The sequence below is a fragment of the Salmo trutta genome, chromosome 30 (genome assembly GCF_901001165.1).
Source record: "Salmo trutta chromosome 30, fSalTru1.1, whole genome shotgun sequence".
NCBI classification, from domain to species: domain Eukaryota; kingdom Metazoa; phylum Chordata; class Actinopteri; order Salmoniformes; family Salmonidae; genus Salmo; species Salmo trutta.
In genome coordinates this window covers 16,529,033-16,778,751 of record NC_042986.1, presented here as the reverse complement: position 1 = coordinate 16,778,751, position 249,719 = coordinate 16,529,033, and the positions used below count along the sequence as shown (strand labels likewise).

At 43.0% G+C, this 249,719-nt stretch overlaps 10 protein-coding genes, 1 non-coding gene and 1 pseudogene across 33 annotated transcripts; 7 read left to right on the top strand and 5 right to left on the bottom strand.

Moving 5' to 3' along the window:
* Nucleotides 1-24,576: 24,576 nt before the first annotated feature.
* Nucleotides 24,577-26,354, top strand: LOC115168871 (immunoglobulin-like and fibronectin type III domain-containing protein 1; annotated as a pseudogene).
* A 3,442-nt stretch (nucleotides 26,355-29,796) lies between these two features.
* On the top strand, nucleotides 29,797-38,489 carry LOC115168130 (protein Ycf2). The gene is made up of 5 exons (XM_029723095.1): nucleotides 29,797-30,409; nucleotides 35,472-35,959; nucleotides 36,157-36,319; nucleotides 36,861-37,296; nucleotides 37,680-38,489. The coding sequence occupies exons 1-5, from the start codon at nucleotides 30,131-30,133 to the stop codon at nucleotides 37,682-37,684; spliced, it is 1,371 nt and encodes a 456-aa protein (XP_029578955.1). The 5' UTR covers nucleotides 29,797-30,130; the 3' UTR covers nucleotides 37,685-38,489.
* Nucleotides 38,490-46,490: 8,001 nt separating this feature from the next.
* On the top strand, nucleotides 46,491-92,104 carry LOC115168129 (protein phosphatase 1 regulatory subunit 12B). Of its 7 annotated transcripts, XM_029723090.1 has the most exons (12): nucleotides 46,493-46,699; nucleotides 48,163-48,253; nucleotides 55,629-55,847; nucleotides 56,033-56,171; nucleotides 56,779-56,903; nucleotides 79,641-79,657; nucleotides 83,274-83,403; nucleotides 83,810-83,914; nucleotides 84,194-84,244; nucleotides 87,473-87,523; nucleotides 87,962-88,024; nucleotides 90,974-91,051. In XM_029723090.1, the coding sequence occupies exons 1-11, from the start codon at nucleotides 46,680-46,682 to the stop codon at nucleotides 88,004-88,006; spliced, it is 993 nt and encodes a 330-aa protein (XP_029578950.1). In that variant the 5' UTR covers nucleotides 46,493-46,679; the 3' UTR covers nucleotides 88,007-88,024; nucleotides 90,974-91,051. The 7 variants fall into 7 exon arrangements, with proteins under 7 accessions (XP_029578952.1, XP_029578950.1, XP_029578949.1 ...); XM_029723089.1 differs by lacking the exon at nucleotides 90,974-91,051 and having other exon boundaries at nucleotides 87,962-90,378; XM_029723087.1 differs by lacking the exon at nucleotides 87,962-88,024 and having other exon boundaries at nucleotides 46,496-46,699; nucleotides 90,974-92,104.
* trnaa-ugc (transfer RNA alanine (anticodon UGC)) lies at nucleotides 84,759-84,833 on the bottom strand. Its single transcript has one exon. It is a non-coding gene; the product is annotated as a tRNA-Ala (tRNA).
* Nucleotides 92,105-92,260: 156 nt separating the features above from the next.
* On the bottom strand, nucleotides 92,261-171,749 carry LOC115168128 (synaptotagmin-2). 6 transcript variants are annotated; one of them, XM_029723084.1, is made up of 11 exons: nucleotides 149,958-150,023; nucleotides 149,577-149,603; nucleotides 149,405-149,481; nucleotides 109,869-110,085; nucleotides 109,329-109,489; nucleotides 105,310-105,447; nucleotides 104,503-104,670; nucleotides 102,117-102,284; nucleotides 101,776-101,893; nucleotides 101,030-101,163; nucleotides 92,261-98,866 (listed from the first exon to the last, which is right to left on the bottom strand). In XM_029723084.1, exons 4-11 carry the CDS (start codon nucleotides 110,056-110,058, stop codon nucleotides 98,651-98,653), a joined length of 1,293 nt encoding a protein of 430 aa, XP_029578944.1. In that variant the 5' UTR covers nucleotides 110,059-110,085; nucleotides 149,405-149,481; nucleotides 149,577-149,603; nucleotides 149,958-150,023; the 3' UTR covers nucleotides 92,261-98,650. The 6 variants fall into 6 exon arrangements, with proteins under 6 accessions (XP_029578944.1, XP_029578942.1, XP_029578941.1 ...); XM_029723082.1 differs by lacking the exons at nucleotides 149,405-149,481; nucleotides 149,577-149,603; nucleotides 149,958-150,023 and adding exons at nucleotides 171,326-171,381; nucleotides 171,577-171,749; XM_029723081.1 differs by lacking the exons at nucleotides 149,405-149,481; nucleotides 149,577-149,603; nucleotides 149,958-150,023 and adding exons at nucleotides 137,101-137,161; nucleotides 171,326-171,550.
* Nucleotides 171,750-172,947: 1,198 nt separating this feature from the next.
* oard1 (O-acyl-ADP-ribose deacylase 1) lies at nucleotides 172,948-175,351 on the bottom strand. The gene is made up of 6 exons (XM_029723079.1): nucleotides 175,219-175,351; nucleotides 174,966-175,039; nucleotides 174,188-174,353; nucleotides 173,974-174,032; nucleotides 173,775-173,887; nucleotides 172,948-173,658 (listed from the first exon to the last, which is right to left on the bottom strand). Exons 2-6 carry the CDS (start codon nucleotides 175,011-175,013, stop codon nucleotides 173,523-173,525), a joined length of 522 nt encoding a protein of 173 aa, XP_029578939.1. The 5' UTR covers nucleotides 175,014-175,039; nucleotides 175,219-175,351; the 3' UTR covers nucleotides 172,948-173,522.
* Nucleotides 175,352-176,927: 1,576 nt separating this feature from the next.
* Nucleotides 176,928-182,624, bottom strand: LOC115168126 (guanylyl cyclase-activating protein 2). 3 transcript variants are annotated; one of them, XM_029723077.1, is made up of 5 exons: nucleotides 182,600-182,624; nucleotides 178,928-179,665; nucleotides 178,603-178,752; nucleotides 178,367-178,481; nucleotides 176,928-178,073 (listed from the first exon to the last, which is right to left on the bottom strand). In XM_029723077.1, the coding sequence occupies exons 2-5, from the start codon at nucleotides 179,129-179,131 to the stop codon at nucleotides 177,922-177,924; spliced, it is 621 nt and encodes a 206-aa protein (XP_029578937.1). In that variant the 5' UTR covers nucleotides 179,132-179,665; nucleotides 182,600-182,624; the 3' UTR covers nucleotides 176,928-177,921. The 3 variants fall into 3 exon arrangements, with proteins under 3 accessions (XP_029578937.1, XP_029578936.1, XP_029578938.1); XM_029723076.1 differs by lacking the exon at nucleotides 182,600-182,624 and adding an exon at nucleotides 181,817-182,052; XM_029723078.1 differs by lacking the exon at nucleotides 182,600-182,624 and having other exon boundaries at nucleotides 178,928-179,273; nucleotides 179,522-180,421.
* A 4,403-nt stretch (nucleotides 182,625-187,027) lies between these two features.
* LOC115168124 (serine/threonine-protein phosphatase 4 regulatory subunit 2-A) lies at nucleotides 187,028-196,130 on the bottom strand. The gene is made up of 9 exons (XM_029723073.1): nucleotides 195,939-196,130; nucleotides 195,269-195,350; nucleotides 193,296-193,466; nucleotides 193,065-193,158; nucleotides 191,468-191,505; nucleotides 191,245-191,319; nucleotides 189,417-189,554; nucleotides 189,053-189,315; nucleotides 187,028-188,732 (listed from the first exon to the last, which is right to left on the bottom strand). The coding sequence occupies exons 1-9, from the start codon at nucleotides 195,970-195,972 to the stop codon at nucleotides 188,389-188,391; spliced, it is 1,239 nt and encodes a 412-aa protein (XP_029578933.1). The 5' UTR covers nucleotides 195,973-196,130; the 3' UTR covers nucleotides 187,028-188,388.
* A 116-nt stretch (nucleotides 196,131-196,246) lies between these two features.
* Nucleotides 196,247-204,682, top strand: LOC115168125 (eukaryotic translation initiation factor 4E type 3). Its single transcript, XM_029723075.1, has 9 exons — nucleotides 196,247-196,468; nucleotides 196,628-196,741; nucleotides 196,823-196,989; nucleotides 200,830-200,902; nucleotides 201,067-201,161; nucleotides 201,278-201,338; nucleotides 201,449-201,515; nucleotides 202,964-203,119; nucleotides 203,294-204,682. The coding sequence occupies exons 3-9, from the start codon at nucleotides 196,826-196,828 to the stop codon at nucleotides 203,338-203,340; spliced, it is 663 nt and encodes a 220-aa protein (XP_029578935.1). The 5' UTR covers nucleotides 196,247-196,468; nucleotides 196,628-196,741; nucleotides 196,823-196,825; the 3' UTR covers nucleotides 203,341-204,682.
* Nucleotides 204,683-204,770: 88 nt separating this feature from the next.
* LOC115168123 (forkhead box protein P1-B) lies at nucleotides 204,771-227,184 on the top strand. Of its 10 annotated transcripts, none has more exons than XM_029723068.1 (16): nucleotides 204,771-204,911; nucleotides 221,073-221,233; nucleotides 223,008-223,133; nucleotides 223,353-223,442; nucleotides 223,951-224,074; nucleotides 224,258-224,393; nucleotides 224,483-224,590; nucleotides 224,836-224,923; nucleotides 225,018-225,101; nucleotides 225,267-225,471; nucleotides 225,595-225,671; nucleotides 225,814-225,915; nucleotides 226,271-226,398; nucleotides 226,600-226,657; nucleotides 226,754-226,923; nucleotides 227,020-227,184. In XM_029723068.1, exons 2-16 carry the CDS (start codon nucleotides 221,087-221,089, stop codon nucleotides 227,180-227,182), a joined length of 1,806 nt encoding a protein of 601 aa, XP_029578928.1. In that variant the 5' UTR covers nucleotides 204,771-204,911; nucleotides 221,073-221,086; the 3' UTR covers nucleotides 227,183-227,184. The 10 variants fall into 10 exon arrangements, with proteins under 10 accessions (XP_029578928.1, XP_029578926.1, XP_029578927.1 ...); XM_029723066.1 differs by having other exon boundaries at nucleotides 224,252-224,393; XM_029723067.1 differs by having other exon boundaries at nucleotides 223,948-224,074.
* Nucleotides 227,185-229,679: 2,495 nt separating this feature from the next.
* LOC115168122 (myoD family inhibitor domain-containing protein 2-like) lies at nucleotides 229,680-232,945 on the top strand. The gene is made up of 4 exons (XM_029723061.1): nucleotides 229,680-229,744; nucleotides 229,892-229,970; nucleotides 231,447-231,692; nucleotides 232,376-232,945. Exons 2-4 carry the CDS (start codon nucleotides 229,892-229,894, stop codon nucleotides 232,633-232,635), a joined length of 585 nt encoding a protein of 194 aa, XP_029578921.1. The 5' UTR covers nucleotides 229,680-229,744; the 3' UTR covers nucleotides 232,636-232,945.
* Nucleotides 232,946-233,058: 113 nt separating this feature from the next.
* On the top strand, nucleotides 233,059-245,318 carry LOC115168121 (2-epi-5-epi-valiolone synthase). The gene is made up of 5 exons (XM_029723060.1): nucleotides 233,059-233,295; nucleotides 243,049-243,682; nucleotides 244,147-244,389; nucleotides 244,585-244,837; nucleotides 244,989-245,318. Exons 1-5 carry the CDS (start codon nucleotides 233,120-233,122, stop codon nucleotides 245,063-245,065), a joined length of 1,383 nt encoding a protein of 460 aa, XP_029578920.1. The 5' UTR covers nucleotides 233,059-233,119; the 3' UTR covers nucleotides 245,066-245,318.
* The last annotated feature ends 4,401 nt before the right edge of the window (nucleotides 245,319-249,719 follow it).

The following is a 249,719-nucleotide window of genomic DNA, read 5'->3' as shown; positions in this document are numbered from 1 at the left end:
GTGTACAGTACTCTATATATTTTGTACCAATTGAGAACTTTGGTCTAATTCCCTGAGATCTGGATCTTCTCTGGAAAATCATTATTTTAGTCTTTTTGGGGTTTACTGCCAGGGCCCAGGTCTGGCAGTACTGCTCTAGCAGGTCCAGGCTCTGCTGTAGGCCAGGTGCTGTGGGTGACAGCAGGCATAGGTCATCTGCGAAGAGTAGGCATTTAACTTCTGAATTGTGGAGACTAACACCAGGGGCTGAGGATTTTTCTAGAATAGTGGCCAATTCGTTAATGTAAATATTGTAAATATCTCTCTCTCTCTCTGTGTCTGTCTCTCTCTCTCTCTCTCTGTGTGTCTGTCTCTCTCTCTCTCTCTCTCTCGTGTCTGTCTCTCTCTCTCTCTCTCTCTCTCTGTGTCTGTCTATCTCTCTCTCTCTCTCTCTCTCTCTCTCTCTCTCTCTGTGTCTGTCTCTCTCTCTCTCTCTCGCTCTCTCTCTCTCCTCTCTGTGTCTCTCCTCTCTTCTCTCTCTCGCTCTCCTCTCTCTCTCTCTCTCTCTATATGTGCTGTCTCTGTGCTCTATCCTCTCTCTCTCTACTCTGTCTCTCTTCTCCTCTCCTCCGTGTCTGTGTCTGCTCCTCCTCTCTCTCATCTCTCGTCTCATCTGTGTATGTCTCTCTCTCTCTCTATCTGTTCTCTGTGTCTGGTCGTCTCTCTCCTCTCTCTCTCTCTCTATCGTCTCTGCTCTCTCCTCTCTTGCTCTCTTCTCTCTCTGTATGGTCCTGTCTCTCTCTCTCTCTCTCTCTCTCTGTGTCTGTCTCTCTCTCTCTCTCTCTCTCTCTGTGTGTCTGTCTCTCTCTCTCTCTCCTCTCTCTCCTGCTGTCTGTCTCTCTCTCTCTCTCTCTGTGTCTGTCTCTCTCTCTCTCTCTCTCTCTCTGTGTCTGTCTCTACCTCTCTCTATCATACGCTCTGTGTTCTGTCTCTCCTCTCTCTCTTCCTCTCTGTCTCTGTGTCTGTCTCTCTCTCTCTCTCTCTCTCTCTCTGTGTCTGTCTCTCTCTCTCTCTCTCTCTCTCTCTCTGTGTCTGTCTCTCTCTCTCTCTCTCTGTCTCTGTGTCTGTCTCTCTGTGTCTGTCTCTCTCTCTCTCTCTCTCTGTGTCTGTCTCTCTCTCTCTCTCTCTCTCTGTGTCTGTCTCTCTCTCTCTCTCTCTCTGTCTCTGTGTCTGTGTCTCTCTCTCTCTCTCTCTCTCTGTCTCTGTGTCTCTCTCTCTCTCTCTGTCTGTCTGTCTCTCTCTCTCTCTCTCTCTGTGTGTCTGTCTCTCTCTCTCTCTCTCTCTCTGTGTGTCTGTCTCTCTCTCTCTCTCTCTCTCTCTCTGTGTCTGTCTCTCTCTCTCTCTCTCTGTGTGTCTGTCTCTCTCTCTCTGTGTCTGTCTCTCTCTCTCTCTCTCTGTCTGTCTGTCTGTCTGTCTGTCTGTCTGTCTGTCTGTCTGTCTGTCTGTCTGTCTGTCTGTCTGTCTGTCTGTCTGTCTGTCTGTCTGTCTGTCTGTCTGTCTCTCTCTGTGTGTGGTTGGAGACAGGTGTGCTGGAGTCAGAGCAGATCCCTACCAACTGCAAATCGTTCCATAAATCAAGACCTCTACATATACTCATTCCTGCCACTTCCACTCTGCCAGATCGTAATCTCTGGTCATTACCGCTCTGGCTCCTGTTCCACATCTCACCACCCAACCACCTTGCTCTGGATATCACTCACCACCACTACCTTGGATTCCCCTCAGGACCTGTTCACCCTGTTCAACTCCAACCTCACTCTACACTTGTTTTTTTCTGCAACTCATCTGAGCTACTCCGGTTCTGCACTCCCATATTTCTCTGTCTACAATAAACATTTTGGTTCATTCATCCCTGCTTCCTCTTCTGAGTCCGCTCTTGGGTTCCCCCGTTTCGCTCCGCGTAACAGAATTAGCAGAGAGCTGGAAATGTTCCAAACAATGTCATAAAATGAACAAAATAAAAAAGGGTAGTTTTGACATACTAATATTAATATCAGAATCAAGACATACTCTATATTTTAGAGCCCACTATAAGGAGGATAATGACACCAAGATGTTGTCTCGACCATGTACCGTTCACAGATCCTAGTGTCTTACAGTATGTATGTATGTATGTATGTATGTATGTATGTATGTATGTATGTATGTATGTATGTATGTATGTATGTATGTATGTATGTATGTATGTATGTATGTATGTATGTATGTATGTATAGGTCTAAAAAGGTCCTAAAATGGCCACTCATTTTAACGGAGGATTGCCAGGACAATCTGAGATACCAAAAATATTTCCCACTCCCGCTGACGTGGAATGGCCTTTCTGTTAAACAAGAGGTCACGGCTAATTGTTTGAATGTGCGTTGACTAAGTCATAATGATATATGATTTATTGAAGTGTCATACGCCTACCGGTGCCCAGCCCTCATGGGCTTACAAGACACTACAGAACAAAATAACATTTTACACACATACAATAATCATGGTAAGTAAAGCTACCATCTAGCCACACTACACAAAAAGTACATGTATCCTTCTCCAGTCATTGTGAACAAACTGAGCAATCTCAAACAATTGGACAAAAGATGCCCTTAATTGGACAAAAGATGAGAATTGAGCTGCCTGTGTAAATACAACTTAAGTGCATTTAATTAATGGGCATTTAAAGCCATCTAGATATGCCTTAAATAAGTAGATATGTGTTTGTATACTTATGTCAAAAACCGTTGTTGACCTTGACCTTGCTATTTCTTACTGCTTACCCATTCAAGTATAACCCCTCCATTCATTTGCATAATGTCGGTGACAGCATGGTCATAGTTGTATTAGGTATGTGCCCTATCACACGCACAAGGTTAGTCTTGGCTGTTAAATGAAGTGCAATCATTTTTTAAATCCCATGTAATTAAATTGTTTTCTGACAGTTCTTAAATGAGCACACCACCAAAAATAAGATGAAAGACAATGCACTGTATGCTGTTTCTTTACCAGACTATGAGAAACACAGCAATCATACACAATCATTTGCATCCCATAAATGATGAAATGTCAGCAAACAACAAGGATGTTTTCATCTCTTAGATTAAATATAGTGTACAGTACTGTGCACCCTGAGCATGTGTCATTGTCACTGTTATGAGCAGTGGTCACAATTAGTCACACAGGAGAAGGGCATGAGACTGACGTTCTCACCCAACCTTCATCCATCACAATCCACATTTAGTGGCTACCTTTAGAAACGGCTTCACAATAGATAATCAATCAATTGATGTTTACATAATGTTTTCACTTGCAGAGATCACCCTGACTGAGCTTTTGGATCACACACATCTGCCAAGATGTTGAAGAATTCCCAGGTCACAGACCAGACAGCCACTGGCCGAGGAGGTACTGTATACATGTGTATTCCTTTCTGTCCTTCCTAATTCAGGCACAGAACAGACTGTGGGAAGATCTCAATTGCATACTCCTCGCGTCCTCTCTCCTTCTCATTTTCTCAAAACCTGTTGGATGAGAAAGCTAGAGGTCCCACCCCTCTGACCTTCTCCTTCAATAGGTTTTGATGAGGCAGGGAGAGAAGATGCAAGGCACATGCAATTGAGATTCTCCCTAAGACAGAGAAGACATAAAAAATGAAGCTTTATATTCACAAGGCCCCTTATGATTGCCAGAGAGAATGAGGATGGGAAGCCCTTGTGGTTCACTGTGGTATTGCAGGAGCCTACAGTATATTGGCAGGATACTTACTGTATGTTGCCAGAAAGCCTGCTTTGAACATTGCTAAGTATACTGGCCAAGTAAAATAATATTTGCTAATAGCTGGGTTACAAAAAATGCTTTAATCATGCCAATTATTTCCCCATCGTACACAGGAAAATATGTTTTACTTTTTTCATATTGCGAAAAGGCTGTCCTTATGTAGATAAGAACCCAATGTAAGAAAAAAATGTACTTTGGTTATTTCTTAATGCAGTGTGGCTAGTGGGCCCTTGTGGGATAGATTAGTAGTATCTTATGAAATGACATTAAAGGAACTGATTACACAAATATTTTTGCTTTGTGGTAATGAGTAAGAACTTACTACTGAGGACCACAGAATGGCAATATCAGAGCTCCTGCCAACTTGTAATCCTCAGGCTCTATGGATGTACCAAGGTGCCTGATCAGTCTATTATGAGATGAACAACCCCAAGACAAACCAAAACACAAGGAATCGACTACAACACGTTTTTGTCATCAAAATAAGAACATATTGTTTCAAGTGATCAGCAGTTTTAGAAGAGATTACTGCAAGACCTAAAACAATGAACATTCAAATGAATGTTCAGTCTCATTGAATATTGACCTATGCAGATGAGCCGGAGTCTCAAGAGGAGGGCTGTCTCTTTTATACACACAGGCAGCTCTCTGAAATATAGCCATTCAATCAGAGGTGACCATCAACACAAGAACATTGGAATTGCCCTGAGGATGGGGAGGACGACTAAATGGACAGCTCTAGGGTCTAGTCCCATGTCACACAGAAGAGAAGGAACATCTCTACAACAATAAATTGTCTGAGATTGAACCACATCTGCAAGAAATGAATGAACTTGTATTTCTCTACTAACCTGGTCCTCTTCATTATGTTAGTCCATAAAGGGTATGTCTTTAACAATGTACAAAACATCATTCTTAATGTGAATAAATGCCTTTGTACCTGTATTTGTCTTTCACCCCATCTATTGAATTGTTCACACTTTAAACCAACTGGTATTATCCTTTATGGTGTTGTATTATAAGGTTTATAGTACTTTACGTCTCAGTATATTCAGAACGTGCGACTTTAAGTCAAACGTTACCATATTATTCTATGTCTCCATGTTGGAATCTATCCTGTCTTTACCATATGTATCCTAATGTCTCTGTACCAGGTACTAGGTCTCAGCCATGTCTTTGCCAGAAAGGTGCTTCTCCTCTCCCTTTCCCCAAGTCGTTACCAGGAGGAATGTCTCTTGTCCCATCTGCTTCCGTGTCATCCCTTTGTCTTTGCATGCCCAGGCCCTTCACATGCTGAACATGAAGAAGATTTTTTTTTTAAAGAAAAAAAAAGAAAAGTAGGACAGTGATCAAACACAAGTTTCGCTATTTCACTCACCAGTATATTGTTTTTCAAATTCCACACAATGAGGTAAATTGATTTTGATTGTGTCCTGAGGTTAGAAATATTCTGGACAACCAATCAAATCGGTTTAGGTCATGCTGCCTTTAAGGCAGATCTGAATATGAAAAACACAAACAATCAAAATGTTCAAGTTATTATGGATGAAATAAACAGAGGTATGGTATCTCTATTGTATACATATTTCTAGAAGAATGTGAAGTATGCATGCACATTCTTCTGGGATGCATTTTCTTTTATATATATACAATCGATCTTATCAAGACACAACACTTCCTAAAACTACAGGCCATTCTCCTGTGTGAATATGTAAAATGCTATTCAGATTCAAGGACAAGAATAATAAAAAATGTGTTACAGGCTGCACAGTGCACTTTGGATTATTATTGTCCTGTGATGTGTAGACTTTGAAACCATTTCTAGTACCTCACTTGGGGAAAGGCATGCCATGACTGACATCTGCTGGTAGGAATATATTTGTCATACAAAATACAGAACCGCTTCATTTCAGGGCCAGATATGCAGCAGGTGCATAGTATGTGGTCCAGTGTGGCTCAATTGGTAAAGCATTGCGCTTGCCATGCCAGGGTTGTGGGTTTGATTCCCGCGGGGGACCAGTATGAAAAAGCAGGAAAATATATGCACTCACTACTGTAAGTTGCTCTGGATAAGGGTTTCTGCTAAAAGCATGTGTAACTAGCTACTGTAGCCTAGGCCTACTGCTTGCTAAGATAACAGGATGCCTATACTAATTACTTGTAACTTAATGAATATACCATTACTTAATACATTTCCCCCACGATGAAATTGGGGAGGGACTATGGATCTCCCTCCATCTGTTCGTACTTTAATTACATGCGATAGCTGACACATCACTGGCCCGATTTTGACAAAACTTGGGTGAATGATGCATCTACACTGATCGAAGTGGATTTATCAAGGGATCATAGCTTTCACCTGGACTCACCTGGTAATGGAATCAGTAGGTGTTCCAAATGTTTTGTGCACTCAGTGTATATTGATACATTGGCTGGATCTATGTTTATGTTTCACATTTTTTGGTGCTTTATCTGACTTCTTTTCTTTTTGCGTCTCATCTTTTCTCCTGCTGGCATCAAGAAGAGGTCAAAGGTTCCTGGGGTCATGATCACGCATTTTATAGAGGGGCTCCTGAGTGGCCCAGCGGTCTAAGGCATGGCATCTCAATGCTAGAGGTGTCACTATAGACTCTGGTTCAATTCCAGGCTGTATCATAACTGGCCGTGATTGGGATTCCCATACGGCGGTGCACAATTGGCCAGCGTCATCCGGGGTAGGCCGTCATTGTAAATAAGAAGTTGATCTTAACTGACTTGCCTAGTTAAATAAGTAAAAAGAGGAGTTACCAGAGGGAACGAGCACCCCTGACTTCCCATCACTCTAACCATTCAAGAGGGTGAGCCCCTTAGATGTTTTAGGAGATCTGTATCAGACCTATGCCCTCTCAGTATTGGTCTATGTGCGATAGCTTTTCGAGTGTAATTCACATTGGGATTGAGGTATTTTATCATTAATCCATGTTTTTGCACATCCAACAGGTGAATTAGCCTTTTTCAAAGCCCATGTGTGTGGGGATCCCAAGCTCGTAGTGACGTGGGGAAGATCCAAGGGGATGTGTCAGACACAGAGAAATTTCTAAACAAATAGGAAGAAGCTACTGGTGAATACACTTTAGAAGTGAGTCTAACATTGTGCAATAGCGTGCGTATAACCCATGAATCCAGTCAGTTGTCCTTATATAGTTGATTTATTTCACCAGATTCCCAGAGTGTCTGGAGAGGAGGTAGACACTTACAAATGCTATTCTACAAATGAATATGGCAAGGCTATTTGCACTGCAGCATTGAATGTGATTGAGGGTGAGAATGCCTGGTATTACATGTTTTCTTACACTTCAGTTAACTTTGCATGAAGAGTTGAGTCTTTGTATTTTGGTGCTAATCCTTAACATCTCTCATTAGTTGGATTCAAGAAAAAGAAGGCCACGGAGCAGCTGGAAAACGTAGGTAGGTCTTTTCATTCATCTATCCATGACAATGCTGATTTCATAACCAAATGGAAAGGTGGTATTTACCACAAACGACTTGGAAAAATCCACTTGAACGCCCCTCCAACTGGTACTAGTGGGAAACTCATCTATCATCCCTGAGCTCCGACTTCTCCCACATGCTGACCTCTGATGTGACCGACTAAGGAAATTACCTCTAACAGCATTGTCGGCAGTTAAATGTAAGTCAAACATCTTTTATTAAAAACGATCTATTAATATGGTTTTTGAACATCATTTGTTTACAAGCATGACATATGTACTTTCAGTTGATGCAGTTTGATGGCCATTAGCCAAATAGCGTTTCTCAACAAGTTCAAAGGACATGAATGCATCCAACTGGTAATTACCACCTTCCCACTTGGTTATGAACACAGCATAAGCTTAAGAAACCTACAACAACAACAAAGGAGGAGTATTTGAAGTCATGGAGTTGTCAGTCCGTAAGCATTGCTTATGGAAACCATTGATTGATTGTGAAAGCACATTAATAATTTCATTTAAACTGAGTGTACAAAACATTAAGAACACCTTCCTAACATCGAGTTGTACAAATCTTAAATCTTTTGTATTGCCTATTCACCCTGTGAATGGCACACATACACAATCCATGTATCAATTGTCTCAAGGCTTAGAAATCCTCCTTTAACCTGTCTCCTCCCCATTATATACACTGATTGAAGTGGATTTAACAAGTGACATCAATAAGGGATCATAGCTTTCACCTGGATTCACCTGGCCAGTCTCTCACGTAAAGAGCAGGTGTTCTTAATGTTTTGCACACTCAGCGTATATGTTTGTTTATGATGTCATCCGGTAACGTTGATCAATACATAATCGTATACTCCGATTCTCTGATATTATGAGTGTATCAAATATAGTGATTGGCCAGGATCACCAATACTCTCAGAAGAACCAATGAGGTATACCCCTCACCTCCTTATAAGAAGCCACTCTCCTTCCCTCTGGTCATTCTCAAGCATGCTTCTCTTCCTCACGCTCTTGCAGGCAGGGAAATGCGGTCATACATCGCACGAAAGTAACCTCAAGTTCTCTTTCAAATACTTGTTTTGATGCATCACATATGGAGAGCCCTGCCTTGCTGTCTGATAGGTGTGTGAATTGGACCATTTTTCTGTCCTGCTAAGCATTCAAAATATAATGAGTACTTTTGTGTGTCAGGGAAAATATAGTAAAAAAGTAAAAAGTACATTATTTTCTTTAGGAATGTAGTAAAGTAAAAGTTGTCAAATATAAATAGTAAAGTAAAGTACAGATACCCTAAAAACGACTTAAGTAGTACTTTAAAGTATTTTTTATTAAGTACTGTACTGCACCACTGCCTGCCTTATATTTGACTATGTTGAAGCACTTTTGACACCCTGGTATGATCTTAGTCAGACTGTACTACTCAGCAGAGCATGCGCAAATGTCTCAGCTTCAAAACGTTAGTGATCAATTTAGTGACAAATAAACTCTGCCAGTACCCTAGTTATTGATGAAAAAACAAGCCCTGCTCGTGCAATAACAGTTAGAGGGAAAAAAGGCCATAGGCAAGGGGAAAAGGGCTACAGTGGATGGCGAAAGACATCCTGCTCCATGTGTCTTGAGACCGGAAGGAGAGCTGACATGCAGACTTCTGCCCCTGGCTAAAACACTGGAGGGAGAGCCTGAGTCAGGGCATCTCCTCCATTTTCTCATGTGAGCACGGTCACTAAGAGAGCTGCTACACAGAGAATAGGGTTTTTGTCCTAATGCTGCCTTGCCTTCCCACTGCTGCGAAATGCGGAGAGGGGAAGGAGTGGCAAGAGTTAAACCCGAAGAGAGAGGGTAGGGAGGCGTAGGCTTTGCGCTCTATCCTCCTTAGCTTACCTCCCTCAGGAGGGTTAGAAGGGCGGAACCCTGCTGCAGCATACCATAGGACTGCTTACCTACAGGTTTGGCCTGGTTCAGGGATCTAGCCTGAGTCTTGTCAAACTGCTCCGTTGCGAGGGACCTCAGTCCCCCAAGGCCAGCTTGTTGCCCCCTACCATCTGTGAGATGCAGGAATCAACGGGCTGCCACGGTGCTCTGGTCTGAGGGACAAGCAGAAGTTGAAGGCTTCACCTTCTTTCTTGTGCATGGTACGACCACAGTCTTGAATGGCACTACAGGAGGTACAGAGGTTTAGATCTGTAACAATACAAATCTCCTCCCAAGCATCTGGATCTAGGGTGGCCAAATCCAGTTGCTTCCCCACCTCCTCCAGTAGCTCAACCTGATAAGCCAACAATAAAGAGGTCACATTGAGAGCTCTGACTAAATGGGCTAAGGCTTTGTACGTCTTCTGAAAATGGAGGAAATAAAGAGCTCCCTCTTTCTAGGGAGTGAGGTGCCGGTGTTGATAGTAACACGGCACGAGGTGTTGAGGTGGTTAGCCAGTGACGGCTCCACCGTGGGAGGGTTGCCAAACCCGGATTCCTCCATATTGTGCATGTACAGGCTCGGGGTGCACCAAGCAACCTCCCTCAGGAGGGGTTTGCTCCACAAGCTCTTTCTTTTTGTACCTACACTCGGCGGAGATATCCTTCACGGTTTGCTTGTGAGCAGTTAAGCAGGAAACAGGGATCCAGTCATGCTGAGGAGAGCTAGGGAGTAATGCTATTCGTGAGGAAGAGAAGCGAGAATGACCAGAGGGCGGGAGAGTGACTCCTTCCAAGATGGCGTAGCAGTCAGACGTCTTTTGTCCTCGTCTTGTCGTGTCCCGTGTTTATAGCTTTTTATATATTTTTCTTCGCATATCTTTTTATATTTTTTCTAAAACTCAACTTCAAAACACTCTCCTGCAACCCGCCTCACCCAATGTGGTGCGGATCTGTTTTTTTCTGAAGTATTATTCACTTCGAATCTGAAATCCCCCAACAGAAGCTAGCCAGCTCACTAGCTACTAGCTAGTAATCAGCTAACCACTGCTAGCGGTCATCAGCTAACCTTTAGCTCGGAAAGCTCTCGCCAGTTTGTACAACGCGACTCAAACCAGAGCATACCGGAGCTATTTTCTCTCCATATCCCTGGATTCCTACCGCAAGCTCGGGACATTTTCACCTGGATCTTCGCAGCTTGCTAGCTGCTATCCGAGTACTGGCTAACGTCAGTCCGTCCTGTAGCAAGCACCAATTAGCCTGAAGCTAGCCCATGCTAGGCCCTTTCTCCCGGTTAGCTAAAGAGGCCCATCAGCCACTCCTGGGCTACAATACCTGGACACTTTCTACTGCCGGTACGGGGCATGGAACCCCGCCGATCCTTCACGACTGGACTACAAAGTAATCTGCTCGAGGGGGTACTCAACTGTTCTCTACATCGCGACCACCCCTGAATGCCTGCTAGCCGCGGCCCGGTGGCTGCTAGCTGTCTAGAGCATATTGGACTGTTGGCTGTAAAGGTCCATTGGCCAATTTCTTGGGCCACTATACCTATTTTGCCAATTGGACTTGGACCCCTCTGCTACTCAGAACCCTGCTAATCCATCATGACTGGTCTATCGATGTCACTGCACGCGGAGGCCAAAACAGACTTTCCTCCGTCGAGACAACCCTCTAAGGCCCTTCTGCTAGCTTGCTAGACCCGGTCTGCTAGCTTGCTAGACCCGGTCTGCTAGCTTGCTAGACCCGGCCTGCTAGTTGTCTGAATCGTCGTGTCTCCAGCCAGCCCAACCACTCACTGGACCCCTATTGATCACCCAGCTATGCATGCCTCTCCCTAATATCAATATGCCTTGTCCATTACTTTCCTGGTTAGTGATTATTGTCTTATTTCACTATAGAGCCTCTAGCCCTGCTCAGTATGCCTTAACCTACCATTTAGTTCCACCTCCCACATATGCTGTGACATCACCTGGTTTAAACGTCTCTAGAGACAATATCTCTTTCATCATTACTCAATGCCTAGGTTTACCTCCAAGTTACTCACCATACATCTGTCTGTACCTTGAATCTATTCTCTCACGCCCAGAAACCTGCTCCTTTTACTCTCTGCTCTGAACGCACTAAACGACCAGTCCTGGTACTCTTTAGCCGTACCCTCATCCTACTCCTCCTCTGTTCCTCTGGTGATGTAGAGGTTAATTACACAAATATTTTTGCTTTGTGGTAATGAGTAAGAACTTACTTACTGAGGACCACAGAATGGCAATATCAGAGCTCCTGCCAACTTGTAATCCTCAGGCTCTACGGATGTACCAAGGTGCCTGATCAGTCTATTATGAGATGAACAACCCCAAGACAAACCAAAACACAAGGAATCGACTACAACACGTTTTTGTCATCAAAATAAGAACATATTGTTTCAAGTGATCAGCAGTTTTAGAAGAGATTACTGCAAGACCTAAAACAATGAACATTCAAATGAATGTTCAGTCTCATTGAATATTGACCTATGCAGATGAGCCGGAGTCTCAAGAGGAGGGCTGTCTCTTTTATACACACAGGCAGCTCTCTGAAATATAGCCATTCAATCAGAGGTGACCATCAACACAAGAACATTGGAATTGCCCTGAGGATGGGGAGGACGACTAAATGGACAGCTCTAGGGTCTAGTCCCATGTCACACAGAAGAGAAGGAACATCTCTACAACAATAAATTGTCTGAGATTGAACCACATCTGCAAGAAATAAATGAACTTGTATTTCTCTACTAACCTGGTCCTATTCATTATGTTAGTCCATAAAGGGTATGTCTTTAACAATGTACAAAACAGCATTCTTAATGTGAATAAATGCCTTTGTACCTGTATTTGTCTTTCAGCTCCACTCCTACTCCCCAGGTGCTCTCATTTGTTGACTCCTGTAACCGTAAAAGCCTTGGTTTCATGTATGTTAACATTAGAAGCCTTCTCCCTAAGTTTGTTTTATTCACTGCTTTAGCACACTCTGCCAACCCAGATGTCCTAGCCGTGTCTGAATCCTGGCTTAGGAAGTCCACCAAAAACCCTGCCATTTCCATCCCTAACTATAACATTTTCCGACAAGATAGAACTGCCAAAGGGGGCAGTGTTGCAATCTACTGCAGAGATAGAACTCTGCAGGCTGTTTTACTATCCAGGTCTGTACCCAAACAATTCGAACTTGTACTTTTAAAATCTTTCCAGAAACAAGTCTCTCACTGTTGCCACTTGCTATAGACCACCTTCTGCCCCCAGCTCTGCCCTGGACACTATATGTGAATTGATTTCCCCCTATCTATCTTCAGAGCTCGTCCTGCTAGGTGACCTAAACTGTGACGTACTTAACACCCCAGCCATCCTACAATCTAAGCTTGATGCCCTCAATCTCACACAAATTATCAATGAACCCACCAGGTACAACCTCTAATCCCTAAACACGGGCACCCTCATAGATATCACCCAAACCAACTTGCCCTCCAAATACACCTTTGCTGTTTTCAACCAAGATCTCAGTGATCACTGCCTCATTGCCTGCATCCATAATGGGTCAGCGGTCAAACGACCACCCCTCACCACTGTCAAACGCTCCCTAAAACACTTCAGCAAGCAGGCCTTTCTAATCGACCTGACCTGGGTATCCTGGAAGAATATTGACCTCATCCCGTCAGTAGAGGATGCTTGGTTATTCTTTAAAAGTGCATTCCTCACCATCTTAAATAAGCATGCCCCTTTCAAAAAATGTAGAACCAGGAACAGATATAGCCCTTGGTTCTCTCCAGACCTGACTGCCCTTGACCAGCACAAAAACATCCTGTGGCATTCTGCATTAGAATCGAACAGCCCCCGTGATGCGCAACTTTTCAGGGAAGTTAGGGACAAATATACAAGGCAGTTAGGAAAGCTAAGGCTAGCTTTTTCAAGCAGAAATTTGCATCCTGTAGCACAAACTCCAAAAAGTTCTGGGACACTAAAATCCATGGAGAATAAGAGCGCCTCCTCCCAGCTGCCCACTGCACTGAGGCTAGGAAACACTGTTACCACCGATAAATCCACTATAATTGGGAATTTCAATAAGCATTTTTCTACGGCTGGTCATGCTTTCCACCTGGCTACCCCTACCCCGGGCAACAGCCCTGCGCTCCCCACAGCAATTCGCCCAAACCTCCCCTACTTCTCCTTCACCCAAATCCAGATAGCTGCTGTTCCGAAAGAGCTGCAAAATCTGGACCCCTACAAATCAACCGGGCTAGACAATCTGGACCCTCTCTTTCTAAAATGATCTGCCGAAATTGTTGCAACCCCTATTACTAGCCTGTTCAACCTCTCTTTCGTATTGTCTGAGATTCCCATAGATTGGAAAGCTGCCATGGTCATCCCCCTCTTCAAATGGGGAGACACTCTAGACCCAAACTGCTACAGACCTATATCTTTTCTACCCTGCCTTTGTAAGGTCTTCGAAAGCCAAGTTAACAAACAGATTACCGACCATCTAGAATCCCACTGTACCTTCTCCGCTATGCAATCTGGTTTTTGACTCTGTCAATCACAACATTCTATTTGGCAGACTCAACAGCCTTGATCTCAAATAATTGCCTCGCCTTGGTTCACCAACTACTCCTCTGATGGAGTTCAGTATATCAAATCGGAGGGCCTGTTGTCCGGACCTCTGGCAGTCTCCATGGGGGTGCCACAAGGTTCAATTCTCGGGCTGACTCTTTTCTCTGTATACATCAATGATGCCACTCTTGCTGCTGGTGATTCTTTGATCCACCTCTACGCAGACAACACCATTCTGTATACCTCTGGCCCTTCTTTGGACACTGTGTTAACTAACCTCCAGATGAGCTTCAATGCCATAACTCTCCTCCCGTGGCCTCCAACTGCCCTTAAATGCTAGTAAAACTATATGCATGCTCTTCAACCGATCGCTGCCCGCACCTGCCCGCCCGTCCAGCATCACTACTCTGGACGGTTCTGACTTAGAATATGTGGACAACTACAAATACCTTGGTGTCTGGTTAGACTGTAAACTCTCCTTCCAGACTCACATTAAACATCTCCAATCCAAAATCAAATCTAGAATCGGTTTCCTGTTTCACAACAAAGCATCCTTCACTCATGCTGCCAAACATACCCTCGTAAAACTGACCATCCTACCGATCCTTGACTTCGGCGATGTCATTTACAAAATAGCCTCCAACACTCTTCTCAACCATTTGGATGCAGTCTACCACAGTGCCATCCGTTTTGTCACCAAAGCCCCATATACTACCCACCACTTCGACCTGTACGCTCTCGTTGGCTGGCCCTCTCTTCATACTCGTCGCCAAACCCACTGGCTCCAGGTCATCTACAAGTCTCTGCTAGGTAAAGCCCCACCTTATCTCAGCTCACTGGCCACCATAGCAGCACCCACCCGTAGCACGCGCTCCAGCAGATATATCTCACTGGTCACCCCCAAAGCCAATTCTTCCTTCGGCCACCTCTCCTTCCAGTTCTCTGCTGCCAATGACTGGAACGAACTGCAAAAATCACTGAAGCGGGAGACTCTTACCTCCCTCACTAGCTTTAAGCACCAGCTGTCATAGCAGCTCCCAGATCACTTCACCTTTACATAGCTCATTTGTAAATAGCCCATCCAATCTATCTCATCCCCATACTGTATTTATTTATTTATTTATCTTGCTCCTTTGCACCCCAGTATCTCCACTTGCACATTCATCTTCTGCACATTCTACCATTCCAGTGTTTAATTGCTATATTGTAATTACTTCGCAACCATGGCCTATTTATTGCCTTACCTCTTTTATCCTACCTCATTTGCACATGCTGTATATAGATTTTTCTACTGTATTATTGATTATATGTATGCTTATTCCATGTGTAACTCTGTGTTGTATGTGTCAAACTGCTTTGCTTAATCTTGGCCAGGTCGCAGTTGCAAATGGGAACTTGTTCTCAACTGGCCTACCTAGTTAAGTAAAGGTGAAATAAAAAAATGAAAAAATAAGGAGGTGAGGGGCTCAACTCATTCGCCATTCTACCTGTCTGTCTCTAACAGGTGCTTTTGATTGGGCCCCCGCTATTTCTATGATAAGTAATGGTTAGAACTTACCTTTGATTCCTCATAATTTAAGAGTTGAAATGTTTGTTCCTTTTTTTGTGCTCAGGAAGGGAGCATGTCGACCAGAACTGCATTCGTCCTTGAGTTCGTCCATCCTTTGTGTTGGGTAATGTCAAATTGGCTAAATCAAGGTCCTTATGGGAAACTTGTTTCTGATGAGGAGATGTATATCTGTACACAATTACATGACTGTAGCTCAAATGGGGCAGGAGATATGCTTGTTCAAAGTTTAGTGCAGAACAAAAAGTATAATTTGCAGAAAATCAAATAGATGTAGCTTATAGGTCCTTATGGGAAACTTGTTGCTTAGGGGCTGAAATAAATGTCTCGTTTGAGCTATGACTGTAGCTCAAACGGGACTGGAGATACGCTTGTTTAAAGTTCCGAATTTCAGTTGATTACTATAGCGCCCCCCTTGGCACAATCAGTGTAATTTTATAAATACTTGACCTCTATGGCAAGACGCAAGTTTCGTCAAAATTGGGCCAGTGGTACCTAAGATATTGCATGACTAACTGATGAATGGATGGAGACATATCCCTCTCGAAATTCATTTTTGGGGACAACAGATGCAAACTGTCATTTTTGTTGTAGCCAAACAGAGGACGCGTTGCTACATGGCAATTATCTGGCATTATTGAGGCCTGGCTTAATTCTGCCTTCATAACCAAGTGGGAAGGTGGTATTTACCACATACGACTAGGAAAAACCCGCTTGAATGCCCCTCAAACTCGTAATTACTAGTGGGAAACTTGTTTATCATTCCTGAGCTCCGAATTCTCCAACATGCTGACCTCTGACGTCAACTAGAAGGAAATTGCCTAGATAACAGTACTGTCAGCAGTTAAATGTAACATCGAAACATTATTTATAAAAAGCAATCTTTAATATAGCTGTGAGCAGCAATGAACGGGGTTCACAGGATGACAGAAAGGACACAAGATCAGTTGGATAACAAATCAAGCACTATCATGTAGGAGCTTTCTTCCTTTATGTGCACTCAGTGAAAGAATTACCATGTTGATTTTACCCTCAGTTGGTACACTCAACATTAGCGTTCCAAAATACTCTAATACACTCTCACAGCTGTAATACGCTGATACACAAGCGGCAAGCCTTCCGGTTTCTACATTTACAGAATGAAATATCCAATTTTCACTACATTCAGACCACATAATAGGGCAAGAATATGTGATTATACAACTATACTAATCAGGATATTTCATATTGTTTGTCTGCATAATTAAAATCTAACATTCATTTGCATGAGACAAAGTCCACTTAGTTATTGCTCTAGTATCCTATGGTGCCACTGGTACCAATGACATCTATAGTGCTACCAACTGGTCTGATGCAACCATCTAAGGCTGCAGTGACTTTATATTCACAAAGCTTCTAAGGACATATACATAAGGCTTACATACCAAATGTCATTACCCCATGTCCATCGGCTCAGTTCTAGTAGCCAGTTGTTTTTGTCCATGATGAAATCATCTTATCCTCTGTTTCCTGAAGCCCCCATGTGCTCCCAATTCTAGACGCAGTCTAGCCAATATGTTAGCTAGCTAGCATCGCAAATTAGCATTTTGCTAGCTAGCTGAGCTGTTTTACAAGAAAACTGCTGAGGTGACTCAAACACTGTAGCTAGCTAGCAAGCCCTACTCGGCAACAATGTTATTGGAGCGCGTGAATGTTAGATTATATATTATTATTTTTAAAGTTAACTGTCATTGAAGTTGGTGGTTACTTCTGGTTTCAAATCCGAGGCAAGAAACTGTCAGCCATGTTTTGTGTTTTGATAATGCCGCGTTCACATCATGTTGGAAACTCTGAAATTTCCGACTTGGGAAGTATCAGAATCAACCAATAGGAAGCTCTAAGCAAATAACCTATGTTAATTGTAACTCAGAAGTTCCGAGTTTCCGACATGACGTGAATGCGGCATAAGGGTTCGGCGTGACGTCACGCACCCAAGAAGCCTCAACCAATCACCCAACGGACAATAATGACTTTGCCTCTAGGTATCCTAAGAAAGGAACATTTGCGAGAGGCTATGCGATAACCCAGCATTTCCCAAAAACAGATGTCCCACCCAAGTAATTTTAGCATATTTTAGCATATATGACCCGATTCAGGAAACTAGGCGTATGTCGCAAGTCACGACTTCACGGGAAAGCAGTTTGTACGTAAAAAATATGTTTTTAACAAAATGCGTTTTATCAATAGATGCATATTAGCACATATTGTATGCTAATATGTGACTCACCACCTGGATTTGGTCAAAATTTGAATTTCTGTTTTTATATTGGATAAAAGTAGAGACTCAGGGTAACAAAATGGTATATCATATACTGCATTTGAGGAACAATGGGAAAGTAATTCTGCTTTGAAAGTTGATAAACTTTCTAGACTCACTTTTGAGAAAATGGCATTTAAGTGTTTCGGTGAAAGAGCTGTTCTTTGTCTACACCCATTCAGCATCGTTCCCACCCTCTTAAGCTTAAGCACCACCCATCTCCTTGCGTTCAGTGGGCACACAACGCTCTGGCTGATGATCGTTTACCTCTGGATAACATGAAAACAGCCTAACCAGCTCTGCTTGCAACAATTTCATTATGCCTTTTTGCCGACATTTACTGACACCGGCCATATTCAACGGGACATGTAGCTAGCTAATATACCTAGGTAAACAATTAACCTAGCTAGGTAAACAACATGTAAGATCACACACATGTCACGTTAGCTAACGAGCCAGCCAGCTAGCGCTAGCTAACAGTACACTTTAGCTTGAAATGAAACTACTTTCTGTCAAAATTAGAACGTGTAATATTTGAAAATGTAGCTAGCTAGACTATCTTACCCGTGTACATCATCATGCGTGATGGACGCGTCTCCCTGTCACGGATCCATGCCACAAATGCCCTTAGTTCGAAGACATAATCCGGAAACAGATGTTTATCCATCTCTTTAGTTATCATACTCTAATTCCACTGATTTCAAAACTGGATCCTCCAGAAAGTGGAGAGCAACACAAATGCAGCTACATAAACAAAAAATCCACGTTCGACAGGATTACCAACACAGACCGATCAGCTCAAATAGACAAAAGCCTTCTATATGGCAGACTAATCCGATCTCATCTCTCAGCATGTCCAGCCCACTCCTTATCTAGTGGCTAGTGGGAAGGTTGCTGGCTTTTTATGTGGAACTTCTTCAGGATCAGTGTCCCGTCCATGAGACAGTTGAGCTAATGTAGGCTAATGTGATTAGCATGAGGTTGTAAGTAACAAGAACATTTCTCAGGACATAGACATATCTGATACTGGCAAAAAGCTTAAATTCGTGTTAATCTAACTGCTCTGTCCAATTTACAGTAGCTATTACAGTGAAAGAATACCATGCTATTGTTTGAGGAGAGTGCACAGTTTTGAATATGAAAAGTTATTAATAAAGAAATTAGGCACATTTGGGCAGTCTTGATACAACATTTTGAACCGAAATGCAATGGTTCATTGGATCAGTTTAAAACTTTGCCCATACACTGCTGCCATCTAGTGTCCAAAATCAAAATGTCATCTGGGCTGCAATAATACATTTCTCTTGCATTTCAAAGATGATGGTACAAAAAAATACAAAAGAACAGTTTTTTTTCTTTGTATTATCTTTTGCCAGATCTAATGTGTTATATTCTTCTACATTAATTTCACATTTCCACAAACTTCAAAGTGTTTCCTTTCAAATGGTATCAAGAATATGCATATCCTTGCTTCAGGTCCTGAGCTACAGGCAGTTAGATTTGGGTATGTCATTTTAGGCGAAAATTGAAAAAAAGTGTCCGATCCTTTTAAGAGGTTTTCTTTGTCTTCTTCAACCTCATGTTGCATTTGGGGTCTGCAGCACTGGTCATCATAGTCTGGTATGTTCATTCTTAATTCACATGCTTCTTACCCTCAGGTAAAAAAAGGGCATTTCCGTCTTTATGACACACTCTCGGGGTTCCCTGGGGCGTAGCTAGTTACGAGGCAAGGTATTAGAATTTAGTATGATCACGTTTAGACAACTAAAATCACAGTATTAACATCACAAAAACATTCTCTTTAATCTGGATATTTTCTACACAACGTGAAGTATGTAAACATCATATACACATAAACTCTTCAAGTTACAATGTTTTCGTAATAACATCTTCATTTAACTTTTAATAGCATCATAAAATAGACATTTATTTTCATATTCTAGCCATCATTATTCCCACCCATTCGGATGATGAAATATATTGTCCAAGAGTCCATTTATTTGACATTGTAGTTTTGGGCAGTAGACTCTCCCTAAGGCAAAAAAACATTCCAGACAACCAAACTAGGTGTCATATATCCCTCACATTCATCCCTCTTCCCCTCTGTGGGAGGGAGAGATATCTGTAGAGCTGATCCACCGTAACCTGATCCTTTGGCCCTCCCAGGAAAGTCATGACAATGGTTTCCAGTTTGCATAAAGTCCAGTGAAGTTCCTTGAGGGCCGTCGTGGTATCAGCTTGAGGGGGGATATACAAGGCCGTAACTATAACAGAAGATAATTATCTTGGGAGATAATACGGTCGGCATTTGATTGTGAGGTATTCTAGGTTGGGTGAACAAAAAGACTTCAGTTCCTGTATGTTATCATAATTACACCATGAGTCACTTATCATGAAACATACACCCCCACACTTCTTCTTCCCGGAGAGATGTTTATTCCTGTCAGTGCGATGAACTGAGAACCCAGATGGCTGGACCGACTCAGACAGTAGCCATGTTTCCATTAAACAGAGTATGTTACAATCAGTGATGTCTCTCTGGAAAGAAACCCTTGCCCTGAGCTCGTCAACTTTATTATCCAGGGACTGAACATTAGCGAGTAATATACTTGGAAGCGGTGGGTGGTGTGCGCGCCTCCTAAGTCGGACTAGAAGACCGCTCCGAGTACCTCTCCTTCGCCGGCATTGTTTTGGGTTTGGGGCCTCTAGAATCAGTTCAATTGCCCTGGGAGGTGCAAACAAAGGATCCGCTTTGGAAAAGTCGCATTCCTGGTCATAATGCTGGTAGTGCTGGTGAGTTACCGTCGCTCTGATATCCAATAGTTCTTCCCGGCTGTATGTAATAACAAATAACATTTTCTGGGCTAACAATGTAAGAAATAATACATTAAAAAAACAAAATACTGCAAAGTTTCCTAAGAACTAGAAGCGAGGCAACCCTCTCTGTCGGCGCCATCTTTTGACATGAAAGAACCTGGAGAAATCGATGAAAGGTCCTGGGAAATCATCATGAGTGCAGGCTGGAAGGACTATGAATGCAGCTACGCTGAGTTTGGTGTCAAAGACTTCCGTGTAATGCTGAAGAAACTCGGTGAGAAGAAAAAGGAGCGAGAGGAGGAACAGGCAAAGATTTGAGACTTGGGACCATTCAGTATGTTCCAAACATTTTCTGTGTGTACTGTTTCTGGCCATATAGCTCATGGATTGTGTGAAAACCTACATGACCACTATAAACCTCAGGGCTCATAATGTCTAAAAGGTGGCCCTGATTCATTTGAGTGTAACCAGACAAACACATTTGAGTCATTATGGCAATAGCCTTTACTCACCATTTGACTATTCCTCCTACCATTTCATCCTCATTATTTTAACTTCTATTTCTCTCCACTCCCCTCCCTCTCATCCATTCTTTTCTCTCCACATGTGTTCTCTCTCTTCCCTGTGAAAGTCAATGTGCATATTGCCTAGACCAAATTCGGGAGATCTCTAGAGACGTAGTGTCACGACTTCCGCCGAAGTCGGTCCCTCTCCTTGTTCGGTGCGGTTTTCGGTGGTCGACGTCACCGGCCTTCTAGCCATCGCCGATCCACTTTTCATTTTCCATTTGTTTTGTCTTTGTCTTACACACCTGGTTTCAATTCCCCAATTACTTGTTCATTATTTAACCCTCTGTTCCCCCATGTTTGTTTGTGAGTAATTGTTTGTATGCAATACGGTCCTTTATGTGGGCTCGCTTTATTGTATTATATTTGTCTATACTTGAGTAAATTACATTTAGTACCACCTCAGGGCACTGAGTACCTCGTCATGCTATAAGGGTTGATGAATGCTCCATCGGTCTTCCAGGCCATTGTTGACGAGATTTTCCGGGACCTGCACGGGCAGGGATGTAGTGGTGTATATCGACGACATTCTGATATACTCCACTACACGTGCCGAGCATGTGTCCCTGGTGCGCAGGGTGGTTGGTCGACTGTTGGAGCATGACCTGTACGTCAAGGCTGAGAAATGTCTGTTCTTCCAACAGTCCGTCTCCTTCCTAGGGTACCGCATTTCCACTTCAGGGGTGGAGATGGAGAGTAACCACATTTCAGCCGTGCGTAATTGGCTGACTCCCACCACGGTAAAGGAAGTGCAGCAGTTTCTAGGGTTTTCCAACTACTACCGGAGGTTTATCCGGGGTTTTGGTCAGGTAGCAGCTCCCATTACCTCACTGCTGAAGGAGGGACCGGTGCGGCTGCAGTGGTCGGCTGAGGCGGACAGGGCTTTTGGTCACCTGAAGGCTCTGTTTACCTCGACTCCCGTGCTGGCTCATCCGGATCCCTCTTTGGCGTTCATAGTGGAGGTGGACGCGTCCGAGGCTGAGATAGGAGCCATGCTCTCTCAGCACTTGGGCACGCCACCAAAGCTCTGCCCCTGTGCTTTCTTTTCGAAGAAGCTCAGCCCGGCGGAGCAAAACTATGATGTGGGGGACCGGGAGCTGTTGGCTGTTGTCAAGGCTCTGAAGGCGTGGAGACATTGGCTTGAGGGGGCTAAACACCCTTTTCTAATCTGGACTGACCACCGTAATCTGGAGTACATCTGGGCGGCGAGGAGACTGAACCCTCGCCAGGCAATGTGGGCCATGTTCTTTACCCGTTTTGTTTTCACTCTGTCCTACAGACCAGGTTCCCAGAATGCTAAGGCAGACGCACTGTCCCGGATGTATGACACAGAGGAGCGGTCCATGGATCACACTCCCATACCTCCGGCCTCTTGCCTAGTGGCACCGGTGGTGTGGGAGCTGGACGCGGACATCGAGCGGGTGTTACGCACAGAGCCCACTCCCCCCAGTGTCCAGCTGGGCGCCTGTACGTTCCGTCTGCTGTCCGCAACCGTTTGATCTATTGGGCCCACATGTCACCCTCCACTGGTCATCCTGGCATCGGTCGGATGGTGCGTTGCCTTAGTGGGAAGTACTGGTGGTCCACCTTGGCCAAGGACGTGAGGGTTTATGTTTCCTCCTGCTCGGTGTGCGCCCAGTGCAAGGCTCCCAGGGACCTGCCCAGAGGGAAGTTACAACCCCTACCTGTTCCACAACGGCCATGGTCGTACCTGTCGGTGGACTTCCTGACGGATCTTCCTCCCTCAACGGGCAACACCACGATCCTGGTCGTTGTGGATCGGTTTTCTAAGTCCTGCACCTCCTCCCTTTGCCTGGTCTCCCTACGGCCCTACAGACTGCGGAGGCCCTGTTCACTCACGATTTCTGGCACTACAGGGAGCCTGAGAACATAGTCTCTGATCGGGGTCCCCAGTTCACGTCCAGGGTCCGGAGAGCGTTCATGGAACGTCTGGGGGTCTCGGTCAGCCTTACCTCAGGTTTTCACCCCGAGAGTAATGGGCAGGTGGAGAGAGTAAACCAGAATGTGGGTAGGTTTCTGCGGTCATATTGCCAGGACCAGCCGGGGGAGTGGGCGGCGTTCATCCCCAGGGCAGAGATGGCCCAAAACTCACTCTGCCACTCCTCCACTAACCTCTCTCCCTTCCAGTGCGTACTGGGGTATCAGCCGGTTCTGGCACCTTGGCATCAGAGCCAGATCGAAGCTTCTGCGGTGGATGAATGGTTTAAGCGTTCGGAGGAGACCTGGGACGCCGCCCACGTGCACCTGCAATGGGCCGTGAGGTGGCAGATGGCGAGCACCGACCGCCACCGCAGTGAGGCCCCGGTGTTCGCACTGGGTCTAGCCCTCGACCCGAAACCTGCCCCTCCGCCTGCCCTGCCGGAAGATGGGTCCGCGGTTTGTGGGGCCATTCAAAGTCCTGAGGAGACTGAACGAGGTATACTACAGGATGTCTTGGAGGACGTCTTGGACCCTTCGTTGCTGCGGGAGTTCCACCGTCTCCATCCGAATCGCCCTGCGCCTCATCCTCCGGGTCGTCCCCGAGGTCGGTGTCGGCACGCTGCTGGAGCCTCACGTCAAGGTGGGGGTACTGTCACGACTTCCGCCGAAGTTGGTCCCTCTCCTTGTTCGGGTGGCGTTCCATTTGTTTTGTCTTTGTCTTACACACCTGATTTCAATTCCCCAATTACTTGTTCATTATTTAACCCTCTGTTCCCCCATTTTTGTTTGTGAGTAATTGTTTGTATGTAATACAGTCCTTTATGTGGGCTCTCTTTATTGTATTATATTTGTCTATTTTTGAGTAAATTACGTTTATTTACTCATATCTGCTGTCCTGCACCTGACTCCTCTACACAAGCTACACACAGACCACATTACACGTAGAGAAAATTGGCAATGCTAAAAGAATTATGTGAATTCTATCTTTTGGCAGGTCAAGGGGGCACTTGTGCAGTCATTGGCGATGAATGCTGTACTTTTGTCCCAGATCACTCTTCTAATATGACTGATCTTTCCAAATACATTGCTACTGTTGCTAAGAATAATTCCCCACAACCAGAGCGTGTGCCTGCAACTTGGTTGGAATCCCTGTTTGGAAGTTGGGGATCCCAAGTTCCCAAATAGGCTGCAGCACATGTTTTTTTTCATAGTTTTCCTAATTGTGTTATTTAACATGTTGTATGATTTATTATAATGATGTATCTTGATATAGAAGCTAAAATCTATTTGCTTACATTAAAATGTAATGATTATTATCACACAATTTTTATGTTTGTGCTTTTCTATTTAGCAATTTCTGTGTTCTATTCAGGTGCTTTTCTAATAACCAATTTATGTGTTCATGCAAGTGACTGATTGAACAAATCTTCACTTTCAGTATCTGCAGTACGCCCAGACCTTGTTTTGAAAAAAGTATATCTCAGTTTCAAGGCCTCAGCTTAGAGAGAAGAAGCCTCGTGAGGTATTGGTCTGTCACAGGAAGGAAGCAAACGTTAATGATTAATTAATTATGAATGATGAATAAGCTAAATCATGCAAATATAACTTGTCTGTATATAAGAGTATTAATGGGACTGCCCCGGGTGGAGCTCCTGATCGACATTGGTTGGAACCTCTCCAGCGCCCTGGTAATAAAGAATGATTCATTTAAGATTGACTTTGAGTGTCCCTGTGTAAGAATTTCCATGACACATTATTCACCAATAATAAGATGAAAAGTTTCATGGTGGTGAGAGCAGGAAATTCTGTCAGGATCCTCTTAAACGTTGAGGATTAGAGGTAAAACTGGTAACTCATCTTTCTCTAAACACTATTATCCCCAGATTGCATTGGTAGGTCTTTCCGGTAGTTTCCTGGAATTGGCTTATGCTTGGTGTTTTCAATCCTGATAATGTTCTAATCATCTTGTTATTAACAGGCCTCCCCATGGCCAGAAGTCACATGGCTGAAGGATGATGTTCCTGTGCTGAAGCGGGTCAGTATCTCCAACTCTGAATTGTCATCTCAGCTACTGATCACTTCATCTGAGTGCTCTGATTCAGGGATCCACACCATAGGGGTCAAAAACCGGGTGGGCCAGGAAAGCTTCAGCGTGGAGGTCAGGCTTACAGGTACAGTAACATACAATGAAGCTCTCCCAGTCTATTTCAGACTGAGAAGGGATTGGAACTTAGCCTCACAAGATACCTGATCTCCTACGTTAATGGTTTGCTAAATGTAAGCTTGCAAGATCAGGCGGCTTGCGAGGCTAATTGGAACTTGCACAACATGAAAAAGATGGCAAGGGTCAGCACTCACAAATAAAGTATTTTAAATATCAGCAGTCACAATGAACGTCGGCCATGATTGATGCAACGATTCTCACAATGAGAGAATTTCCTCCCAAAGTGTTAGTTACATCCTACGGACTCTCATGTCTCTGACTCTGGCACTAGATGATCCCAAGCCCCCAGGACCAGCAGAACTTGAGGAGAACGGCCCAGGCACTATGACAGTGATCTGGGAACCATCCCCTGATGAGAAGTGTGACGATCACCTCCACTACTCTGTGTCTAAATGAGACTCCATCAAAGGCTCATGGAGCACAGTGGCCGACAGGCTCTTCAACAACAAGTTCACCACTTCCGTGTCTACGCTAAAAAGGACATGGGCATGTCTGCCCCATCTGAGTCGCCCACCTGGGGAAGTAAGAGGAAGAACGCTATTACTAGCCAAGTAAAGAGATCCTTTGCCAAGTCATATAACCAGCTCATATGGATAGACTGGCAATAATAACAGTATAATCAATAACAGCTAAGTCATTAAGCTCAACATTAAGTACTAATGTGTTATTCCTGTTTATTATTATTATATTTATTTATTATTATATGTATTTATATTATATTTATTTATGTATCTATTTATTACAAACAATCTATTAACCCTTTATAAAATGCTGCCATTTTAACATATGCATTACATGACATGTGAGATGAGCATTCGACCTCTCTGACCTGTCTCTTCTCTAGGAACATTTGTGGTGAACATGCCAGCCTACAAGACCTGTGATTTGCAGACTGCTCCATCCTTCCTTGTGCCACTGAGACAGCACACAGCTTCCAAAGGTTACAAATGCTATATGTGCCATAAAGGGAAATCCCAAGCCTAGCGTCACCTGGTACCACAACAACATCAGCCAAACACCAAATACTTAATCACCATCTGTGGTGTCTGCTCCTTGCTGATAGTCCGCGTGACCCCCAAAGACTGGGGCGAGTACACCATCCAAATAGAAAGTGCCCTGGGGAGGGCCGAGTGCTCCACCAAACTCACAGTCAAAGATGAGAACTCAACTGACCTGCTCTGACAAATGTGTTTAGTACCTCGGTGTGAGTCGGAATAGAATTGAATGTAATGTCATTGAATGTTGCATAAAATAGAGTTATATCGTTTCTCTTTCTCTCTCTCGCTCACAGAATGAGAAACATTGTGTTTTTACAGTGCTTCAGCATGTAGAGACATTATAATGTATCAAGGTGGAAAATGTAAAGTTTGTTATATGGTAGAATTAAGTTATTTCCCAAAATGCATGGCTGTACTGCTTGTAGACATGCACTGCGGTTGTTGGGGATAGTAAGTACAAATCCAAGAGTTATCATTTTTTGTCACATCCTGACCAGTAAAAGGGGTTGTTTGTTATTGTAGTTTGGTCAGGGCGTGGCAGGGGGTGTTTGTTTAGTATGTTTCGGGGTTTTTTGGGCAATGTTCTATGTTAGTATATTTCTATGTCTGTGTCTATTTCTATGTTCAGGGTTTTTGGTTTGTCCTTCAATTAGAAGCAGCTGTTCTTCGTTGCTTTTAATTGGAGGCCATATTTAAGTAAGGGGTTTTTGTCACTGTGTTTGTGGGTAGTTGTTCCATGTACAGCGTGTTGCCTTACAGGACTGACTTCGTCGGTGTTTGTTATTTTGTTCAGTGTTCACGTTCCTGCTCAATAAAAGATGAGTATACACATTCCCGCTGCGTTTTGGTCTACTCCATAAGACGAACGTGACAGTTTTTTATAATTATGTTTAATGTGGATACTCCACAACCTAAAAGGATATGAATCAAGATGGCATTGACCCAACCTGGGAGACAGGCAGGAGCAACGCTGAAAATGTGAGGAAATACAAATTTATCAACATTTTAACAAACATTGTGATCTGTTCCATCAGCCTTATGAATTGATACAGCTTATAACTACAGTGCTTTGATACACATTGTCAGGCCCAGCGTTATGGGCAGGCCATAGTGGGCCTGACCCACCCTACCGTACCTCCTTGCCCGACCAAAGAAAATATTGAAAGAATGTATTTTACCGAGATGTGCGTCGACAAATGTATCGATCTCAGATAACGCATCAGAGTGAGCGAAACAGCGGCCCTCTGTCACCGTATGTGTAAATCATGTGTCTGGAGGAAAATGGCATGTCATACTTTTTCTGCCCAGACAGCATCAGATACATGGGCTACACATTTTAGACAGAGGAGCGCTGTTTCGCTCGCTAGTTTCAGCAGAGAGGAAGAGGTGAAGCGAAGCGAGAGCTAACTCGACAAAATATGTCCTGAATAAGCCCAATGCGTTTCCATGGACATAATATTCAGACCTAAACTTGTTGCCTGCATTTCCGCCTTTGGGACAACGACTCGCATTGTCAGGGCGGCGACATGAGCATCTCCTCATTATGGTTTCAGCCACTTGCGAAATAGAAAGGAAAGTTGGCGGATGCACAGTGCACTGTTCGGATAGTGGCTTCCCCTGAAGTAAATTGATGTTTTGCCAAATTATATAATTACTCATGTCTAAAATAAGCTAACGATCCAAACTCTCTTGTAAAGTATTTTGAGTGAATTTATTTAAAGGGTTTTGACGTGGATTGTTTCAAATCACAACTACATAGGATTATGTCTGTTTGGGAAGCCAACTATTGGAGCTGCGCGCGAGGCAATAGGTCGAGCTGATTATTGAGTTGCGGATGTCAGTGAAAAGCATCTAAAATGTATTGAGTTTAATTTAAAAATGTTGACACAAGAAGAAGGGATGAGGTGTGTGGCGAAGATATGCGTCTCTCTCCAGAATGCCTGCACGCGATAAACCAATGCCGCAGTAGACCTATAACTTCCATTGTCAACGAAGTGAAATATATAGGCCTAAAGCCTACAAATAAAAACAGTACAAAATATCCTGATTAATGCGATTGAAAGAAGCCGAATTTCTCTCTACTCCGCCTGTCTCCCTCCCTTTTTATCTGTCTTGACTTGAGCTATTGCTAGTGAAGCGCAACATTGTTTCAACTCAGCAGGTTGGCTTGCTCAGGCACAGCGTGCTCCCTCAACGTTACCAGAACAGAGAAACAACACACATGGTCATTGCTCACATGGAGCACTCCAAACAAAAGACTGAAAAAATGGACTAAACTCCTATATGATTATGAAACGAACCAAAACGTGTTTCTCAAAAGTGTAGCAGGTTGTGAACTCTGTAAACGTTTCCACTCCAAGAGTGAGAATGGTAAATTATTGTACATGCATTAACGTAAATGAATGTAACCAAATTATGGGGATTAACAGTACATTTACTAGAGGCTATCTCTGAGTTCCATGCGCTAATTTATTTACCCGCAATATATCAATATGTCCATATGGCAAAGGCTGGTGCTCTTATCATTTGAATTACGATGTTTATGATTAACCATGTGACAATTTTGAGAAACAAAAACGGTTATTGAAATGAAACTGTTCCACGAAAATGCACGTATAAAAATAATCATAACTGGCACACAGATTGGTAGGATAATTGGAAGCTTCCCCAAACTTGAAACTCACGAGCTGCCTGTGGTCTTTATTAACTGGGTGGTTCGAGCCCTGAATGCTGATTGGCTGACACCCGTGTGTATGACAACATTTATTTTTACTGCTCTAATTAAGTTGGTAACTAGTTTATAATAGCAATAAGGCACTTTGGGGGTTTGTGTTATATGGCCAACATACCACGGCTAAGGGCTGTATCCTGGCACTCCACGTTGCGTTGTGCGTAAGAACAGCCCCTAGCCATGTTATATTGGCCATATACCATCCCCCTATCAAATGCCCATTCAATTGATTCGTTCTGGCGCCGGCCCTGCGCATGGTGGGTATTATGAAGTGAGTATACCCAAAGCCCACTGAAAAGTAAGTGGGTATATGGGATATACCTGCGTATACCCTGCAGGTGTCACAGGGGAAATTGTGATGTGCAAGAAACACATTTCCATTACAGACTTGTGTGTAACCGAACAAATAATATAACCCTCCAAATTATTGTTATTATTATAAATAATTTACATTCATTTTAACTCGGAGGTCCTGAGTTTCCGACAACGTGAACGAGGCATTCGAGCTGCACACATGGTACAGGGAACGCCCACTCACTCATGCTTCTCTTCCTGGAGCGGGTACCATCATAGAGATGGGTAGGAGGACTCTAGTGCCAGAAGCTCATTTTAGCATGGGTAGCGCCATTGATGACATTCTCAATTTTGAAGCAGTCAACTGGGTGGGACCTCCTATAGTTTAAGGAAGGTTCACATAATTCCACCGATGTCACCAGGAGTGATCAGCCAATCTATTATACTTGTGAGGAAACATTCCTTAACTGCAGGTGGCAGTAAATCACCAACATTGGCTTTATACCTGTTCAAACAACACACTCTCTAGGCGGCAGTGTGCACCCTTTGAGTTTGTTTGCCAACTCAAATATGTAGTGGAAGAATTTACTACTTTACGATGGAGATGGACTCAATTGCGCTACCTTTGCGCTCATAGACGCCATAGTTGGACAGATATAATAATGCGATGTCTATCTACATCTATGGGTACCACATACACGCCTCTATCTTTTCTCGTCTGCAGCCCAACCCACCACTTCACCGAGAACTTGCTTTTTTCGTCACTTTGTTGAGCGATTTTGAATGAGGACCAAATTGCATTGTGTAATATCAATTATGGAATAAAAGACCGACGCTTCTGGAAAAGTCACCGCAGCACCCGAGCAAATATCTTTCGAAAACCGTTCTTACACCATCTCTGGCCTTTATATTAACTACTACGCTACTGTGTTAAAATGACCGCAAAGCACCGAGGGAAAAAGAACAAACACAATCACGAAGACTTTAACAATTTTAATCATGAATCTTCGGAACCGGAGGCGCGAGGTGGAAACCAGTATACGCTTTTGTTCATTTTATTCCTTCTGATTGTGGTCGGAGGTGCAACGGCTGCATGGTTCTGTTTCCAGCAACACCAAAGTATAACCTACTTAGCAGACAACCTCATGGGCATGCAGATGAAGATGGTGAAGCTTCAGTCCTTCCAGGAAGAAATTCTAGAGACAAATGAAAAGGTAATTCGCCTAGTTAACCATGCGTAATAACAACATGGGCAAACATAATAGGCGCGTCAAAGGCTGTTGCCATGCCTCAACAAAAATATCAAAGGAACATTTTGTACAAAGTAATTTGTGGTCAAGTCCTGTGTTGATCCATTGAAATACTGTTCTGACCTTCCTCATTTATTCTGCACATTTATTTATTCTGGGACATATATATTTACTATTTTCCCTATGGTTAGCCAGAGCCCTAAAGGCCCCCAAATGTGAGCTTCACATTTTAATTAAATGGAAAACTCTAACAGACGGTATTTATAGGACTTCCCTACAAGTTTATGATAGTTGTGAAATCATATCAAATGTCATACTGCATAGACATTGAACTGATGTGAGTCGAAATTATTCTGTTTATAACCCCGTCAAGGTGGGCGTCACGCAGCTGTTGGTGTTTGTAATGGCATATGACCTACAATTTGGGAACATGAACTGCACCAATAGTTTGTTAGGGTCAGCCACTGAATGTCCCTACAATATAGGCATATTAAAATTAGATTCACAAACATTTTGAAATAAACACACTTGACAAATATTCCACTTCCAATTAATTTTTACAGCAGTTGACCCTGCTTGTAACCATGCTCTTGCCACAGTCATGGTGCTGATTTCAGTGTGCACTGTGCAGTTGCTTTAAAAAAAAAAAAGCCAGTTGTCTACATGGGAATAAAAATAGCCTGCTACCACGCTCTATAATGACCATAGTTGTTGTGAGTCCCTGTAACAAGTTCTCCTATTTTGCTAGCTTCCCCAACTGGTCTTTAATCGTACATGCAGTGCATTCAGGAAGTATTCTGGCCCCTTGACTTTTTCCACAATCTACACACTACCCCATAATGACAAAGCGAAAACAGATTTTTTTCAAATGTGTATATATTTTTAAACAGAAATACCTTATTTACATAAGTATTCAGACCCTTTGCTATGAGACTCAACTGAGCTCAGATGCATCCTGTTTCCATTGATCATCCTTGAAATGTTTCTACCACTTGATTGGAGTCCACCTGTGATAAATATAATTTATTGGACATGATTTGGAAAGTCACACATCTGTCTATATAAGTTCTGTCAGTTGACAGTGCATGTCAGAGCAAAAACCAAGCCAAAAACCAAGGTCGAAGGAATTGTCCGTAGAGCTCCGATACAGGATTGAGTTGAGGCACAGACCCGGGGAAGGGTAACAAAACATTTCTGTAGCATTGAATGTCCCTAAGAACATGGTGGCCTCCATCATTCTTAAATGGTAGAAGTTTGGAACCACCGAGGCTCTTCTTATAGCTGGCTGCATGGCCAAACTGAGAAATTGGGGAGAAGGTATTTGGTCAGGGATGTGACCAAGAACCCAATGGTCACTCTGACAGAGCTCTGGAGTTCCTCTGTGCAGATGGGAGAACCTTCCAGAAGGACAAACATCTCTGCAGCACTCCACCAATCAGGCCTTTATGGTAGAGTGGCCAGGCGGAAGCCACTCCTCAGTATAAGGCACATGACAGCCCGCTTGGAGTTTGCCAACAGGCAATACAGCTGCCATTTATTTTTATTTCACCTTTATTTAGCCAGGTAGGCAAGTTGAGAACAAGTCATCAAGGCAAAGGGTGGCTACTTTGAAGAATCTCAAATATTAGATATATTTAGATTTTTTTTTAACACCTTTTTGGTTATTACATGATTCCATATGTGTTATTTCATAGTTTTGATGGCTTCACTATTATTCTACAATGTAGAAAATATTAAAAATGAAGAAAAACCCTGGAATGAGTAGGTGTCAACTTTTGACTGGTACTAGTGTAACCGATGTGAAATGGCTAGTTAGTTAGCGGTGGTGCGCGCTAATAGCGTTTCAATCGGTGACGTCACTCTCTCTGAGACTTGAAGTAGGGTTTCCCCTTGCGTTGCAAGGGCCATGGCTCTTGTGGCGCGATGGGTAACGTTGCTTCGGTGGGTGTCAGTTGTTGATGTGTGCAAGGGTCCCTGGTTCGAGCCCGGGTTGGGGCGAAGAGAGGGACGGAACCTACACTGTTACATTGATGCTGTTGACCCGGATCATTGGTTGCTGCGGAAAAGGAGGAGGTCAAAGGGGGGGTGAGTGTAACCGATGTGAAATGGTTAGTTAGCGGTGGTGCGCGCTAATAGCGTTTCAATCGGTGACGTCACTCTCTCTGAGACTCGAAGTAGGGTTTCCCCTTGTGTTGCAAGGGCCGTGGCTTTTGTGGCGCGATGGGTAACGATGCTTCGGTGGGTGTCAGTTGTTGATGTGTGCAAGGGTTCGAGCCCGGGTTGGGGCGAAGAGAGGAACCTACACGGTTACACTAATATATACATACATACAGTTGAATTCGGAAGTTTACATACACCTTAGCCAAATGCATTTAAATTCAGTTTTGCACAATTCCTGACATTTAATCGTAGTAAAAAGTCCCTGTCTTAGGTCAGTTAGGGTCACCACTTTATTTTAAGAATGTGAAATATCAGAATAATAGTAGAGTGATTTATTTCAGCTTTTATTTCTTTCATCACATTCCCAGTGGGTCAGAAGTTTACATGCGCTCAATTAGTGTTTGGTAGCATTGCCTTTAAATTGTTTACCTTGGGTCAAACGTTTCGGGTAGCGTTCCACAAGCTTCCCACAATAAGTTGGGTGAATTTTGGCCCGTTCCTCCTGACAGAGCTGGTGTAACTGAGTCAGGTTTGTAGGCCTCCTTGCTCACATTCGCTTTTTCAGTTCTGTCCACAAATTGTCTATAGGATTGAGGTCTGGGCTGTGTGATGGCCACTCCAATACCTTGACTTTGTTGTCCTTAAGCCATTTTGCCACAACTTTGGAAGTATGCTTGGGGTCATTGTCCATCTGGAAGACCCATTTGCGACCAAGCTTTAACTTCCTGACTGATGTCTTGATATGTTGCTTCAATATATCCACATATTTTCCTTTTTAATATGCTATCTATTTTGTGAAGTGCCCCAGTCCCTCCTGCAGCAAAGCACACCCACATGATGCTGCCACCCCCGTGCTTCATGGTTGGGATGGTGTTCTTCGGCTTGCAAGCCTCCTTCTTTTTCCTCCAAATATATGTCCAAACAATTCTATTTTTGTTTCATCAGACCAGAGGACATTTCTCCAAAAAGTACGATCTTTGTCCCCATGTGCAGTTGCAAACCGTAGTCTGGTTTTTCTATGCCGGTTTTGGAGCAGTGGCTTCTTCTTTGCTGTGAGCGGCCTTTCAGGTTATGTCGATATAGGACTCGTTTTACTGTGGACATGGATACCTTTGTACCTATTTCCTCTATCTTAAAAAGGTCTTTTGCTGTTGTTCTGGGGTTGATTTGCACTTTTCGCACCAAAGTACGTTCATCTCTAGGAGACTGAATATGTCTCCTTCCTGAGCGGTATGATGGCTGTGTGGTCCCATGCTGTTTATGCTTGCGTACTATTGTTTGTACAGATGAACGTGGTACCTTCAGGAATTTGAAAATTGTTCCCAAGGATGAACCAGACTTGTGGATGTGTTTCCCATGATGTCAAGCAAAGAGGCACTGTGTTTGAAGGTAGGCCTTGAAATACATCCACAGGTACACATCCAATTGACTCGAATTATGTAAATTGGCCAAATAGCTTCTAAAGCCATGACATAATTTTCTGGAATTTCCCAAGCTGTTTAAAGGCACAGTCAACTTAGTGTATGTAAACTTCCGACCCACTGGAATTGTGATACAGTGAAATAATCTGTCTGTAAACAATTGTTGGAAAAATTACTTGTCATGATCAAATTAGATGTCGTAACCGACTTGCCAAAACTATAGTTTGTTAACAAGAAATTTGTGGAATGGTTGAAAAATTTGTTTTAATGACTCCAACCAGAGTCAACTTCCATCTTCAACTATATATAATGAAACTCTTTGAAGAGGTAGGGATTCAGAAGATTGGATGGGACTCTGCTGACACCCCCAGCTTCAGGGGGAAGCTGGTTCCACCATTAGGATGCCAGGACAGAGAAGAGCTTGGACTGGGCTGAGCGGGAGCTGGGAGGGTCAAGGAACCACCAGAGGTGGCAGAACGGAGTGCTCGGGTTGGTGTAGGGTTTGATCATAGCCTGGATGTAGGGAGGGGCAGTTCCTCTTGCTGCTCCGTAGGCAAGCACCATGGTCTTGTAGTGGATGCGAGGTTCGACTGGAAGCCAGTGGAGTGTGTTGGGTAACATGGGAGAACTTTGGAAGGTTGAAAACCAGGCAGGCTGCAGCATTCTGGATAAGTTGCAGGGGTTTGATGGCACAAGCGGGGAGCTCAGCCAACAGTGAGTAGTCCAGATGGGAGATGACAAGTGCCTTCAGCGGGCAGGCCTTCCCCTGGAGGAAGAGCAGCTCTGTCTTGTTGAGTTTGAGGTGGTGGGCCGGCATCCAAATTGAGATATCTGCCAGGCACGCAGAGATGCATGCCGCCACATGGGTGTTAGAAGGGGGGAAGGAGAAAAGTAGTTGTGTCATCCTCAAAGCAATGATAGGATAGACCATGTGAGGATATATTACAGAGGGCCCCCGTGACATAGAGGAGCAGTCTCGGTTGAGTGACCCATCATGAAGCCTGACTGGTTAGGGTCAAGAAGATCTCCAACTTTTGACCGTAATTTATGAGGTTAGCCTTCACACAGAGGGACTTCAACACTGATGGGGTCAGGATGGGGATTCACTGAACTGTTGACAGAATTAAATTGTCCTACTTAAATCATAGGATTATCCTACAGCAATTGCCGTATGTTCTCATTTCTTTACACCCACTTACTGGAACTGTCTTCACCAATAGATAGTTCCCTCCCAAGGATGAATAGCATGAGTGGTAAAATACTTTATAAATAGTGTGTTTCTGACTGCTCACTTACAGTACATTGTGCAGCCATAAGAAAGTATGATGGTTTGCCATAATTGTCTATTCATCATGAAAGAAGCTGCCCTTTGTTTGGAGACCAGTGTCTGGGAAGATGTTTTCAAGATGTTATTTTGATCTTAATCTAGTTTTATTTCCTTGCAGCTGCTCAGTACCGATGGCTTTGAGAATCGCCTCAACACCCTGGAAGAGTCATACGAACTGGCCCAGAAGCAGGTAAGCATGGCCCTGGCCATAGCTGAACAACTGAAGACCTCAGACCTGCCCACCCAGGTCCTCTCCCTTCACACAGAGATGAAGGCCCGGCTGGCAGAGATGCAGCAGGCCGCCGTGTCCGCGGATCAGCTGACCCAGCTGCAGGCAATGCTGAAGGGGAAGAGCAAAGAGTTTGAGGCTGTCCGGCTGCAGGTGGAGGGCCTGGCAAGGGTGAGCACGGAGATGGCCCAGAGCGTCGAGGGCCTGACAAGGAGCCTGGCGGAGGCTGAGTCCAAGCTGGAGGGGAGGGAAGGGCTGGTGGGCACACTGAGCGCCACGTTGGCGGACCAGACATCAGAGCTCCTAGAACTTAAGGAACAGCTGGCTGCCAACCAGGCTCAACTTGAGGCCAGTACAGTGGAGATCGCAAGTGTCAAGTATGTAGTGTATTTGGTGTTGGTCAATTCCTGAAACCTTCCCAAAGTTCACTTAATAAAATAAAAATGATCCCAGAAGCAGGAGGATACCTGGGTTCTTTGGGGAAACATTCTGCAACCTTAAGTATATTGGTTTATAATTCTGTATTGGTTGGTTTCACTCTGCGTCTCTCTGTGTGTGCATACCTGTGTTTCAGGGAGCTGATGGAGACGGGGCAGTCTCAGAGGGCCCAGCAGGCCAGTGTGGAGGAGCAGCTGGTTACAGTAGAACAGAGTCCACAGAAGCAGAACTCAGCGGCCCACAGTCTGCACTCTGAGCTCCACGCTCAGCTGGAGGCTGGGCAGAAACAGGTCGCCCAGGTAACGCCTACAGGAAGTCTCACACAGGGTTTAGAATATCAGATTGGTAGTGGACTGGGTCACCCTCAAATATAGCCAAAATAGTTTGTTTTACATTTTTCTAATAGTACTTACTACTTTTTATGAATAGTGAAATATTTCTAATAGTCTTTTCTTCTTTTAATGAATAGTCGGATGTACAGGTACATCAGGACCGGTCTCAGGTTATTACTTAAAAAAATATATATTTTCTCATCTCAGTATTGGTGTTCGTAACGGCAAAAAATGTTGCCGTATTTTGTCCAGAGGAGCATACACATTCTCGTAACTATTTTTGCCCAGCATGTGTCCATGGGGAACTTTTATGAGATTGCTACTAAACCATTAGTATGTAGAGGCTAATTGCCTGCTGTGGATTCTCTGATGAATTTGGGGTAAATGTTGTATTCCCATTCATATACTGCAATGTAGGCCAAATACATTACACCAATGGGATTACAAAGTCACCATAGGCCCTGTAGTTCCCCTAAGTACTAACTCATTATAATTCTGTCTGTTCCAGCTGGAAGTAGGGGTTCAAACAGATGAGCCCTCGGAGGTGGAGGAGGAGACTGCTCTGGCTGTTGCTGAGGAGGTGGAAGAGGCTGCTGATGCTGTTGCTGAGGAGGTGGAAGAGGCTGCTGATGCTGTTGCTGAGGAGGTGGAAGAGTCTACTCCTGCGGAAGAGGAGCAGGCTGCTGCTGAGGAGGAGGTGGTGGAGAAGGAGGCAGCTCACTTGAATGGGGAGCCTGCTGAACAGGAGGACTCTGCTCTCACAGAGGAACAGACTGCTCCTGCAGAGGAGGAGATGGTTGAGGAGCAGGAGGACTTGGCAGAGGCAGCACCGGAGGAGTGGTTGGCAGAAGAGAATGTAGAAGAGGAGGATTCTGAAGCAGAGGAGCAAGGGGAGGAAGAAGAGGAAAAACCAGAAGAAGATGAGGCCTCTCCTGAGGAGGAATGTAAGTCTGTCTTAAAATGCATTTCAAAGTCAAATTTCTTCGTCAGCCCGATTTTATGTAATGAGTGTATCCATCTTTATTTCAAAGATTTTACAATTACTCTGTTACCTCTTTTGGCCTGAAATTGTTTCAAGTGAGGAACACTAATGTGTTAATGCAATGTTACTAGTCTAATTACAGTGTAATTACACAGATATAAGAAACTTAATGTGTTACCGACGCCAATATCTTCTCTCGTTGGTTGAGCAGTGTTCCTCACTAAAGGTTATTGTGGGCAATAGTGTATGAAATGTTTTTCTGATTTGCTTGGTCAGCTCCAGGGCCTTTAGTAAAAAAACATTACCATTGATCTCTCTGATAACAAATGTTATTCTATTTTACAGTGTGAATGTAAGCAGCAAGGAAAGTCTTCTACAGCCACTAAACTCCCAGAGGATAATGGACACGTTCAGTCTGCATCATGACAAATGGGAAGGCATTGCCGATGTTGAGGTTCAATAAACAAACCTTTTCTCCCCAAGGGGAAAAATCAGGTCAATAGGATTCACACAACTCTCTAGAATCAGTATTGTTACATCAATGAACGTGTGTATGAGAGGGCTAACTGGTCAGGCAATGGTTAATAATATTCAGGACTCACCTGCCAATACCAACCTCAAAGCCTTAATCTATTTTAACACAGCTCTTTCTATAGATTATTTTATGTACACCAAAATGTCACTTTTCTGCAAGCTCAGTTGAAACAATCTGAGTTCAAAGTGACAAGGACTAACTAAACAGCCAATAGAAAAACATTAATTCACTCACACAATCAAACAAAGCCATAAAATATGCCCATCTTGTTGATATGAAATTGGCTTTCTTTTTGTCATTGTCTGAAATGTTTTGTTGGGATTTTCATTAGAAGAATATATACAGAACAAGAGTCCTATTTGTTTACACAGGAATGAACAGCCTACTAAAGGAATAGCATGGGGGTAGCAAGGGCCATATCTGTGAAATGCTAACATTTACGTACAGTTTTACTGAAGATTGTTAGTCTAGTTGTTTTTGACTTTTTGTCTGTACAGAAAGTGCGTTGTTACTGCCCAGGCATTGGGTTCTTCTCTCAACGTACCGTTCGTCTCAGATCTCTGTGATGTATCTTTTATAAAATAAACCCTGGTTTATCCTCTGTCATTTTTTTACACCAAGTTCAGTCTTCTTGTTTATTTTTTTCTACTATTGATTGAATAGTAGCTCGTATGAACTGAAGTGAACATCTTTGTTACGGTCTCGTCAGTTTACAGTTGCAGAAAATGCCTTCATTTCTGTTCATGGATTAATATGGTGTCTTTGTGTCCCATTTCAGGGAGTAAAAAAATGTGGTGACAGTGACACACTTATTTGCCCTGTACTGCTCCTGAGTCACCTTCACCAAGGTCAAACTAATGTGTTGCCATTTTTACATTTTCTAATGATGTACTGCTGTGAAGTAGTCCCACTTAGTGCTAAACTGCAGCATAGATATATTGTGGAAGGGTGAGTGTCTGTAATCATTTTATTCCACATGTCCGTGCATGCCATGTGAGGAATGACTCATGATGAAATGCTGAAAAACACTGTGTGTGTGGTAGCACACACCTTTGTGCATTTCTGTGTGGAATCTTTCCTCTGGTTAAGAATAATGACTTGAACTCTGGTTTGGTACTGCCACTATGGTTTACTATTATACCTGTTAAGCTGAGTTGAAATACTACTGTCACGGCCGTCATAGTGATTGGACCAAAATGCAGCGGGTACGTGAATGCTCATTTTCTTCTTTATTAAATAAATGAACACTGAACAAAAAGAACGACGAAAACAGTCCTGTCAGGCACACAGCTAAACAAGAAACATAACCCAACAAACCCCGAAACACTAAACAAACACACCCCTGCCACGTCCTGACCAAACTACAATAACAAATAACCCCTTATACTGGTCAGGACGTGACAGTACCCCCCCCCCCCCCCCAAAAAAAATAATCCCAAACTAAAGGGAGGGTGGCCACCGTCATCGACGGTTCTTGTGCTACACCCCCTTCCCAACCTCCTACTATGGAGGAGGTGGCTCAGGCTCTGGCCTTACTCCCTAACCTGTCCACCCCGCTAACTGGTTATTATATATTACCCCTCCCGAAGTCTCTAGTCGATGGCGCATTGCTGAAGACCTCGGGCTGATGCGCGTCGCCAGAGACCTCGGGCTGATGCGCGTCGCCGGAGACCTCGGGCTGATGCGCATCGCAGGAGTCCTCGGGCTGATGCGCATCGCTGGAGTCCTCGGGCTGATGTGTGTCGCTGGAGACCTCGGGCTGATGCGCGTCGCTGGAGACCTCGGGCTGATGCGCGTCGCTGGAGACCTCGGACTGGAGGGCGACTCTGGGAGCTCCGGACTGGAGGGCGACTCTGGGACCTACGGACTGGAGGGCGACTCTGGGAGCTCCGGACTGGAGGGCGACTCTGGGAGCTCCGGACTGGAGGGCGACCCTGGCTGCGCCGGTTCCGGACTGGAGGGGGACCCTGGCTGCGCCGGTTCCGGACTGGAGGGCGCCTCTGGCTGCGCCGGTTCCGGACTGGAGGGCCGTCTCTGTCGGTTCCGGACTGTGGGCCGTCTCTGTCGGTTCCGGACTGTGGGCCGTCTCTGTCGGTTCCGGACTGTGGGCCGTCTCTGTCGGTTCCGGACTGTGGGCCGTCTCTGTCGGTTCCGGACTGTGGGCCGTCTCTAGACGGGGCACTATCGCCGGAAGCTCTGGACGGGGAACTGTCGCCGGACGCTCTGGACGGGGCACTGTTGCCGGACACTCTGGACAGGGCACTTCGCACTGAAGGCCTGATGCGTGGGGCTGGCTTAGGAGAAGCCAGACTATTTACACGCACCACAGGGCTAGTGCGAGGAGCAGGAGCAGGACGTACTGGACTGGGCTGACGTACTGCTGGCCTGGTGCGTGGGGCTGGTACTGGAGGTACCAGACTGGGGACACGCACCCCAAGGCTAGTGCGAGGAGCGGGAACAGGACGTACTGGACTGGGCTGACGCACTGGAGGCCTGGTGCGTGGTGCTGGCTTTGGAGGCGCCAGACTGGAAACACGCACCTCAAGGCCAGTGCGAGGAGCGGGAACAGGACGTACTGGACCATGAGTAGGCACCGGCGGTCTGGAGCGCACCGCCTGCACAACCCGTCCTGGCTGGATGGTAACAGTAGCCCTGCACGAGCGGAGTGCTGGCACAGGGCGAACTGGGCTGTGCAGAGGCCTGATGGCTGCCGTGCGTAGAGCAGGCGTAGGGTAGCCTGGGCCTAGGAGGCGCACTGGTGGCCAGATGTGCTGTGCAGGCATACTCCTACCCGACTGGATGCCCACTCTAGCACGGCACTTGCGTGGAGCTGGGATCGCTCGCACTGGACTGTGCGTGCGCATGGGCGAGATCGTGCGCACTTCCGCATACACCGGTGCTCTCACTGCCAAACGCTCCCCATAATAAACACGGGAAGTTGGCTTAGGGCTTACCCTAGGCCCAGCCAAACTACCCGTGTGCGCCCCCAAAAAATATTTGGGGGGCTGCCTCTCGCACTTGCCTCTCGGTGCGTATAATGCCTCATAATAGCGCCGCTCCACCTTGGCTGCCTCCAGCTCCTCCTTAGGGCGCCAGTACTCCCGAGCCTGGTGCCAAGGTCCTGCCCCATCCAGAATCTCTTCCCATGTCCATGACTCCACAGAGCTCTGCTGCTGCTCCTTCCTCCGCTGCTTGGTCCGTTTGTGGTGGGTAGTTCTGTCACGGCCGTCGTAGTGATTGGACCAAAATGCAGCGGGTACGTGAATGCTCATTTTCTTATTTATTAAGTAAATCAACACTGAACAAAAAGAACGACAAAAACAGTCCTGTCAGGCCCACAGCTAAACAAGAAACATAACCCAACAAACCCTGAAACACTCTAAACAAACACCCCTCTTAAAACAGAACATAGCCCAACAAACCCCGAAACACTGTAAACAAACACACCCCTGCCACGTCCTGACCAAACTACAATAACAAATAACCCCTTATACTGGTCAGGACGTGACAATACTGCATACCTGGAAATCATTCAATGATCAGAAATATTGCCAAGCTTGTTCACACCCAACAATTTATGATGTACACTAAACAAAAATATAAATGCAAAAATTGCTAAGATTTTACTGAGTTACAGTTCCTATAAGGAAATCAGTCAATTGAAATTAATGAATTAGGCCCTAATCTATGGATTTCACTTGACTGGGAATGCAGATATGCATCTGTTGGTCACAGCTACCTTAAAAAAAGAATAGGAGTGTGGATCAGAAAACCAGTCAGTATCTGGAGTGATCACCATTTTCTTCATGCAGCGCGACACATCGCCTTCGCCTAGAGTTGAACAGGCTGATTGTGGCCTGTAGAATGTTGTCCCACTCCTATTTGATGGCTGTGTGAAGTTGCTGGATGTTGGCGGGAGCTGGAACGCGCTGTTGCACAGGTTGATCCAGAGCATCCCAAACATGTTAAATTGGTGACATGTCTGGTGAGTATGCAGGCCATGGAAGAACTTGGGACATTTTCAGCTTCCAGGAATTGTGTACAGATCCTTGGGCCATGCGTTATCATGCTGAAATGTGAGCTGATGGCGATGGATGAATGGCACAACAATGGACGTCAGGATCTCGTCACGGTATCTCTGTGCATTCAAATTGTGTTCGTTATCTGTAGCTTATGCCTGCCTGCCCATACCATAACCCCCACCGCCACCATGGGGCACTCTGTTCACAACATTGACATCAGAAAACCGCTTGCCCAGACAACACCATGTACAGTTGAAGTCGGAAGTTTACATACACCTTAGCCGAATACATTTAAACTCAGTTTTGCACAATTCCTGACATTTAATCCTAGTAAAAAGTCCCTGTCTTAGGTCAGTTAGGATAACCACTTTATTTTAAGAATGTGAAATGTCAGAATAATAGTAGAGAGAATGATTTATTTCAGCTTTTATTTCTATCATCACATTCCCAGTGGGTCAGAAGTTTACATACACTCAATTAGTGTTTGGTAGCATTGCCTTACAATTGTTTAACTTGGGTCAAATGTTTCGGGTAGCCTTCCACAAGCTTCCCACAATAAGTTGGGTGAATTTTGACCCATTCCTCCTGACAGAGCTGGTGTAACTGAGTCAGGTTTGTTGGCCTCCTTGCTCGCACATGCTTTTTCAGTTCTGCCCACAAATTTTCTATAGGATTGAGGTCTGGGCTTTGTGATGGCCACTCCAATACCTTGACTTTGTTGTCCATAAGCCATTTTGCCACAACTTTGGAAGTATGCTTGGGGTCATTGTCCATTTGCGACCAAGCTTTAACTTCCAGACTGATGTCTTGAGATGGTTCTTCAATATATCCACATAATTTTCCTGCCTCATGATGCCATCTATTTTGTGAAGTACACCAGTCCCTCCTGCAGCAAAGCACCCCCACAACATGATGCTGCCACCCCCGTGCTTCACGGTTGGGATGGTGTTCTTAGGCTTGCAAGCCTCCCCTTTTTTTCCTCCAAACATAATGATGGTCATTATGGTCAAACAGTTATATTTTTGTTTCATCAGACTGGAGGACATTTCTCCAAAAAGTACAATCTTTGTCCCCATGTGCAGTTGCAAACCGTAGTCTGGCTTTTTATGGCGGTTTTGGAGCAGTGGCTTCTTCCTTGCTGAGCGGCCTTTCAGGTTATGTCGATTATAGGACTCGTTTTACTGTGGATGTAGATACTTTTGTACCTGTTTTCCTCCATCTTCACAAGGTCCTTTGCTGTTGTTCTGGGATTGATTTGCACTTTTTTGCACCAAAGTACGTTCATCTCTAGGAGACAGAATGCCTCTCCTTCCTGAGCGGTATGATGGCTGCGTGGTCCCATGGTGTTTATACTTGCGTACCATTGTTTGTACAGATGAACGTGGTACCTTCAGGCATTTGGAAATTGCTCCCAAGGATGAACCAGACTTGTGGAGGTCCATCATTTTCTTCTGGGGTGTTGGTTGATTTCTTTTGATTTTCCCATGATGTCAAGCAAAGAGGCACTGAGTTTGAAGGTAGGCCTTGAAATATTGTGTGCCACTGGCCATCAAAGGTGAGCATTTGCCAACTGAAGTCTGTTATGACGCCAAACTAAAGTCAGGTCAAGACCCTGGTGAGGATGACGAGCACGCTCCCTGAGATGGTTTCTGACAGTTTGTGCAGAAACCCACAGTTTCATCAGCTGACCAGGTGGCTGGTCTCAGACAATCCTGCAGGTGAAGAAGCTGGTTGTAGGGGTCCTGTGGTTGCGCGGTTACATGTGGTCTGTGGTTGTGTGGCCGGTTGGACGAACTGCCAAATTCTCTAAAACGATGTTGAAGGTGCCTTATGGTAGAGAGCTGAACATTAAATTCTAAGACAACAGCTTTGGTGGACATTCCTGCAGTCAGCATGCCAATTGCATGCTCCTTCAACATTTGTGGCATTGTGTTATGTGACAAAACTGCACATTTTAGTGGCCTTTTATTGTACCCAGCACAAGGTGCACCTGTGTAATGATCACACTGTTTAATCAGATTATTGATATACTACACATGTCAGGTGCATGGATTATCTTGGCAAATGAGAAATTCTCACTAATGGGTGTAAACAAATTTGTGCACAAAATTTGGGAGAAGGATCTTTGATTTCAGCTCAAGAAACATGGGACCAACACTTTACGTGTTGCATTTATATTTTTGTTCAGTGTATTATTACATTTTTACATGGGAAAGGATAAGGTCACAGGAAGTTTTATTTTACTTTACCTTTATTTGAACAGGAAGTCACCATTTAGACCAGGGTCTCTTTCACAAGGGAGCCCTGCAAATACACTGAGTGCACAAAACATTAGGAACACCTTCCTAATATTCAGTTGCAACCCCTTTACCCTCAGAACAGTCTCAACTCGTTGGAGAATGGGACTATACAAGGTGTCGAAAGCTTTCCACAGGGATGCTGGCCCTTGTTGACTCCAATGCTTGACACGGTTGTGTCAAGTTGGCTGGATGTCCTTTGGATGGTGGACTATTCTTGATACACAGGGGAAGCTGTTGAGTGTGAAAAACCCAGCAGCGTTGTTGTTCCTGACACACTCAATCCGGTTTGCCTGGCACCTACTACCATACCCCGTTCAAAGGCACTTAAATCTTTTGTCTTGCCCATTCACCCTCTGAATGGCACACATACACAATCCATGTCTTAACTTAAATGGGCTAGGTGGGACGTTTGCGTGGAATCGCGTGGCGCGAAATACAAATACCTCAAATGCTATAACTTCAATTTCTCAAACATATGACTATTTTACACCATTTTAAAGACAAGACTCTCGTTAATCTAACCACATTGTCCGATTTCAAAAAGGCTTTACAGCGAAAGCAAAACATTAGATTATGTCAGGAGAGTACCCTGCCAAAAATAATCACACAGCCATTTTCAAAGCAAGCATATATGTCACAAAAACCAAAACCACAGCTAAATGCAGCACTAACCTTTGATGCTCTTCATCAGATGACACTCCTAAGACATTATGTTATACAATATGTTTTGTTCAATCAAGTTCATATATCAAAAAACAGCTTTTTACATTAGCATGTGATGTTCAGAACTAGCATACCCACCGAAAACTTCCGGTGAATTTACTAAATTACTCATGATAAACGTTGACAAAATACATAATTATTTTAAGAATTATAGATACAGAACTCCTTTATGCAAACGCTATGTAAGATTTTAAAATAGCTTTTCGGCGAAAGCACATTTTGCAATATTCTGAGTACATAGCTCGGCCATCACGGCTAGCTATTTTGACACCCACCAAGTTTGCGGCTCACTAAACTCAGAATTACTATTAGAAAAATTGGATTACCTTTGCTGTTCTTCGTCAGAATGCACTCCCAGGACTTCTACTTCAACAACAAATGTTGTTTTGGTTCCAAATAATCCATATTTATATCCAAATACCTCCGTTTTGTTCATGCATTCAGGTCACTATCCGAAGGGTAACGCGTGAGCGCATTTCGTGACAAAAAAATTAAAAATATTCCATTACCGTACTTAGAAGCATGTCAAACGCTGTTTAAAATCAATTTTTATGCGATTTTTTGCGGAAAATAGCGATAATATTCCAGCTGGGCAACGTTGTATTCATTCAAAGGCTGAAAGAAAAAAAAATGGAGAAGTCTTGTGAACGCGCATCTCAGTCTCACTGTCCCCAGGCTGACCACTTACAAACTCTGCTGCTGTTCTTTGCCCAAAGATAGCAGACACCCCATTCCACTTTCTGGTGCCCTTTGAGAGCCAATGGAAGCCTTAGAAAGTGTCACGTTACAGCACAGATGCTGTATTTTCGATAGAGATGCAACAGAAGGACAACAAATTGTCAGACAGGGCACTTCCTGTATGGAATCTTCTCAGGTTTTGGCCTGCCATATGAGTTCTGTTATACTCACAGACACCATTCAAACAGTTTTAGAAACTTTAGAGTGTTTTCTATCCCTATCCATATCTACTAATTATATGCATATTCTCGTTTCTGGGCAAGAGTAGTAACCAGTTTAAATCGAGTACGTTTTTTATCCGGTCGTGAGAATACTGCCCCCTATCCCAAACAGGTTGTCTCAAAGCTTTAAAAATAGTCTTTAACCTGTCATCTACAATGATTGAAGTGGATTTAACAAGTGATATCAATAAGGGATCATATCTTTTACCTGGTCAGTCTGTCATGGAAAGAGCACGTGTTCCTAATATTTTGTAACCTCAGTGTACAATTCATAAGACAAAATTGAGTCAATATCAGATGCAATGTAAAACAAACAAAAATACAGCACAACACAAACATGACATTGCTTTGCAACAATGCACAATGGATTAGTATCGTTATACAATTATTTCTAAATTTGTGAAGACTACAACCATTGTGTATCTGCACCGAATCACTGATCTACAAATCATCTTGCACCCTCGTAATGTGATCAAGTTTAGCGAATCGGCGCAGCAGCTTGCTCAGGCCAATCCCCTTGCACGCTTGTGTAGTGTGTAAACTGCAGCTCTTGCATCAGGCTCTTGGAGACACAATTGGCTCAGATTGCTTCGCGTCCCGCCTACTGTATGAGTCTGTGTATTGACTGCGCTGTGCCTCGCCTTGCCTAGCTGATGGAGAGGAAACAGTCTCTCTCTCTCCTTTTCCTTCTTTCCCCCTCCCCGTTATCACTCCTCTCTCTCCCTCTCCCAGAATCTTATCCGGCCTCTCCCACTGCAGTCTCTCTCCACCGGCCTCAGTCTCTGACCTTCAGCTAGCCTGGGACCATGCAAGCCTGTCTGCCCAGGTATGGAACTCACCCCGACCCTTATCCTATCCCCTTATCTGCATGACTTCCCTGTGTTTTTACATGCAGAATGAAAAAGCTAGCTACTTCTTTTACTTTGATCCGAGATGGTGGTGTGGCCCCCTCACTGGTGTTTGGTATTGGAAGGTATTCCCTTCCCTGGAATTTGTATTGTACTGTGTGGGAAGTTGGTGCCCCTGGGTTGTGTGTGTTGGCGCACAACCCAGGAGTGAAAGTGTGTATAGCTAAAGTGCTGTACATATTTAGTACACTCAATGGAAGGAAATAAGTGTTTCTTCACATACCCCATTTAGGGTCATTACATTTTGTTGGTCAGGTTCAATAATACGGTCATTATAAATGGAATAGTAGATTCTGGTGCATTGGAACTAAAATACCTCCCACCAGCATGTTTAAATTACAACCCCAAAAAATGCATCCTATATAAATAATTGGTATCAAATTAGACATGCTTAAATCAAGTGTTTTTGAAACGTAAGCAAAAGTATGTTATCTCCTATATCACGTTTGCCTAAAGTCTTTTTTATGATTGTGAATCTGCTACTGTGTAGAAATATGACTGTAATGTTGCTACAGAATCCCAGCTGCTGGTAATGTAACAATCCACAGCCCTTTAATCAGTGTTAAATAATGCAGTAGACTGAGGTCCTGACAGACAGCCTACTTAGGCTTTCTCTCAGGATGGAGGGTGTGGAAGTTGCCTCCCTGGCAGAGCAGAGGCTGATCAAGCGATACTCAGTACAGTAAAAGGGAGGGAGAGCAGCCTGCAGCCGGTACTAGTGGGAACAACATTAGCCATTACCCTGAATGCTGCTTACTCGACTTTTCCTCTCTCTGTCTATGGAGCCCAATGCCTGCTTACGTGGCTGTCACTCAGGGTTCATTGATTGGCTACTGAGACATGAAACATAATCATGAAAGGAATACCACACAGTCCTAAGAGAATTGTACTATTGATTATAGCGCTAAGCATTGAGGAGGTGATGCAGTCCTTTGGTTATTATTGTGAACTTATTGTGTACTTTGTGTAGTCCATAGTTGTTTTGTGATTTGCATAATAAGTATATGGTCTTTCATTAAGTATATCATGATATGAATAACGAATTAAGTTGTTTAGGTTGTTGAGCGATGGAATGAAGAGCCACTTCAACATAATGAGGACGTAATTACATGTAACCTGCTCTGAATATCTGTTTTGGTAGTACCTTTCAGAGCGATCACTTCCCATGAAGATTATGGATGTGATTGATTGCACTGCTACCCTCTTATCCTGAAAGGTTGTGATGATAATTTGAGCCTAATGTCAACTCACCCTGATATGTTGTTACCTCGTGCTGTGCTCGAGTACTAGGTGACAGTGTGGCCAGAGTTCATTGAAACTATTTATAGGGCATGACAGCTATGTCCTCCAAAGTGCAGCTGTCCTGTTTCCAACCCTGCAGGTCATATCTAACCCCGGTGAGAGATGAGGAGGCAGAGTCTCAGAGGAAGGCCAGGTCTCGCCAGGCCAGGCAAACCCGCAGATCCACACAGGTACAACACAAGGGCCAATTTCCCAGACACAGATTAAGTCTAGTCCTGGAGTGAAAATGCATGGTCAATGGAAATTCTCCATTAGGAATCCAAGACAAGGCTTAGTCTGTGTCAGGGAACCCAACCCCAAGATATGCTTTACTATTCATGTGATTTTATTGGACTATTTATCTATAGCAAGTATTTCCAAACTGGGGTGCGCGAAATGTCGTCGGGGTACGCCAAATTAAAAAAAAAACATTTTTCTTCACATTTTCAAACAGTATATTTATATTTTTCAACAGGGCTATAGATTTTGTCCGGACCTCTGGCACTCTCTTTGGGGGTGCCACATGGTTCAATCCTCAGGCTGACTCTTTTCTCTGTATACATCAATGATGTCGCTCTTGCTGTTGGTGATTCTCTGATCCACCTCTACGCAGACGACACCATTCTGTATACTTCTGACCCTTCTTTGGACACTGTGTTAACTAACCTCCAGACAAGCTTCAATGCCATACAACCCTCCTTCCGTGGCCTCCAACTGCTCTTAAATGCAAGTAAAACTAAATGCATGCTCTTCAACCGATCGCTGTTCACACCTGCCCGCCCGTCCAGCATCACTACTCTGGACGGTTCTGACTTAGAATATGTGGACAACTACAAATACCTTGGTGTCTGGTTAGACTATAAACTCTCCTTCCAGACTCACATTAAGCATCTCCAATCCAAAATTAAATCTAGAATCGGCTTCCTATTTCGCAACAAAGCATCCTTCACTCATGCTGCCAAACATACCCTCGTAAATCTGACTATCCTACCGATCCTTGACTTCGGCGATGTCATTTACAAAATAGCCTCCAACACTCTACTCAGCAAATTGGATGCAGTATATCACAGTGCCATCCGTTTTGTCACCAAAGCCCCATATACTACCCACCACTGCGACCTGTATGCTCTAGTTGGCTGGCCCTCGCTTCATATTCGTCGCCAAACCCACTGGCTCCAGGTCATCTATAGGTCTTTGCTAGGTAAAGCCCCGCCTTATCTCAGCTCACTGGTCACCATAGCAGCACCCACCCGTAGCACGCGCTCCAGCAGGTATATTTCACTGGTCACCCCCAAAGCCAATTTCTCCTTTGGCCACCTTTCCTTCCAGTTCTCTGCTGCCAATGACTGGAACAAATTGCAAAAATCACTGAAGCTGGAGACTCATATCTCCCTCACTAACTTTAAGCACCAGCTGTCAGAGCAGCTCACAAATCACTGCACCTGTACATAGCCCATCTGTAAATAGCCCATCCAACTACCTCATCCCCATACTGTTATTTATTTTATCTATTTTGCTCCTTTGCACCCCAGTATCTCTACTTGCACACTCATCTTCTGCACATCTATCACTCCAGTGTTTAATTGCTATATTGTAATTATTTCGCCACTATGGCCTATTTATTGCCTTACCTCCCTTATCCTACCTCATTTGCACACACTGTATATATACTTTTTCTATTTTATTATTCACTGTATGTTTATTTATTCCATGTGTAACTCTGTGTTGTTGTTTGTGTTGCACTGCTTTGCTTTATCTTGGCCAGGTCGCAGTTGTAAATGAGAACTTGTTCTCAACTGGCCTACCTGGTTAAATAAAGGTGAAATAAAAACATTTAAAACATTTTTTGACTGAAGTTTGTTTCTCAGCTGAGTAGCCTCGTTTCACTGCCTAAAATAAAATTAAACCATCTAGTGTTCAGCGAAATAACAACACAATGTCAAATACAGGTAGCCTAGTCAAATAATTAACATCCAATCACATTAACCGTTAATCTCTCGCGGGAAATCTTCACTCTTTCGCAGATATTTAGAAACGAAACATGACAATTTGAGAAATTAGCCACAGGAGTTTTTTGACTTTCCAGTAGTAAGACATGTATAAAAGCAACATATACCATTAATAAGAAGGGGCAAGAAGCGTCTTATATGGTAAGCTGGGACAATTCTGTGGGAAAAGACCAAAAAAACTATACAGACAATGTCTTCATCAAACAACACTGTTTCACAACACATCAGTGACACAGCAGGAGTTGTTTTGAAACAATTACTGCTTCGCATACAAGCCAGTGAATTATATGTGTTACAGATGGATGAGTCAACAGATGTGGCGGGCCTGGCACAGCTCCTGTTATATGTCCGTTACGTTTATGGGGGGTCAATTAATGAAGACATCCTCTTCAGCAAACCACTGGAAACCAGGACAACATGATAGGATGTTTTTAAAGTACTGGACAGCTTTGTGACATCAAATTGACTTTGGTGTCTGTACTGATGGCGCAAAAGCCATCACAGGGAGACATAGTGGAGTGGTAACGCGCGTGCAAGCAGTTGCTCCCGACGCCACTTGGGTACACTGCAGCATCCACCGAGAGGCTCTTGCTGCCAAGGGAATGCCTGACAGCTTGAAAGACGTTTTGGACACTACAGTGAAAATGCGCCCCTGAACATTTTCTGCATTATGCAATGATATGGGCAGCGACCATGTAACGCTTTTACAACATACAGAAGTGGGCTGGTTATCAAGGGGCAAAGTATTGACACATTTTTTGGAATTGAGAGAAGAGCTTAAAGTTTTCTTTACTGACCATAATTTACACTTGTCTGAGCGCTTGGACAAAATTGAGGCTATGATTAAGAAGTTGTAGCTCTTTTCTGTCTGCATTAACAAGGACAGCACACAGGTCTTTCCATCATTGTATGATTTTTTATGTGCAAATGAACTCAAGCTTATGGACAATGTCAAATGTGATATAGCGAAGCACCTTAGTGAGCTGGTTGTGCAATTCCGCATGTACTTTCCTGAAATGGACAACACAAACAACAGGATTTGTTATCCCTTTCATGCCCTACCTCCAGTCCACTTAGTGATATCTGAACAAGAGAGCCTCATCGAAATTGCAACAAGCGGATCTGTGAAAATTTTATTTAATCAGAAGCCACTGCCAGATTTCTGGATAGGGCTGCGCTCAGAGTTTCTTGCCTTGGCAAATCACGCTGTTAAGACACTGACTGTCACGTCCTGACCAGCAGAGGGAGTAGTTGTAGTATTTGGTCAGGACGTGGCAGAAGTTGTGTGTTGTATGTAGTTTCTAGTTGTTCTGTTTCTGTGTTAGTCTGTGTGACTCCCGATCAGGAACAGCTGGATATCGTTGTTCCTGATTGGGAGTCATATATTAGGTGTGTGTTTTTCTCCTGGAGTTGTGGGTTGTTTATTTTACACTGCTAAAGTATCTGTATAGCCTGTAAAACTGTTACTAGTCGTTCTTGTTTATTGTTTTCCCGTGTTCACTTTATTCAAATATAATTAAAGATGAGCATACATATCCCAGCTGCGTTTTGGTCTATTCAACACGGCTACATTCGTGACAGAACAACTCACCATAAAGAGACCAAGCAGCGGAGAAAGGAGCAGCAGGTGGAGTATATGGACTATAGAGAGAGATGGACTTGGGAACAGATTCTGGCCGGAGAGGGCTCGTGGAAGAAGGCTGGGGAGGACCGGGAACGCTACCGGGGAACACGACTGGCGAGGAAGCCGGAGAGGCACCCCCAATAATTTTTTTTGGAAGGGCACACGGGTAGTTTGGCTAGGCCAAGGAAGAGCCATAAGCCAGCTACCTGTGATTATATGGAGGAGCGTATGGAGTGGAGGGCGCCGTGTTTTGCTGAGGTGCGCACAATCTCGCCCATACGCACGCACAGTTCGGTGCGAGCTATTCCAGCCCCTCGCAGATGCCGTGCAAGAGTGGGCATCCAGCCTGGTAGGAGGATGCCTGCGCAGCGCGTCTGGTCGCCGGTACGCCTCCTAGGACCAGGCTACCCTACACCCGCTCTACGCATGGTAACCATCAAGCCCCTGCACAGCCCAATTCACCCTGTACTAGCACCCCGCTCGTACAGGGCTGCTAGTTCCACCCAGCCAGGACGGGTTGTGCAGGAGGTGCGAGCAAGACCACCTGTGCGCCTCCATGGCCCAGTCTGTCCAGTTCCCGCCTCTCGTGCTGACCTGGAAGTGCGTACCTCCAGTCTGGCACGACCAGTACCAGCACCACGGATCAAGCTTCCAATGAGTCAGCCTAGTCCTATTCAGCCTGTTCCCGCTCCTTGCACTAGCCATGGGGTGCGTGGTTTCAAACTGGCAGTTCCAGTACCATCACCACGCATCAGGCTTATAGTGCGTAATAGTAGTTCCTCTCGGCCGGTTCCTGCTTCCCGCACTAGCCCTAGGGTGCGTGTCTCCAGCCTGGTAACTCCTCTACCAGCCCCACGCATCAGGCTTCCAGTGCGTCAGCCCAGCCTCGAGAGTTCGGAGACAGTGCCCCGTTGAGAGTATCCAACAACAGTGTCCAGTCCAGATTATCCGGCAACAGTGTGCAGTCCAGAGTATCCGGCAACAGTGTGCAGTCCAGAGTATCCGGCAACAGTGTGCAGTCCAGAGTATCCGGCAACAGTGTGCAGTCCAGAGTATCCGGCAACAGTGTGCAGTCCAGAGTATCCGGCAACATTGTGCAGTCCAGAGTATGGTCTGCCTGCGACCCGGAACCAAGGGAGTCTACCTGCAACCCGGAACCGAGGGAGTCTGCCTGCGACCCGGAACCGAGGGAGTCTGCCTGCGACCCGGAACCGAGGGAGTCTGCCTGCGACCCGGAACCGAGGGAGTCTGCCTGCGACCCGGAACCGGGTGAGTCTGCCTGTGGTCCGGAACAGTGTGAGATGGAAATTAACTGTGAACTGAATGAGTCTGCCTACAGTTGTGAACTGAATGAGTCTGCCTACGATCTGGAACTGAGTGAGTTGGCCTACGACCCAGAACTGAGTGAGTCTGCGCTTTGGTCCCCTTCTTCTAACGACAGCCGTTACAGAACTACCCACCACCAAAGGACCAAGCAGCGTGGTCAGGATGAATGGACCTGGGAGGAAATCCTAGACGGGAAAGGACCCTGGAGGCAGGACGGGGAGTATCGCCGTCCAAAGGAGGAAATAGAGGCAGCGAGAGCAGAACGGCGATGCTATGAGGAACTAGCACGGCAACAACGGAAGCCCGAGAGGCAGCTCCCAAAAAAATTTGAGGGGGGCACACGGGGAGATTGGCGAAGTCAGGGTTGAGACCTGAGCCAACTCCCCGTGCTTACCGTGGGGAGCATGTGAACAGTCAGTCACCATGTAATGCGGTGATGCGCACCGTATCTCCGGTGCGCATTCACAGCCCGGTGCGCTCTGTGCCTGCGCCCCGCAGTTGCCGTGCTAGAGTTGGCATCCAGCCAGGAAGGATTGTGCCAGCTCAGCGCTCCTGATCTCCAGTACGCCTTCTAGGTCCAGGATATCCTGCGCCGGCACTACGCACTGTGTTGCCAGTGCACCTGCACAGCCCAGTTCGTCCTGTGCCCGCGCCCTGCACTTGCCGGGCTAAAGCAAGTATCCAGCCAGGGCGGGTTGTGCCAGCCATAAGCTCCAGACCACCAGTGCACCTCCACGGCCCGGTATATCCTGCGCCAGTTCTACGCACTGTGTTGCTAGTGCGCCTGCACAGCCCAGTTCGTCCTGTGCCAGCGACTCACCCTTGCTGGACTAAAGGAAGTATCCAGCCAGGACGGGTTGTGCCAGTCATAAGCTCCAGACCTCCAGTGCGCCTCCAAGGCCCAGTATACCCTGTGCCTGCTCTGCGCACCCGGCCTCCAGCAACGTTCCCTAGTCCAGAACTCTCAGCGACGTTCCCCAGTCCGGAGCCTCCAGCGACGTTCCCTAGTCCGGTGAGACCTATTCCGGCTCCACGTATGAAGCCTCAAGTGATGATCCATGGAAAGAAGCCTGTAGGGATGATCCATGGCCCGGAGCCTGTAGGGATGACCCATGGCACAAAGCCTCCAGTGATAATCCATGGCACGAAGCCTCCAGTGACGATCCATAGCCCGGAGCCTCCAGTGATGATCCATGGCAAGAAGCCTCCAGTGATGATCCATGGCACGGAACCTGTAGTGATGATCCATGGCACGGAGCCTCCTGAGACGGTCTACAGTCCAGGACCTCCTGAGACGGTCCACAGTCCGGAACCTCCTGAGACGGTCCACAGTCCGGAAGCTCCTGAGACGGTCCACAGTCCGGAAGCTCTTGAGACGCTCCACAGTCCGGAAGCTCCTGAGATGGTCCACAGTCCGGAAGCTCCTGAGACGGTCCACAGTCCGGAAGCTCCTGAGACGGCCCACAGTCCGGAACCACCTGAGACGGCCCACAGTCCAGAACCTCCAGCGACGTTCCCCAGTCCAGTCTTCAACGACGGTCTGCAGCCCAGAGTCTCCAGCGGCGGTCTGCAGCCCGGAGTCTCCAGTGGCAGTCTGCAGTCCAGAGTCTCCAGCTGCAGTCTGCAGTCCAGAGTCGCTGATCCACGGTCCGGTTCCTCCGACAACGATCCACGATCCGGCTATACAAAAGCGGAGGGATCAGCGGGCGGAGTTGGGGCTATGCCCCGAACCGGAGCCGCCACCAAGGGTAGATGCCCACCCGGACCCTCCCCTATAGGTTCAGGTTTGCGGCCAGGAGTCCGCACCTTTGGGGGGGGGGGGGTACTGTCACGCCCTAACCTGAGAGAGCTGTTTTTCTCTGTTTAGTTAGGTCAGGGTGTGATATGGGGTGGGCATTCTATGTATTGTATTTCTTTGTTTTGGCCGAGTATGGTTCCTAATCAGAGGCAGCTGTCTATCGTTGTCTCTGATTAGGAATCATACTTAGGCAGCCTTTTCCCATCTGTGTTTGTGGGTAGTTGTTTTCTGTTTTGTTATCTGTTACCTGACAGAACTGTTGGCTTTTCGTTGTTGTTATTTTTAGTTTAATGTTCTCAGTATTAAATAATTATGAACACTTACCACGCTGCGCTTTGGTCCCCTTCTTCTAACGACACTCTCTCCAATACAACCCAACATTGCAGAGTTATGTGCATCCTTTCAAGCATACACTTCTCATTAACCTGTGATGAGTTATTCACAATTTTCAATGAACAAATAAGGTTTTATATGTAAGATGGTTAAATAAAGAGCAAAATTATTGATTATTATTATATTTTTATTTGTGCCCTTGTCCTATAAGAGGTCTTTGTCACTTACCACGAGCCGGGTTGTGACAAAAACTCACACTCATTCTTATGTTTGATAAATGTATCGCATATTGTGTGTGTGGCAGGCTTACAATGATGGCAAAAAACAACATTTGATAGTGCGCTGACCCTAATGCTAGAGGGGGTACACAGCTGGAGGTTGAATGTTTGAAGGTGTACGGGACTATAAAAAGTTTGGGAACCACTGATCTATAGTATCTTGTTGATCTTAGGATGTACTGTCTGCATCTTCGTCAGGGTGTGACCCTGGCTGAACTGAAGGAGGCTCAGAGGACCTACAGCCTGTCTCCTCTGGACAGAGACAGACAGACAGAGGATGGATGTAGCAGACTGACTGACAGGTCCTGTCTGCGGGGGAGAGGGTCTACAGAGGACAGAGGAGAGGCCAGGTCCAGCCTGGCCCAGTATATGGAGACAGAGGATCACAGTCCTACATGGAGCAGGGAGATAGACGAGGTGGGGATAAAACTTCAATCATTTAGCATTAACCTTTCACCTCAGGATCTTATTATTGTCATTGGTTATTGTTTATAGATAATCTATGAATGGAATTTTGTGAGAAGTCATCTTGTACTATAGTAGCTGTGTAGTTCAAGGTTCAGATGAGCCAAGTATTGAAGCGCTGTTTTTACCATTTTAAGCTTGGAAATCATAGATCAAGGCTGGGGACCATGGAGGCAGAGTATTCCACTGCAGGACCAGGCCTCACATCTCTCTCTGCCAGTGGGCTCTATACCCTGCCTTTCTCCTCCAGCCTAGCCAACCGCACATTCTCCAGAGGTCAGCAACCACACATTGTACACAGTCACACAGAAACGACTGAATCCGGATGTTTATATTTTACTCAAGCATGTTTTAAGGAAGTTGCTTTGCTACAGAAATGTTACTGTATCGATATATCCTTGTCATGTGATATACAGTATGTACCATAGGAATAAATTGTTATTGTCACGTCCTGACCATTGTAAGAGGTAATTTGCCATAGTGGATTGGTTTCCAATCAGAGGCAGGTGTCTTTCGTTGTCTCTGATTGGAAGCCATACTTAGGCAGCCTGTTTTCTTTTGGGGTTTGTGGGTAGTTGTTTCCGTTTAGTCTAGTGGACCTGACGGGACTGTTGTTGGTCGTTTTGTTGTTAAAATGTATTCATTAAAGACAAAGAATGAGCACTATACACGCTGTGCCGTGGTCTCCATTCAACGACCCCTATGACAGTTATACCTGACACCCTTCGTCCTATGATTATGTAAGACTGTCTGCTGTCAGTCCATCAGTTTTTATTTGTTTTATTTTTATTTTTTACTGTAAGAACTCTATAGGATAAAGAACTTGGCATGGTTAGGTGCAGTAACTGTTTAGTGATTGTCTCTTATCATGTGAATACTATAGAAGTTGAATGGAAAGATGAAAACCAGAACCCCATTGAGGATCCCTCCAAAGATGGCCTCGCCACAAGAGAGAAACAGCTTTGGTTCTGTGACCAAGAGGCAGATGAAACCTACCAGACTTTTAAGGTATGTGGGTTTGATCAAATTCACTACCAACGTTAAAGCTATGATCTTATAGATTTTACATTTTTCAGAATTGAACAACACAAAAAATATAAACTCCGTCTGTGACATTTTCAGCTACCACTAGGTGGTGACAAAAGAAAGTATTATTTCAGTACAGTGCCATTCTCCTCCCAGATGATGGGCCATTTGTTGAGCAACATTAGTTGCATTTGCGACGGGGAATTGTAATATATTCTATTACACACTTCACTGATTATATTGTCAGAATAATAGCATGGGATTTCTATGATTCTTGAAATACACTACATTCTCATTCATTCTAGTCATTTAGCAGACACTCTTATACAGAGCGGCTTAAAGTAGTGAGTGCAAATATTTTCATATTTGTTCGTACTGGTCCCTTGTGGGAATCAAACCCACAACCATGGCGTTGCAAGTGCCATGCTCTACCAACTGAGCCACACGGGACCAAAAGTATGTGGACACCTGCTCGTCAAACATCTCATTCCAAAATCATGGGCATTTTATAGGGAGTTGATCCCCCCTTTGTTGCTAGAACAGCCTCCACTCTTCTGGGAAGGCTTTCTACTAGATGTTGGAACATTGCTGCGGGGACTTGCTTCCATTCAGCCATGAGCATTAGTGAGGTGATTAGGCCTGGCTGGCAGTCGGCGTGCCAATTCATCCCAAAGGCCTTCGATGGGGTTGAGGTCAGGGCCCTGTGCAGACCAATCAAGTTCTTCCACACCGATCTTGAGAAGCCATTTCTGTATGGACCTAGCGGTGTGAACGGAGACATTGTCATGATGAAACAGGAAAGGACCTTCCCCAAACTATTGCCACAAAGTTGGAAGTACAGAATCGTCTAGAATGTCATTGTATACGGTAGCGTTAAGATTTCCCTTCACTGGAACTAAAGGGCCTAGCCCGAACCATGAAAAGCAGCCCCTAACCATTATTCTTCCTCACCAAACTTTGAAGTTGGCAGTATGCATTCGGGCAGGTAGCTTTCTCCTGGCATCCACCAAACCCATATTTGTCAGACTGCCAGATGATGAAGCGTGATAACACATTTCCACTGCTCCAGTTCAATGGCAGCAAGCTTTACACCATGCAAGCCAACACTTGGCATTGCCCATGGTGGTCTTAGGCTTGTGTGCAGTTGCATGGCAATGGAAACCCATTTCATGAAGCTCCCGACAAGCAGTTCTTGTGCTGATGTTGCTTCCAGAGGCAGTTTGGAACTCAGCAGTGAGTGTTTACATTTACATTTTTAGTCGTTTAGCAGACGCTCTTATCCAGAGCGACTTACAGTAGTGAATGCATACATGTCATACATTTCATCTATTTTTTTCTCCGTACTGGTCCCCTGTGGGAATCAAACCCACAACCCTGGCGTTGCAAACACCATGCTCTACCAACTGAGCCACACGGGACTACACTACTACTACTAGTGTTGCAACCGAGGACAAACGATTTTTATGTGCTTCGGCGGTCCCGTTCTGTGAGCTTGTGTGGCCTACCACCTCGCGGCTGAGCTGTTGTTGCTCCTAGACGTTTCCAATTAGCAATAACAGCCCTTACAGCCCTTACAATTTGATGCACAGACTTGTTGGAAAGGTGGCATCCTATGACAGTGCCATGTTGAAAGTCACTGATCTCTTCAGTACGGGCCATTCTACTTCCAATGTTTGTCTATGAAGATTGCATGGCTGTGTGCCCGATTTTATTCACCTGTCAGTAACGGGTATGGCTGAAATAGCCAAATCCACTAATTTGAAGGGGTGTCCACATAGTGTATTATATTCTATTGCAATTACTGATACGTGTACAGTGCCTTCAGACCGTATTCAGACCCCTTGACTTTTTCCAAATCTTACATTACAGCCTCAGCAATCTACACACAATAGCCCATAATGACAAAGCGAAAACAGGTTTTTAGAAATGTTTGCAAATGTATACAACATTTAAAACAGAAATAGCTTATTTACATAAGTATTCAGACCCAGACTTGAAATTGAGCTCAGGGGCATCCTGTTTCCACTAATCGTCCTTGAGATGGATCTACAACTTGATTGGAGTCCAACTGTGGTACATTCAATTTATTGGACATGATTTGGAAAGGCACACACCTGTCTATAAAAGGTCTCACAGTTGACAGTGCATGTCAGAGCAAAAATCAAGTCATGAGATCAAAGGAAATGTCTGTAGAGCTCCGAGACAGGATTGTGTCGAGGCACAGATCTGGGGAAGGGTACCAAAACATTTCTGCTGCATTGAAGGTCCCCAAGAACAAAGTGGCCTCCATCATTCTTAAATGGAAGAAGTTTAGAACCACCAAGACTCTTCCTAGAGCTGGCCGCCGGGCCAAACTGAGCAATCGGGGGAGAAGGGCTATGGTCAGGGAGGTGACCAAGAACCCGATGGTCACTCTGACAGAGCTCTAGAGTTCCTCTGTGGAGATGGGAGAACCTTCCAGAAGGACAACCATCTCCGCTGCACTCCACCAATCAGGCCTTTATGGTAGAGTGGCCAGACAGAAGCCATTCCTCAGTAAAAGGCACATGACAGCCCGCATCTCTACAAGATTCTCTGATCTGATGAAACCAATATTGAACTATTTGGCCTGAATGCCAAGCATCATGTCTGGAGGAAAACTGGCACCATCCCTACAGTGAAGCAAAGATGAAAAGAAAAGTACAGAGAAATCCTTGATGAAAACCTGCTCCAGAGCTCTCAGGACCTCAGACTGGAGCAAAGGTGTACCTTCCAACAGGACAACGACCCTAAGCACACAGCCCAGACAACGCAGGATTGGCTTCAGGACAAGTCTCTGAATGTCCTTCATTTGCCCAGCCAGAGCTCGGACTTAAACCTGATTGAACATCTCTGGAGAGACCTGAAAATAGCTGTGCAGCAACACTCCCCATCCAACCTGACAGAGCTTGAGAGGATCTGCAGAGAAGAATGGGAGAAACTTCCCAAATACAGGTGTGCCAAGCTTGTACCGTCATACTCACGAAGACTCGAGGTTGTAATCGCTGCCAAAGGTGCTTCAACAAAGTACTGAGTAAAGGGTCTGAATACTTATGTAAATGTAATACTTCAAAAAATCAGTTTTTGCTTTGTCATTATGGGGTATTGTGTGTAGATTGATGAAAAAAAATAAACATACATTTTGGAATAACCTAACAAAATGTGGAAAAAGTCAATGAATACTTTCCGAAGGCACTGAATGTGTGTGCGTGTGTGTTTAAATGTGCTTGCTTTTCTTTGATACAAAGAATTGACTAACATCTGATCAGTGGTGTTGCATACAGAGGCCTGAAAGTGTTGTGTATTGCCAGAGGAGCTGTACTGCAATGTTAATGTAGTTTGAACGTTTGTGATAGAGCTGTTGTGTCACACTGGAAGAGAGTCCAGGGCAGGGAGCAACACCCACACACCCCCTTTTTATTTTATTTCACCTTTATTTAACCAGGTAGGCCAGTTGAGAACAAGTTCTCATTTACAACTGCGACCCTCTCCTTCCCTTTCCTTCTCCAACCACATCACATGCTCCAGGTATCTTGACATTCCATACCATATTGGGCAAAACGGGGAGCTTCTCTCCTGCGTCTTAGCCTTGAATTCTGCAGCCAGACGCAAGCGTCCCACCTTGCCCAGACAGGATATTAGATATAAAATGACAAAATCTTCTCCCGCCCCATGGCAAAATGTATAGAATTGCAGGAAATTAACTCTAAAACGTAAAAATGCTCTCTCTGCTGTCTAGAGGAGGGCCGCTAAAATGTTTTGCTCACAATAAAATCTCACTTGGGGCCCCATAAAAGGCTTATGTGGGTATGATTGTGGGTACGCAGACACGCAAGCCACTCATGATGAGTTCAGATTTTTGGTGGCCCCCACCTACATCGAAGTTGCCTATCCCTGTGTTAGAGGTTTTATGATGCTTGTATCTAAACCAAAGCAGATACTTTTAAGATTGTTCTATACTGTCACGTCCTGACCAGTAGACGGGTTATTTGTTATTATAGTTTGGTCAGGACGTGGCAGGGGGTATTTGTTTTATATGGTTTTGAGTGTGTGTTTATGTAGAGGGGCGTTTTATTTATGTTTCCGGGGTTTTTGGTTTAGTTCTATGTTGTACAGTTCTATGTCTGTTTCTAGGGTGTTTATTTCTATGTTTAGTATTTGGGATTGGGGCCTTCAATTGGAGGCAGCTGGTTATCGTTGCCTCTGATTGAAGGTCCTATAATTAGGAGTTTGTTTGTTTTGGGGATTGTGGGAGATTGTTCTTTGTACTGCTGTGTGAGCCTAAAAGGCTGTTTGTCGTCCGCTCATCGTTTTCTTGTTTGTTTTTCATGTTAAATAAAATGAGCATTCACATACCTGCTGCGCCTTGGTCCATCCATTACAACGACCGTGACATATACATCAGTTGGGGTCTCTAGAAGCTTCAATATGAGGTCCTAAACCTAGCATGAAAGTGCATCCTTGTATGGGCTTATATAGTCAAAATGTTTGCTTTGGGGTAAGTTGAGCCAATGGCACGTTGAGAAAATTGAAGTGTTTTCGTCCCAGGCGTAATGCAAGGCATTATGGCTGGGATGTGAGGTAACAACCTGGCCTGGCCTATGTTAAAAGTGTTCAAAAAGTACAATGTATTTGTTAGATGTGTTAAAATAAATAATATTAAAAGGAAAAAAGCTTTTGCATTGTGTTGAATTGTGTTTGGGAAATGAAGATAGGCATGGTTGAAAAAGGTAGCGGTCATATTTAATTCAGTACAGAAATCTGTAGGTGGCTTAACTTACCCTGTCCCGAGGCTCATCTTTGCCAAGAGACCACCTTTTTGGACAATCTATGGTATGTTTTAAAAACTGGAATCTGGAATGTATACATGAATTCTGATTATTTCCAGGGATACACAACATCCTGAAATATATGTAAATATCTTTGTTAGAAATAATACTATATTTCCCTTGATGGAGAAATGCTGAATGTAAAACATTTCTCAACTTACCCCACTCTCCCCTACAGTGAAATGGAGATTCCCAGAAATAGATACTAACGGGGGAAAAGAGAGAGAGAGGGAGTGGACTGAGGCGATTTGGGGGATGCCGGTGCAGTGGAGGGGAGTCCCAGAGAAGAATGTAGATTCACTTGGGGATGGTGTACTGTAGTGTGAGAGGGTAGTGATTGCTTTTTGAGCTCACTCTCTCTATTGCAGTCCGGCTGTCCCATGGTGGAATCCCAGACATAGACAGTTCGTAACATGAGCGTTCCTCAGCTTTTAAACACAGGCCTAAATCTGACTGTGATAATCGCCCCCCTAACCAGACAGCAAGGTTTTATCTGGAAAGGATGGAAAGGTGACCGCATTACCAACAATGAACTGTGCTTGCCTCTATGTCTATAATGATCTTAGCAGAACCCAGACCAGAGACAGGTGCAGTAGATCTCAGCTGGAGACCTCTCCCGTCTTTCACTTCTCTGAAATGGGATAATTAACGTGGAAGCTGAGGGAACGAGAGAAAGAGAGAGAGAAAAAAAACTGAGAGAAAGACTTTGCTCCTAGGCATAAATTCTACTTTCTTCAGCTCCTGATGTTGAGATTATGTTATCAGAGAGCTTCCTGTTCCCTCTCCTTTCCTCATTTCCCAACTGTATTATTCCATTATTCAGAATTCATTGACAGCTCTGAGAGATAAACACAGGAGTGTTTGATAGACCTACTCTCAATGTAAGGAGAGCTAGTTCTGTATAGCCCATCACGGCAAGGAGCTTAGCTGTGTGTGCTACAGAGATTCACCAGTTCTGTTGTTGCAGAGAGCAGGTTGGCTTAGGAGGGTTGAGAGTAGTATTAGAACTCCAGAGTATCTGTAAACTCTGAGGTTCTCAAAACTCATCATCTCTCAGCTGTGACTTAGGCCAAGGTACAGCTCATCCCCCGTAAAGATGCTAAAGATCTTGACAGACCAGCAAAGGCAAGAAAACAGATGGCGAGAGAGTCTGACTGTCTAAATGTATCTGTGTGTGTTATTATGTGTGTGTCTGTCTCCCCGTGACTGTTCGGGGTTTGGCCTCTCTAAGACTTGTAGAATGACCCCACACCAGGGATCTGTCTCTGCCAGTAACACTTAAAGGGACATTTAAAAAAATCTACTTCATATTCATCATATCCAGCAACACCCCAACATCAACATATTTGAAAATGGCGCGTTTCTATGTTTTGCAGGTAAAAATATAGAGGAGGATAAGTGTTTCCAATGACATCATCAAGCAATAAGTAGGCAATGCCCACACATCTGTTTAAAATCACATGATGCATACTGATGATGTCATTGGAAACACTGATCTTCTTCTATCGTTTTTACTACAAAATATAGAAAAGCGCCACTTTCACATATGTTGATGTTGGGGTGGTGCTGGAAATGATGAATATGAAGTTGGAAAATTGTGAATTTTCCCTTTAAACTAGTCAAGCAGCCACTATCCACTCCTTGAAAAGTATTTAGTATTTATTTAGTATTTATTGTACATCTGCCAGAGTAACATATGACTACACTGATAACATTAACCTGATTACTTCAAAGTAAGTGTTTAAGGACCAGAGTTATTCTGAGTCGGAGGGGGAGAGAGGAAAGGAGAGGAGGAGACCATAGCCAAGTGATGTATGAGAATGTTCCATATGGAAAGTCATGAAGGAAGGAGTCAGTCTACTCAACCTAAGCCCCAGATCCAGTGTGTGGAACTCCAGCTGAAATCAACTCTTTATATAGGTCTCAGCAGGCCTATCTCCACAGCCAGAACCAGTGCAGTTCACTGCCACAGAGAAGCTATTGGACTTCCTGTGTAGAAATGCAGACTGTCCAGCACCCTATTCCCTATATAGTGTATTACTTATGACCAAGGCCCATAGTGCTTTGGCCAAAAGTAGTGCATGTTGTAGGGAATAGGGTTCCATTTGGGATACAAACAGACTCTCCAGCACACAGATGGCCATTGAGGCATGCTGGGTAGAAAATGAACTGGAACAATTCATACGGACAGATTGGAATCTCATATTTGATATATGTGAAACTTCTATGGTTCTTATCTATGGGCCATAAAGCACAGATAATGTATCATTGAGATGACATGGCACAAGTCAAAAACTCCAGGTTTTAAATCACACTAAGGTTTTAAATCACATAGGTATAATGTGCAAAACCAATGTGCATAAGACATTGGTCAAAGTTCAGACTTTAAAAAGAAAAATATCAAACTTTGAAAATGTGCTCACATCTCAGTTAGAAGATTTACTTTCTCTGATTTTGTCTCGTTGCCTTGCTGCAGTTGAATGGCTGCATTTGCCCTGTGCAAAGAGACGGACATCAGTCCTCAGTATGACTCAGATGTTGGGAAGGGGGCACCAGGCCAAGGCTCAAAACAAGACCGCCAGGCCAGCATTCATTCTCTCTCTCTCTCTCTCTCTCTCTCTCTTTTTTTTCAGTAGATGAGTGAGGAAGATAAAAGAGTTAAGGAACAGCCACAGTCCTGCAAAACTCTATAAAAGGAAGGTAACAGTGAGCCTATGGCCTGTGTGTGCAGACTGAGAGGAAGGGATGGGGGATGAGGGGATTGAGGAGTTGTGTAAGATAGAGAAATCCCGCAGCGACTTAATATTTCTTTGTTCTAGAACCCCTCGCAGTTGCCACAGATTGAGTCATTGTTGCCTTTGTGTGTGCTAACTGACAACACAGGAAGAAATCAAGTGTAAAATTAGCCCATGAGCTCAGCTCACTGTCATGGTTTTTACAGCAGCATGGCAAGTACCATGAAACAGATTGTGAAAAACAGAGAGGGCTCGGACACAGTGGCCCTACATCCAAATGTCAACACTCATACTAACATCACTTCTCCCTGAAGCGTCATAGGAGGACAGGGTTACTTGACCGGTCACTGTTGATCTCGACTCCCCCCTACTTCTGTCTGTCTACTCCCCCCTCTCCTTATCCTCATCCACATCAATGGACAGCTTTAGCCCAGAGCCTGTACACAACAGAGCCTCTGGCAGCCTGCCAGAGAGTACTGCCAGAGCTGGAGTGAGCAGGGAGAGAGGGGAGTGAGTGGAGGGTGAGGGAGTCAGTTGGGACTGGAGAGATGGGAGGGAGATGGAGAGAGTGAATATTTAGAGAAACATGGGAAGCGAGATCATCTGGAACAAACATTTCACTGTGGTTAGGTTTGTCTTTGGGTGCGAGGACTTAGTGCGTTCTGTCGACTTTGATGTACAACAGGGAATCGGAGTGCTGACGCTGTGGTCTAACAATCCTCAACTAAGTTGATTAGTCTACTTCTTGAGTAAAACAGAGGTGCGTGTGTTTGTAGGAGTTGTACGAGTTAAGAGGAGAAAGTTATTTTGGCTGTTTTCATTCTTGTCTGATGATTGTTTTGCTGTCTACACTTTGGGGAGGAAGAGAGGGGGACTTCATATCAGCAGAAATAATTCCAGAGTTAGCAGCGTTCTCTCTCTCCAGCCCTCTGGACTGTGGATCGGGATTCCTCATACACGTACACACCTGTTGGTCAGGATCCCGGTGAGGCGAAGTGCAGCAGCAGCCCCAGCCACAGTCTGTGGATCTGTGCCTCTGTTCTGGATTGGAAGCCTCTGTCTGTGGACGGTATTGTAGAGGCTTGACCGGACCTGCGTCTGTGTCCTGGGTAGAGTGTGGAGATGTCATCTATGTACCCGCGCACCAAGGAGCTGTCCAGGACTAGGAAGTCTCTGTCAGACTCACCACCCTCCTCACCCTCTCCCACGGCCAAGAACTTCAGAGTAAGACACCAACTGTTACCTCTCTTGTCGGATCCTCAGAGTAGTTTCTGTAGCCACTGTTTCCACTTGAAGCTTATTTGAACTGTAGAAATGAGTGTTCTCTGCTAGTTTGAAATCCTACGAATTCTATTTAAGTATCACTGATAGTCCCTAATCGTGTGTGTGTGTGGGGGGGGGGGGGGGGGGGGGCGTCTTAAATGCTGATTATGTTGTGGCCGGTTTACTCCCAGCTCTTACTGTAATTGTCACCTCTAGTGTGCTGATCCAATATCACTCTACGTTAAGCAGATATATCATCCAGACTCATTTGATCTGTTGCTCATAGAGAGAAAAAAGGCTTCTCTGTAGATTAGATGTATTTAGGTCTGTGCTCTGGAGGCTCCTTAACACATGACCGGACATGTCACTGTGCCAACCACCTGACTGTTGCACAACCCTTGAAAGAGAGAGATGGGACTGGGGAGAATCTGCGCTGCTTCAGAAGCACAGTGCACCTGGCAGCATAGTCTGGAAAATATTTTGCTATTGAAACATTCCATTTGTGATTTCCTGTTGTTTTTCACAGTGTCTTATTAACTGATATGATTGACATTTATTACATGATTATTTATTGGTATTGCCTCTGCCTTGGTAGCACAGAGCCACAGCGGAATATGCTCATTTAAATAATAAAAAAGCACAAGAAGAAAAGATGTCAACCATAAAAGTAGGTTTTCAGATGGAAGTAATGGAGACAGGTGCTTAACTATCATGCCCTTCCACTACCACAGTACCTACAGTATAGTATCATGGCCCTCCACTACCACAGTACCTACAGTATAGTATCATGGCCCTCCACTACCACAGTACCTACAGTATAGTATCATGGCCCTTCCACTACCACAGTACCTACAGTATAGTATCATGGCCCTCCACTACCACAGTACCTACAGTATAGTATCATGGCCCTCCACTACCACAGTACCTACAGTATAGTATCATGGCCCTCCACTACCACAGTACTAACAGTAGAGTATCATGGCCCTCCACTACCACAGTACTAACAGTAGAGTATCATGGCCCTCCACTACCACAGTACTCACAGTATAGTATCATGGCCCTCCACTACCACAGCACCTACAGTATAGTATCATGGCCCTCCACAACCACAGTCCCTACAGTAGAGGATCATGCCCCTCCACTACCACAGTACCTACAGTATAGTATCATGGCCCTCCACTACCACAGTACCTACAGTAGAGTATCATGGCCCTCCACTACCACAGTACCTACAGTATAGTATCATGGCCCTCCACTACCACAGTACCTACAGTAGAGGATCATGGCCCTCCACTACCACAGTACCTACAGTAGAGGATCATGGCCCTCCACTACCACAGTACCTACAGTATAGTATCATGGCCCTCCACTACCACAGTACTAACAGTATAGTATCATGGCCCTCCACTACCACAGTACCTACAGTATAGTATCATGGCCCTCCACTACCACAGTACCTACAGTATATTATCATGGCCCTCCACTACCACAGTACTGACAGTAGAGTATCATGCCCCTCCACTACCACAGTACCTACAGTAGAGTATCATGGCCCTCCACTACCACAGTACTGACAGTATAGTATCATGGCCCTCCACTACCACAGTACCTACAGTATAGTATCATGGCCCTCCACTACCACAGTACTGACAGTAGAGGATCATGGCCCTCCACTACCACAGTACTGACAGTAGAGGATCATGGCCCTCCACTACCACAGTACCTACAGTAGAGGATCATGCCCCTCCACTACCACAGTACCTACAGTATAGTATCATGGCCCTCCACTACCACAGTACCTACAGTATAGTATCATGGCCCTCCACTACCACAGTACCTACAGTATAGTATCATGGCCCTCCACTACCACAGTACTAACAGTAGAGTATCATGGCCCTCCACTACCACAGTACCTACAGTATAGTATCATGGCCCTCCACTACCACAGTACCTACAGTATAGTATCATGGCCCTCCACTACCACAGTACTGACAGTATAGTATCATGGCCCTCCACTACCACAGTACCTACAGTATAGTATCATGGCCCTCCACTACCACAGTACCTACAGTATAGTATCATGGCCCTCCACTACCACAGTACCTACAGTATAGTATCATGGCCCTCCACTACCACAGTACCTACAGTATAGTATCATGCCCCTCCACTACCACAGTACTGACAGTATAGTATCATGGCCCTCCACTACCACAGTACTAACAGTATAGTATCATGGCCCTCCACTACCACAGTACCTACAGTAGAGGATCATGGCCCTCCACTACCACAGTACTGACAGTAGAATATCATGGCCCTCCACTACCACAGTACCTACAGTAGAGTATCATGGCCCTCCACTACCACAGTACTGACAGTAGAGTATCATGCCCCTCCACTACCACAGTACCTACAGTATAGTATCATGGCCCTCCACTACCACAGTACCTACAGTATAGTATCATGGCCCTCCACTACCACAGTACCTACAGTATAGTATCATGGCCCTCCACTACCACAGTACCTACAGTATAGTATCATGGCCCTCCACTACCACAGTACTAACAGTGGAGTATCATGGCCCTCCACTACCACAGTACCTACAGTATAGTATCATGGCCCTCCACTACCACAGTACCTACAGTATAGTATCATGGCCCTCCACTACCACAGTACTGACAGTATAGTATCATGGCCCTCCACTACCACAGTACCTACAGTATAGTATCATGGCCCTCCACTACCACAGTACCTACAGTATAGTATCATGGCCCTCCACTACCACAGTACCTACAGTATAGTATCATGGCCCTCCACTACCACAGTACCTACAGTATAGTATCATGGCCCTCCACTACCACAGTACCTACAGTATAGTATCATGGCCCTCCACTACCACAGTACTAACAGTAGAGTATCATGGCCCTCCACTACCACAGTACCTACAGTATAGTATCATGGCCCTCCACTACCACAGTACCTACAGTATAGTATCATGGCCCTCCACTACCACAGTACCTACAGTATAGTATCATGGCCCTCCACTACCACAGTACCTACAGTATAGTATCATGGCCCTCCACTACCACAGTACTGACAGTAGAGTATCATGGCCCTCCACTACCGCAGTACCTACAGTATAGTATCATGGCCCTCCACTACCACAGTACTAACAGTAGAATATCATGGCCCTCCACTACCACAGTACTAACAGTAGAGTATCATGCCCCTCCACTACCACAGTACTAACAGTAGAGTATCATGCCCCTCCACTACCACAGTACTGACAGTATAGTATCATGGCCCTCCACTACCACAGTACTGACAGTATAGTATCATGGCCCTCCACTACCACAGTACCTACAGTATAGTATCATGGCCCTCCACTACCACAGTACCTACAGTATAGTATCATGGCCCTCCACTACCACAGTACCTACAGTATATTATCATGGCCCTCCACTACCACAGTACCTACAGTATAGTATCATGGCCCTCCACTACCACAGTACTAACAGTATAGTATCATGGCCCTCCACTACCACAGTACTGACAGTAGAGGATCATGGCCCTCCACTACCACAGTACCTACAGTAGAGGATCATGCCCCTCCACTACCACAGTACTAACAGTATAGTATCATGGCCCTCCACTACCACAGTACCTACAGTATAGTATCATGGCCCTCCACAACCACAGTACCTACAGTAGAGGATCATGGCCCTCCACTACCGCAGTACCTACAGTATAGTATCATGGCCCTCCACTACCACAGTACCTACAGTATAGTATCATGGCCCTCCACTACCACAGTACCTACAGTAGAGTATCATGGCCCTCCACTACCACAGTACTAACAGAGTATCATGCCCCTCCACTACCACAGTACCTACAGTAGAGTATCATGCCCCTCCACTACCACAGTACCTACAGTATAGTATCATGGCCCTCCACTACCACAGTACTAACAGAGTATCATGCCCCTCCACTACCACAGTACCTACAGTATAGTATCATGGCCCTCCACTACCACAGTACTGACAGTATAGTATCATGGCCCTCCACTACCACAGTACCTACAGTATAGTATCATGGCCCTCCACTTCCACAGTACCTACAGTATAGTATCATGTCCCTCCACTACCACAGTACCTACAGTATAGTATCATGGCCCTCCACTACCACAGTACCTACAGTATAGTATCATGGCCCTCCACTACCACAGTACTGACAGTAGAATATCATGGCCCTCCACTACCACAGTACTAACAGTAGAGTATCATGCCCCTCCACTACCACAGTACTAACAGTAGAGTATCATGCCCCTCCACTACCACAGTACTGACAGTAGAGTATCATGGCCCTCCACTACCACAGTACTCACAGTATAGTATCATGGCCCTCCACTACCACAGTACTAACAGTAGAGTATCATGCCCCTCCACTACCACAGTACTCACAGTAGAGTATCATGGCCCTCCACTACCACAGTACTGACAGTAGAGTATCATGGCCCTCCACTACCACAGTACTGACAGTAGAGTATCATGGCCCTCCACTACCACAGTACTCACAGTAGAGTATCATGCCCCTCCACTACCACAGTACTGACAGTATAGTATCATGGCCCTCCACTACCACAGTACCTACAGTATAGTATCATGGCCCTCCACTACCACAGTACCTACAGTAGAGTATCATGCCCCTCCACTACCACAGTACCTACAGTATAGTATCATGGCCCTCCACTACCACAGTACCTACAGTAGAGTATCATGGCCCTCCACTACCACAGTACCTACAGTATAGTATCATGGCCCTCCACTACCACAGTACCTACAGTAGAGTATCATGGCCCTCCACTACCACAGTACCTACAGTAGAGTATCATGGCCCTCCACTATCACAGTACTGACAGTAGAGTATCATGGCCCTCCACTACCACAGTACCTACAGTATAGTATCATGGCCCTCCACTACCACAGTACTAACAGTAGAGGATCATGGCCCTCCACTATCACAGTACTGACAGTAGAGTATCATGGCCCTCCACTACCACAGTACTCACAGTATAGTATCATGGCCCTCCACTACCACAGTACCTACAGTATAGTATCATGGCCCTCCACTACCACAGTACTAACAGTGTCACGGTCTCCCAATACTGCCAGGAGAATTCCAAAGCTCTGGAGCTCAGGCATGAAGTTTCCATGATGTCAGCACAGAAAGAAGACATATTTGCAATATTTTCCTGGGAGAAAAAAGTGCACACAAAAAATCAACTGGAAGTGGCATGGTGTGATATGTTTAGTACTCTCCTCGTTGTTTATGATGAAAACCTGGTGCATTTCTCTCTGCCAAGGGAGATGTTTTGTTGTGTGCAGCAAAGCAGCAGACATTAATCTACAGTCCTTGATTGTAAACAAGCAAACACATCTGCCTCCTCAGAGGAAATGCTTAATGTCAAACTTTGGATAAGAGCAGAAATTTGGCCAGAAGTCCTGACGCCTCTCAGTACTTAGATGAGGAAAAGTCTTCCAAGTGAGAATAATAAGCCAAAATGGGGAGGTACTTTAGTTGTTTACTCTTATCAGTAATTTCCTAAATTATGGCCAGAAACAGGAGAGATCTGCAGTGAATAGCTGCAAAAGCAACATAGGCTTTTATGGTTATGTGTACAGTACAGTAGCCTATGGTCATTCCGGTAGGGTGGAACTCACTCATATTTTCCAGACGGGTGAACGGGCAAGAGTCCAGGCAGCCAGCCTAGGGGATAAGAGGTGAGAAGAAGAGAGAGGAGGGGGCTGACCATTAAAGCAGTCTTTCAAGAAATTAAACACTTTGCAGAGCAATAACATTAAGCACAGCCTCGCTCTGATAGGCTTTACATCAGGGCTGAGACAGGGCGGGAGCTGATTATAAAGCATAGATAGTGTGTAGGAGGGAGTGATGGTAACTGTGGCGTGTTTATATACATTTCCTTCAGAAAGTATTCACACACCTTGACTTTTCCACATTTTGTTGTGTTACAGCCTGAGTTTTAAATTGATTACATTTAGATTTTGTGTCACTGATCTACACACAATATCCCATAATGTCAAAGTCGAATTATGTTTTTAGAAATATTTACAAAATAACATCTAAAAAAAAAACGAAGTGTCTTGGGTCAATAAGAATTCAACCATTTTGTTATGGCAAGCTTAATGTCCTTAACAAGTAAAATAATAAGATGCATGGACTCACTCTGTGTGCACTAATAGTTTTTAACGTGATTTTTAAATGACTACCCCATCTCTGTACCCCACACATACAATTATCTGTAAGGTACGTCAGTCGAGTGGTGAATTTCAAGCACATATTCAACCACAAAGACCAGGGACATTTTCCAGTTATTTTCAAAGAAGGGCACCTATTGGTAGATGGATTTTTTAAAAAGCAGACATTGAATATCCCTTTGAACATGGTGCAGTTATTAATTACACTTTGGATGGTCAATCAAAAACCCAGTCACTACAAATTAACAGGCACCCTTCCTAACTCAGTTGCCAGAGAGGAAGGAAACCGCTCAGGGATTTCACCATGAGGCCAATGGTGACTTTAAAACAGTTGCGGAGTTTAATGGCTGTGATAGGAGATAACTGAGGATGGATCAACAACATTGTAATTACTCCACAATACTAACATAAATGACAGAGAAAAATACAAAATTAAATATTCAAAACAAACATATTTTTTGCAATAAGGCACTAGAGTACTACAAACAATGTGGCAAAGAAATTAACTTTATGTCCTGAATACAATCACATTTCAATCAATGAAATGTATTTCGAAAGCCATTTTTACATCAGCAGATGTCACAAAATGCTATACAGAAACCCAGCCTAAAACCCCAAACAGCAAGCAATGCAGATGTAGAAGCACGGTAGAAGTACAAAGCCTTATGTTTGGGGCAAACACAACACATCACTGAGAACAACCATTCATATTTTCAAGCATGGTGGTAGCTGCATCATGTTATGGGTATACTTGAACATCGGCAAGGACTAGAGCTAAGCACAGGCAAAATCCTAGAGGAAAACTTGGTTCACTCTGCTTTCCAACAGACACTGGAAGACAAATTAACCTTTCAGCAGGACAATTACCTAAAACACAAGGCCAAATATACGCTGGAGTTTCTTACCAAGACAACATTGAATGTTCCTGAGTGGCAAAATCTATGGCAAGACTTGAAAATGTCTGTCTAACAACCAATTTGACAGAGCTTGAAGACATTTTTTAAGAATAATGGGCAAATATTGTACAATCCAGGTGTCCAAAGCTCTTAGAGACTTACCCAGAAAGACTCAGTGTCACGTCCTGACCAGTTAAAGGGGTTATTTGTCATTGTATTTTGGTCTGGGCGAGGCAGGGGGTGTTTGTTTTGTGTGTTTCGGTGTTTTTGGTTTAGGTTCTCTGTTTTCTATTTCTATGTTTAAATCTAGTTTTCTATTTCTATGTTGGGGTTTTGGTAGGACCTCCAATTAGAGACAGCTGGTTGTCGTTGCCTCTAATTGGAGGCCATATTTAGTTGGGGTTTGTTTCACTTGTGTTTTGTGGGTGGTTGTTTTCCTGTATAGCCTGTGTTGCCTTATGGAACTGTTTTCGTCGTTTTGTTTATTTTGTTTAAGTGTTTTCTTTAAATAAATTAAGAAGATGAGCACTACCCGCTGCACCTTGGTCCAATCCTTACGACGCCTATGACAGAACCACCCACCAAACAAGGACCAAGCAGCGGGGATTGGCGCACCGAGGAGAAGGATGGACGTGGGAGGCAGAACGACATTTCTGGGAGAGGAAATTAAGGGAGCTACATGAGGCCGAGAGGCACCCCCAAAATATTTTTTTTTGGGGGGGGGGCACACGGGGAGTTGGGCAGAGTCAGGATGGAGACCTGAGCCAACTCCCCATGCTTATTATGGGGAGCGACGGATCAAGGAAGCACCTTGTTATGCGGAGATACGCACTGTGGCGCCCATACGCACGCACAGTCCGGTGCGGTCAATAAGGGCTCCGCAGCGTTGCCGGGCGAGAGTTGGCCGGCAGCCAGGGAGAAGTGCGCCGGCGCAGGGCATCTGGCCACCAGTGCATCTCCTCGGTCCAGTTTACCCTGTTCCTGCTCCTCGCACTAGCCCTGAGGTGTGTGTTACTAGTCTGGTGCCTCCTAAGCCAGCCCCACGCACCAGGTCTCTAGTGCGCCTGCCCAGTCCAGTACGTCCTGTTCCTGCTCCCCGCACCAGCCCTGAGCCTCCAGTGACGCTCCTCAGCCCTGAGCCTCCAGCGGCGCTCCTCAGCCCTTAATCCAGTATAAACTAATATCTAGAATTTATTATACAAAGGACAACATTCACAAATTTTACAGCACAGTCATGTCTTAAGTGTAAAACTAACAATGACTCAATAATCTATGCCTTCAGGGAATGTTTTAAAGTCCAAAAGCTATGGGCAGAGTTAGAAAGTTGTCTGTGAGAAGAATTACAACGTACATTTACTTTTAATCAGTCTGCATATTAAAAGACATGGCATATGAGGGTGCAGTGAGAGAAACATAGTGGTGCAGTTTGAGGCCATGTGGCAGAGAGTGATGCGGGCGCTGGAGATGGGGGTGTGAGTAGGTGGGTCTGGGTAGGATGATGTCATTGATGTTTGTGTGTGTTTGTATGGTGTCATTTGTATGTGTATGTTTTGTATTGTTTAAAATATATAGATATCATTGTTTATTTAATCCCACTTTGTAACAATACAAAATGTGGAAAAAGTCAAGGCGTGTGAATACTTTCTGAAGGGACTGTAGGGAGTGTACTAAGGAGTGACCCTCCACAGCAGCCCAGTCAACCCCCAGCATGTGTACTGTACAGCAGCAGACCCTCTGTGTGCTGGTTGGTTGTGACGAGTTGTAAACCCATTGGCTGTGTGTTTACAGAGAACCCACAGTGCAGTTCATCAATCTAAGGTTGTGTTGTTATTTCTATCCTGTTGGAATGTCTCCCCAGGCATCTGTTAGGCCTTACATGGCTTATGGAGTCCCATGCAGATTCTGATTCTTTTTATATAAATAGAGAGAGAGAACTTTGACCAGGCGCAGTGCCATCAGGGTCCCATCATATATCTCTTTGTTACTCTATAAGGTTCTGCTAGATAACTCAGAACACAGTGTAGGTTGCATCCCTAAACTCACTGCATCCTGAGGCACTCCTACTGCCCATTTCCATAGCCACTCGGCCCCACTACAAAGTCTTGCAGCGCTTTGGCCCAATGCTAAGGAACCCAGATGTTTTTAGGTGAGATCAAAGCCCACATCACTGTTTGACTATGTTCATTTACAATGTTTCAGGATGCATACACATTGTAAAAGAATTAGAAATAAATTAACTTGGCAAGAATTTTTGATTAGCTCTGGAAAAAAAACATTGGGGAAATTCATCTCTGTAATTCATTAATCTGTGAAATAGGTCCCACATGTCTGATCCCCGAGCCTCTGCCCCGCAAACTATAAGGCTAATGGAGCTAAAATGGAAGGAGATTTAGAAATGTCACAATGGATGTTTCTGCATGACCTAGATTAGTGGTTCCCAAACTGTGGTCCTGGTTTGGGTACCCCTGCTATCTCCAAGCCAGCTCCAGGAGGTACCTGGAAATGACTAGTGCCATTATTCACAGTGTAAGAATATTTATGGAGACTTGTTTCTCAAAGCCCAAATTCCTTTACTATTAGTTCAGTACAAATTAGCACTGTTAAGTACCCTTAAACTTATTCCAGCAGTTACATAATGAGCTGATAGGTTTCATAAGTCTTATACAGTAGGTCTTAGGTATAACGCAACTGAGAAAGGTTTCAAAAGTGAGAAAATATGCCTGTTTGGAAACTAATTGTAGCCTCAAGTGAGACTCAAGTGAGCTGCCTGTCAGTGAAACTGTAGATAGATTGTCAAAGACATGAGATCACCCAGTGTTAGTGTTTTATCCTGTACAGTTCATCAGAGCAGTCATCCTGGCCCTCTCATCCTTGGCCCTTCTTCATCAGAGGTCACTGGGGTCCCTCTGTCCCTGGATGGAGATGAGGCCTGATGGAGTCGAAGACATGACCACATAAGGCCAGGCAGCTTTGGCAGTGCTGGATAAACATTCACAGAGGAGAGGACTCTCTCTCATGGTGCGCCTTGAATTTACCTCCCCTCCATGTGGATGTTACAGTGTATGAGCCTCCAAATAAAGACCAGGCACTTAGGTCTGCTTCTGCTCATGGGTTTGTCCTGCATAGACTCACAACACACTGTAACTTTAAAAAAACATATTGTATAACAGAGCCTCTTGTCTTTCTAGAGATCTCATTAACTGTACTGTGTAAAATAACATTAATATGTATAAATTAATAGTGTGTAAATAGTATTTTTGTTGTCTCGACAATATATAACTCTTATTTAATTTAGTATGTAATGTCTTATTTTGTTCTTGTCTATAACTGTTCTGTACTCTGTAATGTATTTTGTTTTTCTGTGGACCGCAGGAAGAGTAGCTGGTGCATGTGCAATAGCTAATGGGGATCCTGATAAACTAAACTAAACAGTGCATTATCACATGCAGCTATCCATACAAAAGGAATCTGCAGTATTTGAATGGTGAACGGCAATGCACTTATTAAACAAGGTTTCAGATTTAGATATGATACATTTTCACCAGTTAGTTTTGATGTAATCAACTACTTTTTCAAAGTAGCTTTAGCTTTCTAAACTATACTTCTCTGTAGCTTTATAGCTCAACTTCTTCCAGTGTGAAGTAATTGGTAGCTTGGTAAACTATATTTTCAGAGTAGCTTCCCCAACACTGACAGACCAGAGTGTCATCCAGAGTGTTTCCACAAAGTATAGATCCAGGGAATAAGCTGATCTCTTTGTAAGTGTTTAAAGGGCTCTCTTTCCCAGGCAGGAGAACAGCTCCAAATCTCAAAGAATGCAAGAGAACATGAGATCTGGACAGACATTACAAGGATATCACACTCTGTCCTGTCTCTCCCTCTTTTGACCCCTCTCTCTTTTTATCGCTCTCTCTTTTTCACAATTTCAAAATGTTCTCTGTATCGTGTCATGCCATAATGTGCACTTATCAAGGATCAGCAACCATGGGTCATGTATATCGACTCTCAGCCCAGCACCCTACCCTACTCTGCCCCTTAGTCACTGTCACTAGCCAGCTAAAATCAGGTACTCTACCCTGCACCTTATGGACTGCTGCCATACTATGTACATAGTCATGAACACTGGTCACTTTAAACATTTTGACATACTATTTATATACAGTTGAAGTCAGAGGTTTACATACACCTTAGCCAAATACATTTAAACTCAGTTTTGCACAATTCCTGACACTTAATCCTAGTAAAAATTCCCTGTCTTAGGTCAGTTAGGATCACCACTTTATTTTAAGAATGTGAAATGTCAGAATTATAGTAGAGAGAATGATTTAATTCAGATTTGATTTCTATCATCACATTCCCAGTGGGTCAGAAGTTTACATACACTCAATTAGTATTTGGTAGCATTGCCTTTAAATTGTTTAACTTGGGTCAAACGTTTCGAGTAGCCTTCCACAAGCTTCCCACAATAAGTTGAGTGAATTTTGTCCCATTCCTCCTGACAGAGCTGGTGTAACTGAGTCAGGTTTGTTGGCCTCCTTGCTCGCACATGCTTTTTCAGTTCTGCCCACAAATTTTCTATAGGATTGAGGTCTGGGCTTTGTGATGGCCACTCCAATACCTTGACTTTGTTGTCCTTAAGCCATTTTGCCACAACTTTGGAAGTATGCTTGGGGTCATTGTCCATTTGGAAGACCCATTTGCGACCAAGCTTTAACTTCCTGACTGATGTCTTGAGATGTTGCTTCCATATATCCACATATTTTCCTTCCTCGTGATGCCATCTATTTTGTGAAGTGCACCAGTCCCTCGTGCAGCAAAGCACCCCCACAACATGATGCTGCCACCACCGTGCTTCACGGTTGGGATGGTGTTCTTCAGCTTGCAAGCCTCCCCCTTTTTCCTCCAAACATAACGATGGCCATTATGGCCAAACAGTTCTAATTTTGTTTCATCAGACCAGAGGACATTTCTCCAAAAAGTACGATCTTTGTCCCCATGTGCGGTTGCAAACAGTAGTCTGGCTTTTTTATGGCGGTTTTGGAGCAGTGGCTTCTTCCTTGCTGAGCGGCCATTCAGGTTATGTCGATATAGGACTCGTTTTTCTGTGGATATAGATACTTTTGTACCTGTTTCCTCCAGCATCTTCACAAGGTCCTTTGCTGTTGTTCTGGGATTGATTTGCACTTTACGCACCAAAGTACGTTCATCTCTAGGAGACAGAACACATCTTCTTCCTGAGCGGTATGATGGCTGCGTGGTCCCATGGTGTTTATACTTGTTATATTGTTTGTACAGATGAACATGGTACCTTCAGGTGTTTGGAAATTGCTCCCAAGGATGAACCAGACTTGTGGAGGTTTTTCTGAGGGCTTTGCTGATTTATTTTTATTTTCCCATGATGTCAAGCAAAGAGGCACTGAGTTTGAAGGTAGGCATTGAAATACATCCACAGGTACACCTCCAATTGACTCAAATTATGTCAATTAGCCTATCAGAAGCTTCTAAAGCCATGATATAATTTTCTGGAATTTTCCAAGCTGTTTAAATGCACAGTAAACTTCTGACCCACTGGAATTGTGATACAGTGAATTAGAATTAGAATTGTAAGCAATTGTTGGAAAAAATACTTGTGTCATGCACAAAGTAGATGTCCTAACCGGCTTGCCAAAACTATAGTTGGTTAACAAGACATTTATGGAGTGGTTGAAAAACACATTTTAATGACTCCAACATAAGTGTATGTAAACTTCTGACTTCAACTGTATATAAAAATATATATGTATTAGGTGCTTGTTTGACATTTACTGTATTGATTGATAGGAACTTGGAACATAAGCATTTCACTGCACCTGCAACAACACCTACTAACTGTACGTGAGCAATAAGATTTGATTTCATTTGAACATAGTGTTGATAGGCCTAGTCATTATTGAGTGCAGACAGCCATATTTGATGCCTTCCTCACTAAGAACAGAGAGCACAGATGGAGACTGAAGATAAACATGTTGGACCGGACATATTCTAGACTTTACACTTTATTCAAGTAAATGGCTAATATCCGTACACAATTTACCCAACTGAAAGGCAGTAAACACCTCCGGTCAGGCCTGGGCAGTCATGCAGTCATATAGTCAGGACCAGATCATGCCAAGCCAGTATGTGTCCCAAATGGTATCCTATTCCCTATATCCCCATAGGGCTCTGGTCAAAAGCAGTGCACTAAATAGGGAATAGGGTGCTATTTGAGACACAGCCATTATGATATCAGCAGCATGCTGTAACCTGAGGTCATCATTTGGAGTCTCTCACCCAGTAAACTGGGACCTTTAGCGACATGATGTCAACTCTGCGCTGCAGGCATCTGCAAGGCAAACACTCACTAAAAGATTAACAGGGCTTACTGGAGAAGGATGACCTATGTGCCAGAGCAGGAGAGAAGAGCATGCAGAGTCCCGGTGAATGATATGTCACAAGCAGATCACTTGTGTAGGCCTATGCAATCCCTGTCCTTTGGACACAAGGCATCTGAACACAATGTGGCTTGGATGTTACAAAGGTTCTCTTTTTCTTTGCATGGTGTCCTAATGGAAAATATTTTAGTCTCTGGTTGATACTTCATACAATGGAAATGTCTCAGATTGATTTCATACAGTAAAAGCGGTTTGTGATTACGTTTCTGACTTCACTTTTCTCTGTTCATTTTCAGCATGACAGGGCATCAAGGTATGTACAGATTTAGATATTCCTTCTCTTGCGTTCTTCTAAATCCGATAGGTATTTTTGTTTTTTAGCTCATGAGATATGCAGAACCAGTCAAAAGTTTGGACATATCTACTCCTTCAAGGGTTTTTCTTTATTTTTACTATTTTCTACATTGTAGAATAATAGTGAAGACATCAAAACTATGAAATAACACATATCGAATCATGTAGTAACCAAAAAAGTGTTAATCAAATCAAAATATACTGCTCAAAAAAATAAAGGGTACACTTGTAATTCATACAGTGAATTATAAGTGAAATAATCTGTCTGTAAACAATTGTTGGATAATTACTTGTGTCATGCACAAAGTAGATGTCCTAACCGACTTGCCAAAACTATAGTTTGTTAACAAGAAATGTATGGAATGGTTGAAAAAACTAGTTTTAATGACTCCAAGTGTATGTGAACTTCTGACTTCAACTGTATATACACTGCTCAAAAAAATAAAGGGAACACTTAAACAACACAATGTAACTCCAAGTCAATCACACTTCTGTGAAATCAAACTGTCCACTTAGGAAGCAACACTGAATGACAATACATTTCACATGCTGTTGTGCAAATGGAATAGACAACAGGTGGAAATTATAGGCAATAAGCAAGACACCCCCAATAAAGGAGTGGTTCTGCAGGTGGAGACCACAGACCACTTCTCAGTTCCTATGCTTCCTGACTGATGTTTTGGTCACTTTAAAATGCTGGCAGTGCTTTCACTCTAGTGGTAGCATGAGACGGAGTCTACAACCCACACAAGTGGCTCAGGTAGTGCAGCTCATCCAGGATGGCACATCAATGCGAGCTGTGGCAAGAAGGTTTGCTGTGTCTGTCAGCGTAGTGTCCAGAGCATGGAGGCGCTACCAGGAGACAGGCCAGTACATCAGGAGACGCGGAGGAGGCCATAGGAGGGCAACAACCCAGCAGCAGGACCGCTACCTCCGCCTTTGTGCAAGGAGGAGCAGGAGGAGCACTGCCAGAGCCCTGCAAAATGACCTCCAGCAGCCACAAATGTGCATGTGTCTGCTCAAACGGTCAGAAACAGACTCCATGAGGGTGGTATGAGGGCCCGACGTCCACAGGTGGGGGTTGTGCTTACAGCCCAACACCGTGCAGGACGTTTGGCATTTGCCAGAGAAAACCAAGATTGGCAAATTCGCCACTGGCGCCCTGTGCTCTTCACAGATGAAAGCAGGTTCACACTGAGCACGTGACAGACGTGACAGAGTCTGGAGACGCCGTGGAGAACGTTCTGCTGCCTGCAACATCCTCCAGCATGACCGGTTTGGCGGTGGGTCAGTCATGGTGTGGGGTGGCATTTCTTTTGGGGGCCGCACAGCCCTCCATGTGCTCGCCAGAGGTAGACTGACTGCCATTAGGTACCGAGATGAGATCCTCAGACCCCTTGTGAGACCATATGCTGGTGCGGTTGGCCCTGGGTTCCTCCTAATGCAAGACAATGCTACACCTCATGTGGCTGGAGTGTGTCAGCAGTTCCTTCAAGAGGAAGGCATTGATGCTATGGACTGGCCCGCCCGTTCCCCAGACCTGAATCCAATTGAGCACATCTGGGACATCATGTCTCGCTCCATCCACCAACGCCACGTTGCACCACAGACTGTCCAGGAGTTGGCGGATGCTTTAGTCCAGGTCTGGGAGGAGATCCCTCAGGAGACCATCCGCCACCTCATCAGGAGCATGCCCAGGCATTGTAGGGAGGTCGTACAGGCACGTGGAGGCCACACACACTACTGAGCTTCATTTTGACTTGTTTTAAGGACATTACATCAAAGTTGGATCAGCCTGTAGTGTGGTTTTCCACTTTAATTTTGAGTGTGACTCCAAATCCAGACCTCCATGGGTTGATGAATTGGATTTCCATTGATTATTTTTGTGTGATTTTGTTGTCAGCACATTCAACTATGTAAAGAAAAAAGTATTTAATAAGATTATTTCTTTCATTCAGATCTAAGATGTGTTGTTTAAGTGTTCCCTTTATTTTTTTGAGCAGTGTATATTTTAGATTTTAGATTCTTCAAAGTAGCCACCCTTTGCCTTGATGGCTTTGCACACTCTTGGCATCCTCTCAACCAGCTTCACCTGGAATGCTTTTCCAACAGTCTTGAAGGAGTTCCCACATATGCTGAGCACTTGTTGGCTGCTTTACCTTCACTATGTGGTCCAACTCATTCCAAACCATCTCAACTGGGTTGAGGTCGGGTGATTGTGGAGGCCAGGTCATCTGATGCAGCACTCCATCACTCTCCTTCTTGGTCAAATAGCCCTTACACAGCCAGGAGGTGTGTTGTGTCATTGTCCTATTGAAAAACAAATGATAGTCCTACTAAGCGCAAATCAGATGGGATGGTGTATCACTGCAAAATGCTGTGTTAGCCATGCTGGTTAAGTGTGCCTTGAATTCTAAATAAATCAGCGACAGTGTCACCAGAAAAGCACCATCACACCACCTCCTCTATGCTTCACGATGGGAACCACACATGCAGAGAGCATCCATTCACCTACTCTACATCTCACAAAGACACAGGGTTTTGAACCCAAAATCTCAAATTTGGACTCATCAGACCAAAGGACAGATTTGCACCAGTCTAATGTACATTACTCATGTTTCTTGGCCCAAGCAAGTATCTTCTTATTATTGGTCTCCTTTAGTAGTGGTTTCTTTGCAGCAATTTGACCATGAAGGCCCGATTCATGCAGTCTCCTCTGAACAGTTGATGTTGAGATGTGTCTGTTACTTGAACTCTGTGAAGCATTTATTTGGGCTGCAATTTCTGAGGCTGGTAACTCTAATGAACTTGTCCTCTGCAGCAGAGGTAACTCTGGGTCTTCTTTTCCTGTGGCGGTCTTCATGAGAGCCAGTTTCATCATAGCAGCTTGATGTTTTTTGCAACTGCACTTGAAGAAACATTTTAAAGTTCTTGAAATGTTTTGTATTGACTGACCTTCATGTCTTAAAGTAATGATGGACTGTCGTTTCTCTTTGCTTATTTGAGCTGTTCCTGCCATAATATGGACTTGGTCTTTTACCAAATAGGGCTGTCTTCTGTATACCAACCCTACCTTGTCACAACACAACTGATTGGCTCAAATGGATAAAGAAAGAAAGAAATTCCACAATTTAACTTTTAACAAGGCACACCTGTTAATTGAAATGCATTCCATGTGACTACCTCATGAAGCTGGTTGAGAGAATGCCAATAGTGTGCAAAGCTGTCGTCAAGGCAAAGGCTGGCTACTTTGAAGAATCTCAAATCTAAAATATATTTTGAGTTGTTTAACACTTTTTTGGTTACTACATGATTCCATAGTTTTGATGTCTTCCTTATTATTCTACAATGTAGAAAACAGTAAAAAAAAATAAGAAAACCCCTTGAATGAGTAGCTGTGTCCAGACTTTTGACTGGTACTGTACATACAGCACTCCAAATAGATATCTCTATGTCAATGTTTCAACAGTGTTTTTTTCATGTATGTCAGTGTTTCAACACTGTTGCAATGTCAGCTGTGCTGCTGGATGTTGTAAACCACCCACTCAAGGAGGTGTGCTTCGTCTTCTTCCCAGGTTGGACTCTGGTGGTGCGGACAGCAAGGCTGAACCACTGGGCAGAACCAGCTCCTACACACGGAGGGAGACCAGACTGGCAGCATTGAACAAGCAGGAGGACGACACCAGCCCCAGGGACTACAAGAAGGTAGGCCTACTGTAGAACCCAGAAGGGAAGCAGAAGTTCGCTCTTGAATTTTTAAAAATGTTTTTATCTTAACAAGACTAACTGGTAAAAAAAAAACAAAAAAAAAACATACAGTACCAGTCAAAAGTGTGGAGACACCTACTCATTCAAGGCTTTTTCTAAATTGTTTACTATTTTCTACATTGTAGACATCAAAACTATGAACTAACACATATGGAATCATGTAGTAGCCAAAAAAGTGTTAAACAAATCAAAATATATTTTATATTTGAGATTCTTCAAGGTATCCACCCTTTGCCTTGATGACAGTTTTGATTCACCTGGACTATCATAGGACAAATGTTTTCATATGATAAGGTATCTTCTAGTGGCATAAGCATTAACGCTTTGGTTTGTCCTCTTTCAGATGTATGAAGACGCCTTGGCAGAGAATGACAAGCTCAAGTCCCGGCTGGATGACAGCAAACACGAGCTGACCAAGATCCGCTCCCAGCTGGACAAAGTCAACCAGGTACAGTAATACTGCACACAACACTGACACTGTCCTGTATAGCCATCTGTAGACTATCTTAATTAAGTTCAGTCTAGTTCACACGTCTCAACAACATACATATTGCATTTTAGCAATACAATGTTCAAAGCAACTGCAAGATGATTAGAGAATGAACCAGTGTATCCCCTACAAAGTTTTCAAGCATACTGTATTTAAAATTCAGTTTTATCCCATTTTAAATCAACCCACTGCATAATTTTTTCCCCTTTATGATAACAGTGCCACTCTGTCTTACAGAAACAGGACAGAATATCTGAAAGATCCACTGTACTTGAATCAGAAAAAAGGGTATTTATCGCTTATTCTAAAATCTTGGGGGCTTCTTTTTCACGAAGTCATCTGCTTCATCTGTCTCATCTACTTGATTTCACCACTCCAATTCTCTTTCAACCCTGACAGCTTGACATCAACATTTTCTTTCACTCTCCTCTTTTTTTCTTATCTCTGTCATGCCCTGATCTGTTTCACCTGTCTTGGTGATTGTCTCCACCCACCTCCAGGTGTCTCCTGTTTTCCCCATTAGTCCCCAGTGTATTTATCCCTGTGTTTCCTGTCTCTCTGTGCCAGTTCGTCTTGTTTTGCCAAGTCAACCAACGTTTCTTCTAGCTCCTATTTTTCCCAGTCTCTGTTTTTTCCTAGCCCTCTTGGTTTTGACCCTTGCCTGCCCTGAGGCCAAATCCGCCTGCGTGACCACTCTGTCTGTCCTGACATTTTAGTCATTTAGCAGATGCTCTTATCCAGAGCGACTTACAGTAGTGAATGCATACATTTCATACATTTTTTTCTTTTTTCTTCCCGTACTGGCCCCCCGTGGGAATCGAACCCACAACCCTGGTGTTGCAAACACCATGCTCTACCAACTGAGCCACAGGGAGGCCTCAAGCCTGCCTATCCCCTGGTACTGTTTGGACTCTGACCTGGTTTATGAACTCTCGCCTGTCCCGACCTGTCTTTTGCCTACCCCTTTTGGTGTAATAAATATTGGAGCTCAACCATCTGCCTCCTGTGTCTGCATTTGGGTCTCACCTTGTGCCCTTATAGTACAAACTGGCCATGACAGACCCAGCAGACTTGGACCATCTCCACCAAGCTGTCTCCCTGCTGGGAGCCACCATTGGGAGGCATGAGGAGCTACTGCTGGACCTTCTGGAAGGGCTTCGTTCCCTGATGGAACGCCACAACCAAGGGTTCAAGGCTATTATGGAGCAAATCAGTGAGTTAGCTCATAGGCAGCCCGCCACCTCTGAGACCTCCCAACCACCCAGTAACCTTTCTACTACTAGTGGATTTTTTTCAACCTCCCCCGGCTCCTCGAAAACCTTGCTTACCTCCTCCGGAGCGTTATGCAGGCGATCCTGGTACCTGCCGGGCGTTCCTTTCCCAGTGCTCCCTCATTTTTCGAACTCCAGCCCTCTTCGTTCCCGTCGGGCTGATCGAAGATAGTGTATTTAATCGCGCTAATGTCCGGAAGGGCGCTCTCCTGGGCAACGGCTGTGTGGGAGCAGCAATCCGCTGTGTGCCATAGTTCGGAGGAATTCATGGCAGAAGTGAGGAAGGTTTTCGATTCTCCAGTGCCTGGGAGGGAGGCGGCTCAAACTACTGCAGGTTCATCAGAACTCCCGTAATGTGGCAGACTACGCAGTAGATTTTTGCACATTGGCCGCCGAGAGTTCCTGGAAACCGGAGGCTCTATTTGACAGCTTTCTCCACGGACTGTCGGAGGGGATAAAGGACAAGCTCGCAGCTCGGGAAATACCACGGGACCTCGATTCCCTCATCGCCTTGGCAATCAGGATTGATTGGCGCCTACGAGAACGCCGGTGTGAGAGGAGGTTGGGTCTCAAGAACACTCGTTCATCTGCTGATGCTGGTACCCCTCCAAAGGAATCCGGAAATCCCCGAAGTTGGTATTTCTGAGGAGAGCTGAAAACACCCGAGGTTCCCAGAGAATCATCGGCAACGGGTGAGTTGGATACTCCTGAGCCCATGCAACTGGGAAGAGCTAGGTTATCGGTTCGGGAACACTCACGTAGTTTGCATTCTAACTGTTGTCTGTACTGTGGAGGGGCGGGACATTATATAGCCACTTGCCCGGTTAAGAAACCCTTTTTAGTGGGTACAAGTACTCTGGTGAGCCAGACTGGGAGTCCCCTAACTTCCATCACCTGTCCACCTTTTTTTGTGATTCTGCTGTGGGTAGACCAGTCTAAGTCTCTCTGGGTGCTCATTGACTCTGGGGCCGATGAAAGTTTTATGGATGCTACCATGGTTTCTGAATGAAGTATTCCCACTCAACTTCTCTCTGTCCCCATGGATGCAAGGGCACTGGACGGCCGCTCTATTGGAATAGTCACCTGTAGCACTGTGCCCGTTCATATACGGGTATCAGGAAACCAAAGTGAGACCATACAGTTCCTCCTCATCTTTTTTTTTCTCTCCTCCCATGTTTATGTGGTTTTGTGATTTTCTTGGCTCCAGAAACACAGTCCTGTTATTGACTGGACCACAAGCTCCATCCTGGGTTGGAGCCCATTTTGTCATTCTCATTGCCTAAAAGCGGCACAGCCGTCCTTGAGACGTCCCCGCAAGGCACAACATTCCCAGCCTGGACCTGAAGGGGGCCCGGCTAACCGGTTGTTTGTCCCTAACTCAGTATGGTCCTGGAATGGGCTCATTCCTCCAGGCTGACCTGTCATCCAGGTTCCCGTTGTACCCTAGCCTTTGTTCGACAATGTTTCTGGTGGCCCACAATGGTTCCTGACATTTCTGCCTTCATTGCCACATGCACAGTGTGCTCAGAACAAGACTCCATGGCAGCTCCTTCTGACCTCCTTCAGCCACTACCTGTCCCTCATTGTCCCTGGTCCTATATCTTTCTGGACTTTGTCACTGGGCTCCCTCCATCTGATGGTAACACTGTCATTCTGACGGTATTGGACTGGTTCTCCAAGGCTGCCCATTCTATCCCTCTCCCCAAACTACCCTCTGCCAAGGAGATGGCCCAGCTTATTGTGCAGCACTTCTTCTGGATCCGTGGACTCCCGGTGGACATGGTCTCCAACTGGGGTCCTCAGTTCTTGTCTCAGTTCTGGAAGGCATTCTGCACCCTTATTGGGTCATCGGCCAGCCTGTCCTCCGGATTCCATCCCCAATCCAACGGCCAGTCGGAGCAAGCTAACCAGGACCTAGAAACCACCCTAAGACTTGGTTTGTGAACTTTCGCCTGTCCCCGACCTGTCTTTTGCCTATCCCTTTTGGTGTAATAAATATCGGAGCTCAGCCATCTGCCTCCTGTGTCTGCATTTGGGTCTCGCCTTGTGTCCTTATAATCTCTTTTTTTCTGATCTCTTCCATGTCATCTTACTGTAGTGTGTTGGTTTCTGTATGTTCATTCCACTATGGGCTCATTATCATGTGTGAGAATCGGGAAAAATAACTCTTAACTTAAAAGTAGAAATCTTAACATCCATTTTGATTCTGACCCGAACGACCTGTTCTAACATTTACCCTTCTCAGGAAAAACAGGCTCTGGAGAAGAGGGTAACAGACATGGAGGAGGAGCTCAAGGTAAGGCCTCCACTGTAACAGGAAGGGCGGAGGTCAGTACAAGGCTCTGCTTGGTAATTATAGGAAAACAGGTGAGGTTGAGGGAGTAGGCCACATTTCAGACTCATTACCCAGCATCATTCTGAGTATCCCCTGCCAAGGTCAGGGCTCAGGAAAGGGAGTGAGAAACTCCACGCTGCTACAGTCACACACCCAGCAGCACAGCCTGCTGTCTGTTTATAGGCTACACATATTTAGCATTTCAAAGAGCAAGGGGGAGAGCAAAACAGCAGCAGGATATCATTCAGGACTGAGTAGATGTGAACCTAATGTGAGTCGGAACCACTTCTAGCAATATCCAAAGGTTAGGATGACAACTCAGCATGTGACACAGATGTGAGACTGAAGATAGGAACAGAATGTTTGACCCCATGTTGTGACCCCATGTTGCCTCAGCAGGAAGCTGCCCCAGTGAGAAATTTCCGCTGTGGGTACCAGCCCTGAGCCCCAAGCATGAGGCAGGCGAGTGGTCTGGTCGCCACGGAGAAGTGATTGACACCTGCCTGTCACCTCACCTCTTTAGAGACCTGGGCATGAACACACGTCTGTGCACACATACATACACATTGCACACGTTAGAGTACATACACCAGATGCGTATGTAAAGTCATATCCCAGCAGGCTGGCTGTAATGTCATTACAACCAGAAACCAGGTTGCTTGGATGTCATTGCAACCAGTTTTGCTCACTGGGATAGAGATATGCACATGCAACATTATACTGACATGCTTTTCCTCTATTCACATATACTGGTGTGTTTCTACACTTTTCCCTGTGCCACAGTGTCTGTCCAATGTGTGGAAATTCTGGTTACTCCCTATGGCTCACTGATCTTGGGTTTTCTTCTTTTGAATAAAGGGCTAGGATTATTCCTGTCAGCCTCTGAAACTTCAGCTCTGGCAACATTTGGGAATTTATCTACAGGGCTTAGTGAAGTCAGCTCTGGTAGATATCAGAGAGAACAAGAGCGTTAAAACATCATGATGGATAACTATGCATTCTCTCTCAATCTCACCCCTCTGGCACCCTCCTCTCTCTACTCTCTCTCTCCACTCCAAAATAAACTTTTCAATAGTGGTCCTTCAGAACAGTGTGTTGTGAAAGGCTTACCGAGACAGCACAGAGGAACAGTCTGACATATCCATGATTTTTTCAGTCCTAGTAAAGGCAGACTTCAAATGGTTTCCTCCAATGTGCCCTGGGTGTTAGCAGCTGGATCTCCTCCATCTCTTTCTCTCTAGCCTTCTTCTCCTCACTGGGCTTCTCTCTTCCTTTTTCCCCAGCTTTTTCCTTCCCTTCAGGCTAATCTTAACTTCTTCCCGTTTTACCTGACTTCTCCTCTCTGGGTTGCTGGGGGGAAGCCTCTGAGGCCACTCTCTGAGCCACATGGGGCTCGACTTTCCTCTGTCTCTGTGTGTGCTGCCTCCTTGCCTGCCTGTGGTTTCCCTTAGAAACGGCGTCAATCCCCAGACCTGATGTTTACCTCAGTCTTGCCAGGGAACCCAGGGAAATTAATAATTTCCATTTTCCTATAACTTATTGGGCTCTCTTACTTATGCTGAAATGTAAAGTCCCCTGCCCACTTTTCACCCCAGCATGACTGACAAGCTATGTAATCCATACAGCACCTCCCCAGCCACTGCCTTTTAAAACTGCCCAGGTTTGTGGAGAGCTAAAACTAAGGATAGCTCCTTGCTGTGCTTAGCTTTTCTTTTGCATAGATTTTTCTTGTTTCCTTTTACAGTATCTATTTGTGTGAATGTCATTGAGGAGCTCCTCAGTGTGTACGTCTGCCTCTGTGCGTGATTGTGTGTGTTTGTGTGTGTTTATCTCGGTCTCCTCCCTTGCACTGGCCTGCCCCCCTGCTCTCTCTTTCTGTCTCTCCATCTTCCTGTGTGTATAGGCCCTCCCTGTTCTGGCACTGCGGAGCGGCAATGAACGTCTCTTGGCTGAGAACAGGGCCATGCTGCGTGTCCTCGCCCAGCTCTCCCAGATGGCCGGCCTGCCTGAGACAGAGGACCTCTAACCCCCCCTGTCCCCCAAGCCTCCACCTCTCTACCCCTCCTCTCCCTCAGCCACACCTCCTCCTCTGCCTTCTTCCTTCTGGTTCTCCTCCTGCTGCACCTCCTCCCCTTTCTGCTGCTGTACTCTTCTCAGGCAGGTTCCGCCCACCTCTCACTCCTCCACCTTTGGCCTCTCTCACTCATGTGGTATACCTCTTGCTCAATCTAAAACCCCTCTCCCTAAATAATCTTGTGACCGCTGCCTTTAAATCTATTTTGAGCTACTGCCATGCTGCATAGGCAATTACTAGGCTGTGTAGCGACCAGGATAGTAGTGGTTGCAGCCTGACGTTTCTCCAGTGGTTATTACAGTATAGTCAAGTGAGTCACTTAATCAACAGCTTGAACGAACCCAGAAACAGTCTGGACGGTGCTTGAGAGACTGCTGCATGGCTGAGTGCCGAAGTCACCAATGGAACCTTGTGTAGGGATTAACATTTCATTGTTTGCCTCTTGCTACAGTGTCCAATGTAGTGGCTGACAGGGAATTTGACATTTTAAACTAGTACATTTTGTCTCAATCATGTGGGAATGGAATGTGTAATCTCATTGGCATCCATTAACTCACTAAACCCTTTTCCACTGGCCCAAAAAACATGTGTGTGTGTGTGTGTGTGTGTGTGTGTGTGTGTGTGTGTGTGTGTGTGTGTGTGTGTGTGTGTGTGTGTGTGTGTGTGTACAACATACAGCTTTGCCGGAGATAGGACAAACAGTCCTTGTTCTCCAGGGGCATTGGCAGTATGCATCGTCAAATATAATACATAACAATATGTTGCTATTTAATTGTGGTAACTGGACTAGACAAGAGTGAAGAGATGAGTGCATCATCGTCTGTGTTGGCTTTTTCATGCAAGCAAAACATGTTATTGTTCACTGCACTGTCTGTGGGGGAGGGGGGAGATTTTGACAAAGATTGTGGTTATTTTTAATCATTACTCATGCTGTGGGAGATGACCTAGATTGAGGAAGTTGACCGCCTTGCATCTCTCTCCCTTTCGGTTCGCAGTTTGCAAATAGAACCATACGCCAAATAATGTCCCTATCATACTGTATCGGCATGCTCTCATTGCTGAAAGACAGTCTTTTGTCCACCCTTTGCATGTCGTGATTGTAGAGTTCAATCATTTAGCAACCAGCTCTTGGTGATTTAAATATTGAATATCATTCCTAATTTGCCTGAAAATGATAAACAATGTTTATATCATGTCTGTCAATGTCCCTCAACAGAAGGAACATAGACAAGGCAGTGTCCCTTCCACATATTTCTGTCTACAGTATGCGTCACTGCTGTTCCCTATAGAGAACAAGCTACCATGACAATCTAATGCTGCTCTCTCTGTTCCTGTAGGTCTTGACAGAGCTCAAATCAGACAACCAAAGACTGAAGGACGAGAACGGGGCTCTGATTCGTGTCATCAGCAAGTTGTCCAAGTAAGAGGGTGGTGCCCCCTGTCAAAAGTCAGACACTTTCCTGATGCTTGCAACGTGTCACTACCATTAGCATTCGGTACCCTCCCACCCTGACACTGAACCATGGTGCTTAGTGACACCTACCTGCTAGCTGTTCACAGAGGCATGGTGAGGAACCTTCCAAATCCGGATGACCCCTGCCTCGACCCTTGACTTCTATGCTCTTAGGCCCACTTCATACCAGTAGGTCAAAGATGAGAAGAGCACACAGCGTTCGCACAAAGAGAGTGTTGGTCTGGGGTACAGTAAACTGTGAAGCTCCAGACCAGCAATCTAAACAACATCACATCCACATATTTTACCTGTACATCACAAACATACTGTATTTATTTAGTGCTTCATTGTGCACTGCAAAAACAACTTTATTTTTCTCAAACTACTGAAAAAGCACTCATAGGAATTACTTTCAATAATCTTTCATTGCAGTGATAACATGACACATTTCCATGAATGTGTAATGTGTAATGTTGTGACTTGTTTATGATTAATCTTTATGGTTTGCAGTTCAATTTCTGTCACAGACCCTTTTCTCTGAGCTGCTCATTAGTGTGGTCTACTATAGTCTCAGATGTCACATTTGTTAGATATTTTAATAATTTATTTATGCAATTTTTGGTTTAGAATCTTTGAACTTATACTCAACTATAGTTGTACCAATATAGTATTAATATGTATCCTATGAAACCGTACCGTTGGAGCCCACATAGTAACTTATGTTGGAAGATGGACAGCCTCTTTTTTTATTTCAAGTGAAACATGTACATGATTTGTAATGCAGATGGCACAGGGAACAACATACAAGAGCCTTCTTTATGTGCCTTTCCTTAAAGACCAATACAGCTATCAGTCTAATGAACTGTACGTATATTTAAAGACAGTATTTTATGTTGAAATAACTTTACCATGTATGTATATGTTATACGAGACCGGAATACTGACATTCTACTTGTACACACAACTGTGGTTTGATCACTTGCTTAATAAACTATAGATGGCTAAATATATAATACATCATCTGAGTTCTCACTACCAATGTGCTCTAAATTCCAGATATCTTGCGAAATTAATGGGTTGCTCTTAATCCAGCTCTCTGATGCTGAAGTTGAAATCCCCTTGTAAAGAATAAAGTCAAGTCATGATGCACAGACAACACATGAATCCAAGCTAATTAAAAGGCCTTTATTTCCTATTTGTTTCGTACAGAGCTGGTAACACTTATGATAGATCTGTATTGAGTTATTTGGTTCCCTCGATAACTTTACAAGGATCCTCGATGCTCATCCGCTGACGGGCTGTAGGGAGTTTATTTGAGCAACGTTTTGTGTCCAGTCAAGGGCTAAAGCATGCGATCCACAGTAGGCACAAGTACTGACATGAACACACGCACCACAACACTAAGACACAGAGAAACACAGCCAGAGGACACGCAATCTCATGGTCCTCTGAGGCTTAAAAAGAGGATGAAGAGAAAGAGGGGAGAACAAAGGAAAACAGTCTTTTGGAATACAATCCTAGTATGGAGAATGAGGAGTGAAGGAAAAGTTCAAGAAGGAGTTGGTACTATTCTGCACATTTTGGCAGTACTGTATATGTCCATGTTGTAAACGTGAAGGACGACGTTCCTCTGAAAATCTGTCATAATTCTGGATCCAAAGACCTCAGCGAGCCCAGTTCCACAACAGCACATTAATGGTAAGACAAAACAGTGACTTCATGGTGGAAAAGTTCAATAATTGTCTCTTCAATTGGCCCTACTGCAGTTTCGCATTCTAAATATAATACAAAGAAACACAACATTAACCGAGTGATTATTACAGTACAAAGCGAGCATCACAAACAGGAGAACACATCGTTAGGTGGTGAGTGACCTATGCCCAATGAGACACCCCCTAACACATTACTGATATGGAAGTTGGATAATATGATGGACTCTAGTTTGGAGAGATTCCCTTTAAGTCCCATTGACCCCCTTTTATAATGTACTTAAACGTCAGAAACAAAGCAGCCAGTAGTACAAAATAACTGTAGTATGTAGTGTGTGAATCATCATGCTCTCAATCCATCATTTCTCCCCTGCTGAGATTTAGCCTATAGTTAGTTTCTGAAGCAGTTGTGCATAAGGTAGATACAGTTTATCAATTTAGGCTATCAAAAAATATGTAATCCTATAATATAAATAATTCTAAACTCTATTAACCATTGTAAATAAAAACATGTTTGTTAATTATTTTCATCACCACAAATGTACAATTAGGAATGGTTTATGTATTCTGGGCATGCAGATATATATGTTTAGGTATAGTAAGTTGCAGTAGTACTGTGTTTTTGCACTGCAACTGCTAACTTTATAAAGGGCCTATGCTTTCTGTTCCTATAACACAGGGGTTCTCAAAGTGGGGTCCATGGTCATATCTCAAAACATATTTCAGGTTAAATGAATTTTGGCAAAGGGATCTGTTGAATAAGTTTAGAGGATGTAATACAATGTAATATTATTCCTCTACAATCTATGTTCTTAACCCTGGGAAACATGGGCCTGGGAGGCTCACAGGGATAATGGTATCCACAGTGCTCCAGCAATTATCCATTTTTCTTCTTAATAATTATTGTACCTCCCCCACACGTAAATGCTCTGTAATTTAAAGCGAGAACCCTTAGTTGCTACATCCATTTTTGGTATGGAATACCATAATATAACCATTGATTCTTGAAAAATATAACTTAGAAATGCCTCATGAGCTTAGTTCAACTGTCGTACCATACCCTATCAGAACCCAAAATATAAGCTTGTTTTACTCCAATGTTTGTAAACGATGTAAATGTAAACAAACACTGCATAGCCTCAAAATATTGTTAATGGTTGGTCCTTGTATCCATAGCTCTGTCTATGCATTTAAGAGTTGTTACATTTCTCCAGGCCCATTACTCAGCTTTTTACCAAAACAGAGTTCTTCGTTATTGTTTCAATTAAGGTAGGGTTTCCCAAACTCAGTCCTCAGGACACCAAGGGGTGCACGTTTTGGTTTTTGCCTACACAGCTGATTCAAATAATCAACTAATCATCAAGCTTTGATCATTTGAGTCATCTGTGTGGTGTTAGGGAAAAAAAACTAAACACTTCCAACTTTAAAACTGCAACATTTTCTCTCTGCATCATTGCAAAATTGTGTAGAATTGCAGGATATTCGCTTGAAAACTGCAACATTTTCTCAGATGCCAAAAGGTGGGCCTTTAAATGTTCCTTAGTCTAGCCATGCACTTCCAAAGTCATAGTTAAACTCCCTGTATGCAATTTTTTTTTTATCTGAAGTTATGAGGGGGTCCCTGATGAATTTGCTATCACAAAAAGGGTCCCTGGCCCCAAACAGTTTGAGAACCTCTGCTATAACACACATACATAAATACAGACAAACACACAGTTGTCAGTCTCTTTCCCCCATAGAGCTAACTGTCCAGCTGGTGGTCTTGATTGCAATGACCGTGGCAGTGTAAAACGCATTGAAACAATCTTTTTGATACAAATGTGCTGTATCTTATCATCTAATCTGCATCCGCATCAGTGGAATTATTTTGGCTCTGAAATAGATTCAAACAGATTACTGATGAGGATTTTCATGAAATTGTAAATATAGATGGATATACTGGCAGTATTCTAGAAAGACACTGAAATCTTCAACTGGATTAATGTGCCTCGGTTCAGTCACAGTCCAACAGGATTGATTGTAACATTGAGTGAAGAAGCAACATCAATGATCCTGCTATTAAATTGTTGCAAACATGTTGAATGTGACATCAGACAACACTGTTATTATTTAAATAGTGTTGCCATTAGACAAAATGTCGACTTGACACAGCTAGTTTCCATCAAAGTGGCTAAAATTATGCTGTAGATTATTTATCTTAACTTTACTCTTTACCATGAATGCACCATATGTTGATCAAAACATTATGCTGAGGCTTGGCATTGTTACAAGTTAGATATAGATTGTTTGGCATATCGTTGATCACGATATTATATCATATGTATAAGTCATGTCTGTAAAGCCACTGTAGATGAAAACGCAGCTGTTCCGTGACAGCATAGTTCCTATAGAGGGGTCCATAGACCGCAGTCAGGGTCCTAAATGAACTGCACTCAGCCCAAGGATCACCGACAGGCCAGCCTGACACTCACAGTTCGATCATGTAAATGTTCTGCATGCCGCCTTTTGAGTATTTTCGATAACATCTTTTGACATAAGAAGACCATGACCCATGATTCCTACTATCAAAACAAGGCATATACAAATTACATCACAGGAAAAAATCTGCTACTACATTTATAAAATAAAGACAACTTCAACAACTTCATAGTAGAAAACAAAATCACATCCACTCTACTAAACTCACAACTGCTCAGTATTCTGCCTTCTGGAATCTAGATGAGTACAGAGTTCTGAAGGAAATGTCGAAGAGAAACACTGACCTATGAATATATAGATGTGTCATCAAAAACGCTTCTCTAACTCTAGTTACTCAGCAGAGCTCTAAAGAGCTGGTGCTGGAGTCTTATGGCTTTAGTTTTGATCTAATTCAACTATCTGTATACACATACACATATTCCTTTAATAAACACTGTCAAATATCCAGAATTGCAAAGGGTATCAGGTCATTAAACCAACGCAAAGTAAAACAAAACAACAAATGCACAATAGGGGGCTTTTTGTCCACAGTGTGGAGATGTGTGGATTCAGTTCTGTCTCATTTCAGCATTGGCACTGATTATTGGAGAGTTCCACTTTGGAATATATGTATTTCTTGAACTCTGAGACCCCTAAATGTTTGATATTTGTAAAGAAAACAACAATAAACATAAATAATCCCAAAATAAAACATTGTATGAATAAATAAATACATAAATACATTTAAAATAAATTATGATTAGTCCAAATGAAATAGCACAAGGAGTTAGATAGCAAGCATGCAGCTACGTTTTCATCCTACATGAACTCACACACAGTACTTGACAACGCACTTGCTTAAAAGTTCAGGCATGGACAGGATCGTATTTCTAATATATTATGGCATTCTCTCCAATAACCCATTCATGGAAAATAATACACATTTGATTCATTTAGAAAATATACTGTGCATCTTTTTCCTCCGTTGTTACAGTATTAAAATGACAAATGACACCCACATACGTACACAAGATATAATTGCTTTATCTCTAAAACATGCTCTTATGTACAGTATTTTGTAGAAACATGCATGAACTATGTATATAGGAAACTACACACCGATGGGTTGTTTGATTGCTTGCATGTTGTCTTTTCTTTAGTGTTGCTTTTTGAACATAGAAAAGAAACTAAATGTAAAACATAACTAATCTGACCCCTACTGGACATATAAATAAAGATATGGTTGTCCAATAGAGAAAAGTAATAAATTAACCAACAATCACTACTGTAATTCCCAAAGACTTACAGTATAAAAGTTATCAAACTGTTAAAACATTAAATTGTTTTGCTTGTTCTTTAACACAATCAAGTCGTTTTTCGTACCATTTTGTTTTTTGAACAGGATGGTGCACAGGGACAATTCATGTTCCATCAAATGACCAGTGTGGCTTGTATCTAATTATATTTTGCTTGGACTTTTACATGTTTAAGAGGGTAAGCAAATTGTACATTTCATTCAGTCATATGACCACTTTTATAATCAAATTTATCCCAAGAGAAAGTCAAAGTGTAAAAATCACTCATTCAGTGAAGGATCTGAGGAGCAGCATTTGATTAAAATGTCTCTCTTTCTCAATCAGCAGACTTTCCAATATGAGACCTGACTTGTGTGGCTGTACACTCTGCAACCAACTCAAACTCACGACATCTCATCACAAAAACGACATAGATCAAAGAACAACGTCTATAACCACATAACAGAGTGATATCCAGTATAGTGCAATTGGATTCAGCAGTTTGGTCATCTGTGTATAACATACACATAACAGTACCTCCTTCCAGACCTTATCCTTTCAATCAAACTTATGAAAAATGTTCTCAGAACAATCAAAGTATAGTCACGAGACAGGCAAGGTTACAAATGATCAAACAAACCAACAAAAACAATGATTCACTCAAATTCCCTCTCTTGCTCTTGTTTTTTTTACGAGGAATTATTCATCATAAAATAAATTGTTAAAGCTCTGGTTTTTGGAGAGTAGAATAAGCAGAACAGAACATTTGGATTTAAAGTGCTTGAGGAATAAAAGTGTTTGAAGTTGAAAATAAGAGGGTGAGTAAAAAACAACACAGCTAATTGGAAGGCGTCCCTGGTAGTTGAGAATTGCTTATTTCATTTCTTAGAAGGCTTGTCTCCTTTATGACTGTAAGACGGATACAGGGATTCCTTTGAAGAAGTGAAATCCTTGTTGTGAATCCATGACTAATGGCAGTAGCACTGAACAGGGAGATAGATTATATATACTAGAGGCATTGGAGGAGAAGGTGGTAGATTGCAGACAGTAGAATAGACACCTGACAAACAACATTGTGTCAACCAGGGTCCCATTCAGTCCTTTGAGTTTCCACATAGATATTCTCTCTCTCTCTCTCTTGCATGCTTTCCCAGCATATCCCAAGCTAGACCCTTACAGTGGCTCATAGTCCCTTTATCCTAAACACGTTTCACATCTCAACTCTGTTGATTGACAGCCACAAACTGTGTTATCGAGAGACACTCTAGAGAGACTATCCCCTGGTTCATTTCAGTGATATACTTAGACTAGTCTCAGATTATGGAACAAGAAACCAATCCAGCACCAGACAGAGGTTTTCAAATCATGTTGTGGAGCATTTTGAATGACAACCCGTTTAGAAAGAAAGGCATGACGTTTCAGTTTTCTCTCAGTGTACCTGAGAATATGGGTGAGCAGATGAGCTAATGATCAAAAAGGCAGTGTGTTAACAGTGTGGGGTATCTGGATATTGGCTATCCCTACTCTTTACCCAACTCTAGGAATGTAGTTCAAACTAATGGAATCTAGTATGTAGTAAGTAAGTAACTGGCAGGTGTGGAGCATGGTGCAACAATACACCAAAGGAATGAACCTGCTTGTGTTTTTCCTCTATTACATGGCAGTATAAAGCATTTTAAGTATTAAGCAGTATTGAAGCAAATGTTTTCTCTAAGGGGAGGGGGTTGAAAAGGTACAGAAAGAGTGAATACATGGTTTTACTTTCCTAATCCTCCATCACATCGGACTCCTGTTTTCACACGCTAGGCTTCTATCTTCATGATAACATGTTACTAACTGCAACCCCAATACAAATGTATGTTTCAAATGCAATCAAATGAGTAATCTGTCTTGTAACATCCTTGTGGAATGGCACAGCTGAGGGGAAATATAACGCTTTTCTTTAAAAAAATGTAGGATATGTATATTTATGTATATTTTGCGGTGAAGGGTGTAGAATCGGTTGATGTGTTGGTTTGGAATGTATTATTGGGAGATGTGTAGGACCAGGGGTGAAGTGGATAGGTAGGTTTGGGTATGGGTGTTTGGGGTAGAGGAGGTTTACTTCTTGGCGTTCAGGGCTGCCAGCGAAGCATCAATCTCCTCCTCGGGCTGCAGTGGATGCCACTGAGCGATGGGGCGGCGAGGGTTGGCCAGCATGTCGGACCAGTGCTTCAGCTGGGTGCCCGTCGCCTTGCTGCCCACCCAAATCTTCCCGATGGCGTCGTTTTTACCAATCTTGTCATAATCCAACACTGTGACCACAGCTTGGATTTTCTAGGGAATGAGAAAAAGAAAGTGTTACATTATTGACATTTAGAATGATCTTACAGAATACAATTGCATGGTGCATGTACAGCATGCCTTTGGGCACTTTGTTCTCACCCAGCTGTAGACTGTACACATTACTGTCATTTAGGGTGTATCATCCAATTCCACAGGTATTAAAGCAATGATACACAAGGAGGTGTGATTTAATTCTGGTTTTAGCATGGCGTGCTAATCAGCCCTCTAAAAAACAGAGACGCTATGATGCATATAGATGGAGCTACTAGCAGCCCAGGCAGGAAACTCCCTTCAGCATGGATGATGTTGTCACACTGCCAGTACTGTACTGTACCATGTTAATCACATCCACTTCCTCCTACACCTCATCAGCATGCTGTACATGTATGTTTTTAAGTGTATGTCTTAACCTGTTGGGGCTAGGGGGCAGTATTTGCACGGCCGGATAAAAAACGTACCTGATTTAAACTGGTTACTACTCTTGCCCAGAAACAAGAATATGCATATAATTAGTAGATTTGGATAGAAAACACTCTCAAACAGTTTTAGAAACTTTAATGGTGTCTGTGAGTATAACAGAACTCATATGGCAGGCCAAAACCTGAGAAGATTCCATACAGGAAGTGCCCTGTCTGACAATTTGTTGTCCTTCTGTTGCATCTCTATCGAAAATACAGCATCTGTGCTGTAACGTGACATTTTCTAAGGCTTCCATTGGCTCTCTAAAGCCACCAGAAAGTGGAATGGGGTGTCTGCTGTCTCTGGGCGAAGAACAGCAGGAGAGTTTGTAAGTGGTCAGCCTGGGGACAGTGAGGCTGAGATGCGCGTTCACGAGACTACTCCATTTTTTTCTTTCAGCCTTTGAATGAATACAACGTTGTCCGGTTGGAATATTATCGCTATTTTACGAGAAAAATTGATTTTAAACAGCGTTTGACATGCTTCTAAGTACGGTAATGGAATATTTTGAATTTTTTTGTCACGAAATGCGCTCGCGCATCACCCTTCGGATAGTGACCTGAACGCACGAACAAAACGGAGCTATTTGAATATAACTATGGATTATTTGGAACCAAAACAACATTTGTTGTTGAAGTAGAAGTCCTGGGAGTGCATTCTGACGAAGAACAGCAAAGGTAATCAAATTTTTCTAATAGTAAATCTGAGTTTAGTGAGCCCCAATCTTGGTGGGTGTCAAAATAGCTAGCCGTGATGGCCGAGCTATGTACTCAGAATATTGCAAAATGTGCTTTCGCCGAAAATCTATTTTAAAATCTGACACCGCGATTGCATAAAGGAGTTCTGTATCTATAATTCTTAAAATAATTGTTATGTTTTTTGTGAACGTTCATCATGAGTAATTTAGTAAATTCACCGGAAGTTTTCGGTGGGTATGCTAGTTCTGAACATCACATGCTAATGTAAAAAGCTGTTTTTTTATATAAATATGAACTTGATTGAACAAAACATGCATGTATTGTATAACATAATGTCCTAGGAGTGTCATCTGATGAAGATCATCAAAGGTTAGTGCTGCATTTAGCTGTGGTTTTGGTTTTTGTGACATATATGCTTGCTTTGAAAATGGCTGTGTGATTATTTTTGGCAGGGTACTCTCCTGACATAATCTAATGTTTTGCTTTCGCTGTAAAGCCTTTTTGAAATTGGACAATGTGGTTAGATTAACGAGAGTCTTGTCTTTAAAATGGTGTAAAATAGTCATATGTTTGAGAAATTGAAGTTATAGCATTTTTGAGGTATTTGTATTTCGCGCCACGCGATTCCACTGGCTGTTGACTAGGGTGGGACCTCGCCCAGACAGGTTAAGTATGTCACATCATCCACAGACGGCAAAGTAGGATCTCTGTAGCTATATGATACACTATGTTTTGGTTTGTTCTATGCCCTTTCTTGACTGTGGTAGAATAATTAGCTAAGTGCCTTGCCCATGGGTACCTTTGAAGGGTTCAGAAGGATCAGTTGAGATGTATTTGCCATTGACCAGTCTGGGTAATTAAGAGGAAGGCTCCATAAACTGTGGTGGGTGTCTGTCTGTCTGTCTGTCTGTCTGTCTGTCTGTCTGTCTGTCTGTCTGTCTGTCTGTCTGTCTGTCTGTCTGTCTTTGGGCGCTTTGTTCCCAGCTGTACACTCTACCTGCATCTGCTCAATAGGGATCTCAAAGCTGAAGGACTCATTGTAGTATGGATTCAGAGTGTTCTTCTTCACCGTGGTCTTCTTCTTCTTCAGACGCTTGCCGTTCTGCATCAAGTTGATCTTCACATAGGGATCTGCACACAGAGCGAGTGATACACACAGCCAGGTATTAAAACAAACATGGCTCTTTGTAGCTTACTAGATTTAGCTTCCTGTCCATTTATCACTGTTTCAGCAGAGTTCGATCTTTAAAACACAATACTTCATTACCATCAGGGCTCTAGTAACAACACAAAGGAACACAGCAGTGGTTGCAATGCAGTAAACCGCCAGCAGATGGTTGCAGTGCAGTTTAGCTGAAGGGAGTGGAGCTACTGAAAGGAGAGTAGTGGGCACTGCAGAGTCAGCACGTGGGCGCAGACTGAATCGCCCCGGAGATTGGCTGCTTGCAATGTAGTCTACAGCAGCAAGGTTTTACTGGTATTTAGCCTTTACCACATTATAATGCACAAAGAAAAACTGAAAATAGCTGTATTCTTTTTTTTATTCGCTCCCTAATGGGAATCCAGATTTGGGTTTCGTACTGTGTGAATAGAGGTAGAATACTGGTGCTTACAGTACAATGTCCTTGTCCTTGACCAAGGGGAACACATTGAAACAGGATATGGGAGGTAGGGACAGCTTAAACTCCACAGTGCATCTGTTTCCAGTGTTTTGTTCACAGTGATTATGTTTCCATATTTTACCTGACAGTCCTCCCACGTCCATCTTCTTGAGGTTCTTGGCTTCCAGGATGCAGATGGTGAGTTTCCCGGCAGTGGGCACGTAGCGCAGAGAGATGCAGATATCTCCCAGCTTCTCTTGCTGCGTGTGGGACGGGAGAAGAGGGTAAAGAGGAGAACAAAACGTATTCAATGTAATAACATTCATCCTCACTGTTCATTGTATGCATGTCCTTGCCCATAAGAAACACCTATATAAGGGAACCATTCACACAATGAGGATAAAAAATCGTTCTGAACTGATATTCAGAACATGATATTTCAAAGGACTGAATGAAAGTGGGGAGATGGTACTCCACATTTACCTCTTCTTTCTCTGCACTGTCCAGGTCCCTCCACTCCTCCAGTGGCTGGGCCAGGTCCAGTTTGTGCAAGGGTAGTTTCACCTCTCCGATGACGTCATGCTTAGAGAAGCGGTCAAAGTCAAAGACCTGCATGACCAAAGTCTTGCCACCCATTTCTTGGAATGGAATCTGAAAAACATCAACATTACTAGCACCATCTTTTATAAATGTCTGAAGCAAGAACACCTTTGCTTAGCTGAGGAGAGTGTTAACGAGTCTTTGAGAACAGGTTTGCCAATGCCATTTTGGATTTTTACTACATACTATGACCTTGAATGATGAGAGCCAGACATGCACAAATAGCTGTATGTAGCATCCAAAGAATCTCACAATTTGGAAGTGTATAAATGGGGGCAGAGTATCTTGGACCTCTTTGGTCATCTCTATAATGGGTCTGGGCTGTATTTCCCTGCAATGAGAGCTGATGCTCTCTCTGCCCCCAGAGAAGTGATGGGCGTATGGGAATGATTAGTGGGAGAAGAGGAACAGAGGGCCAGAGCCAGCCTGAATTGTGCGCTGCTCACTCAGCAGAACCAAACAGTACAGCCTCTCAGCAGTCAAACGGGAGGAAGGGAGGTGGCGTTCTCCTTTAACTGGATTGCAATTCCATCCTACACAGATCGCCTACACAGATCAGATCAGCTCAGCTCAATCCCATCCTATCCCCTGCTCAAATCAGCTCAGCTCAATCCCATCCTATCCCCTGCTCAGATCAGCTCAGCTCAATCCCATCCTATCCTATCCCCTGCTCAACTCAGCTCAATCCCATCCTATCCCCTGCTCAGATCAGCTCAGCTCAATCCCATCCTATCCCCTGCTCAGATCAGCTCAGCTCAATCCCATCCTATCCCTTGCTCAGATCAGCTCAGCTCAATCCCATCCTATCCCCTGCTCAAATCAGCTCAGCTCAATACCATCCTATCCCCTGCTCAGATCAGCTCAGCTCAGCTCAATCCAATCCTATCCCCTGCTCAGATCAGCTCAGCTCAATCCCATCCTATCCCCTGCTCAGATCAGCTCAGCTCAATCCCATCCTATCCCCTGCTCAGATCAGCTCAGCTCAATCCCATCCTATCCCTTGCTCAGATCAGATCAGCTCAGCTCAATCCCATCCTATCCCCTGCTCAGATCAGCTCAGCTCAATCCCATCCTATCCCCTGCTCAGATCAGCTCAGTTCAATCCCATCCTATCCCCTGCTCAGATCAGCTCAGCTCAATCCCATCCTATCCCCTGCTCAGATCAGATCAATCCCATCCTATCCCCTGCTCAGATCAGCTCAGCTCAATCCCATCCTATCCCCTGCTCAGATCAGCTCAGTTCAATCCCATCCTATCCCCTGCTCAGATCAGATCAATCCCATCCTATGCCCTGCTCAGATCAGCTCAGTTCAATCCCATCCTATCCCCTGCTCAGATCAGATCAATCCCATCCTATCCCCTGCTCAGATCAGATCAATCCCATCCTATCCCCTGCTCAGATCAGCTCAGCTCATAGGCTTCAAAAGTTCTGCTTTATCACTGGCCAAGCTCTTCCAGTCACATTCTCCAGTCAGAATCGAGTTTAATGAATAGTCTATATATCTGCTCTCCATCATATGCACACAGATGCGCGCACACACACACACACACACACACACACACACACACACACACACACACACACACACACACACACACACACACACACACACACACACACACACACACTAACATTAATGAAAGCACCTGGGAACAGACTGTAGCTTTAATTAGATTCTAACATTGGGACGCTTGAGGCTATTCCTGGTTGCTGAAATTAGAGTCATATATATACCGTACACATTAGACAGTAGTTACACAATATCTGAAGAATAGCTTGTAAGTCATGGTTCATAAATCATCTAATAATGTCTTTGAACATCAGATATTACCAGATATATGGAATTTATATGATAGCTTTATACGATAGGGATTTATTTCTACCCTAATTTAATTAAACAAACACGAGGGATGAATTGAGATTGTTTTAAAGGAGGACTACTCTTATAAAGAATACATATATGTGTGTAAAAGCATCTGAGCATCTACACATGCAAGGCGCTGACTCTTGTGGAGGCTAGCTGGTATCAGATGCAGGGAGTCTGCAGTGGATTGGGGAATCTCCATTATGAGGGGTTATCTGAAACATCAGTCCAGCAGATGAATCGGATGAGAGAGAAAGCATAGCTGATGCATCAGGCTTTGGGTAACTGGCTGTCTGGTAGGAGTTATGGTCTGGTCATCCACCATAGTTTAGGACTATAAGATTTATCTTTATAATTCTGATATACGGTATAGGAGAGAGAGAGATCAAAGTACAGTAGCCTACCTTGAAGATGAAGGTCTCATTGAAGGTAGGATTCAGTGTCTTCTTGTGCACTTTGGTGGTAAAATGCTTCTTCTTGTCTGGGAGGACGTAGACCTTGACATAGGGGTCAGAGGTGCCACCGCTGTCCATGGAGAGGAGATCAGCTGCTTGGAGGAGGCCCACTGTGAGCTGGGGGTCAAGGGTCAAAGGGGTCAGTCAATCTGCCTCAATACACTATATACCCAGAAAGTGTCCGCTCAAAGTTCCTTAGACAACCTACAGTTTAACCTTCTGTTCTCGGAACAGATATTTATTTGAACAGATGAAAGAAAGCCTTTGCTTTATGCTTGTATAACACGTTACGATGCTTTGGTCTGTTGTGAGGTCCTCAAGGTCTCACTGAACAAAGACGATTCTCCACAGAAGAGTAAGAGGACGGAGCAAATGCTGCGTATCAGGTCAAGGAAATCCATTCATACGTTGCTTATATAACACAAACAAGGAATGGAGTCTTGGTAAAAGTTTGACTGATTTTATCCTGAAAGGATAACTGTAGAATGATGGGTTGAATCAATCCTTTAGTGTCAGAAATGACACATTTACTGCTGTCCTTGGCTTTTGCCCAACCAAGACATATTCATTCAAAGCTGCATTTTTCGGAGGCTAAAAAACACTCACAAAATGGAATAAATCAAAACTAACTTGGACTAAAGGCTTAGGCAGTTTGTGCACTGAAGGTTATTTTTTGACTTTTTCCCAACACAGTAAAATAGTCTATTTAAGCTCCTGGGTCGTAAGAAAGTCACCTGCTCAAGTCAGAACACCCACCTTGTTGTCCTGGAAGTCATAATCTATGGAGTACTGAAGCTTCCCAAGCTTTTCTTTCTCCTTCACCTCTTCCTCTTTCTCATCTCCAGTCATACCAGTCTCAGCGTCATCTTCATCATAATCATCATCGTCCTGTTTCTAGAATGACAAGGGGGCAGGAGGGGGCAGAGGGGGCGTCAGACATTTGAACAGAGAGAGTAAAAAGCACCTATAGGTTCTTCTTCAGCAGTCTGGTTAGTCACAGCAGCCATCTACCTGCCAGCCCCCCCACCCCCCGACCCCCACCCGCTTGTTTACCCAGATGTTACCAGTGCAGTGTGCATATCTTTTAATACATGACCTTAGTTGCAACATGACTTGATTTCACTATTCCTTGGGTGACACCATTTGCTTTTGCACTCTATATTCATCATTCATTACTTACTGTATAGTCATCGACAGAAGAGAGAAATAGAGGGATATACTGAATGTAAAAAATAAGAAAATGTGACGTAAAACGGTCAATATGTAGTCAGAGTTTGCAACAGGGGTAGCCCCAGGCAGGACAAATGCTGTGCACCCTATAGATCAGACAGAAGCATCCTTTAGGCATACATGTACTATAGATTGGATCAGATCTGAGATAGTGATCGCTGTAACTACTCATGCGTCTGAAACGTTGAGAATCTATCCCATTTCAACACTCTACAATAGAGTGATTAGAGTGAAATATACCACAGAATGTCCTGCAGTGATTACACCTCCATTGACATAATCATCGTAATTACTGAAAAAGCAACACTTATCGACAGCAGATATGAGCTAATAACGTCTGCTAATACACAATGCTTGTTACAGATGTATTGTACAGTGTCTATAGTTATTGGTAACATTTACAAATCCCATTGTCAGTTCATATGATCATACAATTAACAAAATAGCTAACCCATGACACTATGGTAAATGAGAACTTGTTCTCAACTGGCCTACCTGGTTAAATAAAGGTGAAGAAAAAAAAAGTATTGGTAGAATTACTGACCCTTTTAAAGGATTTTTTGCATACCTTTTTGAATATTCATTTTTAAATATTGTGCATGACACATAAACTACTCAATATGTAAATTAGTAGGGCCATGCTATTCACCGCAGAGCTTACCCTGGAAGAGGAACTGGGGCAGTCTGCAGCTCATTCTACGTTGTATTCTAAAACACAGACAGCCATCCACACACAACACACATTCACAGACACAAACACCCACCCAATTACTAACACATTCACACAGACACTGTATCTACATACTATATTCACCCTTGCATACACAGCCTTACATACTGTATATACCTCACATTAACTGAGCATACTTTTAACCAACAACAAGCATACGTAAGCACACAAGCCCACACACACTCTCTCTTCAAACACACGCACGCACACATACACAAACAAACACACACACACACACACACACACACACACACACACACACACACACACACACACACACACACACACACACACACACACACACACACACACACACGCAATATCTTTATAGTGGCATTCTGTAAATTTGTTGTGGTAAATGCTTTGCATTCGAGCATGCCAGGCCACACAATGCAGGAGAATACAGTAGACCTTATAGAGAGCAAAATGTAGATGAAATGACTCAGTTGTTCCCAGTCTCTTATAGTCTTCTGATGTACATGTAAGGATTGTATCAACAACACTAATAATCTTGGTAGTCAAGATTGCATGCCTTGCAATCCTGAAAAACTGTGTACGTGAAAATTGCACAGCCATGGGAAGTCATGCTATTTTGGAGAATTCCAGTCTAAATCATACCATACATGCAGTGGGATTTAAGGATACCGAACGGTATGTCCGAAAGTATGCCCCCATTGTCATAACTATGATGACTTTTGGTTCGTGAGCTCATTCATGGAGTTATGAAATCCAAATCTATGCGGTCAATTGGTGTACTGTACTTACCTCTGGGTTGTACAGTTTAATCATGCTGTCTAACGAGAAGTCAAATGTGGCTCACGTTTTAACCAGTGGTCAAACTTTCTGGCCCACCATTCTTTTCCACTAACACCACTGCTCCAGGGAGAAAGGGACACGTTGACTAAAACCTAATGGGTCAGCAGCATCATGGGTCATCCAGGATATTTACTCTCAAGTCAAGTTGTGGCCATTCAATGGTACCTTCTGAAAGGGCTTCAGTTGGTCTTTGTCAAGAGATACAAACCACTTTATCTCACCTTGATCTCTGAGCATGTTTGCACAGCTGAATTTAGGTTGTATAAATGACATATGAATTTCACACTCAAAGCAGAGCATGGAAAAGACTTGCATTATAGTTACTGTAAAAGACTTGTAGTGATGATTACTATGCACAATAATGTGCTTGATTAGGTAACACGATTGTGGAAACATGTTTAATGATCTCAATGAGGTAAAGTTTCACCCATAATTTGACAAATAGCCAACCTCACCCTTTGCACATGCATGTTAGTGATCTCTACCGGGTTGCCTCAGTGCACTCATTCATCAACCATAGGATGAGTTTCACGTTCATTTCAAAACCATTTCAAACATTTCCACTTCAGAGGTCATACCGTTTAAAGAAATATATGTTTTACCCAAATTGCAACCTCTCCATGGATACTCAAGACATCATCATGGCAGTCGGTGTGGCAGCATATCAAATCAGTGGACTTGCGAAGCAGCTTAATCGCTCCCATAGCTAGACCCTCAAGCACCCACAGCACCTACAGTAAGCTTGCAAGACTTAGAAAGCCATAGCACCCACTCTCATCATCGCCAATCCCCTTCCACAAGCCCAGCCCACCCCCACCTTTCCCCCTGCTCTGGTCTGCGCTTACACAGAGCGGCCAGAGAGGGGCGCCGCGTGCCGTCAGACCTACCGTAGGCAGAGAAGTCCACCACAGTCAAGATACACGGAGCACACATAAGACACAAAGCAGGAAGGAGGAAGAGGAGAGCAGAAAGGAAGAGATTGAACTCACAGCAGACACCAGAGAGGGAAATTAGAGCAGAGGCAGAGTCAACGACTACACTATAGGGCCAAGGGAAAATGACACAGTGCTAGAACCCCACTGAGACAGTAACTGTAGACATTAACATAATCATACTCCCCTCCAAGCTCTAAAGGGGCACTGTGTTTTAATGAATTCCATCAGTGCTTGGATATTTCTGTTGTTGTTGTTGAATGTTAAATTGACTCATAATGTACTTCATAAAATGATCTATGGCACACTAGACATTTAGCCCCACATTACCACTATGGACTATTTAGAATTATCATTTTGCAGTGGCAGTTTGGTGCTACATGTAATTGGTAAGCTTTATATTCCATCCACAATAGTATAATTCCACCATGCAAAAGTGCTCAGCTGTGTCATTCTTACTCAGGTCCCAATGCACAAGAGAAAGCAGGACTAAACATTTCTGACAAATACACAATATTTATCAACGAGAAATGAAGAAGGAAGGGCGAATGTTTTCTCGAGATGTTGACAGTTCAATGATGGGTTAAATTATCTACAAAATATTTAAATTGCTATAAATTGTAAATGTCTAGACATGGCTCTATTTTCACCATGCCATCCACTAAGTGATGTGGTTATCAATCAGGGGACAATAGGTCCTCTATGCTGCTATTGACAAATATTCTACTGAAAGAGCACATTTTTGTTGGGTGTTTGTTGACATCTTAATTCTTATGTTTTATAACTATACATTTATTATTTCCAAGTCGGAATTATCTATTTATTCAATTAGAAAAGAATATGCCTTTTACGATTTGGTCCGGCCCAAATTACATTCACAACAAAATCATTTTTCTGGGGATGTATTATTTGGTACATATTCCTCAGGTTAAGTATCCACAATCTTTAAAGCTTTGCAGCTTTCTTGTCGTTATAGCTTTAAGGCAATGTAGGCCAAAGTTAGTTTGTGTGAAATGCAGGGTCCTCCTTCATGACAATACCCCCCCCCCCCCCCGGTTTGAACATACCTCTCCTTCTTTCATGTTCTTCATTCCCATTTCACCCTTCCCTTTCTTGCCCTTCTTGTTCTTCTTCTTCTTGCAACAGCACTTCTTAACGATGCAGAAGCAGCAGGTGAGAATCAGGGTAGCAGCTACCACAGCGATGGCGATGATGGCCCATGACGGCACTGATATACACACCCAAACGCACACAACACACACAGACACACACAAACACATAACAAAAGAGAACAGTTTGACATTTGACCAACCAATGATTTCCCCCTGCTGATTGATATGAGAGGCCAAAGTCATAGCTTAGCTTAGCTAACAATTAGATTTGGTGCAAATTCGATTTTTAGAGAATGCCATTAGGAACAACACCACCTGATTGATTCTGAATAATGGAATAATGGGGATGTCAATGGCTTCAGGGGGAGAACAGATCTAATTACAAAGCCATTGTTTTTAGAGTATCAATAAAAGTCAGGAAATCTCATCTGGACAGGTCTGGGTGTTAGTTGCTGTGCAACGTCCAGCCCAGCCTCTCACCAGACAGGCACTCACGTGGGATCTTGTCGATCTCATTGAGGAACTTATTCTTGATGTCGTCGAAGTCACCGTTCTTGACAGCCTCTGTGGAGTTGTCAGCTGCGGTGGAGGCCACGGGGCCAGGGGCCACAGTTAAGACAGCAGCCCCAGTGGGCTCAGGTCCGACCATGGCTTCAGGCTTTTTCTTGAACAGGTTCCACTTCATCCTAGACAGCTAGACCAAACACAGTCCCTATGAATAGAGAAAGAGGGCTGTTAACACCGAGTCATAAAGGCCACATACAGGTCCTTAACATTCTGGACAATCTTGGAGCAAGGCTGTTGCTATGCATCAGGTGCATCATTTGTAATACTACAGTGGCTCCTTTTAGCAGCACATTGTATCTATCTTTGCATTTTGCATCATGAATGCCTGAGCCAAATCAGTGTAGTAGTGTGAATAGTGTGAAGTTAAGTGCCAGAGCCAGCAAAAGACAGCTTTGATTCTCTGATGCTAGCTCTGTGCGTGGTCAAAACAGTTATTTAGTCACAAAGCTGTTATCGGGGCTAGGAGTCAAACTGTGACAAACAGCAGCGGAGTGTGAGCAGAATTGTGTCAAGTGATGAGTGATTGAGCTGTAATCAGATTCAGAGAGGGCCTGTGAAGGATGACAAACATAATGAAAGGAGACTTCTCTATCTGATTCCATTAAAGCAATGGCGATATGGGCAAACAAAAAGGATTTCTAATTTCTCAAGCGCCAATCCTCCGCTCCACTGACGAAGATCCTGTCTGTCTCAATTGCTGCAGGTGGACAATTGAATGAAGTTGACAACAGAAAGGATCATCTGTATATTATTCAGGGGGACTAGAACTAGTTATGAATGTAGTATGACACTAGAATAACGTATGTTTGCGACGTTATGCAAGAAGACAAATGACTTGTGTAAAGACTGCAACTACTAAATTGGCTAAGCGAAAGAAGACTATGAGGGGATAACAAATCCTTTTTGAAGTGAATCATAAGCCGTAATTGTATTAAAAACACATTTCCGCAACATTTAATTTCAAAAGAAAATGTTAGTGAGGAGGGAAATTCACCCACACACATACAGCACCCTACAGTAATAGTCAGTTAGGATTCTATTCAAACACTACAGTGTTTTTTTAAAAAGAATGTTTGGAGAAATAACTTGCATTGTGGGGAAGACCACATTACATTCAGATTTTCTCTCTGGGGAAGATGTTCAGTCTACAGACAGGAGCTATAGTGTACCATCGTGCTATCTGTGTCACACCCCATGTAAACAGTGTTTTTTCCCTGACATCTCGCCTAATAGTTTCTCCTCCATCTTGCTCATCCTAAATGCTCTGTCTCGAGGCAGAAACTGGTCTGGATTTCATTGCACTTCCATTTAAACAGATTCCATCTTGTTGAAATACAGTAGATAGGTCACAGAGTATTGTAAATAAGACATTTTAGTCATTTAGCAGACACTCTAATCCAGAGCGATTTACAGTAGTGAGTTCATACATTTTCATACTTTCCATAATGGTCCCCCATGGGAATCAAACCCACAACCCCGGTATTGCAAGCGCCATGCTCTACCAACTGAGCAACACGGGACTATACATTTCAGTCTTAAATGTACTTACTACGACTGTGGTATGTGATTCTCACTTAGCTATCTTAAGATTAATAACTGCAAGTTGCTCTGGATAAGAGCATCTGCTATAAATGACTAAAATGTAAATGTGAAATAACATCAAAGACTTTGAATGTTCAGCCAGCCTGTAAGCCAGGGGTGTTAGGGGAGGTGACCTGTCTGTACTTGCTCTGCCCAGAATTGATAGTAATTGCTGACATCCAGCCACTGGGGGAATCACAGCGTGGATCCTCCATCTGTGTAGGCAAACCCACCCAATCAAATTCTTACAAATTGCACGCTGCGTCTGACTGGCTGTGGGGCATGTCTGTTACAAAACATGTCCGTTACAAAACAGACATGCCAAAAGTTTGATGGGCTGTATCAGGGGGCAGACATTGTTAAACATGAGGTATGTGTCACACATAGCCAACAACAGTCATCATAGTCCAACTCTTGACTGTGAAGACTTAGTGTTGGGTGTTTGGGTTGTGTGAGCAACAACCCAGTGATAATCACCAGCCAGCCAGGCTCTAAGGCGGGTAGATTTATCCTTCTGTTTGACCCTCATGGCAGACTAGGCTAAGCAGAATTTAATTAACATTGTGAGAGATGTTGCGGTGAAGCATTTTATGTCTTCTCCTGTCGAAAGGTGGCAGGCCGTGGAAGGGCTCGGAGGACCAGGGTTAGTCCAATGCTTCATGGCAGTCATTATCCCTGCTTTATGATCAGATCTTACCACTTGCTGGTGAATTAATTATAGATGGTGTTTTCCCTTTGAAGGAGGCTTTAAATTCAATGAGAAATACCTCCTTTAAAACACAAGCCAAATAAACAGCCAAACAAACATATCAATATTTAGAATGTCTTTCTTCTGCCTTAATGCCCTAACTATATTTGTACAATAGTCAATATCTTATCATGAATATGCTGTCTAAATACTACATGAAATGCAGTCTCCCATGAATCATTTTGTTTGACTATACAACTGGTCTGGACAGAGCTTTTCTAAACCTTGCCGTCACAATTCTAAAGTAACATATACTCTATCTAGACATGTCCTTAGAGGCAGCATATCAGATGAACAAAACATTTGCAAACACTTTAAATGCTTTAAATGAAAAATGTACTAACTAAACAGCTAGCCACAGATCTGTGACAAGAAACAGCATCATCCGTAGAGCCCCATCTCTCCGTGTGTTTCTCACTGTTAGTTAGTGACTCCTCTAGTTCTCCTCAAAACTTCAAACAAAATGGCTGTGCTCCACATCCCTGAGCAACATGGCTCCTGGTATGATTTGGCCCTCATCACTAAGCACACTGCCTCTGAATTGGATGGGAATCAAGGGCTCTCAGCCTGTATTCTTCATCTGCGTATAAACAGACTGGAATAAAGAGCAGCTCTCTGAAACTGTTGTTGACTTCAAATAATCACACCACAAAAGGTAGGAAATTATATAGCTCATTTGTGGTTTGCATTATTTTTTCGAACTACCAGCTGAGATGTGGATGCTAGGGGAATTACTGTCGGTAAGCAGAGAGGAACGTGGCTTTTTCAAATCAACAATGTTTTGGTAGACTCAATGTTGGAGCGTTATATAATCTACAGTTCAATATTTACTCTGTTTCACTGACGAATGACGGCAAAGCTAGCTTAGGCAGAAAACTTCAATAAAGAGGCACTCTGTTCAATTGTCATTACCATGTACATTAGTAATGGGGGTGTATCTTGCTATGGTAGAGAGAAGGCATTACAGTAATTACAATCTAATTGCTGCACTACTTTGTTTTAGTATTTATAGGTCATTTTTCTTTTGGGGTTTTAAGCCCTTGAGTAATGAATATAGCAGATTCTAGTCACACCTCGGTATGGCCTCTAGAAACTTCTCTCTATATCTATCTAACTATCTCACACACGCACACATACATGCATGCAAACACACCACATTGTGTTTCCCTTGTGTGTTCTGGTGTTCTCATAGCTAACATATTACCCAGCTTAAACAAAAGTGAAATGTAATTATGGGCCAGACAGGTCAATGGCAAAGAAATCCAAACTGACCCCTCTGAACCCTTCAAAGGTACCCATGGGCAAGGCGTTTAGCTAATTATCCTACCACAGACAAGAAAGGGTATAGAACAAATCAAAACATAGTGTATCATATAGCTACAGAGATCCTACTTTGCCGTCTGTGGATGATGTGACATACTTAAGACATACACTTAAAAACATACATGTACAGTATGCTGATGAGGTGTAGGAGGAAGTGGATGTGATTAACATGCTACAGTACAGTTCTGGCAGTGTGACAACATCATCCATGCTGAAGGGAGTTTCCTGCCTGGGCTGCTAGTAGCTCCATCTATATGCATCATAGCGTCTCTGTTTCTCGGAGGGCTGATTAGCACGCCGGTCAGTCCTGGCAGAAAATAATCTGAGGACTAAGAGCACTAAGCACTGAGCAGTAGTAGTGCAGCTGCTACATTACACAACAACAAGTTCCCTGACTATGATTAATTAACACACTCCTACAGCCAGACGGATGGACACGTCCTGTTTTCCCCTGGTCCCTGACAACCTCACCTCCATCCCACTCCATCCCACTCCATCCCACCTCCATCCCACTCCACCCCCCTCCATCCCCCTCCATCCCACTCCATCCCCCTCCATCCCACTCCATCCCACTCCATCCCACCTCCATCCCACTCCACCCCCCTCCATCCCACTCCATCCCACTCCATCCCACTCCATCCCACCTCCATCCCACTCCACCCCCCTCCATCCCACCTCCATCCCACTCCACCCCCCTCCATCCCACTCCATCCCACTCCATCCCACTCCATCCCACTCCATCCCACCTCCATCCCACTCCATCCCACTCCATCCCACCTCCATCCCACCTCCATCCCACCTCCATCCCACTCCATCCCACTCCATCCCACCTCCATCCCACCTCCATCCCACTCATCCCACTCCATCCCACCTCCATCCCACCTCCATCCCACCTCCATCCCACTCCATCCCACCTCCATCCCACTCCATCCCACTCCATCCCCCTCCATCCCACACCATCCCACTCCATCCCACTCCATCCCACCTCCATCCCACTCCATCCCACCTCCATCCCACTCCATCCCACTCCATCCCACTCCATCCCACCTCCATCCCACTCCATCCCACTCCTGCACAGCTGTTTGCTAGTGTCCTGTCTGTGTCCGGACATGAGCTAACATTTTGATTGCACTCCCCTTTACTCTACTTGGAAGGAAAATACATCATTCTAAACCATGGCAAAGCTGGTTGATATTCCTCTGCATATTCAGCTCAAAATGGTCACTTCATGTAAAGGGAAAATTGGTCACACAAGCATGTGGGCTGTGGCCGGGGGGGCAATGTTGCTGGGATGCTGGAAGCAGCCGGCCGGTAAATTAAGTATTGGACGGTGGGCATTGTGAAAAGGCTGTTATATTCACAAGGACTGTTAGCTCAGCTAAGGTCAGCCGTTGTAATGGTTGGTTGTTGTCAGTTAGGTTGGTTGGTTGGTTGTCAGTTAGGGCAGGTTTGACCCCAATGGAAGTATTAGCCCCCCACAGCACAGCAGCCCTCTGCCTGCCATCTTGACTGTATGGGTGGTGGATATGACCTGCAGATGATCTAGCCTGCATTCTATACATTCATTTCAATGGCATCTTACTGCTACATGGAAATTGGACTGAGCAGTGAAGACAGTCAAGACAGCCTTTTTACGCAGATAGTCCATTATTGGCCTTAGATTTGTGTATTTTCTAGAGAGGTGTACATATTTGTCCTTTCCATTTTAACACAGAGCAATTATATCCATCCAAATTGCACAGAGCAACTCTAGGCACAAATTAATTGCAATAAATTGTCAAAGAAATGAATAAAAAAATAATTGCTCCAAGACATGACACGGCACGGCGACATCATAAATGAACATCAGCGTCTTGGTTATGCTAATGGGAATAGAATAAATATTGTCTGTAGTCACGTTGATTGACTCCTGGAGTCCTGACGATGCCCTCCCCTGAGTCTATTTGAGCTGATCATCCCAGTCCTATAAGAACAGAGGGACATTAACTTCAATTAGGAGCCAGACAGACAGACAGACGTTAGGTTGAACAGAACACCTTTTTGGGATTGTGTTTTTTTCTTTATTCGACTGAGTACCCAAGCCTTCACTCTAAACATATTAAGCCCCTCCTCCTATAGAACAACTCTTATACTTACTAGGCTTATAGGTCTAGTTAAGGTCATTCGTTTCGTGATTTTCTGTTTTTGCATTAGAATGCTAGCCAATAGACCAACTTGAGTTTCCACGCATCTCAACTGACTCAGAGAAGTCGAGCGGAGAAGGCTTGTGGTGCCATTTCAATTAGATATTATGTGCAGATTTGTTTCCTAAACTCTTTACTTCCTTTGGCAAGGCAATTTACCCCTGCTGAAATGGACCGGGGGCTCCCAGAGCCTTAATGGCCTAGTTTGAGCACAAGTTTTAATAGGATTACTGTGAAACTACTAGAATGGCTGCTGCCTCTGCTTATTTACCATTTGATGGGGGTAAGAGATGAAGAGGCTGATCTGGACTGACTGACTGGCTCTGAAACTAAGTTATTTCGAATATTTGGTTGTTGAGATTGCCACAAATATCTCATGAGTGTAGTCATTACGGATATTTTCGGACTGAATATACAGTATAATCAGTACAAGAGACAGTGGAAAACACTTTGGTACTTATCTGGGTTTCTTTCAAAGACAGCTGGCTGCTGAATATGTCACAAACCACTATGTTTAATTAATGTCCACTGTATTTGGTGGATGATGACTAAAGGTGGTATTTGAAGTGTTATCTGTCAGAGAGAGACAGTCTCACAGGCAATCCTCTCACATACCTAGCTCAATGTTTGGAGCGTTTGCCCCATTTTCTTATACAGTATTTTTTTGCTACAACCTCCAACACATTATCTGCAGCAGCAATTTCTCTGTCTCCAATAATTAAACTTTTAGGGGAATGTGATCTAAATAAAGCTGTGTACTTTAGACAGTAGCTTTTCTACTAAAACAGCCAACAACCATTACGTAGCAAACAACAGTCATTCTCACAGCAGGTTTATTGAGCTCTTAGCTCAGTCTATAACGAGTACAGAGTCAGATATGTTTGGAACTAATCGCAAAGCATGTATGCACTGCTTCGGGGTGCTTTCAGAGAATGTCAAGAGACTATGGTCAAATCTTACAAAATGTCAAGAGACTATGGTCAAATCTTACAAAATGTCAAGAGACTACGGTCAAATCTTACAAAATGTCAAGAGACTACGGTCAAATCTTACAAAATGTCAAGAGACTACGGTCAAATCTTACAAAATGTCAAGAGACTATGGTCAAATCTTACAAAATGTCAAGAGACTACGGTCAAATCTTACAAAATGTCAAGAGACTGGTCAAATCTTATAAAATGTCAAGAGACTATGGTCAAATCTTACAAAATGTCAAGAGACTATGGTCAAATCTTACAAAATGTCAAGAGGCTATGGTCAAATCTTACAAAATGTCAAGAGACTACGGTCAAATCTTACAAAATGTCAAGAGACTATGGTCAAATCTTACAAAATGTCAAGAGACTATGGTCAAATCTTACAAAATGTCAAGAGACTACGTTCAAATCTTACAAAATGTCAAGAGAATATGGTCAAATCTTACAAAATGTCAAGAGGCTATGGTCAAATCTTACAAAATGTCAAGAGACTATGGTCAAATCTTACAAAATGGTAGTCCCCACATTCAAAGGGCTAAAGACAATGTAGAGATGGTGTCCTGCAGTTTGACTCTGACCTGGAGCCTTCTGGGCTTGTGCCACACTGAATGCTCCCAATAGTCTAGTAGTATATTAGTCTGCAATTAGGGAACTGTAATTTATTTTAATTAAAGCTTGCAATTAAATGAATAGGCATTGAGCGGCAGTATCCAGCTGACTCATCGCAGCCCTAGCCCTGTCTCATCAAACCCAAAGGCATGCTTGTCTACTAGTGTTAACCTGTCTCAAAGACCACATCAGATCAGGAATACAGCATGCCATTGGGTTGTGATCTGTACTCTGAAAGATATGAAATGAGGAATCTAATCTCTGGGCATTAGACAAATATTTGATAGCAAGAAGACATACAGTAATGCGCCAGGTCTGGAAAGGGTTCAGCTTATCAGGTTTCCACACCAATGCCTACAGTAGGTAAGAACATTCTTCCCCATCCCCAATTCTCCCATTCCTGTACAGACAGGGATCTCTCCAGCTTAATGCCATATAACCAGGGAGGGTGACATTTGCACATTCATACAGCCATTTATCACCACTACTTTGTCATCAGCTTGAGCAGTCCCCTAGGAGAGGACATTCACAGAGACATGGAGTCACACACGCACACACAAACAAACACGTGCGCATGAACACAAAGCCCTGCTGTGAAATGTATTGTGGACACCTGACAGTCCGGCTAAAGTTGCAATACAGTGCAATCCAAGTCTTTTCACGATCGATAGCTTGTATAATTTCTTTCCCTCATGTCACTTCAACTTCAATTGTCACAAAACCATTTCTAAGTAAAAGAAAAGCCTTGTGGATGATCTGCTTGAACTGAACCAAAGAAAAGCTTTCTCTAACATTTAACATTGTGTCCTGACATTCCCAAAGGAAAGATTTACAAACCGGCTGGTGTGGATAAAACAATGGTAGCTAACTCCTACCTGCAGCTGATTGTGACTCAGCTATTATCTGAGGGGTCGTTCAGAATACAGAATACAGAAGGCCGAATGAGGCCTGGGCTGGGATCATTTACAGCTAGGTTATAGTCTTCCTCTTCCCCTCCCCCATTCTCCAGCCTGTCCCCAGATAGGCCGATTAATCATACTGCCACAGAGATAGTGAGCCAATCTGCATGTGAAGCTGTAGTGAAAACAGAGAAAGAGACGGGCTTCTGCAGCAATGCAGATAGACGACATCTATTGGGATCCCAACAGCCTCTTGTTTCAAAATGGAGGGCAAACACAGTGGACGCTCCTGCAATGATAACCCAAGGTTTCTGTGTCAGTTACTGGATGACATTCCAAGTCACGTTTTATAAAGGAAATCTGATGAGACCATGTTTAAGAGCCGTGAAATAATAACCATGTTGTCCAAACATAATGATAACACATTATTAATCAAGAGAATAATTGGAAATCTCTAACCCTCATTGTCATTGGCAGAGAGATTCAGTCCCCTTCTACTTGGTAAATATACGGCTTATTATCTAGCCCAAGTAACTTCCGGACAACAACACAACCCAAAGCTATCTGCAGATCTAAAAGTGGCACATTGAAAGCGGCATGCTGCTTATCTTTCACCTCTGCAGATTAAAGAGTGTTGAAAATGCCTTGTCAGCAGCATGGCGGTTGGCAGAAGGCTGGGATTGATGACAGGGCCTAAACCCTCCACTCTGCCTCTCTCTGACCCATCTGCCTGGCAGGCAGCACAACATCACAAGGCCAGACAGCCTTTATCACTCTCTCACCTTCACCTGGCTGGCATGAAAAGGTGGACAGCTGAGCATTCACAAATGTTGTTATTGTTGGGTTGACGTATCAGATGAAAGAGTCACAAATACTAATCATATGCATTAATGTTAGCTCTGATTGCTGGTAGCTCTGCAAACTGCATTTGGACCTTGAGAGATTGTTAGTAGAGAAATAAAAAATGTCCGCTCTGAGTTCAGCCTTTAAAAAACATCCTTTAGTCTCGTATCAACTAAAATATTCTAAGTTCAAAGATTTTTGTTCCCATGATCTGCTTGCTGTTGCTTGTCGTTCGTATATTAGAGCCGTGGTGAAGGGAGAAATAGTATTATCCCTCGTTTCTCGTAAACAAGTCCATACCTAATGAACCGACTCTACATATGCCTTTAAGACTGTGCTGGGTAAAGCACTGGAATCATGAAGAATGAGGAAGTATGCATTACAACTCAGGAATCACACACATTAACCCACATACAAAATAGGCAATCACTCACGAATGAATACGAAAATCATGATTGATTCCACCCAGGAAATTATTAGGGAAGCGACAAGTATCTGAAAGCTGTCACTTGCAGTACTGGGCTGTTTCTTTACAAAACAGCTGCAGGAGCTCTTGAGATGAGAGCAAAATGGACACTGCGGTGGACACTGTATGTACACTGTGAGAAAGGAGGACAGGACACACAGAGTAGTTTAAATGAGGCTCTATTCTAAGTTTATTTTAGTGGGACACCAGCTGTCAATTCATGGTGGAGGCTGACAAAAACCAAAGCTGGTGGACTTGAAAAGCCACCAAGGGATTCGTCAGGCTGAGATATAAATGTGTTGGAGGCTGAAGAACGTTATCTTCAAACATCCAACAGTCCACAATCTAGATCATTTTAAAGCAATTCTTTGCCGCAATCAGAAAGTGAAGGGTGTTGTTTTACCGGTGCTATGGATTTCAGTCAATGACGGATTTCAGGCCATGAGGGTGTCTTTTTGTTTTCATATGAGATGTATTGCAAGTACAAGTTGAATGTAAAAACACACTAGATAAATCATTGTGTAATTAGTCATTTTCAATTATTCTTAGGCACCCTTTGTCATGTGGTGTCATACTGTGATAGTCATGTGACCACTCCGACCCCTGAAATTGATTAGCTCAGTGTGAGTGGTACAACAGCAGAGACTGAGACTCTGTCTCCAGGGACAGGATCAATGTGGTTGGTTGGCTTGCATTTCAGGAAGTCACCTCAAGACACAGAGCCTGGTGGAGGGCAGAGACTGTAATCTACAGTACGTAAGACGCTTCGCTTCCGATGGAATGGCGGAAATACTTACAAGCTTGATTCAAATGACCATGTAATAACAATGAACATTTGCGGCTCTCATCTCAATGACATATAAAACTACCAACAAATACATGTATCCTGATTCAAAGGCATTTTGTGATATTTTCATATGAAAAAGCTGTATGAAATAATCAATATCCTTCGTTCTGGTGCAGAACTCCATCAGTTTACTGTCCTGACTATGTATGGGCAGACTGCTGCAGAGCCGAGGCAAACAATGAGAGTCAACAGCACTGTCGAGGTGTGAAGTGGCCAGCCCCAGATAGCCAGGGCTTTGTCCTTGGAACTGTCCCCTCACAGCTCTGCCTGCCTTCCGGCCTGCGCTGGCTACACATCCCACATTACACATAGTAAAAAAAAAAGCATCCTACAGCACTTCATAAAACCCCCATGGCCCCTCTTCGGTCTCCTCTCTCCATACTGCTCAGCATATCTGTCAGCCTCTGTCGTATCTGCTCCTCCTCTGTCCTGTCTTAGCCTACACACAGAGTCTATTTGAGTACATGGTACACCCTAGGCTCCTGCCATAGCATAGAACAGGTACAGCGCAATAGACTGGTGTTTGTTAGGCGGGGTGCCGTGTGTTTGTGGCTGCACCATGTCCTGGTTCCTGACAGTGCAGGACAGGGTGAGGTGTTAATAGACGCTGGTGGGATAAACAAAGCAGCTGTCAGCAGGGCTGCCTCCTGGAAATGCTCCAGGAAAATAGGTAGCTACTCCACTACACTACACACAGAACCACCCAGGCTAAATGAGCCATGGTCAATGAGAGGGACTTACTGTATATTCACAACCATAGTGTTCATTCAAAGTCCCTAAAGCAAAATATAACATATAAAAAATATATATATATAAAATATCCCAAGCCAGAACTGCAACTGGTCACAGTACAAACTGAGATAAAACAAAGAGCTAAGAGGTTTGTAAATTACATAATTTCACAATCTTTTAGAATCTACAAATGTCACAAGATGTAAGATCAAGCTTGTCATAAAGGTTTATACAGTATGCACTAGAAAAGAACATGCAAAGCAAAGAATACACATCCCTTCACCAATATTCTCCAACTGTGTAATACAAGCAGAGATCAGATCAATCAAGTCACAGTGTAACCTCCAGCACCAACTGAGTTTCCTTACAGTACAGTTTCAGCACCGGACAGCGGCATTTAGTTTCACTTCACAAATATCACTCCTTTCCATTGCATAGTCTTCAATATTCCCCCATAAAGAATTAAAGCCAGGCAGGGAAGAAAGGTTAGAATACACCTTACCAGAGCAATCTCCTTGATCCTATTATCCACAATGGATGGGCCAACCCATTCACCAGAGAGGCACTTAAGGGTTAATGTAACAGTGCCTTAATAACGTCCCTCGATCGCTCACCCATCAGCCCAAGAAACTGCAGTCTTCCTCTCACTGTTCCTGCTGCAGCAGTACTCACTCTCCTGTACACACACACACATGAACGTACACACACACACATTCTCTCTCTCTCACAACCCCCACCCTTCCTTCCCTCAATCCCCTCCTCCTCTCCCTCTTCTCTCTCTCCCTCCTCTCTGTTCCTTTTTTTGCTTCCCCCACTGAGTGAATCCCCCTCCTTTTCCCTCTCTCCTCTCCCACGCATCTTCCACCCCCTCCCTCCACTCCAGCGCTCTCTCTCTCTCTCTCTCTCTCTCTCTCTCTCTCTCTCTCTCTCTCTCTCTCTCTCTCTCTCTCTCTCTCACTTACTCAGCCTCCTGATTTGCGATGCTGCTCACCCTGTGCTGTATGCAGCACTCCTTTCTGCCGCCCTGCTCCAACACTGAAGGGCAACCCGAGAGAATCAATATGCAATACTGTCAAACCCATATCAAGAACCTAGCGGCATTTGAAACAAACCCCACCCAAGACCTCTGGGAATTCTACAGAGTCTATCATCTCAGGGAACGATAAAGAATTCAGCTGTCAGGGAAGGAAAAGGAGGAAAAAGATAACATGAGAACAGGATGGGGGTAAAAAAAAGCCAATGGGGAGAGTAAGAGTCTGTAAAAATGGATGTAAGGTAGAGTGAGAGAACGGAGGAAGAATAGAGAAAGCATTCTGTGGCACACACACTGCAGCAAGAAGAGGCAGTTTGACACTGAATGAGTGACTGCTGAGAGATTCTCTTTCAGATGCTCACCAGGCTCTTTGAAGCTGGGAGTATGGCATGTTTACACTACAGCAACAGTACATGAATAATGTTGGTCCACTGTCACACACAGACACACACACACACAAACACACACACACACACACACACACACACTAAAGTCTTTGCAGCAGAAATGTTACTGTCAAGGATGCATGGAACAATGTTAACTTAAACGTAGTTCATATTTTCTGTAAGGGCTCAAATCCAACTGGCATCTCACAAGTAGCTATAAAGAGATTGACAGAAGCTGTGAATCAGCAGTGGGTCTTGCTGACTAAACCTTTCCTTGCCACACCTTTTCCAAACTGCTGTGACAACAGCAAAGATAGGATTACAGTAATCACTGTGGCAGCAGCAGTAGCTCTACAATATCATTTATGTATTACTGTAGCAGTTCTGGTTGATGTAGTCATAACAATCACAACAGCAGTAGTAATTTCATAGGTGCATCAAAACCAACAGGACATTAAAGATAGAGGTAGTCCAAAACATTGCAAACACACTATAGCTTTCTCATGGATTTCTTTCCCTAGCTTACTGTTTCAGACCTTCATTTGGGTTGTTTTAGTACTGGCACAATCCATGTATTTGTCCTCTTTTGCAGCATTTTTTTTTAATAGTATATGATGGCGCCTCTGTACGGTAGAACCTTTGCTGAGCCAGACAATTCAGAGCCCTCTGGGCTTTTTATAGTGTGTCATGGAAAATTATCATCTTCCCATAAGGGAAGCTGCCTCCTAAGTGGCCACCGATGAGCACTCCAAAATGAAATCAATAAGGCCTCAATCAGTGGGAACGAAACAGAGAGGGATGGCCTTTCTCAATTTCACAACTCAGGCCTGGAGAAACAAGAGCAAGTGTAATTTGTTCTCTGCTCCTGCAAGACCTGACAATAGTCATTTCAATTGGTTCCATGCTTAATAGATGGTTACTAGGCCGGGCTTGAAAATGATCCAATAATTATGAGTCAATTCACTGAGTCTGTCACAGTGATTTGCCATGTACAGGGCTCTATAGTGTGACCATTTTACTCACATATGCGCCTAAATATTTTGTTGTGCTATCTGGAATTTATATTTAGGAGCACCAGTGGGCCTAGAAAAATGTACGAATTCTAGCTTTAATTTCTGAAATATTTTTCATTGTGCTCCTACATTTCTTTGCGTGCACCTAGAGTTTTCTAATTATGTGCACATGTGCTGTACCGGAATGACTGAAATGGAACAGATTAGAAAACTAGTGATGGGAGGGAAAAAAATATATTTGTTACATATCGCAATACTTTAAATCCATGTATTTTTGCTAGCGCTAGTCAGCTGTACCTGCCCCAAAACGCTGTTATTTTTCATCCTATAGCTTGTTCTCCATCTTCTTTTTAAATAGTGATCCAACATGACTGATCAAAACTAACTTTTTCATGCTCTCTCATCTCTCTGCAGCAGACATATAGTGAGCAATGTGTTTGGAACATCAAATCGCAATAAAATCGCAGTATTTAATCTTAATACATATGCAGTGCCTTCAGAAAGTATTCACACCCCATTACTTTTTCCACATTTTGTTGTGTTACAGCCTGAATTTAAAATGGATCAAATTCAGATTTTGTGTCACTGGCCTACACACAATACCCCATAATGTCAAAGTGGAATTATGTTTTTAGACATTTTTACAAATGAATTATAAGTGAAAAGCTGAAATGTCTTGAGTCAAATCAAATGGAAATTCTAATTTATTTGTCACATACACATGGTTAGCAGATGTTAATGTGAGTGTAGCGAAATGCTTGTGCTTCTAGTTCCGACCATGCAGTAATATCTAACAAGTAATCTACCAATTCCACAACAACTACCTTGTACACACAAGTGTAAAGGAATGAATACGAATATGTACATAAAAATATATAAATGAGTGATGGCCGAATGGCATAGGCAATATGTAGTAGATGGTATGGGGTACAGAACATACATATGAGATGAGTATTGTAGGGTATGAAAACATATAAAGCAGCCTTGTATAAGGTGGCTAGTGATACATTACATCAGGATGGCAAGATGCAGTAGATGGTATAGAGTACAGTATATACATATGAGATGAGTAATGTAGGTTATGTAAACATTATATAAAGTGCCATTGTTTAAAGTGGCTAGTGATACATCTAATTACATCAAGATGGCAAGATGCAGTAGATGGTATGGCGTACAGTATATACATATGAGATGAATAATGTAGGTTATGTAAACATTATCTAATATAAATAATATAAAGTGGCAAGTGATAAATTGATTACATCAATTTTCCTATTATTAAAGTGGCTTGAGTTGAGTCAGTATGTTGGTAGCAGCCTCTCAATGTTAGTGATTGCTGTTTAACAGTCTGATGGCCTTGAGATAGAAGCTGTTTTTCAGTCTCTCGGTTCCAGCTTTGATGCACCTGTACTGACCTCGCCTTCTGGATGTTAGCGGGGTGAACAGGTAGTGGCTCAGGTGGTTAATGTCCTTGATGATCTTTTTGGCCTTCCTGTGACATCGGGTGGTGTAGGTGTCCTGGAGGGCAGGTAGTTTGCACCCGGTGATGCGTTGTGCAGACCTCACTACCCTCTGGAGAGCCTTCCGGTTATGGCGCTGTTGCGCCTTCTTCACCACGCTGTCTGTGTGGGTGGACCATTTCAGTTTGTCCGTGATGTGTACGCCGAGAAACTTAAAACTCTCCACCCTCTCCACTACTGTCCCGTCAATTTAGATAGGGGGCTGCTCCCTCTGCTGTTTCCTGAAGTCCACTATCATCTCTTTTGTTTTGTTGACATTGAGTGCGAGGTTATTTTCCTGACACCACACTCCGAGGGCCCTCACCTCCTCCCTGTAGGCCGTCTCGTCATTGTTGGTAATCAAGCCTACCACTGTAGTGTCGCCTGCAAACTTGATGATTGAGTTGGATGCGTGCATGGCCACGCAGTCGTGGGTGAACAGGGAGTACAGAAGAGGGCTGAGAACGCACCCTTGTGGGTACCCAGTGTTGAGGATCAGCGGGGTGGAGATGTTGTTACCTACCCTCACCACCTGAGGGCGGCCCGTCAGGAAGTCCAGGACCCAGTTGCACAGGGCGGGGTCGAGACCCAGGGTCTCGAACTAAATGACGAGTTTGGAGAGTACTATGGTGTTAAATGCTGAGCTGTAATCGATGAACAGCATTCTTACATAGGTATTCCCCTTGTCCAGATGGGTTAGGGCAGTGTGCAGTGTGATGGCGATTGCGTCGTCTGTGGACCTATTGGGTCGATAAGCAAATTGGAGTGGGTCTAGGGTGTCAGGTAGGGTGGAGGTGATATGGTCCTTGACTAGTCTCTCAAAGCACTTCATGATGACGGAAGTGAGTGCTACAGGGCGGTAGTCATTTAGCTCAGTTACCTTAGCTTTCTTGGGAACAGGAACAATGGTGGCCCTCTTGAAGCATGTGGGGACAGCAGATTAGGATAGGGATTGATTAAATATGTCTGTAAACACACCAGCCAGCTGGTCTGCGCATGTTCTGAGGACGCGGCCGGGGATGCCGTCTGGGCCTGCAGCCTTGCGAGGGTTAACACGTTTAAATGTTTTACTCACGTTGGCTGCAGTGAAGGAGAGCCCGCAGGTTTTGGTAGTGGGCCGTGTTAGTGGCACTGTATTGTCCTCAAAGCGAGCAAAAAACTTGTTTAGTCTGTCTGGGAGCAAGGCATCGTGATCCGCGACGGGGCTGATTTTTCTTTTGTAGTTGTAACGCCCTGGCCATAGAGAGGGGTTTTTGTTCTTTATTTTGGTTAGGCCAGGGTGTTACATTGGGTGGGCGTTCTATGTTCATTTTTCTATGTTTTTGTATTTCTTTGTTTTGGGCCGTGTGTGGCTCCCAATCAGGTACAGCTGTAGTTTGTTGTTGCTGATTGGGAGTCACACATGAGGAGCCTGGTTTTCCTTTGGGTTTTTGTGGGTGATTGTTTTCTGTTTAGTGTGTTCCTGACAGAACTGTTGCTAGTCGTTTTTTTGGTTTCTTTTGTATAGTGTTCGTTGATCATTAAATCCTTTCATGATGAACACATCCTCCGCTGCACCTTGGTCTCATTTGAACGACGGCCGTTACAGTAGTCCATGATTGACTGTAGACCCTGCCACATACCTCTCGTGTCTGAGCCGTTGAATTGCCACTCCACTTTGTCTCTGTACTGACGCTTAGCTTAGCTCAATAAGTATTCAACCCCTTTGTTATGGCAAGCCTAAATAGTACAAATCTAGCTTAACAAGTCACATAAGTTGCATGGACTCACTGTGTTGGCGTGTCTTTGGCTATCATTAATGTGATGACGATTGTTTTATCAAATCTATTAACTATGTTTAATTATTACGATGATTCAATTACTCATGTAACAATTAACTCATTAGCAATCTTGGGGCACCACGAAAAAAGCTTATTTAACGAGTTAGCGTTTTCCGAATTAACTTCTAAAGATATCAATATCTCTTACATTTCAGTTATCAATCAGTTATTAATTAATTGTTATTTACCATCTATCAGTCTCATTCTGAACATTGCAAAATCCTTGGATATCTGCACGAACCCTAGCATAAATTATGAATCAGTGATATTCAAATTGGCTTAATTATTTATTTACTAACTAACTAAATAATCACACAGAACTACATAAACACAAACAGAATAGGTTACACATTGATTACTACATACTGCAATGAAAAGTCCCTAGTGGACCTGCCTGTGCCATTAAACCCCTACAACTCATCCAGAACGCCGCAGCCCGTCTGGTGTTCAACCTTCCCAAGTTCTCTCACATCACCCCGCTCCTCCGCACACTCCACTGGCTTCCAGTTGAAGCTCGCATCTGCTACAAGACCATGGTGCTTGCCTACAGAGTTGTGAGGGGAACGGCACCTCCGTACCTTCAGGCTCTGATCAGTCCCTACACCCAAACAAGGGCACTGCGTTCATCCACCTCTGGCCTGCTGGCCCCCCTACCTCTGCAGAACAAGCTCCCTCACGACGCCAGGACAGCGGAGTCAATCACCACCTTCCAGAGACACCTGAAACCCCACCTCTTTAAGGAATACCTGGGATAGGATAAAGTAATCCTTCTAACGCACCCACCCCCCCCAAAGAATTATAATACTTTTTTTTTGTTTTATTACAAAAAAAAAATATATATATAGATGTACTTTTGTAAAGTGGTTGTTCCACTGGCTATTATAAGGTGAATGCACCAATTTGTAAGTCGCTCTCGATAAGAGCGTCTGCTAAATGACGTAAAGGTAAATGTAAACCGATATGACGGCTTGTTACAAAAAATGAAAAGGGAGGGGCATGTAAGAAAGAGCGGGAGAAAAGGACTTCACTAACGTACACACAGCTGATAACTATGCTCATGGAAATGCTAATACTTTGCACATGAACGGCCGCTCATTCAAAAAGAATTGCAATGTATATATTTATGATTGTATGCCTTTGTTGTCTCTCTGTTGAAATCGCCGGTCAGTCTGGGGAGTAATTCGACAGAAAGTCTCTGGTTGTGTTTATTTGGACAGATCTTCCAGACGTACCAATAGTCGTTGGAAAGGAAAATGTTCTTTAGAATGGATCTTTTCAAAGTACCACCCGGTGTCTTTCAGGGCTCATTTCGTTAGAATATATACTTTAGAGGTATCTATAGTGGTGAGAGGAAATTGCTCTTCTCTCATCTTCGGTCGAGTTTCCTAGACTATTTTACATATACAGCTGCAGACTGTGAATGTGTAGTCTTGTAGTTTTCTTAATCATTTCAACGTGTACAGCTGGCGCTGCACGAAGCTGGTCTGGTGGAGTCTAACCATTCGTGACGTCCAGTTCAACACCGTCCGCCTGCTTGATCTAATGTACATTTTGTCAGAAGTGGGTTTTATGTACTGGGTGTGGCCACTGACTTGGTTAAGATTTCATATGAAAAACAATTTTCTCATTTAGAAGGCTAACATCACATCTTCTCACAAATAGTTTCATATTTAATCATATCAGTTCCCCAACATTTGGATGTGAATCTGATCACTGGGAAATAGACACATTCAGAGATACAGTTATGTTGTTATACTGTCCTTCATGGGATCCCAAAACACAACTGATCTGACATAATTGTTCTTTTAGTGCCCATGGACCACTCCAACTGCTTGGACTACAGAAATATTGTTTCATTATTCAACCTTTTGATGTTACCGTTTTGGCGGGAATAATCTCCTTGTAACAATGAGGTTTCTTTCCCCTCAATCCTGCCAACCCAAAGTTTCTACACAGCATACACAGGGCAAGTCATGACAGTGTGCAAAAATATTGTTTAACATGATTTTTGAATTATATATTATCACATTACCCTCTCTCTCTTTTTTTAGGTAATTATCTCTCTGTCTCTGCTGTATACCATCTGCCAAACAAAACGAGGTGCCTTTCAGCTGTGGTTGGCCCACTTTGAATCTGGCATGATGAGACGGAAGGGAACACTTTCACCTCGAGCAGGGGTTCACAAACATTTTCATTCGGGGGCCACCATCTGACATTTACATTTTTTATTTTTTATTTAACCTTTATTTAACTAGGCAAGTCAGTTAAGAACAATTTCTTATTTACAATGAGCCAATTGTGCGCCACCCTATGGGACTTACAATCACGGCCGGATGCGATTCAGCCTGGATTCGAACCAGGGACTGTAGTGATGCTTCTTACACTGAGATGCAGTGCCTTAGACCGCTGCGCCACTCGGGAGCCCTTGGGAGCATTGGGGAACTATCTAAGGTATGTGATGACTAACATAACAAGAGGAACTTATGATGCACTACCCAATTTCGAAATTGCACCTTGCGCATTCTACTATTACAACTTTCAAGAGTAAGTTGAAAGCCAGACTGAGTTCATTTAAAAAAAAATGACATAGTGTCACGTCCTGACGTCCTGACCATAGTAAGATGTGTTTTGTGTTTTTCTATGTTTTCTATTTCTATGTTCTTAGGTTATAGTTTTTGTATTTCTATGTTGGCTTGTTTGGGATGATCTCCAATTGGAGGCAGCTGGTCCTCGTTGTCTCTAATTAGAGATCATATTTTAGTAGGGGTTTTTCTTCCTGGTGATTATTTTTGAGTAGTTTTTGTTCTCCTCTGCGTCACGGTTTGTTGTTTTTGTCTATTCAGTTATTTTGATGTATTGCATGAGTTCACAGAGTAAATAAAATGTGGAATTACTCATATGCTGCACTTTGGTCCCCTCTCTACGAGAGCCGTGACACATAGAGCACTGTTATTTCCAAAATGCCACTGTTACATTATTCCTGTGCATGCTAGTGCTATTTCACAACGTGGGGTGCTGAATGGACAGAATCTTTGTGCAGTGGAGAGAGACAGAGACCGAGACCGAGAGAGAACACGATCTGATTGATTGGTGATGGCACATGCCTGGCTCGAGCCATAGCAATAGAAAATCAATAACATTACAGATATTATACATTACCTAATACATATTCAATGCACATACAGGGTTTTGGTAACACTTCCTTTTAAGGGGTCCTTATTACAGTGTAATTACATATGTAATTATAACAAGTATTGTAATAATTGCAATAATTCATAGTTAACCTGTAATAACAACATGCAACTGGTTGTAATTGCAGTATGTATTTACAGAGGTATAACAACAAATGCTTGTTACCATGCTTGTTGCAAATGTTAAAGTTTCCGATAGCATCCCAAAACACCATATTTCATCCTGCGCAGACCACGTGACACTGACACAACTCTGCAATAAAGGTCTCTGGAGTCTAATTACATTAATGCAGATATATCATGTACTCTGTGGTGTACTAGTCAGTTTATCCTCCCACCTGGATGGAACATCGGGAAGCCATTAAATGAGGGGCCTGTTGTCAGGATGGGTAATGTACTATATAAGTAAACATTAATTACAAGTAAGTACCCCTCAAGATACTCTTCATTCTAACTAGCTAAATCCTGTGTAACACCTAGTAATTACATTGTACTTATGCAGATAGTACATGTACTCTGTGGTGTCCTTGTAGGTTTATCTTCTCACTTGGATGGCAAGGAGGTTCAGGTTGTTATAATGGGTAACGTACACATTCATTATAAGTTATTATTTTTATTATAATCTGTGATGTGAGGTTGACCTATATGTGATCTGTTTTTGGAAACTCAACCAAGTTAACCCAGATGGTACACTTTATGAGGCCAAGTGCTAGCAACAGCATTGAGTGGAAACTTTGAAGAGTATTCATTCACAGGTAGGTAGGTATAGAGCCTACTGAGCCTCAAACCTTTGTAATCTCGGACACCCAGCGCATCGGTCCACAAGAGATTACAATCTTGTGAGCTATTACTGAATCGGATGCAGCTGAGGAGAAACTGAACACTGAATTGGTGAATTTAGTGGAAACTCCCATTTCTAACAAGCATGGTAACAAGCATTTGTTGTTACACCTCTGTAATTACAGACTGCAATTACCACTAGTTACATGTTATTATGACAATACATCAACTACAATACGTTACAGTGTAATTACACGTTTTTTTCTCAATATAATGGCAGATTGCTCTGGGGTCGTCCAGTGTAAAGGACAGAGGGTTGGGCAGGGGAGTAGTAGCTGTCCTCCCAGGCGGTGATCTCCTCTGGGCTTTATTAGCCCTCACTGGGCCCCCGAGGCTCCAGGCTGCCATCACTCATGGAATTGACTCTGATTAATCAGGTGTGCTAGAGATGAGGAGTGCAGGGCAAGGCCTGCTTGCTGGAGAAGAGACTAGCACATAAAGTCGCCATCCTATAGTCAACCATGTCTCGCTATATCTCTCTCTCTCTCTCGCACACACACACACACACACACAGCTCGTATCACCACGCCTATTCCTCTTCCTCATAACACCACAGTGTGGCTCCTCTGTGTGCCTCAGAGACCAACAGTGACATTTGGGCAGATGGGACTCTGGGTTTGATCACGCCTGTCTGTGGTACTGTAGATTGTATTTTCTAAAGGTGTTTATTGTAGTGCGATTCATCAATTAAGATTGCTGATATGTAGAATACATTTGAGTATCTTGTGGTGAAAATATATCCATCTAATTAATTAGCTGATGCATATTTTTAGGAAGGTAATATTTTTGCAGTGTTAAATAAAGGTTAAATAAATAAACTATGATAACCATGAAATATGTGCTGGGGAGTAGTGAACTACATGTAGTAAAAATAGTAATTCAGTCAAGTACAGGTTTAACTGAATGACAAACAAGACAGAATGCATTATGGAATTGTATTGAATAGTTTGGGTTATGGCCTCGTCTCAGAGGAATGCTCCTTGGAGCCAGATGCTGATGACAGGTTGCCCTATGCTGGGCTGCATAGACTGTAGTTAATAGGTAAATGACATTCAGCATGCTTGCTAATGGTAAAGAGGAAGAGAGACGTGACGCTATTCTGATGAGGTAACATTATTAACACTACAAATACCTGTTATGCTTCTGGGGTAAAATGAACCGTTCTATATAAATACCTGCTGTGCTTCTGGGGTAACATGAACACTACTATATAAATACTTGCTGTGCTTCTGGGGTAACATGAACCCTTCTCTATAAATACCTGCTATGCTAACGAGGTAACATAATATATACTATAAATACCTACTATGATGAGGTAACTTTAGACACTACCGTATAAAAACCTGCTCTGTTGATGAAGTGACATAATAACACTACTATATGGATACCTGCTATGCCCGTGAGATAGGAACTGATGTGAATTATATTGTGCTTACCACAGTGTCCCCCTCCCAGATTGCAAAGAACCTTGGCGTGACCCTGGACAACACCCTGTCATTCTCTGCAAACATCAAAGCAGTGACTCGCTCCTGCAGGATCACGCTCTGCAACATCTGTAGAGTACTACCCTACCTCACAAAGGAAGCGGCGCAGGTCCTAATGCAGGCACTTGTCATCTCCCGTCTGGACTACCGCAACTCACTGTTGGCTGGGATTCTCGCTTGTGCCATCAAACCCCTGCAAGTTATCCAGAATGTTGCAGCCCGCCTGGTGTTCAACCTTCCCAAATTCCCCCATGTCTCCCCGCTCCTCCACACACTCCACTGGCGTCCAGTCGAAGTTCGCATCCACTACAAGGCCATGGTACTTGCCTAACGAGCAGCAAGAAGAACTGCCCCTCCCTACGTTCAGGCTCTGCTCAAACCCTATACCCCAACCGAGTACTCCGTTCTGCCACCACTGGTCTCTCGGCCCTCCCACCCCTACGGGAGGGCAGCTCCCGCTCAGCCATCTTCTGAAAACATCTGAAACACTACCTCTTCAAAGAGTATCTTAAATAATCCCACAACACCCTCCCCCCCTCGCACCCCCTCCTCATATCAGATTTAGATATGATAATCTTTCACAAAGTAGTTTGTGTAGTTAATAAACTATATTTTTCTTAAGGGTAGCTTAAGTGTAGATGAACTTCTTACAGTGTGAAGTAATTGGTAGCTTCGTAAACTATATTTTCAGAATAGCCTTCCCAACACATATCACAGGGGAAAGACAGTGCATTCGGAAAGTATTCAGATCCCTATTCAGACAAAAAAATATCTAATTTTGTTGGACCTCAGACTGGGGGCGAAGGTTCACCTTCAAACAGGACAACGACCCTCAGCACACAGCCAAGCCAACGCAGAAGTGGATTCGGGACAAGTCTCTGAATGTCCTTGAGTGGCCCAGCCAGAGCCCGGACTTGAACCCAAATCGAACATCTCTGGGGAGACCAACCTGACAGAGCTTGAGAGGATCTGCAGAGAAGAATGGGAGAAACTCCCCAAATACAGATGTGCCAAGCTTGTAGCGTCATACCCAAGAAGACTTGAGGATGTAATCGCTGCCAAAGGTGCTTCAGCAAAGTACTGAGTAAAGGGTCTGAATACTATGGGTACAGGTGCATTTACCACATTTGAAACCTATACTAGTTGGTTGCTGCTATAGGCCACTTAGTGCTGATGTGAAATATCTTCATGTAATTTGCGAAATGTTGGATAAGGTATCTGATGAAAATAGGGAAATATATTTTTGGGGAGATATGAATATCGATTATTTTTTAATACAATCTGTCCAAAGAGAAAGAACGTTATTTCTGTTGCCAATGTATGTAACCTAACCCAAGTTATGACATTACCAACCAGAACGTTCACTAATAGGTCTGGTATTACATCATCAACTTGTATCGATCACATTTTTACTAACATGGCTGAACATTGTTCTAAAGCTGTATCAGTGGCACTAGGTTACAGTGATCATAACTTGGTTGCACTCACTAGGAAAACTAAAATACCAAAGGCTGGCCGCAGGTCCTACAGAGGGTTCAATCAGGGCTCGTTTGTGGATGAGATAAAGAATGTGCAGTGGTTAGAAGTGTGTAGTAAAGGTGATCCTGAAATGTCACTAAAGTTGTTTATGAAATTATTTATGAGTATAGCTGATAAGCACGCCCCTTTAAGAAAATGCACTGTGAGGTTAAATGGTGCCCCATGGATTGATGATGAGCTGAGAAATGTAATGATTCAACGTTATGATGTCAAAAAAGTTGCAGATAAATCTGGTACTTTGTTTGATAAGCAAAGTTATTGTAAATTAAGAAATATTGTGACTAAGCTAAACAAAGGAAAGAGAAGGAATTCTATCAGCACAAAATTGATGAAGTAAAGGGTGATGGGAAAAAGCTGTGGAGAACGTTGAACACTATTATGGGTAGGAATTCAAACATGTCTGCCTCTTTTGTTGAATCAGAGGGTATATTTATTACAAAACCACATCGCAAACTACTTTAATTAATATTTTACAGGCAAAGTGGACAAGTTGAGGAATGCTATGATTCGAACTGATGGCTCCATGTCACATACATAAAAGATTGTATCATGAAGGAGAGGCAATGCAGGTTCAAATTTCATCAAGTAGAAAGGGAAGAGGTAGAAAGGATGCTGTTGTCTCTTTCGGATGACAAGTCGCCTGGTACAGATCATCTAGATGCCAAATTGCTTAGAGTTACAGCTAACCAAATATCTACACCAATCGCTCATATTTTTAATAAGTGCTTGATGTATGGGGTGTGCCCAGAAGTCTGGAAAGAGTCAAAGGTTATTCCACTACATAAGGATAAAAAAATCTGCATTCACTGGTCCTAATAGTCATCCTATAAGCTTTCTGCCTGTGTTAAGTAAATTATTTGAAAAAATGGTATCTGTACAAATCAAGGATTATTTCTCATGTAATGGTCTGATAACGGGTTTCCAGCCTGCATACAAAGAAGGGCGTTCTACGAGTACGGCCTTAGCACAAATGACAGATGATTGGTTAAAGAGTATGGATGATAGGAAGTTAGTTGGTGCAATGTTGCTGGATTTCAGTGCTGCTTTTGATGTAATTGATCATGAACTGTTACTAGGAAAACTCAAATGTTATGGTTTTAAGGATTCAGCTCTATCCTGGATGGAAAGCCATCTATCCAGGAGAAGGTAACAAGTGTTCTTTAATGGTAGCTTTTCAAACAGTAAAGATATACATTGTGGTGTTCCTCAAGGAAGCCTCCTGGGCTCACTGCTCTACTCTATCTTTACTAATAATTTACCTTCAGTAATGAACAAAGCAAGAGTGGTCATGTATGCTGATGACTCTACAATGTATAGTGCAGCATCAGAATGTAATGCGCTAACAGATGTACTGAGCAGTGAACTAAGAATGGTGTCTGAGTGGGTTGATATGAACTAATTGGTGTTGAACATTTCTAAAACTAAATGTATTGTATTTGGTTCTAGATATATGCTTGCTGATGACCCCCAATTGACTTTGTCGATGAATAGAATACATGTAGGACAAGTGAAAAAAACAAAACCACTAGGTGTCATAGATAATATTGTTGTTAAGATGGGTAAGAGAATTGCTGTTACAAGAAAATGTTCAGAGTATGTAACATCTAGCACTCTGAATCAGGTGATTCAATCCCTGGTCCTATCACATTTAGAGTACTGTCTGGTTATATGGTCATCTGCAGCAAAGAAAGATATGAAAAAGCTCCAAATGGCTCAAAACAGGGCTGCCAGATTAGCTCTTCATTGCTCTAACCGAAATAATATTATTAAAATGCATCAGAATCTTTCATGGCTTCACGTTAAAAACAAATTACTATCTAGTCTTTTGATTTTCTTTAGGAATGTTATATTTTTTAAAAAAACACAGTATTTCTCAGTCCAATTAGTACATACTAGCAACACGCATAACCACCAAACCAGACAGGTAAATTCAGGGCAGCTAAAACAACTCAAGCCAAGGACAAATCGCCTTAAATCTACAGTTTTATATAGAGCTATAGCTGAATGGAACTTTTTACCAATCCATATTTCTCAGGGGAAAAGTAAATCCACCTTCAATAAAAAAATAAAAGAACATCTAATGTGATAGACCATATGACTGGACAGGAAATAGAAAGCATCAACTGAATGTTAAATGTGTTTCCTGTCAGGTATTTTAATTATCTGTATTGTCTATTTGTTGAACGTTTGTGAAGTCTTGATTGTGGTTGTTTGTAATGTCTGGTTAATTGGTGTTGGACCCTAGGAAGATTAGCTAGCGTTATGGCGTTAGCTAATGGGGGTTCCTAATAAAAACGTTTTTTTTGTTTTGTTTTTTTGTATTTTTAATACATTTGCTAAAATTTCTAAAAACCTGTTTTTGCTTTGTCATTATGGGGTATTGTGTGTAGATTGATTTTAGATTAACGCTGTAACGTAACAAATGTGGAAAAAGTTAAGGGGTCTGAATACTTTCCGAATGCAATGTATATGGTTGCTCCTAAAGGTGAACATCATAATTTGCATTGACACAAGAGAACCCTGGAATCCCCTCAATGATGTAGAGTGTAGGAAACTGTTTAACTGATTAATACTCTATGTCAAGACCAATTGATCAGTCATTCTCTAGTAAAGATAAGTAATTCATTAATCAATTACATCGACTGGTTCAGTCAGTTCAGTGGTTTGCCCCGACTTGATCAGAGTGCTATGTCAGGTGACATTGGCAGTTGGCACACTGTGGCCAGTCAAAGACAGGCCACCATCTGGGCAATGCCCACATTGTAGCCTACAGCAGAGACTGAAGACTAGAGACTAGTGAAGGCTTCCTGAAATTAACAGAGATGATGATATTTCTGAGGGAGGTTTGAGTAGAGGGGAAGGCAGCATGTAACGATGTTTGTGCAGTGAACTGTCTCTGGTTAAAGAGGCCAGGACCAATCACAGCGATAGAAGTGACGGCTACATCTTGAGGAAGGACTGCACAAAATAAATTGTTTCTGTCTCTTGCTCCTTCTATATCCCCTCTCTCTTTTGCTCTCTCTTCTCTCTCCCACTAAGCAACCCTTCTGGCGAGTCCAGTCCACCAGATATGCCCTTATTAAAGATTAACAGCTTTGCAAATACACTTTTTATGCCAATATTCTGCCCTCTTAGCCAGATACTCACAGCCAAATCTTGATAGGTAGCCACACGATCACAATGAGAGTGTTGTCTTATTCAAGCAGATCTAGAAATGAAACATGAAAATAATCAGTTGAATGATACAGTTAAATTATAGCAGAGGTCAACAACAGGTGGCCGGCGGGCCAAAACCTGACTGCAAGTATTTTTTGGGGCCCCTCAAAGTTTTTAGTAGACAAAATTATAATAATTGATAGTAAAATCACCAGAAATCCAGCAAAAATGTTGTTTAATTTAGGAAATCTGTTCCCAAGTATTCCCACAAATAAAATAAAATGATATATGTGATCATGTCTCAATGTAATCAAGATATGAAATTATTAAAACGATTCCAATACAAATCTCTTTTTAGACTATGTTCCGGCCCCCCGACCATCTGCTCCGACAAAAATCGTCCCGTGGCTGAATCTAGTTGCCTACCCCTGTATTAAAGTATGGATGGACTAACAATCAGAGTGAAATCTCATTGAAGCATCAAAATGTCTGTTTCAGCCCTGGACAGCTCCATTCTGGCACTGGGTAAAATATGAAACACTCTCTGAAGTATCTGGGTGTCTGACAGGCTAAGTGGCAGGACATTCAGTGTGTCTATCTGCTCAGTATGGTCCATATCTGAATCAGATGATTACAATCACCCTCACCACATTCTACTGTCACAATATGATGGAGATTCCCCCAAAACTGCCCAACGGTTTATCACAAAGCAATTACCATAGCAATTAATAAAATGGTGTTACTTTAGTAATGGCAGTATAACTACACGGTAGCAACTGTGAAACTGAGTAACAACTCACAGTAGCAACTGAGTGCAAAGGGTTACCTAAAAATATGTGTATTTCACATATTGCTCCCCCATCTTTACTAATCATTTGGACTGCATACACTCTGGAACTGTTAAGCAACCTAAATCAACTTGTACGCTCTAAGAGGTTCTGACAGTTGTCTCAGTCCCACATAGGGCATGCTGATGTATGCTTGGAGGCCACTCTGGTACAAAGAGGCGGACTAATGAGTGCTTGCTGTTGCTGGAAGCTTCTCCTTCCTCTTATTACAGCTCTCTGCATTTATTAAATTAATGTAATGCAGAATTATTTCCTGGTGGTATCACTGAGGAGGCTTGTGATTGGCAGGTTAGGACCAAGATAACCCTGTTATAGCTATTCCTCCCACCCCCACAGATCCTTTGCCACAGACCCAGCAACAACAGCCCAATACAACCCAGCCTGGCCCAGAACAGAAGCCTACACACCAAATGGAGGGCACAGGGTCATTTTCATTAAGCACCACACAGAAGAAAGCTGACTGAAACAGAGAGGGTCTACCTGGACTTTTCTAACAATAAACACCCATTTTCTAATAAGAAACACTAAAATGTTATTCATGTTACTATGCCCTTCACGATCCTAACTTCTGATGAGAGAATCACTTTTCTGTCCACTGTATAATTAACTACATTAGTCATGCATAAATATTTTAGTGGGCTGATGACGTACTCGTACTAATAAATGCATTGAAGCAAGTATGTACGGAAGCAAGCGTGCACAGTCCCACTCATATGCACACACATTATTTAAACAGCATGTAGTGAACGTATGCTCAACGTCTCTGTGTGGTTTTTGGATAGAGCTACAGTAAGTGATTGTTCCATTAATCCACTAATCTAGTTGAGACAACAGGCCAGTGGGGAAGATTCCCAACAAAGCCTCTCCAGCTCTCAGGTTTTTGGACAGAGCTTTGACATTTAATAATGGGTTCTCCTACAACCCTCCAGAGCCAGAAGGGACAGATATTTGGCATTGAGTGTAAACCTGAATGGGCGTGTTCTCTGGGCCTGGGTTTAATTATAAACCCAATAACCCAGAGCTACTCACACAGACATATTTCTTATGACGTGTGGGAACTATCGATGCAAGATTCCAGGAACACTTGGAATGATTGATTAGTTCCTAAAAAGCACAAGCTGACCCACTTTGTTATTAATGTAAGTGGGTTCCATACATTGGAAAAGGAAAAGTGTCAGAATCATGTAAAATCTGTCAGGATGCAGTGCAAGAAAAATCTATTGTACACAGGATATGTATGGCATAACATTGACCCTTTGTGTACATTTTCCGCCATCAGAAGATCCATCAGAAGATCCATCTGAATGAATAGTCAATCAGCCACATTAGCATTTTAAAGACCTTGGAGAGTCTTTCATTCAATGACTATTTTCCTCCACTATTTCGCTTAACAATTCATTTCATGATTCGTAGGATTTAATTGCCCTAGGTGCATCATAAAGACATCCAAAGGGACATCTTATTCAGTCTAATTCTGTGCAGTCTTGAGAAAACAATTATGTTAAATATTTTCTTAGTCATCTCTCCATTGTCTCTCTTCCTGTATTTGTATGTATTTGTATTTATTATGGATCCCCATTAGCTGCTGTCAAAGCAGCAGCTGCTCTTCTTGGGGTCCAGCAAAATTAAGGCAGTTTATACAATTTTAAAAACATTACAATACATTCACAGATTTCACAACACACTGTGTGCCCTCAGGCCCCTACTCCACCACTACCACATATCTACAGTACTAAATCCATATGTATGTATAGTGCGTATGTTATCATGTGTTGTGTTGTGTTGTGTTGTGTTCTGTGTGTGTGTGTGTGTGTATGCATGTGTCTATGCCAATGTTTGTGTTGCTTCACAGTCCCCGCTGCTCCATAAGGTGTTTTTTAATTTGTTTTTTAAATCAAATTTTACTACTTGCGTCAGTTACTTGATGTATAGAGTTCCATGTAGTCATGGCTCTATGTAGTACTGTGTGCCTCCCATAGTCTGTTCTGGACTTGGGGACTGTGAAGAGACCTCTTGTGGCATGTCTTGTGGGGTATACATGGGTGTCCAAGCTGTGTGCCAGTAGTTTAGACAGACAGCTCGGTGCCTTCAACATGTCAATACCTCTCATAAATAACAGTAGTGATGAAGACAATCTCTCCTCCACTCTCAGCCAGGAGAGATTGACATGCATATTATTAATATTAGCTCTCTGTGTACATCCAAGGGCCAGCCGTGCTGCCCTGTCCTGAGCCAATTGCAATTTTCCTAAGTCCTTTTTTGTGGCACCTGACCACACAACTGAACAGTAGCGAAGGTGCGACAAAACTAGGGCCTGTAGGACCTGCCTTGTTGATAGTTTTGTTAAGAAGGCAGAGCATCGCTTTAGTATCTCCCCATCTTAGCTACTGTTGCATCAATATGTTTTGACCATGACAGTTTATTACAATCTAGGGTTACTCCAAGCAATTTAGTCATCTCAACACATGATTTATTTCAAGATTTAGTTAAGGTTTAGTGAGTGTTTTGTTCCAAATACAATGCTTTTATTTTTAGAAATATTTAGGGCTAACTTATTCCTTGCCACCTACTCTGAAACTAACTGCAGCTCTTTGTTGAGTGTTGCAGTCATTTCAGTCGCTGTAGTAGCTGACGTGTATAGTGTTGAGTCATCCGCATACATGGACAATCTGTCACTGCAGTGATAGTATCAAGAACAAGATGGCCAGTCGTCATATACTAGTGTAATATCCAAATCAAAAACCTTTCAGAATATGATGTCACAAATGTATGAGTGAAGCAGCTAGCCCAGCCCCAGTCTGCAGTGTGCTGCTGCTGACAGAGAGAGTTTATGGGTTGTAGACGACTGCTCAGGACTCCAGGTTCCAGTACAGTGAGTTATGACTGAGCTACACAGTCCTCCTTCTACACCAGGCCCATGGTGGTGCCGCAGCCGCCTGTGAAACTGTCTGAGCTCTGAGGTGTTTATGGCTAGCTGCAGGTGCTGAGTGACAGAGAGGTAAAGAACATTTCCTACCATTAGCTCACTGCTCAGGCCAGACCATACTCAGACCTCTAGCTAAAAGGCAACAATCATTATTTCACAGAAAAGATGGGCTGCAGCAGAGCAAAGTAAAGAGAGAAGATGTGTGGAGCTGATGTATTCTCTCTCTCATAAAAACATTACAATATTACCCATTGGCCAATGTTACCGCGAATGCTTGCAGCTACTATCACCTTGATGACATTACGGTAGTTGTTGGTCCACAACAGATCTTGGCAAAATCAATCCTAATGTGGCAGATCTGTGAGACAATCACTTCAAAGGGGATTGCTTTCTCATTCTTTCCCACTGAGGATAATTGGATCGGTCCCTTCTATTTGTAGCCTCTGGGGAAGACAGTAACCCAGAGAAAAACAAGCAGCGATGGGCCTGAGCCTGAGATTGTCTTTAATTGGTTATTGGTAAACAGGACAATTTCACTTTGCTTTGGTTGCTGGATGCCTCCAGAGGATTTAACCACCATTTAGAGGTGAACTCCCAGAGCCCAAGCCAGAGATGAGGAAGGATTTACTTTTAATGAACTGTCAAAATAGGAGTAATACTTCTCTTTGATCTTTAGAGTTGGCCAACATAGTTTTCTTAATGTCAAAACGGAGTTATGTTCAATACTAATCCAGTTACGCCAGGGAACTGTATGAATCATATCTCACCATATAGAATTCCATCGTCGAACACGATTGCCGTTTCCTTTAATTTAAAGGTTAGTCGAGGCAAGGGAAATAGACTAGCATTCTAATTTATTTGCTGTGTAGAAATGGTGACGGCTGTACTGTGATTACTACATGGAGCTGTAATACGTCATACATAACATCACTACATCTGTGTTCTGAATCAGCAGCCTACTGTGTAATCACTTATCACTCCAATACTACATCATATCATTTTTCCGTTTCTCCCTGACTGAACACTGTGTCAGAGAGGGGGAACATACCAGCAAAACAGCTGAAAATGTCACTCACCATCAAAGTATACAGAGCCTTTCTATTCTTTAACAAGATTATTGTGCAGCAGCAGAGACAGCCCCTTGCATCGCTGAGCCCCTCAGCATCCCCCATGTTCCTCCTAACTAACCCTCTCTCTCCCCCTCACAGACATGTGACTCTCCACGACTACACTGTTTCCACACAAACCAGGAGGGTGAATTCATACGGGGCAGTGGTGGCTTAGAAGAGATATTTAAGGCTCTCAGCTGCCCCCAAGCTCTCTGGAGCATTGAACACGGGGAGATGTGTCTGTGCATGTGTGTATATGTGAGAGAGAGTTTGTGTGTAGTGGAGCGTTGTACACTGGAGAGATCTGGCCCAAATGTAATCCCTCTATTGTGATGTGGATGGTTGTAGTAGAAGAAAGGGCTGTGGCTGCCTGCTGCAATGCAGGGGTTTAACATGGAGATATGAACACATTTCAGTAACATGCCTACACATATTCACTCAGTGGCTAGTTTATTAGGTACACCCATCTAGTACCGGGTCGGAATCCTTTTTGTCTCCAGACCAGCCTGAATTCTTCGGGGAATGGATTCTACAAGGTGTCGGAAACGTTTGTTGCTCAATTGGTATCAAGGGACCTAATGTGTACCAGGAAAACATTCCCCACACCAGTACACCACCCCTACCAGCCTGTAACATTGACACCAGGCAGGATGGGTCCATGGACTCATGCTGCTTACACCAAATCCTGACTCTGCCATCAGCATGACACAACAGGAACCGGGATTGGTCGGACCAGGCAATGTTTTTCTACTCCTTAATTGTCCAGTGTTGGTGATCGCGTGGCCACTGGAACCACTTCTTCTTGTTTTAGCTGATAGGAGTGGAACCCAGTGTGGTCGTCTACTGCAATATCCCATCCATGACAAGGATCGACGAGTTGTGTGGTCCGAGTTGCCGTACAGCACACCACTGTTGTACTGCGTCATTATTTGTCTGTTTGTGGCCCGCCCATTAGCTTGCACGATTCTTGCCATTCTCCTTCGACCTCTCTCATCAACTAGCTGTTTTTGCCTACAGAACTGCTGCTGACTGGATGCTTTTTGTTTGTCGCACCATTCTCGGTAAACCCTAGAAACTGTCATGTCTGAAAAGCCCAGGAGGGTGGTTGTTTCTGAGATACTAGATCCATCTCGCCTGGCACCGACAATCATACCATGCTCAAAGTTGCTTAGGTCACTCATATTGCATATTCTAACATTCAATCAAACAGTAACTGGATGCCTCGATGCCTGTCTGCCTGCTTTATACAGCAAGCCACGGCCACGTGACTCACTGTCTGAGGAGCAATCCATTTACGTGAACAGGGTGGTGTACCTAATAAACTGACCACAGAGTGTAGAACTGGAAGCCTTGCACAGACTCAGCACTGTGCTTCAGTTTTGCACACAGCAATTCCTATCATTTGAATGCTTCAGATAATTATTCAATGCTCTCTTAGGGTCCCCCCTGCATATAAAATAAAAAGCCATTTGGGCCAGGCTAGGTTCATTCACAGAGGTAAGTGTTTTCCCAGGTTTATATCCTGTAGAAGACCGCAGCATGACACCCCAACGTGCAGATGCAGGCCCATTTTATAGAGAAGTCTGCTCCAGGAAAAGTATTAGTAAGACGGCAGATAGGCCAGGGAATTGAAGCTTGCAGTGCTGCGAGGAGAGAGTCAGCCGCTTAGATAACAGCTGACAAAAGAGTTGTAAACAAAGGAAAGAAGGGGTTGAGAGAGCAAATAAGGAGGGACGAGAGAGGGATAAATAAAAAATGATGTTGACTGTGTGTGGCTGGTTAATCTTTCTCTCCTTTTACATTATTCCATATCAGGCTTCCCAGTTGGCATCATGGTACAGTATAAATAAAGTGTGGTAGAGTAGAAAAATATGTGGTCTGAATAAAAATAGGATATAAAGGATTATGTATACTTGTCAATCAACTCTAACAGTGCATTTTCATAATTTTGTGACTGCAGTAGTCAACAGTACGTCCTGTGTATTTGTTCCACCAGAGTTTTTTCATTGGTTTATCCTAATATTCAAAATTACCTTTGAAAATCCGCACCTAGGCATACATGCACTACATGAACAAATTGCCCATCGAACATCTCATTCCAAATTCATTGGCATTAATATGGAGTTGGTCCTCCCTTTGCTGCTATAACAGCCTCCACTCTTCGGGAAGGCTTTCCACTAGATGTTGGAACATTACTGCGGGGACTTGCTTCCATTTAGCCACAAGAGCATTAGTGCGATCGGGCACCGGTGTTGGGGGATTAGGCCTGGCTCGCAGTCGACGTTACAATTCATCCCAAAGGTGTTCAATGGGGTTGAGGTCAGGGCTCTGTGCAGGCCTGTCAAGTTCTTCCACACCAATCTCAACAAAACATTTCTGTATGGACCTCGCTTTGTGCATGTGTACAGGGGCATTGTCGTGCTGAAACAGGAAAGGGACTTCACCAAACTGTTGCCACAAAGTTATAAGCACAGAATCATCGAGAATGTCTTTGTATAATGTAGCATTAAGACCTCCCTTCACTGGAACTAAGGGGCCTAGCCTGAACCATGATAAACAGCCGCACATCATTATTCCTCCTCCCGCAAACTTTACAGTTGTCACTATGCTTTGGGGCAGGTAGTGTTCTCCTGGCATCCGCCAAACCCACAGTCTTCCGACGGACTGTGAGATGATGAAGCATGATTCATCACTCCAGAGTGTTTGGAACTGGGTAGTGAGTGTTGCAACCAAGGACAGACGATTTCTATGCATTACACGCTTCAGCACTTGGCCGGTCCCATTCTGTGAGCTTGTGTGGCCTACCACTATGCGGCTGAGCTGTTGTTGCTCCTAGACGTTTCCACTTCACAATAACAGCACTTACAGTTGACCAGGGCAGCTCTAGCATGGCCGAAATTTGATGAACTGACTTGTTGGAAAGTTGGCATCCTATGACGGTGCCACTTTGAAAGTCACTGAGCTCTTCAGCAAGGCCATTCTACTGCCAATGTTTGTCTATGGAGATTGCATGGCTGTGTGCTCGATGTTATACACCTGTCATCAACAGGCATGGCTGAAATAACCAAATCCACTAATTTGAAGGGGTGTCCCCATACTTTTGTATATATAGTGTATTTTCCCTCTTATCTAATCAGGATATAAATGGACACTTACTGTACTAAACAGAGGTTTCTGTGAGCTGCTGTGTTGATCCATAGAGTTACCCAGAGTGGGAGGGAGGTGAGGGGATGATGGTTGTTGTGTAGGCTAAGCTACAGTACATGACAGATTGCTGACAGTGGGTGTCTTTCACCATCAGCAGAAACAACCCTACATAATGACACTCTGGCTCCAATCTTTACACTGCTGATATAGGCAGTACAGAACAGTACAGCGAGGAGGGGGAATACCACACAGTCAATCAAATCAGATACACTGACTGCTTGCTGCAGCCCAATTCAGTGAGCATACTGACCGTATAGCTTGACTCCTATCATGAGCTTACAAACTCCTCAACTGAGTTAATTTCAACTGTGAAATGATTCAAAGAGCTAGCCTATTACGAAGTTAACGATGCATGTTAAAATATTCATGGAGTGTAATGATTAAAGATTGGATATTTAATGTGTTTTATAAAGAGCAATTAATAAACTATTCTCTTTTTCTATTCTCTTTTTCTCACACACAGTGTTCATCTCTGTGTATGATGAATCATCAGAAACTAGGAGAATCTCTTGACCTTGAGCTAAGTTTATTCTCTCCCGTCCTTCTAAACTGTCAACCCTCCCAGTTTATCAGTAAGAATGCAGAGACCACAACGCCATGACAGGGAATCAAGGACCGTGTGCTCTACAACAGAGGTTCAGTGATTTAAAATGGCTTCTACTTCAAACCCTAATGCCTGCAATCACAATGCCTGCATCATCTGAAACCCCTTTGTTTTGTTTTATGTATACATCACTTTTTGTTCAAGTTCAACACTTGTGAAATGTGATAATCGGTTTTATTCTTCTTTGAACAAAATGCAATTTTTCACCAAGCAGCAGGCCATAAATCTTTGGTGGATGGAGGGCAGCGGTGGCAGCCTGCAGGCCTCCCTCTAGTCTTGCTACCTGGCTTCTTCAGTGGGAGACAAGGAAGGCTGTGCTTATGTACAGAAATAAGGCCATCCATCACCCAGTGCCAGAGAAACAAACAGTCAGCTGCAGACTGGGATAAATGAGCACACTGTTTAAGATTAATTACTCCCCTCTGTGGTGGCTGCCAACTAATGTACCAGAACACTCCAAATCTGTAGTCAATATAAAAACAAATGATGATGATGAAAAAAATCACACAAATATAGAGAATGTCTTGTTTTTCATGATGATTAATAGATCAATATGCTTTCTTTTTAAGCTACAGTATGTCTATAACAAGAGGAACTGAAACCCTCCAGACTCAAATACTATGAAGTCATAGAGGCAACATAAAAGCACCCGAAAGCAACAACCAACTGACAAGGGGACTTATAAAGTCCCAGAAATGTCAAGTAAGTTGTAGTAATGTTGTACTCTGTGAGCTGCTATACTACTTTGCCAGCAATATAAACCCCATTACAAGTACCAAGTCCTTCTATATCCAGAGCTTGATGGAATGAAACCCACCATCAAGAGCCTGCTGGTCTGTATCCTGGCGTTACCAATCTGGCCACTAGGGGGTTCAGTTTCTGCCTGACCCTGTTATTGAGTGGTCAGTGAGTTAGTGTAGGTCATGAGATAGACAAGCTGTCTGTGTCTGCTCACGGGGATCATTCACATTCACACTCTCTGTGAACCAAATCTAGGAAACCGGCGCCAGCGGTCAAAAATAAAACTCTGCTTCCCTCTGTCTGAAAACCAGGTCGACCTCAGAAAACCGTCTAGTCACGCAACCTAAAGAGGGAGGAGGACATAATGATTTTGCAATTAAGACATGTCTGGCATGTAAAACGGACGACAGTCCTCAGACAAAACAAACCAGGCAATTTACTTAGAATCTGGCCTGACGCATCTCCTTGAATAGCAAAGTAAGGTTTGAGACAGTGGTAATGTCCGAATATCCATACTTGCGTCCTAAATAGTAGGCCGTTTGAGTATGCGAAAAAATTAAGTTGAATAGTATTCGACATTTCGAAAATCTAGTATACTTTAAATGCCCGGATATCATGCTCATTTCGGCTCTGACAACAGCTGATCAATTACAAGATATGTGGGTGCGCAACCGAAATCAACGAATAGCGGGAAACAACGCAATCACGTATGACACATTCTCAGTACACGAACATATGTTTAATAGTATGCAACATTTAGATAATCGAGTATGGTTTAAATGCCAGGATGTATACTAATTTTGGCTCTTCATCACAATGCAGTGGAAGAGGTGGGCTGCAAGTGGTAGCCCTAGTTCTTTTCAAATAGCCAAAAACAAATCTAGACCACTTAATTGGGAAGATGCCCGGAGCTTCTGCGGTGGTGTTCAAATGTAGGCGAAGTAGTTTTTGTTCTCCTTAAAATGATCACGAGTATTGCATCGAAGGCTACATCTTTGAAAACATAAGTATATATTTTTTTAAGTACAAAATGTTTACCCAAAGTGGATTTTCGTTTTCTCACTGAAAAGTTGTTTTTATTATTTTGGTCATCAGAGCTTTTAAACTAAATACTAAACCATCTTTTGATTTCTGAATGTGTTGTTACCAGGGACTCGGGATGTGGCTGCGTTATTGATGTCATGTTAATCAGGCCTTTTGATTTGAACGGATTGTTTTATTTTTGTAGGCTAGGCTACCTAATCAATTATTACATTTTTGGATCAAGCCTTAGCAGTCATTCTGATCTCGTTCCCAATGATCAGTGCTATAGTTTACTAAGCTATGTTGCTGCCCAGCGGTTCTGAATTTGCGATGCACCCGACTGTCCACGTTTTTCTGTGCAAGGCTTCTGATTTGAACATTTCAAAAGTTTCGGTGTGTGTACTAAGCAATTTGATTACATTTATATACAGCGCATTCGGAAAGAAAAAATACCTTTTTCACATTTTGTTAGGTTACAGCCTTATTCTAAAATGGATTAAATAAAATGTTTTACTCATCAATCTACACACAATACCCCATAATGCCAAATCGAAAACAGGTTTTTATAATTTTTTGCAAATGGGTATCCTTCTGGAAGGTTCTCCCATCTCCATAGAGGAACTCCGGAGTTCTGTTAGAGTGGCCATCGGGTTCTTGATCACCTCCTTGACCAAGGCCCTTCACTCCAATTGCTCAGTTTGGACGGGCGGCCAGCTCTAAGAAGAGTCTTGGTGGTTCCAAACTGAATGATAGCGGCCACTGTGTTCTTGGGGACGACCTTCAATGCTGCAAAAATGTTTTGGTACCCTTCCCCAGATCTGTGCCTTGACACAATCCTGTCTCGGAGCTCTAAAGGCAATTCCTTCAACCTCATGGCTTGGTTTTAGCGCAGACATGCACGGTCAACTGTGGGACCTTAAAAACAGGTGTGTGCCTTTTCAAATCATGTCCAATCAATAGAATTTATCCCAGGTGGACTCCAATCAAGTTGTAGAAACATCTTAAGGATGATCAATGGAAACAGGATGCACCTGAGCTCAATTTCGAGTCTCATAGCATAGGGTCTGAATACTTACAGTATGTAAATAAGGTATTTCAGTAAAAAAATAAAAATAAATTGCAAACATTTCTAAAAACCTGTTTTCGCTTTGTCATTATGGGGTATTGTGTGTAGATTGCTGAGGAAAAACATTTTATTTAATCAATTTTAGAATAAGGCTGTAATGTACCAAAATGTGGACAAAGGGAAGGGGTCTGAATATTTTCTGAATGCACTGTATACCTCCGTTCATATTCTATTCAGAGTTTAGAGAAATTAATCAAATTGAAAATTAGCTATTATCAGGCTGGTTAATGCGATGCATGTCTGTTGAATTTGGAAAAATCCATCTGCACTCAGCTGAGCCCCACCTAATCAGCCAATCAGGACCCACTACTGCGTTGCGGCTGTGGCATACTGCATACTTTTTACTAAACAGTACCTGCTAAATGTTTAAGTATGTAATAAGCTAGTTTTGGTATTCGGACACAACCAATAATATGCAGCTTGGAGGAGGACTGCAGCCAGTGACTCAGCAGGGTTCTCCCAAGGTCACTTGTGTTTATATCAGCCCACAGTAATGGCGTCTCATTTGGAGCCTATTATGCTGACACCTGATGTGGGCACAAAGTACTAAAACGTATGACTCCTTCTAGTGTTAGAAAAACTGTTTTGACTCTTGGACAAATGACTTTTCTAAGCACCACTTGAGAGATTACAATAAGCACTTATCCTGAAGTGCCAGGACATAGAGAAGGTATTGTTTTTTTCAAGGTACTTTTTCCAAGTAGCTGTTACCATTTGCAGGACTTCTAAGTGTTTCGATGGTGTCTTCTAGGGCTCAGTGTCTCGTTCTGTGATGTGAATGCTTTGACCTGAGAGCATAGTGATAATTAACTGTGAGATCAATTGTAAAGTAGAAGGGAGTCATTTTCAATTAATCTCATTACAAACCAAATTAAGCACTGACCTTCCAAGCATACCAGCACAGGGAAGACTAGAGGAAAGGCAAGAACAAGTACTTTAACACACTCACTTATAATTAAAATTACAACTGTCATTGTTATCTTTCAAGGGCCTTTCCTGCCATTATAAAATTGTTTCCTGATTGTCATTTTAAATCAGAATCTTAGGAGTATTATCTGGTGATTAGAATCAAAGCGGCATCAGCATCTGGTTCTTTTTATTTTCACTTTATTGTAATGTCCATGAACAGTGTAAACAGTATCAATGACACTGAGATCAACTGAATGCTTCCACAAGGGACATAACATAGTATATTTATGACACCTATATAGTAGCAGTGGCTGGTGATCAGGGGCTGGTCATAAGTTCCATATAGTACCCTTACCTCAGTAGAGCTCGTAGAGCTCAGTGGTGTGGCATGGATGAATACCCCTCTGAGATCTCGTCAGACACCAGGCTCCACACTGTCTAGGTTCAATAATAGGTTATGTGACAAAACTCCCTTGGTGATGGTTGGAGGAGAATAAGGTGGGTGTATTGTCTCGGTTCAATTACTCAAACACATAACTGAAAATGTAATCGTAATTGACAACACTTCATATGGCACAGCTGGTTACTGTAGAAATGAGACGTGTATTTTATTCTACTTGAAAACAGCTATACATTTGCAGTCATTTTTCTGTCACACACTGGTAGGTACACTTCAGGCATTCTTCCTTTTCTTTTTCTCTCTCTCGCTCTCACACACACAGTGTACACACACACACACACACACACTACTCACACACACACAGTACACACACACACACACACACACACACACACACACACACACACACACACACTACTCACACACACACAGTACACACACACACACACACACAGTGTACACACACACACACACACACACAGTGTACACACACACACACACACACACACACACACACACACACACACACACACACACACTACTCACACACACACACAGTACACACACACACACACACACACACACACACACTACTCACACACACACAGTACACACACACACACAGTGTACACACACACACACACACACACACACACACACTACTCACACACACACAGTACACACACACACACACACACACACACACACTACTCACACACACACAGTACACACACAGTACACACACAGGTCAAAGATGTTCCTGCAGCCAGACATAGGGGTATTACCGCTGGGCCTCACCCAGTGTTGTAATCTTGGTGCTGCATCAACAATCGATGAGCTGAGGGCAGAGGGAGAGAAGACAAGACCAATCGATGCCCAGTTAGGAGCCTTGTGGTAATTGCGGAGTTATCAGTTTCCAGCAGCGAACTGTTGTTAACTTTACGGTACACAGATTGGATGACCCTTTCAGAAACACCCTTGAAAATGGTTGATTCCTAGATGGATAGATCAAGTCCTTGTCCTCTCTCATTGTCCAAAATGGTTGGCTTCTGTGTGACACATTTTGTTGTTATTGGGCAGTTTGTATCATGTAATTACAACATTAAAAACTCTCTGTATTACTTAATAATAATTTGGTAATAATTATATTTGTTCTATTATATGTACAGGTGTGTATTAATACGCATGTGTGAATTGGAAACGTGTTTTTTTGCATATCCCAACTCTTCCTGAGACACCCTCAAAGAGTGGGGTCACGGCCAGGGTCAGCCATTATCAACGGCGAACCTGGAACAATAAGGGTTAAGTGCCTTACTGAAGGGCACATCAAAAGATTTGTCACTTTGTTGGCTTGGGGATTCGAACTAGCAACCTTTTGGTTAATGGCCCAACACTCTAACCGCTAGGCTACCTGCCACCCATGATAAGAGACAGTAAATTATGAAATACTTACCTACATATCTTCTCAGAACGATACAGATGTTCTGTCCTGTTATCATGAAGTATGGGTATTACTTCAACTAGAGGTTATGTTGAGGAGGGACTCTTTGGTGGGGAGAAGAATCTATACGTTTACAAGTTTAGTGACTTTTTCCAATGCATATACTATTCCGTTAATGATGTTGAAAGTATTCTACAGGATGGTTGTAAATGATAGTAGATTGTGTAGCATGAACACTCAATCCACTACAACCATTATGGGAAGATCAATGTAACGGATAGAGCGTTGACTCAATCAACATACATGTGCTCCATTCAGCCGATGTTTCTCAGCTCCCTTTTACAGTCAAAAACACCATGTCAACAAGTTAACAGGGCTAACCATGAACCACAGTGATCAAATCATAAGGATGGGGGGGTTGGAAACATCTCAGAATATGTGCAAAAAAACCTCTCCTCTGCTTTGACGAGCAGGCCAAGCCCATACAGTAAATACAACTGGCAGTATGTTATTAATTATTCAGGAGGAAAACCTATTGTGAAATGCTTGCAAAAATACAGCACCCAAGGCTGTGGTAAATCTGTGTACAGCATACCATCTGCTACCTGTCAAAGCTAACGGTCGCTGTGGGCACAGCAGCACTGAAGAAACATTGATCACAGATACAGTTTATGCCCATTGTGAATCAGAAAGCAGAGAGGAGCACTGTACCTCAAAAACTACTTGTGTCGGAAAAGCAAGGGTCTATCCTGACAGGAAGTCAAAATGAGTAATGTGCCATTCAGTTCATTCAGACTTGTTGGTTGGAAGTGTGAATGTGTATCCATGTGGGCATGGGTGACCAATTCTGGGTGTTTGCACACGTAAGGGTGTTTGCACACCTAAAGGCCACTAGCCCACTGAGCTAAATGCCTATGTATTAGTATAGGGAGCTATCACACATCTTAAGATCTCAGACAAGGTTATTTAGCATCATGCCGTGACATTGTCCTCCTGAGATTTCAAGGCACTGGGTAGCGTTGTGGATATTGAATCCCGAACAGCGTGGTACATACTTTATTGGTGTACAGAATATGAGGTTTGTAAAACAAATCTACTTCAACTCATGTAGAAATATGGCCAACGAGCCACCCAGAGGAAACATTCATCTTGACAGTTATTCAAGACCCACCTGCCTCAAAACTCATAAAATATTCAGGCTTAATATACAGGCAAAGGTGAGTTTCCCTGGTCCACAAATCCTGTATCTTTCCTGTAGGGTTACTGAGTTCTTATCCAGAGCTTAGCTTCCAGCCTCCATTTTAGTGACAGAAGGAACAAAATGTCCTCAGTTAAGACTTGAATAATAGTTTACCTCAAGGCCCGTAATGCTGGGATCCTGTTAAGCTCTGCCTAAGGGCAGACAAACACATGATTAAGTTCAGGATGTTATTTATGAAAAAATGTAAGAATAATATCAGGTCATACTTCATTGTCTGCAAAGGGTAAAAAAATAAAGCAGCACATTGCCGACCACCCAGGTTAAAATCAAGATGATATGGTGAGATCCAAGGTAGAACTGAATGTTCACACATACAAGGATGGGGGTTTCAGCCCTTTGCTTTGGTTAAAACATCCTTAGTCAAAGGTCTGCAATTACCTGATTCCCATGAGTTGAAATCATTCTAATGTATTTAGATAAGAGGAACTGCTCAGACTCCGACTGAATACTGACTGAAACTATGTGCCCTCAAGGGTTTTAAATCATTGATAACTATGATAAATTTACTGTTTTCAAAGCTCAACCAATTTTATGAATGATTTGCCTCTGGAAGGTTGGCTGGATTCAATAGTTATTTCAAACATTAAGAAGAACATACTCAGAATTCATAATTCAAAATATCAATATTGACCTCTGCCTTGTGAATGAAGTTAATGTTCACAGGCTCTTTTCTAAGTAGGCATCAACTTTTAACCATTGTTAACTGGTAGGGCTTGAAGAAGGCTTAGTTAGTGAGCATTAATATGTCCTGAAATGCCAAATATGTCAAAAGAACACAGTCAGGGACAGCTTTCATTATGATGATGATGTGCAATTGAGACTGTCATACTCAATGCTGTCTATTGTCATTCACTTGGGCAGGAGAATGACTGATCTAACAACTGATCTAATCATTGGTATACAACACTCTGTTGTTGGCATTTCATGACCTTTCTACCGCTGCATTAGAATACATGTAGACCTGAAGTAATACTAGGGCAGCAGCACACAGAGAATAGATAAGGAGAAAATGTCAATTCCCCTGGGCATACAATGCCTTCAGAAAGTATTCACACCCCTTGATTTTTTCCACATTTTGTGGATTTAATTGTCATTTTTTTGTTGATGATCTACACAAAATACTCTGTAATGTCAAAGTAGAAGAAAAACTAACATTTGTAAAGTATTAATGAACAAAATAAAACACCAATATATCTTGTTTAGATAAATATTCAACACCCTGAGTCAATACATGTTAGACTTATATTTGCAATTCTTGAAGCTCTGTCAAATTGGTTGACAACCATTTTCAGGTCTTGCCATACATTTTCAAGCAGATTTGAGTCAAAAGTGTAACTCAGCCACCACAGTGTATATATTTGGCCTTGTGTTTTAGGTTATTGTCCCGCTGAAAGATGAATTTATCTCCCAGCGTATATTTGGCCTTGTCTTTTTGGTTATTGTCCCGCTGAAAGGTGAATTTATCTCCCAGTGTCTGGTGGAAAGCAGCCTGAACCATTTTTTCCTCTAGGATTTTGCATGTGCTTAGCAACTTTAAAAAATTGTTTATCTCCCCAGTACTAAAAGATTACAAGCATACCCATAACTAGGGGTGCAACTTTCACATGTCCCCCCCACATTATATTTCTTCCCCCATTTTATTATTGGAATGTGATACAAAACAATGCTCCGGTGTGCTTTAGGACAATGCAGACGCCTCCGAGCGTTCGGGTAGGCTGTTTGGAGTGTTTATCCGACTGGATATCCGACTGTCCCCCCCACTTCTAAAATCAAGGTTGTGCCCCTGCCCAAAACATGATTGAGACATGCAGCTTGAAAATATGGAGAGTGGTACTCAGTAATGCGTTGTATTGGATTTGCCCCAAACATAACATTTTGTATTCAGGACAAAAAGTGAATTGCTTTGCCAAATTATTTTTGCCAGTACTACTTTTGTGACTTGTTGCAAACAGGATGCATTTTTTTTAAATGTTTTACTTGGTACAGGCTTCTTTCTTTTCACTCTGTCAATTAGGTTAGTATTGTGGAGTAACTACAATGTTGTTGATCCATCAGCTTTTCATTTTTTATTAATTTGTAAAAATGTCTAAAAACATAATTCACTTTGACATAATGGGATATTGTGTGTAGGCCAGTGATGAAAAAATCTCAATTGAATCCATTATAAATTCAGGCTGTAATATCAAAATGTGGAAAACGTGAAGGGGTGTGAATACTTTCTGTAGGCACTGTAAGTACGATGTAATTGTGCTGCTATGCAGCTTTACTGTCCTATTCTTCAGGGACTTGACATCCATGAGGTGAAACTGAAAGTCAATATCTAGAACAGAAATGCATATTGCATACAGTGAAATGTGTACAAAATATTAATGTAGGTGTATGTGCCGCCGAATGGATGCTTGTTTTAAGCGTGGCAGAAGAAAAAAAAATCATCACACACACACACACACACACACACACACACACACACACACACACACACACACACAGAGAGAGAGAGAGAAACAGATACACAGGCAATGACAAACACATGCATACAGCTAAATCACCAAAATATTGTCTCAGGCCCCAGTGGATTAGTGGCAGCTGGCCAGTAATAAAAAGGTGGATTCTGGGCTTGAAGCACCAAACATAGCTACTGTATAAATCTGAGTTAACTAGACTGAACACTGTGGGATAGAAACAACCAGCTTCTCCAAATGGCCAATGGGGAGGTGAGAGAGGCTTCGTTGCCTAATCAAATTTGTCTCTATCTCCTGTTCTCTGTCCTCCTGCTTGCTTTGTGTCATACTATTTCCAGCCGCCTTGATAAGAAATTAAAGCAGCGCTGCATTTTTAAATGGCAGAAAGCGGCAGAGAGGAATTGAGCTATTCATGGCTATACGATTTCATAGGGAAATGCAATCAAAATAGAGACCAATCAAATGAATCCCAGCTCTTTCTTGTTATAACAGGAATATTAATATGATACACACCAATGGGTTGTTCTTAATGTTAACCATGTCAATTCGGGACTCTCTCCACAATTTTACACCCTGTTGTTGCCTTGGTGCAGAATATTCATCTCACTGGCTAGTCCTGCTTTATAGAACCATAGAAAGCAATGTATCGCTCACTGCTCAGCGATCTAAGCAGATGACAAATCAACAGAGCAAGAAAAAGTGTGATGGGAAGAAAGCGGGACATCAATTACGTGGGAGGGGAAGAGTTGTTGACCGCTACCTTAAAAGCAATTCAGCCTCGTAAGAATCACAAGGTTGCCTTCCTACCCCAACAGTTACATCAGTCCTATCACACACACAGTCTACAACACAGTGTCATGCACAGTAATATCACACGGATTCGGAGTACGAAACAGCTCACAGCTTGAATCGTCATCATTTCATAAAGGAGTGAGACAGCCCGAATGAATCATTTACCTTGCTTTCTTAACTGTCCACCATCATGTCTGTAAGGGTTTCCTTCACAAACCAGAGGGATGAGGAAAGATCAAACCTGACTTGAAAGACCTTGTTAGGGATATGTAAGAATGGAGCAAGGAGCCACTAACACCCTTTTCCTCAACAAATGACAGCCCTGCAGCCTGTGGATGGACCGTTTATGACAGTCAGTCAGGGTTGCTGTTAGGGAACTTCAAGAACAGTGGCAAAGGTTTGACACTACAGGCCTTCCTCCCTTCCCTCATTCTCATGCAGCAACATCGTTTGGACAATGTACAGGTGGATCAACAGACTGTAGTTCTTGAGTCTACCTGGTGTGTTATGCTTTTTAGTAGTGTAAATGGATAATTGTACTCGGACCACATTTTCAGTATAAATGCTAATATACTTTTGTTGACAATGGGATATGGTTGCTTTGAGAGCTAGCTATCAATGATATAATAACTTAAACCTGCGATGCAATGTGCTCTATTTCCTCCTCAGTGAGCAGGTGAATGCATGTCCGTGGGAAGATGTTTTGGGGTGGGAGTACTGTCGACGTGGTGCCGCAGCACCCCTACTTCCCGCGGCTATGAGTGAATGTGTTTGTTCATGATAAGAACAAGGCTATGGAACACGGTCAGAGATTGTTATACACCTTGTATGAATTGCTGCAGGTCTTAAAATGGTGCTTGGTACAAATTGGATAGTACAACACGACAGAGTGGTCTCCTCTTTTGTTCCCTCACTCTATTTAACACATCTATTTTTACATTCTGAGCAGAAGTCAGAAATTACACTACACAACTCCTCTAAACTGCGAAGGACTCAGAGACATGCTGCAATAAACACAACACTCGGGCTCAATAAACAACTTGACACAAAGTACAGGAAATGATACCAAAGCATTATCCATCATCGTATTCAATGGTAAATATGTACCAGGCATTGACAAATATGATTACAGTGACCATAAGAAGGACAATATGCCAGTACAAACTTACAATTGGCTTATGTCTTCAGAAAGCTCTTCACAAAATTGTTTAAAGATTACGAGAATGAGGAGAGTGTGATTAATTTAAGCCAATATTGTATGTTAAATATGATAGGATTGGATGTATTGGAAGAGAAGGGCTGGGTGCCTTAGAGCCTGACCAATTTGTTGTCAGGACTGGAGAAATCTAAACGCCTCTGCAAGCAGCTTGGAATTTAATTGAAAAGCCCATGGAGCAGGACACACAAAAACCATGTCACAAAACCATGTCATAAATAACTATATTCTCTTTTATACTGTACTTTCACTGAGCAGTCCAAGGTTGGCTAACTGAACAAAAACTGATTTATTCTATTTGGGACTTGAGAGTCCCACAATATGACAGATTCACCCAATTGATTGCCTTGCTTGCAGAGTAATAGGCCTGCCTTCTTAACAATATGGTGGGACTCACAATTCAAGTTGTCTTAGGAGTATAAATGAACTTCACCCCCGTATCTCATTCAATAGTCGTATTTCTTTAGGGGTGGCATCTGCACAATGGCCAGAGAGGGGAAGGTCACACAACACCTCTCTCTTCTAATCTAAACAATCTTTCGTGACCTGCCACTCAAACACTTTTAATGGGGAACTCTACATCAAGGTTGAATGTGACCTTCAGAAAGAATTCATACCCCTGGACTTATTGCACATTTTGTTGTGTTACAGTATTCTTTTTTTTTCTCTCACCCATCCATAGCTGCGGGAAGTAGGGGTGCTGAGGATGCTGCAGCACCCCCTGAAAAAAAACAGAATACAAATATATACAGTACCAGTCAAAAGTTGACACACCTACTCATTCCAGGGTTTTTCAAAAAAGCTGTCATCAAGGTAAAGGGTGGCTAATTTGAGGAATCTCAAATATAAAATATATTTTGATTTGTTTAACACTTTTTTTGGTTACTACATGATCCATATGTGTTATTTCATAGTTTTGATGTCTTCACTATTTTTCTACAATGTAGAAAATAGTAAGATTAAAGAAAATCCCTGGATTATCATTTTTTTTTCACACAAAAGTAGTGCATTGGGTCTTTAATAAATAGTCTGTATTAGCGGACCGATATAGCAGCGTGGGCAGAACTTTGTTCCTAAGTTTTTCATGGTGATGATGCTGCTTCCTATCACTCAGAAGTTGTGTAGCAAGCTAAGCTGACAACAATGCCTGCCAGGGATGTTTTTCAGTTGCTTTGAATGTTCAAAATCCTTAGGGTAAGAACACTTTTAAAGCCTCAAAGGATAAGATGATCCAACTTTCAAAATGTGTCATTTTTTAGCTAGCCACAATAGTAAACTAGCTAGCTAGGTAGCGGTTTAGCTTTCTAGCATATTCACAAACTTGTTTTTAACAATTAACAAGCTAGTTAGCTACCACATGTAGCTAACAAGGTATGCCAAATAACAGTCTATAAACCACTTAAGGGCAAATAAATCAGATTTGACCATTCAGACAGGTCACATGGCCAGCAATCAGATTTGTATCTGACTTCAAACCACCTATGAAGGTGGTTTGAAATGTGGCTTGAAATATCCGATTCCATGTGCTTTTTGGCTGTTCAGACTGCGGGAAAAATAACAGATATGCAAATAAATAGGATTTGAGTCACTTCAAACTGCCAATGTGAACACGGTTTAAGAGCTTTCCACACCTGGATTGTACTGTATTTGCCCATTATTATTTTCTAAATTCTTCAAGTTCCGTCAAAATGGTTGTTAAAAAGTCTTGCCATAGATTTTCAAGCAGATTTAAGTCAAAACCTTAACTCGGCCACTCACAAACATTCACGGTCTTCTTGGTAAGCAACTCCAGTGTAGATTTGGGGTTGTGTTTTAAGTTATTTTCTTGCTTAAAGGTGAATTAATCTCCCAGTGTTTGGTGGAAAACAGACTGAACCAGGTTTCCCTCTAGGATTTTACCTTATTCTGAAAAACTCCCTAGTCTTTAACGATTACAAGCATACCCATAACATGATGCTTTACTCATGTCATATGTATATACTGTATTCTATTCTACTGTATTTTAGTCAATGCCACTCCGACATTTCTCGTCCTAATATTTATATATTTCTTAATTCTATTATTTTACTTTTAGATGTGTGTATTGTTGTGAATTGTTAGATACTACTGCACTGTTGGAGCTAGGAACACAAGCATTTCGCTACACCTGCAATAACATCTGCTAAATATGTGTTAGTGACCAATAACATTTGATTTGATGCAGCCACCACCATGCTTGAAAATATGGAGAGTGGTACTCAGTAATGTGTTGTATTGGATTTGCCCCAAACATAACACTTTGTATTCAGGACAATTGTTTTGCTGTATTACTTTAGTGCCTTTTTGCTTACAGGATGCATGCTTTGGAATATTTGTATTATGTACAGGCTGCCTTTATTTCACTCTGTCAATTAGGTTAGTATTGTGGAGTAACTACAATGTTGTTGATCCATCCTCAGTTTTCTCCTATCACAGCCATTAAACTTCGTAACTGTTTTAAAGTCACCATTGGCCTTATGGTAAAATTCCTGAGCGGCTTCCTTCCTTGCCGGCAACTGAGTTAGGAAGGAGGCCTGTATCCTTGTTGTGACTGGGTGTACACCATCCAAAGTGTAATTTATAACCTTACCATGCTCAAAGGGATATTCAATGTGTGCTTTTTTTACCCATCTACCAATAGGTGCCCTTCTTTGTGAGGCATTGGAAAACCTCCCTGGTCTTTGTGGTTGAATCTGTGTTTGAAATTCACTCCTCGACTGAGGGACCTTACAGATAATTGTATGTGTAGGGTACAGAGATGAGATAGTCATTCAAAAATCATGTTAAACACTAGAACTGCACACAGAGTGAGTCCATGCAACTAATTCTGACTTGTTAAGCATATTTTTACACATTAACTTATTAAGGCTTGCCATAACAAAGGGGTTGAATACTTCTTGACTTAAGATATTTAAGCTTTTCATTTTATATACATTTTTCAAACATTTCTTGTGGGGCATTGTGTGTTGGCCAGTAACACAACATCAATTTGATCAGTTTTAAATTCAGGCTATAACACAACATTTGGAAAAATTCAAGGGATGTGAATACTTTCTGAAGGCACTGTATATTGTTGGTAAGGCAGCTCGTACACATTACAGCATCAGTAGTATCCTCTAATTAACTAACTATGTCCATCCAGGTTCATACTCTTCAAATCTGTTCAAACGCAAATTAATGTAATTAAATGGAAATGTTGTTTGGTGACGTCAATGGAAAATGTGTCGGTTGTTTTACCTCAGCAAAATATCATACAATTCTTGAAAACGAATATGCCAAAATACAAGAAAAGCCATTCCGTTAAAAGCCATTTCCATTCTTCCTGTATGCATGACAAAAATATAATTTATTCTTGTGTTCGGATTGAGTTTTCCATCCTGTTATTATTATGTGTCTCTCTCTGTGAGTTCTAAAACCAAGGGGAATGTGACAGGCAGGAAGCAGCACTGATGGCGCCTACAGGATCTGCTCTGTATGCCGTGTCCTTCCTCTGCTCACTGGCCTCCAAAACTCAATGAATTGAAACGACCTTGTAGTTGAGCAACCACTCAGAGCCATTAAAGAACCAATTCCACTCTCTCTGGCAAACTTTCTCCCAGCACTGGAATCTGTGTTTCTTTAGCATCTGTTTGGCCAATCAAATAGGTATACCACATTACTAGAGCTAGCTAAATAGAAATATATAATATAAAGGGGGTGGTTTTTAATGTGAGGTGATAACATAATTTGGTCAATACAGTGTAGTAACAATATTTCTGAGAAGATATTGAATTAGTTAGGTCTAGTAGCTTCTCTGAACTGGCAAAAACATCACTCACGCATTCTTAATGTCAGATGGTCAGTTTTCCCAGTAATGCTGGGAGGTGGCAACTCTGTTTTTGCACTGGAAAGAAAGGCCCCTGGGAGTGGAATTAAAACTGAGCCAGAATATGCCTCTTCGTTTTTTAGATTTTGGTGGACAGAAGATGTAAATAAACACTGTTTATGTTTAATGCTGTAACACTTGCTTAAAATCAGAATGTTTGCCAAATGCCCTTTTGAAGAAACATCCATGCAGAACATGAATGGGAAACCAGAAGCATAACAACTTTATGATCCCATCACCCCAAGGCCTTCCGCAAGCTTCGGTTCGGCTGGGGGCCTAGTGTGCTCGCATAGTCCCTTAAAAGACATTCGCTTGAAAGACGATAAAATGCAGCAATAATACTGTTTCTCCATCTTGAGACGCTGTAGCCAGCATACACTCCCTCAAAATAGTCTGAATTAATCTAAGATAACTCAAGAAATTTGTCATTCATTTTGAAGTTTTTGCCGAGGAGATCTTAGTCGCGCAATTTGATATTAACTAAGATGTTTGGTGTGGTATTTCTCAAGTGAAAAAATGTGCATGAAAATGAGTTGTCTATCGTTGAATGACAACAAACATTGAAAAATCCCGACTGTTGACCAATGAAGGGGTGTAGACTTTGGCATGTCTCGAGCAAAAAATGTGCGTACACAAATAGCCTTTCCGAAGACCAAAACTTCAGAAAATGTCATAATATATGCACAAACTGATCCGAACTGTTTGGGATGAGAAGCATGCGGATGCCTTAAAGCTCCCATACTGTAGCAGCCTACAAATCACCCATAAGGTGCAGGAGAGAGGATTTTGATCGTCAGGTATGAAGGAAAGTCATGAGTTACCTTTCTGGAGGGACCACACCTCTGTGCTTGATAGCAGCTTTGCACTGCTGCAGTGGGTATACAGGGTAATTTGTGTTGTAATTTAAGTCTGATCTGGTGGCTCTCAGGGGATGGGAATGAGATTGCAAACATTACAAGCTCCCCAGCTGTGCTTTGGGAGATTCAGGGCCGACGCGGGGTGCATTTCAAATGCCTTTGTGTTCTTCCTCAGCTCCCATGAAAAAAATAGACCTCAACCTACAAAAACAGACGTTGGCAGCCAGATCTTAAAGGAAACTATGACAGCTCTTACTTAGCATTTTCTATCACAATGTTACCTTTGATTAGAAAACTGGACAGACATGAAAGTGCTCTTTGATTGTGTTTTTTTAAGGAGCAACAAAATAACAGGGAAACATTCAACAAATACATAAATTGGATTTCAGAGTGTATAAACTATAGTTTTATAGAGACACTACACCTGCGCAGCCACATGCAGTTACCCAGAGCAGTGAAGACTCACTGAGGATTTAGCAAGTTACAGTGCATTAGAATGGATGAGATGGGGGGGAACCACAGTGATGGGTAGGTGAGGTGACAGAGGTGCTCCCAGGTGGTATGATATGGGTGAAGAAATGGGCCAGATTATACAATCACCAGTGACAGCAGTCACAGTGGGGAGCCAGCTCTGACAGGTATAGTGACCTACTGTATACTCCAAAAACACGCCACCACCTTCTTGACCATTCTGACCAAGACCTGCCACACACACGCACAGACACACATGCCGCCACAGGCACGCACACTCTTGCTCTCACACACAAACGCACCCACACAAATATGTACACATATACACACACACCGCTCACATTGCTTGTGTGAAACTGCAGCGTGGAATGCATGACTGATCTGGCAGAAAGTCTCCTCTGCAGGGAAACAGTGGTTATAAATAAAACCGAGGAGATGAGGCTTTGGAAGCTTTTATTGCACACTCCTCACAGAGAGAGAAAGGGAACGAGGCTTCATAAAAAGGGTCTCATGTATACTTACATAACACTCAAGGTCCCTGTCACCATCTCAAGAACAACATTTTAGAAGGGGAGGAATAGCCTAGACGAAGGTCCCAACACATCAGTGAAACACCCATAGTATCATGCCCCCGTTGGCTCTGTGTGTTATCACCAGATTGGTCAAATAATAAGAAAGCATTTTACAGCAAATTGGCTGATTATGAACAGACTGAGTCAGAGAAAGAGGGCCCTGCAAAGAAGAAGTAGTGTGTTCTGGCACGCAGTATAGTGGAAGGTGATTGGATAATAGGGGCCAAGAGAACAGATGGGACAGGAACACAGAGAATAACAGAGCAGAGCAGAGCTGGACTACACAGCTAAAGGGTGCTTCCTCTGAATATGCATCCCCTCTTACCTTCACTCCCTGGCCTGCTCCCTGCTCCAAGCAGTTTTGCGTCTCTCTGACTGAATATGTCTGATAGAAATAGAAACACATTGGGTCATGTGCCCTATTTGCTTTTGCATGAAAATATGTCCTCCTTATATTCTGCTCAGAGCTCAGCATGCCTTCTGAACAGAGATTTCACACAAGAATAGGCTGGCTCCATTCCAGCAGCATTACTGTCTCTACCACTCACTATATTTTTCATACCGGAGCTCCGCCTTTTGCTCCTCCCCTTCTGGATTAATTATGCAGCTCAATGCAGCACTCTGAGTCCCGGCTGCAGCTCTGCTGGCTCACCCCCACCCCCATTCACCCCGCAACTACATTATACTACATCCTCTCGTCTCTCCCTTTCTATCTCACACTCTGTCACTCTCTTGCTTTATCACACACACTCTCATTCTCTCCGTTTGCCTCTGTCTCTCTCTCGTTATCTCTCTTTTTTCTTTCTTGAATTTTTCCTTGCGTCGTGACCAAGGCTGGGACATTCTTCGGTGCAAGAATGCCAACACACACTCACTGATGACACACAACACACACATCACAGTGCTTGCTCTAAGCACCATTGTGCGGGTAGCATGACATGCCATGTAAGACTCATGCTAAGATTGATGCTATCTCGATCACTCATTTGTCAGGCTATAAGAACATTTCTGATACTGGCATCATGGCATTTATCATATTAATATAGCGGATGCTCTAAAAACCATGGATGGGCAACTAGTGGCATGCAGCCCTTTTGTTGGATAGCGGATCAATTTACAACGACTAAACATTTTCAAAATGTCGGTTAGGGCCCCAAAAAGGCTCTGACTACATGTATGGATGTGGGTACGCAGACCCGCGAGCCACTGCGCCCCCCCCCATGATGAGTTCAGATCTTTTGTGGCCCCCACCCCCATCAAATTTACCCATCCCTGCTCTAAACACACAAAGATTAGAAAAGCAGCAATTACACACATGGCTAGCCCAAACATAATTGGACCAAGAGAACCCTCTATTCTAATTCCTTGCTGTCCAATGTATTTGTGGACTGACTGGGGAGAGTCCACTCTATTAAAAGAAAGGCCTTTGATATACAGGGGATGAAACAAGTGTTATACAAACTACACTACTTCACCAAATTAAATCATTCATTTCCAGCATCGGGTAGACTTTTCCAGAAACAAATGTCCAACCTAGGATGTGTTCAGCCCTGCTTGTTTGCTCTTTGCAATGTACACTGAGTGTACAAAATATTAGGAACACCTGCTCTTTCCATGACATAGACTGACCAGGTGAATCCAGGTGAAAGCTATGATCCCTTATTGATGTCACTTGTTAAATCCACTTCAATCAGTGTAGATGAAGGGGAGGAGACAGGTTAAAGAAGGATTTTTAAGCCTTGAGACAATTGAGAAGTAGATTATGTATGTGTGCCATTCAATGGGTGTATGGGCAAGTGCCTTTGAACGGGGTATGGTAGTAGGTGCCAGGCGCACCGGTTTGAGTGTGTCAAGAACTGCAACACTGCTGGGTTTTCATGCTCAACAGTTTCCTGTGTGTATCGAGTATGGTCCACCACCCAATGGACACCAGCCAACTTGACACAACTGTGGGAAGCACTGGAGTCAACATGGGCCAGCATCCCTGTCAAACACTTTTGACACCTGGCAGTGTCCATGCCATGATGAAGTGAGGCTGTTCTGAGGCCAAAAGGGGGTGCACCTCAATATTAGGAAGGTGTTCCTAATGTTTTGTGCACTCAGTGTAAATCTGAGGTAACAGGTAAACAGTCGGCTGAAAAGGGGAAGCTTAGCATGGTGTGCTGTGGGGAAACAAACTTCAGAGTCCAAACACACACCCAGCTGGGCATAGCAGACTCAAGCCCTCTTCAAATAGAGGAACACTGACTGAACATCAAACCCCTCAGGGGAACTATCAACTCTAAACACCACCAAATACACAGTCAGTCAGCTACTACAACATCAGATCAACATGATAGTAACTAAGATCAAATACAGCAGATAAACCTCTCGTGCCTCAGCCACTGCCCCAAAGGCAGACAGTGGGATGGAAACGTAACAACTGTTTGAGGAAGCAGAAAGAACTTGGATCTTCAATTTCCTGTATCTCAACCGTGTGTCTAGTGGTTTTCTGGACAAGGCATCCCATAGTTAGGCTTAACCTGTTTTAATTCAAAATGCATTAGTGTCTAGAATGGAAAGTTGACCACTGGGCTCTGTGTAAACAGAACTAAAAAGCCAAATGAACAAAGCATCAGACTGATATGAGACAAACACCAATGATTTCTGGTCATGTGTTTGTCTCTCCGTTGTTGTCATTTCAACATGTCCCATAAGGGAGCTGTCTTTATTTGCCAGGGCATTAGGCTAGCCTACCCAGGGACAAAAGCATGTGATGTGTGCAAATGTTCCTAATGGGAGAAAAATGGAGGTGGGAGAAAGATTATGTACCATACAGCGATACTGGGGTTATTGGCCACATTTGGCATGGTCTGATATGGTTACAGTATGCTTGTACAGTGAAATAAATTACAATCCCATGACTGAATATACCAGGTCAAATTGGGCAGAACTGAATGTGTAGTATTTATAGGTTTATATAATCCAGGAAAGCCTTAACATGAGATTAATTGCCCTGTATTGTCCATTCAACTCTTTGCTCTGAACATTCAATAGCACACTTCAAGTACCCTAGAATCAGCATAACAGAAAGACATATATCAGGTCAAGTGGAAAGAACAATTGTGTTCCTGCTTTTTTGGTTGCTGTGCTGTTCGTCAGCAGGCAGGCAGCCCTCTATGTCGCTCTGCTGCAGGGGTCTTTTCAGTGCATGGAACCGGATGGCAAGAACACAGCGGGGGCTGGGCACTGCAATGTGCTGCAGTGCTCCAAGCTTTGTACCGCACACCCACTCTCTCTCTCTCTCCCTCATATACTTCCGCTCCGCTCTTTCCTCTCATCATCTGTCTCCCTTATTCTCCATCTCTTTTCACATTCCTTTTCATGTCCCCTTCCTCTCCCATCTTTTTTCTTTTCTTCCTAATAATCCCCTCTATTTTTGTCTCCTCCATCACTCACTTTCTATCCTATTCTCATGCTCACTTTGAGCACACATTTCCCCGGGGTATGTGATGAGGTGCCCTGGTCTTGGTTGCTAGCAATGCACAACTGTACTGTTCTCTCCTCTCCTCCCGCACGCAAGTTTATTTTTCAGGGTGACACTTCATCAAGGAGAGAATGTTCACCTTAATCATTTGGTATGTCCTTTATTTTTCTCGTCTGTCTCCTGTATTCTTTCTCAGTGGTAGCAATACATAAGGGCTGGATAACTTCTGTGAATATTCATTGTGCCCTTCTGCATATCATTTTATCCATTCAAAGCCTTATATTTTCTCATTATAAAGCTCTGGCTCCATTTCAGTCCATTCAGTTCCTCTCTGTAGTTGTTTGAATGTAATCCAATTCTAATAGAGTTTTTAGTTTGATTTGGTGGAATGCTCACAGTGCAGAATTGGCTGACATGCGGAGCTAAGCACTCTGCTAACCATGGTGTCAGGGTGACAGCAGTGTTGGCTCCGCTATATCGCCTTCGCCATCAGTAACAGGGGCGCACTAAACACCCCGTGTCACACAATCTGGGACAGGGGGTGTCACACCGAGAGGATGAGCAATGACAAGACTCCTGACACTTCTGCTGATCTGCCTCTTCCTGAGGTGCTATACACTCAATTGGTACAAGGGATTGTATACCTGCAGAGGTAAACCAAATGATCTATTAACCCAAAGCTTCTAAAAGAATGAACACATAATGTCTCAATTCAAAACAATGGAATTCAAATGTTTTAAATGAGACTTATTTCTCATTACCTTCAATGACCTGATGGTAACAAAAACATTAAAATCTCATTAGTTACAGTGCATTCGGAAAGTATTCAGACCCCTTCCCTTTTTCCGCATTTTGTTACATTATGCCTTATTCTAAAATGGATTCAATATTTTTTTTCTCTCATCAATCAACACACAATACCTCATAATGACGGAAGTGAAAACAGGTTTAGACATTTTTGTAAATGCATTAAAAGCAAAAAACAGAAATACCTTATTTACATTAGTATTCAGACCCTTTGCAATGAGACTCAAAATTCAGCTCAGATGCATCCTGTTTCCTTTGATCATCTTTGAGATGTTTCTACAACTTGATTGGAGTCCATCTGTGGTAAATTCAATTGATTGGACATGATTTATATATGACATGTCTATATAAGGTCCCACAGTTGACAGTGCACGTCAGAGCAAAAACTAAGCCATGAGGTCGAAGGAATTGTCCGTAGAGCTCCGAGACAGGATTGTGTCGAGGCACAGCTCTGGGCAAGACAACGCAGGAGTGGCTTCGGAACAAGTCTCTGAATGTCCTTGAGTGACCCAGCCAGAGCCCGGACTTGAACCCGAACGAACATCTCTAGAGAGACCTGAAAAAAGCTGTGCAGGTACCATTCCCCATCCAACCTGACAGCGCTTGAGAGGATCTGCAGAGAAGAATGGGAGAAACTCCCCAAATACAGGTGTGCCAAGCTTGTAGCGTCATACCTAAGAAGACTCAAGGCTGTAATCGCTGCCAAAGGTGCTTCAACAAAGTACTGAGTAAAGGGTCTGAATACTTACCATAATTTCCGGACTATTGAGTGCACCTGAATATAAGCCGCACCCACTGAATTTAAATTTTTTTTTTTTTTTTAACATAAATAAGCCGCACATGTCTATAAGCCGCAGGTGCCTACCGGTACATTGAAACAAATTAACTTTACACAGGCTTTAACGAAACACGGCTTGTAACAAAAATAAATAGGCTTTAACGAAACACGGCTTGTAACAAAAAAATAATAATTTGCAGTAAGCTTTAGTTGTCTTTTTGCACTGAGTCAATTCCTAACGCTGCTGTTTCCAACGTCTTATCATCGACTCATTAAGACCAAGCTCCCGTGCAGCAGCTCTATTTCCTTTTCCAACAGCCAGATCAATCGCCTTCAACTTGAAAGCTGCATCATATGCATTTCTCCGTGTCTTTGCCATGATGAGGGTGACAAAATGACTACCGTAATCAGAATGATGGGAAGTTTGAGAGCGCTCGATTTAATCTAAACAGTAAACCAAAACGTTTTTGACCTTAACCCGTTCGGCAATTTCATTGGTCTAATGAAAGCTTCATGCCGCCAAAAAACTGAGCACGTCACAGAATGTGTTTTTTTGGAGAGAAGAAAATTGAAAGCGGGAAAAATCCATATATTAGCTGCGTCATTGTTTAAGCCGGGAGGTTCAAAGCGTGGGAAAAAGGTTGCGGCTTATAGTCCGGAAATTACGGTATGTAAATGTGATATTTCTGTTAAAAAAAATGTATAGATGTGCCAACATTTCTAAAAATCTGTTTTTGCTTTGTCATTATGGGGTATTGTGTGAAGATGGATGAAATTGTTTTTTTCTCTCATCAATTTCGGAAAAAAGGCTGTAACGTAACAAAATTTGGAAAAAGTCAAGGGGTCTGAATACTTTCCAAATGCATTGTATATCACAGGACATGTCTGATTTTTCATGACCTTATTCATGATCTGTCTCTTTCATAGGAGTGATTGGACAGTAAAGTGCCATACTATTTCATTCAACAGTCAGGTTATATCCTTCAGTTACTGTGATTGGTCCTCTGACTGAAGACCACACTGATTCCAGTCCTTCCACTAGCTGTTCTATCCTGATTACAATACTCAAATGATTTTAGCCAACAGCGATATATCCACTGTTTCAAATCCCGCTATGCTAATTCAAGATAAGTACTTTTTAGGCTCCTTCAGACTTCAGTGGTTCTCAACTTCTCACAATTTCAGTCTTATAGAGGACAGCAGCTAATACTTGGACACAGTGAGGGGTGTCATTGCAGCGTTGCTATTAGCAGCTGGGGTTTCTCAGCAGTGCTATCTCAGTGACTTCCTCAGCGTGATGTCTCTACCCTGCTGGGAGTCTCTCAACCTCATCCCCAGGATAATGTGAAGAGGAACAGTCTTCATAATTCCATGGGTGTCAATGGTCATTAGTGTTGTTGGCATTATCATTTACCTCATCTGAAAAATAGACATTAGTTCATAAATTACTAATTTTCCAGAATGTAAAATCTAAGCCTATTATGAATAGTTTGGTCATTTAAAAAAAATGTATGTTAAACTCACTGAGTCTAGGCTACGCAGTAGTAGGCCTACTCCAGAATCAGCATGGTTATGATTTCCATTTGAATATGATTGTTCTGACTGTGTTTTAATGTGTGATTCATTGTGGCCACTTGCAAGCACAGGAAGGGATGTGATAGTTGCTGAAGTCGCTCACAGAATTGGGGAAGTACTACTCATCGTCTATCACTATGGTGCTAAGATGGCAGTGCTACAGTGTGTGTGGTGTAGTGTAAAACAAAACGTTGGTTTGAAATATTGAGGATGGGACACACTAAAATAGCTTTGCAGTCTCTCAGAGAAAGAGCCACCATGCTCACAAAAGGCAGAGAGACATGAATAATAAAGTGGGTTTCTCCCTCTCTGGTCCACAACTGCCACGGTATAGTGGATATGCTGCTATCGTGTCTCTGGGAGATTGGGTCAGACTGCTATAGAGCAAGGATCTGGGGTCAGCAGCTCTGGTCAGGAGAGGATGGGTCCCCAGCCCTCCTAGCTTTCCTCCTGTCCTGCCTACTGAGTGGGAGTATCCTTTTCAATGCCAGAAAGAGGACATGGTCTGTAAATCCTTTACAAACACAGATTCTTCACACTACTCTCCCAAACTAATACTGAACCTGGTTTCCAGATTGAGTAAATAGCCTACAACTATGGAGAGCAGAGCTGCCCCTAAAAATAAACAGCAAATCATTAAAAGATCATCTTCACTCATTTTACAGTAAGATCTATAAAGATACAGTACTATCTTATTAGACACGTCGCAAATCTTTTAGATAGGCTACAGATGAAAGAAACAGCGCCTACTGCTGGCCGCTGTAAATTAGTCAAACAGAAAAATGTCAAGGTCATAATCACATCAAATGACATCACAATGAGCAAAATAGAAAAGTGTAAATACGCCTCAAATAAGCCGCAAGAAAATATATTTTTATATTGAAAACACCCCATCTGTCTGTTAGATTGCGTTATGTGTCCAGTAGCCCTTCATAAAATCTTTAAAATGCCCTTAGCCTTGACTTTCCTCTGCGGTTGCTACTGTGTGACCACTGAGGGGTGAGAGAGAAACCCTCCTCTTTCCATGGAAGGAGATTCCTCCAGCCCTGCATACCCTCTCTGTGAGATAGTTCACAGGGGCTGCAGGCACAGACTGAGCCCCAGTGAACTATCAATTTCTCTACACACCATTTATAATTAAGACAGATCAATCTCTACACACCATTCCTAATGCACGTGTTATCTAAGCAACCCAAATGCATGCATCATATTACAGAGTATTCACATACAGCTGCACACAAAATGAGAGACCACACATACGAGTGCACACATCGTCCCCTTTTGGGATTATCATTATGCAGTACATATGTTTCATCATGAAATGATGCACCTGTCCACCTGACCTCTCATTTGAACCATCAACATCAAACTTCAAAAATGTATTTTTTTTTAAATGCCTCATCCCAGGAAACTTCAAGTTTGCTCTGAATTCACAAAAACTGCATGGTTATGTTAAGTCCCTCTGCCCCATGTCAGCAAGATGCTGGGGTCTATGGACTGAAATGGGATACTGCTGCACTTGACAACCGTGTGCACAGACAGTAACTTGGCTTGGAGCATCAGTCCCGCTCTAGCCTTCTCTCTCCTTCCCTGTCAAGTCTCAATTATGTAAACATTTAAAAAGAAAAAATCTCTAAATGAATTATCAATTAATTAGCTCCAATGTCATTAGAATTATATCAGAAAAAAAGAACTTCAAAAGCATCCCACCAGCCCAACAGTAGATGTGAAAAGCAGTTTACCTTGTGTCCTGGGTCTCTTCCTCCTCAGGGCAAACGTCTCTAGCAGCTTCAGGGCACTGAGATAGATAGAAAAAAAGACAATGAAAATTCCTTCAAGAATTACTTTCTCTTATTTCCAGTGTTAGAATAATTGACTAGTGCATAGTTCTAGAACACTGTGAACTCTTGCCTCACATCCACACACACCCTAATGGATTACTACAGTAAAGTAATACAAATCAGCTCTGGGGAGGGATAAAAACTACACACACACAGCAGTTTTTTCCTTCACTCGTTCTGCTGCTTTTTTTAATGCTGTATCAGCCTGTATCGCCACCTCATTGGCTAAGCTGCTCTTCAATAACATAAGCGCTGTGCTTTAATTGGGAGGGGCAATTTCACGGTGCATCAGGACCCCTCCCGCCAAGCTCTTTTTTTCTCTAAAGTGGACAAGCGTGCCGAGCTCTCCAGATTCATACACAGAGTGTAAAAAAGAAGGGAAGGGAGGAAGGACATGAGAGAAAAAGAGGGAGTGTTAGGAGCGAGAACTAAGGAAAGTAGCAAATCAGTGAGCTGCTATAGGACAAACACAGGCACGCTGAGCTAGGATTCAGTGTATTTCCATGGTTAGGATTTTTGAGACACAAGCAAAGACGACCACTGCATTTCTGCAGTGTGTGATGGACCTATGCAATACAGTGATGTGTCAGGAGGCTCAGGCCAGATAAAAGGGAGACTTCCCAGGGCTCACTGCAGAGTACAGTCTAATTGCTGTGTTAGGGGGATGGGAGGAGGAGGGGGTCGAATGCAGTGATGCCGAAAGACATCAATCCAGGAATAGAGGAATCAAGGTAGCTGCAGTGTACCCAGTGACAAATGCATTTTCCTCATGAATTATTGAAGGTGCCCCAGAAAGCATGGGGAGTAGGTGGAGGCAAAGCCAGGCAGCAGGCTACTGCTCTGTCTTTTCACTAGAAGACCTGTCAGACTGTACACTGTCTAGCTAACTATTGTACGCTCGCGTTATCATAAACACATTTGTTTATAGTCATTGTAAATGGCAAAATATGCTATTCCTTTCAAGTAATGTAAGTACAGGCAATCCAGTGAAAGGATGGCTGGTTGTGTGTGCATTCGACTCAAGTTTCATGTTTGTAGAGGAGGGCTTGATGTACTGGAGGGCTTAAACATAAAATGGTTCTGTGGGTTTGACTTTGTGGTGTCAGATTCCCTATACCCTTCCCCCACCCTCCCTTACATCTGGCGCCGGCATCGTCTTTCAGCTGCTTTTACAGTACAATACACTCAAGATCAACATTACATCATACAATACCGTGGCCATATCTGCCGCAGCTGCACCCCGCTAACTCTTTTGTGATGGTCATAGCATTAGAATCACATTAAAAAGGTAGCGTTCAGTCCGCAGCATCAAGCTTGTGACTCATGAGCAAAGCCTGATGCACAGCCCTAGTCAGTAGATGAAGAGATGGGTATTAGGAATGACTAAATGTATTTGTTCAGATCATCTGTCCTCCTGTATGGTATGACGGGTGATATAGATACATTTAGTCATCGGTAGATCACATAACACCATTTACACTGGACAGTCAATCTAAACATATACAAATTATAAGAACCACAGGTTTAGCGAAATGTATACAACACATTTGATTTTATTACTACAAAATAACAATCTAGTTTTCATAAGTTATGCTCATGTAAGGTACTTGTACATTACAGGGTATTTACAGCATATGACAAATCTGTATAGATCACACCACAGAAGCCATGTGGAGAAAACTATAATTGGTGCCCCCATCTGGTGGAGAATAACTCTACTAAAGGGTTAGAATTAACATGACAATATGCACTTGTAATTTCAGAGAAACATCAAACACAGGGGTAAAATAAAGATTAGGCGCTAAAGGATATGATTCTTAAAGTAAAGTGCTATATTTTGTGATTTAATTTATTAACTTTTGAAAGTAAACATTTCAGCAAACTGTGCACAGGTGCATATCCATATGCTGAGTAAACTTGGCAATGAAATATACACGCTGTGTCAATCAACACAATATGGTCCGAGTTTTATTTCACACAAAACCCATTGTCATAAGAGTTGAAAAACACAGGCTTGGAGCCTATGACAAAAGGTGATAGAGAATATAACCATAACAAATGTCCCTGAAACATGATTTACTTTGGTTTACAGAAAACATCAATGGAAACTTGGTTTCCCTGTGGGTTTTACAGGGAGAGTATACACAGTGATACTTATATCTGTAGACTGGAATACCTGCTCAAGCATCTTCTCCACTTTATCCCAACTCAGTCGATCGAGGCCACAGCCGATGCTGTAGAATAGAAGGATAGGAAAAATGCAAGTTGAGTCAGCATACCAACAATATGCAAATGAATTAAATGTCAAGATAATGGTGATTTGTTTGGTGTAGAATGCATTTATGCAAACCGAGGCATTGATATTCCAGTTACTCCATTTTGTAAGCAATGAGACTTCATGTCATCGAGGCTCTGCCGTAGGTTGTCATAGGTAGGTTTGTGGCTGTATTTTTCCTTTGTAATCTGTAAGAGAGAGACACCATAAAAGATCACAAAATAAAAGGCTTTATATGTTTTAGTTGGTTGGTATATAGCGCCAAGCATCTTACCAGGTAGTACACAAAACGCTTGTTTCTTTTCAGGACAGCACATTGCCCTGGCACCTTCTCTGAAGTAAAAACCAGTAGACAGTGATCTTGATCAATGACACTGGCTTATGATATATACTATGACTTCTTTTTTTTCAAGTGAAAATGGCACATCACAACAAACTTCCATAGCATGCAGTGTGCATAATAACAAACATGAATACACAGGACTAACTCTGTTTCTTCAGCTCATCTACTCCACTAAATTGTTTCTTGAATTGGACAGCGATGCCAGCCCCCATGCGACAGTCCTCGCTGATACAGTGGGCCAGGACCTCATCTTCAGGACAGGAGAACAGGTCCCCCTTCACATGACGCAGGCTCCAGCCGCCTTCTGCATTCTGGCCATGAGAGGGCAGCATTACACCACAGGACCAGACATCAAGTATATAGCTAGCTACACCAAAGAGTTTTCTAACCTCTGTCCTTTACCTTAGCTCCAGATAAGTAGTTAGCTTGCTAAGTAGGACTGTAACAACATAATATGGGCACTGTTTAAATGCCATTCAACGGTATTACCTACTAGCTAAATATGGTGGTTTCTAGACAGATTCCGACCATACACTTGCTTACGGCTGCACTGGGGTTAGACAGGCTTCCTGTTTAGAGGACGACAACGCGGAGCCAGCACGATAGGAAAACATACCTCACCCCAGGGATGACAAATGTGTTGGGACTCCGAATTGTCACAACTGCTACACAAATCAGATTGAACGACTTCTAAAACACTAGAAGTCGTTCAATTTTATTGGTGTAACAGATGGGATAATAGGCCAATTCAGAGTACAATGCATTTCTCATTCCTGGATTGAGGTACATTTTCGGAGCCATATCTCGCGCTGGCTCTGTGGTTTCAATCTAAACAAGAAACCGGTCAGACCCAGTGCCGCTGTAAGAAAGCGTAGGCTCGAAGTCTATTCTGTCTAATTTAGGTATTTTTGTTGGCCACTTACCTTATATTTGTCAATAGAGCTCACTGGCTCTTCAGATACAGTTGACATTATACGACAGGTAAACTGTAATCAACCTGTTAGAGGGAGAGATAGGCAATTGTTGTTTAAATGCAAGGTAAATGAAAGTGCAAGCTATATGAAAGTACATTTGATTATTTGAACCGGCAGTATTAGCTAGCACTACAACAAGCACATGTGGCTGACTATTGCATAAAGCTGGCTTTGATGTATTTTTCTTAATTTAGCAACTTACTGAGCTAGCGTCAAAGTCGTTCAGTTTCTCTTTCAATTTAACCAAAATGTGGACATTGTCAGCTAGCAATCGACTTCCTCTTTGTGTCACAGATTGGAATTCGTCCCAGCATATCCAAGGCCAGGCGAAACTGCTTAAACCTATCCAATCATTTCATATCAAAGGTAGGAGGCGCTAGAGGTCCATTATGCTCGTGCTCCAGTACCTCCACCATCAATGCTGAAAGTGGATACTTACTTAAAAAGTCGGACATTTCTGAGTTTCATAGATTCGACTAGTACGTGAACGCGGCATAATATTTGAATATTATTAGGTTATTTTATGATATAGTGATGTTGTAGCTTCGAGCTACGCTGATACCGCGTTCAAAAGAACTGGGAACTCGGAAAAAAACGAGCTCCGACTGGAGAAAATCAACTTGGAATTCGGGCCTCTTTCAAGAACTCCGACTTTCCGACCTGAAGATCACGGACGTCATGATTTGACCTCGTATTTTTCCGAGTTTCCTGTTTTGAAAGAGGCATTAAATGGATAGTGCATTTAGTCAGGGGCCAGGGCTATATAATAGGCTTACATTCCATACAATAGGTCAACATGGGTGTTTATTTAAGCAGTTAGTCCCGAGGGGTGTGGTATATGGCCAATATACCATGGCTAAGGGCTGTCCGGGGGTATCATCAGACGGGGCCACAGTGTCTCCTGTCTCAGCCTCCAGTATTTATGCTGCAGTAGTTTATGTGTCAGGGGGCTAGGGTCAGTCTGTTATATCTGGAGTATTTCTCCTGTCTTATCCGGTGTCCTGTGTGAATTTAAGTATGCTCTCTCTAATTCTCTCTTTCTTTCTCTCTCGGAGGACCTGAGTCCTAGGACCATGCCTCAGGACTACCTGGTATGATAACTCCTTGTTGTCCCCAGTCCACCTGGCCATGCTGCTGCTCCAGTTTCAACTGTGCTGCCTGCGGCTATGGAACCCTGACCTGTTCACTGTGATTACTATTACTTGACCATGCTGGTCATTTATGAACATTTTAACATCTTGGCCATGTTCTGTTATAATCTCCACCCGGCACAGCCATTAGAGGACTGGCCACCCCTCATAGCCTGGTTCCTCTAGGTTTTTCCTAGGTTTTGGCCTTTCTATGGAGTTTTTCCTAGCCACCGTGCTTCTACACTTGCATTGCTTGCTGTTTGGAGTTTTCTGTACAGCACTTTGATATATCAGTTGATGTAAGAAGGGCTATATAAATACATTTGATTTGAATTTGATAAAGGCTATTTGACCAAGAAGGAGAGTGATGGAGTGCAATGCAGTGTGCCTGGATATAGCCCTTAGCTGTGGTATATTTGCCAAACACCGCAAACCCCCGGAGGTTACCTTATTGCTATTATAAACTGGTTACCAATGTAATTAGAGAAGTAAAAATAAATATTTTGTCATAACAATGGTTTACGGTATGATATACCACAGCTGTCAGCCAATCAGCATTCAAAGCTCAAACCACCCAGTTTATAATTAGCCCTTGATCATCAGTCAGTTACATTACATTAGGCCTACACATAAGTCGTTGGATGAAGGCGTCTTCTGTACGGGGAAGTTTTGTTAATAGCCGCAACGCTCGGTCTGAACATTAACACACATCACTTGTGGTATGGTTTTGGAAGCATAAGGACCATATTTTTCATATTAGCGAGAAATAATGAAAAAGTTAAATTGTTACACACCTTTAATTATAGGGTTAGGGTTCCCACACAGCCATATTGCCATGTTACAGCGCTTGTTTATGGAAAACTGATAGAAGACAGTGTGGACTACCTGTGCCAATTAGCTGTCTGCATCTCCGAACACCTGTGTTAGGAACCCACAAACGTGTTGTCACTGAAATATTGTTGGCTGTAACTGTTAAAAAAAGTTTACAGTAAGTGCATGTGTATTTTGCATTTGTTTAATGTGATATGAAAGTAGAGGGTTATGTTTCTAGAACCCTACCGCAATTGAGAATCGATTCACTTTAAGATGGTGTATTTGGCTGTTTTGGTTTCCAGAGCCAATTCGCCCTTTAAACAGAACATGTAAGGTCCTTGGACTAAGGAGTAACGTTACAGTTCTTTTAGTCCAATATTGGGCAAGGTGTTTATTATGCAACTTCATACACATTTACTGTTCAATGAATATGGATTAAGTTCAACACACAAAAAGAGAGGTGGTGCCCTAAAGTTCTAAAATTGCAAAAATGGTGCCAGAAATGTAATAAGACTGCTACCGGTGAACTATATTGTCAGCTCTATTGAAACCTCATGAAGTATAAGCCCCCAAATCGGATGGATGCTTTGTTAACCAGCAAAACATAATTTCAAAATAAACTCTACGATCTGCCTCTGCATGATGTCTTTCAATCATAATGAGATGGAGAAAACTGGTCCCTTTCACTGTAGCCTGCACATACAAAATGCAATCCTGAGTAGTGGAACACACACAACCATCTGGGCAAACAGAAACACATGGGTATGTACACATTAGGGATTTCAAAAGAGAATGGTGCGTTTGCTGTTTATGGGGAGAGAGGAAGAGTTATTAGAGCAGTGATTTCCCCCTCTGGACAAGAGTCCACAGTCTACGTGGCATGGTGGTAGTGTCTGCCGGCACAGGATAGCTGAAGCTGCTGCTAGATGGATTCAACTTTTGATTGAAAGTCGTCCAGAAACTTATTGCAGAGGTCCAGCTTCAGAGCTCACTCCAGAGCTCTTACGTCGCCGTTCATTGATCCAGTCCCCAGGGTTGACGTCCATTTGCAGCATCTTCATCACCCACTTGTCTCTCCTGGCCCCGTCAATGAACTCATCCAGAGACAGCTCCCCTGACAGAGGAGAGATAGTTAGCATTACCCATTAACTAGTGAAACCAAAACACATACACCGAAGGAAAAACATTACTCGCCCATGGTCCAATTTTCTAAATACTCTGGAATGTGTTACACCAATTAATGACTAAGTCGCTTTGGATAGAAGAGCCTGCTAAATGGCATATACTGTATATGTCTGTGTGTTACAGTCATAATGGTATGGAAATCACAATGAGAACCTGCTAAATCATTAAAAGCACAGATCAAGCTGTCAGAGAACAGTAAGGGGGTAAAGAAAACGTCCTCACCATCTCCGTTTTCATCCACCAGTTCGAATATTCTGTCGACCACTTGATCTGGGGTCAGGAGGTTACACTCTGAATCCAGTTCTCCATGACAGGCTTTCTTTAGTCGGTAGATGGACTGAGAGAAGATAACATTTTGGAATTATATCCCTTATGTATACTGTACATGTCTATACAAATACTATATTTTATTTAATCAAACACTAATCTTTCAACGACTGGAAAATGTTGGTCGTTACCTCTACAATCTCCAGCAGCTCTGTCTTGTCAATGCAACCACTTCCATCTTTGTCATACATTTTAAAAGTCCATTTCAGTTTATGTTCCAACTTGCCCCTCAAGACCAGGTTAAGGGCTGCAACATACTCTAGAAAATCAATTGTGTTGTCCTGCAAAGGGGGGGCGGGGGGGGGGGGGAAATCATAAAAGATTGAAATGATACTCATCAGTAAATACTGAAATTAAGAGAAAAGGTGTTCAACAGTTATCACTTGAAAGACAACATGTTGGTACTGTGGCCCTCAAAGGCCCCCATCAGATTACTGTAATCTGTATGCTACTCACTCCGTTCTTGTCGAAGGCACGGAACATATTCTCAATATAATCCGCTGCCTCCTTGTTGTTAGTAACGCCGAAGAAGCTCTTGAACTCGTGCATATAGAGTGTTCCACTTGGGCACTCCACCACAAACTTCTTATACCACTCCTGCAGCTCTGCAACATCAATTTCCTGGTCTGAGTCGCTCTCCTCACTCAGTCGCTGACCCATCACGGAAATAGTACTCAAATACTTTGAAGAGCCTCTTTAGTTGAAGGTGTCTCATTTTTTATTGGACTCCTTAGTTGAAGAGGTTGTCACTCATGATTTAAAGTTGTCTGTCAGTCAGTGGTGTAGCTCTACTCTTTGGACGCTCCACAAAAAAAAATATATATATATTCCAACTATGTCCCCATTACCATCACAACTGCACCTTTTGAATCCATCCACTGTGTCTGTACTATTACTAAAGAAAAATGCTATATTTCCATACATAAACAAAAATAGTGCAACAGAAACAGTGAGTTAGTATTACCCCTGGTCTGCCAATGCTGCACTGAGGGCAGAGACTGGGCAAGGACTGTTGTGGATCACATGACACAAGGGATTAGGAATACATACCTACTGTCTGGATCAATTAGTTCATAGTGAGATCATGAGAAGATTTGCCTTTGTCCATTTCCAAAATATTGCTCAAGGGTCAGTATGGGAAATCCTGTCAGTCCAAGGCAAGTGAGCTGCTCGAACTACTGCAACAGACAGGTGCTGAACAAAATAATAGGTATAAAGATGTTTCAAACTGAACTGGTAATGTAGATTACTATAAACCTAAAAGGAAGAGCCGTTGACTTGACATCAGGGTAACAGTGTGACATGAGGAAATTGATCAACCGAAAGAAAAGGTAAAGGACCAGTTTCCCAGACCCAGATTAAGTTTAGTCCTGGACTAAAAGGCACTTTCAATGGAAACTATCAATTGAGATTTTTTTCTCCCTCCATGGCGAGGTTTAATCTGGGTCCAGGAAACTGGCCTATTATGTCACCTCTGATTCAGAGGGATTGGGTTAAATGCAGAAGACACATTTCAGTTGAATGCATTCAGTTGTGCAACTGATTACATATCCTCTTTCCCTTCCCTATTCTAGCCAGGGTAGCCAAAATAATGGACAACTGGGAAATTTTACACATGCCAATAAGCATGATGAGACGTTAATTACTTAATTAACTCAGGAACCTCACCTGTGTGGAAGCACCTGCTTTCATTATACTTTGTATCCCTGATTTACTCAAGTGTTTCCTTTATTTATTTTGGCAGTTACCTGTACATTGAGTCATATACAGGTGAGACCCAGTAAATTCCCTGGTGAAATATGAAGTCCATGAGCATCTTTGAGCAGATCACTTTTGTCAAGTAGATCAAGGTTTCCCAAAGTCGGTCCTGTGGCCCCCCCGGATGCAATTTTTTTTTTTTTGACCTAGCACTACACACAGGGTTGGGTAGGTTACTTTCTAAATGTAATCTGTTACAATTACCTGTCCAAAATTGTAATCCGTAACTTTTGGATAAACCAAACTCAGTAATGTAATCTGATTACATGCAGTTACTTTGATTACTTTTCCCTTACGATGCATTAAAATAAGACAAGCATGTATGTTACCAATTGAACAAGATCTATTGCAGGATAAATCAATGTTAAAGTTTACATAGCTGGCCATATGGATGTTACATTTTACTTTATGGGTTGGTTATGTAGGCTTCTAACTCATCGCTTTCTACTACATATAATAATACAATTAAATTATATGTTTACATTAAAAAACAAAGTCTATCAGAATTCCAGTCATGTTATACCCCTTGATCTTCAAGAATAGGACTTGGAAATATGGAAGTATAGACTAGCCAAATTGTTTTACCTGAGCATAACCCCAAAACAAAGGACTTATTAGCCAGCCCTACACTGTTGTTTATGATTTTGTTGTCATGCAGGACTGATTGGGCTCATTGATTAGAGTTGAAAAATAAATGCTGCGCTCATGGAATGGCATGCTTTGAGCACTACTGAAAAGTACTATTTACATGTGAAAAATGAATGCCACATGCTGCATTTGCTATAGGCCTATTGTTTAACTTTTTGTTGGTGACTCATTGATATCTTGATAATGTGCAGCTGTTTAAAGGGCAAATCCACAGATGAAACAATAGTAAAACGGTCACCCCGCCTATTTTGGTAAAAAGCTGAGGGATGGGCCTGGAGAAATGTAACCACTCTCAGAGAGCTATGGATGCAAGGACTGACCAGCCATGATATCAACATTATTGTTTTAACATGTTATGAGGCTATACAGTGTTTGTTTACATTTATAATGTTTACAAACATTGGCGGAAAACCAGCTTATATTTTGGGTTCTCGTGGAGAATGATAGTTGAACTAAGCTCAATGAGGCATTTATACGTTTATAAGTTAAGAATCAATGGATATATGCATCCAAAAATGGATGTAGTAACTACAGATTGCCCCTTTAAGTCTATCAAAAGCGTGCGAGTTTGAATATGTCCATTAAGCCTATGAACTCAAAAAATTTATTAGCATGAATTAAATTGAGCAATAAAAGCCCCACTTCTATTGGATAGGCTGGGATCCGCACTGTGCAGCTGTTACAAGAGCGCATTGTTCACTAGCTGTCCACTGGTTTCAAAAACAATGATTGATAGGCAGCTTAACATAGTTTAATTCAAATATTATTGGGTTCAAATACACATTTAGATTTGTGAACAGCCATCCACAACAACCACAATCCGTAAGGCGTAAATAGCTAAATGAGAGCGCAGCAGTGTGATTCACATCAATGTGCTATGTAGATAACAATAAGTAATATCCGTATCGCCGTAGACAACACCACTGCTGTCATCCTTACCTCCTAGCGTTTATTCAAGTTGGATCATCTTTGGATGCCGACAGCAGTCATACCATTGAAAGACATAGCTTGGACGGTTAGCCTACAAGACTATTCCTGCTTTTTTCTCACGATCCATCAAACCCATTTGGTGTGTCATCATAGTGGTCTCTGACTTCTGGTCAGACTCTCAGTTCGAACAAATTCGCACCTTTTTCAATGCTTATTTGAATGACATTGAGAAACCAGAAGTGTCCCTCCCCGCCCCCCCAAAAAATGTGCAATCCTCCTTTCTGAATTTAAAAGTAATCCTCGAAGTAATCATGTAGTTTGAAAAGTATTTGTAATCTGATTACAATATTTTTCCTTGTAACGTATTACAGTTACCGTTTTTTGGAATCCCTTACTCCCCAACCCTGACTACACTGTTGACTAAAATAATAAAAACTTGATGAGTTGGTTATTTGAGTCAGCTATGTAGTGTTAGAGCACATTAGGACAAAAAAAATGTTTCGTTTTGCGCCTACATGTCGACTGTATGACTTTTACTGTTTACAGGCTTTGGTTCTTCCATTTATATTTCGAGATTGAACGTTCGCGCGTTGGATGCACCGATTGGTGTCACCTCGTTAGGCAATATAGTTTACACCTAATACTGGCTTGTCATTCAGTGTTGCCAATTTAGCGACTTTGTCACTATATTTAGTGAGTATTCAGACCCCTCTAGCGACACATTTTCAAAAAAATCTAGCGAATTTTTCTGGTGTTATTGGAGACTGACGTGAAATCACGTGTCGTTCTTACTCTTCTCAACGAGCAGCGGGTGCTGCCGTGGTCCCCACCCCCGTCCCAAAGCGCTCACAGGCGGCCCAGTCCTCGTGCTGCAGTCCCTCCCAGCTGCAGACAGAGCAAGAGATATTCACCCCTCCGCATCCAAACTGCAAATGAATCGCGCATCCGGGAAGCCGCCGCTGGCTGATCCCGCCCTGGTTTACATTCAGGGCGGGATGTAAATGTAAAATGTTCTTTGTCTAAAATAAATCACTGCACAAAAATAAATCCCTGCATTTGACTCACACAGCCTCAGTCACTTACTCACCTTGTCCACTGTGTGTGTGCCTCTCTGTGACATAAGCTAAACATCTAGCTGGCTAGCTCATCATGTCTCAGTCTAATCTGTACACTCAAAAATACAGAAAGGAGTGGGAATCAAACCCTGAATTCAAAGGCTGGTTGAAGCCGTTTATTGGAGATGATACACAGGCATACTGTCTGTATTGTAAGGCCACGCCAAACTTAGTGATGTAAAAAAACACGAAAACATACTCAAAAGGCAAAGCCTTGTAACAGTTCCACCCAAAACAAACTGCCATTTATGGTTAAAAAAAAAATCACTCTGCAAAAAAGGCTGAGGCCACCATGGCATTAGCTATCGCTGAACACTGTTCCATGCTGGCATGTGTTCACATTGGAGAAGCATGTTGAGCTGCTTTCTCAGACTCCACTGCTGCTACCCACTTCAAAATGCACAGAAATGATTAATGGTGTTCTAGCACCATACTTTCTGAAAAAGTTGGTCGCAGATGTGGGTGCCAAGCGTTTCAGCCACCTCCTTGAGGAGTCCACAGATGTAAGTGTTTCTAAGTGTAACAGTATAGCTTCCGTCCCTCTCCTCGCCCCAACCTGGGCTCTCTGCACCAACCAGCCCCAACCCCAACCAACCCAACCCCAACCAGGGACCCTCTGCACACATCAACAACAGTCACCCTCAAAGCATTGTTACCCATCGCGCCACAAAAGCCACAGCCCTTGCAGAGCAAGGGGAACAACTACTTCAAGGTCTCAGAGCGAGTGACGTCACCGATTGAAAGGCTATTAGCGCGCACCACCGCTAACTAGCTAGCGATTTCACATCAGTTACATAAGTACCTGGGGGTTGTGATAAGGTACTTTAGTGACACCAAGCAGACAATTGTATCAACATTTCTGGGGCTTGTTGAGTTGGAGGTAGGAGATGCCAAATCTATAGCCCGTGCTGTTGTGGCTTTCCTCGAGAAGTGTTGTCTTAAAAAGAGAAACTCCTGGGGATAGGGACTGACAATGCCTCTGTTATGACGGGGATTAACAATGGGGTCCATAAAGTGCTGAAGGAGGAGTATGGCCTCAAATATCTGGTTCTTATTCGCTGTGTGTGCCACTCTGCAGCTTGCTGTAAGTCATGCTTCCAATGACACCATCCCCCATAGTGTGGAGTACTTGGTATGAGAGACTTATAACTGCTTTTCAGTGTTTCCAAAGCACAGGGAGGCCTACAAGACCATATGAGACCATCAACTGTGGGGAGAAACCTTCACAGATAACCAAGGTGTGTGCCACAGGTTGGCTCTCCATTGAAAACACGGTTTTGTGCATTTTGGACCAGTGGGAGGAGCTTAGGCTGCATTTCGCAGTCACCAAGTCCAGTGAACGCTGCTACATGGCTGAGGTTTTATACTCCATGTACAGTGATCCTCAAAACATATTGTATCTGACTTTTTTTAAGTCAGTGCTGGGTGAGGTACAGTTGGCCATCAAGGCTTTTGAGGGAGAGCAAGTAGATCCTCTTAAGCTACTTGACAGCTTGGTTAGCCTGATCAAGTCTGTGAGCAGCAGGGTGCTGAATCCACTGGCAAATGTTGATGTACTCAAAGGGCCAATAGATGGATACATCAGTCCCAAACCGTACCTTGGTTACCTTTTTGAGTCAAAGGCAGCTGAGCTCCACCTTGCGCCTGAGGATGAAAACAATGTCCGAAAGCGGTGTGTAGCCTTCACCATCTCCCTCACTAATGAGTTGAGGGTGAGACTGCCGGACAACATCGAAGTGTCGCAGTACATGTCAGTTTTCAATGTGGAGGAAACTCTAAAGCACAATAAGAGCCCAGGAGAAATAGAAAAAAATAGCCAAGCGCCTTGGCTACTCCCCTGCAGAGATAGACAAGCTTGTCCAGCAAGGGTGTGCCATCCATCTTAGTAAATGGAATGAGACAAAAAACACACTGGGCTTCTGGAGTGAGATTTGGAAGTTCAAGGATGCAGCTGATATCAACCCGTTTCAAGAACTTGCCATTGCTGCTGTGTCTGTGTTGTCCTTGCCACACTCTAATGCTGAAGTCGAGAGAGTATTCAGCCAGACGAGTGTGGTAAAAAGAAAACTTTGAAATCGGATGTCCTTGCAGACCCTTAACTCCATCCTGTACATTCAATGTGGACTGAAGCTGTCTGGTGAGGCTTGCTATGAGCACCAGCTGCCTGATAATGTTTTGCAGCTTTTTTTTTTTTAGCTGCTTACTCATTTAAGTCAGCTCCTTCAGTTGCTGAACCTGCCATAGAGAGCCTTGACCAAAATGACAATGACCCACTCTTTCTGTGAGCAAGCACAGCCTGTGTGTGTGTGTGTGGAGGGGGATCTGGGGCAAAAAAAACAATTAACCTGAATTAGGGCCAGACTAGTTACCATAATTTTCTCACATTGACAGGTTTTTCTATTGTCTCTTTTTGGTCCATTTAGATTGTTAATGTAGACTGTATACAAAAAAAAAATGTTAAAAATGTTATGGTTAAAAATGTTCATGTTTTACTGTGACTTGTTGTAGGCTCCTAGGTGGACCATAAGGTTAAAAACCAAACCAAATTAAGAAAAAAAGAAAAAATAAAATAAAAAACTAGGTAACTCCGCCAGAGTGTCTCTTTTGGGTCACTTTTGCCGGTCCCAAACCCGGATAAAGGAGGAGGGTTGGAATTGTGACATGTTTTTTACTCACTTTTTGTCTCTCCCACGACGTTATTCCTCTCTCCTACAGCGTCCATCACAATTACATGCACATGGCCAATTATGCAAATTATGGGATGACGTCATTTAGCAACTTCTAGCGACTTTTAGGACAGCCAATAGCTACTTTCCTTACTGAGGAGTTGACAACACTGTGTCATCGCGTTAGTTAGGTGTTTCACCTGTGCTCTAGTTGGCTCCCCCTGTTTTTTTATTTAACTATCCTTTATTGGTTCTTACCTGTTTTTTTATTTTGTTCCACTTTTTGGTTTGCCTCCTGTCAAATTTTGATGTGCGATTTATTTGGTTTGCCTCTTGGGCAAATTTAGTGGGTGTCTTTTAGGGCCCAGTTGTTGCTAGTCAACTTTCAGTGGACAACACCATGTGTGTCTTTCATAACGCCTTACTAGAACACCACCTGTTTCATTGTGGTTGTTATTAAATCTGTGTTAGTTCCGACCTACATGAACGTGACCAACAAAGTGACTGAAACAGCAACCAACTTTGCTGCCATTCATGTATAGGCTAGAGTGGACAAATTAATGTGATGTTTGAGACGCTCTCACTAATTGATTGTACTCATTTGATTTCAGTTTGTGTGTGAGGTTGGAGGCATGTCAATTTCGACAAAGAAACTTTTATAAACAATGACAACACTGCCGTGTTGATCTGAGCCTTGCTTTTGGAAAACCACAGTGCCAAACTTTCGGCTGTCACATATGCACCTCTGACTTCACTCACTTTTTTCTAGTGGGTTGCTTCAGCCTTACCACTCAAACGAGCCCTAGGTCTACCTAAAGGTTAGTTACAATGTCCCCTACATGGGATCCTCCTTTTTGTTTGCAAATCCGATTAGTCATAGAGGGCAGGCATTTGGTAATCCCTCTAATTAGGTGATGCTATTTATAGGACCTTCCATGATAACCTGTGTACACATCAGCTCTGCTCGAGCCAAAATTAGCTCACAAGTACATCAATAGAAAAACATATTTTCGCATTCCATGGCTCAGTAGTAGGCCTAACATATTTCACCAGTTAACTGTCTCCAAATACCCTTTGTTACATCTTTGTAAAGATGAGTAATAGAAATATAAGAAACTATCAAAATGATAGATGTCGGAAGGTGAGGTAGAAAACCCCCTGTAGGACTGACTGTCCTTGTTCCCTATAGTAGAACAATGTGTTGACAGAACACCTACCCCTGCCAAGCTCTTCCTGGCTCATGTAATGTGCTGACTGTTTCATAGGGACAGGGATAAGCGTCATTAGCCTACTATGCATGAGTGTCAAGGCCATTTGGAGATACTGTCATAAGGTTAAATTATTTCTCTGAAAATGTACAAATAAGGATGTGATGTATTCAAAATATGTATCCATAGTTGGCAAAAGGTATAACTTCCTTGATACAAATGAAGCATACCTCACACTTAATGTTAGCATTTATTGCTTCATATGAATACGGTGTTGAAAGACCAATCTACAGAGACTTTCACAAAGGCAGTGAACATGTATTACAATCTACAAAATCTTCTTTACAGAAATGTTAAAATCCTAATATATAAAAAGGACAGTTGCAGAAACAAGATATGGAAGCCAGTAAACGCTCCAAATCAAAACAAGCTTCTTGTTATTCCATGTGACAGCAGTACCGATCATTTTGTGATGAGATTTAAAGTTGAATTTAGTTGATACGGATGTCTGAAGTTTAAGAAAGATGCCATTCAATTAGAAAGATTGTGATAATTAAAATACCATGTTTCCACATCTTTTGATTAAAGATGCAGTCCCGAATCTTAAGCACAACAAATGAGTAACATATTGTACGATTTGGATTAGTAACATATCATACGAATACAAAAATTAAAAGCAGGATGTAGCATATCATACTAAATGGATGACAGTACACAAAAAGCAGGGATCAAGTTTGGCTCATGAGCACTGCTTCCAAAACAAATTATACAAAAGTTCTGGACCTTCACTTTAAATCTGACAGAAAAATTCCATCTCAGCCAAAACAGAAATGGCAAGCGTTTTTGAAGTGTTTCTCTTAATTTTTGCTTTGGCCACAAATACAATAGGACAAGTTAACAGATTAGCTTTTCAAAGTGAAATTTTCACTGGACAGTTTAAAGCATTTGGTTCACAGCTATATCTGTATTGTTCAATCATAGTACATGAGGTGGATTGGTTGCAATCCATGGTTTCTGTATGTTTACTTTGCAAAACTTGCAAACTTGCAGGGCTTCCAGTGGTTTTATGCTACAGATGTCATGGCCCGTTTTCTATACTTTACATTTCAAAGTGCGAAAAACTACCACACTAAATACAAAACATAGCTGTAAACGGTCACTTTACCCAGGGAAAACAAAAGGCATCCCACAGATCCAGAGAACCTAACTGGGCCGGCCAACATGAAACATTCACCACAGATGAAGATCACAAACACTGAATAATGACTGATCCTTCTACATCACAATGTTAACCAAGCAGCTTTGGAATTGGCGTCTAAAATAGCAGTTCATATTAAAATAACAGTGATAAAGGCATTTAATGTGTAAATGAATGCCAGTTTTGAAAAAAACCTAGCTGGAGGGGAACTTAAATTACGTTTTTAAAATCAGACTGGCCGTCAGGAGGTGGGTGGGTCATAAGGCGTGAGGAGACCCAAGGCCTCACAAAAGGCCCCCCTGTCCTGGGAGACTACAGGTCCACATTGGTACAGAGATCTCCTGGGTGTGTTACAGTATCATACAGTGTAAAATAATGTCGGGTGGCCCTCAGGTTAGTCCTGTTCCATGGGCTCATCTGCGGTCTCTGGGCTTTCGAAACTGTTTTCTGCAGCAGCGCCTTCTGCCGACGACTCAACTTTACTTCTGGGAGAGGAAGATGGGACAGGCTCTTCACTGGGTGCTCCCTCCCCATTGCTGCTACTGACTGGGTCACTGCAATCCCCTTCCCCCTGTTCCTCTAAACGTAGATCCTTCCCTGACTGAGCAAGCTGCCCCTCTGACTGGTCCATGGTGCTGTCACTTTTTAGACTGTTGGTAGGGCCAGACTCAGCCTCTCTCTCTGATGTCTCCGCTGTCTCTTCCTCAAAGGGCTCTTCTGTCTGAGTGCTAGAGGGCTCTGGGGGACAGAAGGCAAGAACACCATTACATCCTTCCATAAATCAATTAATCCAGTTTAACAATGTTATTCTTGGACCCATGTCAAATTTTCCCTTTCACAGGCTTAGGCTGTGTTTAGACAGGCAGCCCAATTCTGATATTATTTTCCCACCAAATTTGTCTTTTGGCCAAATCAGACCAGCGCTGAAAAATATCTGATGTGAAAATATGTGATTGGCCAAAATACTAATTAGTGGAAAGAAGATCAGAATTGGGCTGTCTGTGTAAATGCAGCCATGTAGTGTTATTTGAAAATGCCCCATTGTTCAAAAAAAGTACCATGATCGTCTGTGGTGAGCATATCAGCAGACTTGTCTTTTTCTTCCTCAACAATGTCTGTTGACGATTCTGGCTTGTCTGATGAGCTTTGGGCAGGTTCAGGACAGGACATCTCCTTGTCTACCTCCTCATCTTCATCCATGTCTTTGTCAAACTTCAGCCTTTTCACTTCATGGCTCTCTGCCTCCGTTGCATCCTCTTCTGGATGCTTGGTCTTCATCAGACTGCTTTTTGTGGTATTACTTTCCGATACAGAGGAATCACTAAAGAAAGCATCAAAACATCATAACTAGTTGCTAAGTCTTAACATTTATTGCATTATATTTTGGCTGACAGTCACCTGGCTTCACACAATGCTAGTTACCTGATAACATGCTCCTCTTGTTCTGTGAGTGGCTCCTTATCGTCTGTGCTGTCAGGGAGACCGTTTGTAGCCAGAGTGGTGGATAGCAATAGCTTTGGTCTGTTCAGTGGCCTTGGGGTGCCTGGTCCATTTATATTCCTACCATAAGGAGAAAATAAATCATCTCTATATGCAAAATCCAATACGCTTTCATTCAATCATATTGTTGCAATTGAATCCAATTATACTGAACAAAAATATAAATGTAACATGTAAAGTGTTGGTCCTATGTGCTGAAATAAAAGTACGCACAGAAAGCTTTTCTGAAAAGTGTTGTGCACAAATGTGTCTACATCCCTGTTAGTGAGCATTTCTCCTTTGCCAAGAAAATCCATCCACTTGACAGGTGTGGCATATCAAGAAGCTGATTAAACAGCATGATCATTACACAGGTGCACCTTGTGCTGGGGACAATAAAAGGCCAAATGTGCAGTTGTCACAACACAATGCCACAGCGGTTTCAAGTTGAGGGTGTGTGCAATTGGCATGCTGACTGTATGAATGTCCACCAGAGCTGTTGCCAGAGAATTGAATGTTAATTTGTCTACCACAAGCCACCTCCAATGTCATTTTAGAGAATTTGGAGGCCGACCACGTGTAACGACACAGGCCCAGGGCGTCCACATCAAGCTTCTTAACCTGCAGGATCGAGTGAGACCAGCCACCCAGGCAGCTGATGAAACTGTGGGTTTGCACAACCAAAGAATTTCTGCACAAACTGTCAGGAACAGAGCCAGGGAAGCTCATCTGCGTGCTTGTCATCCCACCAGGATCTGACGCCTGACTGCAGTTCAGTGTCGTAACCGACTTCAGTGGGAAAATGCTCACCTTCGATGGCCACTGACAGGCTGGAGAAGTGTGCTCTTCACGGATGAATCCCGGTTTCAACTGTACTGGGCAGATGGCGTCGTGTGGGCGAGCGGTTTGCTGATGTTAACTTTGTGAACAGAGTGCCCCATGGTGGCGGTGGGGTTATGGTATGGGCAGGCATAAGCTATGGACAATGAACACAATTGCATTTTACCGATGGCAATTTGAATGCACAGAGATACCGTGAAGAGATCCTGAAGCCCACTGCCGCGATCACCTCATGTTTCAGCATGATAATGCACAGCCCCATGTCACTAGGATCTGTACACAATTCCTGGAAGCTGAAAATGTCCCAGTTCTTCCATGGCCTGCATACTCACCAGACATGTCACCCATTGAGCATGTTTGGGATGCTCTGGATCAACAGCGTGTTCCAGTTCCCGCCAATATCCAGCAACTTCGCACAGCTACTGAAGAGGAGAAAGACAACATTCCACAGGCCACAATGAACAGCCTGATCAACTCTATGCGAAAGAGATGTGTCGCGCTGCATGAGGCAAATGGTGATCACACCAGATACTGACTGGTTTTCTGATCCACGCCCCTACCTTTTTTTTAAGGTATCTGTGACGAACAGATGCATATCTGTATTCCCAGTCATATGAAATCCATAGATTAGGGTCTAATGAATGCATTTCAATTGACTGATTTACTTGTATGAACTGTAACGGAGTCAAATATTTGAAATCGATGCACGTTGCATTTATATTTTTGTTCAGTGTAATAACAAGGAGATTAACTACACTGCCTCCCAGCATATTTGGTATGAGTAAATTACTAAACCTTCTCCCCCTATGTTCAGGGATGCCTGGAATGAAAGACTACTGGGTTTTATTGGGGTTCCCCACCCATTTTATGTTATAAATGTAGATAAATTGCATAACTGAACATCAACCATTGACAAGTAGGTAGCACTCACCTTTCTGAATAAATAGAGGTATTGCCAGGGAACATCACTCCATTCATTTTGTTTACACTGGTTGCCCCATTTTTCCTTTGAAAGAGGCAGAGTGAGTCAGCAAATCCAGATGACTGTAAGCCTACCCAAATTGATTTGATAGACAGCTTTGAAGCTGACCCCAACTTTAAAGTATGTTTTGCTATAAAAAGTGGTAGGCAGAGAAACATGATATAATACTTACTCTGAGGTAGGATATACACAGCTGACCACCATCACATTCTGCAAAATAAACAATACCATCAAACTCCAAGCATGTATATTGTTTACAAATACAAGCAATTATAAACTTGTTAAAAATAAGCCATGCGAGAATGCATTATTCATTCAAATTAACACAAGGACATGTATCTGTGACAGTCAACTTTTGACTGGTATTGTCACACCTACTCATTCAAGGGTTTTTCTTTAATTCTATTTGTAGAATAATAGTGAAGACATCAAAACTACGAACACATATGGAATCATGTAGTAAAAAAAACAACAAAAAAACTTGTTAAACAAATCAAAATATATTTTATATTTGAGATTCTTCAAAGTAGCCACCCTTTGCCTTGACAGATTTGCACACTCTTGGCATTCTCAACCAGCTTCATGAGGTAGTCACCTGGAATGCCTTTCAATGAACAGGTGTGCCTTCTTAAAAGGACATTTATGGAATTTCTTTCCTTCTTAATGCTTTTGAGCCAATCAATTGTGTTGTGACAAGGTAGGGTTGGTATACAGAAGATGGTATTTTATCAAATAGTGCTAAGTCCATATTATGGCAATAACAGCTCAAATAAGCAAAGAGAAAATGACAGTCCATCATTACGTTAAGACACGAAGGTCAGTCAATATGGAAAATTACAAGAACTTTGAAAGTTTCTTCAAGTGCAGTCGCAAAAACCATCAAGTGCTATGATGAAACTGGCTCTCATGAGGACCGTCACAGGAAAGGAAGACCCAGAGTTACCTCTGCTGCAGAGGATAAGTTCATTAGAGTTACCAGCCTCAGAAATTGCAGCCCAGATAAATGCTTCAGAGTTCAAGTAAGAGACACATCAACATCAACTGTTCAGAGGACACTGCAAAAATCGGGCCTTATTGGTCAAATTACTGCAAAGAAACCACTACTAAAAGGAGCAATGGACATTAGACCGGTCGAAATATGTCCTTTGGTCTGATGCGTCCAAATTTTAGATTTTTGGTTCCAACCGCTGTGTCTTTGTGAGATGCAGAATAGGTGAACGGATGATCTCCGCATGTGTGGTTCCCACTGTGAAGCATGGAGGTGGTATGATGGTGCTTTGCTGGTGACACTGATTTATTTTCCAAGACTGTTGGAAAAGCATTCCTAAAAGAAGCTGGTTGAGAGAATGCCAAGAGTGTGCAAAGCTGTCATCAAGGCAAAGGGTGGCTACTTTGAAGAATCTCAAATATTGTTTAACACTTTTTTAGTTACTACTTGAGTACATATGTGTTATTTCATAGTTTTGATGTCTTCACAATTATTCTACAATGTAGATAATAGTTAAAATAAAGAAAAACATTTGAATGAATAGGTGTCCAAACTTTTGACTGGTACTGTAGGTATCCTTAATAGGGTGAGTACCCTGGGGGCGTATTCATTGCGCCAATTCAGTTGCAATTTTTTTTTAAAACAAGCAAACTGAACGAAAACTGGGAAGGATGTACCTGAATTTGTCCAATAGAAACTCCCATCTTGGCTAAAGATCACACCTCATATTTAAAAAAAACCCATTATGATAAACAATCTCAGAAACAGTGATGATACTTACCTTCTCCACTCCCCTGAGGAACTTGTCTGTTCCAGTGTAGTTCCTCTTAGGGTCAGTAAGTAACTCACACAGACGCTGGATGGTGAACGGAATACTGGAAAAGATAGTCAAAAAGGTATACTTTCCTCACGAGGCTGTACACAAGGCTACACAAAGGCATACTGGTAAAACAGGCATTAAAGGGAGACTTTTTATTAAATGTTTCAGCACTGGACAGTGGAGGACACTCACCCGTTGTACCCATCTACAATTTTGAGAATCCTTTCCTTCATCTCCTCAAAAGGAATGTACTCCACATTAGGATGGGATGGACCTCGCTGGTCTGGCGACGAGGTTCTGAAGTCATCCATTACTTTCTCAAGTTTAAACAGGAAATAACTTTTGAACTGTGACCATGAAATCCTGTAAGAGGAGAGACCAAAAAGTTATCCTCTCTTGGTCCGACACTTGAGGGGTTTCCTACGAAGCAGGTTTGAGGAGTTAACGAGGTAACTTTGGTCAACAGAGTTCAACTCGGGATAACCGGTCATACGAAAGTGGTTCACCTTTTAGCCAGGCACATTCAAATGGCGCAACGAATCCTTCTCTGGGGCAGGCTAATTCCACTTACTCTGAATGAAATGACTGAGCTGTGAGTTGAGGACCAATGAAATCAGATTCCCTCCCTCTTGCAAAGATTGCATCATCCCCTTCATTTGAGGAAGACGACTGATTTAAGAAAATATTTAAGAAAATGTTTGTATATAAAAAAATATATATATCACAGTAATGACAGAATGCATTTTAAACTTCACGCAATGTAACACCAAAGACAGCATTAACTATGAGTCATAAAATAAAGATGGCATTTCTAAAAGCCTATTTCACACCACAGCCTGCTGAATTTGCAAGATAACCTAGTTAATTTTTATTTTGGCACACATGACTCGCCCATGGATTGAGGCTTCATCATTGTCTCAATTAAGAGTTTGGTGTTCGACTAGCCATGTACGACATACACGCGCAGTTACAAGACTGCTAGAGTTAGCAGCAGGCGGACAAGCAATATCCACCGTCATAGTATGGATGAAGCCGAGGACTTGTCATAGACCAGCACCACTACCACTCTTGTCAAGAGGGTGCAACAGTATCTACTTCCTAAGGCGGCTGAAGAAATTCTGCATGCCGCCCGGTTGCATCACAGCCTGGTAAGGGAATTGCTCTGTACATGACTGCAAGGCCCTCCAGTATATCACTGGGACCGTGTCTCCACCCATCCAGGACATCACTCGAAATGGTGCCTGAGGAAGACACACAGCATCAAGGACCCCACCCACCCCAGCCACAAGCTGTTCTCTCCTTTACTGTCAGGCAGACCGTTTCTATCAGACCTCATGCTCTGATACTGTCTCTGACCCTGTTGGTATCTACAAGCCATCAGAGTGCTGAACACTTGAACTGACCACCTGCTCTGATTCTGTGCACATCATAACTGCTGCTACCAGACTTACTATACTGCTTAATTTCTACATCCCCAATACACATGTAAATATTGTATTATAAATTGTGCATTCCTGTATTATACTTATGCTAAAAAAAATGTATTCTACTGCCATTTACTGTTTGTATTTACTTGCAAGAACCTGCAAGTTAACATTTCGATGGACGATGCATGCCATGCGTATCTCATACATACGACTAATAAAACTTGAAACATGGCAGTAATGTGAAGCTAACTGAAGCTGGTTAGCTTTAGAAAACCCAGAGTAGATCTAGCTTGCTTCGTGGGATTCCTCTCTGGTTGCCTAGCCCATTCATAGAGGCCAAGTACCTTTAGCGCCTATTGATGAAGGTCTCTTCTTCCAAGGGGACCTTTGTTAAGAACCCCGACGCTTGCTCTAAATGTTAACATGTATCGCTTGCGGTACGGTTTTGGAAACATAAGGAACAAATCTTTCATATTTGCGAGAATTTTATTTTGAAACAAAAATGTAAAAATTACTGCACACCTTCATAGCATAAGGCTGCTTTGGTCCAATATTGGGTTAACTTCAGTCTCCTCCAACAAGACCTTGGTTTTGGTAGCATATCCAGAAATACATTTCAGCAATAAGACTATCCGTGAGTTGTAATTTACCCGCCTGTGTATTTCTATACTGAATTGACACATTGTCCATTCAATAGAAAATCGACTGGCACTTGAGGCTTATTTCTCAGACACTCACATCGTTTCTCCCGTTTTGGCGACATGAGACAGAAGTTGATCCAGGGCAGGACAGGCATCTTTCTTCCCTTTCTTCTCAAAGTCTGAACGTAGATATAACAAAATAGAAAACACTTATTCAAGTATGTACAGCGTTGTAGTCCAGGGCACCGTCAGGAAGAATTAGCTGCACGGCAACCACAGGCTTTAAATAGCTAGCAAGCTACAACCATAGAATTAGGATAGCTACTAATTTCATAGGATCACCATGACTGCAACTACCACAGTCGCCACTAAATAACGCTAACTACAGTAGTTAACGCTTGTAGCAAATAAACGAGCTAACTAAACTAGAACACTTAACGTTAGCTATCAAACTGTGGTCAACATAAGCTATAGCGACCTGCTAACGTTAACTAGACTAGGTACAAAATGTAACTAAGTGGGGGAAATAGCTTCAAGTCAACACACACATTAATATTGAATTATACATGTAGTTACGCTATCAAAATAAAATAGGCCTAGAGAGCTAAGTTAGTCAGCTAACAATTTCGACTGCTAGCCAAAACTAGCCAAGTTATCCAGCCATCCAATGAGATAGCAAGCTAACTGGAATATATGCGGCTACAGTAAACTTGTCAATTCCAATAACGTTACAGATACGGAAAAGCAGCTAAAGTAAGTTGACTTACCCGTGAAAGCCTCCAAAAGTGTGCCAATTTCCATGGTTGTAACGTAAAGTAGCCTATGGCAACTGATATCCCTTGCAACAGGAAACAGAAGAGGGGAGAGGAAAATAAATAAATAGCATTAGCTTCCTTAGCTAGCAACAACACACCCAGGTAACACACTTGCTAGCTACCCACTCAAGTGCACATGTCCGGGGGGGTGGTGGTGGTTTTCTACTTCTTCTTCGGCGGTCCGCAAACAATCGTTAGAGGTGTATGCCGCCATCTACAGTATGGGTGGTAGACTACATAAAAAATATCCACTCTACGCGCGCGGCACCTAATCTGAAAATGTAAGGATCAACAAAAACAATCTAAAGCAATGTATAATGAAGGGCATGCTCCGTATGTCCCTTGACCTATCCTTAAACCCCCAAAACAAGGGAGCTATCAAACATTCTGTAGTAAGATATTATTAAGGATACGTTTCTTGATATCCTTCATATGCACTTAAATAGAAAAATAAAGGGTACTGACCAACAATTGAAATTAAGGTATGTATAATGGGTCCTTTTGCATTTTAAAATTAAGGGAGACTTAAGAGGTAATTTGTTTAATTTAAGGACGATTTAATTCCTATTAGGGGGTCTTGGTATGTTTTAGGGGAAATTTGAGGTACATGTAATACTAATTTAAGGCAGTCCTGTTCCTAGTGTGAATCTCGCCTGCCGTTTATGACAAGAACGTTTGGCCTGCAGACAGCTAGACGTCATCGTTTTACTGTTTTTGTTGCGCCAGACCTGTGAAGCTACGAATGAGTCAGCAAAGTAGGCACTTTACACCTATTTAATCAAAAGGTGAAACGAGATATTTTAAAAACAATCAAATCGATTATTTTTACTACCCAGGAAATGGCGGTTCCTGCTGTCCCAACCTTGCAACTGAACAACACAGTAAGTCAAAACTCCGCAGAACGTAACATCCATATTGACGAAAGAGAATTGGGGAACATCACGAACAACGATGGAAACGGCACCCTCCCATTACATTCTCCGTGGACTTTTTGGCTTGATAGGTAAGTTCACAATTTTATCATTACATGGACTTGATGGTGATTATTTCTATGATTTGTTTTCATGGGATGAGTTTGTATGAATTCAACTGCATTTGTGATAGCTAGCTAGCAAGCCTTGCCAAAACAAAGGAGTCTTTCAAGTTGCAGACAGTGCATGGGTATAACGCCACAATAGTAACGTATATTATTATTACACTATAACCTGTGTTTTCGCAATCATTGTTTCTTATTCCTCGGTGATATGGTACCATGCAATGTACCATTAGTTAGAAAATGTTCTCAAAATCTCAGTCTTAGGCAGGCTATCAGCAATTTTATTAATTGTAAAACTTCAGCTCACTGCTTCACTGACTATTAGCAAATATTCTATTATGGGAAGTGTACACATGACCTGCTGAAATTGGACTTTGTCTATTTTTATCAACACTGTGAGTACTTGTATATGGGGCAAAGTTTGTTTACCTCTGCTATGTAACCGGTGTTAAGACCTTGGGTTGGGGAAAGCCTGAGGCCCTCAACACTGATTTGTTCTATAAAATAAAAAACAGTTTTTCCTGAATATAGGCCTAGGGGTGAAAGTATTTATTTTCAATCTGACTAAAAGTTATTTACAATTCAAGGCACACTTAACCAGCATGGCTACCACAGCATTCTGCATTGATACGCCATCCCATCTGGTTTGCCCTTAGTGGAACTATCATTTGTTTTCAACAGGACAACGATCCAACACTCCTCTAGGCTGTGTAAACCCCCTTGGGTTGTGCCGTGGCGGAGATCTTTGTGGGCTATACTCAGCCTTGTCTCAGTGTAGTAGGTTGGTGGTCTGCGGTTATCCCTTTAGTGGTGTGGGGGCTGTGCTTTGGCAAAGTGGGTGGGGTTATATCCTGCCAGATTGGCCCTGTCCAGGGGTATCGTCGGACGGGGCCACAGTGTCTCCTGACCCCTCCTGTCTCAGCCTCCAGTATCTATGCTGCAATATTTTGTGTCAGGGGTCTAAGGTCAGTCTGTTATATCTGGTGTAATTCTCCTGTCTTATCCGGTGTCCTGTGTGAATTTTAAGTATGCTCCCCCCCCTCCCCTCCCGGAGGACCTGAGCCCTAGGACCATGCCTCAGGACAACCTGGCCTGATGACTACTTGCTGTGTCCAGTCCACCTGGTCGTGCTGCTGCTCCAGTTTCAACTGTTCTGCCAGTGGCTATGGAACCCTGACCTCTTCACCGGACGTGCTACCTTGTCCCAGACCTACTATTTTCTACTCTCTCTCTCTCTACCGCACCTGTTATCTCGAACTCTGAATGCTCGGCTATGATAAGCCAACTGACATTTACTCCTGAGGTGCTGACCTGTTGCACCCTCTACAACCAGTGTGATTATTATTATTTGACCCTGCTGGTCATCTATGAACATTTGAACATCTTGACCATGTACAGTGGCAAGAAAAGTATGTGAACCCTTTTGAAATACCTGGATTTCTGCATAAATTGGTCATAAAATTTGATCTGATCATCTAGGGAACAACAATAGAATAGACAAACACAGTTTGCTTGAACTAATAACACACAAACAATTATACATTTTCATGTCTTTATTGAACACATCGTGTAAAGATTCACAGTGCAGGGTAGGAAAAGTATGTGAACCCTTGGATTTAATAACTGGTTGACCTTCCTTCGGCAGCAATAACCGCAACCAAACATTTTCTGTAGTTGCGGATCAGACCTGAAGGGTCAGGAGGAATTTTGGACCATTCCTGTTTACCAAACTGTTTCAGTTCAGCAATATTCTTGATGTCTGGTGTGAACTGCTCTCTTGAGGTCATGCTCCACATCTCAATCGGGTCGAAGTCAGGACTCTGACTGGGCCACTCCAAAAGCCGTATTTTCTTCTGTTGAAGTAATTCTGTTGTTGATTTACTTCTGTGTTTTGGGTTGTTGTCCTGTTGCGTCACCCCAACTTCTGTTGAGCTTCAATTGGCAGACACATAGCCTAACATTCTCCTGAAAAATGTCTTGATAAACTTGTGAATTCATTTTTCCATCGACGATAGCAAGCTGTCCAGGCCCTGAGGCAGCAAAGCAGCCCCAAACCATGATGCTCCCTCCACCATACTTTACAGTTGGGATGAAGTTTTGATGTTGGTGTGCTGTGCCTTTTTTTCTTCACACATAGTGTTGTGTGTTCCTTCCAAACAACTCAACTGTAGTTTCATCTGTCCACAGAATATTTTGCCAGTAGCGCTGTGGAGCATTCAGGTGCACTTTTGCAAACTTCAGACGTGCAGCAATGTTTTTTTTGGACAGCAGTGGCTTCTTCCGTGGTGTCCTCCCATGAACACCATTCTGTTTAGTGTTTTGCATATCGTAGACTCGTCAACAGAGATGTTAGCATGTTCCACTGATTTCTGTAAGTCTTTAGCTGACTCTCTAGGATTTTTCTTAAACTCAATTTTTGTGAGTGTTTTTCATAGCGCAAGACAGCTCTAATCAACGTCTCCAATCTCATCTCATTGATAGGACTCCAGGTTACCTGACTCCAATTAGCTTTTGGAGAAGTTATTAGCCTAGGGGTTCACATACTTTTTCCAACCTACATTGTGAATGTTTAAATGATGTATTCAATAAAGACAAGAAAAATACAATAATTTGTGCGTTATTAGTTTAAGCACGCTATGTTTGTCTATTGTTGTGACTTAGATCAGATCAAATTTGATGACCAATTTATGCAGAAATCCAGGTAATTCTAAAGGGTTCACATACATTTTCTTGCCACTGTACTGTTATCTCCACCCAGCACATCCAGAAGAGGACTGACCACCCCTCAGAACCTGGTTCCTCTCTAGGTTTCTTCCTAGGTTCCTGCCTTTTGAGTTTTTTCCAGCCACCGTGCTCCTACATCTGCATTGCTTGCTGTTTGGGGTTTTAGGCTGGGTTTCTGTATAGCACTTTGTGACATCTGCTGATGTAAAAGGGGCTTTATAAATACATTTCATTGATTGTGAGCGTCGAGTGCTCCTGTCCAACACTTACTAGCGAGTTCCAAACTGCCCCTGGAAGCAACGTCAGTACAAGAACTGTTCGTCGGTAGCTTCATGAAATGGGTTTCGATTTCAGTGGAAAACACTTCACCATCTGGCAGTTTGATGAACGAATCGGGGTTTGGCGGATGCCAGGAGAACGCTACCTGCTCGAATGCATAGTGCCAACTGTACATTTTGGTGGAGGAATAATGGTCTGGGGCTGTTCATGGTTCGGGCTACACCCCATAGTTCCAGTGAAGGGAAATCTTAACACTGCAGCATACAATGACATTCTATACGATTCTGTGCTTCAAACTTTGTGGCAAGAGTTTAGGTAAAGCCCTTTCCTGTTTCAGCATGACAATGGAAGCAAGTCCCTGCAGCAATGTCCCAACATCTGGTGGAAAGGAAAGCCTTCCCAGAAGAGTGGAGGCTGTTGAGGCATCAAAGGGGGGACAAACTCTATATCAATGCCCGTGATTTTTGGAATGAGATGTTTGACGAGCAGGTGTCCACATACTTTTGGTCATGTAGTGTACGTCTCTGGCCAAGAGAGAAGGCAGTCAACTTTAAAGGGGTCAGTCAGTCTTGTTTACTGCTGGGCTAGAGTCCTGTGGAAAGGGGTTGACACCTGATCTTCTCCGACCTGATCTTCTCCGATATCTAGTAAAGCCTGTTCACAGAGTGGGGGAACTGCTGTACCAAGGCTTGCTATAGATACAAAAACAAAACAGGTTATTTTAAGACTGCTAGATCATGCCAGATGCAGAGTTCTATATAGATTCAATTAGATATTGATGTTTTGTTTGGATCTTTCCTCCAGATCTTTACCAGGAACAACCGCAGCAGAATGTGAATCCGGTCTGAAAAAAATCTACACTGTGCAAACAGTTCAGGTAAGCTCTCTGTGTTAGTTGAGAGGTTTAAGATAATTGCCACATCATGATAAATGCACATGTTATGTATTTGTGTTTCTCAATAATAATGCAGTAATAAAGGCAACACTATGATTTTGATAATCATGGTAAAGATTGTATTTTTTCCTCATATTTGTTCATAGAGCTTTTGGAGCGTGTACAACAATATACCTGGAGTTTCCAGTTTACCACTGAGATGTAGCTATCACTTAATGAGAGGAGAGAGAAGACCACTCTGGTAAGACTAAATAATCAAATTAATACAAACACATAGGTCTATGCATAATTATATGTGTAAATGGTATTACCTTTCATTTACTCTCTGTCTTGCTATGCATTTTCCATTTCATCCAGGGAAGAAGAGAGTAATGCAAAGGGGGGAGTTTGGAAAATGAAAGTACCCAAAGAAAGCACTGTAAGTACAATAAAGGTCATATGTTATGTTTTAATTATTCATACCATATTTATGTTTGTTGAGTAAATGTGTGTACTGGTAACATACTCAATGTGTCTTCATTTCCCCAGCCTGCTGTATGGAAGGAGTTACTGTTAGCCACTATTGGGGAGCAATTCACTGATTACTGTGCTTCAGGTAAGTGTGAAGAGAGAGTGCATCGTGTGCGGTGTCTTTCAGACTCCAACTGTGGGTTTTGGTCTACATGGTCTTTTGTCAGCTTGTACAGTCATGAAGAATTAGTCCGTGATCACCAACGACGATGAGCCAGCCTATAGGGAGGAGGTCCGAGACCTAGCAGTGTGGTGCCAGGACAACAACCTCTCCCTCAATGTCAGCAAGACAAAGGAGCTGATCGTGGACTACAGGAAACAGAAAAGCACGTAGAGAGCTTCAAGTTTCTCTGTGTCGACGTCACTAAGGAATTAACATGGTCCACACAGCTATGAAGAGGATACGACAGCGCCTCTTCCCCCCTCAGGACATAGGGGTGCTGCAGCACCCCCTGAAAAAAAAATATATATATTTTGTTTTTCACAAAAGTAGTGCACTGGGACTTTACTAGTCCTGTATTAGCAGACCGATATAGCCGTCTGCAGGCTATTTTTTTGTTTCTGCCACATAGGACCTCTATACCCCAGGCTGTAGAGAGGTCCTGGCCACGCCACCTAAGCCATAGGCTGTGCTCTCTGCTACCGCATGACAAGTGGTATCAGTGCACCAAGTCTGGAACCAACAGGACCCTGGACAGCTTCTACCCCCAAGCCATAAGACTGCTAAACCACAGCTAACCAAATGGCTACCAAGACTACTTTCATTGCCCCTTCTTTGCCCCAAATCTTTTGCATTGACTCCATGCACACACACTGGACTCTACCCACACATTCACACATACTTACACTGACACCCCAACACACACACACTACATACACCCACACACCAGTGGAGGCTGCTGAGGGGAGGACGGCTCATAATAATGTCTGGAACGGAGCGAATGGAATGGCATAAAACACATGGAAACCATGTGGCTGATGCATTTGATACCATTCCACTAATTCCTCTCTGGCCATTACCACGAGCCCGTCCTCCCCAATTAAGGTGCCACCAACCTCCTGTGCCATACACACTCACACACACACACACTTTCACACTTACCACATACGCTTATCTATCCTGTTGCCTAGTCACTTTACCACTACCTATATGTACATAGCTACCTCAATTTTCTCGTACCCCTGCACATCGACTTGGTACTGGTACTCCCTGTATATAGCCATGTTATTTTAGTCATTATTGTTATTCGTTATTCACTGTGTATATATTCCTTGTCTCTATTTCCCCCCCAAATTGGTATCTTTAACTCTGCATTGTTGGAAAAGGACCTGTAAGTAAGCATTTCACTGTTAGTCTACATGTGACAAATACAATTTGATTTGAGTCAACCATACAGAAGAAGTCTGAAATGCCATGAACATCCTGTCATAAAGAAAAACATACAATGTTCCGTCCCTTATAAAGTTGTACCTCAAAATTGAAGGGTATTGATGTATTTATCTGAAATATTTTATTCTCTGGTTGTATTTCAGAGGATGAGGTGGTTGGTGTTAGTGTCAGCATACGAGACAGAGAAGATGTTGTTCAAATCTGGAATGGAATTGCCTCTTTTGCTAATGAAGCAAACGTCCTAGGACGGATCTATGAACTTCTTCCACAGATAACTTTTAAGGCAGTATTTTATAAGCGTGAGTACTTTCTACCTTGTATGACATTCACATGTCATGATAAAAACAAGTAAACTAGAGTACATGCTCATTCACTCCATCAAAACAACTTTACTCTTCACATACTGTTGTCATGTGTCTGATGAACGAGCCTATTGATAACTCATGAGATGAATATGTTTATTTCTATTTTAGCACATGAGGAGCATCATGCCTTCGAAGGAGGTCGCCCAAGACATTAGCACGCTTTGCACATTTTACACTTTGTTGTTTTTGGTCTTCGAAATGGACTGAATTGTCCCCTAATCTGAGCTCTACTGTCTTCTGTAAATGTGTTATACAATTACTTCAGTTTGGGCAGACAGAAAATATAATAGCTGGGGCTTCATTTTAGGATGACTAATAAACATGTTCTTTAGTGTTTGTTTTTTATACAAAGATATTTAGCTAAAACTGAAGAGGACAATAGTTGATCATGTATACATATTTATTTTTACCACATTTGATCTCAACAGTGCAATTTTACCAGAGCCTTTTATTTGTTATCACGGTTTCCAGATCTCAGAATATATTTTCAGTATGTAAGGGATTTACATTGTTACCTTATTCTAGAATGAATGAATGAATGAATGAATGAATGAAGAGTATTTTCCTCAAGACAGTAGTATTCATATGGTTTTATGCAAAAATGTTGCACATTCTCAATGTTTTTTTGTTTGGTAGTTTTTGTTGTTTTTTGGGGTTAGGGGAAAGAAAGCTGTTAACTGTTACTTGTTGTTAGATTTGTAAAGTGACACCAACTTTTGTACAAAAACAAAATCAGAAAATGGTACTGGGAAAAAATATATGCAGTAGTTTACCCAGAGTGTTTTTGTAATAGCGGTGGATCATTGAACAAACACACTCAATATTGTTTTTTCCGAAATGCACAAGCCTTTTTCATTTTTACTATAATAAACAGCATCTCTATTACTGTTTCTTCAGTTCACTGATGCTGATTTCTAAATTGTGCACGTGTTTATTATAAGCTCCACGAAAGGGATTTATTCAAGAAATATTACATTTCTATCATGAATATTATTCTCATTAAAGTCCTACAAACTTTAAAAGAAACCCTTCTTAAAATAAAAAAAATGTATGCTGTATAAACCGTGCTTTGAGTTGAATTAGTACTTCTCTTTACCAAAGACCTTTCTAACCCTTAGTTGTGTGAGAGTGTATGTTCCCTGCCGAGCTTTTACGTTTTGTAATCTTGTAATTGTTATCAGATGCCATCTCTGTAGTTGATCAATGTCCTTCACTGTGACTCAGGTCATCCATGTTCAAACACTATGATTGATTAGTCTCCTAGAGAGAAACAAATAATCTTACAGACTGTATAGCTGGGTATTGTTGCTGTTTTTAATGAAAATATTTGTTTTAGTAAGATGAGATCTCAACTGAGTCTCTGGAATGGTGCCTTGTGTTCCCCTAGTTTTTCGTTCTTGAATGTTGTTTATTTTCAACATATTGAACCAGTCAAAATGTAAAATAAATATTTTTGCTGATTTTGAAATATGAAGAAATAAAAATGCAAAACATGTATTTATGGTCTCTTGTGCTGTTTTTGTTGTTTTTTAATCAGGGGACTGTGATGTCATCATGGTCTCGTCATAAACAAACTGCACTGTCCAGTGACAGTGTCCACTCCTGCTGGAACTGTTGATCCGAGTTGGCTAACGTTAGCTTGTTGCTGAGGGAGTCTGTCAATCGCTTCTTATCTTGTTCAACGAGTCGTGCCAAATAGTAGCACATGCTACAAATTGATGCCCTGGTAAGTTAAATGTATGCTTGCTACCCTAATTACATGTATTTGGTTTTGGATAGCTAATTACATTTGTTTATCTCGTTAGTTAACGTTAGCCTAGCTAACCAACATTAGCGGTAAACAACAACAAACCCATTGTTGTTTAGGTACCTACTGTAACTAGCTGGCTAATGACTGTCTAGCTAAATAACAACGATGGGGTTTCTTTTAACAGCTAACTAACCACTATTTCTCAAGTGCAGTGCTCTTGAGTAGTTAACTATTTCCAATGTTGTTCGAGAATAGGCTGGACACATTACATTTTTAACAACGCTTTTTAAAAACGAGTTCATTGCATCCGCCGTGAAGCCCAGTTTCTTAATATTACCACCTGTCCCAAGTGCTTGCCGTAGTTTTGAAGTAATCGCAAAAAAACAGGCCTTATTTTTATTTATTTTAGTTCTATTGAGCACTGTGGCACCAACTCGTCTTCCGAACGTTATATTCCCAGCCCATTCTTCTACGTCACAAGGCCTGCTTCTCTATTGTTAATAATGAGACATGCTCACGTTAAACTCTTAGGCATACTTCAAGTAATGTATTATTAACAAGGTTACGGCTACTTAATGAGTAAAACCACTGTTCGCCACGGCACATTTTGTTGTACATTTACATTTACATTTTAGTCATTTAGCAGACGCTCTTATCCAGAGCGACTTACAGTAGTGAATGCATACATTATGACCTACAGTGCTAAACGATGGCTGGCCCAGAGCCGTTAAACATTTTCTGGTCATGGTTAGCCATATTTTCTTTCAGAAAAAGGTGTAAACCTAAACAAAACGCATGTCCCTGTCCTCTTTTTCAAGATGTAGCCGATTTAAACAGCCAGAAGACATTTTTAATTAAGAAATAACATTTTTGACGATTTGTTGTTTCTAAATGGCTGCTGGGTAATTTGATATGCGTCGAAATCTGTTTGTTAATAGGCATCGAGGTTCACGGAGTTGGAAACTAAATGGATAGGTATAGCTCATTGATTTGTAGATCTGATGCAGTTGCTACCTCAGATTGAGCCTAGCAAGTGTCACGAAGGAGTTATGTAGTACCACAGAAGGCCACGGGGAGGCGCAAGAGAGCTTACAACCCAATACTGTTTTTTGCTTTAAAAACCCTAACCCTAGGTATAACCTATTTTAGCCCTAACAATAGGTATAACCTATTTTGGCTTTAACCCTAATTCTTGGGTAGGGAAGCCTAGAACACTTTTTTAAAAACTATTTTTGTAATTATATTATGTTAGTAAATACCATTATAGTACTAAATATCATTTTGATTGTTATTTATTATTGCAAGGCAGAACACTTGATAAACAAGCCACATTTTATTTTTCAAATGTGGTTTGAACTGGATGTGACCTAGTAACCTATATGTGAAAGTCCAGCAATTGTCTGGGATAGGTGGGGCAGATTTGAGACTGATATTAGGAATGAATAAGAAAAATACACCTCATTTCTCAGCTGCTTCACCAATGTACTTTATGTGAATTAATACATTTTAATTGCAAAATATTTCCAATAGATGGCAGCATAAGACCACAACGCTTCAATTATAGGCTATAGCAGCAATATGATTGACATAAAATAGCATGCAACCAAAGACTATATGTCCCATGATTTTCTAAAATGGTCACTCATTACATTACAGGTAGCTATTTATCTTGTATTAGGCCTGTGTTGCTTTTGGGAGAGCAAAACAATAGTGACTGTAGCAGGCATTGAACCCCAGCCGAATAATCAATACACAGGTGCGCTAACCTCAACCTTAGTAGACATACATTATAAAAAAAACTCTGTTAATGTATCATATGATGAGTAAACAGCCTCGGATAGAAAAGATGAGCGCTTCTTCCAGCCCGCCAATTAATTACATCATGCAACCCTCACGGTGAGCAAATTTACCTCAACATGCCCCTCGCTTGCGTGAGAAGGTAGAGTGCTCGCTGCCACTGACAGCACAAGCTTTTGGCGGGGCTTGTTGAGTTTGCTACTTTTGCGAGAAGGCAGAGCGGGTCGATGCTGGTTGACGAATTTGACAATGAATGTACTAGGAAAATATGTTTTTGTCGACCAGAGGCGACTGAATTCATGTTTAGGCTTATTGATAATTGTTACAGGATTGAAGTATAATTTCATAACATGAGCATAAAAACACGTAATAATAAACATGAACCATCATAGTACTTCACAGTAATCTGTTAAATGCCTTATCAGCCCTTCCTCTTGAGTTTGTAGTGTGGAAAGGGACGGATGGGTGACATTATCTGCAAAAGTAACACCCCCTTAACATATAAACACAGACACTGGACACAGACACTAAAAAGTAGCTTTTTTTAAAATGATAAAATCAGCAATTACATTTACATTTTAGTCATTTAGCAGACGCTCTTATCCAGAGCGACTTACAGTAGTGAATGCATACATTTCATTAAAAAAATTCTCGGTACTGGTCCCCCGTGGGAATCGAACCCACAACCCTGGCGTTGCAACACCATGCTCTACCAACTGAGCCACATGGGACTATGAAACATAAACATAGTCCCGTTTAATTAATGAACATGCACCTGTGGAATGGTCATTAAGACACTAACAGCTTACAGACGGTAGGCAATTAAGGTCACAGTTATGAAAACTTAGGACACTAAAGAGGCCTTTCTACTGACTCTGAAAAACACCAAAAGAAAGATGCCCAGGGTCTCTGCTCATCTGCGTGAATGTGCCTTACACGGAACCCAAACCGGCTGCGCGCGTGCGCTATCATGCATCCATTTATTTTGTCCCCCTACACCAACGCGATCACGACACTCAGGTTAAAATATCAAAACAAACTCTGAACCAATGACATTAATTTGGGGACAGGTCGAAAAGCATTAAACGTGTATGGCAATTTAGCTAGCTAGCTTGCACTTGCTAGCTAATTTGTCCTATTTAGCTAGCTTGCTGTTGCTAGCTAATTTGTCCTGGGATAGAAACATTGAGTTGTTATTTTACCTGAAATGCACAAGGTCCTCTACTCCGACAATTAATCCACACATAAAACAGTCAACCGAATCGTTTCTAGTCATTTCTCCACCTTCCAGGCTTTTTCATCTTTGAACTTACAGTGGGGAGAACAAGTATTTGATAACCTGCAAAATCGGCAGTGTTTCCTACTTACAAAGCATGTAGAGGTCTGTAATTTTTATCATAGGTACACTTCAACTGTGAGAGACGGAATCTAAAACAAAAATCCAGAAAATCACATTGTATGATTTTTAAGTAAATAATTTGCATTTTATTGCATGACATAAGTATTTGATACATCAGAAAAGCAGAACTTAATATTTGGTCCAGAAACCTTTGTTTGCAATTACAGAGATCATACGTTTCCTGTAGTTCTTGACCAGGTTTGCACACACTGCAGCAGGGATTTTGGCCCACTCCTCCATACAGACCTTCTCCAGATCCTTCAGGTTTCAGGGCTGTCACTGGGCAATACGGACTTTCAGCTCCCTCCAAAGATTTTCTATTGGGTTCAGGTCTGGAGACTGGCTAGGCCACTCCAGGACCTTGAGATGCTTCTTACGGAGCCACTCCTTAGTTGCCCTAGCTGTGTGTTTCGGGTCGTTGTCATGCTGGAAGACCCATCCACAATGCTCTGACTGAGGGAAGGAGGTTGTTGGCCAAGATCTCGCAATACATGGCCCCATCCATCCTCCCCTCAATACGGTGCAGTCGTCCTGTCCCCTTTGCAGAAAAGTATCCCCAAAGAATGATGTTTCCACCTCCATGCTTCACGGTTGGGATGGTGTTCTTGGGGTTGTACTCATCCTTCTTCTTCCTCCAAACACGGCGAGTGGAGTTTAGACCAAAAAGCTCTATTTTTATCTCAGACCACATGACCTTCTCCCATTCCTCCTCTGGATCATCCAGATGGTCATTGGCAAACTTCAGACGGGCCTGGACATGCGCTGGCTTGAGCAGGGGGACCTTGCGTGCGCTGCAGGATTTTAATCCATGACGGCGTAGTGTGCTACTAATGGTTTTCTTTGAGACTGTGGTCCCAGCTCTCTTCAGGTCATTGACCAGGTCCCGCCGTGTAGTTCTGGGCTGATTCCTCACCTTCCTCATGATCATTGATGCCCCACGAGGTGAGATCTTGCATGGAGCCCCAGACCGAGGGTGATTGACCGTCATCTTGAACTTCTTCCATTTTAATAACAGTTGTTGCCTTCTCACCAAGCTGCTTGCCTATTGTCCTGTAGCCCATCCCAGCCTTGTGCAGGTCTACAATTTTATCCCTGATGTCCTTACGCAGCTCTCTGGTCTTGGCCATTGTGGAGAGGTTGGAGTCTGTTTGATTGAGTGTGTGGACAGGTGTCTTTTATACAGGTAACGAGTTCAAACAGGTGCAGTTAATACAGGTAATGAGTGGAGAACAGGAGGGCTTCTTAAAGAAAAACTAACAGGTCCGTGAGAGCCGGAATTCTTACTGGTTGGTAGGTGATCAAATACTTATGTCATGCAATAAAATGCTAATTAATTACTTAAAAATCATACAATGTGATTTTCTGGATTTTTGTTTTAGATTCCGTCTATCACAGTTGAAGTGTACCTATGATAAAAATTACAGACCTCTACATGCTTTGTAAGTAGGAATACCTGCAAAATCGGCACTGTATCAAATACTTGTTCTCCCCACTGTATATGGTGATTGGTATCTATACTTTCATAGTATTACCACGACAACCGGCAAAACAGTTCGTCTTTCAATCACCCACGTGGGTATAACCAATGAGGAGATGGCACGTGGGTACCTGCTTCTATAAACCAATGAGGAGATGGGAGAGGCAGGACTTGCAGCGCGTCTGCGTCAGAAATAGGAATGACTTCTATTTTAGCCCTTGGCAACGCAGACGCTCGTTGGCGCACGCAATAATTGAATAACATATACTCCTAAATTTATTTTGCGAGCGTTGTGGTCAGCCAATTTTGCATGCTGCAAGGAGGCATGAGGACCGCAGATGTGGCCAGGGCAATAAATTGCAATGTCCGTACTGTGAGACGCCTAAGACAGCGCAACAAGGAGGCAGGACGGACAACTGATCGTCCTCGCAGTGGCAGACCACGTGTAACAACACCTGCACAGGATCGGTACATCCGAACATCACACCTGCGGGACAGGTACAGGATGGCAACAACAACTGCCCGAGTTACACCAGGAACGCACAATCCCTCCATCAGTGCTCAGACTGTCCACAATAGGCTGAGAGAGGCTGGACTGAGGGCTTGTAGGCCTGTTGTAAGGCAGGTCCTCACCAGACATCACTGGCAACAACGTAGCCATGGGCACAAACCCACCGTCGCTGGACCAGACAGGACTGGCAAAAGTGCTCTTCACTGACGAGTCGCGGTTTTGTCTCACCAGGGGGGATGGTCAGATTCGCGTTTATCGTCAAATGAATGAGCGTTACACCGAGGCCTATACTCTGGAGCGGGATCAATTTGGAGGTGGAGGGTCCGTCTTGGTCTGGGGCGGTGTGTCACAGCATCATCGGACTGAGCTTGTTGTCATTGCAGGCAATCTCAACGCTGTCCGTTAGAGAAGACATCCTCCTACCTCATGTGGTACCCTTCCTGCAGGCTCATCCTGACATGACCCTCCAGCATGACAATGCCACCAGCCATGCTGCTCGTTCTGTGTGTAATTTCCTGCAAGACAGGAATGTCAGTGTTCTGCCATGGCCAGCGAAGAGCCCGGATCTCAATTCCATTGAGCATGTCTGGGACCTGTTGTTCAGGGACACATTCCATTTCTGTTAGTCACATGTCTGTGGAACTTGTTCAGTTTATGTCTCAGTTGTTGAATCTTGTTACGTTCATACAAATATTTACACATGTTAAGTTTGCTTAAAATAAACGCAGTTGACAGTGAGAGGACGTTTCTTTTTTTACTGAGTTTAAATCTGGAAGCTCTCAAAAGAGCCTTTGCTTTGCTGAGCAGCTTGTTTTCGTGAGTGTGCTGCCTGCCATCAGAGGAGTCGGTCTGCCGACCTGCCTACCATGTCATCAGAGGAGTAGATCTGTGAATAATGAAAAGTTAATAAATTATTGCCACGCTTTCACATAGAGGCCTAGTTTACATTCTATTCATGTAGCAGATGCTCTTATCCAGAGCGACTAAGGTTAAGTGCCTTGCTCAACAGTACATCGACAGGTTTTTCACCTAGTCCGTTCGGGGATTCGAACGGTTACTGCCCAACGCTCTTAACCACTAGATTACAAACCACAAAATGTTAAACACAAAAAGGCAAATGGTAGTAGGTAAACTGGTTAAATAAAAGACTGTTCTTAGAACTTTGACTGCCATTGTTTTGGGGAAGTAGGGGTATGTATGTATGTCTATTTTGCCAAATATCTCTCAATATTTTGTTTCTTTCAAGTAGGACACCATTTTATTCAGGATAATCTCTTCTTTCTAATTATGTAAGGCTGGGCAGTGTATCTCATTGTCATCGATCGCTAGACCAAAAATAGTCCTTAGCTGCAATTTGTTTCCTACTTCCTCGTAATGCAGATATAGCTCAGTTGACACCATCGAGGTGCGTATGTTTACTTTCTACAAGAGTTGTTTTGGTTTTTTTCAGTTTCGTCCTAATAACAAATTGTAGTGGTAATATGAGAAGGGATACATTTTTTTGTGCCATTTAGGAAAAATTGAATTCTAAGACTAATTCCAGTCAAAATAGGCCCTGCTAATGTTCGATTCAATTAATTTGCTATGGGCTCGTGCTAGTGTTCCAGTTTAGCCAACATTCTATTGCCGTTTTTCAGCCTTGGGTGAGTTTTGACTCGTTCCATTGTCCCACCTATCGATAACTTACCTAGCTACGACTGCAACTAGCCGTTCGCTACATTAACGTTACTAGCTGGTTAACGTTAGCTTCAGCATTTGGAGTTAGAATAACTTTAATAACTAGTTAGCAAGGTAAATCACCATGGTCCATATGTTGTTGTAGATAACTATCTAACTAACAAAGCAAAAAGCTAAAACTATTTATTTATTGTTCTTTCGCTGTGAAAGGCCCCACTTCAACGACACTAAGAATATGTATGTAGCTTCTTTAGACCAATGGACTGTCCCTGTTCTGTTCCAATGTGTTTGGCAATCTGATTCATGGATATGTGGCCCCGTACAGTGGAATGATGTGGCTCCCATACATACAGTGGGGGAAAAAGTATTTGATCCCCTGCTGATTTTGTACGTTTGCCCACTGATAAAGAAAGGATGTCTATAATTTTAATGGTAGGTTTATTTGAACAGTGAGAGACAGAATAACAACAAAAATATCAAGAAAAACACGTCAAAAATGTTATAAACTGATTTGCATTTTAATGAGGGAAACAAGTATTTGACCCCCTCTCAATCAGAAAGATTTCTGGCTCCCAGGTGTCTTTTATACAGGTAACGAGCTGAGATTAGGAGCACACTCTTAAAGGGTGTGCTCCTAACCGCAGCTTGTTACCTGTAAAAAAGACACCTGTCCACAGAAGCAATCAATCAATCAGATTCCAAACTCTCCACCATGGCCAAGACCAAAGAGCTCTCCAAGGATGTCAGGGACAAGATTGTAGACCTACACAAGGCTGGAATGGGCTACAAGACCATCGCCAAGCAGCTTGGTGAGAAGGTGACATTTGGTGTGATTATTCACAAATGGAAGAAACACAAAAGAACTGTCAATATCCCTCGGCCTGGGGCTCCATGGAAGGTCTCACCTCGTGGGGTTGCAATGATCATGAGAACGGTGAGGAATCAGCCCAGAACTACACGGGAGGATCTTGTCAATGATCTCAAGGCAGCTGGGACCATAGTCACCAAGAAAACAATTGTTAACACACTACGCCGTGAAGGACTGAAATCCTGCAGCGCCCGCAAGGTCCCCCTGCTCAAGAATACATATACATGCCCGTCTGAAGTTTGCCAATGAACATCTGAATGACTCAGAGGACAACTGGTGAAAGTGTTGTGGTCAGATGAGACCAAAATGGAGCTCTTTGGCATCAACTCAACTCGCTGTGTTTGGAGGAGGAGGAATGCTGCCTATGACCCCAAGAACACCATCTCCACCGTCAAACATGGAGGTGGAAACATTATGCTTTGGGGGTGTTTTTCTGCTAAGGGGACAGGACAACTTCACCGCATCATTTGACGGGGCCATGTACTGTCAAATCTTGGGTGAGAACCTCCTTCCCTCAGCCAGGGCATTGAAAATGGGTCGTGGATGGGTATTCCAGCATGACAATGACCCAAAACACACGGCCAAGGCAACAAAGTAGTGGCTCAAGAAGAAACACATTAAGGTCCTGGAGTGGCCTAGCCAGTCTCCAGACCTTAATCCCATAGAAAATCTGTGGAGGGAGCTGAAGGTTCGAGTTGCCAAACGTCAGCCTCAACCTTAATGACTTGGAGAAGATCTGCAAAGAGGAGTGGGACAAAATCCCTCCTGAGATGTGTGCAAACCTGGTGGCCAACTACAAGAAACGTCTGACCTCTGTGATTGCCAACAAGGGTTTTGCCATCAAGTAATAAGTCATGTTTTGCAGAGGGGTCAAATACTTATTTCCCTCATTAAAATGCAAATCATTTTATAACATTCTTTACATGCGTTTTTCTGGATTTTTTTGTTGTTATTCTGTCTCTCACTGTTCAAATAAACCTACCATTAAAATTATAGACTGATCATTTCTTTGTCAGTGGGCAAACGTACAAAATCAGCAGGGGATCAAATACTTTTCCCCCCCCACTATACTATGCCCATTGCTTATATGCCACACCTTGAGTTCATTGCTAACTTCTGCACAGAGTTTCCAGTAGGGCAGGTGTATATCTGGCAGGTGTACAATCAGAAAAACATGAAAGGAATAGTTCACCCAAATTACGCAGGTTTTCTTACCCTGTAAACAGTCTATGGACAAGGTATTACAGCAAGCCATGCTTTGGTTTAGTTTCCCTGGCACTGTTTCCAGGTACCAGGGAAAGGTTGGTTCACACACAGGTTGCTAACTATTTCTCACTCAACAGCCAATTTACAGCTATTAAAGCGGTTTTAGGAAGATACACAGCACATCTACAGGGGGACAGTATGGAAAAAAATGTATGAAATGTATGCATTCACTACTGTAAGTCGCTCTGGATAAGAGCGTCTGCTAAATGACTAAAATGTAAAAATGTAAATGTTGTAGAGGACATAAAGTCTGCTTGTAACAGCCAGGAGGTCACAGCAGCACTCTTCATGGATCCGGAGAATGCTTTTGACACTGTTCACCACCACACACTCCAGAGGAAGCTTGAGAAACTAGGCTTTGACAGCATTGCAATCAAGTGGTTCACATCATACTTACAGGGGCGGAGTCAGTACACCAAACTGCAAAACATGCAGTCAGGCCAGGTACCTGTGGTGAATGGAGTACCACAAAAGAGTGTGCTTGGACCCTGCTGTTCTGTATTTATATAAATAACCTTCCATCAGTGCTGGTTAAATGGTGTATACATATACACTACTGATCAAAAGTTTTAGAATACCTACTCATTCAAGGGTTTTTATTTTATTTTTTACATTGTAGAATTATAGCGAAGACATCAAAACAATGAAATAACACATTTGGAATCATGTAGTAACCAAAAAAGTGTTAAACAAATCAAAATAGATTTTATATTTCAGCTTCTTCAAATAGACACCCTTTGCCTTGATGACAGCTTTGCACACTCTTGGAATTCTCTCAACCAGCTTCATGAGGTAGTCACCTGGAATGCATTTCAATTAACAGGTGTTCATTCTTAAAAGTACATTTGTGGAATTTCTTTCCTTCTTAATGTGTTTGAGCCAATCAGTTGTGTTGTGACAAGGTAGGGGTGTATACAGAAGTTAGCCCTATTTGGTAAAAGACCAAGTCCATATTATGGCAAGAACAGCTCAAATAAGCAAAAAGAAACAACAGTCCATCATTACTTTAAGTCACGAAGGTCAGTCAATACAGAACATTTCAAGAACTTTGAAAGTTTCTTCCAAGTGCAGTCGCAAAATCCATCAAGTGCTATGATGAAACTGGCTCTCATGAGGACCGCCACAGAAAAGGAAGACCCAGAGTGACCTCTGCTGCAGAGGATAAGTTCATTAGAGTTACCAGCCTCAGAAATTGCAGCCCACATAAATGCTTCAGAGTTCAAGTAACAGACACATCTCAACATCAACTATTCAGTGGAGACTGTGTGAATCAGGTCTTCATGGTTGAATTGCTGCAAAGAAACCACTACTAAAGGACACCAATAAGAAGAATTGCTTGGGCCAAGAAACACGAGCAATGGACATTAGACCGGTGGACCTGATTCCAACTGCAGTGTCTTTGTGAGACGCGGTGTGGGTGAACAGATCTCCGCATGTCTATTTCCCAACGTAAAGCATGGAGGAGGAGGTGTTATGGTGTGGGGTACATTTCTGGTGACACTGTCTGTGATTTATTTAGAATTCAAGGCACACTTAACTAGCATGGCTACCACAGCATTCTGCAGCAATATGCCATCCCATCTGGTTTGGTCTTAGTGGGACTATCATTTGTTTTTCAACAGGACAATGACACAACACACCTCGAGGCTGTGTAAGGGCTATTTTACCAAGCTGGAGAGTGATGGAGTGCTGCATCAGATGACCTGGCCTCCACAATCCCCCGACCTCAACCAAATTGAGATGGTTTGGGATAAGTCGGACGGCAGAGTGAAGGAAAAGCAGCCAACAAGTGCTCAGCACATGTGGGAACTCCTTCAAGACTGTTGGAAAAGCATTCCTCATTAAGCTGGTTGAGAGAATGCCAAGAATGTGCAAAGCTGTCATCAAGTCAAAGGGTGGCTATTTGAAGAATCTCAAATATAAAATATATTTTGATTTGTTTAACACTTTCTTTGGTTACTACATGATTCCATATGTGTTATTTCATAGGTTTGATGTCTTCACTATTATTCTACAATGTAGAAAATAGTACAAACAAAGAAAAACCCTTGAATGAATAGGTGTTCTAAAACGTTTGACCAGTAGTGTATATGCAGATGACACAGTCCTGTATTACTCAGCTAATACCACCAGGGAGTGTGAGGAGTCAGTGCCAAATGACATCAAGAGGGCAGCAGCTTGGTTTGCTTACAACAAGCTCTACCTACACCCTCAGAAGATCAAGGCAATGCTGTTTGGCAACCCACAAAAGTTGAGATACACAGGCAAAAGTACCACAATAACAGATGGACAAAACATGTATGAACAAGTAAACACTATAAAGTACCTGGGGTTGAAATTGGATCCACAGCTACACTGGACTGAACATGTCATCCTGGTCACAGGGAAACTACTGTCTGGGCTTGGCGCTCTAAAAAGAGCAAGGGACTTCGTCTCCAAGGACATCATCCTGACATTTTACCACACCATGATAACAACTCACCTGGACTAATGTGCCACAGTATGTCTTCCCACCTTACATCAGGGCAATAAGACAGGTCTTAACCAGCTACAGCGTATCATCAATGTGACCGGACAGAGGGGACACATAAAGACAGAGTTTCTTCTGCAAAAAGCTGGAATCAAACCACTGACGGTCAGGATCCGTTACAATACCCTAGTGACAATTTTCAAGGCAACACAGTACAAACTGCCTGAATACATGTCAGACCTATTCAGGTGGGAGTCTCCACCCATCCTCTGGAGCAGCAGTCAAAGCATATGACCAATGGGACCTGCACCTACTGGCACAACCATCAGTTTAAAACATGGCCTTTCAAGGCAGTCTGCAGGTCTTTGCCCCATTGCTCTAGAACAAGCTGGACTTATCCACACGACAGCTAGCTTCCATGTCCGCCTTCAAAAGAGCAGTACATATAGCTGTAATTCAAGTGAGGTTTTGTATTCTGCTGCATATGATGTATGCTGGGATTTTATATGTATGCCAATGGGTATGCTGTATATGTTTTTATTGATTCTATGGAACCCAGGACTCCCTGGAAAATAGTGGCAATTGTTACTGAGTGGACTATCTTGGCTAAATAAATGCTGTCATACCTTGTCTATAGACTGCTTACAGGGTAAGGGAAGCAATATGTGATTTGGGTGAACTATCCCTTTAACATTATATGTAATGTGCTGAAACTCACCCCAGGCTGTTTTGTATGTTTGTTTTTTTGCATGGTTTCCGTAAGGGTGGCAATGTATTTTTTTAGGCTAGATGATGTAGGCCATCAGCATATTATGATAATTTAGGGACCAGTCAACCTGGCTGACAGAACCTATGCTTAATCTTACACTGCTGCTCAAGCTAATCTATAATAGAGTTTAGATGGAGTGTGTTGGCTTTGTGTCAATCATGTTTTAAGGGACCCCTCCTGGTAGAGAATCACTATCCTTGTCTCTTCCCCGGAAACAAAGATGATATAGACTAGCATCATCCACCTGCATGGTTTATGAAAATGGCAATTAACCAAAACTTACTGTGGGTCAGCTATGCAAATGTTAACTGAATACCATCTATTGAATTTCACATTTGCTTGTTTCTATTTGCATTATCCCGTAATTGTTCCCCAGAGTGGTAAACTTGGCATGCAAGTGGATGGTTAATACATTTCTCTTTGTAAAGATAGCCTAATGCAGGGATCATCAACCAGAAACATAATTACAAATAACTTGTAGACCGAAAATTGACCGCAAGATATGTTTGAGTAAAACATAATTTCAAAGCTTGCTTACATTTGTATTCGACCACGTGTCTTGGGAATACTTGGGAACGTGGGAATACTTGAACGGATTTGTTAAATGAATATCACTTGGAGCTGATTTCCTGGTGTTTTTACAGTATTTTATGTCCAACAATGAAAATTCCACACAGAAAAATGTTATATAAATGTTTTATTGCAAAATAAAACCACCCGCGGGCCGCCAGTTTGGGAACAATGGCCAATGCCTTGGTGCAGTCACACAACGCCTTTTCTTTGTAACTCTGCATGATAGTTCTCATTAAAAAAGTTTAGACTCCCAAAGGAAATCCAGGGGGAAAATGTTGATCCCCAAAAAGTAAAAAAGAGCTGAACACTAGACAGTGCAATGTGCATTCAATAAAATTAACAGGATGTAGATATTCCTTGTGTTTATGGCTTGCCCTTGTTCTATTTGCCGAGTGTTTGTTTATGCAAACAGGCATGTTAAAACACAGCACCTGTTCATGTGTGCACAGTCCACACACACATTTTTCGCTACTGCCTTGAACTCATTGAACTCAGCTGAACACCTACAGCGCTGTGCCTTTTCTGCCAAGGTAAGGGTAGTGTATTGTAAAGACGTGCAGATTAGTTGTATGGATATTTTGGCTAGAACCCATTCTCGTTTGTGATTGTTATAATTTGACATTTCTATAACTCGTGTTCTGTAATACAGATTAATGAGAGAAATAAAGAACTATGGTAGGCTGCATCTATGAATCAGTGTTGAAATGCATCGTTTCATTGGTGTATCTAGGCCTGTGTTTTCTGTACTGAAAGTTGAAGTAGGTATTCAGAGGATTCACGTCTGCCCTAAAAAACCTAGTTTGTGTTGCTGTCTGCTGTGCTAGCAGTACTGGATCCGACAGATCGGGTATGCTGACGGACACAACAGGATGAAACACGTGCACAAATACACCCATGGCTGCCGTAGCCTAAAATAATCAGAAATCAGCCTTGCTGTGGAATGAAAAGGCTAATAGGTACAGAAGTCCGACTTAATACACAATACAAGACGTAGGGATAGTCAATGAGGGGCTATCAGTTCCATGAAAATAATGAACGACGTAGAAGGTGTGTTCCAATCCAGGCACAAAGCGCTAGTGGAGTGGATCTGACCTTTCACGGAGTTGCATTATTTTTCAGAGAACGCATAGAGCCCAGAGTTGATTATCCATTTTATACCATGGCTATAATTTAACACATTTGCCAATAGAAATGTGTTCATTTGCCGGTAAAAATGTGTACAACATCCACTGAAGTAGCTAGCAAGTTTACTAGATAGCTACAGTAGTTGCCGTGGTAACGAAACAGATTTGCTAGTTTAGCTAACCAAACCATAAATCCTAGCTTGCTATTATGAACATCTAATTCAACGATACCAATACTGTTTTCAGTTCGACTATTGCTTTCAATAGCAGCTCAAATAAAACGTGAAAAATGAACTGTAGCCATTTGAATTCTACCGTGCAATGGAGTATTAAACAATGCCATGGTGTAATTAAGCATTAAGGCAGGAGGGATGTGGTATATATGGCCTTATGCACGATGGACACAACCCGTAGACTTGGGTATACAGTCTGATAGACCACGGCTGTCAGACAATCAGCATTCAAGGCTCGAACCACCCAGTTTATAATGTATATTACAGTTGGGTAGCCTATAGTACCCTATATATACAAACGTATGTGGACACCCCTTCAAATTAGTGGAATAGGCTATTTCAGTCACACCCATTGCTGACGGGTGTATAAAATCGAGCACACAGCAATGCAATCCCCATAGACAAACATTGGCAGTAGAAGGGCCTTATGAAAAGCTCAGTAACTTTCAATGTGGCACCGTCATAGGATGCCACCTATCCAACAAGTCAGTTCGTCAAATTTCTGCCCTGCTAGAGCCACCCCGGTCAACTGTAAGTCCTGTCGTTGTGAAGTGGAAGTGGAAACCTCTAAGAGCAACAACGGCTCAGCCAACAAGTGGTAGGCCACACAAGCTCACAGAACGGAACCGCATAGAGTGTAAAAATAATCACGCCAAGCCACGTCAGCACAAGAACTGTTTGTTGGAAGCTTCATGAAATGGGTTTCCATGGCTGAGCAGCTGCACACAAACCTAAGATCACCATGCGCAATACCAAGCGTCGGCTGGAGTGGTGTAAAGCTCGCCACCATTGGACTCTGGAGCAGTGGAAACGCATTCCCTGAAGTGATAAATCGCTCTTCACCATCTGGCAGTCCAACAGATGAGTCCGGGTTTGGCGGATGCCAGGAGAACGCTACCTGCCCCAATGCATAGTGCCAACTGTAAAGTTTGGTGGAGGAGGAATAATGAATGGTCTGAGGCTGTTTTTCATAGTTCGGGTATGGCCCCTTAGTTCCAGTGAAGGGAAATCCTAATGCTACAGCATACAGTGAAATTCGAGACAATTCCGTGCTTCCAACTTTGTGGTAACAGTTTGGGGAAGGCCCTTTCCCGTTTCAGCATGACAATGCCCCCGTGCACACAGCGAGGTCCAAACAGAAATCGTTTGTTGAGATCGGTGTAGAAGAACTTAACCTCACTAATGCTCTTGTGGCTGAATGGAAGAAAGTCCCCGCAGTAATATTACAACATCTAGTGGAAAGCCTTCCCAGAAGAGTGGAGGCTGTCATAGCAACAAAGGGGGGAACCAACTCCAAATTAATGCCCAGGATTTTGGTATGAAATGTTCGACAAGCAGGTGTCCACATACTTTTGGTCATGTAGTGTATGTAGATGAGCCTAAATATATTCAGGAAATGTATTTCAGTTTTTAGCAGTTGTGGACATTTGAATCTTCCCAGTTCAGAGCTTGTTTGTCTTCAGATTGTCTGTTGGTGTTTATGTTCGCTGTGTTGCTTTTGAGTCGAACGCTCCCCCAGCTGTATACACATGGCCCTCCCTTTAATGCAGTATTGTACTACCTGCCAGATCTGTTTATCGCACCTCCTGGTTAATGTTAAATTGCTCCAGAAGGACAACGTGTTTGCTCATAAACACCAACCCATGGCCCCTTTATTTACCGTAGCCATGGTAGCAATCAGCTACTTAACAAATATCTCTTACTCCTTCTGGCAGGGTAGATGGTTTATCTTGGCAAGAGGGAAACTGTTGTCTTGTAACCTTGTCTCTCTCTGCTCACCTGCAACCTTAGTGAATGTTTCTTGGATAAGATCAGTAAGAAATTGTACCGTGTGCATATGGAATTGTTCAAAATAAATGTAGCATAAAATCAGTGTTGTGGAGAGACATTGTGAATTTACATGAAGTAACCCATTTTTCATCCTATATCCGGCTTCTGATTTTAGAGCTCTGTTGTTCTTGTTCTTTTCTCAGGTCAGTGAGTCCAGATGCATGAGTCTGGGTCAGAGCAGACAACCTGCACCAGTCCAGCCAATCAGACAGAGAATGGGGACAGTGCTGAAAGGGACGATTGGCTGAGCACTCATACTCCAACTCCAGAGGGTTCCGGGGCTGACAGCCAGCAGCAAAACCAGGTTACCAAACTTATTTTATAAGGTGTGGCACATGCTTACTTTCCACGACTAAAGGATGTGTGTTCTCAAATTAGCAAATTTAGCATATTTCTTTGTTTGTATGGTGGGTAGGCTAGCTAAACTGAGCTCTGAGCCAACGGCAGTGCAGATAGACTGCAGAGGCACTTTGTGATTGGTGAAGGAGGAAGGATCTCTGTTATTGGCTAGTTTTGTTTATGCACACAAGCACTCTGTCAGATTGCCAGACAGCCTAACGTTGTGCACGGCTTGCTTCTCTCGGTCTCTTTCCATCCTGCGTCTCTCTGACTGCCAAAGACAACCACTGTAAATGGAGTTGATCAGGTTTGTCAGCTTGATTGTCATTTCAGCAACTAGCCTATTTCTACATTTAGATAGATAATACTTGTTTCTTTGTTTACTGGTAGGTACATTGGTTGAATTTGCTTGATGGAAACGGCTATGTTAAATGTTAAAATGCAACACTCTTTGTCACTTATATATATGTTGCTAACTAAGGACCTAGCTAGTAATTTTGACTGTGTTAGTCAGAATGATTGTGCATGTGTTACTGCTCAGTGACCTAACATATTTATAATGTAATTGTGCCATATAATCCGAGGTTATTTGCTTAAATCATATGAACATTTCCATGGCTCTTTATTGCCTCTTTCAAGCATTTTCCCTACTCTGGTGTTGTAGTTTATATTCCATTTGTGCATTGATGGTTGGGGTTTGGGTGTGTTGTTTGTTGCCTTTGGTTACTTATGGTTTGTTACATCTCAGCTCAGAGAAAGATTAAGTATAAGGGTCTGTTATATGAAAAGTATGATCATATTTTCCGGGTTTCAGAAAGGCATGTATCTTGTGTTTGGCAACAGTAGTCTTAGAACACAGACCTCAATATGAAGACTAGCCCAGTGTTTATACTGTCCTTCATGGGTATGTGGGTTTCTGTCCTCGACAATAACAATAACAAAAGATGTTTGTCATCGACAATAACAAAAGATGGTTGTCATCGACAATAACAAAAGATGTTTGGACTTGTCTGCCCTGCCGTCATGGAAACAAGGATTAGGCTAGGCGCAGGGTTTTGTTTTGTTGATGGTGTGCATACAAACGAAGATGGCCCATTCCCATGCCATATGTACAGCGACTAACTGGCACTATCTGGCTCTCTAAAGGTTTTTTTCTGTAATGCAGATGTTCAAGTCCAGCTGATGCAATTAGTTTACATTCTGCTTTAAGTCATGTAAAGCCATAGGTCTAATATATAGTATAGGTCTATAAGGACCTTGGTGAACACTGAGCACCTGTGCCAGAGCACGTTTAGTCAGTGTGGGAAAGGGCGTTCTCCACTGTAATCCATCCACTGTTATTGTTAGCCTAGAGCCTCTGTGACATTCTCCAGCCGTTTGTTTACTGGATCCCAAACAGAGCCAGTCTTAGTGGGAACTGTTTGTTTGTGGTTCAGACCTTAATTAAAATGCAATGCAGAGTTCTGTTTTTGCAGAACTTGCCCTGCATCCCTGGCTTTGTATTCATTATTTATATATCGATTCAGCTTTAATTATTCTGTTTATGTTTACTGTAAACATCCCCAGAGCTGTGAGTGTAAGGCGGAGAGGGAGTGGTAATTGCTGGATGCCTAGCGGAGGCTGTTTCTATATTTTTTTGGTCTTCCAAAAACACTTTTTAATGGTGTTGTTGGCATTGTTTTTCTGTTATTTTCAGGCTAGACTAGGTCTAATCTGTGCTCAACTTGTGTTGTTGGCAGGTTCCAGTCTCAGTGTCTATGATGACACCTCCGGTGGAGACTCTTCAGCAGACACTGCAGCAGGTCCTCAATCCACAGCAAATCCAGGCCCTGCTCCAGCAGCAAAAAGCACTCATGTTACACCAGGTAATCACATCATTCTCACCACACTGTCTTAATCTACATTTATATGCTTTATTGTGTAATTCTTTAATTGTAATATTATCAGCAGCACTTTTTAGTTTGTTTCTCTGTATTGTCACCTATTTATTTTTTCCCATGAGGATCTTAGTAAGATACTGATGGCTTGAAAGTGAGAGCTGTATTTCCTCATGACCTTCCATTAACTCAACATTTCTTCTACAGCAACACATACAGGATCTCTGCAAGAAACAGCAGGACCAGTTCAACGCCCAGCTCCTACAGCAGAAGCATGATGAGAAGTCAGAGCAAGAGGTAGGCCGGCCTACATATCTTTTGTCAAATGTCTGTATTTTACCTTCAACCAAATGTTCCAAAGCACTATATCAAATCCATGTATTATTCTTCTTCTTCTTATTATAATAGTATATTATTTGGGGCTGGGAATGGCCAGGGACCTCATGCTATGATATTATCACGATACTTGGGTGCCGATACGATATGTATTGCAAATCAATACTGTGATTTGCGATTTAATATGGTGATTAAATTACCATTCCAGGGTCCAAACATATTGCTCACCATGTTTGTGCTGCAGAGGGGGAAGAGAGAGACGTGATAACTAGTGTTGATCAGTCATGTAAATAAAAGGGCTGAAAACAAATTAGCTCCCTATTAAAAAGACGGAAAAATACTGTAGTTTTGATGCAGGTACAGCCAACTAGCGCAAAATAATATTGCGATATTGTCAACGATACAACATATCGTCAAATTATATCTGGATACGTAACTGTATCGATCCCCCCCTCCCTTATCACAGCAGCTAACAGCTCAGCACATGGTCATCCAACAGCAGTTCTTGCAAGTCCAACAGCAGCACCTCCTCAGCCTCCAGAGACAGGGTCTCCTGTCTGTCCTGCCCTCCATGAGCCCCTCTACAGCTCAGGGTAAGTGTCTACCACCAAGCCCCTACCTTTTTAATCTATTCTTAGCTTGTTGTTGTTCTCCTCCACCATGGCTGCTTGCAGCTATACTTGTTGTTGTTGTTGTTGTTGTTGGGCTAACATATTTAATTTATTCTGCAGAATGAATTAATATGATATGTACTTGTGTATTTCTCTGAGGTTTAGTGAAAGGGTGTGAGTATAGTACTAGCCTGCCCTCTGGTGGTGAGTATCCAGCCACTTTTCAGAAGAACCTGCTCCACAGCCAGCAGTCCACCACGAATGGGAATCATAAATCACAGCCCCTAAAGAAGAAAGACAGGTGATTAGCCATTCTAGAACAGTGTTTATTCATTATCATCTGACCAACCTCTTCCTGAAGGGTAAAATTGAAGATGTGTCTCTCTGCAGTGGTCCTGTGGATGATCACACACAAAACACTCACCCTCTCTATGGACACGGCATGTGCAAATGGTCTGGCTGTGAGGCTGTCTTTGGAGACTTTCAGGCTTTTCTCGAGTGAGTTTCTCCTCATCTATTAATTTTCTCAGAGAGACAAATGAAAGTCCGTCTCTTAATGTAATAACAACACTGCGTTGTAGTGGCTAAGGCAGCTTTCCGCACCTTTTTGATTCAGAGGGGTTGGGTTAAATGTGGAAGACACATTTCAGTTGAATGTATTCTGTTGTACAACTGACTAGGTATCCCCCTTTCCCTTTCTGAATGTTATCTTGACTTATCATGGGAATGTGTTTTTCTCCCAGACATCTGAACAGTGAACATACACTGGATGACAAGAGTACAGCACAGTGTCGAGTGCAGATGCAGGTTGTTCAGCAGCTAGAGCTGCAGGTACAGCTGACATTTGCTTAAATAAAGCTATTCATTGTACAGGATCGACTTTACATTACATCTTTTGTTTTTTTTAATCTTCTCCTCAATGCAGTTGAAAAAGGACAGAGAACGTCTGCAAGCCATGATGTCTCACCTCAAATCCTCTGAGCAAATGTCAAAACCAGCAACACCAACGGTAAGTCTGTGGAGTATTAGTGGCCATGTATTTAATTCAAATCAGGTTACCAACAGTCAGACAAGTATTAGCCACAATGGTAGAATAATCACTTTCAATTTTGCATTCCCTACAGCTGTGTTCTCTGTACTGAGTTTAAATTAATCATTACTTTTGATTTTTCAGGTGGATCTTATGCCCAACGTTGCCTTCTCCCAGGTGACATTTCCCAAGGTGCTTCCTCCCATGAGCTTGTCTCAAAGTGCCACTGCTCCTTCCACACCCCTGACACCTCCCCCGACCTCCTCTATCATCACTCCCAACACCCTGCTCACTGTGAGCCCTGGGAGGAGACGGTACTCAGACAAGTTCAGCAAGAGCATGAATCAAGGTGAGTTAGCAGTGGGATGCTGAATCTAATGAGGGTGGTGGGCTACTGTTATGCCTTTAATGTTTTATCTATTTGTTTGGCTTTAAGCATTGATTTTATTCAAATACGCTTTTCTTTTAACAGATATTGTTCAGAATAAAGAGTTCTACGTCAGTACGGAAGTTAGACCTCCATTTACATATGCAGCCCTAATAAGACAGGTAAGGAATACATGAATTTTATTTCACCCTGGTTTACCCTCTGACTAAATGTTAGCTATACCAGTTGTTTTGTTCCTCAAATACTGTAAGAAGTGCTGTTTATCATTTGCTAATTGTATTTCTTTGTGTTTGCATTATTCAGGCAATATTTGAATCACCCTATAAGCAGCTGACACTAAATGAAATCTACAATTGGTTCACACAAACGTTTGCATATTTCAGACGCAATGCAGCAACATGGAAGGTATTTGGCTATGCCAATTTATGGGGTTATTTAAATGTATATGAATATCCTTGTGCTATGTTTAGTTGCTATGCCATCAATGGAGGCTGCTGTAGGGAGGACGACTCATAAGAATGGCTGGAATGGAGTCAATGAAATGGTATCAAATGCATCAAAGATGTGGTTTCCATGTGGTTGATACCACTCCATGACAGCCATTATTATGAGCTGTCCTCCCCTCAGCTGTATGCCATATTCATGGGTCTTTAGAAATGTTCAATGGTATTAGAACAACTCTTATGGAAGAATGTTCTTGTCCTTACCTTGAAGCTGTGTGTGGTGTTAATACTGTATGTTCTTCTTCGTGACTCTGCAGAACGCAGTGAGACACAACCTCAGCCTCCACAAGTGTTTTGTGCGAGTGGAGAATGTAAAAGGAGCTGTGTGGACAGTTGATGAGATGGAGTTCCAGAGGAGAAGGCCCCAGAAGCCTGCTGGTGAAGGGTACATTTAACATGCTCGGTCTCTTCAGTAAAGCTCCCTGTATGTCTCTGTTTCTTAACATGTTAAACCTGCATTCCTGTTGGTGTTATACTTGTAGAAACCATGTAATTAATATAACAATGTCTTGTGAGGATATTATGTTTTTCCTCTATTTCCCAGTCAGTGTTTTTGTTAAATTAAAGTGTGTTTGTGTAACTGCAGATCATTCAGAAGAGAGAACACTGGCCATGGTCACAGCTCAGCTTCCCTTACTCCTAAGGTAAGTACACGCAATACTCTTCAGATTACTTTAATTGAGTGCTAAACCTTTTATTTTTGTCATTATGCTATAAACCTATGGCGTGTGTCTTTTCAGGCTGAATGGCTAGATAGTAGTATACCTCCATTCAACCCAGCTTCTATAGGTGCTCCCTCTCTGAGCTCTCTGCCCTATATGTTCCAGCAGGAGGAGATGAATGCAACTCTCTGGTATGGGAATGGGTCCTACAGTGACAGCAGTGAAGAGCAGTACCCTATGCACCCCCTGTGAGTGTTTCATCACCATTTAAAAACTAGATCTGGTTCTCAGTTTCACAAGTCACCATAAGTGTCTTTTCTCCTCATCATGACTTTTCTTCTCAGCGTTAAAGAAGAGCTAATGGACGAGGAGGCATATGAGAATGTGCCCCATGACTGTTCTGAGACTGAGAGCTCTGATGAACACAGCTCAGAGGTGGACCAAGACGAAGACGGCGGTAGCCCAGAAAGACCCAACCTGCAGCTGGCTCATGTGCCTTCGCAATGAAAGAGAGAATGCATTCCAAACTGTCAATCTTCACTGCACTCCCACATTGGAAAACTATGAAATATACCAAATGACTTGGTAGAACTATTTCATATCAAGTGACTATTGAGGATATTTTATGCTCTGTTGTACTGACATCGTTTGTACTGGGTGTTATCCACCCAAGCTCACACTGAAGACAACAGAACCTATTATTGTAACACCGCTTGTCCTCAAATAATGTATTCGTATTGGCTTATTGTGAGGCAGTACAACCAATGATGAAGCCCAATGGGGAGCTGGTTCAGTGATGCAGAGTTATGTTCTTTCTTCAATGTCTTTTGTTTCACTCTTTCATGAATGTGTATATTTAATAACCAGAGCATTGGCAATATTTATGGACAGCACTTCATGAAGATGAATGTTTGTTTTTTCCCACAAACGTGTTTATTTTTGACCTATGTGAGTACCAGACAACCACCAGATAGTAATCCTCTGTTCCGTTTGTGACATGACATCATTGATAATTGGTTACTTTTACACTGCCAAAAATATGATTTACACTACCGTTCAAAAGTTTTGGATCACTTAGAAATGTCCTTGTTATTGAAAGAAAATAAGAAAAATTGTCCATTTGAAATAACATCAAATTGATCAGAAATACAGTGTAGACCTTCGTTAATGTTGTAAATCACTGTTGGGCTGGCAACGGCAGATTTTTAATGGAATATCTACATAGGCGTACAGAGGCCCATTATCAGCAACCATCACTCCTGTGTTCCAATGGCACGTTGTGTTAGCTAATCCAAGTTTTTCATTTTAAGGCTAATTGATCATTAGAAAACCCTTTTGCAATTATGTTAGCACAGCTGAAAACCTTTAGACTAGTTGAGTATCTGGAGCATCAGCATTTGTGTGTTCGATTACAGGCCCAAAATGGCTAGAAACAAAGAACTTTCTTCTGAAACTCGTCAGTCTATTCTTGTTCTGAGAAATGAAGGCTATTCCATGCGAGAAATTGGCAAGAAACTGAAGATCTTGTACAACGCTGTGTACTACTCCCTTCACAGAACAGTGCAAACTGGCTCTATCCAGAATAGAAAGAGGAGTGGGAGTCCCCGGTGCACAACTGAGCAAGAGGACAAGTACATTAGAGTCTAATTTGAGAAACATACGCCTCACAAGTCCTCAACTGGCAGCTTCATTAAATAGTACCCTCAAAACAACAGTCTCAATGTCAACAGTGAAGTGGCGACGCCGGGATGTTAGCCTTCTAGGCAGAGTTGCAAAGAAAAAGCCATACCTCAGACTGGCCAATAAAAAGGAAAGCATCCCGGAGTCGCCTCTTCACTGTTGACGTTGAGACTGGTGTTTTGCGGGTACTATTTAATGAAGCTGCCAGTTGAGGACTTGTGAGGCATCTGTTTCTCAAACTAGACACTCTAATGTACTTGTCCTCTTGAGAAATGATAAACTTGAATTAGTTAACACAACGTGCCATTGCAACACAGGAGTGATGGTTGCTGATAATGGGCCTCTGTACGCCTATGTAGATATTCCATTACAAATCAGCCATTTCTAGCTATAATAGTCATTTACAACATTGACAATGTCTACACTGTATTTATGATCAATTTGATGTTATATTAATAGACAAAAAATGTGCTTTTTCTTTCAAAAACAAGGACATTTCTAAGTGGCCCCAAACTTTTAAACGGTAGTGTATGTATAACCTCTGTTGGGATATAATTATTTGTGTAGCCTACTAATCTTATTTTTTCCCCACTGGCCCAAACATTGCTTTTTGGTCTTATTTACCATTGTATTGTACATTGCCAGATTTGTGCACTAAAAGCTGTCTGCAATAAATGCTGTATATAAAGTGTGTGTGGTAAATATACAGTTTGTAGTTTTCACCATCGTGTTTATGTGCAGGTTTGAGATATGACCTGAGTTTGTTTTAACAGTGTGGTAATGGCCATACTTCAGTGGTCAATATGTGTATATCTAATGGATGACAGGCAATGTGAAGAAGAAGCCAACTCTGTCAGAAGAAGCATCTACTGTATAAATGAATACATTTTATTTTTCGTGTCAAAGTGTCAGTTGGCAACCCATCCCTTACTGGATTAATTGACACAAACGTTACAATAATTCACAATGATAATTCTTTCAGCGTTCTGTACAGTCTGCACCGCATACAGACATAAATACATAATAGTAATAAGGTTATCCAAGCAATAATAACCCTAGAGAAGTAAAAAATACAGATACAACCAGAGAAATTAATCTGAAGGGCGTTTGAGCCCGGTCTGGTACAAAGAGAAGATTCAAGTGTGAGACTATATTAGATTATACTTGACCAAAGATCATCCTGTCAAATGTTTTTGCGCTGCCTGATTGGCTATGGCCCGGATCAATATGGGGTGTGTCTTGTCCTGCAAGTTTGCAGAGCCCTGAAATGCAAGCTGCGCTTCATCCACACAGGAGGGTCCAGAGACTTTACAAGTATTGGATGGTTCTTTCTATTTATGAACAAAGGGAAATACATTTTTTTGTCGGCCTTCCAGAAGTTTGTTTCAGGTAAAGTTTATAATTTAGAATAAGTATTATCTTACCACTATTATGCATACGTGTAAGGAATGGAATATGATTAGCAAATATTATTTAGGTGTATAGGTTATATCATTAGGTTGCATAGGCATGTGGTAATTTTATTCAACTCTTCAGATGACCACACAACCAAGGACCTCTAAAAATGAACCAGATCATGTCAAGACGGGGAGGGACCAGAGTCCTTTTCTGGAGGGTAAGTTGTTTCAACAGTTGTGTTTGTTTATGGGCTGACTAATCTATTTGTGAAAGCTTGTGTATAGAAAAAGCGCAGAGGTTTTAAAGATCTATTTGTTTGGTGAGGATCATCTTTGTATTTGCTGGGTAATGGTAGTGCCAGGTATCATAGAGTGGAATACACTGAGTGTACAAAACATTAGGAACGCCTGCTCTTTACATGACATAGATTGGCCAGGTGAATCCAGGTGAAAGCTATGATCCCTATTAAATCCACTTCAGTCAGTGTAGATGAAGGGGAGGAGAGGTTGAAGAAGGATTTTTAAACCTTGAGACAATTGAGACATGAATTATGTATGTGTGCCATTTAGAGAGTGAATGGGCAAGAACAAATATTTAAGTGCCTTAGTAGGTGCCAAGTGCACCGGTTTGAGTGTGTCAAGAACTGCACCGCTGCTGGGTTTTTCACGCTCTACAGTTTCCTGTGTTTTTATATTTTTATATATGTTTTTTTCGAACCCTTATTTTACCAGGTAAGTTGACTGAGAACACATTCTCATTTACACCAACGACATGGGGAAAAGTTACAGGGAAGAGGAGGGGATGAATGAGCCAATTGTAAACTGAGGATTAGGTGGCCATGATGGTATGAGGGCCAGATTGGGAATTTAGCCAGGACACCGGGGTTAACACCCCTACTCTAACAATAAGTGCCATGGGATCTTTAGTGACCACAGAGAGTCAGGACACCCGTCCCATCCGAAAGACGGTCCCATCCGAAAGACTGTATATCAAGAATGGTCGACCACCCAAAGGACATCCAACCAACTTGACACAACTGTGGGAAGCATTGGGGTCAACATGGGCCAGCATCCCTGTGGAACGCTTTCGACACCTTGTAGAGTCCATGCCCCCGACGAATGGAGGCTGTTCTGAGGACAAAAGGGGGTGCAACTCAATATTAGGAAGGTGTTCCTAATGTTTTATACACTCAGTGTATATCCCAATTGCAAGAGTGCTAAAGCTAAGAAAACGTGGTCCCATTCTACCTTGACTGCTGCAGACTTGTATTATTTAAAGGTCTATCTGTACATTTCGTTATGGTCATGTTCAAGGGAGGAAAGTGGATCCCAATAAAAGCTAAAAATCAATAGTTTCCCCTCATTAAACTGAGACTTTCCGCCTGTATACACGCCCTGCTTTGTGAGTCTCGCCTCTCAGAGACATGTTGAATAATTAACAAACAGAAATGTTTTGATAATGTTACCAAGTATCTCTACTGATGAGCACACATGCCAGGGTGTTACAGCTACATATCCGCATCTACAATAATGGCCTACAGTAGCCAAATACATTCACCTAACATGTTTACTCACCTGGTTGCTCAGGTTTATGAGTACCCTAATTTCAGAGTGACCTAAGGTTTTTGGAGCTATATTTGTAGGGAATCATGAAGGTGAGGTATTGACTTTATGTACTATACTGTATTTAAAAGGAGACGTGTCTCGGCCCACAAATTCTGGGGTGATGAGCAGCAACAAGGTCGTGGTGAGTGGAGTGCGGAGGCTGAGCACCATCTCAGAGCACGACCCAGACAAGGTAGATACTGACCTCAGCTCTCAGGATCCCATGGGAGGCCGGGAGTGGGGTGGATCCAGTTTCTCACTGTGTTCCAACAAGCACATCAACAACAGCAGTGATCGCTTCTCCTCCTTCGAATCCCATCAGCCTGACGCCGGAGGTATTGTTGCTCCTCCTTTCTGAAAATGAACGCTTCCGTGGTGAATTTTGTCTAGAGCGTAATTCCATTATCGTAACGATTTCAAGTCTGACAAGTTGAAAAGCCAGAAATATGACAACCATTGTTGATAATGCAGTATCATCTGTATAGTACAGACTACTAGTACTTACATCTGCAGCCTTCCTCTAGTGTGATGTAACATCAAATCAAATTGTATTTGTTACATGCGCCGAATACAACAGGACTTTACTGTGAAATGCTTACATACAAGCACTCAACCCACAATGCAGTTCAAAAAATAGTATTTAGAAAATGTTTACTAAATAAAATAAACTAAAGTAAAAAATAAAAATGAACACAATAAAATAACAATAACGAGGCTATATACAGGGGGTACCGGTACCGAGTCAATGTGCAGGAGTACAGGTTAGTCACAGTAAAGTAGGTAGGGGTAAAGTGACTATGCATAGGTAATAAACAGCGAGTAGATGCAGTGTAAAAACAAATTGGGGCGGGTCAATGTAAATAGTCAGGGTGGCCATTTGATTAATTGTTCAGCAGTCTTATGGCTTGGAGGTAGAAGCTGCCAAGGAGCCTTTTGGACCTAGACTTAACTATCCGGGACCGCCTGCCGTGTGGTAGCAACTTTTTCACTGACTTAATATTTTTCTCCCTGTCCCCAGATGATTGTGCTGCCATTCTGCTGGCCTGCCTCTACTGCCGGTTCTATGACATTGTAGTCATGGTGCCAGACACATGTGAGAGAGCTGTAAGCCGCTGTTTCCCCTCGTTCAAATACCTCAACGCATCCAGGGAGCAGGAGCGGGGCAGTGGCTGGTGCAACTGCAATGTAGAACTGGACTGCAGCTGCTGCAACTCCTGTCAAGAGGGAGCCGAGTTACTGGAACTCGCCATGGAGATCTCTGAAGTCTGCTACCGATGAAAAGATCCCCTCTTTCAAATTACTCCATTTCATATGAAGGCCTAAAAGGACTAAAAATGCACCTTGTCAATGTTTGTTCTATCAAAATATCAATAACTAGAGTTGTCCCATTTCTTAGTTTCAGAGGGAACATGAATATGTTTACAAAGATGGACAGTATGGCTAAAGAGAGCGTTAACTGAGGTATAGAGTGCTTAATAATGATCCCCCCATTGAGCCCCATTAAATATTAACCACCAAAACGCTCCATTCCGCAAACGCTTCAGTTCTGTAACCATGAACAGAAATAAACAGATTGTACCTAAAAACACCTGCTTCTTTCATGATTGATTTTTCAGCCTTAAACCTGTCACATAAACAGCCAACAATATTGATGACTATATTTGGTTACATTCCCACCCCCCTAGTTAGAAGGGGAGGAGTGACCGAGTGCACACTACAAGAGAAAGGTAGAGAATTGGGACGCACTGCATATCCTTCCAAAATGACAGAACCAACTGTATTCCACTCAGTAAATACTCAGGTCATGCAATCACATGAAAACTCTGATAGTGACACGAGCCAACAAACAGAGTACAGCCTGCTGCAAGTGAACGGGGCATGGAACAGACAGATTGGTGGACAGACTCAGAAGGAGGGACGGTTATCAGCTGCTAAAATGTGAGTAGTAGGTTATATTTTGTATTTACATTTTGAATATTTTTTGTGGAAAGATTTAACACATCTCTTAAGCATGAGAGATCATCTTGCTGAATGGCAGTGTAAACAAAAGGGAGTATACTTCTGGTTCCAAATCTTAGGAATCAAATGAGTTAATACTTTGATTCATGTTGATTTTAACAATATATGTTAGTTTAGAAGAGGGAATATTTTAATCTCATAAGATTTTTTATATTTGTTGCCTCAATGTGGGTCAGCGGTCGTTTTCATAAATGACTAGGTTAACTGGAACACATGGGATATCTTTCTATTTTGGGCACAGCTGACATTTCAGCTTGTTTAACCGTCGGTGTACAGTAGATTAGTAGACCACCAGTAGAAAAGCTGTTTAACAGTTTGTAATTTTGTCTGTACGCCTTTACTTTGCATCCCAACTAACCTACTGGGAGTCTATGTTCTTGTTGACAGTGTAAGTGTCATAATATTGTGTGCATTAAAGACTTTAGATGTTAAGTGTGTATTTATAGAAAAGTTTGTGGTCATACGCACATCCTTAACTTAGGTGCTGGGCTGAGGAAGGCCCGCACACTGTCTATGCCCCCAATTCACTACTTTATTAACAACAATCTTCGACCAAGGTAAAGACAGTTTCAGGTTGGATATTCAACAGATATTCGCGCTTTCAAACCTCAATAGCTTTCAAAACACTTGAGCCACAGACTCCAAATAAGTGTCATGATGTTGGAGAAATTGCGCACAACATTGCACAGGTCTTATTTTCACTATTTGAACATTAATTCACTTTCCAAAGCTAATAAACATGTGGAAATGAGAGCAGCCTTTTGTATTCCTAGTTGAAATAGTTAGGGAGCATAAACAAAGTACAAACTTGTTTTACATTTGAATTTCAATCGCTCCTTGTTCATGTGACCTACTGACTTCAAACAAGGTTCAGAATGTACACTCAGTGGGCCTACACATTGCACACCCTTTTGTTAGTCCATTTTCATCTCACGCAATTTTACATGACTTTTCAATGTTTCCAATTTCAATAACTCCTTGATCATGGGATCTACTGACTTCAAACAAGGTTCAGAATATACACTCAGTGGGCCTACACATTGCACACCCTTTTGTTTGTCCATTTTCATCACAAAAAGCTTGGATCGAGGGCTGACTTTCAATAGATCGCAGCGGGTGAGCTGCTTGACCCTGACCCAGAATCAGGTCGTCTATGAGTGATTTCGCACCTGGTTCCCCACAAACATGCAGTGCGCATCAGGAGAGGGGCAGCAAGCTCAACAGGGTCTTCTTTCCCCGCTGATTCCGTCAAGCCCGTTCCCTTGGCTGTGGTTTCGCTAGATAGTAGGTTGGGACAGTGGGAATCTCGTTCATCCATTCATGCGCTACACTCATTAGATAACGAGGAATTTGGATACCGCAAGAGACTTAATTATGTCCCGCCGTTTACCCCCGCTTCATCGACTTTCCTCACTTTGACATGATGGGGTCACAGCCACCCTAAAGGTGGTTTGAGTGCGAAGGGTAGCATGCTACAGTCAGATATCATCAAATTCACATCCATTAGAGTCACACACTGTGGTATCATCAGAGGCTTTTTTGTCCTACAAACTGGACATCAGTTGCCGCTACTAACCTTCAGCAGACTTTAACTGGGTTTTTACACCCAATCAACATCAAGTGCCAGCGCAATATTTATAGGCTTGAGAACCAAATACCCATTGCAGTTTCTAGCGGCACCATCGACCGGGTGTCGAAAGAAGGAACAGAAAATAATCTTCCCCTTTCAATCATTTGCTTACCCAGTCAGCCCTCCGGGACAGAGGCATAGGAGCAATGCTTTACCAGCGCTTCATCAATAATCCTCACTTTGACATGAGGGGGTCACAGTCACCCCACAGGTGATTTGAGTGCGACCGCTACAGGTGGGTACGCTCCTTTGAATTTCATCAAGTTGACATTCAGTGATCCGTGCCCAGTGGGAACCTAGGCTTCTTCCGTCCATTTTATGGTTCCGCAGCAAATCAATGGGCGTGGATGGTACTACCCACATCAGATGTAGGACTCCCTCCCCAGACAAGCTGGAGATACCTCTCCCCACTTCGTAAGGCATGAGCCAGATCTATGCAATACCCTATCACTGCGGGGCCAATGGGTTTAGTCTCCGCCTCAAGTCTAGTGAGCGTAGAGGAGACCTCCCCACCTACAATGCGAACGCCATAGCTGGGGAGATCCGCGAGAAGGGCCGGCGCGTGTCCAGAGTTGCCGCCGCCAACCGCCGGACCCAACCCCCCACCGGTCCGCCTTTGGCCCACTGACGGACACCACCCCGACGAATCCCCGCACGCAGCCCCTTGCGAGACCACACATGAGAGACCACGAGATGGGCCGCACAACAAACTTCCAATGGTGGCGAGAGGAGGGCTACGGAGCGACTGCTCCCCCAGCCGTGGCTCGAGCCCAGCCCCGCTTCGCACCCCAGCCCGACCGACCGTTACGGATCTTTTTTGCCAACTTCCCTTACCTTCATTGTTAGAACATGCCAGATGCTGTTCACCTGGGAGAGCTGCCGCGGATATGGGTACAGCCCGGCATGAGATTTACACCCTCTCCCCCAGATTTTCAAAGGTCAGGGAGAGCTCACCGGATGCCGCCGAAACCGCAATGCTTTCCAGGGCTTGGGCCCCTCCCTTGGGGAGAACCCATGCCAGGGCGCCCTGCCTTTCACAAAGAAAAGAGAACTCTCCCCAGGGCTCCCGCCAGCTTCTCCGGGATCGGCTGCGTTACCGCACTGGATGCCATGCTGCGCCCGTCTCCGCCAGTCCGTGGACATTCTGAAAGTAGTTTGATTGTCAGTAGGTCACATTACCAAGGAGCAACTGAAATTAGAAAGTTTGAAAAATTCATATAAAAATGTGTGAGATGAAAATGGACAAACTAAAGGGTGTGCAATATAGAAGGGTAGTCAGGGGACATTCTGAACCATCTTTGAGGTCAGTAGGTCACAGGGGCTATTGAAATTTGAAAGTTTGAAAAAGTAATATAAAATGTGTGAGATGAAAATTGACAAACTAAAGGGTGTGCAATGTGTAGGCCCACTGAGTGGACATTCTGAACCTTGTTTGTGTCCAGTAGGTCACATGACCAAGGAGCTATTGAAATTTGGAAATGTTAATAAATATTTTCAAATAGTGCCAGATTAAATCGACAAAAAAAAAATGTGTGCAATGTGTGTCTATGCCATCGGGTTAGCTAGAACCAGTTTTTAAAGTTTTAGGAGTAATGGTTAAAGAGTTATTGAAATTTGAAAAATTTGATTTGTCACTATGTTGACAGTCCTTAACTGCTGTTGGTGGACGTAAGGAAAACTATCCGTCGAATATCCAACCTGAATCCGTCAATCTTCGTCAGGTCAAACATACTGAGTGCTCACATCCCAAAATATACAGATTTCACCTCACATGACCATGGTGGATGTGGAAACAATAAAATTTACTTTTGAGCATAGTCAATCATAATCACAGAGGTACATATAGACATGAATGATTACATACATACAAATTGGTAGTTCAAACCTAGGCAACAGTAAAAAAAAAGTAAGATATATATTATGTTGGAAACTGTTGGAATATCCCCCCATGCAGGACGCACAGTGGCCGTAGATATAATTACAGTGACCTATTTCAAAAACAATTTATGTTTTTATTTTTATTTAGCCTTTATTTAACCAGGTAGGCCAGTTGAGAACAAGTTCTCATTTACAACTGCGACCTGGTTAAGATAAAGCAAAGCAGTGCAACAAAAACAACAACACAGAGTTACACATAAACAAACGTACAGTCAATAACACAATAGACAAATGTATGTACAGTGTGTGCAAATGTAGTAAGGTTAGGGAGGTAAGGCAATAAATAGGCCATAGTGGCGAAATAATTACAATTTAGCATTAACACTGGAGTGATGGATGTTTCAGATGATGATGTGCAAGTAGAGATACTGGGGTGCAAAAGAGCAACAACAAAAAATAACAATATGGGGATGAGGTAGTTGGGTGTGCTATTTACAGATGGGCTGTGTACAGGTACAGTGATCGGTAAGCTGCATGTACCTCTAATAATTTGATATCCATGAGATTGGTAGATATACTGTAGTAGTTACAGAAAATATAATATATACATATGTACAAAATGACCAAGTGGAGCCCTGGATGGCAGGACAAATCCAGTGTTGTAGAGGTGCCTGGAGAAATGGGTATACTCTAATTTTGCCAAAATGTTCCAAATGGCCCACCCACGAAGGAAAGGCGCCCTATCTGAAAAATTATATGAGAAACAGTGACATACACTCCCCTTACAGAAAAAGTTAGCAGTTTTGAAATTGCAGTAAAAGTGCAGTAACTGCAGTCTACTGTGGTATTTTGGATGCAGTAATTGCAGAATAATTGCAGTATAACTGCAGCTATACTGCAAAATTACTGCAGTAAAAAAAATACTGTTATTTTGGATGCAGTATTTGCAGCATACTGCAGATATACTGCAATCCAACTACAGATATACTACAGTGTACTGCAGTAATCCTGCACTCTGACTGCAATATTTTTTCGTAAGGGTCAGAATGATCTAAAATGATAAATCCCATATTGATCTTTCATTCAGGCCAATGTTGTGCTGTGTAGTAGGCTAATAGTAGGCCTACTATTAAAACAAATAAACTGTGTCAAAAATTCACAGGTTTCGGATTTTCACAGGTTTTCGATTATTTTCAGAAAAACAACAACATTGTATGTTCTAAGTCCATAACAATGCTTAAACCACATCATGAGACCACTTTTGAGGTCTGGGGAAAATCTAAGACATTTAATTCAGGCACCTAGCACCATTGTTTGATTGGCAGTGTTTCTGTAGCACATGAGATGGAGTTTGCAAAAGAAATGGCCACTGGATTGATGGAAATAATCATCATGATATCATTCTGATAGGTAGGCATAGGCTACTTTGTAGCTAGTTAACATTTAATTGAGGTTTTAGTAAAGCCTTTCCATCTACCGGAAGACGCTTAGGCCTATCATTAGCATCACTATGTGTCCTGTTACTTAATTGTTTGAAACCTGGACGTTTGATTTCATAATATGAGGCAAGCTTACCTTGCTTCAAAGTAGCCTATAGCTAAAATCCAACCATAGAACCGGGAAGGCAATTATTGTATAGACTTCCTCATATGCATTCTCCTGTTCTATTGGTTTTATTTCAACTTTCTTTCATTGTCTAGCAGCCAAAGGCATTATCCTAATTATATTAGCAACCCATGATAGTTGTTGTATCTTTCAATCCCCGCACTTTCTTACTGGCATTTCCATTTCTGTCAATGAAACCACTTGCATGTGCGGTGCGCATTTTACAACGGTGTTTTGGTTCAGATCTTTAGGAGACATGACGGACAAACTGTGAATCAAATACAGTTCTCGTCTCAGTAATAGATTATCGGTATCTCCCCCCATCCTTTGAGTCTTAACATGATTGATTCCAATGTATCTCAGAGAGCTGATGTGACGAGCCTCCATGAAATGTGCAGCCACAGGGTTAATCTGGTCAAGAATCCTGATAATACTCATGTGTTCTGCTTTCCTTGTTTTGAGAGCTCGTTTCGTTTTTCCTACATAGCATAAACCACCAATACACTTGATCGGGTATACCACATATTTTGTGGAAGACGTAATGATGCCCTTAATCTTAATGCCCTTGCCAGGGTGATTGAACATTGTGCATTTGTTCGTAAAGTTACACTGGGTAGGCCTACATCTACCACATATGTAATTACCGTCTAGCCCATTGTCTCGGAAGGTGCTACGTGGCACCGGTGGAAGATCAGACCTCACCACCAGTTGGCTGATGTTTGGGGCGCGTTTGAAGACTACTCGTGAGGGTTCTTTAAACGTCTTCTCCAGTTGTGGATCAGTGCTCAAGATGTGCCAGTGTTTTTTAATGATGTGGTCGAACTGTTTGCGAAGTGGGGAGTATTGAAGAAGGCATTGAACTCGTTGGTCAGCGGCAGGGGCGCCGCCAGGGAATTTGGGCCCCATGAAAAGACACCGCACCACCACAGACCACATCAACCCTGCGCAATTGCTGTAACCACACACCAACAGAACCCAATTGACCCATTCAAAGATTTAAATAACTCTACCTTTGCAGGCTTGCAACTCTCTTGTAGTCCAATATTTACTGTACGATATTTCCTGACAGTGAGCTGTGAATATATAACACTGTGCAGACATGCGTGCAACATTCTGCATACAGTGGAATTCCCTATTTGATGCAAGACTGCTACCCTCTATAAGAAATGTACTAAAGGCCATCTTTTACAGTCTAAATGTAATTTAAATGGTAAAAATCTTGAATGGAAAATTCTCTTAACATTAATGAATAACTTAAAATAAATATAACTTAAATATACATTAACCTCTTCAATTAAAATACATTAACGTTATCATCTATAGAATGATATAACAAACTAAATAATAAAATCAGCAGCAGATTGTTGAACTAAGTATACATACCAACTAGAAAATAAGCAGCTGTAAAAGTGGAAATGGAAAACAAAATGGAAATGAAAAGGCCTGATGGTGGCGCTAGAGGAAAGGTGAAGTGGTCACCAAATCAATAGGTTTCTTCCACTTGGGGTCTTGATTGTGCACAACAAATGTTATGTCAATCCAGCCATTACTTTGAGATACATTGTGTTCTCAGTCTTGTTCTCAGCCTGTGGGCATCATGTGTGTGGTGATCCAATATCCATAGACATGCCATTTAACAGTTATCACTGGCCTTTGCTCAGCCTTACTCACCAAGAGCCCAGCGCCGAGCCTTCTTACTAGCAAAGTCACTGATCAAGTCTTTAAAGTCCAGCTTTCTAGGTAACTGACTTTCAATAGACAGCATGGCAAGACTGCAAAGCTTGTCCTGGGACATAGTGGACCTCAAATCATTTTTTTGAATCAGTTTTAGCTTAATGAAAGCTCTCTTGCCACCAGCAACAGTCCCAGGCAGTGTGCAAAATATACGTAAAGCAAAGCACACTTCTCCAAAAATGCTTTGCAGCTGCACCTTACAAATTGCATTCAGGAGACTAAAAGGGGACAAGTTAGGGGGGAAAGTGTCAGCATATACTGTACAGTGTTCAGGTGTCTAACTTCATGTTGAAACTCAGGTGTAAGATCTCTGGAATACTTCATGATCAGTGGTTGGCACACAGAAGGGACTTTATCCTCACTTATCTGCCCAACTTTCAGAACAGCAGAAAATGATTCTACATTTTTTTCAGTGGTGTAGAACCTAGTGTCCAAGTCACTTATGATGTTGTCCATAGCAGTAAAAACACTGTTCCGAAACACCATTGCTGCACTGTCCTTTCCCGTTGCTGCACTGTACCTCTCATGGAATCTCTTCCTTTTCCTCTGGTGGCTGTGTTCCTTGCTAAATGGAGGCGCAACATCTATTTGCGTAGCAATCAGTGTTGCCTCAGACAGGAGAGACTTCCATCCATCTCTAAGAGCCTGCATCTCTTCCTTTAAGGCTCTGATATTGGCTGCCTCTGTGTCAAGTGAGATTTGTCCTGACTGGAGAATCACATTCCTGTCCTCAATGCATTGCAGTACATGTAATTATGCCAACCGACATGTCATTCAACACAATGCTGCTCACCTCCTTCTTCAGTTGCGAGTAGGGCTGCTTCAGGGTTATGGGGATGGGGAGACAGGGCTGCTTCAGGGGTATGGGGATGGAGAGACAGGGCTGCTTCAGGGGTATGGGGATGGGGAGACAGGGCTGCTTCAGGGGTATGGGGATGGGGAGACAGGGCTGCTTCAGGTTGTATGGGGATGGGAAGACAGGGCTGCTTCAGGGGTATGGGGATGGGGAGACAGGGCTGCTTCAGGGGTATGGGGAGACAGGGCTGGTTCAGGGGGATGGGGAGACAGGGCTGCTTCAGGGGTATGGGGATGGGGAGACAGGGCTGGTTCAGGGGGATGGGGAGACAGGGCTGGTTCAGGGGTATGGGGATGGGGAGACAGGGCTGGTTCAGGGCTATGGGGATGGGGAGACAGGGCTGGTTCAGGGGTATGGGGATGGGGAGACAGGGCTGGTTCAGGGGTATGGGGATGGGGAGACAGGGCTGGGTCAGGGCTATGGGATGGGGAGACAGGGCTGGTTCAGGGTTATGGGGATGGGGAGACAGGGCTGGTTCAGGGGTATGGGGATGGGGAGACAGGGCTGGTTCAGGGGTATGGGGAGACAGGGCTGGTTCAGGGGTATGGGGAGACAGGGCTGGTTCAGGGGTATGGGGATGGGGAGACAGGGCTGGTTCAGGGTTATGGGGATGGGGAGACAGGGCTGGTTCAGGTTGTATGGGGATGGGGAGACAGGGCTGGGTCAGGGGTATGGGGATGGGGAGACAGGGCTGGTTCAGGGGTATGGGGATGGGGAGACAGGGCTGGTTCAGGGGTATGGGGATGGGGAGACAGGGCTGGTTCAGGGGTATGGGGATGGGGAGACAGGGCTGGTTCAGGGTATGGGGATGGGGAGACAGGGCTGGTTCGGGGGGATGGGGATGGGGAGACAGGGCTGGTTCAGGGGTATGGGGAGACAGGGCTGCTGAGCCTGAAGCTGCATCTGTTGGGCCTGGCTCCAGGCAGGGGCAGGGACAACTGATTTAGTAAAAATAGCTTGCTAAAAGTTTGCCTCCATTGATTAAATGTCAGCTGAAAGAGGAGTGAAATGTAAACAATTTTCTGTGAAGATATTAAGTAACTAATGTTAGAGGAGCAAAAGAAGCCTATTTCACTATGGACTAAGCTAACAGGTTAATTTCCACCACTCACGGACTACATCCACTTTCCTTTGTGAAAAATGTGGTATTTTTGTAACGGTCCCTTGCATCATGCAGCCATTCCTCTGGGTAACACCATTGTCTGAAACGCTCATCCAGACAGGCGGCTCGTTTGTCATAGTCACTCTGTGTACTACAGATCCTGCGTATGCGACTGTATTAGCTGATAAGGAGGCTCTTTATCGGGGGTGTAGGGTGCAAGCTATCTCCTCGTAACAGTGAATTCCTGTCCGTCGGCTTTCTGTATAGGTCCGTGCTAAAGCCACCACACTCCCTCTTTATCAAAATGTCAAGAAAACCTGTTGAATGCGCATCAAAGGTGAAGGTGAATTGCAGATGTTCACTGCTTGTATTGATGGAGTGGAATTGATGAAGTTCCTCTGCTGTACCCTGGAATAGAAGGAATAATGGCATCAATGAAGCGTTTCCAGAGCTTGATATGGCGCAATAATGGATTGTTAGGGCTGAAAATCACATTATTCTCAAACAACCCCTGCATACAGATTAGCATAATTTGGTGTCATTTTACTGCCCATAGCAGTTCCCTTCTGTTGAATGAACATGTCATTTTCAAACATGAAATAGTTCTTAGAACAATCTCAGCCAGTTGAACAATACATTTAGTGCTGTGAGTGTACCAGTTGGTTGTTGACAAAGATAGTGTGCCCATAGCTTCTAGGCCTCCCTGGTGGGGGACGTTTGTTTACAGGGACTCAACATCAAAGCAGGGTTAGTATGTACAGTATTTATAGTCAAGCCAGATGAAAACAGTAAAGCTTTATAAATCCATTCAAACCTGCCATTATGACAGTTGTGATCACTTACCATTTCTGCTGGCTCCTCATGCAGTTTCCAGAGCACATCAGAACATGGCCTCTCCTGGACAGTGGTCAGCCCTATTGTGTTCACCTACAGAGTGATCCAATGCCACAACCTGCTGGATGTTGGGAATGACACACTGCTATGTGGTCATATAGAGGACCAGGATGAGCTCAAGGCCTTCAGAAGCAACACCAAGCCCATCAAACGCTTCATTATCATTGATGAGACAGTCAATCAGCTCTATGGCTCCCAGGTCACCAGGTATTTTGAGGCCAGAAATGTTCTCTATAGGATCCTCCCACTGCCCACTACAGAGGAGAACAAGTCCATGGAGCTTGTGACCAGGATTCTGGAGGAGGTCCACAAGTTTGGCATAGACAGGCGCTCTGAGCCCATCATTGCTATTGGAGGAGGGGTGTGTCTGGATGTGGTGGGCCTAGCTGCTTCTCTCTACCGGAGACGGACCCCCTATATCCGTGTCCCGACCACCCTGCTTTCCTACATTGATGCCAGTGTGGGGGCTAAAACTGGAGTCAACTTTGCCAATGGTAAGAACAAGCTGGGGAGTTACATACCCCCGGTCGCAACATTTTTAGACCGGACCTTCATCCGAACTGTTCCTCGCAGGCAGGTTTCTAACGGAATGGCAGAAATGTTAAAGGTACTCATCATTGCAGCATGGGTACAGTATGCATGTGGGTTGAATACGTGAAAGCACCCTAACACATGACAAACTGAGCATGTCATCTTTCTAAAAGGACTGAGACGGTTGCTGTGCATTTCGAGGCATATCTGGACAACAGTTGTTTTGGACAAACATCTCTTAACAGCAAGGTGTGGTTGTATTTGTTTGCTGTCTTAACAGCAAGGTGTGGTTGTATTTGTTTGCTGTCTTAACAGCAAGGTGTGGTTGTATTTGTTTGCTGTCTTAACAGCAAGGTGTGGTTGTATTTGTTTGCTGTCTATTACATGTCTAATACACTATACTAATCACTATTACTAATTAACACATATGAAGGAAGAAAGTTAAGCACTTTTTACGAGCCTAAATCACCCCATTGATAGTGGCTTACTTCCAAACTCTGTATGGAGCTAATAAATCAGCCATCATTCATTGTGTTCTAGATGGCTCTAATGAAACACAGGGGTCTGTTTGAGCTCCTGGAGACTAAAGGCAGGTACCTGTTGGACTCCAGTTTCCAATCCCATGGCAAGATCAGTGGCTGCTGTGACCTGGAAGATGCTGCCTCTTCGTCCACACGGATTGCCATAGAAACCATGCTAGAGGAGTTGGCTCCCAATCTGTGGGAGGATGACCTGGACAGACTGGTGGACTTTGGCCATCTAGTCAGCCCTGAGCTAGAAATGGTAAAGATTTGATCACTGAGTTGATACTAGTGAACGATAAAAAAGGTGTATGGAGGGGATATGAAAGGATGGGGAGAAAGATTTCAGGGAAGGTGTGAATGATCAGATATATTTTTGACAAGTGAAGACAATTCGACAAAAGTGCATACAGTATAACTTTACCTATGGAATGAACCTCTTTATGCTCCTTTGCAGAAAGTGCTGCCTGCGCTGCTCCACGGGGAGGCGGTGAACATTGACATGTCCTTCATGGTGTACGTGGCCCACCAGAAAGGGCTCCTGACAGGAGAGGAGAAGGCCCGGATTAGCCACTGCATGGTGGGGCTGGAGCTGCCTGTGTGGCACCAGGACTGCACTCTGGCCCTGGTGCAGAAGTCTCTGAGCGAACGACTGAAGCACTCTGCAGGGTCCCTGAGGATGCCTCTTCCCACAGGACTGGGCTGTGCAGGTCTGGACATCTTTCCTTTAGGAACACCATCAGGCTGCCTTTTTATATCAGTCTCAAAACATTCCTAGATATTCCATACAGTATGTGTTTTGTAATAACCTAAACAAGCAAGCTCATTGACTATACTGTAGATTCTGTCTCATCTCTACAGAAATCTTCCATGACATCAGTGATGAAATCCTGTGCCAGGCTTTCAAGATCTGGTGTGATGAACTTGGTTCTTCTTGACATCTGGAGATAACAATATCCACACTGAATACACTGACGCCATGATGAGCTGGTGAAGATGAAATACTGTGTTTCATATTCAATATGTTTCAGTCATCACACATTTACTTGAAGTCTAAATATGAATATAAATAATATACAGTGCCTACAGAAAGTGTTCACATCCGTTGACTTTTTCCCAATTTTGTTGTGTTACTGGCCGAATTTAAAATAGATTAAATTGAGATTTTTTTGGTCATTGGCCTACACACAATACCCCATAATGTCAAAATGGAATTATGTTTTTCGAAATGTTTACAAATGAATAAAAAATGAAAGCTGAAATGTCTTGAGTCAATAAGCATTCAACCTTTTTGTTATGGCAAGCCTAAATAAGTTCAGGACTAAAGTTGCATGGACTCACTGTGTGCAATAAGTGTTTAACATGATTTTTGAATGACTACCTCATCTCTGTACCCCACAGATACAAATATCTAAAGGTCCGTCAGTCAAAAAGCGAATTTCAAACACAGATTCAACCACAAAGACCAGGGAGGTTTTCCAATGCCTCACAAAGAAGGGCACCTATTGGTAAAAAAGCAGACATTGAATATCCCTTTGAGCATGGTGAAGTTATTAATTGCACTTTGGACGGTGTATCAATACACCTAGTCACTACAAAGATGCAGGCGTCCTTCATAACTCAGTTGCCGGAGAGGAAGGAAACCGCTCAGGGATTCACCATGAGGCCATTAAACAGAGTTTAATGGCTGTGATAGGAGAAAACTGAGGATGGATCAACAACATTGTACTTACTCCACAATACTAACCTAATTGACAGAGTGAAATAAAGGAAGCCTGTACAGAATAAAAAATATTCCAGAACATGTCCTGATTACAAAGTGTTATGTTTGAGGCAAAACACATTACTGAGTACTACTTTCCATATTTTCAAGTATAGTGGTGGCTGCATCATGTTATGGATATGCTTGTAATCAGGGCGGGGCTTTTCAGGATAAAAAAAGAAATGCAATGGTGCTAAGCACAGGCAAAATCCTAGAGGAAAACCTGGTTCAGTCTGCTTTCTACCAGACACTGGGAGATAAATTCACCTTTCAGCAGGACAATAACCTAAAACACAAAGCCAAATCTACAGTGGAGATGCTTACCAAGAAGACAGTGAATGTTCCTGAGTTACAGTTTTGACTTAAATATTCTTGAAAATCTATGGCAAGACCTGAAAATGGTTGTCTAGCAATGATCAACAACCAATTTGATAGAGCTTGAATATTTATTTAAAGAATAATGGCCAAATGTTGCACAATCCATGTGTGGAAAGCTCTTAAAGACTTAAAGATGGATTTTTAAGCCTTGAGATAATTGAGACATGGAGTGTATATGTGTGCCATTCAGAGGGTGAATGGGCAAGACAAAAGATTTAAGTGCCTTTGAACGGGGTTTGGTGCACCGGTTTAAGTGTGTTAAGAACTGCAATGCTGCTGGGTTTTTCATGCTCAACAGTTTCCTGTGTGTATCAAGAATGGTCCACCACCCAAAGGACATCTACCCAACCTGACACAACTGTGGGAAGCATTGAAGTCAACATGGGCCAGCATCCCTGTGGAACACTTTTGACACCTTAGAGTCCATTTCCCAACAAATTGAGGCTGTTCTGAAGGCAAAAGGGGGTGCAAAGCAATATTAGGAAGGTGTCCATAATGTTTTTTATGCTCAGTGTATATTAGTGTTTTATTCCCATTAATGTTTTTTACAAATGTAAAAAAAAAAACATCCACTTTGACATTAGAGTATTTTGTGTACATCGTTGACCAAAAATTACAATTAAAATAAATTTTAATCCCACTTTGTAACACAACAAAATGTGGAAAAAGTCAAGGGGTGTCACGACTTCCGCCGAAGTCGGTTCCTCTCCTTGTTTGGGTGGCGTTCGGCGGTCGACGTCACCGGTCTTCTAGCCATCGCCGATCCACCTTTCATTTTCCATTTGTTTTGGCTTGTTTTCCCACACACCTGGTTTAAATTCCCTCATTACTTGACGTGTATATAACCCTCTGTTCCCCCCATGTCTGTGTGTGGAATTGTTTGTTGTAAAGTGTATGTGCACTTCAGACTGGTTTGCGACGGGTTATTTCAACCCATATTTTGTTGTTCTAGATGCCGTTGGTTTTGCCTCATTAAACTGCTCAGGTTATTACCCAGTTCTGCTCTCCTGCGCCTGACTTCCCTGCAGCCAGTTACGCACCTCTTACAGAATTCCACACCCTGAATATGGAGTCAACAGATGCCCCTGGTATAGGGGTCGGGAGCACGCGGCGATGCTCCACCATCTCGGCGCCGCCATGGACCGCGTCGCCCAAACCATGGACCGCTGGGAGAGACAGGGAGTTCCTCCAGCGCCTCCACCAGCACAACCGGGGTCTCCGCTACTCGCCCCCCCTGCACCCGGTCCCAGTGGGATTCGTCTTGCCCTTCCCCAGGAGTACGATGGGATGGCTGCACGCTGCCAGGGTTTCCTGTTGCAGCTGGATCTATACCTGGCAAACGTCCACCCGGCTCCTTCGGGCCGTGAGAGGGTGTCCGCCCTTGTCTCGTGCCTCTCGGGGAAAGCCCTGGAGTGGGCCAACGCCGTGTGGGGAGAAGGAGATGCGGCGCTGGACCATTGAGGATTTCACCCACCGCTTCCAGGCAGTCTTCAACCACCCGCCCGAGGGTAGAGCGGCGGGTGAACGTCTCTTCCATCTGAGGCAGGGGACGAGGAGCGCCCAGGAGTTCGCGATGGACTTTCGGACCCTGGCCGCCGGCGCGGGATGGAACGACAGGGCCCTGATCGACCACTATCGCTGCAGTTTGCGCGAGGACGTCCATCGGGAGTTGGCCTGCAGGGACACCACCCTCACCTTCGACCAGCTGGTGGAACCGTCCATTCGGCTGGATAACCTGCTGGCTACCCACGGACGTCCTGAGCGGGGTCTGTCGGTTCCATCCCCCAGCACCACCGCTCCAATGCCCATGGAGCTGGGAGGTGCTGCGCTCAGGGAGACCGGAGGAGGTTCCTTCACGTGCACCATCTGTGCCCGCAGAGGTCACACTGCCGGTCGGTGCCGGGTTAGTTCCTCTGGGGGTCGAAGCAGCAGGCAGGGCACTCTGGCGTCACCCCAGGTGAGCCGGCACCATTCTCATACAGAGCCCTCTGTTGCACACGTTTTTGTATGTTACTTTTCCTGAGTTTTCCCCGCATTCCCAGCATAAGGCGCTCGTCGATTCAGGCGCAGCCGGGAATTTCATAGACAGATCATTCGCCCATAGTTTAGTTTAGGAATGGGCTATGCCCTTCCCAGTTCACGCCTTAGACAGACGACCATTAGGGTCAGGGTTGATTAGGGAGGCCACCGCTCCCCTGGGCATGGTGACGCAGGGGGTCACAAGGAGAGAATCAGTCTCTTCCTCATTGACTCTCCTGCATTTCCCATGATGCTACGCCTACCCTGGTTAGCCTGTCATGACCACGGAGGGCTCTCACAGTGTGGTCACGAGAGTGCTCGAGGAGGTGTTTAGGGGTTTCTGTTGGTGCTACTACGGTGGAAAGTCCAGACCAGGTCTCCACCGTGCGCATTCCCCCTGAATATTCCGATTTGACTCAATTACCACCCCATCGTCGGGGGGATAGTGCGATAAATCTCCTGGTAGACGCCGCACTTCCCAGGAGTCACGTGTATCCCCTGTCACAGGCGGAGATGGCGGCTATGGAAACATATGTCTCCGAATCCCTGCGTCAGGGGTACATTCGGTCCTCTACTTCACCCACCTCCTCGAGTTTCTTTTTTGTGAAGAAGAAGGAGGGAGGTCTGCACCCATGTATTGACTATCGAGCTCTTAACCAGATCACTGTGAAGTACAGTTACCCGCTACCTCTCATAGCCACAGCGATTGAGTCAATGCACGGGGCGCGCTTCTTCACGAAACTAGATCTCAGGAGAGCTTACAACCTGGTGCGTATCTGGGAGGGAGACGAGTAGAAGACAGCGTTCAGTACCACCTCAGGGCATTATGAGTACCTCGTCATGCCATACGGGTTGATAAATGCTCCGTCAGTCTTCCAAGCCTTTGTGGACGAGATTTTCAGGGACCAGCACGGGCAGGGTGTAGTGGTGTATATCGATGACATTATGATATACTCCGCTGCACGCGCCGAGCATGTGTCCTTGGTGCGCAGGGTGCTTCGTCGACTCTTGGAGCATGACCTGTATGTCAAGGCTGAGAAATGCCTGTTCTTCCAGCTGTCCATCTCCTTCCTAGAATACTGCATTCCCACCTCAGGGGTGGAGATGGAGAGTGACCGCATTTCAGCCGTGCGTAATTGGCCGACTCCCACCATGGTAAAGGAGGTGCAGTGTTTTCTAGGGTTTGCCAATTACTACCGGAGGTTTATCCGGGGGTTTGGTCAGGTAGCGGCTCCCATTACCTCACTGCTGAAGGGGGGTCCGGTTCGATTGCAGTGGTCGGCTGAGGCGGACAGGGCTTTTGTTCACCTCGGCTCCCGTGCTGGCCCATCCGGATCCCTCTTTGGCGTTCACAGTGGAGGTGGACGCGTCCGAGGCTGGGATAGGAGCCATGCTCTCTTAGCGCTCGGGTACGCCACCGAAGCTTCGCCCCT

What these genes read in the sequence shown, in the direction of transcription:
- LOC115168122 (XM_029723061.1), top strand. Translation starts at nt 229,892, where the DNA reads ATGACCACACAACCAAGGACCTCTAAAAATGAACCAGATCATGTCAAG. An exon ending in CCAGAGTCCTTTTCTGGAGG is followed by an intron (nt 229,971 to 231,446) that starts GTAAGTTGTTTC and finishes TGTATTTAAAAG; the next exon opens with GAGACGTGTCTCGGCCCACA. An exon ending in CCATCAGCCTGACGCCGGAG is followed by an intron (nt 231,693 to 232,375) that starts GTATTGTTGCTC and finishes CCCTGTCCCCAG; the next exon opens with ATGATTGTGCTGCCATTCTG.
- oard1 (XM_029723079.1), bottom strand. Translation starts at nt 175,013, where the DNA reads ATGTCAACTGTATCTGAAGAGCCAGTGAGCTCTATTGACAAATATAAG. An exon ending in AGCGTTTTGTGTACTACCTG is followed by an intron (nt 173,888 to 173,973) that starts GTAAGATGCTTG and finishes TCTCTCTTACAG; the next exon opens with ATTACAAAGGAAAAATACAG. An exon ending in ACTGGAATATCAATGCCTCG is followed by an intron (nt 173,659 to 173,774) that starts GTTTGCATAAAT and finishes TCTATTCTACAG; the next exon opens with CATCGGCTGTGGCCTCGATC.
- LOC115168130 (XM_029723095.1), top strand. Translation starts at nt 30,131, where the DNA reads ATGACCGCAAAGCACCGAGGGAAAAAGAACAAACACAATCACGAAGAC. An exon ending in GTGGAGATCGCAAGTGTCAA is followed by an intron (nt 35,960 to 36,156) that starts GTATGTAGTGTA and finishes CCTGTGTTTCAG; the next exon opens with GGAGCTGATGGAGACGGGGC. An exon ending in GGCAGAAACAGGTCGCCCAG is followed by an intron (nt 36,320 to 36,860) that starts GTAACGCCTACA and finishes TGTCTGTTCCAG; the next exon opens with CTGGAAGTAGGGGTTCAAAC.
- LOC115168124 (XM_029723073.1), bottom strand. Translation starts at nt 195,972, where the DNA reads ATGGAAATTGGCACACTTTTGGAGGCTTTCACGG. An exon ending in TCCTCAGGGGAGTGGAGAAG is followed by an intron (nt 191,506 to 193,064) that starts GTAAGTATCATC and finishes TTTATTTTGCAG; the next exon opens with AATGTGATGGTGGTCAGCTG. An exon ending in TGTGTATATCCTACCTCAGA is followed by an intron (nt 191,320 to 191,467) that starts GTAAGTATTATA and finishes CCTCTTTCAAAG; the next exon opens with GAAAAATGGGGCAACCAGTG.
- LOC115168129 (XM_029723087.1), top strand. Translation starts at nt 46,680, where the DNA reads ATGCAAGCCTGTCTGCCCAG. An exon ending in AAACCCGCAGATCCACACAG is followed by an intron (nt 48,254 to 55,628) that starts GTACAACACAAG and finishes CATCTTCGTCAG; the next exon opens with GGTGTGACCCTGGCTGAACT. An exon ending in TACTTGAATCAGAAAAAAGG is followed by an intron (nt 84,245 to 87,472) that starts GTATTTATCGCT and finishes TACCCTTCTCAG; the next exon opens with GAAAAACAGGCTCTGGAGAA.
- LOC115168126 (XM_029723077.1), bottom strand. Translation starts at nt 179,131, where the DNA reads ATGGGTCAGCGACTGAGTGAGGAGAGCGACTCAGACCAGGAAATTGAT. An exon ending in GTGCCTTCGACAAGAACGGA is followed by an intron (nt 178,753 to 178,927) that starts GTGAGTAGCATA and finishes CCCCCTTTGCAG; the next exon opens with GACAACACAATTGATTTTCT. An exon ending in AGCTGCTGGAGATTGTAGAG is followed by an intron (nt 178,482 to 178,602) that starts GTAACGACCAAC and finishes ATCTTCTCTCAG; the next exon opens with TCCATCTACCGACTAAAGAA.
- LOC115168128 (XM_029723082.1), bottom strand. Translation starts at nt 110,058, where the DNA reads ATGAAGTGGAACCTGTTCAAGAAAAAGCCTGAAGCCATGGTCGGACCT. An exon ending in TGAGATCGACAAGATCCCAC is followed by an intron (nt 109,490 to 109,868) that starts GTGAGTGCCTGT and finishes TGTGTATATCAG; the next exon opens with TGCCGTCATGGGCCATCATC. An exon ending in TCCCTATTGAGCAGATGCAG is followed by an intron (nt 98,867 to 101,029) that starts GTAGAGTGTACA and finishes CTCATTCCCTAG; the next exon opens with AAAATCCAAGCTGTGGTCAC.
- LOC115168125 (XM_029723075.1), top strand. Translation starts at nt 196,826, where the DNA reads ATGGCGGTTCCTGCTGTCCCAACCTTGCAACTGAACAACACAGTAAGT. An exon ending in TGGACTTTTTGGCTTGATAG is followed by an intron (nt 196,990 to 200,829) that starts GTAAGTTCACAA and finishes TCTTTCCTCCAG; the next exon opens with ATCTTTACCAGGAACAACCG. An exon ending in ACACTGTGCAAACAGTTCAG is followed by an intron (nt 200,903 to 201,066) that starts GTAAGCTCTCTG and finishes ATTTGTTCATAG; the next exon opens with AGCTTTTGGAGCGTGTACAA.
- LOC115168121 (XM_029723060.1), top strand. Translation starts at nt 233,120, where the DNA reads ATGACAGAACCAACTGTATTCCACTCAGTAAATACTCAGGTCATGCAA. An exon ending in TCAGCCCTGAGCTAGAAATG is followed by an intron (nt 244,390 to 244,584) that starts GTAAAGATTTGA and finishes GCTCCTTTGCAG; the next exon opens with AAAGTGCTGCCTGCGCTGCT. An exon ending in CACAGGACTGGGCTGTGCAG is followed by an intron (nt 244,838 to 244,988) that starts GTCTGGACATCT and finishes TCATCTCTACAG; the next exon opens with AAATCTTCCATGACATCAGT.
- LOC115168123 (XM_029723062.1), top strand. Translation starts at nt 221,087, where the DNA reads ATGCATGAGTCTGGGTCAGAGCAGACAACCTGCACCAGTCCAGCCAAT. An exon ending in GACTTTCAGGCTTTTCTCGA is followed by an intron (nt 224,591 to 224,835) that starts GTGAGTTTCTCC and finishes TTTTTCTCCCAG; the next exon opens with ACATCTGAACAGTGAACATA. An exon ending in TTCAGCAGCTAGAGCTGCAG is followed by an intron (nt 224,924 to 225,017) that starts GTACAGCTGACA and finishes TCCTCAATGCAG; the next exon opens with TTGAAAAAGGACAGAGAACG.